Source organism: Trachurus trachurus, assembly GCF_905171665.1.
Source record: "Trachurus trachurus genome assembly, chromosome: 13".
NCBI classification, from domain to species: domain Eukaryota; kingdom Metazoa; phylum Chordata; class Actinopteri; order Carangiformes; family Carangidae; genus Trachurus; species Trachurus trachurus.
In genome coordinates this window covers 2,718,615-3,006,972 of record NC_139892.1, presented here as the reverse complement: position 1 = coordinate 3,006,972, position 288,358 = coordinate 2,718,615, and the positions used below count along the sequence as shown (strand labels likewise).

General features: G+C 43.9%; 4 protein-coding genes and 1 long non-coding RNA gene across 5 annotated transcripts; 2 read left to right on the top strand and 3 right to left on the bottom strand.

Moving 5' to 3' along the window:
* Positions 1 to 13,353: 13,353 nt before the first annotated feature.
* On the bottom strand, positions 13,354 to 76,574 carry LOC310995679 (NLR family CARD domain-containing protein 3-like; the record flags this gene model as incomplete). The annotated part of the gene is made up of 11 exons (XM_083984796.1): positions 76,462 to 76,574; positions 39,798 to 39,971; positions 38,331 to 38,563; positions 36,252 to 38,115; positions 32,382 to 32,555; positions 31,762 to 31,938; positions 31,267 to 31,440; positions 28,681 to 28,854; positions 15,016 to 15,170; positions 14,244 to 14,392; positions 13,354 to 13,410 (listed from the first exon to the last, which is right to left on the bottom strand). Exons 2-11 carry the CDS (start codon positions 39,917 to 39,919, stop codon positions 13,354 to 13,356), a joined length of 3,279 nt encoding a protein of 1,092 aa, XP_083840922.1. The 5' UTR covers positions 39,920 to 39,971; positions 76,462 to 76,574.
* A 42,728-nt stretch (positions 76,575 to 119,302) lies between these two features.
* On the bottom strand, positions 119,303 to 120,608 carry LOC310995678 (NLR family CARD domain-containing protein 3-like; the record flags this gene model as incomplete). Its single annotated transcript, XM_083984795.1, has 2 exons — positions 119,303 to 119,480; positions 119,929 to 120,608. 2 exons carry the CDS (start codon positions 120,606 to 120,608, stop codon positions 119,303 to 119,305), a joined length of 858 nt encoding a protein of 285 aa, XP_083840921.1.
* A 21,423-nt stretch (positions 120,609 to 142,031) lies between these two features.
* On the bottom strand, positions 142,032 to 233,429 carry LOC310995741 (NACHT, LRR and PYD domains-containing protein 12-like; the record flags this gene model as incomplete). Its single annotated transcript, XM_083984864.1, has 11 exons — positions 233,353 to 233,429; positions 231,088 to 231,237; positions 229,172 to 229,303; positions 227,506 to 227,699; positions 226,109 to 227,248; positions 223,668 to 224,490; positions 222,118 to 222,291; positions 220,745 to 220,918; positions 200,759 to 200,935; positions 153,508 to 153,681; positions 142,032 to 142,188 (listed from the first exon to the last, which is right to left on the bottom strand). Exons 2-11 carry the CDS (start codon positions 231,216 to 231,218, stop codon positions 142,032 to 142,034), a joined length of 3,276 nt encoding a protein of 1,091 aa, XP_083840990.1. The 5' UTR covers positions 231,219 to 231,237; positions 233,353 to 233,429.
* Positions 171,512 to 173,382, top strand: LOC310995871. The gene is made up of 4 exons (XR_014595855.1): positions 171,512 to 171,669; positions 172,558 to 172,688; positions 172,964 to 173,072; positions 173,223 to 173,382. It is a non-coding gene; the product is annotated as an uncharacterized lncRNA (long non-coding RNA).
* A 22,048-nt stretch (positions 233,430 to 255,477) lies between the features above and the next one.
* Positions 255,478 to 268,417, top strand: LOC310995740 (NLR family CARD domain-containing protein 3-like; the record flags this gene model as incomplete). Its single annotated transcript, XM_083984863.1, has 3 exons — positions 255,478 to 255,532; positions 266,335 to 268,138; positions 268,240 to 268,417. 3 exons carry the CDS (start codon positions 255,478 to 255,480, stop codon positions 268,415 to 268,417), a joined length of 2,037 nt encoding a protein of 678 aa, XP_083840989.1.
* Between the last annotated feature and the right edge of the window lie 19,941 nt (positions 268,418 to 288,358).

The window sequence follows — 288,358 nt, the reverse complement described above, 5'->3', positions numbered from 1 at the left end:
TGTCTTCCTCATCCTTCCTTCATCTGCCAGGTAGTACAGAGTCAGGGCCACTTTCTTAACCACGTCGACAGGTGAACGCATCACTGTCACCTGTCCTTGGATGTGCGGGCGCAGTATCTCGCTTAACCTCTTCATGCAGAGGCCATTTTTGGCAATTTCCGCCTGTTTTTGTATCACTGCAATTAAAGCTTAATAGCCACAGAAGTACTAATCCCACAACTATGGTTTATGGCTTAAATGAAAGACAACCTTTGTCCCTTTACATCTATATGTATAAAATATTGAATTGAGTCATTCCATAAAAAAATGGGCTTCTGAAATTACTATTTTCTTTTGAAAAAAAAAAAAACGAGTTTGAAATTTTTGGTGAAAAGGTGATATATCAAAATCCTAATTATAAAACAGGTTGAATGTTACATATATGGTTCACACACTCCCTGTCCACATATGTACCAAATGTTAGGTTGATAGGTAAAACTACTGAGGCACTATAGAGTTTTTCCAAACAGTGTCCCTTGGCGATGTACAGTGTGCAAAACCTGTCCAAAATTGTCCAATTTGGCTAAAATGCACACTGCAAGATTTTAGTGAGATTTTTTTTTTTCCAACAGATAACCTATTGGGGCCAATCACACACTTGATGGGTTTTAGGAACACCAGTTACATAAGCAAAATGCCATTTGAAAATTTAATTAATGGGGATGAATATTTAGTGTCCAAAACCCATCCAAACATGAATTTACCTATTTTCGCCTGTATTATATTGTTATTTTCCTTTAAAACTCCAGAAGTAAACATCCCACAACCATCAGTGATGGCTTAAATTAACAAGGACATTTGAAATAGTTCATTTTGTCTTTTATTATTATTTTAATTAAACTTGGGGCAGTAAAAACACACTTTTTGTGGATACTTGTATTGCTTACTTGTTGACACTAGGGGGAGAGGGAACCACAGGAACCAGCTGGGTGCAGGCTTAAGCTTTGCCCAATCAGGGATCATTATACATCAGGTCCCACCTTAGAGTCTCTGCTATTGGACCAAAAAGTTTTCACCCCCGTGACTTTGATTGACAGGCGACGAGAGATGCGCAAAGCGGGTGCGCAGTCTGACGGATAATAGCTCATAGCATTAGCACTGCGGGTAAACGTAACCATTAACGGATTATCTGGTCACGATGGATTAAATGGCCCATGCCTGTTTTGTCGAGCACATCTTCAGCTTGAAAAAGAGGGTAAGCTTGTAATTTTATTCAGTGTTTTAGTGGGTTTGTGACTGACAAATGTCCGTCTTTTTCGGCACTCGAAAATGACTTCCGGGTTTGTGTGTGTTCAGTGAGCAGGCTGGTTTAAACCTTTACTGGGGTAAAAACTGCATTTTTGTGCTTTGCTTTTGTTTATATGACAGTTTATGATTTTTTGGTGGTGAAAGAAGAGGTGTACAGATGGTACATATATGTTAAAATCACCTTCGTTGTTGACGTGACGTCGCTTGTGGGCTGCCGTAGTCTGATATTGTTTGAGACATTTTCAGTGACTGTGAAAAAACCGTAGCACTTAGAAACTTCATTTTTTTTCCTACTTGTTGCCGAAAGTGTCCTTAAAAGGTCTGTGGTGGAGTTTTCACTACAGCATGCCTACGTTTCGTTATATTAAGGACGCCGTTCATGTGTTATTGATTTGGGACGCCGGCGTCCCAACCACTAGGGGGCCTGCGTGAACAGGTTAAGGACAGGAGCGCAGATCGGGACATCCTAAAGTTCTCCCTCCATTCCTCATTGATCATCACCTGGTTGACAAAGTTGTCCCACCAGGCAGAGGTCCGACCTGGCCTCGTCCAGAACCTCCGCTGACGCCGGCGGGCGCGTCGTTGTCTTCTTGCCGGGGTCGCCAGCAGGAGCAACAGTCGTCGTCGCTGCTCGTCCAGGCGCCTTTGTTGTTGCATTAGGTTGAGCAACTGCATATGACAACCACATAATGCCGACAGCATGGCAATAAACAACATCCACTTTTTCAACTCCATTTTTACGAGCTCACGTCAACTTCATCAAACCGCTGCAAACAGGCAGGCTGTGTTTGTTTATCCTGTGTACGTCATAGCTGCGCGCGCGCTTTACATCAGCACGCGCGCAGCTATGACGTAAACGGGAAAAACAATCATGGTTGCAGTGTCCACACGCACCCGGTGAAACCAACCCCGGCCGAAAACCCCACCCTGGACTCCGGTTTCAAAAAACCACGGTTTCAGGTTTCCAAAAGCACGGTTGCATGTGGACAGGACATACAACCGGGAACATATGTTCACGGTTTCAAAAATACCCGGGCTCGTGTGGACAAGGCCTCAGTAGAAACACACTCCTCAGAGCAGACAGTAATCACTCTACACAACTTATCAAGAATATTCCCACCGGCCAGACTCCGCAGAAACTGTAGTTCAGACGAAGAATTTAACATCAAAGCAGGCTCTATGAGAGAGCGCTTCAGAGCGAGAGGCTATTCCCATTCGTTGATTGAAACAGCCTATCAGAAAGCATCCTGCTCCGACAGACACGCCCTCCTGGTTAAAAAACCCAAACCCGCATCACCCCCTCGCCTCTGTTTCTCTACGAATTTCAATCCCATGGCCAGTCAGATCAAAGAAACTGTTTTAAAACACTGGCATATTATTAAGAGTGATCCATCCCTTAAGAATTTTTCTGCACAGCCTCCACTCATCACCTTCAGGCGAGCACGTAACCTGAAGGACCGCCTTGTCCACTCTGACAGCCGTGTGCCGCCTCCCTCCTCCTGGCTTCCACCTCCACCTGCAGGCTTCCACCGCTAATAATAATAATAATAATACATTTTATTTGTAAAGCACTTTTCATAAAGTAATCTCAAAGTGCTACAGAAACCAAAAACCAAAATAAACAAAAGACTAAGAGAAAAATCAGACACGATTAAAATCAGCAGAAGAAAGAATAGCTAAAGGAGGAGAAGAAAGTGCAGAAAGAGAATAAAAACATCTAGGAACGACCTAGGAAAGCCTGTTTGAATAGAAAAGTTTTAAGCCCTTTTTTAAAGGCATCAACAGACTGGGGTTGTCGTAGGTTTTCAGGGAGGGAGTTCCAGATGTGGGGGGCAGTGGAGCAGAAGGCTCGGTCTCCCATGGTGCGGAGTCGTGTGCGGGGCTGATGGAGGAGGTTGGTACTTTGGGACCGGAGGTTACGGGTGGATGAGTGAGGGGTAAGGAGGTCTTTGAGGTATTGTGGGGCGTTGCTGTAGATGCAAAGGTGGGTGATGAGGGCGATTTTGTATTGGATTCTTGAGGTTATGGGAAGCCAGTGTAGGTTCTGAAGAATGGGGGTGATGTGGTCGTATTTGCGGGTTTTCATCAGAGTTCGGGCAGCACAGTTCTGAATGAATTGAAGTTTCTGAAGGTGTTTGTTGGGTATACCGATGAGCAGGCTGTTACAGTAATCAAGCCTGGAGGAGATCGCTGCGATGGCATTTTTGTGCGGTCACTGTGCTCACTGCTCCAACACATCTAACGTTAAAACATTCACACACCCACGCACAGGAAAATCCTACAAGATTAACAACTTTATTAACTGTAACAGCACTCATGTTGTTTACATGTTGAAGTGTCCGTGTGGTTTAGTTTATGTTGGACAGACAAAAAGACAACTTAAAGTCAGGATCGCTGAACACAAATATGCCATCCGGACTAAAAACCTGACATATGCAATGGCCAGGCATTATGATCAGGCCAAACATGGTTCAGTTGCCACCCTCAAATTCTGGGGGATCGAAAAAAATCATCCCACCATTGAGAGGTGGCAACATTATCAAAAAACTCCTGCAGAGAGAAGCCTTCTGGATTTTCACCCTGAACACCATGGAGCCAAATGGTCTTAACGAAGAGATGAATTTGTCTTGTTTTTTATGAATGGTGCCCTTACGTGGCTTATTGTATTATTGTTACAATTTCGTATATTTAATCATGTTCTTTATTGGAATCATGTCCCTGTATACATTGTAACTTTATTGTATTCATTACACTTGGATTATTGTTGTGGTAGACTATCACGTGAGCCGTTGTGATATGACGTGTTTCCCTGCTCTCCCAATCAGAGATGCAGGCACGGGATTTAAATCCCCCGTCCACTGAACAGCTCTGTTTGCTCTGAAGAAGACCTTGTGTCGAAACGTCAGCAGCCGCACCTCAATAAATGTTTATTAATTGACCGTGTGCTCCAGCCCTGAGACGCACCGGTCCAGAGTTCGTCAAGCTGAAGCGTGGAGGATCTCCCCTTTTTTGTCTTCAAAGGGCCTTTTGGTCTAGTGGGGGCCCTGGCTTTCACACCTTACATGAACTGATATCCCCCTAGTTCTGTTGTTTTCCCATTTGGGGTGTCCTGCAGGAGTTGAGCCCCTGGTGGGTTCCCATGAGTAACATAAAGAGGGTGAAACTTATATTACAACTCACAAATGGCCTGATATCTTGGTGGAAAAGGTAGGCAAGGCAATTTTATTTGTATAGCCTGTTTTTACAAACAGATTGTCTCAAACAACATCATCATCATCATAAAAACATCCTCTGCCCTTAGACCCTCACATCCACTGCGGAAAAACTCCAGGAAAACCCAGTGATGTAGGGTGTGGGGACATCTCAAATGGTTGAAACACAACAGCATTGTCATTACAATTCTCCCTTTTGATTATTCATTAATCATACACACAAAAAGTCACAACTTAATCATCATTACAATTATTACAAAAAGGTGAAAAAGTAATAAAAATTATAGCTTCTGCGCAGCAATGGTCGGGTCTGGGCAAATATATTTTATGGACAAAATTAGGCAATTTTAAAGTGAAAGTTGCAAAGCCGTAGCACATATGGCTGATCTGTTATGAATTTATTTTCAAAGTTTTTACATTTAGATACATGCTGTAATCAAATCGAATCAAAGGGGAAATTTGTCTTGGGCAAGGGAGTTGTGACAGCAATGTGAAACATTCATACACAGTACATAATATAGAATAAAACAATAACAAAGGCAAACATATCCAAGAGAAGAGCAAGAAAGAAAGTGTGAGATGCAATAAATAGAGTAAAATACTTTTTTTTAGGTCTTGGCCTTCTGAAGTCAAGGACCATTCTTTAGTCTTGGTGGTGTTGATCTTCAGGTTGTTGAGGGTGCACCAGTCCCCAAAATCCCTGACTGTGCTCCTGTATTCCCTCTCACATCCCCCCTTAATGCAGCCCACAACAGCAGAGTCATCCGAGTATTGTTGCAGAAAGCAGGTGCTTGAATTGTGTTGAAAGTCTGAGGTGTAGAGGCTGAACAGAAAAGGTGATAAAACAGTCCCCTGCGGTGCCCCAGTGCTGCATAAAACAGTTTTTGACACACAATTCTGTATCCGCACATACTGTGGTCTAGCAGACAGGTAGTCAAGCACCCATGACACGAGCTCTGGTTCCACTTGCATTTTTCTCATCTTTTCCCCTAGGAGAACAGGCTGGATTGTGTTAAATGCACTTGACAGGTCAAAGAAAGTTATTCTGACCATAGTATCAGGAGTATCTAGATGTGCATATACTTTCTGAAGCATGTCAATAAGTGCATCCCCAACACCAATATTAGTCTGGTAAGCAAATTGCAAGGGGTCAATCAGAGTGCTCACCTTGGGCCTGATGTAGTTAAGGACTCATTTCTCAAGGGTCTTCATGACCTGGGAGGTGAGGGCTATGGGTCTATAGTCATTGGGGTCTGAGGGGTTTTTCTTTTTGGGGACAGGGACAAGGCACGGTGTCTTCCACAGAGAGGGAATATGCTTGTATTTGGCCCATCTGCACATTTAAATGGAATGGTAATGTTTTTTCTAACTAGCTGACCTGATGAACACATGCGCATCATTTTCACTCAGTTTCTCCATAACGAGTTTTATTGTTGTTTATTGTATTCTTTGGATCCCCATTAGTCTACATAATGATGCAGACTATTCTTCCTGGGGTCCACGAGTGTCAGTGTTGAAGCACAATTTGTAGCGATGTGTATGTCTTTGATCTGTGTGTGTGTGAATATGGTGCAGTACCTTCCTCAGACCTCACAGGTTGGTTCAGCTTGTCAGCAGGAATCCATTCCCCTCCGATCATCTCAGTCTGAACTGTTTGTTGGAGTTGATGATGTTCTTAGGGGACAGTGACGTGCCTGATGTCCATGTTGGACACAGTGATAACAGACTTCATGAAGAACGTTTCTTCCCCAGTTCCTGTGTCGGCCATGTCCTCTCCCTCTATGTCCATGACTTGGAAAAAGGGAAGAATATAAGTTATATTATATGGAGTATTTAGTAGTAACCCCAACTTTGAGTAGTTTTTAGGGGGTTACCCGCGGGGGTTGAATTACAACATTTTAATACATAATATTACACACCTTCCTAAACACAATGGTGAAGAATGTCTTGGTAATGATTTACTTCCCAGATTTTCATATGTTTCCAATGGAGATCAATGGGATGAAAAGTGGAAAAATGCAATGCTGACTATATTCCCGACTGAACACAACAGAGAGAGTGAAGCTGGAGGAGCTGAGCTGGTGGAGGAGAGAGAGGAGGAGCTGGTGAGCTCACCTGGACACACCAGGGGCCTCATTTATCAAAGAGGGTGTAAAACTGCTACTACATTTTTGCGTACGGCGAAAAGACGAAAATTGCGCACACTCAAAATATTTACACCTTTTTCAGATCAATCAAACTGTGCGTATGCACAACTCTCCGCAATTTGCCTTTGGTAAATCACACCAGACCCAAGAATGGTGCACACGTGAACACACCTCTTACTCCACCCCCAGAACGCCATATATGGTCAGCACGTGCATATTTAATTAGCCATGTGCTCTGTGGAGCGGCTACAAAGTGACAACAAAGTGACAACGGAGAAAACAGGCGGAGGGTGGGGGAAAGAAGCGGAACTTCTCCGAAAGCACATACACGGCGATATCGGGCTACAAATCAGTCAGAAAAATTATCTTGCATTTTAATAAGCTACAATAAAAACCAAAACCTCCCAAATCTCAACAAAAGGGAGCAGAAAGAAGAAGAATCTTCCTAATCTGCCCCTTTATCCCAGAAAATCTTTTTTTTTTTTTTTTTTACACCTAGATGTTAAAACAATGTAGGCTAGGCTAAATCAACGATAGTTACCATTACTTTGCATGCCTTTCCACTACACAGTTACAGCTCTACTGGACTCGGTTTAGGTCATTTTCCATTACAGCTGAGTCCTTCACTGTTCCTCCTCAGCGCCGCGTTGTCTCGCTCTTTATTCTCTCCTCTCGTCAGCTCCAAACACACGTGCACCTCGTTAACTCAGGTGACAGATTAATAACAGTCTAGGCTGCATCAGTGTGCGCTGCTGCCGGTGTGTTTTTAAACTTGGATGGTTTGATCCTTGTCGGACGTCACATATAGCCTAATCAAAAAAGCAAAATCCACAATCCGCTCTGTTTATCAATTAACACAGAGCCTAGTGTTATTATAGAGCGGGTTGGATTGCCAGCATCAACGGTCCACCACTACCACAATTACTTCAAAAAATCCTACTGTGCTCTTCTAAATGTACTCCGCTCCTCTCTCCCTCTCACACTGCAGTTCTCTGACTCAGCAACGGTGTCGCCAATTCCTCCTGTTCCTCAGAAAAGGCGTAAATCACGGTACGCCAGGGTCAAAATGGGTGTAAATGTCCGCACTTTTCCCCGTCAGGTTTTGGTTTGATAAATCCCAAATTTGGCGGAGAAAAGTGCGTACGCACAAAACGGGGGAAAAAGGGTGTAAAAAAAGGTGTATCCACAATGATAAATGAGGCCCCTGGTCTGAGTCAGGACACACTAGGACATTAAAAAGCATTGAAAGTCATTAAATATATTTTGCTAAAATTACGGTCTTGAAGGCATTAAAATGCATTATATTCGATTCTCAAAGGCATTATAATTGTCTCGCTGAAATTGTCTGCCGCCAAGCTGGAATCTTGATTGAAAATAAATGTAGCTGTAGTTCTGTTTTCAACTTGGTTCAACAACTCGACCGCAGCAGAAGGGGTGCGTTTGATTTCAGCTCCAGGCCGCAAGATGACGTTGACGCGCTGCTTGTGTGCCCGCGGGGCTCATTGGGGCTTCGCTCCGCTTCAGACGCTGTTCTGAGCATGAACGCACCCCACCGGCGCAGAGCATGAAGAGAGAGAGAAGGAGACGGGGTGTAGGCCTACTGCGAAGCAGGTTAGCGAGGTATGTTGAGTCTAAAGCCAGGCTCTGTACTACAAAGGTGGCTCTCTTTAACCCGGCTAGATCACCATGGTAACTTATGCTTAGCCCATAACCTGGTCCCGACCAGGTTTATGTTCAGAGCTTAATAATAAAATCGGCTATAAAAGCGCTGCTGTTTCAGCTGGCGTCACCTTTACTTTGAAAGTCCAGTGGGGCTGGATCAGAACGGAGCGTTAACGGACGGAGAGATCACGCTGAAAGTAGCCTCTAACTTCATGAATGCAGCTCAGACAGACCTGGTGCTGCAGCACGGTGACGCTTTGATAAACACAACGGATCCGCGCCGGTTTACAGTATCTTCCCGTATTTTGGTCGCTACCGGAGCTTAATTAAAAAAAAAAAAAACGCTCGTCACGGTGAAGCTGAGAACAGCGGAGTTTCCTCTACTACAGGTGATCAGCTGACATGTGGTCAAGGCGTAGCTACAGACCTGTCACAGTCACAGGTGCATCTCATTTTTATAGGACTTCAACCTCAGAGCTCTCTGTCCTCAATGTCCTGACCTGTCTCTGAACATCACACAGGGACAACATGGAGCTTGGTTACTGAGTTTTATTGTTTACATAGGTAAGCTAAAGTTAATGATTTCATAATTTCAATAATGTGGCCATAAATAGCCTACATTAATTCTGATGTTCCGATCGCCTAGTATCAGTGTTGCCCAAACTTAAATCTTGAATGGATCTCCGCTGTTTTCACATTTAAAAAGGTCTTTGTTGCATTTGTACAGAGGCAATATGACATTTGCTTGTAGCATAGTGTTTGGAAATAAAAGAAGACAGAAATAGAATAAGACTGAGTTTTTGAGGCGAAAATTTCATTTGCCTCAATTCATTCAAACATCGTTGGATGTCCATCAAGCCCTCAAGCTGTTTTTTGAGGATGAGGATGATGAAGGTGATGGTTTTTCACTGTCATCCACTGAGGAGGAGGAGGCGGAGGTGACAGACCCGTCTTTTGTCATTGACGATGTCGCTGGTGATGAGAGGTAAGTCAAACTAATCATAAATATTTGTAGCTTCTGTTATGTTTACTGCTGTATTTTAAACGTTATAAACACGTCTAATATGTATATAACGTTATATATTTAGAGAGGTTTGTGTAACGTTACAGAAGAGCAGGGCTGAAATGATAAATACAGGGATGGTTCAGCTTTTTATTTTCCCCTAATCTAAACTCACATACTCATTTATTTACTTGTCTGTCTTTTTTTTTGTCTCTCCTCACATTTTATCTCATGGATATTTGTGTTTGTTTGATGTGATGTGACATGATGTGGGCTTGTGTGGCTATTTTGTGTGGTGTGTGGTGTATGTTTGGATCCGCACTGACGTTTCCTTTGCAAATGAAGTTCCTAACTGAAAAATAAAGTAACTTTGACTTTGATTTGACATACTCATTTCAAAGAGAAGAATATGCTGCTTTTTCAGTTTTTTTTTCTGATTTACTGTATTTATTTTGTGTTATATTTTATGTTTTATATGTTTATTTCTAGCTATGTATTTATTTATTAGCTGTAAGGTTTTCTTTTGTAAACTGAGTATTCACATTGAAATAGGGAGCCAGAGAATTACAATTTTAGTGCACATTTGAACTCACTTATCCATCTTGTGCATATATGAACAATAACTTGAACAATCTCTAATTTATATTTATAATATATTTTGTCATACAGATATGAGGATAGTGGACCCTTTCCACAGAGGCCTACCCAGAGAGGGCGTGGGAGGAGGAGGAGGATGAGGACCAGATATCCACGGGCTCAGCCACTCCATCGCTTGGAGCCCTGGAGAACTGAAAATGACCCTGACACTGCTCCACAAAATAGCCGCTTCATGCCACGGAGAACACCAGGAGCCCAGGTGGACACTCACGCAGCCTATTCACGGACCTGTTTCAGCTGTACTTCTCCCCAACCATGGTGCTAACACTCTGCACCAGCACCAACAAGTATGCAGCAAAGAACAAAGAAATGGGAAAGAAGTACAAATGGGCTGATGTTGAAGTTGAAGAGCTGTACAAGTTCATTGGGCTCCTTACATATTTGGTGTCACTGCCGAGCATCAAATACAGAACTTCTCAGAGGGTCTGGAAGAAGACCCTGTACTCAGTCTGGGTGAAGGTAGACTGTCTCAGGGACATCAAAGCTTGGATGGCCCACAGCTTTTTACATTTTAACCAAACAAAAACTGAAATAATGATTTTTGACCCCAAAGGAACCTATGATGCCCCTCTAAAGGACCCTGACCCCCTTCTACCTTATTTTAAACCCACAGTTTCTAATCTTGGAATAAAGCTTGACAGTGATTTTAAACTGGACCAACTGATCAACTCTGTTGGGCCGTGGCTACAAACAGAACATGTGGCACATCTGGATCCGAGGGTGGGGAGTCGGTGTTTGTTCTGAAACTGTGAGGAATCTCTGCAGCATTTGTGTCTGGAATGTCCAAGACTGAACCGTCTTTTCTCTGTGCTGCAGCAGATGCCGACTGGTTTGGTTCTCGTTCTGGTTCTGGAGGACTGGAGGTCTGTTTGTGTTTGGGCCTTGGTCCACAACAGCACAGTTCAGCCGGGTCTCCTTGGTCAACTTCCTCATAGGTCAAGCAACAATGAGCATCTGGCTGAGTAGAAGAAACAGGATGAAAGGTCTGGGGTCGACTGATGCCACACTCATGTTCAGGGGTTTAGTCGCCACTCGGCTAAAGGTGGAGTTCACATATTACAGAATGGTCTCTGACCTGGAGGAGTTAGTGTCTGTGTGGGGGGAGGGGGGTGTTTTATGTTCTGTAGTCGACCAGTCTCTGCTCCTCAGTTTCTGAAACACTGAGGGCCCTAGTTTCTTAGACCAGGTGAAGTCTAAGTGCAGCGCAGCTTCGCCACGTCAACGGGGTGTGGCCCAGGTCCATTTCGCAAGATTGGTGGGCCGCGCAGTCAGACTTAGACCAGCGTAAACCCTCCCCTCGTCCCTCCCACCGGCGCAAACGGCAAAGAGGGAGGAGAGAGGGCGGGAGGGAGACAGGAGGAGGAGAGAAAGGCGTGGAGTGGGTTTGACACAGCCGAGTCAGATCTTCACCAATCAAATGAGCTCCTCTCCTCACCTTTAACTGCGCGGCGGGTGATGCGCGCTGCAAGTTTGTCATTTTATACTTGGACATGGACGGAGGAGACAGCGACGCCAGAGGCTGAACCTCTCCCCGGAGGAAACAGCTGTGCGGTCCGGAGGTCTGAGCTCAGAGTGACCAATAATGAGTTTACTAATATACTTAACCAGGATTGATCTGATACACTGAGAACCGGTGCTCAGTGTAAGAAACAACAACTAATAAACTAATAAAGAAACTCACATTTATTCAAACTCTGTGTAAGCAAGATGAGAGGTGTAGGCTACACTAATCACAACATAAACAAACACCATGAAATCAGCGTAAAGGACGCTCTCTCTCTCTCTCTCTCTCTGTCCTCCTCTCTCTCTCTCTCTCTGTCCGTCTCTTTTTTTCTCTTTTTTTTCTGTGATAGAGAGTATACTGTAGTAGGCTATATACTGACTATCTGATACCGAGGCAGTGGTGGTGGACTAAGAGAGATGATGATTTGTGTTTTGTTTTTCATTACGGCTGCCTGATGCGGTCGCTCGCTCTAATGAATTAATAAGTAAATAAATAAATAAAGCGATCATCACAAGGGCAGAGTGGTATCTCAACACGGCAGCGACATGCAGTCATCCACCCTCAGTCCTGCTTTTGGGACATCCACAGCTGCTTTTCAGTGCCAGTTCGTCCCTGCTGTGTTAATTCAGGTGGAGTTAACATTATGCGTGCCACAGCCTTTGATCTCTGCTTTGATCTGACGTCAGATGTGACGGGACAATCTATATAGATATAAATTCACTGTTGATTCCATTAGTTGCATTAAATAGTGGTTATTGTGGATATTTATTTCATTGAAATGTGTCTGGAACTGTGGAGATCTGCCTGTGAGGTCTTGGTGACGTGTGTGCACTGCAGGTCAGTCAGTCAAACTTCCACTAACCCTAACTCATGACTCTTCAGGCTGCGTTCAAGGAAAGCGTTTTTTCTCAGACTCCAGTAAAGTGATCTCTGTCTGTTTCAGTGCATGTTGGTGACGGTGAGGACGACTCACGTCATGTTCAGGTGAGTCAGGTGATCTGACGCTGCTTATCTCCTGATGTCGGATGTCCGAGTCTTTATGTGTGTGTGTGTGTGTGTGTGTAGTAGTTTTCAAATTTTCATTAGTTTTTTTTTTTTTCAGTTTAGTTTTAGTTTGTGAGCAGTTTTTATTTAGTCTTAGGGCCAATTATTCCTATCTTAACCCTCAATATTAACCCTGAAGCTCAACCCTCACTTTTAGTAGTCCTAAAAATCCAAGTGTTGAGGGCTATTTTGTGACTTAGAAATGGGACACCCCTTAAAGGGGCACCAGCCGCTCTGCTTCATCCCTGGGGTTTTTGCAGCTCACAGGATGGGTGGAGGACCGACAGACTGGCCCATTCTGCTACGGTCTAATGTCTCGAGAAATACAGTGTCAACAATGTTCACTGACATTTAATAACTCGGGTCGGGCCACGACCGCGGGCTTCTTTTTTAAAATTTCTTCTTCCTCACAGGAGTGTGCGCTCTGGTGCGCCCACCTCGCTTCTCTCTGACGCGTCGGTGCTCATGGTTGTGATTGGTCTGCTGCCTTGAATCCGTCCTCTATACGTGCGCGTTCACAGATTCACAGTAAGGGGGTAGCGGCCAGTGCGTCTCTGAATGCAGCGGAGACAGCTCCGTGACACTATTGTGTAGGCTGACTAGCAGTGAGTGCTCGCGGCAGCCGCTGCTCATTGAAAACAGCTGTAATAACGTGCTTTCAGGTCCAGAAACATTTGTAATATCACTGGAAACAGTTGCTAGATTTGTCGCTAGTCGCTTTTGACAAAAAAAGTCACCAAGAGGGTTTAGAAATTCGCCAGATTTAGCGAGAAAGTCGCCAAGTTGGCAACACTGAGTGTCAAGCCACAGCCACCTGCCGCTACAAAGTGGGGATTCTCAGCGGTGGAGGTCCAGACGCCGAGGCAGACTGGCATCTTGCTGCTCTCCGTGGTCCTGATGCGGCACAGGTGAGACCGACATGCCCCTATTTAGAGATAGCTAGCTAGCCTATTTAGAATTCGAGCTTGTGTCAATAAAGTTATGATCAGAGACGTTTGTTTGTTTTTCTGTCTTTTCTTTCTTTTGAAAACTTTTAAAGTCCTGAAGGAAAGTTAGTGATATTTTTACTTCACAGTACTTAAAGTACCCCAGTAAAAGTACTTCCGTTACAATGTTATAAACACTTACTGTATTAATGGTACCAAAGTAAAAAGTTACAGTAACACAGTACAACTGCTTAATAATTCATATGTAATAATATAACAATAAAAGTACTTCCTGTAGATACAGTATCAGAGTAAGTACTTCATATAAGGTATCTTTTAGTCACAGTACCAAAGTAAAAGTACTCCCTGTAATTACAGTAACACAGTAAAAATTCAGCACAACAATAAAAGTAGTTTCCGTAGACAGAATCAGAGTTAAAGTACTTCTTTCAAGTTATCACAGTGAATACTTCTCATATTTACAGTACCAGAGTAAAAGTATTTTCAGAATCACAGTAATTGTACTTCATAAGGTATCCTTTATTTACAGTAGCAAAGTAAAAGTACTCCCTGTACTTACAGTAACACAGACAAAAATAACTCATGTATTTACAGTACAACAATAAGAGCAGTTTTCACAGTAAAAGTACTTCTTACAAGGTATCACAGTGAATATTATAATATAAGAGCAGAGTAAAAGTTTCTATAATGACAGTATCACAGTAAAAGTATTTAGTTTGGAGTTACTACAGTAAAAGTACTTCCTGTACTTGAGTGACAGGTTTGACTCAACACCTTTACCTGTGACTGGATCACTGATGACTGACACACTGAAGCTGCTGCAGCGTTTTCTGAGTCTGTGATGTCATAGATGATGTCATATGTGATGTCACATCCTGACAGCTTCACCTGCTGCACTTCACACTTTATTTCACTCCTGCAGTCATCAGCTGTGGAAACAGATACAGATCAGACTCACTCCAGAGTCTCCAGTCGAAAGTCTGGACTCTTCACAAGATCATGAAGCTGCTGCAGAGATGAAGAGCTCAGGATGTTGTCTCCTCCTTTCAGCTCCAGTTCTCTCAGGTGGGAGGGGTTGGACTTCAGAGCTGAGACCAGAGAAGAACAGCTGGTGTCTGACAAACTGCAGAATCTCAATCTGAATGAAGAATAAAAGAAGAAGATGAAATGAAGATCACACAGACACAGACACACACACACACAGCGGCGTAGCCATCATTTGAGGGGGACAAATTGTTCAAAGGTCTATTGAGTGATTTATCATCCTCTCGCATTCAATTGCTCCTCTCCTTAGCAGCTAAAAAACCACACAAACAGAACAGCACCAGGAAACTGACTTTAGCTCTTTAAAAATGATATACAAAGTCAAAATTTCAACTAAAGTTGCCAAACTCTGGTTGAGTTGACATAGAATGACCCTGAAGTGCGGGGGACATGTCCCCCGTGTACCTCGCATTCGCTACGCCCATGCACACACACATCTGCAGTGATCAGATCATTGATTATTGATCAAATAATAAAACAGAATCTGACCTCAGAGTCTCCAGTCTACAGTCTGGACTCTCCAGAAAAACACTCAGATCCTTCACTCCTGGATCATGAAGGTAGTTTCCATTTAGGTCCAGTTCTCTCAGGTGGGAGGGGTTGGACTTCAGAGCTGAACCCAGAGAAGAACAGCTGATCTCTGACAAACTGCAGCCCTTCAATCTGAATGAAGAATAAAAGCAGTGAGTTGAGGACAAAGCTCCTTGTTGACAGCGTTCAGTGTCTCATCATCTGTTCAGAGCTGAAGAAACTTCAGAAAGAACAAGTTTAGAAAATCGAATGTGTATATTTTTATTATTTTTCAAAAGTCACTCCAAAACCCCCACAACAAACAAGTACACAAGCTAAACAATAAAATCAGCAACATCAAAACAAAACAAAAACAGCAACAAAAACACACAGCCGAAACAGGAAACAAACAAACAAACAAACACAAGAAGAACAAAAACAAAACAAAACAACAACAACAAACACTACCCAGACCTTTACAAAACTGTGTTAATATGTTTCGCAATGGGGCCCCAGACACCGTCAGTCTCCACGGGTGATGTAACAGTACCCGGATTGCAGCGAAGCATTTCTAGATGTATCCCTGAGACCATTTCCCTTAGCCACCTGGAAAAGCTAGGAGGGTCAGTGGCCTTCCAGTCGTTAAGTATAAACCTTTTTGCCACCAACGCGCCAAATCTGATGGTCACCTGCATAGGGCAAGGGAGTGAAAAGAAAGCTTCGGAGCAACCAAACAATATAAAAACTACATCTGGATCCAGCTGCACATCATAAACATTACTATACCATGAGAAGATCTGTTGCCAAAAAGAAACAATCTTTGGACAGAGCCAAAACATGTGCCCCTGGTTGCATCTGTCACAAATATTGGAAACATCAGGATACATTTTACTGAGTTTTACCTTGGAATAATGTAATCTGTGCATGATTTTATATTGGATCAGCTGCAACCTGGCATTAGTTGAACCTAAATTAATCTTTTCCAACCCTTCCCTCCACACCTCATCAGACAGCTCTGTACCAAGATCTGCCTCCCATGCAGACTTGATATGGTTTGTTGACAAAACTGAAACTTTGGAAAACAATGAAACAAATTTTGATACAAGGTGTTTAGATCCTGGCTTTTGTTTCATTATAGCAAAAAATGAGTGCTCCATACTAGGATTTATGTAGTTGTTTACATTTTCTTTAACAAAATGCCTTACTTGTAGATAGCGAAAAAAGTGGGATTGAAGAAGGGAAAAGCTTTCCTTCAACTCATTGAATGAAGATAAATGATTATGCGTATACAAATCTGAGAAGGTAACCAGACCCCTTTGTCTCCAGAATACAAAGGCTTGATCAGACCGAGCTGGAACAAAACTACGGTTAAAACAAATAGGAGAATATTTAGAAAAATCAGGTAGTGGAAGTACCTTCCTAATTTGTTTTAAAATTTTAATTGAATTATACAGCACAAAACTATCCTCACCCGAAGACAAAGGATAATCTTTCGTGCAAAACAGAAGAGCTGAAAGGGAGCTATTTCTTGCAGCATGTGATTCAAGCTGTAACCACTTAGGTGTATCGCAATGCTCTCTATGTTGAGGGAGCTGATCCTGCCAGAAAATTAAAGCTCTGGCGTTGGTTGCCCAATAATAATGTTGAAAATTAGGAAGGGCAAGACCACCATGTTTCTTAGGCTTTTGTAAATGAGCCTTGGAAATACGATGAGTTTTATATCCCCATATAAAAGGCAAAATTATAGAGTCAATTTTTTTAAAGAATGACGATGAAAGAAAAATGGGAATATTTTGAAACAAGTACATAAACCAAGGGAGCGTCACCATTTTAATAGCGTTAACTATTAAAGTGGCAAAGACCTCCAATAATCAATATTTCTCTTAAGCTTCTCAACCTGGACGTCAAAATTATTTTTTTTTATTAAATGTTTAGAGTTTACAGGAATAGACAGGCCCAGGTAAGAGAATTGGTCTTTGGCAATTTCAAAGGGAAGGGATTTAAGAAAAAGAGGATCTAGATTGGAAGCAGCCGCGGCGCTACTACTGGGCCCACCCATTTTAGGCTGGGCCCACCCATAGGGGACATGTCCCCACCACTTTTTGTCAAGAACAATTTTGTCCCCACCACAAAATTAACTTAACATTATCCTAATCAAGAATGACGTTGATAAACTATGACAAAATAGGCAGCTGAAACAGTGTGCACGGCGCAGAGCTTCTGCCGGAGTCAACTCGCAACAATGTAACTTCGATTAACTGCCCAGAGTGGGCGCGCTGCGCGCGTCCTCGCAGGCGCTTGGTCGCACAGGGAGCTGCTTCTCCTGCTCTCTCCTCGCCGGTAAAACATCGACCACTCGTCTGTACTCGGTTTTCCACACACACAGGTCTGTCCCTAGCTCTGTATGTATGGATGTGTGTGTGTGTATAATAGACGGACGGCAACAACTTCATTAATAATCATTTTATTTTGAAAATTGATTAATCCAGCTTGACAACGGCGCTCACGGCTCGCGTGAAAAATAGAACTGAAGCGCGGCTTCTTTCCACAGCGCCAGATGTGCGACCAGGCAGACCGGTTAACATGTGCGCCAATCTGAAACTGCCTCTTGTAGGGACTCAGCCCAGTCAAAATGGAGGACAAGACTGCATGGCTCCTTTGTCTCCTGAACAAAGGAAACCCTCTGAACTCAGCCTCCCAGCGTCCTTCACCTTTTCACACCTTGGTGTGGAACCTCCACTACTGACCCCCCATTGGTCAGGTATGGCCCCAGGACCTGTGAGGTCACAGGCCATATAAAAGGAGAAGTTCCCTTCTCCTCTCGCTCTCTTCGCCCTCTTCTCTTGCCCGCTCTTCAGAAGGAGCTGCTGCTCCTCTCAGCTCCTCACCTGGAGCTACTGCTACAGCTCTCCAATCTCCATGAGGCCTGCAGAAGGCAGACGCCTCCCCTGGCAGCGACGCGAGTGCCTACCAACGGATTAAAGAACAAGAACCAGCTAGCCAGCACAACGGTCTGCTAGTTGAGTCAACAAGGAACGGAGCCACAACGCCAAGCAGAGCAACCAACCAACTCTGCAAGGAGAAGGACTCTCCTCAACGGAACTCAAACTACACAGCCAGGACGGCTGTAGTTCACTGGACAAAGACACAATCACTGGACTTAACTTCCACAACAGGACCAGCAAAACCTGCAACCGCAGGAATCCCCGCCAGCACCGGGACTTCTCACCTTCACGTGACTTGGTAACGTAACTGGGCCTAGTTAGCTTACCTTGCACCCTGACTAAGCATAGAGTACTTCAACCATGCCAATGTTTGTATTGATTGAAATCAGTTAAAATACTTGAGCTTTGTTGTTGTTGCTTTGTTGTTGTCAGCTATAGTCTCATATTTAGTTAACCTATGTTTAACATGCAACTTGAGCGTTGAACAAGGTCACACCTTTGTTCACCTCCCCCACATCACATGCGGTTGGCCTTAGAAGTCTCAGGACAAAGGCCACCCTCCATCTTTTCCATTGTCTGAGGTCACACTTCACACCTCACAGACACATGGTCACCGACACATAGCCATACACACACACAAACACACACACACACACACACACGTGCACAGTGTATGTAGCTTGTCTTAGTTTCATGTTTTGTTATTCCATTTTCTAGATGTGTCCAATAAACTTCCTTGAAACTTTACTCGTCTGTTAATGTTGTACAATAGTGAGTATGCCAACCTCTACGCAGTAGAACTTCTAAATCCTTCAACTTTGCAGCTATTGATAATGTTAATTTGTTAATAATTATTAACTTAATCATTAAACAAGGTTCTATATTAATAGTTAGCACACCCTTATGAGACTGATTTTGGTACATTGGCTGTCTGGTGCCCCGAGGTGGATTTAATGAAATTAAATCCCATTAATAATTTTTATAGTAATTATTAATATTTTGGTATTGATATTTTACTAATTTGATAGCCAATAACCCTCTTAATAATAACTTTACTTATAGTTGGTATAACCCCAACATAAATAGTGCTTCCGTTGTGAGGCATCTTAATAACTTACCTAATAATCCTTAACCTTTTCTTATAGTTGTGCCAGAGCACAACATAAATGGTGCCCCCCTTTGTGAGGCATCATAATAAATCTTAAATACATTTTCTTATAGTTGGGATAACCCCTACACTCTGCTCCAGGGCGCTGAGCTTCGGTTCCGCGTCCAGTGCGGCCGGGCCTCTTTCTGTCATTCTGCTTTAGACAAAGAGGAGTTTTCAAGCTGCACTGTGGAGAGTCGATTGTACCGGACAACACCCGATATGCTTAATGTTTGGGTGCAAAGTCACTGTTAACAAAATCAACACAATAGCCGTGTTTCCACTGCAGGAGTTCCTGGTAAAGGGAGGGGGTAGGAACTTCTACAGGAACCGTCCTCTCACTCGGCCCTCTCAGTGGTCGTGTTTCCACTGCAGAGTCGGACCCCGCGGCGACGTCATGAGTTTCGATCACCGCTTAATCGCTGTGCGACAGTTTCGACCGTGACGTCACCCAGGCAGGTCACAAACAAAAATCATAACAACAACGGAGAAGGATGGAAGGAGCTGAGGCGGTAGGCGCGTTTCTGGTTTGTGTGTTTCTGCACATGGCGGTTGATTGTAATCCTGCTTGAGTTTTTTTTTAAACTTTTGACGGCATTGTTTTGCGGCGTGATGGATCCCCAGTGTGTCGAGGTGCGCTGATATTTTCATTTCGCCGCGATGACTCAAACCCCCTCTGAATCTCCTCGGTGCTGTAGACTGCAATGTCTGCACCTCATCGTCGGTCCATTTGTGTACATCTTCCTGCTGTTTTCTTGTTGTTTACAGCGGTGTCTGCTAGGCTAATGCTCCGCTTCTGCTCCCCCTTTTAAAAATGCTGGTTGTTTTGGTGCTTTCTGGTGGCGTCAGAGCCTGCTCTAGCTTTAGCCAATCAGCGCCGGGTTAACCTCGAGCCCCACCCAGGAGCTTTTCAGGGCCGAACGGAGTACCTACCCTGGAGTAGGTACTCCGTTGGCCCCCGTAAAAGTTCCTGTAAATGGTCCTGTGGGGGAGGTTCCTGCAGTGGAGACACGAACCAACGGGGCTGGCCCCGTAAAATTACCCTGAAGTTCCTGCAATGGAAACACGGCTAATCTGTCCCTTCAAAATAAAGTTTGTAACGTGTCTGTTTGGAGCAGCTGCTGACAGTGACAGTTTCCTCATCACTAAACCTGAGCCACCATCAGATCCTCCCTAGCTCACGTCGTGACGACGGGACAAAGTCTTTTGGACATAGCCTATATTGTAGGCCTAGGCTATATTCTGTGTTTTTCCTCTCGTTAACCGTCTCATTTCAGTTTTTGTCGGTTGGCAGGTGTGCACCCGCTGTTTCTCTCGCGCTGGATGCGCATATAAATGTTATAAAAAAAATAAAAAGGAAAAAACACAGATGCGCAAATTGAAATGACCTAGCCTACTGTAGTGTAGACTATTCAATGACCACAGCTGATCACCAGCTTGTCGTGCCACCAGGGCTTGAAATTAGCGGTCGCCACTCGCCATTTGCGACCCAGATTCCGCTGTGGCGAGACAGATTTATAGCTGTCTCGCCACTTGGCGAACTAGAAAAAATTATACCACTCCAATCCAGAGGGTGGCGGTAATGCTCATTTTCGTTGGTTGCCAACCGCCGTTAAACTGGCCAGAAGAAGAAAACTAACGGCGGGAACACACGGACTAAAAAACTAAGAAGAGAAGAAAAAAAGAAGAAAACTAAACTAAAGGAAGAAAGGACGACAGTACGATGTGGAGATTCATATCAGGGTGTCAACCACCACCCAAAAAGACCAAGGTTTGTGTGGCGAGGAGGGAGGAGCAGGGAGGAGGAGGAGGAGGAGGAGGGGGGGACATCGCTGAAGGCGGAATGGCGCCTTGGGCTCCCCCGCCAAATCTAAGCCCGTGAGGAAGTTCAACCCGAAGTGGTATCACAATGAGGCCGGTGGAAAAAGACAGTGGCTCGGCTACAACGACGGAGTTATGTATTGTACCGTGTGCCGCTCCCACGCCAAGGATCAGAAGAGTAAGGGAAGTCCATTCGTAGTTGGTTGTAAATCAATGAAAGTTGAAAGTGTCATATCCCATGAGAATTCCGCCTGCCACCGCGATTCCATGGCCGTTTCCAAAGCCAAGTCAGTGCCTCTGGACAAGACGCCCTCGGTACAAGCACTGACAAAGCTGTCAGACGTCAACAGAAATAAAATGAAACCACTCTTTAACAACGCCCACGCCATCGCGAAGCAGGCTCGACCCTTCACTGATTACGTGTGGATGTGCAGGTAAATGGCTTTGTTTACGTTTTCTTACTACACCAACAGCACACACTTAGCTACTTTTAATTAAATAATTACTACTACTTTGTATTCTGCTAACTAATGCTATTCTAAAGTCGATTTATTTGAATGTTTTTCTTGCTTATTTTGACAGTTTGGATGAGAAAAAGGGACTTGAAGTGGGGAAGACTTACAGGAACAACAAGGCCTGTAGTCTTTTTGTGAAGTACATTGCTAAAGCAGAGCGAGACCAGCTGACCAAAACTATACAAGAAGCCAAATTTTGCTCTGTTATGGTTGATGGTTCGACTGATCGTTCAGTGAAGGAAGAGGAGCTGATTTATGTTCGGGTCTGCAAGGAGGGGAAGGTAAGAAAAGCAAAAAACAACAACAACAAAAAAGATTGAACACCATATAATGTAGGCTATATGTCTCTTAAGTATGTGTTTGTGGAATAAATCAAATTATTCATTCATTCATTCACTCAAGGTGGATGTCAAATTTGTTGGTGTGGAAGCAGTGGAAAAATCTGATGCTGCCCACATCACCCAGGCTGTGAAGACCCAGATGGAGACTGTCTGTAAGGAATGGGAGGGCAAGCTGATAGCCTGTGCTACAGACGGCGCCGCAGTCATGACCGGAGAGAAGACGGGGGTAGTGACACGACTGAGAGGAGAGAAGGCATATATATTAGGTGTTCACTGCATGGCTCACAGACAGGAGCTGGCCTACTGTGATGCCATCAAGTTTTGCCCCATGTACAGTAAGGCAGAAGGCCTACTCACTGGACTGTATACCTTTTATCACACCAGTCCCCTCAACAGGGCTAATCTAAGGAAGAGCTTCGAGACCCGTGGCCAAAAGCCCCTCATGCCCACAAGAATTGGGGGAACCAGATGGGTTGGTCACCTTTTCAGAGCAACTGACCACTTTCTGCGGGGGTACGGTGCTATCGTGTTGCATCTTGAACAGGTAATTTAAAGATTGAGTTAATGTCATTTGTACTGTCATATATACCTTCAATTAACAGTATATAATTAACTTTTATAGATTACAGCATTAATATATATGTTGTACATATGTATGTGTGTGTGTATTTCAGATTCAGTTTCCAGATTCTGTTGGGGAAGGGGTTCGGGGAGGGGTGCAGGCAAAGGCCAGGAGCTTCTATGCCTCTGCCAGGGACAGTTCCTTGCTGCACTTCTTGGGCTTCCTCTATGATGTCCTTACCCACCTGAGTAGCCTGTCTGCCTCTCTGCAGTCCTCGACCATCACCCTACCCGAAGCTCATGCCTCCGTGGTGGCCACCCAAGCTTTGCTTGAGAAGTACCAGACCAGGTGTGTCACTGTCATTCGCTAGTTTGTAATCTTAATCTTAATCTATTTTTCATTCTTGACTAAACTACTCAGCCAATTATTTAACTCATATTCCAATTATTTGACACATCTTTGAGAAATGTAGACATGGAGTTACTGGACTAAATGTGAATACCTGAGTTTAATAAAATGTGAATGAATGAATGAGAATAAATCTTAACACATTTATTTTTTTACATAAGACCAGGACCGATGATGCAGGCCACAAGTGGCCCGTTGTTTGAGGGAGTTCAGCTTGAGAGCAGAAATGACAGGGCAGCCAAGGCGTCTGAGGTTTCCCTCCTCAGACAACTCAGGGAAAGTCTGACTAAACGCTTTGAGGACAGGAGTGCAGGTGTGGTGACTGCCACCAAGTTGGTCAGTTTCAGTAACTGGCCAGAGAATCCAGCAGCAGGTTTGTTTAGTGTTAAACAACACCAGGCAGCACATATCCATGTTACACGTTTAACATGTATTTTACACTATCAGGGCAGGGCAGGGCAGGCTGTTTTAGTGGACTACAAATAGCATTCACTTTAAGAAAAGGATACAAAGTTCAATTTATGGTTGGTTCTGAGATGAACATGAATATTGAGAGTCTGACTTTTAACATCTTTTTTGCCATTTCCAGACTTTGGGGACCAAGAAATTGACTGCCTCTGCCAACATTTTGGTCCAGTCATGAACTCCGCTGGTGTCTGTGTAGCCAACATCCCTGACCAGTGGACCATTTTGAAGGCAAGGATCTACGCAGAAGAAGATAGGGTGGAAAAGCTGTCCTGGACTGAGGTCAACCGAAGACACAAGGGGCCGTGTCCAGATTTCCTCAGCCTGATTGACCTGATCCTGACCATTCCTGCTTCTTCTGCAGACTGTGAGAGAGGCTTCAGCACAATGAAGCAGGTTTGCATACTCACTATCATTTTTGTGAGGGCCCAAAAAAGTGTGCCTGTAGTATGCACTCACTTCCATGTCCATTTTCTTTGTGTCTTGAATACAGGTCAAAACAGATTGGAGATGTGCCCTAGAACCTTCCTCACTGTCAGATCTACTGATGATCCAGCTGAACTCACCAGAGATTGAGATCTACGACCCCTCGACAGCCATTGAACTATGGCACACAGAGAGCACCCGCAGAAGAAGGCCAGAGTTCATGGAAGGAGGGAAGAGAAAGGACCAGTGCTTTAGAGATGAACTGTCTGAGGACTCTGAAGAGGAGTCTGGACTAGGCTGTAGCAGCAGAAGGCCTGATGTCATGGTAGGAGAGGTAGTGGAACTGCCTGACACTGAGCCTGAAGACGACTGAACAGTGACCCTGCTCAGGCCTTTAGAGAGACACACCTCAGGCCTTTAGACACACACACACACACACACACACACACACACACACACACACACACACACACACACACACACACACACACCTGAGGCCTGTACCACGAAGCAGGATTACTGGCATAGCGAGGTAACTTCAGGGTTAACCCTGGCTTTCCGGTACCACGAAGCTGGATTCATTCTTACCGAGGTGAGTTACCATGGTAACTTACTCTGAACAGCAAACCTGCTCCGGGGCAGGGTAGCTTTCAGGATTGATCTGAATCCAGTATAAAAGGCTCCACCCACCGACCAATCAGCTGTAGGGGAATAATGACACGTGTCCTCTCACCGGTAACCGGAGCCCGGATAGTGAGAAGAGCGTTATGGCTGTAATGTTTTATGATGTTTAAAACAACGTGTGCCCTTATTTTGAAATCCTCCTCATACCGGGGGGTTACTGTTACCAAGGAGATGGAAATAAAAGTAGCGAAGCTCCGGACAGAGTTGCGGTGATTTGTATCCACTTTATGAAACATTATGAAAACACATGAGTCTATCACAACAACGGATTTTCCGGGGCAGATCAAATCTGTTGGATTATCACACTGATTATCCATACGAGAGGTAGGCTGCCGGTTCTCATGGCCCAGACTTCTGCCAATAGTTTTTTTTTTTTTTTTTTTTTGAGGTTGTGTGTGTGTGCTGAGCGGACCCGTCTATAGAGACACGCGTCTATTATTATTTAATTCAGAACAAACCTTATGCTCAGCAAAGTTGGAAAATATATATTCTAATATAATAAAATGGTTCTGTTGTTCCTGTTTTAAAAGAATCAGAATAGAAGGAAAGAATCGGCTCAAGAGCAGAATTCATTTACAAGTTTAATCAGCACTGATTAAACATTTAATAACTCGGGTCGGGCCACGACCGCGGGCTTCTTTTTTTCTTCTTCTTCTTCCTCACAGGAGTGTGCGCTCCGGTGCGCTCACCTCGCTTCTCTCTGGCACATCAGTGCTCATGGTTGTGATTGGTCTGCTGCCTTGAATACGCCCTTTATACGTGCGCGTTCACAGATTCACAGTAAGACAAGCCGGGGTTGAGTTACCAAGTTGATAACCAGCGTCGTGGTACCGCTGATCCAGAGTGACAGTGTTGTGGATAGGTCTAGCTGGATAGGCTGAGAGTAAGCCCGGGTAGGCTGAGCGCTTTGAATGTTTCATATTAAACATCACAGAGCCTCAGGAAAGAGGTGGAGCCAGCAGCTATTGATTATAGATCAGTTATTGTCTGATACATCACATGTGTTTCTCTAGTGGAGGTGAAACATGAAGAGAAACAGAGACTGGACTAAAAACCAGTGAGGTGCAGTCAGGGTTTTGATTTATTCACTTCATTAGGGTCCCCTATTGTATTCCTAGGAATTCTTTATTCTTCTTTCTTCTTCCGAGGAAGTCATACTTCCCAAAAAAAATTACCAAAATGACCAAACTTTGCACAAAGGTCCAGTCCCATGCCAGATTCACTCAATTCCAAGGACATATAAGGACAATAAACGTTTAAATCTAAAAACTTAAAAAAATTCCTACCAAACCAACAGTAGATGCTACAGTTTTGAAACTTCACCACAATGTTGCCCCAATACTGCTAAAACTTTTGTCCACTTAAACTCATTACAAATTATGAAGTCCATCACTCTGTTATTTTCAATAACTGTAAAACTTTTTAAATGTATCTCCTCCCACAATTTTTGCTCAATTGTCACCAAACTTGCTAGAGAGCATCTTATAATAATGGATTACATTTATGTAACGCTTTTCTATCGTTACCCGATACCCAAAGCGCGTACAGTAACCGTGCGTACAGTAACCATTATTCATTCATACCGGTGGTGGTAAACTGCGTGCCTGGGGCAGGCTGACGGAAACGTGGCTGCCATTTCGCACCAAACGGCCCCTCCGACCACCACCATGATCATATGATGATTCATACGCATTCACACGAGGCAAGTTGGGTAAGGTGTCTTGCCCAAGGACACTATGACAGAGACTGGGAGAGAGCGGGATTTGAACCGCCAACCCTCTGATTATTGGACGACCCTCTCTACTGCCTGAGCCCAGAATTTATGTATTATCAGATTTTTGTTTAGTTAACAGAATTTCTGACATTTTGACCATTTTTTAAATCTGCCATGACAACTGCTGCCTGGCTTTGACTCCCTGAGTCTATTTGAAAAGTCACACACAAGGGGCCTCATTTATCAAAGAGGGTGTAAAACTGCTACTAAATGTTTGCGTACGGCGGATAAATCACACTGGACCCAAGAATGGTGCACAAGTGAACACACCTCTTACTCCACCCCCGGAACGCCTAGACACAACCATATATGGTCAGCACATGCATATTAAGTAGCCATGTGCGCTCTGTGGAGCGGCTACAAAGTGACAACAAAGTGACAACGAAGACAACGGGCGGAGGGCGAGGGAATGAAGCGGAACTTCTCCGAAAGCGAGATACACGGCGACATGGGGCAATAACTCAGTCAGAAAAATGATCTTGCATTTTAACTCATTGAGTGCCAACCACGTAATTTCTCATTTTTCGATCCCATGTGTTGAGTTTTTGACTTTTTTTTTAAATTATGAAACTAGACACTTTAACACACCTTATGTGTAAATTTGGGGACTCTACGACGAGCAGAACTGAAATAGATGACGATCAAAAACTCATGACATGACTGCATGTGGATGCAGCGCAGCTGCTCCGCTCTCACCCGCGAGGCTCTAGCAGCTCGGAGCAGAAACAGGAAGCTCTCAGCCGACTGTCCCGCCCGGTCTTCATCTGGAGCAACACTGTGTCCTCCCCAAGGTCCTCCCGCGGTAAAATGTGATGATCCCTCGGTCAAAGCAGGCCGCCGGCACCGACCTGTACCACAGAAGGACCGCGACCACCGGTGGGACCGGTGTTCCCGACCTGCTTTTGGCCGAGAGACCATCACGTTCCGCGGCGAGAGGCTGTGACACGGCATGGTGCGTCTGTGTTATTGTTGTTTAGTGCCCCCCCCCCCCCCCCCCCCCCCCCCGATGGTGGTTTTGTGAATAGAACAACAATTATTGTATATATATCTCCCATGAGCCCTTTGATCCAGAAATGCGAGTGTTAGAAGAGCAACAGGCACAAACAGAGCACCTTTCATAAAAGACGCTCTATCTTTTCTAGAAAAAAAGCAGGGATTTTGATGAAACCCAGCCATGTTTAGCCTGAGTTTTCTCAGGAACAGAGGCACGTAGAAACAAACGGTTTGTGGCCATTTGAAGCATAAAGTTTCGCCTTTCAGATGAGCCACAGTATGTGTTGGTGGCAATAATATAGAATACACTATGGCTCTACAAAAATTGTCAAAAATGGTCTAAATTGCCAGTACACTTGACTAAACTTAACTTTGGAAAGGAGCGCGGCACTCAATGAGTTAATAAGCTACAATAATAATACCTAGATGTTAAAACAATGTATTTTCACGATAGTTACCATTACTTTGCACGCCTTTCCACTACACAGTTACAGCTCTACTGGACTCGGTTTAGGTCATTTTCCATTACAGCTGAGTCCTTCACAGTTCCTCCTCAGGGTCGCGTTGTCTCACTCTTTATTCTCTCGTCAGCTCCAAACACACGTGCACCTCATTCACTCAGGTGACAGAATAATAACAGTCTAGGCTGCAGATCAGTGTGCGCTGCTGCCGGTGTGTTTTTAAACTTGGAGGGTTTGATCCTTGTCGGACTTAACACTAGAGTGTGTAAAAGCAAAAAAGCAAAATCCTCAATCCGCTCTGTTTATCAATTAACTTAGAGCCTAGTGTTATTATAGAGCGGGTTGGATTGCCAGCAGCAATGGTCCACCACTACCACTAGCCTACTTACTTCAAAAAATCCTACTTTGCTCTTCTAAATGTACTCCATGCTCCTCTCTCCCTCTCACACTGCAGTTCTCTAACTCAGCAACGGTGTCGCCAATTCCTCCTGTTCCTCAAAAAAGGTGTAAATCACGGTACGCCAGGGTCAAAATGGGTGTAAATGTCCGCACTTTTTCCCGTCAGGTTTTGGCTTGATAGATCCCAAATTTGGCGGAGAAAAGTGCGTACGCACAAAACGGGGGAAAAGGGTGTAAAAAAAGGTGTATCCACAATGATAAATGAGGCCCCAGGTCTCACTCACAGACAATTAGCTCAGTGAGTTAGGAGCTGGTTCTTGGTGTCAGAGGATGTGAGTTCAAGACCCAAGGAGGGAGTTGATGATAACACATCAAAATACCAGATGGTCTTTGTGAAATAAATGTACAAAATATCTAGAATAGAATAGAATCTTACCTCAAAAACTGAATTCTCTTTTTACAGTGGTTTCAAATCTGCCTGCACGACAGTGAATGGCTTACTCAATTTGTGAAGCCACCATAGCCCTGCCACTTGCCAATTAGCGCAGTGCGATAGACAATGGACCCCCTCACAGCCCTGGTCTTGGTCTGTAAGAGCCTGCCTACCCTGTCCTACAGCCTCAGTGTGGGTCAGTAGAATATCAGCCTCATGTCTGCAGCTCAGTATTAACACAACTTTCACATCACATTCATCTGAGCACAGAAATAAAACAGAGTCTGACCTCAGAGTCTCCAGTCTACAGTCTAGACTCTCCAGAAAACCACTCAGATCCTTCACTCCTGAATCCTGCAGCTTGTTCCAGCTCAGGTCCAGTTCTCTCAGGTGGGAGGGGTTGGACTTCAGAGCTGAGCCCAGAGAAGAACAGCTGATCTCTGACAAACTGCAGAGCCCCAATCTGAATGAAGAACAAAAGAAGAAGATGAAATGATTGATGATTGATCAGATGTGTCCTGGTCAATGATCAGTGTGTCAATGAGTAGGGACTTTGTCCTCATGTTGTTGTAGATAGGCATGGGCTGATTACCGGGTACCGGTATGAAAAAGTCACGGTTTCTAAACCACTAAAATGTTCCGTCATACCGTTCCTGCAGTAGGAGCCGTTTTTTTCCCCAGGTCTTGTGCAGCTGCAGCACAGGGTGGCACTGTAGTGCTGGCAGCCACACAAACACACCACCAGAGAAGAAGAGTGAAAGCTGCGCTGGATTCAAACTATGGACTAAATGAGACATACTAGTCCAAACATGCCTATCGACGTGTTTCAGGCACAGTGTCCGAGGGAGCCGACAGTAGTCGTTGTTGTTGTTGTTACCTTCCACCCAGCGGTGTGGCTCAGGTTACAGAGATGTAGGTCTGTGGCATCACTGTTTGACTAGACGTGTTAAAAGGATGACGAGGAGTTGGTAAAGAAACCTTCATTTAGGACTGTATAAGGGTCAGGGTAAGGGTTAGAATGACTGCAGTTAGTTTAATTTGATTGAGAATCATTATTTTATTATTTATTTGAACTTGATCCACCTTTAGGCTACTAATGATCCAAATGTTCTATATGTTTTTATGTTGTGAAAAATAAAATAAAAGTTTTTCATTTCAAAACAACACATTTCTAGAGTTGTAACTGCAACACTGTAACACCATGAAACCCTGATGTTTTAGCTCAAGGTTCTCACACCGTCAGGATCTCAGAGCGGCCCATGCCTAGTTGTGGATCATCATCATGTGAACTACTACACACATCATCCACATGCCAGCACTAATTCATCAGCTGCTGCTGACCTCAGATCAGTCTGTCAATATACAATCAATATCTGATCAATACCTGCTGGACTAAACACTGACTACAACTCTCTGATTGATGGATCAAAGGTTATAAAGGTCCAGACCTGGGGCCTCATTTATCAAAAAGGGTGTAAAACTGCTATTTACACCTTTTTGAGATCTATCAAAGTGTGCGTACGCACAACTCTACGCAATTTATCTTTGATAAATCACACCGGACCCAAGAATGGTGCGCACGTGAACACACCTCTTACTCCACCCCCGGAACGCCTAGACACAACCATATATGGTCAGCACGTGCATATTAAGCAGCCATGTTCGCTCTGTGGAGCAGCTACAAAGTGATAACAAAGTGACAACGAAGACAACAGGCGGAGGGCGAGGGAAAGAAGCGGAACTTCTCCGGAAGCGAGATACACGGCGACATCGGGCAATAAATCAGTCAAAAAAATCATCTTGCATTTTAATAAGCTACAATAAAAACAAAAACCTCCCAAATCTCAACAAAAGGGAGCAGAAAGAAGAATAATCGTATGTAATCTGCCTCTTTATCCCAGAAAATCTTTTTTTTTCTTTTACCTAGATGTTAAAACAATGTAAAGCAGGATTTCCACGATAGTTACCATTACTTTGCACGCCTTTGCACTACACAGTTGCAGCTCTACTGGACTCAGTTTAGGTCATTTTCCATTACGTTGTCTCGCTCTTTATTCTCTCCTCTCGTCAGCTCCAAACACACATGCACCTCGTTAACTCAGGTGACAGAATAATAACAGTCTCAGTAGCTAGGCTGCAAATCAGTGTGCGCTGCTGTCGGTGTGTTTTTAAACTTGGCGCGTTTGATCCTTGTCGGACGTCACACAGTGTGTATAAGCAAAGAAGCAAAATCCTCAATCCGCTCTGTTTATTAATTAACATATAGCCTAGTGTTATTATAGAGCGGGTTGGATTGCCAGCATCAACGGTCCACCACTACACTAGCCTACTTACTTCAAAAAATCCTAGGGTAAACACTGTGCTCTTCTAAATGTACTCCACGCTCCTCTCTCCCTCTCACACTGCAGTTCTCTGACTCAGCAACGGTGTCGCCAATTCCTCCTGTTCCTCAAAAAAGGTGTAAATCACGGTACGCCAGGGTCAAAATGGGTGTAAATGTCCGCACTTTTTCCCGTCAGGTTTTGGCTTGATAGATCCCAAATTTGACGGAGAAAAGTGCGTACGCACAAAACGGGGGAAAAGGGTGTAAAAAAAGGTGTATCCACAATGATAAATGAGGCCCCTGATCCAGGACCACACACACACACCTGAAGTTATCAGATTATTGATTATTGATCAGACTGAGTGAAATAAGCTGAAAGTGAAGAGTCATTGTCAGTGTGAGAGAAGAACAAGTGGAAACATGAGACAACAACTATTTCAAACGTCCTTCATTCATGACATCAAAGTCAATGATTCAAGTTCTGAGTGAAGATCAATCAGGTTCAGTTGTGGATCAAAGATCTAAGATCTACAACAGTAACAGTGAACTGACCTCAGAGTCTCCAGTCTACAGTCTGGACTCTCCAGAAAACCACTCAGATCCTTCACTCCTGAATCCTGCAGGTTGTTGGAGCTCAGGTCCAGTTCTCTCAGGTGGGAGGGGTTGGACTTCAGAGCTGAGACCAGAGAAGAACAGCTGATCCCTGACAACCAGCAGCTCCTCAATCTGAACAAAGAATAAAATCAGTGAGTTGAGGACAAAGCTCCTTGTTGACAGCGTTCAGTGTCTCATCATTTGTTCAGAGCTGAAGAAGCTTCAGAATGAACAAGTTTAGAAAATCAAAGTCCAACAGCTGAAGCAACAGGAAGCAGGTTAAACATTGTGTTAATGTTTCCTTCTGTTGGACTTTGAACCCCCGTGTTGTGTTGTTTCCCCGCTCCCGACACAGTGTGGATCAGTAGATTATCAGCCTCATATCTGCAGCTCAGTATCAACACAACTTTCACATCACATTCATCTGAGCACAGAAATAAAACAGAGTCTGACCTCAGAGTCTCCAGTCTCCAGTCTGGACTCTCCAGAAAACCACTCAGATCCTTCAGGTCTGAATCCTGCAACTTGTTGTTGAAGCTCAGGTCCAGTTCTCTCAGGTGGGAGGGGTTGGACTTCAGAGCTGAGCCCAGAGAAGAACAGCTGATCTCTGACAAACTGCAGCTCTCCAATCTGAATAAAAAGAAACAGAAGAAGATGAAATGAATGATGATTGATCAGATGTGTCCTGATCAATGATCAGTGTGTAAATGAGTAGAGGGACTTTGTCCTTGTGTTGTTGTGGATCATCATCATGTGGCCTTCTACACACATCATCCACATGTCAGCACAGATTCGTCAGCTGCTGCTGACCTCAGATCAGTCTGTCAATATGCAATCAATATCTGATCAATACCTGTTGGACTACACACTGACTACACCTCTCTGATTCACTGAACTGGATCAAAGTTTAAAGATCCATCCTCATTATCTTAATCAACATCATCATCATCATCCCTTCACTTTCTACCAGCTGCAGTAACATGGAGTCACAATCAGTCGCTGCTTCAAACTGAACTTCACACATTTGAACTGAACACAGACAAAAGTCCAACAGGTCCAGTCAGTGAACTCACCTCAGAGTCTCCAGTCTACAGTTTGGACTCTCCAGTCCAGCACACAGAACCTTCACTGATGAGTCACTCAGGTTGTTGTAGCTCAGGTCCAGTTGTGTCAGGTGGGAGGGGTTGGACTTCAGAGCTGAGGCAACGACTTCACAGTGACTCTCGGAGAGTCCACAACGAACAAGTCTGTGAAGAGGGAAAATATCAATGAAACCAGATGAAAGCTGAAGTAAAAACACAATTGATGCATCTGATGACAGGATGTGATAATGTGATGAACATCTGAGCTTCAGCTCATCTTCTCTGAGTTTGACAGGATACAATGATCCTCATCACTCTCTCTCTGTGTGTGTGTGTGTGTGTGTGTGTGTGTTTACACCACAATATGGTTTAGATTTTAGATCAAATCATCTTTTCTTTGTAGCTGAGGAGGAATAATGTAAATATCAAGACACATGATTATTATGAGAACTGGGACTGAATACAGTGATGGTCTTGGAAATGGTCTCGCATTGGTTTGCTCTCGGTCTCAGACTTGTGTAGAGTAGGCATACGAGGCAGCCCCTTATATTTGTTTATTGTTTATTTGTTTATATTTGCTTATTCATATTTACATTTACAGTTACAGTGATTGGGTCGGTCAGCAGATAAACTATGCACTAGGGTTGTATATCTCCACCACTGAGGCCGATTCGATACGCATCTCGATACGCTGCCACCGATACGATACATTAACGATACACTGAAGCTCCTGTCAATACGATGCAATACGATTCACTCCTGTTCACGATACGATGCGATTCAAATGCGATTTGATAACGACATGACTTAATTACAAAGAGATTTGGTTCGATATTATGTTTGATACAGTTGTGATATGAGAATTTCTTCCCACGGTCCTACCTCAATACCACTATTCTGCTTTACTCTCTGTATCAATTTGAGGGATGTAGCCTATATTTGGTTAATTTTTACAGGGCAAACCAATAAATCATATTTGAAAGGTACAGTCTAGAGGAAATAAATGGTAGACTTATACAAATGAAATCCAGCTGAATCATATGGGCTAGTGTGTGGTGGCACCTCTGCATTTTGGTCTTTTGCTATGTTATAATAACTTTATTTATATAGCACCTTTAAAAACACAAGTTTACAAAGTGCTTCACAAAACAACTTAAAAGAGACAAGTCACAGATGTTTTGTTGTGCACAGGACATTTCTGGGTGGAGTGTCTGTGTTTTCTCTCCAGCCAGTGACAGAGCTCAGGTGTAATTCCGAGTAGGAGAGCTACTGTACTAGCCCTACTAGCTGTCCCGGATGCTAACAGCTACCGCTAACTAGCAGTTAGCATCCGCGGCTACCACCGCTTCCCAGCTCACTACAGAGCCACAACCACAGGCCTCCTCCTAGTTACAGCCGGTGACGGCCGAATACTCGGACTGTTTACTTTTCTTGGCTGCTCTGACTCTAACTGCTGCTGCTGCTGCTGCTACCCATAGACATATGCTGCTACCTGTCAGGGGTAGGAGGCTGCGCACGGCTTCCGCGGTGGTGCATTCAGGTTCCCTCGGAAAATGAAATGATCGATTTAACCATGGAATTTACCGATGTAGAAGGCTAGAAGAGATGCATCGCAAATTCAACCATAAATTATGTCCGATGTACCCTGAATCAGCCGGTGCAGTCGCATCGCATACGTTTATATCGGACCACCGATATGAATCGGTGAATCTTCACAACCCTAGTACGCACAAATCTCACCAGGTGTATGCACATTTGGAACCAGCGTAGAACATGCAGGAACGAGTGCTGCTTTGTCAAAATTATTATTAAACCATAGCCTTAATGCAGCGATGTGGACCACATGTTGTTGTTGTTTATACTGATAAAAAGTAGCGTAAAAAAAACGATACAAGTCCATGTTGAAAACACTCAACTTTTATTTTGAGCAACTGAGATGAATTAAAAACCACGATGTGACAGATGCTCATTAATCAGACCTGTTTGATCACAGACACAAACTTCCAGGCCCTGCACCAGAGCATGAACAGACGGCTTAGTCTCTCTCTCTGCCGGACACCAGAGCCCAGGTTGAGGAGGGAGAGCTCCGCTACCTGTCCAGGTGCAGCTGATCTCCACAGCGGAGTGTTTTTTTTTTCGTCACCGGGACCTGTAAGCGGGAGATCGGGCCGGTGTTTCACATCCCTCCATCAGCCGAACCATGCCAGCGGTGCTGATGGTTTTAATAATATGCCTATATGATTTCTCCTCAATCACTTGTGTTTAGTAAACTGCAGGAGCATTTCATGAGGTCGCTGGGTTTCCTGACGTGGTCGGTGACACATGCGTCTGCAGCCTCCATCCACCAGGATGACGCTTTTATCAATCACAAAAACTATCAATCTATCAATGTCCAGATATTTAATGTTGACGCCCTCTCCCTGTTCAACGCGGTAATGTCAGTAAAGTCCCTCTTCTTGGCCGTCTTCCGTGTCTCCATGTCGTAAAAGGGGCAGGGCGACGCCTCTAAAGCAGGAATATATCGGGGCGTGACATTTAAATCGTTTTCAGCCGCCGGATTTATCAACAACATTCCGATTCTCCCCTTAGCCCTAGCCCTTGGCCCTAACCCTTCGTTTTGCGCGTTCACGTGAAGTGGTAGGGGTGTCCCAATTCTGGTTCAGACGAGGGTTAGGGGGAAGGGGTAGGGCTATCTCGCCCTCGAAACTGAGATTTTTCAGGGGCACACTACGGACCGAGGGCTATGGCAAGTTTCCCAGAATGCATCTTGCGGCAACCGGCAGCTGATTTATTTCTCACTGTAGCGCTGTTATTACGTCATTTTGTTAAGTTTTAATATTTTTTCATGCGAGAAAGTAGCTGTTTAGATCCCCAATGTGCGGTCGGTTTATCCACATGAGGCTGTTTAGACGTTTGCTCCGATGTTTTTCGGAGAAGAAGAACGGCTCGTCACGGAGACACCACCCCGTCCGGAGAGCTTGTCAGCCGGCCAACCTCCCGACCTCGTCCCGGTAGAAAAGACGACCGCTAATTAACTTACCCGCAGGGTTTTAAAGGTTTACCGCCGGGTAGTTACATTCTTTTTAGAAGATAAATGCTCGTCTCATTGATAAAATGTAACAATTGTCGCATTAATTTGTTTGAATTAAAAGTGAAGCTTCATGTGTTTTGGACACAGAAGCAGCACTGCCTGGGGGATCTGTAGCCTATACAGAAATCACCACATTTACATCAATAAATAAATGTTTTACAATGAACCGATCAGTCTTCATTAAATTTTATTTTATTTTATTAAGTTAACGTGGTTCTGAATAGAGGATTTGTGGCAAAAGCTCGTCACGTCTGCTTATGTGAAAGCCAGCAGAGACGACTGATGACGCATGTGATTGTTGAAGTGGTGTCCCAATTCGTAGGGGTTTCCTACTCCTTGTAGCTCCGTTTCAAGGGCAAGGGTAAGGGCTAGGGGTAGGGCTAGGGGTAGGGGTAGGGATGAAAAATAGAATCGGAATTGGGCCTTAGTCTTGTCCTGGTTTTGGTCTGGACTTGGTCTCGGGTTAGGTGGTCCTGACTACAACACTAGCAGTTGTACTAACCTGGATAAACTGAGGTGTAAGATTTGAATAAAACCAAAAAGTCAACATAAAAGAACAAAATAACTTGTTCTTGATTAAACAGCAATGATCACGACGAGCTGAAGATCAACATATTGGAGCTCACAGCTTTTACTACACCTCCAGAAAAAACACAACTGACCTGTATTGGAGTCAAACTAAGACTAATGAGAATAAATATAACTGTGTTTATCTGAAATACTGATCTAAACTACTGATCAAAAATTATATTGATTATGTCTGGACTCACCGAGCCTTCCTGCAGTTCCTCACAGCTGGGCTCAGTCTCCGTCGTCCCTGATATGATGAGTTGTACTTGCTCAGGTCCAGCTCATCCAGAACCTGCTCTGACATCTGCAGCATGTAGGCCAGAGCTGAACACTGGATCTCAGAGAGTTCCTTCTCTGATCTGTTCTCTGACTTGAGGAACTGTTGGATCTGCTGATGAACTGACTGGTCCTTCATCTCCGTCAGACAGTGGAAGATGTTGATGCTTCTGTCAGGAGAGATTTTATCAGTCTTCATCTCCTTCAGGTTGTTGATGGTTCTCTGGATGGTTCCTGGTCTGTTCTTTCTCTGACCCAGTAGACCTCCTAACAGCCTCTGGTTGGACTCCAGAGAGAGACCATGAAGGAAGCGAACAAACAGGTCCAGGTGACCGTTTCTACTGCTGAGGGATTTCTCTAACACTATCCTCAGGAAGACATCCATGGGTGGAGGACTGTTATTAACCCGTGGATGACTGCTCGTGTTGAATCCATCAGAGGAAGGCATCGTGCTCTCCTCTCGCTCTTCGTAGTCTTTCCCCAGGAACTTCTTGAGGACTTGTGTGTTCCTGTTGGTGAAACAGTGCAACATGTAGACTGCAGCCAAAAACTCCTGAACACTCAGATGAACAAAGCAGTAGACTGTTTTCTGGAAGATCACACTCTCTCTTTTGAAGATCTCAGTACAGAGTCCTGAGTTCACCAAGGCCTCGGTGACATCCAGACCACACTGCTCCAGGTCTTCTTGGTAGAACATGATGTTTCCTTCCTCCAGCTGTTCAAAGGCCAGCCTCCCCATCTTCAGAAGAACTTCCCTGTCGGCCTCCATCAGCTCCTGTGGACTCGTCTCATGTCCTTCACCGTACTTGTTCTTCTTCCTCTTTGTCTGGACCAGCAGGAAGTGTGAGAACAGGTCAGTCGTGGTCTTGGGCAGCTCTCCTGTCTGGTCTGTGGCCAACATGTGCTCCATAACTGTAGCACTGATCCAGCAGAAGACTGGGACTTGACACATGATGTTGAGGGTCCTGGACGTCTTGATGTGTGAGATGATTCTTCTGGACAGATCTTCATCACTGGACCTCCTCCTGAAGTACTCCTCCATCTGGGCGTCAGTGAAGCCTCTGAGCTCTGTTACCCTGTCAACACATGTAGGAGGGATCTGATTGGCTGCTGCAGGTCTGGAGGTGATCCAGACCAGAGCCGAGGGAAGCAGATTCCCCTGAATGAGGTTTGTCAGCAGCACGTTGACTGATGACGTCTGTGTGACATCAGACACAACCTCCCTGTTGTTGAAGTCCAGTGACAGTCGGCTTTCATCCAGGCCGTCAAAGATGAAGACAAGTTTACAGACAGCCAGCTGCTCTGCTGTGACCTTCTGTAATGTTGGATGGTAAACATGGAGCAGCCTGAGAAGACTCAACCGCTGATCTCTGATCAGGTTCAGCTCCCTGAAGGAAAGCAGGACCAGCAGACTGACATCTTGGTTCTCCAAGCCCTCGGCCCAGTCCAGAGTGAACTTCTGCACCGAGAAGGTTTTTCCAACGCCAGCGACGCCGTTGGTCAGAACCACTCTGATGGGTCTCTGTTGGACAGGTGAGTCTTTAAAGATGTCGTTGCACTTGATTGGAGTGTCATGGAGGGTCTTCTTCTTGGACGTTGTCTCCAGCTGTCTCACTTCATGTTGGGTATTAACTTCTTCACTCTGTCCCTCTGTGATGTAGAGCTCAGTGTAGACGTTGTTGAGGAGGGTTCCACTTCCTGTTCCCTCAGTTCCTCCAGTCACTCGTTCACATCTGCTCCTCAGACTGATCTTATGTTGATCTAAAACCTCCTGCAGACCACCATCTGCTGAGAGACAAGAGACAGAGTCAGACTGAAGACAGACAGTCTGACAATCTGATCAGATTATTTCCATCAGCTACAGAAAAACTACAGACAACAAAGAGAAGGTTTGAATCATCATCTTAAATGTCAGTGCTGTGTGATGGAACAATGACTCTGGAGAAAACAACAGGTCCTGGTTTCACAAATGACCACATCAGCAGACAGATGTTCAGTCTCACTTTGTACACAGCTGCTCTGATTGGCTGTCTCCAGTCCACCTCTGGTTCTGGGTCTTTTTCCACACTGGGGACAGGAGGGGGGTCCTGGAGAACCAGACTGGTCCCAGTCTGAGGTGAAGCACTGTCTGCAGAACCAGTGTCCACAGCTGGTGGAGACTGGATCCTTCAGGACGTCCTGACAGAGACCACAGCAGGACAGCTGCTGGTCCACAGAGACACCACTCCTCTTCCTCCTGTCAAGACATTTCTGGATCAGCAACATGTCAGAGCTACACATCTGAGCTCTGATTGGTTAACCACCTCAAGGGGGCGGGGCTTCAGTAAGCAGAGGAGCAGAGAGAGACAAAGTAGAGGAAGACGAGTGTAGAAAGACGAGCTGAATGAAGACCTGGTCCTGAACTGGTCTGGTTTCTGTCTCTGTTTATCTGTTGACCTTAAATCTGGACTCTAAAACAAACTCCCTGTTAGTTTGAGTCTCTTCAGTTCTGCGTCGTCTGGTCTGGTTTTTACTCCAAATGTGTGAAATGATTGAGAAGCTGTTGGTGGTGTTTTCCTCTGTCAGACACTGATCATGTGTTTAATGTTGGTTCTGGACTGAGTCCTATCAGCTCTTTAAAGGGATAGTTCACCCAAAATTCATTTGAACGGGCCAGAAGAGCAACACTGGGAGCTTCCGCTCCAAACAAGCTCAAAATATATACATATTTAATTTTTTTCAGAACAATTTCTCATGTTGGGGCTTCAATACAAGAGGGACATTACAGACGAGCTGTGTGGAGGTATTTGGATGTTTTTGGTGTGTCTTTTTGGACAAAGAAAAGTGGGCTCCGTTCGCAACCGTCATATGGACATGGACACGGAGCCCCGCTGTAACTCCAAGAAGGCACGGAGGACTCTGAAACTGCTCCCAGCACCTTAGTCGACATGAGGGTGAGTAGATAATGAGTGAAATTTGAATTTTGGGTGAACTATCCCTTTAACTAATGAGCTTCTCATCCAGACGCTGCTGTGTGGCTCTAATGAACCTGTGTTGGAGCTCTGATCCAGTGTGAGGAGACTGAAGCAGCTCAACCTGAGCTTCACTACATGTTGTGGAGAAGCTCAGACAGTCACAGACAGGAAACAGGAAACACTGACCACTCCTGTCTGGTTCCTGACTTTTCAAAATAAAAGTCTCAGCTGCTTTAATCTCTACTGTGACTTCAGTTTAAAGGCTCAGACGTGTGGATCATTAAAGTGTTGGTGTAGCAACGTTCACACTGACTGAGGCTGATGACACAGGAACATGAGGACGCTGTGCTTCATCAGTCTGATGGACAGAGTGTGTGTGAATGTTTCTGTCTCTGAGGTTTGTTGTGAACCTCCAGAGTCTGATGGATCTGGTTCCTGGTTTCTCTCTGTTTCCTTCACGTGAGTCTAATGACTGAATCATCTTCAGCTCAGTTTACAGTAGAAACCGTCTCTTACTGTGAGTCTGAAGGTCCAGGTCCAGGTCCAGGTCCAGGTCCAGGTCCAGGTCCAGGTCCAGGTCCAGGTCCAGGTCCAGGTCTGAAGTCAATAGGCCAATCTTTGGACCGGTCACTCTTCATGGACGGACAGATGGATCCTGGAGACTCTGCTCTCAGTCTGTGGTTCTGACCTCTGCAAACACAAACATGTTTTTATTCACATTGATCACTGATCAGTTCTCTGATCACAGATGCATTGTGGGAAGTCTCCAGTGATGTCAGTGTCCAGCACCACACACTGCAGTGAAGGATGGAAGCAACACAGCAGCATTAGAGAGAACAGTGTAGAGCCAGTCAGTCATTAACTGTCTCCAGTGTCCAGCTGCTGTCTCAGGATCACACACTGACACTGCTCAACATCTGGATCTACCTGGACAGTTGTCCCCCTACAGCCCAGGGAAGAGACACATGATGACAAAACAACAGGAGTACACACAGGGGGACCCCCTCGTAAACGAGTTGTGACAACTCAAGGGGCTTATCCTACGATAATAAACAACTTCAACAACACACACACACTGTGAGTCTCTTACTGTGAGTCTGAGGGTCCAGGTTCAGGACTGAAGTCTGGGACTTGTCCTTTGGACCGGTCACTCTTGGACAGACAGGTGGAACCTGGAGACTTTGATCCGTCCTCCTCTTCTTCCATGTTAACACTCATCTTCAGGACTTCAGTCAGTCTGAGAGGGAAACCAGTAACACACACACACACGCACACACGCACACACACACACACACACACACACACACACACACACACACACACACACACACACACACACACACACACACACACACACACACACACACACACAGAGACAATCAGGACAGTAAATCTTATCACCTGCCACACACAAATACACAGAGGTCAAACTCCAATCACTGTCGTACAGTTCTTACACTCCACGGTGGGCCACACAGCGTAACTTTCCCAGTAGTTATCTTGTTAGTAATTGTTCTATTCATATTACATTTCTATGTTTACCCAGTCACCATGACGTTTAACCTCTGACCTTTGACCTCTAAAGACCTCTGGTCAGTTAGAAGAAGTTGTGTGGAGGTGAATCTGAGACAATGTGCTGACGTCTGTACGGACTACGTCTGACTCTTCTTCCCTCCACAGTCCACACAGACACACTGACTCTCTGACAAACGCCGAAGACGTAAATTAAGACGTGTTGGGGGCAGCGTATAGCTCAGTGGCTTGAGCAGGTGCCCCATATGCAGAAGCTATAGTCCTCGCTGCAGCTGGCCCCAATTCGAATCCTGCAGGGGGTGGCCCTTTGCAGCATGACATTGCGCCTCTCTCTACCTCCCCAACTGTACCATAAACAGCTACAGGCAAAAAGGCCTAAAAATATACTTAACACTCACTTGTCTCAGACTTGGGTTTCTCTCCGTCTGCCATCTGAAGTTCCATCCTCTCCCTCTGCGTTTACAAGAAATCACATGATGAAGGTGTGTTTTCCAGTCCAGAGTTCATAGTAATAAAGAGAGTCACCTGGTACAGTACAATGACCTGCCGGGTGTCTGTTTGTCTTACACCTGTATGGACAGGTTTTGAAAGGTTTTCTATGAGAGGCCGTTTAGGAAATAATTCATATTTGCTCTCACACACCCCACTATAATATATCATATAATATATGAGTATAATAGTGTGTGTAAGAGAGTATAGTAGTGTGTGTGTATGAGTATAGTGGTGTGTGCGTATGAGTATAATAGTGTGTAAGAGAGTATAGTAGTGTGTGTGTGTGTATGAGTATAGTAGTGTGTGCGTATGAGTATAATAGTGTGTGTAAGAGAGTATAGAAGTGTGTGTGTATGAGTATAATAGTGTGTGCGTATGAGTATAATAGTGCGTGCATATGAGTATAGTAGTGTGTGAGAGAGTATAGTAGTCTGTGTGTATGAGTATAATAGTGTAGTGTGTGTGTATGAGTATAGCAGTGTGTGTGAGAGTATAGTAGTGTGTGTGTATGAGTATAATAGTGTGTGTGTATGAGTATACAGTGGGTACTAGTTTCATTTGGACGTTTCCCTCACGTAACGCGTGATTCACGCGTTGCGTGAAATTGTAGGTCACACTGTAGCCACTAAGTGGAAGCATCGTACTGAGATGCAGCTCAAAAGATTTTGGGGTAATTCCACGTTTGACCACAACGTAGCTGCAATGGAGAAAGGCGCTGTTCATAGGCCATAGGTACTTAATTTGCAGCTGTGGTCGAGAGAGCTAGAGAGTGGATGGAGAGAGGGACCGCTACGCCGGTCAATCATATCAATGTTGTTTTTTTATTGTTTCACAGTGGTTACAGTAGCCTATGTTCAACAGGATCAGTGGTTCTCAGCCTTTTGGGGGTCCCCTGCATATTTTTGGGCTGGGTGGCTCCAAGTTTGAGTAGTTTGAGTTCTGCAAGTTCTGGTGAATGTAACAATCCACTCATAGCCCACGACCGCTACGTCCGTGCCAGCAGCCTGGACCCGATGCTGCTGGACTCACGAGCGGAGCATTAATGCACATCTGTCAGCAGCTGCTCTTGAAGGGACAGATTAGATGCTTATTTTGTTAACAGTGACTTTGTTGCATCCAAACATTTAGCATATCTGTCGGGTGCTGTCTCTTATCCGGTACAAAGTGGGAGATGACAGAACTACTTTAATCGAGGGAAAGCTACATTGTTGCGAGTCGATCTCCGGCCGGCGTGTGCACATGCACTAAGCCTGTGAATATTCTCATTTGTCCCGGACTCCCGGTCATAGTTATCTCAAGGAAATTTAAATTGAATGCAACTGGACTTGGTTATTTGTCTAGGAAGACGTTTCACCTCTTATCCAAGAGGCTGAAGCCTCTTGAACTTGTAATCCAAGAGGCTGAAGCCAGTTGCATTCGATTTAAATTTCCTTGAGATAAGTGCACACTGTTTCTGCTGTCAATTCGGTCATAGTTCATTTGTAACGTGTTTTCTTCATTTTTCATTAGGCTAATGTTAACACTAGAACCACCCAGATGGTCTCACACAGACGTTTGTGTTTTTCTTACGTAAATGACTTTGTCACGCTACATAATGTAACAGTTTCCAGAAAAATACAAAACAGGATATTTATTCATGTTACCCTCTGTTTAGGTAGATAAAGGTCTCAGTCACATTTGAATAAAAATAATGCAATTAGGCTAAATATCATAGGATCTTTTTTTAAAGCTAGGCCTATTTTATTTTTAGTGCCATAATTCAGAGATGATTTTCACTTAACGAAATGAAACGAAACAATGAAGCCTATAGTTTTGTCCTCCGGCTTATGAAAAGTGTGAGGAGAGGTAGCTATCTGTAAGAACCGGTTTTTCTAAGCTGACTGAACAGCTGTGTGAAGTTCTGTGGGGGGCAGGGCTGTAGCCTACTTGAGTGAAGTATCCACAAGCACACATTGATCAGAGATAAATGAAGGTGCTAATGTGTCGCTGATGTGTCTATTAAGCTGGTCCTACAGACCGCTGCATATAAACCCCGCTGTAGCGATTTTCACCTAGCCTCGCTTTCAATAAAACACACACTAGCATTCTATAGCCTAATTGCAATCAGTGAAATATATGAAATCAATATAAAACACAATTTAAATATGAGAGTTGCTGTTGCTCTAGTTTAATAGCGCTGCAGCTGCATTTGCCGTGCGCCCCTGTGTATGTGAACCTGTGTCTGTCTATGTGCAGGCAGAGATCAGAGATGGTGTTTTTTTTAATAACTATGCGTTTCACCAGCTCTCATCTCCGCCAGTCAGCCTCTCAACCTGCCGCCTCTCTCGCGTGCGGGCGCACCGCACGTAAACACACGTGAGACGTGGACACATTTATTTATTTATTTTTTCTGTGGGAAACACTGATCAAGCTGTGCGTACGCACAACTCTCCGCAATATTCCATTGATAAATCACACCGGACCCAAGAATGGTGCGGGCATGAACACACCTCATATTCCACCCCCAGAATTCCTCAGCACAACCATATATGGTCAGCACGTGCATAATTAAGTAGCCATGTGCGCTCTGTGGAGCACAAGACAACACCCGGAATGATGCTTCGGCGGACCTGCCCTCGCTTTTGAGGTCGGTTGTGAGAAAAATGCCTGCTGTCCAGACAACTGTGTTTTTTTTAAAGCACCCCTGCATTACACAAACACACACATACGGTATATAGCCGCACATATAGGCTATATCAGTGATCGCCTCTGGGCTGGTTGCTCCTGCCCGGTCTGTACACTACTCTCATCCTCACTTCAGCACCTGTCCTGGGCTGCACAGTGTCGGCTCGGCTCGCTCCTCGTTTTAAATGACTTTTAAAAGTAGTGTAAACAGCCTACTGTTCTCCGATTACTCATACGCGTATTTAGTTAGGCTATACGTTGCATTGTTATTAGTTATAGGCCTACTTCATTCAATCAAAAAAAAAAAAAAAAAAGGACGGTGGAGCGAGCCAACACAGCTGCTGAAGTGGGGAGAGGAGTGGAGAGACTGGGCGTCCGCAGGGTTTTTGCAACTTGCGGATCAGTAAGGGCGGAGGACCGACATGACGGGGGGTCTCAGTCTCCTGATACCTGTGCAGGCGGGCCAGGACCGCGGAGGTCAGCGAGACAGAGAACAAGTCCGCCCCGGCTGTAGTAATGCCTTGAGGAACGCACGTATCATTCCACCGCCGCCTGCCGCCACAGAGTGAAGCCTCTTACCCCAGAAGGAGGTCCAGGTTGAACACTATTAATAAACGCAGGTCCCAAATAAACGCAGGTCCCTAATAAACGCCTGTTGATTTGAGCAATTTAAGCAAATAAACGCCCGGGCCTTTATTTGGTGTTTTACGGTAGGCTATTGCCCGTTCATTCATGAGAAATCATCCAGCTACACTCTCAGTCAAACAAGGTGGGGAATGAACACTACTGTACAGTAGTTGGCTCATTTTAAAAACACACCGGCAGCATCGCCCACTGAGTTAATTAACTGCTGTGTAGAAAACCACGCTGTGGTCCGTAATCGCGGTGCAGATGGGTGTGTTTGGAGCTGACAAGAGGATCGATAAAAGAGAGTGAGACGTATAGCTGCCTTCGTTACATTTTTCTCATTGAAAAACTATACTGTATTATTATTATATTGCATTCCCCATTCCTGCACTGCTCCGTGCTGCTCTCTTATGGAGGCGATCTGCTGCTCACAGATGCCACCTGGCGGTTGTTTGGGCACATTGCAGCTTCTGGTGAAAACACAATTACTCCTCCACAAAAAATCTGCGTGAGCCTCCCGTGACTCACGCGTGAATCTCGCGTGAAACCGTCCAAATGAAACTAGTACCCACTGTAGTAATGTGTGTGTATGAGTATAATAGTGTGTGTGTTTGAGTATAGTGGTGTGTGTGAGAGCAAATATGAATTATTTCCGGCCTCTCATAGTTTCCTTTACTTTATTTGAGTAATTTCAATATTTTATTAGCATCAGTATTTTCAAAAGTAAATTTACATGATTTGTCCCCAAGGGGCAATTATAAACACACACACACAGACGGTTATTCACATTGACACAAGAGTGTAAATAGAAATAAATAAACAAATACATAAATCACTGCAAAAGACAGGCAAGATATTATAGTGCAAAAAAAAAGAAAAGTCAAGGTAAAAAAAATACCTGCGCTGTGAGCGTGTGTGCACTGTCTTGACTTACTGTGACTCTGGAACAGTAGAAGCAGATTCTTGCTGGGCCCTTAAATACTTGTGTCAAATCAGTGTCTGCACAAGTAAGCAACTTACATCTGAGTGCAGATGGTTTTAAATTCCAGTGAATATTAAAGTCACCCATCACATACTCTGTCCAACATACCACATATTAAATCCAGATACATTGCATCTGCATTTGGTGGTCTATAACAACATCCAACACTCCTGTAAATTCTGTAATATTCGCCTATCCAAGGCGTACCCAAAGTAAATTGAATGCTGTTCTTGAACTGTTTGGAGAATATGGATGGGCTTGGTCTCTTTTGAAAGGTAACACTCTGAAGTTTTTCCCCAAACTGAAATAATCACTGTAAGTGCTACTACCATTGAGTAATCTAAGTTGGAACACACTGAATTAGAATATTTGTATTCTCACCTGAATTTTCTTTTTGCAATCAGATGCCTGTAGATGAGTGCAGCTGGGAATTTTAGCTGGAAAACACAATGGAACCACAGCATGAAGCCTTACCTGGCCCCAGTTCAAATTTGATAACAATCCTGCAGAAAATGAGTATTTTACACATGTTTTTCTAAGTGTATGTCTAGGCGTTTTCCTAAAGTTGCCATTAGGGAACAATTCATGCGCCAAAGTGCAGCATTTGCATTGTTACGCATGAATATGGCAGTGCTGCCTTTTCCCAGGGCCCGTGAAGCAGCACGTCGTTTTTTTCGGAATTTCATTGGCTATTCAATGCATCAGTTGCCATCGGGATCGGTTCCTATTGGCTGAAGTCATTCAGCGCTGCCGGAGGGCATGTTCTTCATGAGACACAGCCACTCATTCGCTATTGCAGGCGGCAGCCTGGGAAAGGGAGCTTGTGATTGGTCGAGTAAGCTGTCAATCGAAAAGTCAGAGTGCAGCGGCCATTTTGTGAAGCGAAATAAACACTGGCTGTTTTCGAAACCGCATACTACCGTACTGCCTACTACATACTACATACTGCGTTAGTATGTACCGTATACTGCATACTGAATGTGGGATTCAGTATGCTACTTCAGCAGACCGACGCCGTTCACACCGCAGTATGCAGTATACGAGTTTCCCAGAATGCATTTCACGGCAACCGGTAGCAGTAGCTGTAAAACAGGCTAAAAGCTGTTTTATTTCCCGCTCTAGTGCTGTAATTATGTAACTTTATTAAGTTTTAATATTTTTTCATGCGAGAAAGTAACTGTTAAGACCCCAAATATACGGCCAGTTTATCCAAATGACAGCTGTTTAAAAGTTTGCTCCGATGTTTGTCAGAGAAGTGAAGCTCCGCAGCGACCGGGACATCACAGAGGCAGCAGCCGGGCTCCTGACGTGCTCGGCCGGCCAGCACTACGTCGTCATTCCGGAGGAGAAAACGGTCGCTAATTAACTTACCCGAAGGTTTGTAGAGGTTTACCACCGGCTGGTTAAATTATTTTCAGGAGATAAATGTTGGTCTCATTGATGAAATCTCAATTGTGGCAGTAGCATTAGTTTGTTTGAATGTAAAGTGAAGCTTCTTGTGTGTAAGCAGTGCTGCCTCGGGGCTCTGGAGCCTAACATTACGTACAGAAATCACCACATTTACAAAAAATAAATAAATATTTTACAATGAACCGATCAGTCTGCATTAAGTCTTATTTTATTAAACTATAGTTATGGTAGGCTACACGGCTACACTACCGTCTTTGGTTACGCTCTGGTTACGGTTAGGACCAGGTTAGGATGTCAGGGGAGCATTGCATTGTGGGATACAGTACGCAATGTAGACTGGTCAGATGCATACTGGAGATATTTTCCGAATCAGTACGACATCCGGGAACTTTTCACATACTGCAGATTTTGCTTTTGTTCGCATACTGCATACTACATACTACATTTTGGCCAAATCAGTACGTACTAGCAGTATAGTATGCGGTTTCGAATACAGCCATTGTTTTCATGTAAACGCCGGACGATTTTACTGGATATACAATGCGTAATTTCATATGATGCAGCAGCGGGTTGAGGCTATGGGGTCATTCCTACGTTCCCACAGCCCCATGTTCCCTCAGCCCTATGTTCCCTCATTTCTAACTTTTGTTTTCACTGAAAATTAGGCCCTTTGGTCCCACCATTGGTTGGGTTTAGGCAATGAAGAAAGGAGTTGGTTAAGTTTAGTAAAAAGACCAGGTAGAGGCTAGACAGGCCAGATAGAGAGAGTCCAGACAGGTAGAGAGAGAGAGTCCAGAGGGAACATAGGGCTGTGGGAACATAGGCACGCTCCCGAGGCTATCTACCGGTACAACCGTGTGTTTTGGACTAAATACTTTACTGGATTGGATTAACTGGACTTTTCTGAATGTAACGACACCATGTTTGTGGGGAAACCCTGTGATCCTGAGCCTGCCCTGACACAAATCGTGAGTTATATCGGCTTTTTAAAAATTTTGTTAGCTTGTTTATAGTCTGATTCGAGTGTTGCTATTATGATTATATTTTGAAATGGTCGGCATATCTTTAATCACAAGAGTTTTAGCTTTCCAACGATATGTGGCATGAGTATTTCAAGTGACTGGTGACATCCTCTATGACACCTCCCTGTTTAAAACCCCCCCCCCCGGCCCGTGGTTGGGCCGTTGGAACGGTAAAAAAACGAATATCCCACATGTACAAAAAATGAATGCTGGATATGTCGGACAATACACTACACATCAAGCAACAATGGGAACTGGAGCTGAATAAAATAATAGATGATGACTCTTGGGAAAACATATGTTCCAGATGCCATAAGGTGGTTGGAAGCCAACTATACAAAGAATTTGATTGGAAGGTCAAGATTAGGTTCTTCAGGACACCACTAATAACCTTTATCTCCAAGAACAATCCCAGCAACAAATGCTGGAGGAACTGTGGCATGGTCGGCGACCATACTCATACTCATATCTTTTGGGACTGTCCAAAAGTACAAACATTTTGGAAAAATGTCAAAGAAGAACTGGAAAAAATCTTGTCAGTGGAACTTCCAATGGACTCTTTGTTAATTTTATTAGATGTGTTTCCTGACCACCTGTTTACCACAGAACAATGTTATATATTACACATTTTGTTGATGATTGCAAGAAAAATGATTACTATAAATTGGATGAAGACTGACCCCCCCATGATCACTCAGTGGTTACAGAAAGTAAAACATATCTACATGATGGAATATATGACTGCCCAATTACAGCTAAAAGTACCTGTTTTTATGAGAAGGTGGACCCCAGTTACCGATTATATCGCTTAAGACTCTTATACACTATTACTATCTAAAATATATCCCTTTTTTTTTTTTTGGTGCAATACCCTTTACAGTGCTATTTTTGTGACAGATGAGACCCAATCTCAAGATGTTCCGATCTGTTTTCCTTTGTGATGTTAATTGCCTGTTAATGTACATAAAGGCAATAAAGTAAAAAAAAAAAAAAAAAAAAATCATGACTAAATGAAGCAGTTTCTTGCAGCTCTGGAAGTCTGCTGCGGGCACAGAAGCCCCGCCCACTTGCTGAGCTTCGTCAAGTTTCAACTGTCAATCAAATGGCCTACGAACTATGCTGATGCTACTGCTAACTGTCACATCGTACCTGAGCAGCTACGGGTTTGAGCTGGAGTCTGAGTCCAGCTCTTATCTGAATGTCTCGGATACACACTGAGCAGTGAGGGAAATATGCTGGGGCCGCTGCCATCAGCACACAAATCTCCACTACCCTGATAGCGTTAGCTCGGCGGCTAACACTAGCCCGGCGCTAACGCGTTAGCTTGCCGGCTAGCCCCGTTCACCCTGAGCATCCATGGTCCCGAGCCACTGCAGCATCGGACCCACGGCTCACCGCCACAGCAACGGAAGCCGAGCTGCCCTCAGTTTTGTTGCCGGTGTAGCCGTTGCTGTGGCGGTGAGCTGTGGGACGGACGCTGCAGAGGTTCACCTGGACTGTGGCTGTTTGGGCTTTTAGAGTTTTGCCACCGGGCGCCGGCTGGTCCCACTGTGGCAGTCTCATTAGTTTGTTTGAATTAAAAGTGGAGCTTCATGTTTCACATGAGAGCAGCGCTGCCTCTGGGATCTGTATAGACTATGTTCAAATAACACCACATTTATATCAATAAATAAATGTTTTACAATGACCTGATAAGTCTGCATTACATTTTATTAAGACAGAGACCAAGCTAGTGGACTGGTAGCTCCGGCGGCGCTGGTAGCTCCAGAGGTAGCGGCAGCAGATGGTCGTTGGCATTCTTGAAGTATTTATAATATTACTGTGCACATGGGAGGAGTTATGAAAGTAGGGACGGCAGTGCGTCACGGCGTCCCCCTCTGTAAGCCTGCCCTTAAAAACAAAGACCACTGAAGCAGAGTGAAACTGTGAAACCCTAACCTCTAAAATTAAGCACTGTACAGAAATGAGTCTTTTCGCATGTTTTTATCATTAAATTTCGAACACTTTTAATATATTTTGAAACAAAACTCCAATTTCACTTTACAGGGACTTTAAACTTCATCTAAAAGTGTGTCCATGAAGTGTTGAATCTTTCTGCAACAAAACCAAAACATCTCAGCCTCCTGTTGTTAGTTCTGGTTCCAGTCTCTCCATCAGGCCTGGGATCCTGCTGCAGGGACCTGATCCCATTCAGACCCATTAGAGCTTCAGTAAAGGTCCAGTACAGACACTGGGTGAAGTGGCTTTGTGCACAGTCAGATTGAAGCAGGATGGAAACAAACTAATGACCAACTATCAGGGTGTGTCAGACTCAGGGCTAACCTTCTCCGAAAGTAGTGCTGACTTTGTCGGCCTCTGCTGATGACGTTACAGTCTTTCTAACAAGTCAGAATGATGTGAAAGTTCTTGAGGAAAAGTTGGCTCTATATGAACGAGCCTCTTCCTCAAAGGTGAACTGGTCCAAGTCTGAGGGTTTGCTTCTAGCTGAGTGGAAGAACAGAGAGAAGTCAACATTACCAGCTGGGCTTCAGTGCAACACAGAGGGGATGAAGTTCCTAGGTGTTTTCCTGGACAATGAGGGTTTTATTAGTAAAAACTGGGAGGGTGGAGTGGAGAAGGTCAGTGCCTGGTTGTCTAGGTGGACTTGGATCCAGCCTCAGCTGTCTTATAGGGGGAGGGCATTGGTTGTTAATACCTTGACCTGGCAGCGGTTTACAGTGGTAGAGCCTCCAGACAGTCTTCTGAGGGAGGTGCAGAAGAGGCTGGTGAACTTCTTGTGGTGGAAGGTGGCCGGGGCCTGATCCACCTTCGCAGTCCTGTCACAGCTTTTGGCCTTCGGACTGTGAGGCGCTTGTTATATCATAAGCAGCAGCTATGGAGTGAAACAGCATCAGTGTTGCTCCATAAAGTCATGAGTCTGGAATATGATAAACACCTGTTTCTCCTGGAACCATCTGTAACGGACTTCACCACCTCAACTTTTTCACAGTCTGTGCTCCATGCTTGGTGGAAGTGTAGGGGAGGAGCCATTGATCCGCTGCAGGATGCTCTGTTCTACCAGTGGAAGGAGAACTCTCATCAGAGCTGGACTCACAGAGTCAGCCGCTCTAAGGTCTAGGGGACAGGGGAAGACAGCTGCCATGGTAACCCAGGAGACCGGCTTCAAATCCCTCCGACCGATGGAGAGGCTTTTGGAAGAAGTGGTCGGTGCACTTCCTGGTTCCTTCAGGAGAGCACTGGCGGAAGAATCTGTGGGGGATCAACTGATTGTCGGCCCTGAGTTCCCATCGTTGTCCATCTGTGCTGCAGTGGAGGAGCAGGTGGAGGAAGTTGGAGCCCTTCTGTCTTTTAGAGCTGTGGTCATACATACTACTCAGTCTATACTCAGTCTGCCTGAAGGTAGACTGTCTCACTGTCTCAGCGACATCAAAGCGTGGATGGCCCACAGCTTTTTAACCAAACAAAAAACCAAACAACAACTGAAATAATGATTTTTGACCCAAAGAACCCATGATGCCCCTCTCAAGGACCCGGACCCCCTTCTACCTTATTTTAAACCCATAGTTTCTAATCTTGGAGTAAAGCTTGACAGTGATTTTAAACTGGACCAACAGATCAACTCTGTTGTCAAAACCAGTTTTTATGTTTTTATCATCTGAGGCTTTTATCCAAGATTAAATCTGTTCTATCTCTTAGTTATTTTGAGCGAGTGATTCATGCTTTTATTTCTACATGTTTGGACGACTGCAATGCACTTTATCTCGCGTGAACCAGGCTTCCCTGGCACGCTTACAGTTGGTCCAAAATGCTGCTGCTCGCCTTTTGACAGGCACCAGAAAACATGATCACATCGCCCCGATCCTCGCTTCCCTTCACTGGCTCCCAGTCCATTTTAGAATTGATTTTAAAATGTTATTGTTTGTTTTTAAAGCTTTAACACTAGAACCGCCAAGGGGTCATTTTTACCCCCTTGGTGTTTTTAAATATGTGTAACTCTGTTAAAACAAAACCTCCACTTCTCTCAGTTCATGACTTTAACTAAAATGGGTTCATTAATCATCTAGTGAATTTTGAAGTCTGTGGGATAAAAAAAAAGAAAAAAAAAGACCATTTATACCTAGAACCGCCGAGGGGGTAATTTTTACCCCCAATAGAAAACAGCTGTTTAGTGCCGTGATCAACATTCACGCCGCTGTCCGGTTGCTTAGCAACGGCTATTACACGCCGTTTGACAAGTAGCCTACCTATCCTGCTGACCATGCATGAAGAGAAAAGGAGGAAATGCGGTGTTAAAACGCACTAAAAACAAAATCTCACAAATGTGCATGAAGAGCCTGTGGACAGGCAGTGTGTGGACAGTGTTCCGTAGTGTTCCGTATCGGCCCGAATGTAGAGACGACACGCGTGTGTGCAGCGTGTGTGTTGCTACTGAAACTGCAGGACCACGGAGAGCGCCTCAGTCAAACCATACACGTAAGTTTGTTTGTGTGTGTGTGTGTGTGTGTGTGCCTGTGTGTGTGTGTGTGTGTGTGTGTGTGTGTGTGTGTGTGTGTGTGTGTGTGTGTGTGTGAGTGAGTGAGTGAGAGAGAGAGGAAGAGGGAGAGAAAAAACGGCGAAATGTATTTTTGACGATGTATTTTTTCGATTCACGAAATAGTCTAGGCTAAAGCAACTGTAAAATTAATAACTCCCCCCATAGATTCAAAATTTAAAAGTATTTTTTATCAAGCACTACTTATTATTTAAAAGAAATGATGAAAATGAACAACTTTACTGCTTAAAAAAAAGGACATCCTTGTGATTGATGACGGAGTGGAGGCGGGGGTAAAAATGACCCCCTCGGCGGTTCTAGGGGGTGTTGGAATGTCGGCGGTTCTAGTGTTAAACGGATCAGCTCCACAATACATTTCCGACCTCCTTAATGTCTACACTCCCTCACGATCTCTGAGGTCAGCTGATCAGCTCCTCCTCCTCGTCCCGGTATCCGCGGGTCATTCCGACATACCGCCACTCCGACATTGACGTCTAATTGTCGTAATGGCGGCACTTCCATTAATTGAAAACGGTTCCAGGGTGCCATTCCGAAGGGCCGCCACTCCGAACGTTTACTTTAATTTGTCGGAATGCCGACCCTTAATTATTTATGGGAAAAGGGTGCCATTCCGAACCTGAAAAAATCTTGAATGGTTTACGGCACGGAGTAGATAAGCCTAATTGCGGTGGTAGCGTAGTGGTCAGAGCATCTGCTTTTGACGCGGTGGATCAGGGTTCGACTCCCGGGGGAGATACATATTAACTGCGATTTTATTGGCCTCTACCTAACCTTTTTACTAAACTTAACCAACTCCTTTCTACATTGCCTAAACCTAACCAATTACTAATTACCATTTATTTTCAGCAGGAGTGCCGCGGCTGCATCAGACCATGGATGTAATGCATCAGACTCGCACCTGGGTGAAACTTTGGAGGCGGAGGGGGAGGGGCCGGTCGGGCGCTGTCCCCGCGGCGCGTCGTGTCAAGCCGGGCAGGAAGTCAAACCACGAGAGAATCCGGTCAATTTTCAAAATAAAACACATTCGGAACGGCGGCCCCTCGGGAAGTTCGAAATGACGGACCTTCGGGAATTTTCGGACTGGCAGACCGTCGGAATGGCGGTCCTTCAGAATGGCGGTCGCCCCCCATTGAAAACGTCCCACCACTCCGACAATTTTTGTTTCCATTGTCGGAATGGCGGTACTTTCCTTTTTTGGAAACGTCCCGCCATTCCGACATAAGGTCATTAAATGTGTAGGTTAATAATGATCACCGCCTCCCTGCCTGCCCATCTCTCTCCTCTAACAGCACTTTGACTCTGGTCAACGCCCTTGTCACATCCCATCTCGATTATAAAATGCATTATTATTATTATTATTATTATTATTATTATTGGCGCTGTGCTACTTAGTTTGCAGCTGTGGTCGAGAGAGCTAGAGAGTTAATGGAGAGAGGGACCGCTACGCCGGTGAATCAGATCAGTGATGTTGTTTTTTATTGTATCACAGTGGTTACAGTACGTTCAACAGGATCAGTGGTTCTCATGGGGGTCCTGGACCCCTGCATATTTTTGATCTCTCCTGTAGCCTGGCCGGGTCTGGCTCCAAGTTTAATTATAGACAATTTGATCTGCAGATGCACAGAGGCATGCGTAAAACACATATTTTGACTACTTCGTGCTGTTGCTATTTTTTTTAAAGTTACCTTTCGTTTCCTTTGGATTTTTGTGCGTATTATGGAGCCGTCCTGGTCCATGTTTGTAAGCCTTTTTACCAGGAGTAAATTCCCAAAAGTTGCAACAACTTGTAGTGATCCACTGGGTTTTGCCTGGCCAGCTGGGGTAGTTGATTTGCAGGTTTGCTCCCCAGGTTTTTTTCATTGTGTATTAGGCCAGGGAAATGATCAATTATCCTTGTGGTTTGCGCACTTGGACGTGCGGACCTTTAATGAATGAATGAATGTTTCTTTTTTGCTGTAAGTTGTGTGCGTAATGCGTAAAAGTGCATTAGTGGGACCGAGGGTTTAAATGGAGAAGTGACGTGGTGAGAGGGGAGGAGAGGAGGCATAGTGGATTATTTTTCCCGGTGGATTACCCTGTGGATCATAAAGGCCCGTTTGGACACCTCACAGCTCGTTTTCAGCCAAGCGGGACGAGGGAGAGGACTGGTGGTCACCTCGGCGGAGCCGCGGCGTCTCTCCCGTGTGGACAGTAGGACAAACAAACTCTCTCTCATTTAACCCTCACCACGCACCAACACACACACACACACATACGCACGCCACGCACGCACGCACGCACGCACACACACACACACACACACACACACACACACACATTGACTGTGAGCTCGCGCACCCCCGCACACACACATACACGCCGGCACGGACAGTGACAGTGCGCTCGCGCACCCACACACACACTCATTCCCACTCGGACTTAATGGACAGCGGGAGGCGGGAGGGCTTTCGGGTTCTGTTGATCTGTGTGTAATTGTTTATTATATGCCGCCTGTGATGGGCGCGTTTTGAGTTCAGTGAAATACAGAGACTCTAAGTAGCGACTTTGATTATTGCTTCCCTGGACGCACCAGTAGCGCGAGCCTAGATCCGCCTGCAGCAGTTGTGTCAGTTCCCCTTATATCCTTATTGTAAGGGAAATTGTTACAAACTGACATCGGAGTGTGTGATTGTACATGGCGAGACTTTGTGTTTGTTTATTTATTAAGCTTCCACTGACTGTATCACATCTGTACACATGTCTTAAAACATGAAAAAAAAAAAAAAACATACACACATACACCTAACCGCCGCTCGGAGTAACGCACATTTCCTTATGGAAATTAAAGCCTTGTCGGAATGGCAGGACGTTTGCATGTCGGAATGGTGGTATGTCTGAATGGTGACATGTCTGAATAGTAAAATGTCGGAATGGCGATATGTCGGAGTGGCAGCATGTCGGAATGGCAGCATGTAACCCCTCGTCCCTAAGAGTAGATTAAACACTGTACATTTAGCGCAATATAGTGCATAGCGTTTATTAGTGTTCTATGCGCACGTGTGTGCCTGCGAGTGCCTGCTCGAGAGAGAGAGAGAGAGAGAGAGAGAGAGAGAGAGAGAGAGAGAGAGACAGACCTGTTAGGGAGGAATTTGTGGTGATGCCGGTGAAGAAGAAGTAGTACCAGAGTCCTATATGTCTTATGCTAAAGGAGTTTATTTACTTGATCAAGGAGAACAGAAGAGTCATCATCACAACATGAGTGCGTGATGCCACCTCACTTCTAAGGGTCAAAAAGTAAAGCTCAGATTCTTATGCTAGAAAGGTGGGCCGAGATAGCAAAGGGGAGATGTGTTAACATTCAATTGGCTATAATGCATAAACATGAAGATAAGGAATCATACCAGCTAGGAAGTGAGAGAGAAACAATAGTCCCCCCCCCCCCCAACAAAGCATCATCCAGTGATGGAGAGCGTTATCATCTAACTCTACAGCTGTGTCTGTAAGCAGCCAGAGAGTGAGATTGAAGACGCCAAAGAGGGACCATGACCTTGGGGGGTCATCCCTATGTTCCCACAGCCCTATGTTCCCTCAGCCCTATGTTCCCTCATTTCTAACTTTTGTCGTCACTGAAAATTAGGCCCTATTCCCACAGCCCTTTGGTCCCACCATTGGTTGGGTTTAGGCAATGAAGAAAGGAGTTGGTTAAGTTTAGTAAAAAGACCAGGTAGAGGCTAGACAGGCCAGATAGGTAGAGAGAGTCCAGAGGGAACATAGGGCTGAGGGTACATAGGCACGCTCCCGACCTTGGCATGTTCCTCAGAGAGAAAATAGGGCAGATAACTGCCCCAGCAGTAATCTAACAGAAAGTCAGTATAACACAGAGGGATTGACCATTAACTACACAACTATCTATAGGGAGGTGAAATTATTCTCTAACAATCCCCTCTTATTGATCATAAGATCAATACACTATAATTTAGCACTTTAAGGGTGAGTTAATGTCAAGCCATTAGAATCCAAGGCCATCACGCAATACAAGAACTTAATAAATCAAATGTAAAATGTAATAAACAATTAAACAAATAAATGCATCAACATTGATAAAGATGGTGTTGTAAAATGAAAACACAATTAAACACAGAATCATGTGAGTCAAATAATATCATAATGTAATATTCACACCCCTCTTATGTAGCATGTCAGCTTATCTAACATGTGACCCATGAATCCCACCTTTGTAAGACAGTCAGACCCCCACCCTGAAATGTTGTCTCTGAAACAATGGAAGTTTTACCTCAGACTGGATGTAACCACTCTGTGTATTTACACCCTTTGGTTATTAGTGATTTAGTCAATTATCTTTGTTAGAGTTTCACCATTTGATGACTGTCTCTAATCACTCTCAAGTGTCTCAGGCCCCATCCACACGAAAACGCGGCTTCACTGAATCCGATCTTTTTCTTAATCGTTTTGAAAAAAATCTCCGTAAACACGGCATCGTTTTCAGAAATATCTGCGTCCACACTGATCCAGTGAAAACGACCCAAAACGCTGTAGTACCTACATACTGCAGGCGTGTGTGTGGAGTGTGTGTGTCGCTGCAGCGCTGCCTGCCACACATAAACACTTAAGACAGAGAAGAAGACGGGAAGTCCCCGCTGTAATTCAATAGAAGAAGAAGTCCCCCGCTGTATTCAAACTCAAACATGGATTAAATGTTGACAGGGAGTCGTGTCAGAGTAAATATTACGATCAGTGATGATTAAACAGACGTGATTCAGCCGCAGCGTCTGAGCGACGCGACGTTAGTCGGCCGTTGTTGTTGTTACGTGCATAGACTGTGCAGCAGCTGCTGCAGCGGTGTGTGTGTGTGTGTGTGTGTGTGTGTGTGTGTGTGTGTGTGTGTGTGTCAGGTTACAGGTAGAGCGGCGGGGGGCATGACATCATCGTTTCTGAAAAAGTCCGTATTGGCCGTCCAGACGGATACGCTGGGGCGGCGTTTTCAAATTTTCCCACTCTGGGACCCGTTTTCAAAAAATACCGTTTTCACCCCCTGAAAACGCCGGATCCGTGTGGACGCGAGGCCAATCCGATAAAGTATTTATCCGGATTCGAAAAAAACGAATTCGTCTGGACGGGGCCTCAGTGCGAGAAGTACAAAGGTGTAGGTGATTCATTGTCATATGAAAAGACCCCCTGATGATCAAAGGTCTCCAGATGCAAATGGTGTCTCCATGCAAAGTCCCAATTGTTATGTGAATTAGAGGTGTCTCTGTTCTGGTTGGATACTTAAGGGAAAGAGCAAGAACCTCACTTTGAGGTCCAGACGAATACGCGGCTTCACTGAATCCGATCTTTTTCTTAATCGTTTTGAAAAAAATCTCCGTAAACACGGCATCGTTTTCAGAAATATCTGCGTCCACATGGATCCAGTGAAAACGACTACGCTGTAGTACATGCTCCAGGTGTGTGTGGAGCGCATGGAGCGTGTGTGGCGCTGTAGCGCTGCCACACACAAACACTTAAGACAGAGAAGAAACAGGAAGCCCCCACTGAAATTCAGGAGAAGAAGAAGTTCCCCCGCTGTATTAAACTCAAACATGGATTAAATGTTGACAGGGAGTCGTGTCAGAGTAAATATGATGATCAGTGATGATTAAACAGGCGCGATTCAGCTGCAGCGTCTGAGCGACGCGACGTTAGTCGGCCGTTGTTGTTGTTATGTCCAGACTGTCAGTGTGCAGCTGCTGCAGCGGTGTGTGTGTCTGTGTGTGTGTCTCAGGTTACAGGTAGAGCGGCGGGGGGCATCATGACATCATCGTTTCAGAAAAAACCCGTATTGGCCGTCCAGACGAAAACGCTGGGGCGGCGTTTTCAAATTTTCCCACTCTGGGACCCTGTAACGCCGTATTATGTAATAATGACGCATTATGTAATAATGTAATAAATCTTCACGTCATTATGTAATAACGCCGCATTTTGTAATAATCTGCCGCATTTTGTAATAAAAATCTTGAACGCAATATGTAATAAACTTTGCCGCATTTTGTAATAAGTTGTTACATTTTGCATCACTTATTACATATTGCGGGTGTTACACTTTTTTATGAAAAAAATGTAATAATTTGGTGCATTATGTAATAAACCACCAAAATGGATGTCTTAATTAGAAAAAAACATTAACAATAATACACGCTGCTCCTCCTCCCCGCTGAGCAGAGCGGTCGGGGTCCGCCCGCTATTCAGACATCCCGCTATTCCGACATGTCACTATTTAGACATCCCGCTATTACGACATCCCTCTATCTAGACATGCCGGTAGTCCGACACTTTTTGATACCGCTATTCCGACACGTCTTTTTTTTTTTTACATCTGCGATACCCAGGCGCGTCTCTCTCTCTCTTTTCTTTTCAGCATGTCTATCACCGGTTTGATGAGGGAGTGATGTTCTTAATCTCAACAACTAAACTATCAAGTCGCAAACAAAACTGACACATATGATAAACAAACAGAACTATGCTGCAGTTTGTTTGTCAAGTTAACCTGTCACCTTCAGCACCACGGACAGCGCCGCGGATGAGCCGCGGAGCTGCAGCTGTGAGCGTCTGGGCTCTGGGCTTATGGCCTGGGGCCTCATTTATCAAAACTGTAAGTTAGCAGTGTAAAACTGCTGCTACTAAATGTTTTGCTTAGGCCTACGGCGAAAAGACACCCAACATATTTACACCTTTTTCAGATCTATCAAACTGTGCGTGCACAACTCTGCACCTCAACTTTGATAACTGGATCCAAGAATGGTGCGCAGTTGCGCACGTGAACACACCTCCGTCCCCGGAATGCCTACACAACCATATATGGTCAGCACGTGCATATTAATTAGCCATGTGCGCTCTGTGGAGCGACAACAAAGTGACAACGAAGACAACGGGCGGAGGGAGGGGGAAAGAAAGCGAGATACATGGCATCGGGCAATAAATCAGGCAAAAACCTCCCAAATCTCAACAAAAGGGAGCAGAAAAAAGAATACTCTTATGTAATCTGCCCCTTTATTCCAGACAATCTTTTTTTTCTTCTTTTACCTATGTTAAAACAATGTAAAGCAGCAGGATAAACTCAGGTGACTGAATAATAACAGTCTCAGTAGCTGCAGATCAGTGTGCGCTGCCGCCGGTGTGTTTTTAAACTTGGAGGGTTTGTTTTTTCTTCTCTAATAGGCCAATGTATTTGTGTATGAGAAACAGTGTCTCAGATGAAAAAATAAAAATAAATCAGAAGGACAAGTCTGACTATAACGTAATCAATCAATGTCGGAAAAGCGGAATGTTTGAAAAATAGTAAAGTGCCGCTACTCCGACAATGAAAAAAAAAATGTCGGAATAGTGGGACGCTTAAAAAATAATGTTAATGCCGCTATTCCGACAATTAGAAGTCAATGTCGAAATAGCGGCATGTCTGAATAGCAGCATGTAACCAGAGCGGTCTCCTCCGACAGCGGGTCCCACGCGGATGGTAACCGCTCCGCGTCTCTCCCTCCCCCCTTGCCCACCGACAATAATACGCCCGGGTCATGTTCGTCTGTGGAGGGATGACATGGACCACGGTCCGACTGGAGCTCCAGGCCGGGTCCAGCTCTGCTCCAGCAGCGGCAGGGGCGGCTGGGATCGCCGCCCCCGGAGCCGCAGCTGGGGCGAGCTGGGGGGGGTCGAGCTGTGGGATTTCATCGGGCTGATGATGCTGGAAGTGATTTTGCCTCTGATTTTCACCAGATTTAACATTTTATCAAAATTTGCCCAGCTGATCCAGGCTGTGCAGGCTCGTGCTCTGCAGCGATTTGTTTATTCATCTTAACAGAGCGCGAGCGAGATTTAACACACACACATTCACACAGGCGACACACACATACGGGCTACACATGATACACATACCCACACACACACACATCTGAGGGGCCGAGGCGCCTGCCGAGCGGCACGGAGAAAAGCGCATCTGGTGGCGTGCCCCTCAGGGAGCACCCAGAGCGGAGCGGTGGGATAGATAGATAGATAGTTAGATTTGACCGTCCTACTGGTTTTAGAAATTAATTCATATTTATGATTCATGCATGCTGGTATGCTTAAAGTCAGTGTTATTCTGATGGTCCTAATGTCTTTTTTTTCTAATTAAGACATCCATTTTGGTGGTTTATTACATAATGCACCAAATTATTACATTTTTTTCATAAAAAAGTGTAACACCCGCAATATGTAATAAGTGATGCAAAATGTAACAACTTATTACAAAATGCGGCAAAGTTTATTACATATTGCGTTCAAGATTTTTATTACAAAATGCGGCAGATTATTACAAAATGCGGCGTTATTACATAATGACGTGAAGATTTATTACATTATTACATAATGCGTCATTATTACATAATACGGCGTTACAGACCCGTTTTCAAAAAATACCGTTTTCACCCCCTGAAAACGCCGGATCCGTGTGGAAGCGAGGCCAATCCGACAAAGTATTTATCCGGATTCTAAAAAAACGGATTCGTGTGGACGGGGCCTGAGTTGATCTGCTTACCAGAGCTCCCACACATCGAGTGTGTTGCATTATCTGTTTCTTAAGTTGGATATTTATTTGGTCTTTAGTTCTATGGTAAGTTTCATTTGGTAACATTCATACCCTTAACCCCTGAGTTGAATAGAAAAGATTGAGTATCATGTCCTTTAATCATTGAGTTATATTTTATGACCTCTGAATATCTCAACCTAGGTGTCAGGGCTGTTCTTCTATGTTAAGAAGGTCACTGAATAGTTTAAGTCTATATCTGCCATCCCTGAACTAAGTTAGTCTAAAAGATCTTAGTTATATGGTAAGGGTTACATGCTGCTATTCAGACATGCCGCTATTTCGACATTGACTTCTAATTGTCGGAATAGCGGCATTAACATTATTTTTTAAGCGTCCCACTATTCCGACATTTTTTTTTTCATTGTCGGAGTAGCGGCACTTTACTATTTTTCAAACATTCCGCTTTTCCGACATTGATTGATTACGTTATAGTCAGACGTGTCCTTCTGATTTATTTTTATTTTTTCATCTGAGACACTGTTTCTCATACACAAATACATAGGCCTATTAGAGAAGAAAAAGCAAACCCTCCAAGTTTAAAAACACACCGGCAGCAGCGCACACTGATCTGCAGCTACTGAGACTGTTATTATTCTGTCACCTGAGTTTATCCTGCTGCTTTACATTGTTTTAACATAGGTAAAAGAAGAAAAAAAAGATTGTCTGGAATAAAGGGGCAGATTACATAAGATTATTCTTTTTTCTGCTCCCTTTTGTTGAGATTTGGGAGGTTTTTGCCTGATTTATTGCCCGATGCCATGTATCTCGCTTTCTTTCCCCCTCCCTCCGCCCGTTGTCTTCGTTGTCACTTTGTTGTCGCTCCACAGAGCGCACATGGCTAATTAATATGCACGTGCTGACCATATATGGTTGTGTAGGCATTCCGGGGACGGAGGTGTGTTCACGTGCGCAACTGCGCACCATTCTTGGATCCAGTTATCAAAGTTGAGGTGCAGAGTTGTGCACGCACAGTTTGATAGATCTGAAAAAGGTGTAAATATTTTGGGCTGTCTTTTCACCGTAGGCCTAAGCAAAACATTTAGTAGCAGCAGTTTTACACTGCTTACTTACAGTTTTGATAAATGAGGCCCCAGGCCTTAAGCCCAGAGCCCAGACGCTCACAGCTGCAGCTCCGCGGCTCATCCGCGGCGCTGTCCGTGGTGCTGAAGGTGACAGGTTAACTTGACAAACAAACTGCAGCATAGTTCTGTTTGTTTATCATATGTGTCAGTTTTGTTTGTGACTTGATAGTTGAGTTGTTGAGATTAAGAACATCACTCCCTCATCAAACCAGTGATAGACATGCTGAAAAGAAAAGAGAGAGAGAGACGCGCCTGGGTATCGCAGCTGTAAAAAAAGAAGAAAAAAAAAGAAAAGACGTGTCAGAATAGCGGTATCAAAAAGTGTCGGACTACCGGCATGTCTAGATAGAGGGATGTCGTAATAGTGGGATGTCTAAATAGTGACATGTCGGAATAGCGGGATGTCTGAATAGCGGGCGGACCCCATGGTAAGTTTCACTGGGCACTATTCACACCCTTAAAATCTGAGTTGGACAGACAAGATTCTCTGAATACTTCAACCCAGGCATCAGGGCTATTCTTCTATGTTAACACTAGCACCGCTGTTGCACACTATATACCTATAACCGCCATGAGTCGTTCATTGGACGAACTGTAATAAAGCGTTAATTAGTGCTGTATAGGTGTTACATTTGTCTTAGTCTTTTAACAGCTACTCTGGGCCATGATGTAGGCTGCACCCCGCAGCCTCCGCGAGCCCCCCCCCCCCCCCACGTGCGCTCACGTCGGCGCTTCACATGAAGTGCACAGCCACTCTGTTTTTACACTAGTTTGCTCCTAAATACTGGCTTTATAAAACGAATTTCGTTTTCTTTTGATATCATATTGATATTTCCCCCCTGAATGTAGGCTACACCTCTTCTACAACCAGTCTGTCCAGTCTGGAAAATAATTTCTGCACCGTGCGTGTGTGAAGTGTGGACGTGAGCGTGCATCTGCGCAGCCTGCGCACGTGTACACACAGAGACACACGTACACACGCACGCACGCACGCGCACACACACACACAGAGAGAGAGGGGGAGAGAGAGAGAGAGAGCGCATAAGCCCAATAATGCCGGCGCAAATCGGGGAATTCTCTGGTCGTCCAATGAACGAACGTGGCGGTTATAGGTAAAAATCAGAAAACATGATCGATATTTTTTTGTGTGAGTAATATTGATTGTATTTAACCAAACGGGGTGCTGCCCAACATCATTTTAGGAAAAGTCACAGACTGGTGGACTTCAATGTATTTTTTAAATAAAGTTATGCACAAATGAAAATCAAAGTCGTCCGATGAACGGCAGTTGGCGGTTCTAGTGTTAAGAAGGTCACTGAGTGGTTTTAATAATATATACCATCACTGAACTAAGACTGATTCCAGATTTCTTAACAATAGAATTGATTCTTAAAGTGTTTATATTTTAAATGATTGATTAACTTTTAATTCTACCAATGTTTAAGAGTAAAGTTATTTTTAAATGGAGTCAGATTAAACGAGTATTACTTTACTTTATTTTGAAAACCTCATCTTAACACCGGAAAGACAAGACATGTATTGAGGAGATATTGTCTCTAAATATTTCTTCCCCTACACCTTCCCGTCAACAAGGACCGCTGGAGGCAAACCCTCAATGGGATAAAGAACCCCTGAAACACTTGAGTGTTAGAAGGGCTCACGGTGGAAATCACAGCCGCATGAACCCACTTACAGGAAGCCAAACCCCCCCCTTTCTTGACGAGAGGAGGTAAAAAGACCCCTGCGCTAACTATTCTAACCATGGAGTCAGACCTATGGGAAAAAAAAACCAATGTCATGGAGGAAAACCCAAAGCCTCATCCAGATGATATCATAATCACTTGGTACAACACATGAATCAATAACAGTAGTATATGAAGTTACATAACAATTCAATGTGGCAATTATAGTCAATCAGTATCAGACTAAATGTATAAAGGTAAATATGAAACTTTCAAAGTGGAATTACAGGAAACAAGTCAAAGCAATCATAATAATGTAGTAGTAACAGTTGACAGGAGGAATGATCTTCAACCCATGTGCTGAGCGCACAGTAGAGGGCCACCACCATGGAGAGGTTACTAGCACATACGATGCATGGTGGTATGGAATCCATCTCTTTGATCCTCAACTATCCTCCTCATATGTCAAGCAGACATATGTATCAATGATTTATTACCCTCAATGAGTGATGAGGATACTTGGCCTCACCAGCAGATCAGATGATTTCAAACAACAATAACAACACACATTGTAACGATCTAAAGGATATTCTAATGAGAAAAAGTATAAATCATTTGAAACTACTATTTTACTTTATTATTACTATGTGATTTTAACTCAAGTGTAATTAAATGAAAATATATTATGTGTATCAAATAAGTAAACTCATTTTGATAACCTTCTTACTGCTGCTCTCTCCTGCCATGCCTAAATCAGAGTGTTAGAACGTGCCTCGGTGCCATCAGCAATTCCATCATCATACATACAGTAAAGTTGCGTCCTCAAACAGCTCAGGAGGGTCAACCTGTGCAGCAAGAGCAGAAGTACCTGCATCCCGAGTCGAAAGTTTAGGGGTCTGCATCACCACACCGGCAGCCCTCGTGCAGCACACCTTAATCACCACTCTGAGACAGGCACACAAAACAGCTAGGAGAACAACAACAACAACAACAAGGATCAAAAATCTGACAATTCCCGCACCCCAATGTCCAAATATGCTAGTGAAATCACCAAGGGTGGACTGCATGTTTAGCAATGTAGCAATCACCAAAAACACATCTATCAATTGGGCATTGAAAAACAACAGAAGCTGGAGATCGTCTGGATCGAGGATGAACAACAGTCTTTCTTTCTGTCCACGGATGTCTCAGCACGGTCATTTGTGTCAAATGCATCATATTTCTTCAAACTCACGTTAATGTGAAGTGCTGGAGGATTCATCAGTCCACGAGATCACTGCAATGTCCGGAGGATCTCTCTGCTGAGAGCTTCCCCTCTTAGGCAGCTCAAAATCAACGTTGTTGGAGTTTGGATGACCTTTCACCTTACTCTGATGGTTCTCCATCTGTAACCAAAGCAAAAGAGATCCCCAGAGGAGAACAAAGAGAAGAGCTCCTCCGATCATGAGCCAGAGAGCCACCCCCTCAACCTCGGCCTTTGGGGCGAATCTGCACCTTGTCGCATGCACCCATTCTGGTTTGCCCTTGACTTTCAGAGCTGTTCTTGTCAGCACTTGATATAGACACTTCCACCTAGGAGACAAAAACTACTTTCCCAAAGTTTCTATTAGTACAAATCCCCCTCTTTGAAAAGGTGAATGGGCTCATCCGAAGGTTTCAGCAGTCTGTCTGCGACCTGTAAGTGAAATTTTCAAAAGATTTCAGTTAGTTTTTTCACATAATCAAACATGTACTCATCTGTCCAAATCAGAGTGATTTTGCTTGGTTAGAACTTCAAGATTCAGTAATGACAGCTTAGCCAGCTAAATGAACATAATCAGATGGCTGACTAGTCGAGTCGTCAGTGGTCAGTGTAGAGAACAAGGTCAGAATTTGGAATTGGTGTCTGTGGGAAATCTGATCTGGGGAAGGAAAATCCACTTTTCGCAGCATTACAATCATTATCTAAAACATTGTCAATCGCCGGAAGAAATGTATTGGGATTTAAAAGTGGTGAGCGTCGCAGAATTATGTTTTTGCTCGCAAGAATGATAGCTTCATAGCCAGAACAACATGCAGCTAACAAGTGTTGTGTTGCAGAAGTGGTCAAAATAGATACCCCCCCCCCCCCCATCGGATGATCGCCTTCATTCATCTCCATTCATCTCTGCATCCTCTCACACACATACACACCTCAGAGAAGCGCGAATGCATAACAGCAGCACGTGGTGAAAGTGAAACTTAATACGGCACGCCGCCACCGCCGCCAGCCAACAACAAACAAATTTTCAAATTTTCTGGGGGAAACACTGGAGATATATTTCTCAACAGCATAACACACTCGGGTGACAAAAGTCTTTTCAAAAGCAAAATGGAGTCAGTGTGACACGCCTCCTCAGATGGTGAGGCAACGAGAAGATCATCAGCATACTGCAAAAGTGTGAAGCCTCCTGGCAGCTTGAGTTCATCCAGATCTCTTTTAACCGCCGCCGCATACACTGTGGGGCTCGAAACAAAACCCTGAGGTAACCGCTTCCATGCATACTGCCTGTCTTTGAACGTGAAAGCGAACAGATACTGGCTGTCTGGATGCAAGGGAATCGAGAAGAAAACTGAGCACAAATCAATGACTGTGTAGTGCGTGGAAAATTAGTAGGCTTAGGCTATATTAGAACTGAGCAGCTTGACTACAGCCTCTGAACCTCTAAAAACAATACACAATTTAAAATAGGTTTTGTTTGTGACTGTAGGGCAGCATGATGATATTTTGAATATAAAGTAATGACAGGAACCACTGTTCCATCTGTAGGCTAAACTAAAAATGTGCTTAAACTCACGTCTCTGCTGAAGTCGGTGTGGTTTTGGAAACAGCGTGACGTTGCTGTTAAACCAGCTCATTAGAAACATGACAGTCCAGGATCCTTTTTAACACATGATCCTGTCGCAGTTCATTCATGTTGTTTACCAGAGACCGGACATTGAAGAGGAAGAAGAGGAATATTGCTGGGCATCCCATAGCAACATTACCACAATGAAGCCAACTTCAGGGCGAGGAGTTTAGCGCTTAACCCTCCTTTCTTTCCCCACATGAGAGCACTCTGGGCTGGCGGAGCATCCGACGATAGACCTCAGCAGCCTCCCCCTTGCCTCTCACACACACACACACACACACACAACCTCTACATGACTCTCAGCAACAAGTTGAGGTGACACTAACTTGACGTGGAAATGAGCGGAGCGGTAGTCTAGAAAACTGGCGAGTTTTGTTATGTTTTGTCTTTTTGTTTTTTGTTTTGGAGAGCGCTCATGCGCCCTCACAAAGATTGCGCCCTGGGCGGTCGCCCACATTGCCCATAACTAAAGCCGGCCCTGCTAACATGATTATTATGCTTAGCCCACAAAATGGAGGGAAACTCACAATCCCTAAAGAAGGACCTTATGATGGTGGAGGTGGTGGCTGGTGTAAAGCAAAAACTCTGTGTCATATCAATATGTCCAGTCAGTGTTATCATGTACAGTTTGTCACCCAGATATGTAAACAGATTGTTTAGGAAGGCGGAGAAAATACAGCTCGCCTCAAGGCCTGACACCGCACCACCATGGCTCCGAGATGTTTTGGCTCACAGCCAGAGCATACTGCAACTGTGACATAGGGAGAGGAGAGTTTGACATCAAACAATGCACTTTGATGATCCGAGTTGAATTGGAATTACACATCCTTGTGGACCAGCAAACAAACAATGCTCACTCACCAAACCCTGTTGTTGATTTATTACCGTGGCAGCTACCTGTTTATACTGTTCCGAAGGATTGAAGGCTGCTGTAGTGACACTGCAACAGAAGCCTCATGTCGGACATTAGCGCAGCACACGGAGGGGAGGTTTTAGCAGTATTCTGGATACTGGACACTGAACATAGAGAGCTAATTGAAACTTGGCAAATCCCAACGATACAAGCAATTACGTAGTTACTATAGTTTTAAGGAATTGAAAAACATGTGGAGCTTTTTCTTTATCAGGAAGACTTAGAAACAGGCATGCAAACTTGCCACCTTTCGGCGAAATTCGCCGTTTTGAAATCGAAATGGGTCATTCTTCTGAATCGCGTAGATCCGAGGAGAAAACATTTGAGGGGGGGGGGTCTCGGGCCGAGCCGAGCCGAGCCGAGCATGTCAACTAGCGAGTGGGACTGTGAACCTCAAAACAACACAAGACCCGGACCACAGATTTATTTGCCGCCACTCTCTTCTCGTGACAACAAATGACTGACAAGAGTGGCGTGTGAGAGAAGCCCCATCACCAATCAGAAGTGAGGAGGGCGAACCCTTCTCTCCCTCTCCCTCCCTCCCCCCGCCTCGTATCTCCCACTCGGTGGAAATTGCGGCAAGGTAAGAATTAATATCAACAGTTTCTTCTGAAGCTAAAATGCTAAAATTTGACTGATGATCAGTGTTGGGTTACCTTTTTTCAGTAACTAATAACGTAACGCGTTGCTTTTTTAAAATCAGTAACTCCGTTTCCGTTACCGAACGCTGCGTTACTCCGTTCTTTTCCGTTCCCTCTGGTGAGGTTTTACAACGGCACACAGTTCCCATAACATTTTAGCGATCAATAAAGTTTCATTGAATTGAAAGACAGAGCACAACAAAGCACTCGGTGCCCTCTAGCGTCCTACATGTAATCAAACACGCTCCATGAAGAGGACGAGACAGGTCAGAGCACGGCATGACGGCGAGCTAAGGTAACATTAGCTAACGCAGCATCCGAGTCCGAAGCTGTGTGTCAGTTCAGGCTGCAGCTGGGACACAGCTCCAGAGTCACAGCGAGCACACGCTACACGCAAGCACCCACTCCACCTAAACAGCAGCGGTTAGAGTGCGACACGCTCTGTGTAAACACAGCTGATCGATCGATAAAAATTACCGCTTGAGTGAATTTTATTTTATGTTATGATTTATATTTTGTATAATTTGCAACTCTATGTGTCTCATGTCTTTATTTCAGGATGAGAGATTTAGGAGTGGAGGATGCTATTTGTATTAAAGAGCTGGATGCAGGCATCAGATGTTCTTGGAACTTCACCTGGCTTAATTTGAAGTGTCATGTGGAAGTGAAGGGAGAAGACAGGGAATTCCCATTATCTGATGTGTTCAAGAAGATAGATAAGACTGGTCATGCAAGGTGCGTTCTGTGCCACAAAGAAATCAATTACGGAAGCAAAGGGAGCCATGCTTTGTTGGCACATTGTAAAACAGACATCCACAAAAAGAAAGTGTGTGACCTGTTAGGAACTCACAGTATAGCCAGCCTTCTGTCCAGTGAAGCAGGGCCATCTACATCAGCTCCAAAACAGGGACCAGAGAACATCAGACAGCAGTGCCAGGCAAAGCTTTCAACTCCCATTGTGAATCGCATTGCAAATTCAGAGGTAGGGATAGACCTTTCAGCTCAGCATAAGCAGCGCCACCAGCATAACAGCCTTAACCTTATCCGTGTGTTGGTACACAATTTAAAATGTCTTTTTTGTTGTTGTAGGCCATGGTTCTTGGAGTGTTAGCAGAGCGCTCTCTTCCCTTTTCTATTGCACCAGTGATGGTGGAGCTTGCTCAAACCCTTGCTCAGGACCGAGAGGCTTTGCAGGGAATGAAGCTTTCTAGGACCGCAGCAGCATACAAGATGGTCCATGGACTTGGGAGGACCTACTCTGAAAGGACTTTATCCTACTTAAGGAGTAGACCTTTTTCTTTGAACATAGACGAGAGTACAACAAACAACAACAAAAAGGTAAAATTATTTATTAGACTTATTTTCAGTAATGTTTTGAGTATCATAACATGTTGACCTTAAATAATATGATGGGCTATAAAATAACCATTTTGCTTTAAAATGTATGATTTAAAGGTGTTGTCCATACTTGTAAGCTACTACCATGATGACTTGAAGAAAGTTCTTGTTGAGCATCTCGGAACTTTGGAGGTTTTGAAAACTACTGCAGCCAGCTTGGAGAGAGAGCTCTGTCATTTCTTCGACCAGAACAGCATACCATGGCAAAACCTGGTCAGTATTTTAATGGATTCATGTGCTGTCATGAGAGGCAGCAAGACTGGCTTGGAGACAAGACTCCACCAGCACTGTCCAGGCCTTCTCGACATCGATGGGGACTCCTGCCACCACGTGCACAATTGCGCAAAGAAGTTTGCAGAGCCATTTCAACATTACCTGGAGGAGCTGTTCCGTGATTTGCAGATGGACCACCAGTGGTGCCCAGATCAGGTACAAATGCAACTAAATCTAATATGTGTTTTCCTCCTTTAGAGAATATGGTACTCAATCTTCCATCTTAGACAAACTAGAAAAGTGGCTGATATACTGGAATATTAGCTTTATTTATATGCCTATATAACCATAATATATCGTTTATGACTGTAATTGATATCTGAAAGGAAAGTGCTGAAATGGATATTGGGCCTATAAATCAGAGAAAATTTAGGTATAGCAAGTTAGTAATTTCACAAATTATCTGTTGGTCAGGTGCAGTATCTTAGGGAGATTTGCCTCCTGATGAAGATTCCTGCCTCCAATCCTCAGAGGGGGTTTGTGAGCCATCGCTGGCTTTCAGCGTATGATGCAAGCTTGAGAACGTCCAGCATGCTACCAGCGTATAAAGTGCTTTATTATGGGTTCTTAAGCGTGGGGGACAAGGAGCTGTACCAAGAGCCCCTTGAAGCATTATACGGCCAATACAGTGTGAGTCAGGAAGGAAAGAGCAGGGTCAGGTGGATACACGATGACCTCAAGAAAAAAGGTGAAGAACACTGATCCCTATTTGCATCTTTCAGACATGCTCATTAAGCTTATATGTAAGTTGTGAGTAGTTATTAACATACTACTTTTTTTTTGTATGTCTTTACTTAGGTATGACCCAGCAGGGCAAAGATCGGAAGAAGAGGGTCTGCCAAAAAATCTGGCATCAGGAGACAACCACAAAGCTGCAGCTCAGTGTTTACATTGGTGTCCTTTCCATTTTTAAGGAGTACGTCATGGTTTTCCAGGTGGTTACTTATTTTTTTGTCATGACTGTTTATAGTGTTGACTGTCGACTACTGTGTATGCACACACACACACACACACACACACACACACACACACACACACACACACACACACACACACACACACACACACACACACACACACACACACACATTTCAAGAGATGTATGCTCGAATAGTTAGAGTTGGTTTTGGTTTGCATCCCACTCTTAACCTGCAGGAGTATGTGTGTGACCGCTGTTTTGATAAAAACTAAATGTCATGTAATATTTTTTCCATTCACAGGGAAGTGAAACATTGGTACACAAGCTTCATGAAAAACAGCTTGAGCTGTTCATGTCCTTCTTGGCCTGCTTCGTTAAGGGGGAGTACTTCACAGCATTGTCACCCAGGGCTCTCGTCAATCTGGTTTTGGAGGGCCACATGATTTTGCCTGCAAGAGAGATGTATGTTGGACAGGATGCAGACACATTCAGGTCAAAGACTCCAAATCATGCTGTAAGTACTCTGTAGCATAGGAAGTATTAAATAACTGTTCTAGCTGTACATTGGGAATATGCACTTATGGTGAACTGTGTTGTATTGTGTGTAATGTCCTTGTGTCTTCTGTATGTATGTATGTATGTATGTATGTATGTATGCTACTTGACACCTTAATTTCCCTCAAGATCACTAACTGATACTTTACTCTACTCTACTCTACTCTACTATATTACAGTTGCTGAAGCCATTTATGGAGAAGCTAAAGACCGCGTACACAACCACTGCTGCATATATGCAGACGAAGCTTCCCTTGGACAGCCCGACCCTGAAGGCCCTGTCTGCTCTCGACCCACTTTTGAGAGGCCATTCTCAAGGACCCATCCAGCTGAAGAGGCTAAGTGGAATGCTGAGCCACCTCCTTCCCACAGGCTGTGATGTCCACCAAGAAATACTGAAGTACAGTGTTGACCTGGCGTTACCTGCCTTCAAGGAGGGAGATTGCTTCCTGGAGTGGTGGGATCATGTGTTTCAGAGGGAGAAATACCAGGCCCTCACAGCACTGGTGAAGAGTGCGCTGTCAATTTTCCATGGCCCCAGGGTGGAGTCGGCCTTCAGCCTGATGAATGAGGTCATCGACAGCAAGAGTGGTAACATGAATGTGGAGACATGCAATGCCATTCAAACGGTCAAGTATAACCTCATGGCTAGAGGGAAATCGGCTGTGGAAATGTTTAAAAGGGAGAGCGTGCGTTATGGGGAGGTGGACCGCGTTCTCTGTAAGAACATCCGGACAGCCGGAACAGCAGACAAGCGGAAAAGGCAGCAACGTTTGGCTCAACGTGAAGTGTCACACAGTGCGACAACACTCAAAGCACAGGTTGTAGACAAGGAAAAGCAGGCCAGGCTGAGGCACGCTGCGAAGCACAGGAAGAGGGCCTGTGAGGTCCTTGTGCAGGCCAAAAAGAAAAAAAAATGAACTTTTTTATGATGTTGAACTGTAAATAGTCCTACTGTTGATCCTTATGAAGTTTTTTTTCTATTGTTTACCAATAAATGTTTGTATATGGTAAGTTATTTTGTAGTGTATTTATTAATTCAAAATGCCTCTGGTTGCACTTATAACACAAACTACGAAATTCACTTTTCCGCGCGCGCGCACGTCCGCGTACCCTTGTCACCTTTTTCACCCCTGACCAGTTTGCATGCCTGTAGAAACATACCATCAGGTGTACAGTGAATGGATGCGTGCAACTTACAAAGCAAGTCTCTTCCCATGAGGTTTATGGGGCTCGTCTCCGAAGTGAGAAAGGAATGTGCTACATTATTACCGTTCACCGCAATATTTGTGTATTTGGGCAGTGGCTCTTTCTACAGAACACCTGAAACACCGACAGTTGTGACAAAATTATTTGTGGCAATTCATTACATGTTCATCGGATTTCACAGTTGAAATGGTTGCACCAATATCAATCAGAATTTCAACAGTACTACCGTTAACCTTGACATCTTTTTGCCTGTTGCTTTCAGCTGTGCTTGTGTACCTCTAGACATAGTTGTGTCTGTGTAAGATCCCACCCCCTTTGGTCTGGAGTCAGTCAGCTCAAAGTCTTCGTCTGTGTCATCTATTTCAATGTCTGTGCGCGAGTTTGTTTGTAGCTGGTGTTGTTTTGTCTTATTCTTATCTTGTCTGTGAGTGCCTATACTGGTGTGTGTGCCTGCACTAGTGTGTGCCTCTGCTGACCTGCCTGTTCTCTTTCTCTTTTTAGTTGAATCACAGCAGCAGCATGCAAAATCATCATCGTTCTTTACGATACGTTGTGGGAGCTCTGTGGAGATCCCCAGTTTAGGGCAGTTTACAACAGCACGTACCAGCTCAGTCATTCCACACTCACTCAAGACTTGTACACATTCTTTCATATATAGATAATTCCATACCGTATTACCCACGGCGGGGTCCATGTTCGTTTTGTCTAGGAGGTGTGTGCCAATTTTTGTGTGTGAAATTTTTCTTGTTCACCCCCTGTTTTGGACTGATGAGCACTCATTGTATAAATTCAAACAAACAGGACATTCAATAAACATACAAAAACAACTTCAGCAGCATACAGGTTTTCTCGTCTTACATACATTTTCAGTGCTGTACGTGTGAAGGATGTAGACGTTTAGTCCCAGTATATACACATTTTAGTTTTGTTCCCGACGGACACAGACAGGTGGTCCCCAATCTTGATCTCTGGTGAAGCAGATCTTTTTCAATCCACCCCGAAATTCCTTTACTATGACCAGAGATCACAGGTGGGCCCCTCCGTGCCGGGCCCGGGCTTTCACCGCACCCAGAAAAGTGATTAGCTCACCCAGTTCTTCCTCACAACCATACAAGCACTTTGCAAAAATTGATAATTCACTCTAAGTTAAAACGTTTCTTATACAGAATTAATAATGAAGTATCACTATTCATACTAATTCTTTATCAATTGTTTATCTCCCATTTTACATTTTTTTAGTTCGTGATCTCGTCAAACTCAGACAGGGTAAGGCACAATATATAACAAGACATTATACATTGGCACTTACCGAGTCGTTCTGTTGAGATCCTGTTCGTGACGCCAATTGTTAGGGAGGAATTTGTGGTGATGCTGATGAAGAAGAAGAAGTACCAGAGTCCTGTATGTCTTATGCTAAAGGAGCTTATTTACTTGGTGCAAGGAGAACAGAAGAGTCATCATCACAACATGATTGCATGAGTCCACTTCAATTCTGATGGTCAAACAGTAAAGCTCAGATTCTTATACTAGAAAGGTGGGCCGAGATAGCAAAGGGGAGATGTGTTAACATTAATTTGGCTATAATGCATAAACATGAAGATAAGGAATCATACCAGCTAGGAAATACAAAGTGTCATCCAGTGACGGAAGGCGTTATCATCAACTCAGCTGTGTCTGTAAGCAGCCAGAGAGTGAGATTGAAGTTGCCAAAGAGGGACCATGGCCTTGGCATGTTCCTCAGAGAGAAAATAGGGCAGATAACTGCCCCAGCAGTAATCTAACAGAAAGTCACTATAACACAGAGGAAGGCCATTAACTACACAAACTAACTATAGGGAGGTGAAATTATTCTCTAACACTGATCATGTGCTCCTTCTACTGAGGAGAAAACTCCGACCTGCTGCATCTATTGACCCCTTGCAGCTACGTCACAATTAGAACGTTACGCGAGAGGCGACGCCATGACGGACGGCAGAAAGTGCTCAGTGATAATGTACTGTCTATGGGTGCCGTCCAACAATGTGGCTCGATCACTTCACACTACAATCTCACAGCATTATCACTTATTTTAAATAGAATATCTACTCATCCGTTGCAATAATCCGTTTGTTTTTTTGTTATTCGCCGTAGAATATCTCAGTTCTCTGTGCTTTTTCCACTGCTAAGGAGCTAACGTCAGTCAGTGCCACACTCCCCATACAGCAGCTGCTCCTGTCTTTGCTGCTGCTAACTACAGTTAACGGACCTGGAAAGTAAAACCTGGTCCGACCCGTGGGTGTTGAAGACCTGACCCGACGTCTGTTTAGTGATCATTCTCTGATTAAACCCGGCTGAAAAATAAAAGAAAACGGGAAGCCGTCTTCGTTGTAATCGCCGCGATCCGCCGCCGGCGGCAACTAAGTTACGTTGTGACGGTGCTATGTTTACTACGAGCGTTAGCTGTTGTTAGCCACAGCATGTAGCTCAGCTAGTTAGCTTCAACTGTGTTTACATCGACTATACACTGTAGATAAACTAACTTATAATGGCATCGATAACGTGTCTGTATATCTTCGCACTGGTCCTGTTGCTCATGTAACCCCGCTGCCAGCCACCAGCCCCCGGTTCTTAGCTCTAGACCAGCAAGGAGTTGGTGCTTCAGACCAGTTTTAAGGAACAATATCCGGTTTTTAAGCGGTGGAAAAGCAAAGACCCGGTGCTAGTCAGGCTCTGGCTCCGAACCAGCACTGGAACCAGCTCAGTGGAAAAGGAGGAGAAACCCTACAACCACGGTATGTCACAAAACTATAACGCGCCCATTCAATTACATTGACGTTCACTGTTCTTTTGCCGTCCATCATGGCGTCCGCAGCTACCGCGAGTGGAACGTGACGTCACGTGCAAGGGGTCAATAGGTGTGTTTCCATTACAGATTTTCGCAAAATAAAAGCAATATTTCTGAAATTTTGAAAAAGACAACTGCTATTTGCGAGTGTTTCCATTGAAAGGTGTTTTGCGAATGACAAATAATTCTTGTGTTTCCATGGCGATGGTACAGCGATCTCAGCTGCCGCTACAGCTTGAGAGGTTTTTCGAAATGTAGGTGTTTCCATTACCAGTTCTTTTATTGCGATAATTAGGTTTTGCGCATTTGTAGGAGTAATGGAAACACACCTAGTGTGTGGTTTTGAAACTGAACCACCTCCAACTGAAAACTCCTGCAGTGCAGGAAGAAAGGTCATAGGTGCCTCACTCCTAGACATGTACAGCACCTGCCAACATAATCTACACTGAGAATGACAACAGAGAGGAGAGCAGCATGGACTGATTCATCCCTCTACTGACCCCAGAGTCTCCAGTCTACAGTCTGGACTCTCCACAAGAGCATAAAGATCCTTCCAGTCTGAATCCTGCAGGTTGTTCCAGCTCAGGTCCAGTTCTCTCAGGTGGGAGGGGTTGGACTTCAGAGCCGAGACAAGTGAAGAATGGTTGATCTCTGACAAACCGCAGTTGATCAATCTGAATAAACAATAAAAGAAGAAGAGGGTTTTTTTTGTCTCTGAACCTTTTTTCACCTCTCCAAAACTCAGTGAACACAACATCACATCAGTCTGTGTGGACTATACAATCCACCCCCACCCCCCCACACACACACACACACACAAGTGACCAGATTATTGATTATTGATGACCATACAGTGAAATGATCTGAAAGTGAAGAGTCATTGTCAGGTTCAGTTGTGGATCTAAGATCTACAACAGTAACAGTCAGTGAACTGACCTCAGAGTCTCCAGTCTACAGTCTGGACTCTCCAGAAAACCACTCAGATCCTTCACTCCTGAATCCTGCAGGTAGTTGTTGCTCAGGTCCAGGAGTCTCAGGTGGGAGGGGTTGGACTTCAGAGCTGGGCCCAGATAAGAACAGCTGATCTTTGGCAACCCGCAGCGCTCCAATCTGAATAAAGAATAAAAGAAGAAGATTGAGTTTTTTTTTTTTTTTTTACAGTGTCTGAACCTTTTTTCAGTTGAACACAACATCACATCAGTTTGTGTTGACTGTACAATCAACATGCTTCTTGTTCCTTTGACACAACATTTAAAACATATTAAGGTCAACAAAGACCAAACAACAGATTTTAACAGCTCCATGTTGAGTTTCTTTCACGGTTTGTCAGAACAGAAAACCTCTTGTTGTAAACTGAAGCTGAAGTGAACAGCAGTTCACACTGTGACTGTAAAAGTTGGGCCTTGGAGAGATGTAGACACACGTCTCTGAGCTCCCCCATATTAACCTTTATTTATGTGAAGGAGCCCAATCCACACATGATTATGACAGATTGAGTATCGTATGGTAACAGTGAGTGGAGTTGTGCTGCCTCTCTGACAGCTCACTGTGGCTGCTGCCCGCAACATTTAAAACAGATCCACTATCAAAACACCACATTGTGGCTGCAGGAGAGGGAACAGCAAACAAGTACTGCTGATGATGAGATCAATGTTGGTTTACATGCTGCATCTGTTTCATCCCTCTGTGGTACTGCAGTCACGTCAGTCGCGTCAGCAAGGCTATGAAAATCAACTTTTATCTGAATTTTTAGACATTTCTAGTGACCTACGCTTTGGTCAGTGTCACTTTTAAAAAGTAATTAGTTATAGTTACTAATTACTTCTCCCAAAAAGTAACTGAGTTTGTAACTGAATTACTCCAATATAAAAGTAACTAGTTACCAGGGAAAGTAACTTTTTTTAAGTTTAAATGCCTATGTCGAAGAATTTTTTTCTCTCTCAATTTTAAATAGTATTTTATTGTTTTCATATATTTCACTGATCGCAATTATGGAATGCGAGTGTGTGTTTTATTGAAAGCGAGGCTGGTGTGCGTATGAAAATACGCGGCGGCGACGACGACCGGAGGGGAACGTAAGTTTCGCTTTTACCCACCACGTCTCTCCCTCGACGCAGAGGGGAGGGAGGGAGGAGGGGGGGGGGGGGGGGGGGGGGGGGGGGGGGCGGTGATTCGTACCCGTGCAGGGAAGTTACATAGTGCAGTTTCAGCCGACGCGACCCGGGTCAGGCTGCGGCGGCACCACCATTCATCCTATTAACCATTTTTCTACCATTGCAATGAGTCTGGAAACATTATTTTAAGGCCGAAAAACTCCGCAATGTTACTTTAATAAAGACACTCATATTTAGTAACCTCCCCTGCAGCGAATATCCATCTCTCTGCTGCTGTTTATTTCACAGGATCTTCGATGGTTCAAACAAATAAGGTATGACAGAAATTCTTTCTTTTTTTCTTTTTTTACAAATCTGTTTATTGAAACACTTCACATCATGTTACATGACCTTTACAAATAGATGATGACAGAAATTCTTTAGAATATATTCTTCAAGAAAAATCTACACAATCTACAGCTATTGACCAATATCAATAATGTGTTTGCCAGGTTCTCTCAGTGCTGCGTGTAAAGACGCTTTCAAGAACAACCTTCAACAAGCATGTTAAGTCCTATATACAACCAGCCATTATTCACAAGTGGAAAGTGGATCAGCAAGGCCTTCTTCTTGACCTGAAGCAGAAGGAGCAGGTTTGGCTGGGAAAGGACATGAGAGCTGACAGCCCTGGACACTGTGCCAAGTTTGGCGCATATTCGGTGATGGACCTCAGAACCAACAGGGTTATTGATATTCAGCTTGTTCAGGTAAATTTTCATAATGAATATAACACTGAAATGAACACAGAATTTAAATATGACATGTTTAATTATATGTTTCATGTCTTATATTATAATGGTGATCCTATGTAATTGTGGTATCATATCCATGAGCATCTTCAGCCAACTTTTTTCTCCTGTAATTTATAGAGCAATGAGGTGGGTGGCAGTGTACGGATGGAGAAGGAGGGCCTGGTTCGCAGTCTGGCATTTCTGGATGAATCTGGAGTGAAGGTGGCTGCTTTTGTGACTGACCGACACCCACAAATGCAGAAGTACCTTAGGGAGCAGAGACCAGACATCACACACTATTATGATGTATGGCACATTGCAAAAGGTATCATAATCAATATTATATATTGACAGATTTGTATTTATCATGGTTTACATGGTTTTTAGTTAGGTTTTTTTTTTTTACATGTTCCATGAATGTATCCCACAGGCATCAACAAGAAAGTGGAGGGAATAACGAAGGAGAATGGTTGTGAGAAAGTGAAGAAATGGCAGGCCAGCATATAGAACCACCTTTACTGGTCAGCGACGAACTCCTCAAGTGGGGAAGAGACTGTGGCCAAGTGGACATTGCTGATGAACCACATTCAAAATGTCCACGTGCACGAAGATCCCCTGTTTCCTGTCTGCCTGCATGGACCGACCACGAGCATCTCAAAGTGGCTAAAGCCAGGTATGCACTAAATGACAATTCATTTCAGAAATTAAGTATTCTGCACATGCTTATATTTTATTTATTACTATGCATTTTTTTCAATATTTCGTTTGTTTTCACATCTTTACAAAAATCTAGCCACCAAACCATACTACAGGCTGGAGAAAGTGCTGGAGAACAAGCGTCTTCTCAAAGACATCTCAAAGCTCAGCCCACAGCACCAGACATCTAACCTGGAGGTGTTCCACAGTGTCATCCTGAACTTTGCACCGAAGAATGTGGCTTTTTCATACAACGGGATGCTGTGCAGGTAGATTTGAATCTTCAAACGTTATAATGTACACTTAACCAGTTCATAATCCTAGTCTTGGGGCACTGTCCTGCATGTTTAAAATGTGTTCCTCTTCCAACACACCTGATTCAAATGATTGGGTTGATGATGATGAGTTTATCATTTGTATCAGGTGTGTTGGAAGAGAAAGAATTCAGAATCAGCCTTTTATTGTCACTATACAGAAGTACAGCGAAATTACAGCAATCAACCTGTCTGTACACATTTACTGTAAAACATGCGGGACAGTGGGTCCAAAAAGGATAAGAGTTGGGAGTCACTGCACTGCTGTGTGAGCTACTCTCAATAAAATTACTTAATTTCAGACTGTACCTGACTGCACTGCATTTCAACGAAAACGCTGGCCGCTGCCAGTTGAGGACTGCTGATGGGGAGTTGAAAAACAGAGTGAGCTTTCCCAAGGCCAAGAAGGGTGCACCTTCCGTTGAGCAAGTCAGAACACCACCAACTTGTCGTGAGTAGAATATTTATTAGTATCTCTTTCATTACATTGTTAAAGGTAATATAACAAGATACAATTAAAGTTTACAAATAACAACCATGAACATTATGTTACAAACATTACTTTATTTAGGCTACGTTGATGAACTCCTGAACCTCCTGTTCAATGACGTCCTCCATGACCCTGCTCCCTTCGTGGAACAACTGAAGGCAGTGTCAGTCCCAGAACCCCTGTGCAGCCAGTACGAGAGACCGGAGAAGGCAGAAGTTATAGAGAACTATGGGCCGGATTTACTAAAGGTTTGCGTGTATTAAAACGTGTGCAAACGTGATTGCACGCGCAAACACACGTGGAAACTGATCTACTAACCGGACGCACCGAGGATTGCGTCTCTCACACGGGCAGAATAGCACGTACGATCCATTTAGCGTGTTTGCCTTGATGAATATGTAAATATTGGCGTTTCAGCCAGAACGTGCAAAATACTGGGAGGAGTAGATGCAAATAGATTTATTTAGCACGCGCAATGTGATTGACCAAACCAGGCAGAGATTGCGGTGGCTGTTTTTGCGTCTTTATTTACCACGTCTGAAAGCATGTACTAACTGATACAACTTTGCCAAAACGTATGCGTTTATTGGTTTGATACCTGTCAGAGCCCCGTGATCTTACATCTCTGCATTTCCTCACATCTGGGTAATTCTGTAACAGTTTTACAGCCGTGTTAAAAGTCTTTTACGCGCCGTTACACACGGGGCACGTCTGTCCTGCAGTGCGCTCCTCTCCTCCCCTCTCACCTGGCTGCTCAGCTACGTCTCTCAGTCCCGGTCCGAGACACGTCACCGCTGTCTTCGCCCGTCTTTGATCCCTCTGGTCAGTGGTCAGAGCGTTTAGATCCGTGTGTCCCACCTGAGCTCTCTATTAATCCACTGGATCATGGGCGGCACACACATATTATAGGTGTGTGATTGTCGCTGCAGCTGCTGCCTGTTCGTCACTTTATGACGAGTTGGGCCCTGTAGCGATTTTTTTTATTTATCTAAACAGAGCGCGAGAGAGATGAACAAACATGCTGTTATTGTAGCATCGGATCAAATGTCATTCTGTCCCTTCGTCCGTCCAGCTCTCTGTCCACTCTCTCCATGGCGGAAACGATTACCACGCGCAAAACCCTCATTTACATATTGCGGTTTGCACATGTTTTCATTTAGCGGGTTACTCTTAGTAGATCAGCTGTTTTGCGTGCACTAACCAAACTCGCAATATTTTAGCAGGTGCAAACAATTTAGCGCCCGTTATCTGGGACCTTAGTAAATCCGGCCCTATGTGTCCCGGTTCAGTCGGCAAGGGGTGGCCTAAAGCCAACATAGTCACCCTCTTCATCTGGGTACTCGGGTTGGATTCTGAGCACCACACAGGAAGGTATAACCCTATTCCTTCTTCCTAGATCGCCCCAGCACCAGCTCACAAACTGCCTGTAGGCCAGGTAGCGGGCTCGTCTGTAATTAAATGAGTAAAAAAATCTTACATGAGGAAATAAAAAACATATTGTAACCTATCTCCCCTCTCTCCCTCCTCTGTTTTGTCTTATAGTCTGACATCACCTAGGCTGCAGGAGGAGGGATGGCCACTACTTAACTGCCCTGCTTGCTTCGCTGCTCTGGATTTCAAATCAAAAGAGTAATACATTTGCATCACAAAGCCGTTGCCCACGAAAAAGTCTGACCTCATAATCGCTTTTCTCTCCCTTCGTATCGCTGTAGCCTGTTGACAACTGTGCACCTTTCCATCACCTGTTTCCCGCAGGTGATGCTGCGGGAAACAACACTGTTTTAACCGCAGGGCAGGGTCGGACAGGGACTAACTTTGACTCGGCCTGGCTCAATGATATCCTATTCTCGGGGTGGGACATTTTTACTGTACTCTGTCTCTCTCGCTCGGGACCGGGTTTCAGCACCCATGTGTGTCGTCACGTCTGGTGCAAGCATCACACAACTAAACGATCGAGTGGCTTCTCAGGGTGTTTAGGCTACCGGATATGTTCATGTTTTTTTTTTGTTGTTTTTTTCGATTATAACATGACAAGGATGTGCGTATAGTCCGCATCGATCACACTTGGAAATAAATTGATAAGTGCACATAGTCTCTTCATACTAGACTGATTATTGATAGACTGATAGCATACCTTATATGACATAAATAGATATACCATATAGAGAATGAGACAGAAATAAGTGCTCTGAACTGCGCATGTCCATGTGTGAGTGATATGAGGGCTGATAAAGATAAACAGATAAACTGCGGTGCAGGAAAAACGAGAATGTTCAAACAAATCCTCATCGAGGATAAAACATCCAATTGAGGTCTAATAATAGGCTACTCCGGACGGGGTTCAGATAAAGAGGAGAAACTCGGGGTCAGTTGAAGAAAACCTGCTCCTGACCAGTTGAGGTTCACAGAGTATGCCATGGTGACTGACTCAGAGTCGAGCTGAACCGGCTTGGTGAAACCGAAAACCCAGAGTCTCCTCTAACTCTTGTTTTCACGGGGCCCCGTTCTGTGACTCTCAACAACACAGAGACGGCCAGTCTGCCCCTGTCACCCCTGTCGGAGGGGAACAATCGAACCGGGAGTATATTTCTAAAGATCGGAGCTAATCATCTTTTCGATGACAAATATCTCAATGAATAAAGGCAAAGCGCTAACGTTAGCCTCCCGTTGTCATTCGTCTCAGCTAGCATTGCATGTAAAGGTTATGCTAAATATTCTACTAAGTAATATGCTACTAATATGAATCACAAATATTTAAAAACTTACCATTCAGTGACCACATCACATGAATTATCTTGACCGGGCAGGGCTTCTGCTTCTTCCTCCGAGTCAGAGGGCTCAAACATATATGGCTCGATTTTGTTTATAGTCGGCATTACTGTGTTGTTACTATGAGACTGTTTGACATGGGCGGAGCCAGGGAGATATCAATCAAAACGAAGGAGCTGTCAATCAGAGCGTTATCTGCCACGCCCACACTGTCCTGACTAGTGGTCTAGACCAGTCTAAACAGCAAATCAAAACAGGTTTTTTAATAGTTATGAACAGTTATTTTCACTCAGACTTTTGTGGATGCTTAATGAGACACTCAACTTTGATATAATATAAGCATTTTTGATATTACAAGCCAGGTTTCCACAGGCTTTAAATGTGAAAACAGCAGAGACTTATTCAAGATTTGGGTTTGGGTACCACAATAGGCAAGGGCGCATGACGTCTGTCCGACTACCCATTTCTCCGACCATACATTTCTTTATTTTTGCGTCCATTAGTCCGACCTCCCACTTCTCCGACTTAAGTAGCCCTAACCCTTAACCTTACCCTAAACCTAACCTTAACACTGTAGAATGGGTAGTCGGAGAAATGATCCGTCGGACTTTTGGGCAGTCGGACTGATGTATGCTCCCCGATAGGCGAAACATCGAAATTAATTTATTCATGGCCACATTAAGTGAAATTATTAACTTTACCGATTATCCATCTGATTATCTGTCCTGCTGCGAGCGGACAACGTCTTTCAGCGGTGAACGTCAAAGTGAAACATATAGGCTATAGTCTAATATACCTACAGTAGCCTATACAGTGGGTACAGAAAGTATTCAGACCTCCTCAAATTTTTCATGCTTTGTTTCATTGCAGCTATTTGCTAACATCATTTAATTTCTTTTTTTTCTCATTGATGTACACTCAGCACCCCTTCCTGGGAAACCTGTGTCGGCTGGACTGCACTCCACGATTGGCTGATGAAGAGGCCAAAATCAAGATGGCTCTCCTAAACGCCCCGTCACTATCCAGCAAAACTTTTGTCCTTCGTCGCCTCTGTAACTCTCATGCTTTAGATTTAATGTTCATAACTGAGACGCGGTTGCGTGATGGGGAGGTTGCACCCCTGCTGCTGTCCTCCTGACTGTAGCTTTCTCAGCTATTCTAGGTTGACTGGCAGAGGGGGAATTGCCTCATTTTTTAATAGTTTTAAATGCAAATTGATTTCATATTGTGATCATTTCACTAGTTTTGAATTGCAGCTTTTCACGGTAAACATACCATCTGTTCTAATTGCTGTGATTTACCGTCCACTGAGAATAGGAACGATAGGCAGATAGGTATTATGACACAACAAAAACATCAACAACAACTCATCTTAAAGCAGATATCAGTGGAATGTTTTTGTTAATATAAGTCCTAAATAGTCCTATTTTCCGTCAGCAATCACTTACATGAAGTATTTCAGCCTAAACACGAGTCTCTCCGTCACTCTGCTCTGCTGTAACCCGAGGAGAAAATTTTCCTTGTGGGATACAAGTGTTATCCAATGAGGAGAGAGAACGGCATGAAGGGCTGTGTGTGCAGCCAAGGGATGCGCGTGAATGTGGTGACGTAGCACGAGGACCAATTGATGCCTGACAAGGGCGGGGGCTGCTAACTCATGGTGCGTTCAAAGAAACTCGTACTTTGTGTTTTTCCTTCCTGTGAAGTCATACCAGTTCGATCTGGTACGAGTTCACGGGTCGGAAGTTACGAGTGGCCGTTATAGGGAACTTTCACAGACAACAGGATGGTAAAAACACGAGCTACGGGTTACCTGGAACGCTACCAAGTCGTAGTTGTGACTTGAAGCTGTAACTTACGGTTTCAAAAGCCTGCCTTGAACGCAGCATTAGCCGAAACGGCCGTGAAGCTGATATCTGCTTTAAGGATGCTCTATAGGAATGAACTCACTAGTATCACCTGAGTTAATTCTCGGTATGTATATACTTTTGATGTTATGATGGATAAAGAGATGCTGGTGGACTTTGGGAGGTCACAGGTGTGGGACTACAATCCTCTATCCATCGATGGGACCCCTGTATAGAGGGTGGATACATTTAAGTATCTCGGTGTCCAGATCACAAATGATCTGACCTGGTCTACCCACCTTGACATTGTGGAAAAGAAAGCGAGACAGACTGTACCACCTAAGGAGGCTGAAGAAATTCAGAGCATCCAAAACAGTCCTGCGTAGCTTCTATTCCAGCACCATTGAGAGCATCCTGACTGGGAATATCACCACTTGGTATGGCAATACCACCATGCAGGACAGAGTGGCTATTCAGAGAGTGGTACGTTCAGCTGAACCATACCATACCATAGGGGAGCACCTTCCCAGTTTAGGGGACATCTATCCCAAAAGGTGCAGGGCCACCAGAATCCTGCGAGATCCCAGCCATCCAGGTTATCTCTCCGCTCCGTTCAGGAAAAAGATTCCGCATACTGGCGGCAAGAACTGAAAGACTCAGGAAGAGTTTCTTCCCCCAAGCCGTCCGATATCGCAATGTCACTTTGAAATAGCACTATGCACTTTTATATACATATAACATCTAGTACAGGGGTGCTCATTACGTCGTGATGAAGAACAACAAAAAAAGTATATTTATAAAAACACAGTTGTCTGGACAGCAGGCATTTTTCTCACAACGGACCCCAAAAGGGCAGGTCCGCCGAAGCATCATTCCGGGTGAGTCACGCTCTCCGCCGGTTGTCTTTGTTGTTACTTTGTTGCCGCTCCACGGAGCGCACATGGCTACTTAATTATGCACGTGCTGACCATATATGGTTGTGCTGAGGCATTCTGGGGGTGGAATATGAGGTGTGTTCATGTCTGCACCATTCTTGGGTCCGGTGTGATTTATCAATGGAATATTGCGGAGAGTTGTGCGTATGCACAGCTTGATCAGTGTTTCCCACTGAAACACACGTGCGGTGCGCCCGCACGCGAGAGAGGCGGCAGGTTGAGAGGCTGACAGCTGACAGATGAGAGATGGTGAAACGCTAGCATGATTATTAAAAAAACACCATCTCTCATCTCTGCCGGCACATAGACAGACACAGGTTCACATACAGAGAGGGGCGCACGGTAAATGCAGCTGCAGCGCTATTAACCCCCCCCCCCCCCCCCCCGTCGCATAGTCCAACCAACGACTGGACAACCAAAAATTGGTAGATCATTTTGACTTGGCCACTTTAAAAGTAGCTCTCAGGCTGAAAAAGTGTGAGCACCCCTGATCTAGTACATATATACCCCCCCACCCCACCACCACATCTAATGTATTTTATGTTGTAAATGTTTCCATTTTATTGGTGATGTGTGTCAGTCTATATGACCTGTTTGTATTGTATTGTTGTATTGTTGCGTATATATAGATACTGCCTGTCGTATGTTGTGTGGTAAATAAACTGACTATGTCTTGAGCCCCGGTTTCTTTATTCCTGCTAACCAGCACTCCCAGAAAAACAAGGTAGGTAGGTTAGGTAAGGATGGTGCTTCTTTGTGTGTGTTCTCATCAGGTGAGCATGGAGTTTGTGTGTGTTGTGTTCTTTGTGTTCTGTGTCTGCTGAGTTGATCCCGTTCATTCCCTTCCTGAGAAGTTGGCTCCACCAACTCTGTTGTGCATGGTTGCCTTTGTGGTCAAGTGTCACTACTACCAGGAAAAAGAGGCAATCCTGTGTAAATTACTTGAAGCACAAAATCTCATCTCTGAACACAGTGACTGATTATACACAGTCAGTGGCACAGCAGCGGGCTGCATTCAAGCAGCTGAGACAACTTCTGCAACGTTGCGAGGGCGTAAAATACGAATGTGGTACCCAGCCAGGCAGATTACATTAGAGGATGGAGTGCAGAGAAGCTTCACAGACCCAGTCAAAGCTTAAGCGTTTGTAAAAGAACTTTCAACAGTCACATCATTTCTACAGCAATCAGACACTTTCGCAACAGTAACAGTCAGTGAACTGACCTCAGAGTCTCCAGTCTACAGTCTGGACTCTCCAGAAAACCACTCAGATCCTCCAGGTCTGAATCCTGCAGGGTGTTCTCACTCAGATCCAGTTCTCTCAGGTGGGAGGGGTTGGACTTCAGAGCTGAGACCAGAGAAGACATGCTGATCATTGACAACCTGCAGCACTCCAATCTGAATAAAGAATAAAAGACGATTGAGTTTTTAGTGTTTTTCATTACAGTGTCTATGAACCTTTTTCAGTTCTGTGGCCACATTTCAAGTCAATGAACACAACATCACATCAGTCTGTGTGACTGTAAAATCAACATGTTTCTTGTTGTTTTGACACAAAATTCAAACATTTTAAAAATGTTTAAGCTAATCAAAGACCAAACAACAGATTTAAACAACTCCATGTTGAGTTTCTTTCACTGTTTGTCAGAACAGAAAACTTCTTGTTGTAAACTGAAGCTGAAGTGAACAGCACACTGTGACTGAAACACACTGATGAGTTTCTGTTTGTTAATTGTATTTTCACACAAAGGTGAACAGCTGCTATGATGCAGATTGTTCTGTTCTTTATATACAGTATATATATATATAATATGTTTATTGAAACACTTCACATCATGTTACATGACCTTTACAATAGATGCATGATTGAACAAGTAGAAAACATACAAAACATTATCCCACCCCCACCCCAGTTGGTCTTCCCTTTTAAAACAGAATATCTCATCATCCACCTTACATTTGTACATTCATATTGATCTAAGAGCACAGCTGGACAGAAAAACAGAATGTGTTGTAGCTACATTACATATTACCTCACATATAAATATCAGTTTTATAACAACACTAAACTGCCGCCGTCACACATCAAAGGGAGCGCAGTCACGGCGTGGCCGCTCTGCTGCTGCTGCTCACACCAAAGCAACACTGTTCAGCTGTGCCGACCTAAACACTGGCCACTTGCGAAGCAAGCGCTAACCGTGGCGATTTCTCTTCCTTTTTCTTTTTCAGTCGGGTTTAGGCTTAGAATGATCGCTAATTAGACGGGCCACGTCAGGTCCGGGTTTTAATTTTCACGTCCGTTTATAACTGAAGCAGCAGCAGAGAGATGGGGCAGCTCCTGTATGGGGAGCGTGGCTCTGACCTAACTCCTGTCTGATGTAATGTTAAAGAACGCCTGAACAGCAGAGTGATAATGTCTGTAAAAAGACCCAGTGCTGTTGTACTGTATATCAGCACTCATGTCTCTTGTCCAATCAAATTATTTGGTTGAAACTAACTGTATATAATACCAGTTGTATTTATCTGGAACTGTTATTAGGCTACTCATTGCTTTTATATGTTAATCATTACATCTGAAATGTTCAATTTTTGACGAAAAATAAATATTTAAATCAGAAATAACCTTTTGATATCTTCAAATCTCACTCGTGAGTATGATGGAACATTTAGACTTGACAAAAACAGGGACTTGAGTCCTATCGTGATATATATCGATATCGACTGATATGAAAAAAATTATCGTTTTTTCTCATATCGCCCAGCCCTACCATGTAGTATAGAATTTCCCTGTCGACCCTCGGAGTGAAAATTCGATTTTTTCTAATTTAAAGCAGAAGTGAGTGATCCGGTCGTTTCGCTAATGCTGCGTTCCAGGCAGGCTTTTGAAATCGTAAATTACAGCTTCAAGTCACAACTTACGACTTTGTAGCGTTCCAGGCAACCCACTCGTGTTTTTCCGACCTGTTTTACCGGTGAAAGTCACTATAACGGCCACTCGTAACTTCCGACCGGTGAACTCGTACCAGATCGAACTGGTACCACTTCACGGTCGGAAAAATACGAGTTTCCTTGAACGCACCATAACAGTCCTCGTCGCTACGTCACCACATTCACGGCGTTCCTTGGCTGCACACACAGCCCTGCATGCCGTTCTCTCTCCTCATTGGATAAAAACTGTAGGATACGATAAATGTTTTCTCTTCGGCTCAGAGCAGAGCAGAGGGACTGAGAGACCCGTGTTTCAGTCCAAACACTCTATGTAAGTGATTGCTGTCGGAAGATATAACTATTTAAGACTTATATTAACACAAATATATCACTCACTTCTGCTTTAAGGAATGACATTAGGTCAGTCTGCTAATATTGTTCTGCTGGGGGTTTAGGCAACTTCCAGTGTAGAAGGATACGCCTGCAAACAATCAGAGAGGCAAATGCTAAAACATTTAATGTCTGCTTACTGAATTCTATCAAGACCCTAATGGAAAGATACTGCCTAATACAACAAAGGTTGCACCTTTGGGTGGGTGCATATCTCACCTAGGGAAATATGCACTGCACAAGGTTGTAGCTAAATAGACAATGCAACCTGCCCTGCGCAGACCTTTGTTTGTGTGGAAGTGAATGTGAGAATGATGCAGGCTGCGGTGGCTCGAATGACACCGAGGAAAGTGATGAAGACCTGTGATAAGGTTCAGAGAATCTCCTTCCATGATTTCTTGCACAAGTTTTTTTCTGTGAAATTGAGCATTCCCTGTCTCTATTTAGCAGCCACTCATTAATATCCAGTTTCTTCATTTATCCAAGAGACCACTGCCAGCAATTCCAGTGTCTCCACACTCAATCCCATATGATTGGACTAATTGCTGAGAGACAACAGACTAGGGGCCCTAGTTTCATGGCGCGGCACAGGGTGGCACAGTGCAAGTTTCAACCAGCGCAGCCTGGCGCGTGGTCAGTTTGGCAGTTTGGTACACCGAGCTGCGCTGAGATGGCTGTGTAATATTGCAACAATTATAAAACAAGCTATATGAAAAAAATCTAGGGAATAGCTTGCACAATAATATACATGTTCTAGAGAATGTAGTAAAAATATGGAAGGCATTTTAAGTAGTTCAATCTGACAGATTTAGATCACTAAATCAAAGTGATGTTGCAGGACCAAAAATTGGGAAATTGTTTGACTTATTAATTTTGCAACAGTGGGTCTTACAGGGTTAGAATCACTTTTCCAGAGTAATTTGCCCAACACTGTGGCTGCTGATGAAATGGTAACAGGAGATAGCCTAGCTCAGGAGAGGTTCAGGCCCACAGCTTTCCAATAACCTCCCCCTCATAGCCAGCTGCATTTTGGCTCTCTGATTTGTGTGACAATGGAAGACCAATTGCCCACTTAGTGCAAACAAAAGGCTGAGCAATTATAATGCTAATTCAGCATCCTTACTAGTTAATCTAAATTTGTAGTACATCACACCACACATCACACACACACAAAATCCTGTTTAGTAGATTAACACATGAGCATCAGCAACATCCCTAACTGATAATGCTAATTCCCTGGCCTAAGACATAAGACATGCACTGAATACCTTCACAGCTGCAAACATCTTCCAACATTATTTTCATCCCCTGAAATTAAAATTAAAAGAGGACTCTTTAATGGAGATTCACAACGATTACACTGTGATCAAATATTTGACAGGAGGTATTACTAGCATTCATTTCCGAATAAAACAGTGGCCAGCGCATAGGCCTGTTATAATTGAGAGGGCAGCAAGATGCGGGAGAGAGCCTAGGAGGAAAGCCAGGCAGCACACGATATGAATTGTGGCTTTTAGTATGGATACTAGTTTATGAAACAACTTAATCACACATTGAATTAGTGATTTCTGGTTGCCACACGCCACTGCTGTAGGCGATGAGAATTTGTGAGAGAAGCGCCATCTCCTGGTTATACCCTGTAGCCTATTTCAATGAATGGGTGGTGTTACAGTAAAACATGGACACTCCCATGAGAAAGAGGGGGGCCACTGCAGCGGCTGGGATTTGAAGGGGATTTGAAGGGAAGTTGGCAGGAATACATAGGCCATTCGGCTGACTTTCAGCCTGAAGGGGAACTTTTAAACCGCTACTACTGCATTTCCTCCCTGTCAGTCTGATTTATCATGTGTGTGTGTGGAGCTGTGTTTATAAACATCATAACGAGCGCCACCTGCACCTGTTCTATTTATAGACATTGATAATGAGCTGGCCCCTACAGCTGGCCAACTGCACAAGCAGCAGCAGGAGCAGAGCAGTGAAACAGAATGTAACCAGTGTTGTCGCAATCGCGAACGCCGGGTAGCCGTGGTGTTACTCCGGTTTGTCTGCATCAATTTTAGTCATGTTTTTTGCTCCTCCCAACACAGGGTGACCATCAGGAAAACGAGTTAGAGGTCAAAAATGACCGGAATACTCCTTTAAGATTACCCCTACAAAGGATATACTTCATCAATAATTTATTATAAGCACATATAACCATAATTTAAAGCCCCGGTATGTAACTTATTTGGCTTTTTATGAGCAAAAATCAAATATTGCTTTCATAAATACGTATTTCACTTAACTCATTGAGTGCCGCGCTCCTTTCCAAAGTTTTAGTCAAGTGTACCGGCAATTTAGACCATTTTTGACGATTTTTGTAGAGCCACAGTGTATTCTATATTATTGCCACCAACACATACTGTGGCTCAATTGAAAGGTTTAACTTAATGCGTCAAGTGGCCACAAACCGTTTGTTTCTACGTGCCTCTGTTCCTGAGAAAAGTCAAGCTAAACATGGCTGGGTTTCACCAAAATCCCTCCTTTTTTTCTAGAAAAGGAGATACAGCGTCTTTTATGAAAGGTGCTCTGTTTGTGTCTGTCGCTCTTCTGACACTCGCATTTCTGGATCAAAGGGCTCGTATAAGATAAATATATACAACAGTTGTTGTTCTATTCACAAAACCACCAGCGGGGGCGGGGGGGGCGCCACTAAACAACAATAACACAGACGCACCGTGCCGTGTCACAGCTTCTCCCCGCGGAGCGTGAGGGTCAGTCGGCCACCGCGGCTCGGGAAGACCGGTCCCACCGGTGGTCGCGGTCCTGCTGTGGTACGGGTCGGTGATGCCGGTCTGCTTTGGCCCAGAGACCATCAGATTTTACCGCGGGAGGACTTTGGGGAGGACACGGTGTTGCTCCAGCTGAAGACCGGGCGGACTGTCGGCTGAGAGCTTCCTGGTTCAGCTCCGAGCAGCTCGAGCAGCTGGAGCAGCAGCGCGGGTGAGAGCAGAGCAGCAGCGGAGCAGCTGCGCTGCATCCACATGCAGAACTCGTTTGCAGAAGCCGAGTTATGATAAAAACTTCCAGATCATGAGCTGTCATGTGACTTTGATCGTCATCTATTTCAGTTCTCCTCGTCGTAGAGTCCCCAAATTTACATATAATGTGTATTAAAGTGTCTATTTTCATAATTTAAAAAAAAAGCAAAAAACGTAAAATTACGTTTTTGGCACTCAACGCATGGGAACGAAAAACGAGAAATTACGTGGTTGGCACTCAATGAGTTAAGTCAAATCACACCCGCATACAAATGAAAGCTTTCTCGTACCTAAGAATGAGTTGTTACAAGTCGTTACAAATACTATACAAGGGGGGCGCACCGAACCGAGGCAGCCATGTTGCATCGCCATTTTTTACGTTCAGTGGCAGAGTGACCGTACGTTCCGTCCCGATATGCAACCGCACCGCTAGATGGGGTGAATTCCTACATACTCGGGCTTTAAACAAACTATACCCAGAATAAAGAAACAATACACAACCAAGGCTTTTTTCATATTTTCTTCAAAATGTATTTAGTAGGGCCGGGACTTTAACGCGTTAATTACGATTAATTAATTACACAAAAATTAACGCATTTTAATCGCACTTATTTTGCACCGCATCTAACAAGCCGCCGACACTATAATACATCCATGCACTGATCACTGTAAGGGAGAGCGGAGGTGAAAAGAGACAACAACACTCCTGTTGTATACTGGCCTCAGCCTGTACCATCGCTAAGAAACCAGTGAGTAACGAGTTAAAGCTATGGTCTACGATTTGGAGCATTGGTAATTATTATTAACATCGTTTATACAGCGATTATGGTCCTGTGGTCCGATATACACGTGGCCCTGCTGAGCTACTGGTCTTCCTCCTCTCCCCGACACACAGCTGCTTCCAGCCGCAGCCTGAGCGGGTCTCTCTGCACTGCGGCGCCGCGGAGCTCCAGGCCCCGGTCTTCCTGCTCCTCTTCCCCAGACACAGCACTCTGTGGCCGGTCACCCAGCGCGAGGAGTCTCCCTGTAGCATGAGGCTGTGCTAATAGCTGCTAATGGCGTCGCCGCGGTCCCGTTGCAGGGGCCGGCGACGACGGCAACTAGCATCGCCTCATTACCGGCAGCTGGTGCACGGCGCCGCCGCTATTAGTAGGCTAGCGCCGAGCACAGCCGAGCTACACGGAGACTCTTCGCGCTGGGTGACCCAGGACAGGGTCCTGTGTCTGGGGAAGAGAAGCAGGAAGAGTCGGGGCCTGTCGCTCCGCGGCGCCGCAGTGCAGAGAGACCCGGTCAGGCTGCTGAAGCAGCGGTGCTGAGTTTATGTTGAACAGGTAATCTTTGGTTTTATTGTGGAAGTTGTGACTGTGAATATGACATTTTACTCCGCATTCGGTTTCTGCAGGCAGCAGCAGGCTTGTTGCTTGCTCCGCTCTGCTCTGGGAGGAGGGGGGGGGGCGTGTTTAAAAAAAAAAAAAAAAAGCGCTGGTCGCGGGGAAGCTGAGAACAGCGGAGTTTCCTCTGCTGCAGCTGAACAGCTAATATGTGGTCAAGATGTAGCTACAGACTTGTCAGTGTCTCATGGTGCATAAGACTTCACCCTCAGAGCTGTCTGTCTTCAGACTGTCCTGACCTGTCCCTGAACATCACACAGGGACAACATGGAGCTGCCTGTGTGATTGGTTACTGAGTTTATTAATGTTTACATCAGGCTGAGTTCAACAAATCAGTTTATGCTTCTGTGATTTAAAGGGATAGTAGCATTTTTTTTAAAGTGTGGTTGTATGATCTCCAAATAGCCCCTAAGTACTTTAATTGCAGTAGAAGACTCTCTACACTCCTCCCGTTAGCAACGGCAGCCCATAATAGCCCTGCCCAGAGATTTACAACATACATACATACATACATACACGTTGTGAATGGACCCAAAGAAACGGCCTATTTCCGTGGCCTAAAAGACGTTTTACCTGAAAAAAAAAACCACAGTTCTATTGTTCGCTATAATATAATTTTTTCCAGCCCTTCAAAGTGCAGGAAAAACACAGTTTTTATTTGGACCTAACTAACTGCTGATCGGCGGGCGCTAACCCTGGCCGGAGGGATACGTGAGTTGGTTAGGTCCAAATAAAAACTGTGTTTTTCCTGCACTTTGAAGGGCTGGAAAAAATTATATTATAGCGAACAATGGAACTGTGTTTTTTTTTGCACGTAAAACCTCTTTTAGGCCGCGAAAATAGGCCGTTTCTTTGGGTCCATTCACAACACTGTCTGTTGTAAATCTCTGGGCAGGGCTATGGGCTGGCGTTGCTAACGGGAGGAGTGCAGAGAGTCTTCTACTGCAATTAAAGTACTTAGGGGCTATTTGTAGATCATACAACCCCACTTTAAAAAAATGCATCGCTGTTGGTCTTGGTTAAAGGTTGACTATGTAGAAATACAAGAACAACAACAGAAAAAGAATTCCAGCAGTCGATTGCCAGGCCGTTGCTAAGTAAAACGGGCCGTTGCTAGGGACTCCGCTCTGATCAGAGGACAGCAGAGGAGGAGGACTAAGCAGGATATTTACCTTATGTTTCATTTTTACCGTCATTAACAGCATAATAAATGACTTGTAGCTTGTTACAGGGACAGTGGAGGCTCTCTGCCTTCCACACCGCTGCTGCTCAGAGCCTCCGCTGTCACTGCTCTCCTCAAGTTGGAAAAAAAAAAAAAAAAAAGGAGCTCCGTGGCACCGAAAGTCCGCGACGATAAACGTGGGTATGACAGATAAGACTACACAAATACACCCATCCTAACAAGTAGGCTATATGATAATCAATTGATCCACCGATTGATTATTAAAAAGGCTTGGTTGGAAACAAACGCATACGACCGGGAGGAGGCAGGAAAACAGCGGAGAACTGAGCCACATGTCGGCTACAGGCAGGTACGAATGTAAACAGAACGTTGACAGAAAGTCATTGTCGAGCCCGTCAAAAAAATTAAAAATAATAATTCAGACTAAAAAAAATTTTTTTGTGGAAAAGCAATACTTTCATTCTGTACCCCTCTAAAGGTCCCATGGATGTATTATTTTTGAAAAAATATAGCTTTTAATAAATATTCTACATATTCAACCTTTAAGTATCACCTTGAATGCTTAAGCTTATGTATTAGGTCATTCCATGGTATACTAAAATCCATGTGAAAAAAAAATGCTTCTCACTGTTCTCAGGTTAAATATTTATATGCGATTAAAATGCTATTAATTGCGATTAATTAATTACAAAGCCTCTAATTAATTAGATAATTTTTTTTAATCGAGTCCCGGCCCTAGTATTTAGTAGTCCATAAACTCTAAACAATGTTTTTTCATGAGTCCTTGTCTCAGTTCTTTAACCAAAAAATCCAATCTTGAGCAAAAAAGAAGGTAAACAGGAAAAACCCAAAGTAGTCAGACAAAAAGGAAAAAAACAAAAGTAATCCAACAAAACACGATCGGTCAGTACTCACACCAGAGTGGGGCCGTATTCAAGTACAAGTCAGAGTCAGTCCGTCAGTCGAACAGTCGCAGAGGGTTCCAGGGAAGCTCCTGGCAGTAGATTGCGGAGGATCACCAGCGGCCAAACGTGGCATACGATCGGGTTTAAACTACCTCTTTTTTGCCTTTCCACTAAGCCGCTTCTGCGACTCGACTCGTGCACACTCCTCGCTCGATGTATGTTATTGAGAACATGAGACATTAAACTAAGTTACTTGCTATCAGCACGGCCTCATCCTTGGAACACGAACATGACATGGTACCAGGAGTAAACTCGAATGGGCGACATGGATTTAAAACCACCGGAAAGTTTGAAACTGACGGGGAATGTCGACGAGAACTGGCGCACCTTCAAACATCAGTTTCACCTGTATGTTGCTGCTATGGGACTCGAGGCGAAGCCAGAAGCAAGAAAGGTAGCGCTGCTGCTAACAATAGCAGGGCCACAGGCCATAGAAGTATTTAACACGTTCGTGTTTGACAGTCCTGAAGATAATGAAAAGTTGGATGTAGTGCTTAGTAAGTTTGATACTCACTGTTCTCCGAAGAAGAACGAGACGTACGAGAGGTACGTGTTTCGGTCTCGTACACAGCGGCAGCATGAGCCCTTCGATAGCTTCCTGACGGACTTGCGGCTAAAGGCGCAGTCCTGCAACTTCGCGACGCTGACGGACTCCATGATCCGGGACCAGATTGTCTTCGGCGTGGAGGATAAAAAGGTCAGAGAGAGGCTACTACGGGAGATGGAGCTGACGCTGGCAGGAGCCATTAAGATCTGCCAGGCCAGTGAGCTGTCCCAAAGGCACGTGAGGACGTTCAGCGAGATGTCTGCAGTCGCCTCGGCGCAGAGCGACAGCGCGGCAGCGGTTGGAGCAGTGTCGTATCAGTGGAGACGGCGCACACAGACCCGGCCTGCACAGCAGGAGGACGTGATGATAAACTGCAAGCGCTGCGGCTCACAGCACAAGCCTAGACAGTGTCCAGCGTTTGGTAAGCAATGCTCCACTTGCCAAGGCAAGAATCATTTTGCTAAACAATGCTTCTCCAAACGGAAAGAGGGGAAGAAAGGAAAAACTGTAAACTTAATAGACGAGCCTGATCTAAGCTACACGTTCTTTGTTGGAATGGTGAATTGTGAAAGTGAACAAATAAATAAGCCAGACAATGTAAATGATGTCACTACAGAAGATAAGTGGATAGCTCCTCTAATGATAAATGGGACTGTAGTCACCATGAGATTGGACACTGGTGCAAAAGCAAATCTCATAAGCATGTGTGATGTGAAGGCAATGAAAAATAAGCCACAAATAAAAAGAAAAGAATCTGGACTGAAAGACTACAATGGGCGGCCAATCAAATGTTTGGGCACATGCAGGTTGAGTGTCACAGTTTAAGGAAAAGTGCACCACCTATTCTTCTTTGTTGTGAATGAGGGACGTGAATCACTTCTTGGTGACAGAGCCTGTGAAGAACTGGGGCTTGTGAAAAGAGTGTATTGCATCATCCCAACCATAAACCCAACAAATGACTCTATGGACACAATTGTTCAGAACTGCTCAGATGTTTTCAAGGGTTTTGGTGTTTTGCCCTTCACATATAAAATACAGTTGAAAGAAGGAGCCCAACCAGTTGTGCATGCAGCCGCAGAGTTCCGGCGCCACTGAAAGACTGCCTAAAGAAAGAACTCGACAGAATAATCATGCTAGGAGTGATCAAAAAGGTTAATGAGCCTACAGACTGGGTCAACTCATTTTTTGGTGGTGAAAGAAGAGGTGTACAGATGGTACATATATGTTAAAATCACCTTCGTTGTTGACGTGACGTCGCTTGTGGGCCGCCGTAGTCTGATATTGTTTGAGACATTTTCAGTGACTGTGAAAAAACCGTAGCACCTAGAAACTTCTACTAAAAAAAACTAAAAACACACTTTTTGTGGATACTTGTATTGCTTACTTGTTGACACTAGGGGGAGAGGGAACCACAGGAACCAGCTGGGTGCAGGCTTAAGCTTTGCCCAATCAGGGATCATTATACATCAGGTCACACCTTAGAGTCTCTGCTATTGGACCAAAAAGTTTTCACCCCCGTGACTTTGATTGACAGGCGACGAGAGATGCGCAAAGCGGGTGCGCAGTCTGACGGATAATAGCTCATAGCATTAGCACTGCGGGTAAACGTAACCATTAATGGATTATATGGTCACGATGGATTAAATGGCCCATGCCTGTTTTGTCGAGCACATCTTCAGCTTGAAAAAGAGGGTAAGCTTGTAATTTTATTCAGTGTTTTAGTGGGTCTATCATTGACAAATGTCCGTCTTTTTCGGCACTCGAAAATGACTTCCGGGTTTGTTTGTGTTGAGTGAGCAGGCTTGTTTAAACCTTTAATGGGGTAAAAACTGCATTTTTGTGCTTTGCTTTTGTTTATATAACAGTTTATGATTTTTTGGTGGTGAAAGAAGAGGTGTACAGATGGTACATATATGTTAAAATCACCTTCGTTGTTGACGTGACGTCACTTGTGGGCTGCCGTAGTCTGATAATGTTTGAGACATTTTCAGTGACTGTGAAAAAACCGTAGCAGCTAGAAACTTCATTTTTTTTCCTACTTGTTGCCGAAAGTGTCCTTAAAAGGTCTGTGGTGGAGTTTTCATTACAGCGTGCATACTTTTCGTTATATTAAGGACGCCGTTCATGTGTTATTGATTTGGGACGCCGGCGTCCCAACCACTAGGGGGCCTGCATGAACAGGTTAACTGTTTCAGCAGTTGTGTGAACAGTTTAGAAAAAGTGTTCTAAAACAGTAACAACTGACCTCAGTGTCTCCAGTCTACAGTCTGGACTCTCCAGAAAACCACTCACTGCTGAATCCGCCACGTGGTTCCAGCTCAGGTCCAGGTGTCTCAGGTGGGAGGGGTTGGACTTCAGAGCTGAGACCAGAGAAGAACAGCTGATCTCTGACATATTGCACCACTCCAATCTGAATAAAGAATAAAAGAAGAATCTGATCAGTGATGAGTGTGTAAATGAGTAGAGGGACTTTGTCCTTGTGTTGTTGTGGATCATCATCATGTGGCCTTCTACACATCACCCACATGTCAGCACAGATTCATCAGCTGCTGCTGACCTCAGATCAGTCTGTCAATATACAATCAATATCTGATCAATACCTGTTGGTCTAAACACTCACTACAACTCTCTGATGCAGGACTGAACAGGATCAAAGGTTGAAGGTCCAGTCCTGATCCAGGACTAACACACACACATACTGTCATGTTCTATGTGAACGTTGCCTGTAGTCATATTGCTTTTTCTCCCACTGCTGGTGTTTAAGAGTAGCTCATTAGTTCATGTTTAATTCCAGCCTTTGCTCTGATAGGTAGATTCACATGACACCATGCAGAGAGTCTGATCAGAGAAGCATTAGCTTCTAACATGCCATGCAGTCTGCTTGCAGCTCCAACTATCGTCTCTATTCCTTCCACTGTTTGTGCCTAGGAAAATTATCGCTTGTGAGTTGTGTTCACATTTTCAATTAATTCTGTTGTTACACAGGTATTCGTGTAGTGCATTTTGATATGTTACATAAATGTGTTACGGGTTCATTTTGGAAGAGGGAAGAAAATGACAGCTCAGCCGAAAAACTTCTTTGTGATGATAATTACCCACGAGCAGCTAGTTACCCACATGTCACTAGGCCAAGCACTCTCTTGAGTGAAACAAGCTCCCCTTAAATACCCCTAAGCCCCTCCCCTGGACAATCCAGTTAACAAATTCTAGGGGTATTAAGGCGGGGTCCGCCCGCTATTCCGACATGTCTCTATTTAGACATCCCACTATTCCGACATCCCTCTATCTAGACATGCCAGTATTCCGACACTTTTTGGTACCGCTATTCGGACACGTCATCTTTTTTTTTTTTTTTTTTTACAGCTGCGATACCCAGGTGCGTCTCTCTCTCTTTTTTCTTTTCAGCATGCCTATCACCGGTTTGATGAGGGAGTTATGTTCTTAAAGGGATAGTTCGGGTCTTTTGATATGAATCTATATGGCATCCCCATCACCAGTTACCTGCTGTGACAGTGACTTTCCCCGGACTGCGTCCCGTGAGCGGAGTTCTGGCCTGGTTTCGGTGCTAACGAATGTAGTCTGGCTAGTTGGCTGAGGTCACGAAAATAAAGCGTTTTTCTTCTCAAAACAATATGCGTTCAAAAGAGTGATACATTTGCATCACAAAACCGTTGTCCAGGAAAAAGTCTGACCTCGCAATCACTTGGCGCTATTTTCTCTCCCTCCGTATCACTGCGCGCTGCCACCTGTAAATGGCTGTGCGCGTTTCCATCAGCTGTTTCACGGAGTTTACTGCTTGGATAGTTCACATAAACATATCTGATTATGACACAACTGATGAAGCCATCCCTTGTTTTAGCACAGAGCCAAATGGAGACCTTTATGAACCTGATGTAATGCTGAACCTCGTCAGATGGAGTTAGAGCCATAGACTGTTAGGTAGGCCTATATAAAAGAGGTGGGTGATCGTTGCAGCGCAGTTCATGGTGGAAGATCAGGCCGACAAACATACACAGACAGACAGCGTGCATCACCTGCACCGGACGGTGCTGCTGACAAAAAAGAAAGAAAAAAAGAACGGCGCTACTCTCCAGCCAGCTGACGTAGCTCACCTGCGGCTCACCTGCAGCTGTCAGAGGAGCCTCGCTCTCTCTTTAGCCTGGTGTTTGGCTGCACTTTGTTTAAAAGAAAAACACCGGTCAGCTGAGCCAGAGCACAGTGGACGTGGCTGGTGTGGAGGCTCGCTATTTTATAACGGCAAGAAAAAATAATCGTCCTGATTGTCTGATAATCTGTGTAGCCTACATTTGTCGGGCTGATCTTCAATCACGGACTGCGCTGCATTACTGATCATCACCCGCTCACCCTGTCTGTCACAGAGCTACAGCTGTGGGTCTAACTTGAGCTTGTCGCTTCCCTGTCCCTCCTCTCTCTCTCTCTGTCTGCTCTTTTTAACTCCATCTGACAAGGTTCAGCATCACATCAGGTTCATTAAGGTCTCCATTTGGCTCTGTGCCAAAACAAGGGATGGCTTCATCAGTTGTGTCATAATCAGAAATGTTTATGTGAACTATCCGAGCAGTAAACTCCGTGAAACAGCTGATGGAAACACACAGCCGTCTACAGGCGGCAGCGCGCAGTGATACGGAGGGAGAGAAAATAGCGCCCAGTGATTGTGAGGTCAGACCTTTTCCTGGACAACGGTTTTGTGATGCAAATGTATCACTCTTTTGAACGCATATTGTTTTGAGAAGCAAAACGCTTTATTTTCGTGACCCCAGCCAACTCGCCGGACTACATTAGTCGGGAGCGTGCCTATGTTCCCACAGCCCTATGTTCCCACAGCCCTATGTTCCCACGGCCCTATGTTCCCACAGTTCTAAGGTTTTCCTCAAAATTAGGCCCTATGTTCCCACTGGACTCTCTCTACCTATCTGGACTCTATCTATCTGGCCTGTCTAGCCTCTACCTGGTCTTTTTACTAAACTTAACCAACTCCTTTCTTCATTGCCTAAACCCAACCAATGGTGGGACCAAAGGGCTGTGGGAACATAGGGCCTAATTTTCAGTGACAACAAAAGTTAGAAATGTGGGAACATAGGGCTGTGGGAACATAGGGCTGTGGGAACATAGGAATGACCCCCATTAGTCAGCACCGAAACCAGGCCGGAACTCCGCTCACGAGACACAGTCCGGGAAAAGTCAGTGTCACAGCAGGTAACTGGTGATGGGGATGCCATATAGATTCATATCAAAAGACCCGAACTATCCCTTTAATCTCACAACTAAATTACTAAGTCACACACAAAACTGACACACATGATAAACAAACAGAACTATGTTGCAGTTTGTCAAGTTAACCTGTCACCTTCAGCACCACGGACAGCGCCGCGGATGAGCTGCGGAGAAGCTGCATCTGTGAGCGTCTGGGCTCTGGGCTTAAGCCAGGAACACACCGCCACGACACGTCCCGACGCCGACGGCTTTGGCCGACAAGTCTGTCGCCTCTCGTCGGGAGAAAGGAAAAAGTGAAACACACTGCCCCGACTGCCGACCAGAGCGATTGAGTGGCGAGGACTCCCCCATAGAAATACAGACCAATTCTAAATCATAAAGTGGTAGTAATAATTTTTGCCATGTACAGTAACCATGTTGACTTAACAAAATAAAATGTATTAGACTGATCGGTTCATTGTAAAACATTTATTTATTTACATAAATGTGGTGTAGTATATTATCCACCTAAACTCTTTTCTTTATTGTCTTGTATTATCTTATGTTCTTCTTTGTGTATTTTCTAGATTAAAGAAATGTGTAAACTAATGCCCTGCTTCACAGGTTCTATATTTGGCCCAGAAAGAATCTGTCTTGTCATGTATCCTGAGACATGTGTTTCTTGTCATTTACCCTTTTCTGGTGGGTCATAGTTTTTGGGGATACTCGACACTGTATCTATTCTTAAGTTAGCTTGGTCAAGCTAAGGTTAAATGTCAGAAGTCATAGGTTAAATTCTGTTTTTAGGTCCTGTCTTTGTCTGACCATCTTGGTCAAACATATCCTTATATTGGAAAAAGGTGGAGTTTTAGAAAAGGCAGGGTTTCCGCTACATGTAATTGATCGTGGCGCACCGCCACGGCAAAATAAAAGCCGCCACACCTTCAGAATGATATATATATATATTTTTTAATGTTAAAACAATGTAAAGCAGGTTTTCCACTAGGGGTTGCACAGACTAGTCCCCTGCTCCACAATGACGTTTTGAGCTTGACGTCGACTAGTCCCTGATTATGTAACAGTAAGCTACAAGAGTAGCAGCTTGAAACAACAGCTGAGTGCGCTGAATGGAAAAAAATACGAGCGCAGTCAAGCTGGATAGAACGAGCGCGTACCAGACAGGAAGTCGGGCACAGAAAAGGCGAGAGAATCCGGTCAATTTTCAAAATAAAATAAATGATGATTAAGTTTGCTTGTCCGTCTATAAATATTTGTCAGTTGCGTCTGCACACAAGACACACATCCATACATACAGCGCTAGAGACAGACCTGTGTGTGTGGAAAACCGAGTAGCTACATACGGGTCGATGTTTGACCGGCGCGGAGAGAGCAGGAGAAACTGCCGCTTCCGCGGGCAGTGTGTCCGGGCTGCCGGCAATTTAAAAAAAATAAAAAATAAAACTCCGCTCATATCGACAGCTTTACGTCACGCACAACAACAACAACAACAACAACCAACCAGGAAAAACAAAAACTGTGAGTGAAACTGTGACTGAGCAGGACTGTGATGGTGACGAGGCCTGTGTGTCGTTTTCCTCCCTAATTGTTTAATGAACAGTAGCTACAGTATTTTCTTTTGCACCTGTATATGTTACAAAAAACCAAACTGATTTACAGCTTGTTGTTTATAAAGCTGCTGTTCTGTGGACTAATTTCTGTGCATGAGCGTCAGTCAGTGAATACAGATTGTTGCAGAGCATTTCCCTCCTCCTGGGATTTTAGTTATGATGGGAAAAATATGAATGATGTCATCAGCGACTAGTCGACGATCCGGTCTCACCCCCGCCACTCTTTAAAAAAATCCTGGCGGAAACACTGAAAGGTATATAAGGTTTGGGGTTTCAGGCCCAGGGAGAGTCATCTCAATTCTTGGCACCAGAGATGTTCCACGATTCGACATTTTTGTACACTGTTCTTCTGATTTCAGTACGTAGCCCAGAGGCAGCCCTGCTCACTTTTCATTCAAACAAACTAATGCCACTGCCACAGTTGTTAATTTTCATCAATGAGACCAACATTAATCTCCCAAAAACAATTTAACCAGCCACGTATTAAGGGCCGGATTTACTAAGATCCCAGATAGCGGGCGCTATATTGTTTGCGCCCGCTATAATATTGCGAGTTTGGTTAGTGCACGCAAAACAGGTGATCTACTAAGAGTAACCCGCTAAATGAAAACACGTGCAAACTGCAATATGTAAATGAGGGTTTTGCGCGTGGTAATCGTTTCCGCCATGGAGAGAGTGGACAGAGAGCTGGACGGACGAAGGGACATAATGACATTTGATCCGATGCAGACAAAGACAGCATGTGTGTTCATCTCTCTCGCGCTCTGTTTAGATAAATAAACACAAATCGCTACAGGGCCCAACTCGTCATATAGTGACGAACAGGCAGCAGCTGCAGCGACAATCACACACCTGTAATATGTGTGTGTGTGTGCCGCCCATGATCCAGTGGATTAATAGAGAGCTCAGGTGGGACACACGGATCTAAACGCTCTGACCATTGACCAGAGGGATCAAAGACGGGTGAAGGCAGCGTGAGAGACGGAGCTGAGCAGCCAGGTGAGAGGAGAGGAAAGGAGAGGAGAGGAGAGGAGAGGAGAGGAGCGGAGCGGAGCGCACTGTAGGACAGACGTGCCCCGTGCGTAACGGCGCGTAAATGACTTTTAACACGGCTGAAAAACTGTTACAGAATTACCCAGACGTGAGGAAATGCAGAGATGTAAGATCACGGGGCTCTGACAGGTATCAAATCAATAATCGCATAAGTTTTGGCAAAGTTGTATCAGTTAGTACATGGTTTTCAGACGTGGTGAATAAAGACGCAAAAACAGCCACCGCAATCTCTTCCTGGTTAGGTAAATCACATTGTCCGCGCTAAATAAATCTATTTGCATCTACTCCTCCCAGTATTCTGCACGTTCTGGCTGAAACGCCCATATTTACATATGCTGCATATGCATTAAGGCAAACACGCTAAATGGATCGCACGTGCTATTCTGCCCGTGTGACGGACGCAATCCTCGGTGCGTCCGGTTAGTAGATCAGGTTCCACATGTGTTTGCGCGTGCAATCACGTTTGCACACGTTTTAATACACGCAAACCTTTAGTAAATCCGGCCCTAACAGCGCTAAAGCCAAAATTAAAACAGTTTTTAGCAGCTTACTGCTGTGGCTCTTGCCACGAATTGGCGACAGCCGATGCTAATTTCTGTTAGCCCGTCTATGGTGTTTTACATTGTACGTTAGCATTAAGCTAGCAGGCTTTATATGCTTAGTTGTGAGCTGTGTGTGTTTTGAACGTTGTTTCAAACTATGTGGGTTTGATTGAACATCTTTGATGTTTAAATATATATATATATTGCCGCTTAATATATTGCTTTACTCCTCTTTTAATTTTGTATACCATTTTTACTGTAGGACAGGCTAGGCACCGTTTGTTTACTGTGGTCACTTCCGTCCCTCCCACACACCGCGCTGATTCGCACAAAAATGGCGTACACTCAAAATATTTACACCTTTTTCAGATCTATCAAACTGTGCATACGGACAACTCTCCGCAATTTCTCTTTGATAAATCACACTGGACCCAAGAATGGTGCGCACGTGAACACACCTCATATTCCACCCCCGGAACGCCTATACACAACCATATATGGTCAGCACATGCATATTAATTAGCCATGTGCGCTCTGTGGAGCGGCTACAAAGTGACAACGAAGATAAGGGCGGGGAAAGAAAGCGAGATACATGGCGACATCGGGCAATAAATCAGTCAGAAAAATGATCTTGCATTTTAATAAGCTACAATAAAAACAAAAACCTCCCAAATCTCAACAAAAGGGAGCAGAAAGAAGAATAATCTTATGTAATCTGTCCGTTTATCCCACAAAATCTTTTTTTTTCTTTTACCTAGATGTTAAAACAATAAGCAGGATTTCCAGGATAGTTACCATTACTTTGAATGCCTTTCCACTACACAGTTGCAGCTCTACTGGACTCGGTTTAGGTCATTTTCCATTACAGCTGAGTCCTTCACAGTTCCTCCTCAGGGCCGTGTTGTCTCACTCTTTATTCTCTCCTCTCGTCAGCTCCAAACACACATGCACCTCGTTAACTCAGGTGAAGTAGGCTGCAGATCAGTGTGCGCTGCTGCCAGTGTGTTTTTAAACTTGGCGGGTTTGATCCTTGTCGGACGTCACACTAGAGTTTGTTTTTTCTTCTCTCTAAAAGGCCTATGTATTTGTGTATGAGAAACAGTGTCTCAGATGCAAAAAAAAAAAAATCAGAAGGACATGTCTGAACATAATCAATCAATGTCGGAAAAGCGGAATGTGGGACGCTTGAAAAATAATGTTAATGCCGCTATTCAGACTATTAGAAGTCAATGTCGAAATAGCGGCATGTCGGAATAGCAGCATGTAACCTTTTAAAGGGACAACGAGGAGTTTTGGAAAAGCGAAGCGTTTTCACACTACATTTATGAGCCTCCGCGCGCACCGTAAAATTCTTTTGACCGGCGCAAGACGGACTCATGTTTTCATTCATCAAGAATTAAAGTCAGAGGTTCAAAGAGGTTCACATACCATCTTAGTTCCCACCATAAACGGCGATTCAGCTGCGTTATTCTCATGACTCGTTGCGAAACCGAAAGTAAAAAACGCTGGTCGGCTCGACCAGCATCTCCGCCACCACTAATAATAACAAAATAACGATAGAGACAGAACGATGTATTTATCGAAAATGGGCCCATTAACAAGTGTGGGTAGCGGAGATTCATCCACATTAACGTGAGACTTTTTTATAACCGAATAGAAACTCCTCGTTGTCCCTTTAAGGCATAATATAGCAACAAGCAAAAATTGATAAATCACCAATAAACTTCTGACAAAAGCATAATTGACATAGCCTTCAATACGGCTTTTACATTATACATATAAAACACATAAGTCAGGAAACACTCCTACAATCACCTACAATGGTGTGGACCGTGGTCACATGACAATCTGCAGCGCGCCACCAAACGGTATTTATGGCATGACCAGGAAGTGCCCCGCCCGGCTTGGCCCGAGAACCCAAGAAGGCAGCAGCAGCAGCAGGAGGAGGCCGTGTGTGTGTGTGTGTGTGTGTGTGTGTTGCGTAGACGCAGAGTGTGCACCCCTAAACGCCTACAGTGGGGTGAAAAGAGTCCAGGCAATAGGTATCACTTTGTGGTGAGTGCAGGACAGCGGGTCACAAGTGTGGTCCTGCGGGGAAACAGTTTAAATGGAGCTTGGCTCCACGGGAGAGAGCATACAACTCTCCCAATTCACGCAGGAGACTCCCGATTTTTAACCCTATCTCCCACGATGCTCCCAGTCAGTAATTTCTCCTGCTAATCTCCTGATTTTACAGTGAAGGAAACAAGTAAGATTGTGGAGGATATTTGTTGCAGTGTCTGGCAACCCTGGCCTGTCTGCATGTATGAGGCAAGCTGGTGACATGACTCATTCATTCACTGGAGGCAGTGATACGCCAAGTAGTGTTGATATTCCTGGTCTCCTGCTGCTGTGGACGTCGGCACAAGCGGACCTTTTGGCGTGGCGGCGCGCAGGTATTGCCTGTAATGGGAATGCTAACTGTGCAGCTGGTTAAGCTAAACTGCCACTACTGCCAATAGGAATCATCCCTATGTTCCCCAGGTGAACTGACCTCAGTGTCTCCAGTCTACAGTCTGGACTCTCCAGAAAACTACTCAGATCCTTCAGGTCTGAATCCTGCAGCTTGTTGTTGTTCCCCAGGTCCAGGAGTCTCAGCTGGGAGGGGTTGGACTTCAGAGCTGAGACCAGAGAAGAACAGCTGATCTCTGACAACCTGCAGCCCCACAATCTGAATAAAGAATAAAAGCAGTGAGTTGAGGACAAAGCCCCTTGTTGACAGCGTTCAGTGTCTCATCATCATGTTCAGAGCTGAAGAAGCTTCAGAAAGAACAAGTTTAGATTAAAGCAGTGGTCAGGACAATTTTGTACAAATTAAGGCAATTTTGAGAAACAAGAGACAAAATTTGAAGACAACAAGAGCATCATTTCTGTAATGTTCATTCTGCCGTAGCTGGGACTTTAACCTCTGACACCAAGCACCAGTTCCGTACTCATTAAACTAATTGGCTGGATGTAGTGTTGTCACTATACCAACATTTTGGTACCGGTATCGGTACCAACATGTTTTTCGATACTTTTCGGTACTTTTCCAAATAAAAAGATAACAAAAAAAATGTCATTATTGACTTTATTTTAATAGAAAATCTTAGAACTATAACATATGCATCAGTAAATAATCAGTAAATCAATAAACAATCACTGTTGCTGCCCCCCCCCCCCCCCCCAACACAACACAACACAACACAACACAATATTGTTCCGTTAATTCATCTCCATGTAGTGCTCTTTCGCTGTGTTCACTCACTCACACACACAGAGAGAGAGAGAGCGCTCTTTCGCAAGACACAATGTCTGAGTGCAAATGATTCAAGAGCTGTGCTTTGTCTCTGCCGCTGCCTTGAAGTTCAAAGTTTTAGTGCATTTCAATCTGAGAGCATCGGTATAAACAAGAGAGAAAAAAAATGAGGTAAAGAGACCGATCAGGTGGAAAATGTACCAACAAGATTGTTTTTTTTTTTAATTCAAGTTTTTATTGAACTTTCCAAGGCTTGGTACATAGCAAAACTAGTTATGTTTCTCCATACACTAACAGGTAGTCATTATTAAGAGTTAACGGTTACAGACACATTTTTGTCCCTCAAGGGGCAGGAATTGCAAAAGATAGTGAGTACAAAATAATATCAACTAAACATATCATATCTGTACACACACGCACATCATAATGACATGTTGCTGGGGTACACACCAGATCCCCCTGGGGGAAGTCTAACAAAACAAGAAAACCAATCCTGTACCCTACTGAGGGTTATTATTTACCTTTATGTAATCCCAGAACCTGTTCCAAGGGGTCACCCCGTCCCCCCTGTCATCACTTAATCTACCAAGCATACATTCATAAGATGCAGTTTCGGTCATTGCACTGACCCATTCTTTCACTTGTAGAATTTCTGATGCTTTCCAATGCCTTAAAATGACTCGACAAGCTGTTGTTGTCCCTACTGAGATTACAGAAAAGTTACATTTAGTAATATTGGGTAACTGAGATTTATCCCCCAGTAAACAGAGTTCCAGGTTTAAGGAGACTTCTGCTCCGAGCCAGTTACTCAAAATATTTAGAATCTGAGTCCAGAAAGGTCTGATTAACACACATTCCCACATACAATGCATAAGAGTTCCAGTTACCTGTTTACATTTCCAGCACAAGTCATTATCCAGTAATTTCATCCTATACATTCTAGATGGTGTGTAGTAGTATCTATGTAATACGTTATATTGTGTAAGTTTACCCCTTGCCTCTCTCACATATTTACCGCAGTCAGCCAAAATTATTTCCCATCTATCACCTCTGAACTCTCCACCCAGGTCCCTCTGCCAAATCATCTTTAACTGGTTAGAGTCGTTACCAAGAGAAGAATTAGCAATTTTGTAAAATTGTGAGGCTTTTCGTTTTCCAAGTGGAAGTTTCATATAGTCTATCACCACATTATCAGTAACATTACATGGTTTTGATGAGATGCAACTCCTTATTTGCAAAAATTTCCAAAAGTTATCTTTTCCTGTCAACTTAAATTTCTGCAACAGTTTATCAAATGACAAAAACACCCCATCTTCGAATAGATCGTTACCAACAAGATTGTTGAGGCATGATACGAAACCCACAACCTTGGTGTTGCCAAGTGGACACCATACGCACTGAGCTACAGTGATACTTATTTATCAGGACTTTTGCACTGATGTTTTTCAATGATGTCTGAAAGCCAAGCAAAATGCTAGAACAGGGGTCGGCAACCCTAGGCATGCATGCCACAGTTGGTACGCCGCGGCATAATCACTGGCACGCTGGCTATATTCCAGCTCCCGAGTCAGAGTTTTGTTGTTTTTTTTCCTGGGCTTTCTGCGCATTTATTTTGAAAGGACGGCGGGAGAGAGACAGGGACGGCGAGAGAGTGAGAGGGGGGATTGACACGCAGCAAAGAGTCCACTGGGCCCGGGTGGAACTGAACCCAGGGTCGCTGCAACGGGCATGCAAGAAGATCACTATAACGGCCACTCGTAACTTCCGACCCGTGAACTCGTACCAGATTGAACTGGTACGACTTCACAGGTCAGAAAAACACGACTTACGAGTTGCCTTGAACGCACCATAACAGTCCTCGTCCCTACGTCACCACATTCAGGTGCATCCCTTGGCTGCACACACAGCCCTTCATGCCGTTCTCTCTCCTCATTGGATAAAAATTGTAGGATACGAGAAAAGTTTTCTCCTCGGCTCAGAGCAGAGCAGAGTGACTGAGAGAGCGTTGTTTCGGTCCAAACACTCTATGTAAGTGATTGCTGTCAGAAGATATAACTATTTAAGACTTATATTAACACAAAAATATCACTTACTTCTGCTTCAAGGCGGCCGCCTTAACAGGAAAGCGCTGCGGGAAACCCTGATACTGCAAACCAACTACACAGCTGTTAAATGATTGGCTGTTTGTCTGTCACTCATAGTGTCCAGGGATCGTCCAGGTCTGTGAAATGTTGTGACTGTTTCATTCTGATATGATATTCTGACTGATATTCTGGATGCACTGTAGTCTATGTTTCAGCATTTTCCTCCCACTGCAATATGATATAATCGGCTATGTTTCTGAAAAGCAGTGTTGTGAATAACAGAAAAATATCTTCAAATTATGATTAGATGTGGGCTTCATAGATTAAACGATTTTATCTATCCGAATTGTGGATTGACTGTAGTCTCTGTTTCAGCATTTTCCTCCTACTGCAATATGTTATAATAGGACAAGTTTCTGAAAAGCAGTGTTGTGAGCTTGGATCAAGGTCCCTCTTGTGAATAACGGGAAAATATCTTCAAAATATGATTAGATGTGGGCTATAGGTTAAATTATTTTATCCATCCATATATACAAAAACAACATAACTGGGATTTTTATAAAATCCCAGTTATGTTGTTGTTCTCTCTGAGGAGTTATGTTGTTATTTTGTTTTTTTGTTTTTCTGATTAACAAGGTTGCCCAGGTGAGATTCGAACCAGTGACCTTGTGGACCATAGCAATACTTGAGGAAATTGGAGGTTGAGACTTTGATGAATGTGAGACTATTCAATGATAGCTGAAAGCTTAGCAGAACAGTAAAAAAAAAAAAAAAAAAAAAAGGCAAGAAGTAGAAATAGAGGACTGTTTAATTTAAACAAAGTATAACGCCATTTACAACAAGTTACAAACTGAAAAAAAGTTTTTGGACCATATTTTGAGACAGAGGACAAGTGTGGCTACAAACTGTGGCCAAAATCATGAGTGCATAGTGTCATTTGTAGCTTTGGTGGCAGTTTAACAAGAAAAATTATAGTCGCTTTCCGCTCCACGCTAACGATGATGTCACCATTCTGACCAAACGACATACACACTCATTGAAAAGTGTGAAATTTGTCAGAAATGCTCACATTAATGTTTTGATGAATGTGAGATCATTCAATAATAGCTGAAAGCTTAGGAACATAGCAGAGAAAAGCAAGAAATAGGGGACTTCTGTGAAAGGTGTTTTGGTGAATTTAAACAAAGTATAATGCCATTTACAGCAAGTTACAAACTGGAGCTCCATCTGCTCAGCTCTGAAAAAAATGAACTTGGGTGAATGGGAGCAGAGAGCTCCCTTGCTGCATTTAAAAAATATTTTAAATTATTCTCTGTGCTTTTTTGACCATATTTTGAGACAGGGGACAAGTGTGGCTACAAGCTGTGGCCAAAATCATGAGTGTAGAGTGTCATTTGTAGCTTTTGTGGCGATTGAGATTAAGAAGAGAAGTTCCAGTCGGGGTTCGCCCGCTATTCAGACATCCCGCTATTCCGACATGTCTCTATTTAGACATCCCGCTATTCCGACATCCCTCTATCTAGACATGCCGGTAGTCCGACACTTTTTGATACCGCTATTCCGACACGTCGTCTTTTTTTTTTTTTTTTTTTTTTTTTACAGCTGCGATACCCAGGCGCGTCTCTCTCTCTCTTTTCTTTTCAGCATGCCTATCACTGGTTTGATGAGGGAGTGATGTTCTTAATCTCAACAACTAAACTACCAAATCACAAACAAAACTGACACACATGATAAACAAACAGAACTATGCTGCAGTTTGTTTGTCAAGTTAACCTGTCACCTTCAGCACCACGGACAGCGCCGTGGATGAGCCGCGGAGCTGCAGCTGTGAGCGTCTGGGCTCAGGGCCTGGGGCCTCATTTATCAAAACTGTAAGTAAGCAGTGTAAAACTGCTGCTACTAAATTTTTTTCTTAGGCCTACGGCGAAAAGACACCCAAAATATTTACACCTTTTTCAGATCTATCAAACTGTGCGTGCACAACTCTCCACAATTTCTCTTAGATAAATCAAACTGGATCCAAGAATGGTGCGCAGTTGCGCACGTGAACACACCTCCGCCCCCGGAATGCCTAGACACAACCATATATGGTCAGCACGTGCATATTATTTAGCCATGTGCGCTCTGTGGAGCGGCAACAAAGTGACAACAAAGTGACAACAAAGACAACGGGTGGAGGGCGGGGGAAAGAAAGCGAGATACACGGCATCGGGCAATAAATCAGTCAGAAAAATGATCTTGCATTTTAATAAGCTACAATAATAACAAAAACCTCCCAAATCTCAGCTGCCTGTGTGTTTTTAAACTTGGAGGGTTTGTTTTTTCTTCTCTAATATGTATTTGTGTATGAGAAACAGTGTCTCAGATGAAAAAAAAAAAAAAAAAAAAATCTGAAGGACATGTCTGACTATAAGGTAATCAATCAATGTCGGAAAAGCGCAATGTTTGAAAAAATAGTAAAGTGCCGCTACTCCGACAATGAAAAAAAAAAAGTCGGAATAGTGGGACCCTTGAAAAATAATGTTAATGCCGTTATTCCGACAATTAGAAGTCAATGTCGAAATAGCGGCATGTAACCGTTCCAGTCGCTTTTCTGGCACTGCTCCACTCTAATGATGATGTCACCACTCTGACCAAACGCCATACACACTCATTGGAAAGTGTGAAATTGGTCAGAAATGCTCATGTGATTTTAAAGGCCTTATCTCAATAACGGCAGAAGATATGAAAAAGTTGTATACAGGGTGAATCTATTAGATGTTTGTATACAGTTCAGGGGCCTCATTTATCAAACAGGGTGTAAAAGTGAAAATTTGACGTACGACAAAAAGCCAAAAATGGCGTACACCCAAAATATTTACACCCTTTTCAGATCTATCAAACTGTGTGAACGCACAACTCCCCGCCATTTCCATGGATAAATCACACCGGACCCAGTGCGGATGTGAACACGCCTCATATCCCGCCTTCTGAATGGCCCAACACAACCATATATGGTCAATGCAAATCAGCATGTGCATATTAATTAGCCAGGTGGCCCTGGAAATTTGTGGAGTGACGTCAGTGGAAGATGGTGAAGACAAAGGATGGACGGAGAGCGGAGAAAGAAGCGGAATTTCTCTGAAAGCGAGATACACGGCAACATCAGTCAGAAAAATCATCTTGCATTGAAAGGCTACAATAAATTAAGTTTAAGCCGTATTAAGTTTCAACCAGGCACTGTTGTTAAGCATGCACGCGCTGTGCTGTGTATGTGTGTGAGAGGATGCGCGGTATGCGGAGATGAACGAACGGAACGACCATTTGACGGGGGGGGGGGGGGGGGGGGGGGGGGGGGGATATCGCTACTTTTTTTTTTTTTTTTTTTGAAGGGTTAGTTTAGGCGGCAGTCCTACAGGAAAGCGCTGCGGGAAACCCTGAAAGTTTCGCTTTGCGACGGTGGTTCTTCGCCTCCACGTCATGTCTTAAATCTGTTTAACACAACTACTCGTTTATTATCCCTCACGCCGTGCCACTGTTGTCTTGTTTCCAACTTTACAATATCAACACAGTAGCTCACTATCTTATCACTGATGAATGTCTGATCACTGTCTGATCAATATCTGATTACTGTCCTTCATTTCATTTTTAAAGTTTGTGTCCATGGTCAAACAAGACCAAGGGGTGAACATAGACTAGTCATAGACTAGTGGTCTTCTTCAGGAGTGGTCACACGGTCGAAAACGTTAGTGTGCAAATAAAATCACTGTGATATCCTAAAAGAGTGTGCGGGCAACCCTCTTTTTTTTGTACTATACTTTTTATTGCCCTGCACCTCAAGACAGCCTGATGTGCGTATAAAAAAAAACTATTTTTTCAAGTATATTTAAATTGTCATTAAATTGTAGAAAAGCTCAACTTTAATTTAAGTTGTTCCACTTAAGCAAACAAAAGTACACTAAATACACTTAAAGTCTATTTTGTATACTTTAAGTATATGACTTTATGTACTAATATATGCATAATTAGTTAAAGCCCCTGTACAGAGCTTTTAACTGGATACGCAAAAGTCTCTGGTTTCTGCTGATGTGTCTCTGCTAGCTACAACAGCAAATGAGCTCATCAGTGTGAAGATACGCTATTTCTAAGTAGTCTATACCTCTGGAAGGCATGGTCAGGTTGGACCACTGACCAAATGATACGGATACATTACGCTGCTAAAAAAAAAAAAAAGCAAGTCCCGTCTTCTTTCCGATGTTTCCAAAACAAATCTACAGGCGCCGGCCAGACAAACGTCTTCATGACAGTGGGACATGCAGTCTTCATTCCAGCAAAACACCATCGCTTTCGTCCACAGGGGCCGCCAAAATCAAGACTAAATGAAAAGTCTGTACAAGGGTTCTAAATTAACTTCGCGTCAGGCCGAAGAATGCCCCTTAGCCGTGGTATAATGAGCATATAGCCTATCACGGCCTGTCGTGATATATTGCTTAAATGTAAATCATGTTAAATCCAGTCATTTCATTCTATATTAATAGAGAATAATATTTCTAACTGAATAAACATAATAATATGACATCACAACACCCAGTAATAATAGGGATGCTCCGATTGATCAGCCGCCGATCGTCATTGGCCGATATTGACCCTAAACAGGTTGATCGGTGGGCTCTCAAAGTGCAGATCAGAAAAAACGATTGCATATGATTTTTTTTTGTTTTGTTTTTTTAAACCCAAGACTGTTTTTTGGATTTAACCTGACCTCTCACACTGGGAAGCTGCTTTGGCCTTTGACCCTGAACCAAGCAAAGAGGAAAACTCACATCTACATCACATCTGCTCACCTCAGAGTCTCCAGTCTACAGTTTGGACTCTCCAGTCCAGCACACAGAACCTTCACTGATGAGTCACTCAGTTTGTTGTTACTCAGGTCCAGTTCTGTCAGGTGGGAGGGGTTGGACTTCAGAGCTGAGGCCACGACTTCACAGTCACTCTCTGAGAGGGAACAATCAACAAGTCTGTGAAGAGAGAAAATATCAAATGTGACAGAATGAAATCAGATGAAAGCTGAAAATACAGTAAATACAGTAAAAATACAGTTGATGCATCTGATGACAGGACGTAATGATGTGCTGAACATGAGCTTCAGCTCATCGTCTCTGACTGAGTTTGACAGGAAACTCTGAGACCTGCACTGGTTTGATCTGTGATTCATCAGGTTTGAATAAAACCAAAGACAAAAAAAAATCAGTGTTTTTGTTGGATAAACAGCAACAATCACAACTAGCTGAAGATCCACATGATGGAGCTCACAGCTTTTCAGCTGAGCTTGCTAAAGTTTACAACCAGGAAATACACAAGCTAGTGGAGGCGGGATATGCTGAGTGGATCACCAGCGAGGAGGCCAGTCGTTCTGCTGAATCCTGGTACATTCTGCACCACTTAGTACTAGGGCTTGCACAGACTAGTACAAGAGTAGCGGCTTGAAACAACAGCTGAGTGCGCTGAATGAAAAAAGTATGTACTCCGTCAAGCTGGATAGAACGAGATCGTACCAGACAGGAAGTCGGGCACAGAAAAGGCGAGAGAATCCGGTCAATTTTCAAAATAAAATAAACGATTAAGTTTGCTTGTCCGTCTATAAATATTTGTCAGTTGCGTCTGCACACAAGACACACATCCATACATACAGCGCTAGAGACAGACCTGTGTGTGTGGAAAACCGAGCAGCCTACAGACAGGTCGATGTTTGACCGGCGCAGAGAGAGCAGGAGAAGCTTCTGCCTGTGCGACCAGCCAAGCGCCTGTGAGGTGCTGTGCTTCCACGGGCAGTGTGTCCGGGCTGCCGGCAATTAAAAAAAAAAACTCTGCTCATATCGACAGCTTTATGTCGCGCACAACAACAACCAACAACAGCAACAACCAACCAGGAAAAACAAAAACTGTGAGTGAAACTGTGAGTGAGCAGGACTGTGATGGTGACGAGGCCTGTGTGTCGTTTTCCTCCCTAATTGTTTAACGGACAGTAGAGTATTTTCTTTTGTACTTATATAGGAGTGTATGTTACAAAAAACAAACAGATTTACAGCTTGTTGTTTATAAAGCTGCTGTTCTGTGGACTAATTTCTGTACATGAGCGTCAGTCAGTGAATACAGATTGTTGCAGAGCATTTCCCTCCTCCTGGGATTTTAGTTATGATGGGAAAAATATGAATGACGTCATCAGTGACTAGTCGACGTCGACTCAACTTTCATAACATTAGAGTCGACTTTAAAAAATCTGAAGTCACGCAACCCCTACTTAGTACATCATAATTGAAAGGCAAGGGTGGTATTTAACTGCTCCTCTCGCTACCAAGAGAGTGCTCTGAATGATAACCTGCTACCAAGGACCTCTCTCGGGCCGTTGCTACTGGGGGTTCTGCTCAGGTTTCCAGAACATGTGGTCGCTATCAGCGTAGACATACGGGCTATGTTTCATCAGATCAGACTCCTTCCTGAGGACCGCCCACTTGTCCACTTCCTCTGGCACGACATGGACAGAGACAGATCACCTGACATATATGAATGGCGTGTTCTGCCATTTACGCTGTGCAGCGTCACGTTCAAGATCACCAGAGCGGCAATGAGGACCTGCTGGAGACAGTAATCATCTCGTTCTATGTGGATAACTGACTGTGGTGTCTCCAGGAGGAAGAACTGGTCCCTGTTCTGGTTCTGGTTCTGTTGGGACCTGGAGGAGGAGGAGGAGTGCTGGGCCTCAGTCCACCACTGGAGCTACTGAGACCTGCAGAAACAACCAGGTGACCTGGCACCTGACAGGTGTTCAGCTGACCTCACTGATGATGGAGAGGAACGAGTGTGATCTTCACTGAGACGCTACAGCACAAACACATTGAAAGGACCCGGATCCACAGCTGATCCACATCAGACCAGATGCTGCTGAGGGCCGACCTTCTGGCTTCTGTCAGGTAGACGGAGAGCTGCTCTGTCCCAGCTGCTTCCTGCTGTCCTCACTGACTGTGAAGTGGTCTCTTCCTCACAGCTCCACTGGCAGAGAGAGCAGCTGAAGCTGGATGAAGCTTCAGGTCCAGAGGCTGTGGACACAGTCACAGTGGCTCAGGAGACACTGTACACTGTCTGAAGCTGACCTCTGACCCCTCACTGACAGTGGAGTCATGTGACCAGAGGCTGCTTCACACACACTGTGGACAGGGAGTAAACTCCTTTAACACTAGAACTGCCAAGACGGTCTCACAGACCGTTTGTGTTTTTCTTATGTAAATTAGGTTTGTTTACATTAAACCTACAGGTCTTCCAGTCCGTGACTTTTGCTAAATATATGTGTTTAATGGTTTCTGAAGCTTACAACTTATTAAAATGAAACACACTCGATTTCTGAGCAATTAACTCATTGAGTGCCGCGCTCCTTTCCAAAGTTTTAGTCAAGTGTACCGGCAATTTAGACCATTTTTGACTTTTTATGTAGAGCCACAGTGTATTCTATATTATTGCCACCAACACATACTGTGGCTCAATTGAAAGGTTTAACTTAATGCTTCAAGTGGCCACAAACCGTTTGTTTCTACGTGCCTCCGTTCCTGAGAAAAGTCAAGCTAAACATGGCTGGGTTTCACCAAAATCCCTCCTTTTTTTCTAGAAAAGGAGATAGAGCGTCTTTTATGAAAGGTGCTCTGTTTGTGTCTGTCGCTCTTCTGACACTCGCATTTCTGGATCAAAGGGCTCGTATAAGATAAATATACACAACAATGGTTGTTCTATTCACAAAACCACCAGCGGGGGCGGGGGGGGCGCCACTAAACAACAATAACACAGACGCACCGTGCCGTGTCACAGCTTCTCGCCGCGGAAAGTGAGGGTCTGTCGGCCACCGCGGCTCGGGAAGACCGGTCCCGCCGGTGGTCGCGGTCCTTCTGTGGTACGGGTCGGTGATGCCGGTCTGCTTTGGCCCAGAGACCATCAGATTTTACCGCGGGAGGACTTTGGGGAGGACACGGTGTTGCTCCAGATGAAGACCGGGCGGACTGTCGGCTGAGAGCTTCCTGTTTCAGCTCCGAGCAGCTCGAGCAGCTGGAGCAGCAGCGCGGGTGAGAGCGGAGCAGCAGCGGAGCAGCTGCGCTGCAGCAGCTGCTGCATCTGCATGCAGAACTCGTTTGCAGGAGCCGAGTTATGATAAAAACTTCCAGATCATGAGCTGTCATGTGACTTTGATCGTCATCTATTTCAGTTCTCCTCGTCGTAGAGTCCCCAAATTTACATATAATGTGTATTAAAGTGTCTATTTTCATAATTTAAAAAAAAAGCAAAAAACGTAAAATTACGTTGTTGGCACTCAACGCATGGGAACGAAAAACGAGAAATTACGTGGTTGGCACTCAATGAGTTAAACTTTGGACCGCCAACAGCGGTCCCACAGACCGCTGCATATAAACAGCAGTTATAGATCGCTGTGTCCAGCTGTGATCACACAGCAATTATTACAATGTTTCCATTTTGCAGTTATCGCGCTTCTTTTTTTCACTTATAGTTTTCCTATGTGGCTCTTTTACAGTCTATGATGTGGCTATATTTATTTTTATATGAGGAGAGAGAGAGAGAGAGAGAGAGAGACCGGGTGTATACAGGCAATAACTGAAACAGGCCGGTTAGAAAAGAAAAAGGAAAATCAGAGAATACAAGATATGTCCAGGAGACTCATCGGGACGTGAGGGAGGGGGGATCGGTTGGTGGCTCAGGTAGTGATGAGGAAATTGTAAGCTGCATCTGTCAGATATACGCATCTGTCAGCTGTCAGCTGACGTGTGCTCCGTGCAGATGTAACGGAGGTGCGCGGACTGTCTGTGTAACGGAGGTGCGTGGAGCTCCGTTACACAGACACTTCACAAACTTTATTTTGTGGGCTCAGGACAGACTAGATCATGATTAGTCTGTGTTAGATATAAAGCGCCATATGTATAGCCTACTCACTTTTATCTCGGCTGCTGTCCAGTCCGGTAATAACGGGTTTCTGTGGGCGTGGAGCCTAAACTACGTAATATCCAGGTAGAACAACTGTAAAACACTGGAGTTGATAACAAACTGACCTAGAAAAAATAAAAATCCAGTGAACAGCGACATCGACTCTTGAAAGCAGCACACGTGTCCAGATGCGTCACTTTCAGCTGTAGGCAGAAGTGTGTGCTGTAGGTGCAACAAGCGGTGCTGTAACATCACTCAGTCTAACCCCCCAACCACATCCAATCAAGACCCCAACACAACATAATATGAAGAAGGACTAACACTACTAAAAATTAAATCTTATTTTTTCCACTTACAGAACTGTTTGCGACTGGAAACAATGTAATTACACATGACGGTCTGGGAGACCACTGTGGCGTTTTAAGGGGGATTAGAATGTTGGCGGTTCTAGTGTTAATATCATGTGACCATGAGCTGAAGCTTCCTTCCTGTGGAGCCCAGTGTTGATGTTCATGAGCCTCAGTGTCTCCACAGTGGGATCATCAAACCAACACTGTTCTCTGAGCTACAGGACTTTAACCTGACCTCTCACACTGGGAAGCTGCTTTGACCTTTGACCCTGAACCCAGCAAAGAGGGAAAACTCAGATCTACATCACATCTGCTCACCTCAGAGTCTCCAGTCTACAGTTTGGACTCTCCAGTCCAGCACACAGAACCTTCACTGATGAGTCACTCAGTTTGTTGTTACTCAGGTCCAGTTCTGTCAGGTGGGAGGGGTTGGACTTCAGAGCTGAGGCCACGACTTCACAGTCACTCTCTGAGAGTTTACAACCAACAAGTCTGTGAAGAGAGAAAATATCAAATGTGTCAGAATGAAATCAGATGGAAGCTGAAAATACAGTAAAAATACAGTTGATGCATCTGATGACAGGACGTAATGACGTGATGAACATGAGCTTCAGCTTATCGTCTCTGAGTTTGACAGGAAACTCTGAGACCTGCACTGGTTTAATCTGTGATCTGTGATTCATCAGGTTTGAATAAAACCAAAGAGTAAAAAAACAAAACAAACAAAATCTGTGTTTTTGTTGAATAAACAGCAACAATCACAACAAGCTAAAGATCCACATGTTGGAGCTCACAGCTTTTCACCTTAAAAAATAAAACACGACTCACTTGGAAATGTTTCAAAGTCAAACTGAGAATAATGAAAATCAGTGAAAACTGTTTTTATCTGAACTCGATTAAACCACTGATCAATAATTATATTGATCATGCCTGGACTCACTGAGCCTTCCTGCAGTTCCTCACAGCTGGGATCAGTCTCCATCGTCCCTGATATGATGTGCTGTACTCGCTCAGGTCCAACTGGTCCAGAACCTGCTCTGACATCAGCAGCATGTAGGCCAGAGCTGAACACTGGATCTCAGAGAGTTCCTTCTCTGATCTGTTCTCTGACTTGAGGAACTGTTGGATCTGCTGATGAACTGACTGGTCCTTCATCTCCGTCAGACAGTGGAAGATGTTGATGTTTCTGTCAGGAGGGATTCCATAACTCTTCATCTCCTTCAGGTTGTTGATGGTTCTCTGGAAGGTTTCTGGACTGTTGTCTGTCTGACCCAGCAGACCTCCGAACAGCCTCTGGTTGGACTCCAGAGAGAGGCCATGAAGGAAGCGAACAAACAGGTCCAGGTGACCGTTTCTACTACGGAGGGATTTCTCCAAGACTCTCTGCAGGAACTCCTCCAGGGTTAAATCTTTGTCATTATCAGAAAATGGCCTGTCTTCTTCCTCTTCCTCTTTGTCTCCTTCTACATCATTGTTTTCTTCTTTGTCTTTGTCGTCATCATCCTCTACTTTTTCCTCTTCATACTCGTCTTCTTCTTCACTGTAGTAAAGTTCCTCGACTTGTTTCCCTAGGAAGTTCTCCAGGACCTTTCTCTTCCTGCTGGTGAAACAGTGGAACATGTAGACTGCAGCCAGAAACTCCTGAACACTCAGATGAACAAAGCAGTAGACTGTTTTCTGGAAGATCACACTCTCTCTTTTGAAGATCTCAGTACAGAGTCCTGAGTTCACCAAGGCCTCTGTGACATCCAGACCACACTGCTCCAGGTCTTCTTGGTAGAACATGATGTTTCCTTCCTCCAGCTGTTCAAACGCCAGCCTCCCCAGCTTCAGAAGAACTTCCTTGTCGGCCTTTGTTAGCATCTGTGGACTCGACTCATGTCCTTCACCGTACTTGTCCTTCCTCCTCTTTGTCTGGACCAGCAGGAAGTGTGAGAACAGGTCAGCGGTGGTCTTGGGCAGCTCTCCTCTCTGGTCTGTGGTCAACATGTGCTCCAGAACTGTAGCACTGATCCAGCAGAAGACTGGGACTTGACACATGATGTGGAGGGTCCTGGACGTCTTGATGTGTGAGATGATTCTTCTGGACAGATCTTCATCACTGGACCTCCTCCTGAAGTACTCCTCCATCTGGGCGTCAGTGAAGCCTCTGACCTCTGTTACCCTGTCAACACATTCATCAGGGATCTGATTGGCTGCTGCAGGTCTGGAGGTGATCCAGACCAGAGCCGAGGGAAGCAGATTCCCCTGGATGAGGTTTGTCAGCAGCACGTTGACTGATGACGTCTGTGTGACATCAGACACAACCTCCCTGTTGTTGAAGTCCAGTGACAGTCGGCTTTCATCCAGGCCGTCAAAGATGAAGACAAGTTTACAGACAGCCAGCTGCTCTGCTGTCACCTTCTGTAATGTTGGATGGAAAACATGGAGCAGCCTGAGAAGACTCAACTGCTGATCTCTGATCAGGTTCAGCTCCCTGAAGGAAAGCAGAACCAGCAGACTGACATCTTGGTTCTCCAAGCCCTCGGCCCAGTCCAGAGTGAACTTCTGCACCGAGAAGGTTTTTCCAACGCCAGCGACGCCGTTGGTCAGAACCACTCTGATGGGTCTCTGTTGGCCAGGTGAGACTGTAGAGACGTCCTCTCTCTGTTGGACAGGTGAGACTGTAGAGACGTCCTCTCTCTGTTGGACAGGTGAGACCATAGAGACGTCCTCTCTCTGTCGGACAGGTGAGACCGTAGAGACGTCCTCTCTCTGTCGGACAGGTGAGACTGTAGAGACGTCCTCTCTCTGTCGGACAGGTGAGACTGTAGAGACGTCCTCTCTCTGTTGGACAGGTGAGACCGTAGAGACGTCCTCTCTCTGATGGACAGGTGAGACCGTAGAGATGTCCTCTCTCTGTTGGTCAGGTAAGTCTTTAAAGATGTCGTTGCACTTGATTGTAGTCTCATGGAGGGTCTTCTTCTTGGACGTTATCTCCAGCTGTCTCACCTCATGTTGGGTATTAACCTCTTCACTCTGTCCCTCTGTGATGTAGAGCTCAGTGTAGATCCTGTTGAGGAGGGTTCCACTTCCTGTTTCACTTCCTGTTCCCTCAGCTCCTTCAGTCACTCGTTCACATCTGCTCCTCAGACTGATCTTATGTTGATCTAAAACCTCCTGCAGACCACCATCTGCTGAGAGAGAAGAGACAGAGTCAGACTGAAGACAGAGAGTCTGACAATCTGATCAGATTATTTTCATCAGCTACAGAAAAACTACAGACAACAAAGAGAAGGTTTGAATCATCATCTTAAATGTCAGTGCTGTGTGATGGAACAATGACTCTGGAGAAAACAACAGGTCCTGGTTTCACAAATGACCACATCAGCAGACAGATGTTCAGTCTTTGTACACAGCTGCTCTGATTGGCTGTCTGCAGCTCACCCCTGGTTCTGGGTCTTTGTTCACACTGGGGACGGGAGGGGGATCCTGGAGACTCTGCTCTCTGTCTGTGCTTCTGCAGCCTACAAACACAAACATGTTGTTATTCTGTGTCCAGTCTCCAGCTGTTGACCACCTGTCTCACATCAGCTCTAAAGAAGCAGAGTGAAGTGCAACACACCATCAGTGAAAAAGCACATCAAATAAGCTACCATTTTGATTTCATTGACAAGTTTGTCTCTGTTTACAGAGACAGTTTGGAGGTTCACAGGTTTGTAGCAGGTCTCTTACCGTGACTCTGAGGGTCCAGGTCCAGCACTGAAGATTTCCGGTACATTGTTGGATCCGTCACTCCTCATAGACAGACTGATGGACTCTGCTCTGTCCCTGTCTTTGTCCATATTAACACTCATCTTCAGGACTTCAGTCAACCTGAGAGGGAAACCAGTAACACTGATTGTCAGATAACACACACACACTAACAGAGTATACAGCACAATAAACTCCACCTGCTCAGTTTTCATGTGTGTTGTTCAGCTCACCAGCTCCTGTTGTCTCCTCTCACACACACTCTCATATTTCAATAATAATAATAATAATAATGATGTTGTGTTAACACTCACCTGCCTCCGACTTCAGTTTCTCTCCTTCTGCATCATTCACTGTAAAATGGCATCTGAACTAACCCTTTTGTCTTTGTCTGTCTTCTTCTCTGCTGTGACAGAAAACCACAAGTGACTCTGTGAGTGTGTGTTAACTCATTGAGTGCTGCGCTCCTTTCCAAAGTTTTAGTCAAGTGTACCTGCAATTTAGACGATTTTTGCAGAGCCACAGTGTATTCTATATTATTGCCTATATTATTGGGCGGCTGTGGCTCAGGAGGTAGAGCGGGTTGTCCACTAACCGGAAGGTCGGTGGTTCGATTCCAGGCTCCTCCTGGCAACCTGTCGAAGTGTCCTTGGGCAAGACACTGAACCCACACTTGCCCCCCGATGTGTCCATTGGGTGTACGAATGTCTGTGAATGGTTAGATTTCTGCGCTGCCAAGCTGAATGTGTGTGAAAGGGTGAATGTGACCAACAGTGTAAAGCGCTTTGAGTGGTCCAAGAGACTAGAAAAGCGCTATATAAGTGCAAGTCCAACACATACTGTGGCTCATTTGAAAGGTGAAACTTTATGCTTCAAATGGCTACAAACCGTTTGTTTCTACGTTTCTACGTACCTCCGTTCCTGAGAAAAGTCAAGTTAAACATGGCTGGGTTTCACCAAAATCCCTCCTTTTTTTTCTAGAAAAGGAGATAGAGCGTCTTTTATGAAAGGTGCTCTGTTTGTGTCTGTCGCTCTTCTGACACTCGCATTTCTGGATCAAAGGGCTCGTGTAAGATAAATATATACAACAATTGTTGTTCTATTCACAAAACCACCATCGGGGGCGGGGGGGGCGCCACTAAACAACAATAACACAGACGCACCGTGCCGTGTCACAGCCTCTCACCGCGGAACGTGAGGGTCTGTCGGCCACAGCGGCTCGGGAACACCGGTCCCGCCGGTGGTCGCGGCCCTTCTGTGGTACGGGTCGGTGATGCCGGTCTGCTTTGGCCCAGAGACCATCAGATTTTACCGCGGGGGGACTTTGGGGAGGACACGGTGTTGCTCCAGATGAAGACCGGGTGGGACAGTCGGCTGAGAGCTTCCTGGTTCAGCTCCGAGCTGCTGCAGCCTCGCGGGTGAGAGCGGAGCAGCTGCTGCATCCACATGCAGAACTCCGTTTGCAGAAGCTGAGTTATGATGAAAACTTCCAGATCATGAGCTGTCATGAGACTTTGATCGTCATCTATTTCAGTTCTGCTTGTCGTAGAGCCCCAAATTTACACAAAAGGTGTATTAAAGTGTCTAGTTTCATAATTTAAAAAAAGAAGCAAAAAACGAGAAATTACGTTTTTGGCACTCAATGCATAGGAACGAAAAACGAGAAATTACATGGTTGGCACTCAATGAGTTAATCATCACGTCGCCTACAAGTGTTTCTTTTTTTGGGGGGGAAATATGTTTATTGATTTTCAATGAAGAGAAAAAAGAAAAAAGAAAATACATATAAAATGAAGAGAAAAAATAAGTAGAGGAAATATAGAAGAGAAAAATAAAGAAGAAAAAAAAGTAAAGAACACTGCACATCAAGCACAACGATATTTCATGGTCATAAAATGAGTACTATAGATAGAATATAAAAGCAGAAAAATAAATAAATAATAGTAAAATAAATAGGTCAGTAGACATAATACATCATCATACTCTTGTTTGCACTGCAAGGTTTTGTACAATAGCCAGTGTCTATGAGCTCACATTTTTAAGGAAATTCAGTACTGGGTCCCATGTTTTATCAAACGTATCCCCTCTATCTTCATTGTAGAATCTCAGTCTCTCCAGATGTAAAGTATTTGACAATTCTCTAGGCATAGAGTCCATTTTCCACACTCGTAAAATCAGCTTTTTAGCAATCACCATCCCAAATTGAACTGCTCTTCTTTCAAACTTATTAACAGAAGAAAGGTCACCTGTGGCCCCTAGAATGGCGACCAGAGGGTTGGGTGCCAGATTTTTACCAAAAGCCTTAGAAAAACATTCAAAAATACATTTCCAAAATAAATAAAGTTTACTACATGCCCAGAATGAATGTGCTAGAGTTCCTATTGAAGATTTACATTGGTTACATGTTGAAGGGACATCTGGATAAAATTTATGTAGCTTCTCTTGCGAGTAATGGAGTCTGTGGAGCATTTTATACTGTAATAGGTTGTGCCTGGTGTTAACTGAACACTTTTGTACGTTTCATAGACATTCTTCCCAAATCTCATCAGTTATTTCCATATTCAACTCGTCTGCCCATGCTTTTTTATAAGTTTCTGAATTCACTGGAGCTCCATCATGAAGCATTCGATAAAAAACAGAGATTGCCCCACAAGTGTCCGGGTCCAGACTATTAATAGTCTCTAGAGCATTGTGTTTATTAAAAACTTAAAAGTTTGGTACATTTTTTTAACAAAATCTCTAATCTGTAAAAACCTGAAAAAACCCGAGGCAGGTATACCAAATCTGACTTGTAATTGTGTAAATGAGGCAAAATGTCCTCCCATATACAAATAATTTATGTTATTAATGCCTTTCTGTTTCCAAGCAGAGAAAGCAATATCATTTAGGCCAGGTATGAAAGCATGATTTTCACAGATTGGAGTATCAATATACACTTGGGGCCTTGATGTGAAGTTTTATCTGCTCCCATGTGTATATAGTACCATTGATTACAAAGCTGTTATTATACTGATTTTGGTGGGGCTGTTGAGCAATGCTAGCAAGGAGGTCTTGTTGCATAGCAATCGTTCTAAGCATAGCCAGGCAGGGCAGTACATTTACACAGGTGTTTTTTGGAGATCCTGATGGCTTTGTAGTTCCAAGGAAAAAGTACAATAATTGCATCTAATTGTTTAAAGCAGTACTAAAGAACTTTCAGTTTTGGTTGAGTTTGGCGGCGCCTGTGGACCAAAGCGGTAGTGTTTTGCCTGAAGGAAGACTCCATTTCCCATGAACACTAACATGAAGCCCTGTAAATATCCTGCATTAAAATTAACAGAAGACATCAAAACTAAGTTTCTGTTTCCAGTGGATCATTTCAAAGTGAAAACACAAACATAATCCATTGCTAAAGTGCCGTTTTGCCTGTTCCCTCCTTGTTGTGACTCGCAAAAGTGAAAGTGAAACTTAAGTGAGAGCAGGGTTCCTACCATGCTCCTCAAAGCTGCTTAGTGCCAGAGAAAGAGATACAGACCCCCTCAGGCTACAATAGAGGTGTCAATCAACTTGTTGTAAGTCGATGTATCATCACAAAAGTTATGAAAATATTTTATGAAGGTTGAAAAGTTACTTAGTGTTGGTTTAAAGTAATGCTGGGCAATGTAACATGGAAGAGACTGAAAAAGATGTAGGAAACGTGGCAGTGCAATCATCTTAATTGCATTGATCTTACCTACAAGAGAAATAGGAAGAGTCTTCCAATAATTTATACTTTGTTTAAGTTGCTCAACTTTATTATGCCAATTCTTTTGTAGAAGGTCTTCTGGGTTTTTTGTGACAGTTATACCAAGATATGAGAAGTCTTTAAATGCCTTTTTAAAAGGAGTAGACTGTATAAATGTCATATCAACTTAGTTAGAGAGTCTGCCAAAGTTGCTAATTAAAGTCAAAAGATTAGGTATGGAGGCTTGGGGATGAGAGATGAATAAAAGAATGTCGTCCACGTACAGTGAAATATGATGTTGTTGTCCCTGAATGTCGATAGGAGATATTAAACGACTTTGTCTAATAATAACTGCAAACAGTTCTATAACAACCTTGTCACAACCTGGCTCATAGGCTACGACAAAGAAGCAACAAACTCAATGTGGGTGAACGGAGCGGCCTCCCCACGTAAAGGGGACCAGGGCAGACCAGTGATGGAGGTTGGAAACAGAGCCCTCTGAGGGCAAAACAGGTCCAAAAATGATCTTACCCTAACCTCACACCAGGTTAGAACTGCCAACCTCATAGCCTCACACCAGGCTAGAGCACCTTTCCTCAGAGCTGCCCGGAAGCCAAATGCCGCTCCCTTAAATACAGCTGTGAGTTAACTCAATTGGGACAAACCATTACTGCAGGGCAAACCAAATACTATAATGGTCCCACAATCACATCATTTACATCCATATACACCAGAATAAACAATGCATAACATATTTTAACCTTTGTATACACACACTGGCCCTCATTTATCAAACTTGCGCAGGATCTGGTGTAGATTCTGGTGTAAATATCAGTGTACGCCAAGTGTCACGTGTGATTTACTAAAAGTGTGTACGCTGCTGATTTCGGCGTAGAACCGGCGTGGTGGTGATAAATCCGGCGGCTGAAAACGAGCGTCATTTAAATGTCACGCCCCGATATATTCCTGCTTTAGAGGCGTCGCCCTGCCCCTTTTACGACACGGAGACACGGAAGACGGTCAAGAAGAGGGACTTTACTGACATGGTGGATGGAGGCTGCAGACGCACGTGTCACCGACCACGTCAGGAAACCCAGCGATCTCATGAAATGCTCCTGCAGTTTACTAAACACAAGTGACTGAGGAGAAATCATAGGCATATTACTGCTGCGAACGCGACTTTATGACCATCAGCACCGCTGGCATGGTTCGGCTGATGGAGGGATGTGAAACACCGGCCCGATCTCCCGCTGACAGGTCCCGGTGACGGGGGGAAAAAAAAAACACTCCACCGCGGAGATCAGCTGCACCTGGACAGGTAGCTGAGCCCCCCCCCGGCGGCTCCGGTGTCCGGCAGAGAGAGAGACTGAGGAGCCGTCCAGTCATGCTCTGGTGCAGGAGATGTTGGAAGTTTGTGTGTGTGATCTACAGTAACAGGTCTGTCTGTCATTGACTGTTTCTGTTTACACAGCTGATTAACGAGCATCTGTCACGTCGTGGTTTTTAATTCATCTCAGTTACTCAAAATAGTTTTATATTTTCAACACGGACTTGGTTTTATCGTTTCTTTTTTTTGTGGCTACTTTTTATCTTTTTATCAATATAAACAACAACAACATGTGGTCCACATCGCTGCATTATTAGACTATGGTTTAATAATCATTCTGACACAGCAGCACTCTTTCCTGCATGTTCTACGCTGGTTCCAAATGTGCGTACACCTGGTCAGAGCTGGCGTGAGATTTGTGCATACCGTACGCTCACGCTCAGATTGATAAATGCCGATCCTTGCAGTGAATTTGGTGTACACCCATTTTTTTGGTGTATGCAAGTTTGATAAATGAGGGCCAATACCTGTGCAACATGATCACATAAAACCATATAATACAAAAAGACAAACACCCCTGAGCACCATGGGATGCGCCCCCTTGCCCGCCGCTCGATAAAGATCGCCCCTGCAGCGGCGTGCGCTTCCGCAGAGGAGCAGTGGAGCTCGTGTAGGTGCGTGTAAGTGAATCTATGCAGGACCAGAGTCTTTACCAGTGAACAGATGAAGAGCAGGACGAGTCAGGGCTGGACTGGCCATCGGGCATACCGGGCAATGCCCGGGGGGCCGTTGACCCAATGTGGGCCGGCCTGGCCGGTCCGCTGTGTGTTTTTTTTTTCTTTCTTTCTAAATTCCTTCCAATTGGGCCAGGCTACAGAGGGCTAGCCGTGTGTGCCAGCATCGACACATATTATTGGTCTATTGTTTGTCATTGTCAATCAATCATGGGCTGACAGGCTCAGAGAGCCCTGACAGTGCTGTCAATCACTACACGAACCAGGGTGGGGCGGGACCTCAATGGGCCGGTGGACGGGCTGCTGCTGCTGCTGAGCCAGTTAATGAGTAGTGAACGTCTTCGAAACTGTTCTTGAAAATGTATTTAGTGTAAGAAACGCCCGGGTGGCGCTGAGAAACAGCGATTAAAGAGCCGGAGTCTCTGGAGGTGGAGGCTGCTAAATTGACGGATCTTTAGTGCTGGGGATCACCACCGCCACCACCCCACCCCCCAGCAGCCACAGGTGCTGCTGCGCCGGGAGACGAGCGAGGAGGACCCGACGATGATGAGCGAGTGGAGGCAGACATGGTAAGTAACATTAGCCTGGGGCTGGCTACACTTCTGAGACATGTCCAAAACAAAGTAAAAAACGTTTTTACATTGATGTGATAACTGCATAGGCTGCTGGTGAATGCAGCTGCAGCTGCAGCTAACGTAGCTCCTCAGGGATTAAAGCCGTTATTTTTCTAACTTTGATAAATTAAAGCAGAAGTGAGTGATCCGGTCGTTTTCGCTAATGCTGCGTTCCAGGCAGGCTTTTGAAATCGTAAATTACAGCTTCAAGTCACAACTTACGACTTTGTAGCGTTCCAGGCAACCCACTCGTGTTTTTCCGACCTGTTTTACCGGTGAAAGTCACTATAACGGCCACTCGTAACTTCCGACCGGTGAACTCGTACCAGATCGAACTGGTACCACTTCACGGTCGGAAAAATACGAGTTTCCTTGAACGCACCATAACAGTCCTCGTCGCTACGTCACCACATTCACGGCGTTCCTTGGCTGCACACACAGCCCTGCATGCCGTTCTCTCTCCTCATTGGATAAAAACTGTAGGATACGATAAATGTTTTCTCTTCGGCTCAGAGCAGAGCAGAGGGACTGACAGACCCGTGTTTCAGTCCAAACACTCTATGTAAGTGATTGCTGTCGGAAGATATAACTATTTAAGACTTATATTAACACAAATATATCACTCACTTCTGCTTTAACATGTGATAACATATTAGCCCAGAGTGGAAGGGCTGTGACTGTTGGTAGTTGTGGTTGGTTTTGTTTAAATATGCCGAATTGTGATATTATGGATTATTATTGTTCAGATGATTTAGCTAAGCTAGCTAACAGCTGCTAACGTCAGCAGTCTCTTGTTGCCGTAGCAACAGTAAACATTCACGTGGAAGCTGAGATACTTGAATTTTAGCACAAAATACAAGTAAACCTATAGGAAATAATAGTTTAACAATATTTACCATTAAGTTTATTGTAATCTTTCAATTCATTTAGTTTACTGAGTAATAGGTATAATTTGTGTGTAAATGTGTTACTTTTACTGTACTTCTCTAATGGCTGTGCTGTCTTGAGCATGTTCAGGTCACAAAGATCTGACTTTTTTGCATTGGAAAACACTAAAGTGTCCTAATGAAAACACGACAAAGCCATTTGACTATCTTGTTCATAAATGATGGTGACAGGACTTTTTGTTTATGATACACACACACTTTCATTGATACGAATACTTGGTTTTGAGCATGTGACATGCTTTTGCAGGTTAAAAGGTTTTGCAGTTTGCACAAAAAGGCTACTTGGCTACATATAGGCTACTTGTCAGTACACAGATGCTGAGTACAAGTTCTGCTTGCTGTTTCTTGCAGGTCACAAATTTGGTGAGGAGTGGAGCTGGCTGGCTGCGGACGAGGAAGTAGGGCAAAACATACTTGTGCACATACACATAAGAGAATGCATATTCAGACCTGTAATTCTTAGACTTTTTTTTCAATTCTCTATGGTTTCATAATGACTGAGTCACCTTTAATACAAATGAGTTCCAGCTCTAATGCTGCTACTGTCTGTAATATGTTTCTATTTAGATTATTTGTCAGGATATTTTGTTATTATTGTCCCTGTTTGTCCTTATCCCCCCCCCCCCCTCCCCTTCACCCAATTGAGGTAGCGCCCACCTCTAGTCATGACATAATTTCTGTTGTGATTTGACACTAATGAATAAAGATTTATTGATTGATCAATTTTAGTCCTTGAGTTCATAGCTACGTGTTTTATTTGTTAACTGCTATCAAGGAATATGACTCTCCTTTGTAGTATACGTTAGAGAAGACGCCGCAAGAATTGTGGACTTCTACGCCGTGTCCGCTGATCAGTAGCCTAGTGGGCCGGTCTGGACAGAAAATGCCCGGGCTGAATTTTTGTCCCAGTCCAGCCCTGGGACGAGTAGTGCGTACATCACTACACGCCAGGATGATAAGAGAGGAGTGTAAACTGTCTCAGGTGACTTGTGGGTGTGTTGAGTGCGAGCAGCGGCGCACTGCGTTCCCAACGCTGGTGCACAAAAAGTCAAAGTTTTAACATGAACAGAATGAATGAGGTGTGTGTGTCTGAAATATCAGTTGTGTATATGTGGTTGAGTGATAACGGTGTGTGTGACAAAACCAAATGTGCAGGCGCTGGTGGGGATCAGAGAGTGAGCGCTGCTCTGGGACTGCATTCAAAGAGACTATGCATTGGAAACAACAAAATAAAAATAGCAGTGCCATAGTCTATACTACAAATCAACACATTTTAACACAATATGGAAAAAAGGGGACTCTAGTTCAAACTTGAGACTCCAAATCAACCATAGCTCAAAGGCTTTAGTGAATTATCATTCTCTTGCTTTAAAATAAAAAGACCAACAGTATGAACCTTTTTTTCAATGTTAAAATGTGTTGATTTCTAATGCACTATATGGCACTGTCTGCACTTGTTTCTTTCTGATCTGTTACCCTTTGCAAGAGCACCGGTGGTTTGAGGGACACCAGCCGTGCTCCTGTGATGCTGTTGATTATTAATGTAATGTTTACAATGTTGTTTCTATGTTTACTGCACTACTACTATATATGTTTTGTAAATGAGTGATAAATAAAGCTGAGAAAAAGCTTCATGTGCGCAATATAAGTTAACATTGAGGTTTACACAAATGTTAATATCCCCCACATTCTCTGTGAAGGACAGACAGTCAGACTGTCCTCTTCACCAGACCCAGGAACGGCTCCACTATCATTTTTTCTTCCTTTTAATTTTCGTGTCTGAGCAAAAGGCCGCTATCACACACAGCGCTACAGTATCCATGATTGACAGTTTGTTGTGACGCCTCCCCGGCAGCCTATGAACTTGTACAGAGTCGTGACCGGTCACGAACGATGATTAGTCGGGGTGATACGACGTGATCACGACTCTGCTAGGAACCCTGAGACAGACACGAACTGAAAAAATAAAATGTTTATTGGAGGTTAGGGAAGTGAGGGAAGTGAGGGGAAGGGGGGCAATGGGCTGGAGAGTGGGTCCAGGGGGGATTGAGGTGATGGCTGGGGTGGCAGGCGGACGGGAGGACTGGAAGACAGGCTGGCAGGCAGGCAGGCAGGCAGGGCAGGGAAAACAAGTTAGCAAAAGAACAGACTGGCAAGCAGAGGTTCTGAGGCTTGGCTCGGCTGGAACTCGACTACAACAAACCATGTGGATTGAACGACGACCCGTTAGAGACTGAAGGGAGGTGGAGGAACTAAGTTCGGCTTAAGTGGCTGAGGTCACATTAGAGAGATCTGTAGATTGTTATATTTCAGTAGAATGGCTGTGTCGGTGGTTGGCTACATGTCATTGTTCATGTAGCCTAGACATTGAGCTCTGTGTATGTCACGTATCACTTTGATGTGAACTGTTTCAGTTTTACTTAAAGAGGATGTGGTTTAGCTGCCAGATAGAAGCAAATCTGTGAGAACCGTTGTCTGTGGAAACATCTGCCAGTAAGTGCTCAATATTTTTAACCAGAGGACAGCCTGTGTCTCAACCACAAATGAAACAAAGAAAAGAGCAGTAGTGGTTCTACCTTATGAGCCTTATCAGGGACGTTGTATAGGGGAGAAAGGTGATGATAATTCTAGGGGCCCAGCGCCCAGTAGGGCCCACAAAAAACCCCAGTAGTCTAATCTTTGTATGACTGAATTATTCTGCATAAGACCCTGACTAATACTCATAGTAATGCTGCATTAGCATCAAAACAAAGTAGGCTAAATAAGAAATGATAATACATACATAGTCTATGAAAAAAAGAGAGAGAGAGAGAGATGGCATAGCAATAGGTGTGTGTGTGGTGTTTAAGAGAAAAGCACAGCAAATGTTAAACTAAGGTTAAAACGGTGTCACATTAGACCAGTGTTACTCATTGCGCGGCTCGCGAGCCACATGCGGCTCGTCAAGCTATAATTGGTGGCTCGCTTGGTAGCTTCCTATGTGTAACACAGCCAATACATTTTTTCAAATGTTCTGCATAAACATACAACACTGCACTACAAAAACGCAAACATCCGAATCTACTTCTCCCTTCACCCAAATAATGAAGGTGAAAGGAAGTATTTTAAGCCTTAGCCTAATCAGAGACGTTCTAATATTGGCCTAATGGTCATCCCTAAAGGGGGCATTGTCAAACCTGGCACCGCAGGCCATGTGGCATTGTTTACAACACTTGACTGCAGCGCACGTTTGCAGGCAGCTAGGCTACGTTAGCTCCGCTAGCCAGCGTGATGGACCGTTTTTTAACAAGAAAAAGGAGAGAAACCAGCTCAAAAACCAGACGGACAGACACACAGTGTTGTAACGAATAGTGGAGTGGGTGAGGAAAATGAGTCTGAGGAAGCTGCAGACAAAAATCAGCACGAAGACACCAGAGAGGGGATGAAGGCAAGTAAGAAACGAAAAAATAGGTAGCACAAGATGAGCACAGAACATTTCAAGACAAGTGGGCAGACACATTTTTATTTGTTTGGCATGAACCCTCTGTGTTTAATATGCAACAAACCCTCACTGTGATTGACAACACACTACATTAAGAAAGTCAAGGACATGCATGGCCAGCTTCCCCACATCCCAATATTAAGGTAAATATGGTCTTAAATGAAAATGTATTGGCTGTGTTGTTTCTTTTTTGGTGGGATGTCCAATTTATATGTAGAAATGCACATTTGCAAAAGTGACTTAGTATGTTGTCGCAAAAGTGGCTCTCCCCTTGATTTTGCACTGCCAATGTGGCTCTTGTGAAAAAAATAGTGAGGATCACTGAATTAGACAGTGTTTTGCTGTTCCAGGTGTTGCACACTATGTCCCTTAGAGGGCGCTAGAAGTATGTAGTAAAGAGTGTAACGGGGTTTCCTCCTCAGGTCAGTGAGGGTTGCTTTTATGTTCATGTCCACTATGCCTGCACGCTAATAAATGGCTGCTTCCTGCTAGCACTACTCGTCGTCGTTTTTCACCTCCTTTCCCACACAGTCTGACGACATGACAGTGTGTGTGTACGCGGATACAGGACACATCTCCGTTTACACTGGTCACAACGCGTCCATGACCACCTCCGGAGGTGGTTTGGCCGATCAGATCACTGTATTTTCATGTGGTCAAGCTCTATCTGATTGCAATCTGATCGGTGTGAACGAGGTTGTCTTTGTAGAGGATTCAAATGTACACAGTTTCGGGCGCATGACGTCTGTCCGACTACCCATTTCTCCGACCATACATTTCTTTATTTTTGCGTCCATTAGTCCGACCTCCCACTTCTCCGACTTAAGTAGCCCTAACCCTTAAAGCAGAAGTAAGCGACCCGGTCGTTTTCGCTAATGCTGCGTTCCAGGCAGGCTTTTGAAATCGTAAATTACAGCTTCAAGTCACAACTTACGACTTTGTAGCGTTCCAGGCAACCCACTCGTGTTTTTCCGACCTGTTTTACCCGTGAAAGTCACTATAACGGCCACTCGTAACTTCTGACCCGTGAACTCGTACCAGATCAAACTGATACAACTTCACAGGTCGGAGTTACGAGTTTCCTTGAACGCACCATAACAGTCCTCGTCCCGACGTCGCCACATTCACAGCGTCCCTTGGCTGCACACAGCGCCCTGCATGCCGTTCTCTCTCCTCATTGGATAAAAACTGTAGGATACGATAAATGTTTTCTCCTCGACTCAGAGCAGAGCAGAGTGACTGACAGACCCGTGTTTCAGTCCAAACACTCTATGTAAGTGATTGCTGTGGGAAGATATAACTATTTAAGACTTATATTAACACAAATATATCACTTACTTCTGATTTAACCTTACCCTAAACCTAACCTTAACACTGTAGAATGGGTAGTCGGAGAAATGAGCCGTCTGACTTTTGGGCAGTCGGACTGATGTATGCTCCCCCACAGTTTCACAGCCCTCACAGAAATATCCACAGAAAAATTCAGCCATCTATGTGAATGAACAAATGATTTGAAATTAGATAACATTACGTAGCTTAATATGGCCACGTCTTGCTATCAGAACTGCAGGCATGTTATGTGGGTGGGAACTTGAAATTGTAACGTCATTGTGGAGAAAAATTAAGTTATCAAGCCAACTTAGTTAAGTAAGTCAAACTTGAATTTGGTTTTAAAGCCATTAAAAATTAAATTTGAGTTTAAATCACATGCAAAATTAAGTTGATGTAATTACCAACATTATTATTTGAACACAAATTATAAAATAAACTTTGCAACTCAGAAGGTTGGTCTAAAACAGTGTGTGACGTCACTGTGTTTTTGCGCCACCATATTTGTGTCCGAATCAGGGCAATCTGGGCACAGATATCAGCATGTCACGTTACCAGAACAAGTGGAGTAGTAGGAGGAAATCAGCAAGAGACCGAAAATTGACGTTATTTGAAAGCTGCCAGGATTATATTGTGCTGTTGACTGTCATAGCAGTCGCCAAAGAAAACCCGGACTGCAGTTTTATTCCATCCCAAAAGACGTAAAGTTATCGGCGGAATAAATGGTTGACTGCAGGCATCTATCAGTGGCAGCATGGGCTGTGACAAGTCTCACAAAAAGAGTGGATTAACTTTTTTTTTAATAACATGGATATATTGAATTCTGCATTTTGATTACTTTCTTATTAATTACTCACTGATTCTGCATTTAGGGTCTTTTATTTCTGTATAACAGACCATTGCTAAGTAAAACAGACCGTTGCTAGGGGCGCCGCTCTGATCAGAGGAGCAGAGCAAAAGATCTATGCAGGATATTTACCTTGTGTTTCATTTTTACCTTCATTAAACAGCTTCAGACGAATTGTGATTATAGATAAATGACTTGTAGCTTGTTAGAGAGAGTGGGGGCTCTCTGCCTGCCACACCGCTGATGGAAACCAAACCTGCGATCAGAGGGAATGAATCCGCGCTGTGTCACAGCTGTCTCTGTGCCACCGCGAGTCTGTGACACAAACCCGTAACCGTAATCTCTTATTTATGACAGATAGGACTACATAAATACGCACATCGTAACATTTATATGATAATTCATCAATCTACTGACTGATTATCAAAAGCTCATTGAAAACGACTGCACATGAGTCGACTGGGAAGAAATTAATTAATTCACTCGTAAACCATGTAAGAAGTGGGATAATGTAGAGTTAGTCTGTTGTTATTGAGAAATAAACCCAGACAGGATGAAACCCTGTCATTTTGTCAAGAAACTGTCATTTCCATCCTGCGGTTTGATGCTGTCATATGAGGAGACCTGTCAAATCTGACACAAAAATGGTGGTGGCCTCGTTGATGTGACGTCACTGCAGCCCATGAATTAGAAGTACTTGCTGTGTACAGTGAAAGCAGTGGCCAAACGCAGGCCAAGGTACAGTCCCTGCTCCTGCAAATACAAACTAAAAGTGACTTTGCTATAAGGGGGTTACAAACCCTGACACTGTCTGTCACTGAGTGCATCAACCTCATTGAGGGACTAAAAGAGAACTTTGCTCAATTCAGACACAATGCAAAATGTGGGTATGAAGCGGTGATGAAGCTGACTGGAGAGCTGATGAGCAAATACGACGTCACGAGCTGGAACATCACTGCTGGGAACAGAAAAAGGAGACTTCCTGCGAGGCTCACGGAACCTGTGATCATGACAAGCCAAGTGTCAAAAATGATGATGACCTGTGACAACTCTGGAACGACATCCCAGACAGAGAATTGACAGAGTTGAACACTTGTTTCCATGAGGACCAGTATGGGATCATGAGGACAGCAGCCTTGTTTCTCCCACACTCTAAGACATTTGCTCAGACAGAGTCCATGCGCACCACATGTGATCACTATCACATCTCAGATGAGGATGCTGAATTAACGAGCTTTGCCTGGTTTCTATTGAAAAGAGACCAAAACACAACTCACCCACTCTCCTCCAGTTATACGTTATGCAGCAACTTTCCATGTCCAGCATAAGGTCCAGGCACTCACAACACACGTCGGAGTCCAACTGGCAGCACAAACATTCAGTTTCAGCAGCCAGCGGCCAACCCCCCAGACCCAGCACATAGACTCCACCGGCAGCTCTCCCTCTTTCACTTTTCTCCTCCATTTCCTTCAGCTCGTCTTCAGTAAACTCAGTCTCAAACTGATAGCGGCCTCCATCTAAATGAAACCAGTCATCATTGTTGTCAAACTGCATAAACTCAGCCATGTTGTCCCTTCTGTGATGTCTGCTTGTTATTGCCATGGTTACAGGTAGTCTGCTGGCATGGAGGCGATTACATTACCAAGTGAAGTAAGGATGAAAGAATGAAAATGTGTGATTATTACTCCATGCAATGCAGTCAAAGTTCCTATGTATCTGGCCTGTCAGTTTATAAAAGTTATTATCGAGTGTTCACAGGGAATTGAACAGAATTGGGCATTTCTAACTTAAGATATTTACGGGAGAGAATCACGTAAACAAGCACGAGATTAGACGTGATGACCAAGGGGGCAGTTGTCGGTCTGAGAAGTGAAGCTCACTTCCGCGTTCAAAAAACTGCAATCCCCTCGGCTGTCGCTGGGGGCTGGCTCCAGAAGGGAGCAACTCCAATCGAGCCCCATGTTAAAATAGCCGATTTTACAGCTTAAAAAAACATATTTACAGCCTGGTACATTTTATTTTTTTGGTCTCAACCGATAGTTTCTACCCCCGCACACACTCTGAGGGGGGTGAATCTTTTTTAAACTCTACCTTTTTACTATTATTAGGTTTAAAGTTCTGGCCAATCAGGGCGCGGAAACGTTGAGTGACAGGTCCGGAGACCACTGCTTCGAGGCCAGTGGGCGGGTTCTCGGCCGGCTAACGGCCGCACCGCTCCAAATATGGAAAGTGAAATCCAACATGGCGCGGTTCAAATCCCCGTAGTAGCGGCACAAAACAGACTCCCCCAAACCAATGGGTGACGTCACGGACGCTACGTCCATTCTTTTTACAGTCTATGGTGATGACACACGAGATCAGGACGACGTTTGTTGCCGGAAGAGACTGTAACACAGTGAAGCAGACATCACAGAAGGGACAACACGGCTGAGTTTATGCAGTTTGAGAACAACGACGACTGGTTTCATTTTGATTTTTTTTAATTGCTGATTGGTGAGCTGTCCCTTTTAGATTTAAGTCTGATGTATCTTGTGTCATAGGCTATTGTATGTTTGCTGCCGTTTGGTTCATGTTTAGTTGCCAACTTTGTGCAATTAAGTGGTTAATGGTGCTGTGCGCTGTAGAGAAATGCACGGCCCTTTTTTCTGAGAAAAGATGGCCCATCTAATTTTGTACTGGCGCACCCAAGATAAACATTCTGCCTATGCCACTGCACAGTACTTAAAGTACCACAGTGAAAGTATTTCCTGTAGTTACAATATTATAAAAACTTACTGTAGTATCAAAGTAAAAAGTTCTTCACTGTAGTTACAGTAACACAGTAAAACTACTTCATCATGTAATAATATAACAGTGAAAGTACTTCCTGTAGATAAAGTATCAGAGTAAAAGTACTTCATATATTATAAGGTATCCTTTAGTTACAGTACCAAAGTAAACTGAGTTCTCCCTGTTACAGTAACACAGTAAAAATACTTAATGTATATACAGAACAACAATAAAAGTAGTTTCTGTAGACAGAATCACAGTAAAAGTACTTTTCAAGGTATCACAGTGAATACTTCTCATATTTACAGTACCAGAGTAAAAGTATTTTCAGAATCACAGTAATTATACTTCATAAGGTATCCTTTATTTACAGTACCAAAGTAAAAGTACTCCCTGTACTTACAGTAAGTAACACAGTAAAAATAACATCATATAACATTACATAATATGTATTTACAGTACAACAATAAGAGTAGTTTCTCTAGATATAGCATCACAGTAAAAGTACTTCTTACAAGGTATCACAGTGAATATTATAATATAAGAGCAGAGTAAAAGTTTCTATAATGACAGTATCACAGTCAAAGTATTTAGTTTGCTGTTACTGCAGTAAAAGTACTTCCTGTACTTGAGTGACAGGTTTGACTCAACACCTTTACCTGTGACTGGATCACTGATGACTGACACACTGAAGCTGCTGCAGCGTTTTCTGAGTCTGTGATGTCATAGATGATGTCATGTGTGATGTCACATCCTGACAGGTTCACCTGCTGCACTTCACTTTATTTCACTCCTGCAGTCATCAGCTGTGGAAACAGATACAGATCAGACTCACTCCAGAGTCTCCAGTCGAAAGTCTGGACTCTTCACAAGATCATGAAGCTGCTGCAGAGATGAAGAGCTCAGAGGAGCTTTTACCACCACTTGATTTAATACATGGACACAAGTTAAAAGCAACCTTCTGAGTTGAAAACTTTATTTTATAAGTCGTGTTCAAATAATAATGTTGGTAATTACATCAACTTAATTTTGCATGGGATTTAAACTCAAATTTCATTTTTAATGGCTTTAAAACCAAATTCAAGTTGTTCTTACTTAACTAAGTTGGCTTGATAACTTAATTTTCCACAATGACGTTACAATTTCAAGTTCCCACCCACATAACATGCCTGGACCAGTTCCGATAGCAAGACGGTGTATTAACTGAAGAAACTCAATATAAACATTTCATGGTGAGTATTATTTCCTTTACATGTAACAGTTCTACGAAAATAATGAATTTGCACGTCTTTCATTACGTTTCATTGAGATATGTGCTGAGCAAGAGAGTCAATGAGAAAAGCCTTATTCAAGTTTTGCTTGTTTCACCATGTGGCCATATTAAGCTACGTAATGTTATCTAATTTCATATCATTTGTTCATTCACATAGATGGCTGAATTTTTCCACTGTAGGCAAATTGTTGTTTGATCAAACTGTGGACATTTCTGTGAGGGCTGTGAAACTGTGTACATGTAAATCCTGTACAAAGACAGGGTTGCTAAAGCATTGCAGGTTGTGCCATGGTCATTGTGGGGAATATCTACCATGTACAGTTGACATGTGAAAATACATGAGTTTGTGACATGAATGGCAATTTTAGCACTAATATCTATGGAATATTTGTCTTCCACAGAAGCTGAAAGCATACACCTTACTCCCTGCAAGAAGACCTGCTAAAGAGGTATGGATCTTACCATTATGATTTCTTATACTATGATTTGTGTGTGTGTGTGTGTGTGTGTGTGTGTGTGTGTGTGTGTGTGTGTGTGTGTGTGTGTGTGTGTGTGTGTGTGTGTGTGTGTGTGTGTTAGACTTGTAGTTCTTGAGACTGGTCTTGAGCCCATGAAAGGGGGCTTTCCCACCTGCAGAATATGCTGAACAATGATGATAAATATGTCAGAGAGCTTGCCCGAGCTTCTCTGTTCCTGGACCTAAGAAGACACAAGGTCCCCTTGGCACGTGGGTCGGAGCCTAATTTCCTGGGCTTTAAAGGGATAGTTCACTCAAAATTGAAATTTCACTCATTATCTACTCAACCTCATGTCAACTAAGGGCTGGGAGAAGTTTCAGAGTCCTCTGTTAGTCCAGTCATTTTATGAGAAGAGGTTAAACAAATTGCAACAGAAGCAAACTCAACTGATTTTGTATCCTCAGCATGTCCTGATTGAGGGAAAAAAAGCCCCGAAGAATCCCATTAGGGTAAAGTTTCGAAAAACACCCAAACATATCCCATTTATACGCATATAAAAAAAAATTTTCACATGTATAGGTCAAAATTTTTAACCTTTAGATATCTCCATGAAAATTACTGAGTTGATTACTTATATTAAGACAAACAAAAAATGTATTACAAGTTTTTTGAAATTCTTTGTTAACATGGGCAAATTTGCATAAATCTGCATAAATTCCACCATTTTGACGGCACATGTACATATGAAGTTGCTGTGGTGGTACCGGCATGAAAATTGGAATGAGTTGACTCCATCGGTCAACTGACAAGTTGACCACTTTAAATTTCAAGATGACTGCAATTTTTCAACACAGCCACATCCTTAGTAGAGCAGGTATGACATGAGCCAACAGTGCATAATCCAATTACGAATGGCTAATTTGCATACATACATACAACACCTGATCTAAACATTGGGTAGAGCAGGTGAAAATGTCTTGTTCAATCTTGTTAACATATAATATGTTAACAAGATTGAACAAGACATTTTTTAACTGTAATATGATATTACAGTTAAAAAACTGAAGGAATGGAACCAATTTAGGCTACCCATGAGCATTAATAGAGATGGAGCATGTCATACCTGCTCTACTAAGGATGTGGCTGTCTTGAAATATTGCAGTCATCTTGAAATTTAAAGTGGTCAACTTGTCGGTTGGGCTTTTTTTCCCTCACTCAGGACATGTTGAGGATACAAAATCAGTTGAGTTGAGCAATTTGTTTAACGTTGACCCCTTTTTTGGCCTAAAATTACTGGACTATGTGGCTTCTCTGAGTTACAGCAGGGCTCCGTGCAGCACTGCATGTCCATATAACGGTTGCAAATGGATACCAACTGTCTTTGTAACAAAAAGACACACAAAAAAACTTCCAAATACCTCCAAGCTGCTCGTATGTAATGTCCATCTTGTATTGAAGCCCTGAAATGCGAAATTGTTCCGAAAAAAATTAAATAAGTCTATATTTCAAGCTTGTTTGTAGCGGAAGCTCCTCTTCCTGGTCCGTCCAAATCTTGCAAGATTTGCGTCGGTGTCAGTGCAATTACTGACGTTTTTTGCTACTTAAAAAGGTGTGTACATTGTTGTAGTAATTAACTAGATAACATGGTAAAACTAGTTGGAGCAACTAAATTTTTTGAGTTATCAACTTAAAAACTTGCCCTTAGGCTTAGAATTATTAAGAGGTAATTAAAATAATTTTTGACTGAAGAGGTAAAGCTAATTCCCCCAATGTAATGTTGTTTGTTGGTTCAATGTAATTTCAATTTAAGTTGTCATAACTACGAAAGGCTAATGGAAACTGTAACATAATGTTTTTTTGTTGTTGTTGAGTCTAAACATGTAGTTTCTTTCTTTCAGCTGCAGGAGGCTCAGGTGGGAGGGGTTGGACTTCAGAGCTGAGACCAGAGAAGAACAGCTGATCTCTGACAACCTGCAGCCCCACAATCTGAATAAAGAATAAAAGAAGAAGATGAAATGAAGATCACTCAGACATAACACACCTGAAGCAATCAGATCATTGATTATTGATCAGACTGAGTGAAATGAGCTGAAAGTGAAGAGTCATTAGTGATTCGAATTACTGGGAAATGCGCATTAAAAGAAATTCGAATCGTGTGTGTTTCCATCTACGGACTTTGCACCCCCCCCCCCGGACGGACGGACAGACGGACGGACGGTCTGATTTGAACACATTAGCGCGATTTAGCGCATATGTTTATTACCTTCATAACGCGACCTGTCCGTGTGTGTGTGTGTGTGAGAGAGAGAGTCGCGGCTGCCACAGACTTTATTAATGATAAACGCTGGATGCGCTGGTTGATAGGCGTTTCGTTTTTACTGAGGGGGAACTATGAAGAAGTGCAGTAACATCATTATGAAGGTGTATGGGGGCTTTTATTTTGCCGTGGCGGTGCCACAATTAGGCTAATTAATTAATTGTTGTGTGACAGCGGAAACCCTGATGTTGTCTTGTGAGTGAACTGCAAACACGGGAGTAGACGGGGTGACGGTGCGCTACGTCACACTTGATTCGCATACAGCTGTTTCCATCCCATTAGAATCAACCAAAACCCGGCCATAGCGAGCGTATTTCAGTTTGTGCGAATCAGGGGATTTTAATGCGAATCACGGCGTTTCCATCATCATTTTCCGATGCGATACATCTCGATGCGCATCTAAACAGCTGATGGAAACGCACCTATTGTCAGTGTGAGAGAAGAACAAGTGGAAACATGAGACAACAACTATTTCAAACGTCCTTCCTTCATGACACCAAAGTCAATGATTCAAGTTCTGAGTGAAGATCAATCAGGTTCAGTTGTGGATCAAAGATCTAAGATCTACAACAGTAACAGTGAACTGACCTCAGAGTCTCCAGTCTACAGTCTGGACTCTCCAGAAAACCACTCAGATCCTTCACTCCTGAATCCTGCAGGTTCTTGTTTCCAGTCAGGTCCAGTTCTCTCAGGTGGGAGGGGTTGGACTTCAGAGCTGAGACCAGAGAAGAACAGCTGGTGTCTGACAAACTGCACTCCTTCAATCTGAATAAAGAATAAAAGCAGTGAGTTGAGGACAAAGCTCCTTGTTGACAGCGTTCAGTGTCTCATCATCTGTTCAGAGCAGCTCAGAAAACAGCTCATTAATATTCATGAGAAGCTGCTGCTGACTCCGCCTCTTCACCTGTCAGCTCCACCTGTGGCTCCATCCATACAAACTCAGAGATTTACTGACGATGCTCAAGACAACAGACATGTGAGGCTGAACTCTGTTATCATGACAACTAACCTGTAGAAACACATATTGAAAGAAGCTCAGAGACAGAAAAAACAGAAACCAGCATACACACACACACCTGCTTATTATGGGATGCTGACTTTGGATGTTTCACTATAGAGGGTACGCATTTACGTCACATTGCCCTGGGCAACGCCCCTTTCGTTCGGACTGAGTGGCAAAGCAAACCTCCCTCAACGTGCTGGCGGATAAACTGGATAAAATATCTTATATCAAAACAAATTGATGTCAGGAGGAATCGACAACCAGCTCCCCAAAAGCGTCTGCTGCACGGACACTGACAATCCTGTAACACGCAGTGTGACCACGGTACCTGCAGAGTGACTGACAGACTCACTGTGCAGTGGGACGAGATTGTAGATGTAAACACAGCTGATCGAAAAAAAATGACCGCTGCAGTGGATTTACTTTCCGTCATTGAGAACAGGATCTTGAATGTAACTCGGTCAAAGTGAGATGTATCCTCAAGATTTTTAGCAGCTCTGTTAGGTCATGTATGCTTTACATGCTGGCAAAGCTAGACATGTCAGACTTGTATGGGCTCAGAGAAAATCGCTTAGTTACTTGTGTCGTTTTTAAACTTTGGCAGCTCTGCCAGTCGACTTTTTGCCACTCAGTGGACGTTCCACAGCGACAGGAAGTCCGACATAGAATCAACAAAATAAACCGATCGTGAAAATGAAGCGTTTTGCTTCTCAAAACAATATGCATTCAAAAGAGTTGTCCACGAAAAAGTCAGACCTCACAATCGCTAGGCACTATTTTCTCTCCCTGCGGATCACAGTTGCTCGGATAGTTCACATAAACATATCTGACTATGACACAAGTGATGAAGCCATCCCCTGTTTTAGCACAGAGCAAACCTGAATAGGCTATGTGATGCTGAACTCCGTCAGATGGAGTTAGAGCCATAGACATCACCCGGTCACCCTGTCTCTCACAGCTACAGCTGTGGTCTAACTTCAGCTTGTCGCCTGTCCCTCCTCTCTCTCTCTGCCCGTTTTAAAGTCCCCCTCCCGCGACCCTTTTTGGTTATTTTAAAACATTCTCTGTGGTCTTTAAATTGTGATGATGAAGTTTTTAGCCAAAATCACAAAACCTGTGCCATTTCTCAGGGCTCTTCTTCTGCACAGCACCAGCAGCTCATTAGCAATGCACCTCTGGAGGGTGGGCGGAGACTGCGCTGCTCTGCTACAGCTACACCGAGCTGCCAAGCCTTTCACCTCTGAGCCAGATGCAGAGCGGGGCGAGAGCTTGTAACACTAGTGCCCTCCCCTGGGGTTGTGACGCGTCAACCCCAGTCTCCCTGAAACTGCCAGTTTGCGTCTGCCATTGGTTCACGGCAATTTGAAGGCAGAAAAACTCAGAAATGCAATGTTGCACTTCCTTTTCTGCTGCTATGTCCTCTAACATCAGAGAAATGCCGCAGGAACATGTGAGGAGCTCTTTTCCAAAACGCGATAAACGCCAATTTTAAAAAAAATGAGTTTGTCACGCCATTTTGTTGTGTAGTGAGCCTATTCACTGCTCCATCAACGTATCACGTCAAATCGCTACATTTCCCTGTTTAAAAGGCACTGCAAGATGCAGTTCCCCTCCAAACCGCGATAAGCGCCAAACCTATTTTTAGCCTAAACGCGATATGTCCTCTCTCGACCAATCAGAATTCGATTAGCGCTCTACGCAATCCAACATGGCGGTGCTCTGAGCCGGTGTTTGTTTTCATTCAGTCCAGAGCGATATCGCTCTGATTCAGTCTTTCCGAAAATGAGCTCTTTAAACAATTTTGATGGCCTTGAAGAGCCAGTGAGGCCGACACCGAGGGGTCGAAAACGCCGACTGGACAGAGAAAGCCACAAAAAAAACCAAGAGAAGAAGGCTCGTCACTCCGGCGGGGCGTTATTCCCGACAGTCGGATGTCAGCACAAAGCCACAGCGGAAAGTTTCTGTCAGGCCGAGAAGCTGTCGCCGGAGGACCTGATGAGGAATTTTGATTTGTTTTATAAAAACCCTGACAAAGTAGCACAGGACAGGGCAATACTTGATCTCCTGGACATCAGCCATGTCAAAAGGAAACGTCCGAAGGTCCAGGACGTTAACAAACACAAGAACCGGAGTGTGACAGTGAAGTACCGGCTCTTGTGTAACAACCACCCGGAGAAGGTGCCTGTTTGTAAGGCGACCTTCATCAAAGTTTTTGGTGAGTACAACTTAAGTTTAAGAATGAAATATCTCATCTTGTAGGTTTCTCCATTGTGACGAAGATTTTGCTGTAAACAAGCATGCTAACGTGACAGTGCTATACTAGTCTACTGGTGTCATTCCTTTAGAACAGGGCTAGGGAAGTGTGTGTGTGTGTGTGTGTGTGTGTGTGTGTGTGTGTGTGTGTGTGTGTGTGTGTGTGTGTGTGTGTGTGTGTGTGTGTGTGTGTGTGTGTGTGTGTGTGTGTGTGTGTGTGTGTGTGTGTGTGTGTGTGTGTTGATGGCTTTGAGGTTAAACAAACAAACTGTATCACATAGGCATCTGTATCACCAGAGACTGTAGGTTGTCTGTAAAAAGAGAGAGAGAAAGGGAGAGAGAGATAGAGCTGTATAAGGTGATATGTTAAGGAAAAGAGGTTCCTAACCACTGCTAAAGAGAAAACTGGAATGGGGGAAGGAGTAATGTGTAGTTATAGTTGTGTGTAGTTTCTATTTATTTAATACTGGCTCCAAACAATGTATGTGACGATCTAATAATAATTTACTTTCACAGGCATCAGCAAGGACCGTGTGTCCCGGGTGGCGCAATATTATGCTCAGACTGCAGAGGCTCGCCCAGAGAGAAGAGGTGGTGCACGGCACAGTGAGGAGCAGGCACAGAGAAGGGAGCTCATTGTTGAGCACATCAAGTCTTTCACCTGCAGGGCCAGCCATTATGGGCGGAGAGGAGCACCGGGCCGCAAGTATCTCCCCAGTGACTTGAATGTGCGAAAGATGCATGAGCTCTTTGAGGCTCAGAACCATGAGCACACCAGCTACTCCCTCTACTACTCTGTCTTCTCACAAAATTTCAACCTTGGCTTTGGTCACCCTGCTTCAGATGCATGCTCCGATTGTACCAAGTACAAAATCAGGTTTACCGATCCAAACCTAACCGAGACGGAGAAGAGGAGGGAATCTGCATTCTTCATGTTGCATCGCCGCAGAGCACGCGTGTTTTATGACATGTTAGGCAGGGTTGCAGAAGATCATTTGACCCTCTGTTTTGATATGATGCAAAACATGGTCCTTCCAAAAACCCCAGTAGGGCAGGCCTATTACTCGCGGCAGCTGTACCTCTACCTGTTTGGTGTCGTTGTGCATAATGGAGAGAACAGTATGCAAGTAAAAGATGACGTCCATCTGTATGTGTGGCAGGAGAACGAAAATAGAAAGGACAGCAATATGATCGCGTCTGCGCTGTGTGACTGCCTCAAGGTTCAACTTCAGGACAGAGTTAGCAGTTCGAGAGGGCTTCGGCTGTTCAGTGACTCTTGTTATGGGCAGAACAAAAACATGAGCATGGTGTCCATGCTCATGCAACTTAGGCAGCTATTTCCAAACCTGGGCATTGAGCACACCTTTCCTGTACGGGGCCACAGTTACCTCCCTGCTGACCGTGTCTTCGGCAGAATTGAGCAGAAGATCAAGAAAATGGACACAATTCTACTACCTCAGGAATACCACACCATCCTGGAGCAATTCGGCCATGTCCATGTCTATGGCAAAGACTGGGAGGCATATGATTATAGGTCAGCCACAAAGGAGTGTGTCAAGGCTCAGAGGGGCTTTAAAATCAGTGAGGCACGCATGCTCGACCTGAGCACCAACAAGGTTGGCTGTAAGACATCGTACAATGGCGAGTATTGTTTCCACAGTGTGTTAAAGCAGGGCAAGCGGTGGGCTAACCTGAAGCCAGTGGTTCTTCCAAAGCAGACCTCTGTGAAGGCCGCAAAGAAGCGCGATGTGCTGTCACTGTTAGGAGCAATAGGTGTCTCTGATGTCGTGCAGGCTTATTATGATGATGCACTCGGTCAGGTCACTGACAATGCAGGCCTAAGTGATGAAGAGTAATCTGGCCTGCATCAGTAGTCTCTCACACACACACACGCACACACACGCTCACACACTCTTTCTGTCTCTGTCTCTCTGTCTCTCTCTCTCTGTCCTCTCACACACTCAAACCACACCTCACAATGGTCCTATGACTTGAATATAAATAGTTTTTTTGTGGTGGACAAATTGGTCCTACTTGTTTTTGGATTGACTAAAACTACTTTGAATGTATAACTGAATGACTTGCCTTTATTGTTATCATTTTTATCATTACTTTTTATACTAAAGTGTGAAGGTCTCGCTCTGTCTCTCTCTCACACACACACACTGACTGTCTCACTATCTCTCTCTGTCCTCACACACTCAAAGTACATCTCACACACGTGACTTGTATAATAGCGGACATTGGTCCTACTTTTTACGATTTACATTTTACTGAATGACTTAATGAATGTGTTGATGAATGAATTTTTTTAATTATTCAGACATACTGTATGTTTACTTGTTACACGTTAGACACTTTACTAAAAAAATGACTTTGAATGTATTAATAATTAACTTGCCTATTGAAGATTGTTATCATTACTATCATTACTTTACAGGTTCAGCACTAAATGTCTATTAGCCTAAATGTGTTATTAAGTAATGTATTTAAATGTATTTTTTATATTGTTGTATTTAATTAATGGTTTTGTATGCTATTTTTAAATGATCTTTTTGTGGTGGACAATATTGAAACATGTAATTAATTACTATTTAGTTTATATTATTATTTGGCTTTTATTTATTTTATGCATTTGCACTTATTTGATTTATATACAGTTTAAGTATGAGTCCCTTATATAATGTGTTGCATTTTCTCTTGTTTCTCTTGCATAAACCATCAGTTTCTTTAAAAAAAAAGTGGATTTATAGCGTTTTGAAAAAAAAAAAAAATAAACTTTGAATTTATAATCAACAATATTGTTGTTTTATTTAATATTCATTGTTCAACATGTTCAGACTGACCCAACAAATCATTATAACAGGATAAATTGAATATTACCAAAATGGGTGGGTCTAGGTAAAAAATGTCATTTTCTTGAAAACTATTAAAATGGATTTATAGCGTTTTGGAAAAGAACTCCTCATGTGAAAAGCACGAAAAACACAATTTTCATGGGAGGGGGACTTTAACTCCATCTGACGAAGTTCAGCATCACATCAGGTTCATAAAGGTTTTGCTCTGTGCTAAAACAAGGGATGGCTTCATCACTTGTGTCATAGTCAGATATGTTTACGTGAACTATCCGAGCAGTAAACTCCGTGAAACAGCTGATAGAAACGCGCACAGCCGTCTACAGGCGGCAGCGCGCAGTGATACGCAGGGAGAGAAAATAGCGCCCAGTGATTGTGAGGTCAGACTTTTTCGTGGACAACGGTTTTGTGATGCAAATGTATCACTCTTTTGAACGCATATTGTTTTGAGAAGCAAAACGCTTCATTTTCGTGACCCCAGCCAACTAGCCGGACTACATTAGTCAACACCAAAACCAGACCGGAACTCTGCTGACGGGACGCAGTCCGGGGAAAGTCACTGTCACAGCACGTAACTGCTGATGGGGATGCCATATAGATTCATGTCAAAAGACCCAAACTATCCCTTTAATTGTTGTGGTTGCACTTTAAGTTGTTGTTTCACATTGGTGTTGCAGTTTGTTTAAAACCAAAAAGAAATGATGACATGTTTACAGCAAATGCATTGGCTATTGGTTTATTTTGTTACTTTTAGTAGTAAGAAATTACAGGCTATGATGATGATCCGTAACGACAGATTAGAACATTTTTAATTAGTTTGTAGTAGTTAGGTGTGTAAATGATCAATAATCAGTATTATTGGCAATAATAGAGCCCCATGGAGGCTTGGGCTGGCCCTGATCACAGATAAACACGGTTGTCGGGTATTTATAAAAAGAAAAAACAGGAGGGAAACAGTGACTACGTGTCAGCCTCCGGCCGTCCTGGGCTACAGGCCGTTCTTCTCCAGAACACACAGATGTCCAGTCCACCCCTGGAAAAGTATAGAGCTAAAACCCTGCCATCAAGCAAAACTGAAAGAAAAAATGTTGAAAGCTTGAAAACCTGTGTTTGAAAACGTACAAAAGATTTGTAGGTGTAAATAGTGTTTTGAAAGGCTGAAATAAAAATTCAAATCTCTGAAAACATTATTTTGTATTTGAATTTTCATTTCAAATCTCTGCAGTGTTTCTTTCACTTCTTTACAACTACAGCACTGTTTTTACAGTGTTTCAACAACACACTTTCAGAGTTCAAAATTTGGCACAATTCTCCCACAGTATAATTTTGTTATCCCGTTTTGAAACCTTGTAAAATTGAGATCTGAAAACTGGTGTGAATATATTTAGAAAAAAGTGTTGAGATGTTGAAACCTGAGTTTTGAAAGGGCGAATCTCTGATTTGGAAATTTGGAAGGCGTAAATAGTGTTTTGGCAGGCTGGAAAAAAATTAAATTGTCTGAAAACATTATTTTGTATTTGAAAATGAATTCCAAATCTTTGTCTCTTTCTTTAACTTCTTTACAACTACAGCACTGTTTTTCCAGTGTTTCAACAACACACTTTCAGAGTTTCAAATTTGGCAGTGTTCTCTGTGAAAAAGTTCTGAAACTCTGAAGACAGAAAGCGGGATTTGGTAATAACCTTCTCAGTTTATTGGTTGCTGAATAATCTTATAGTCCAATGACATATCGTCCTGTCAATCGGCCATGCGAGACTGACAGACTGCTCCACCAATGCAGTGACAGAGCAGAAACGCCTCACTCACGTCCCCCATGAAAAACCGAGTAATCATGGTAGTACAGTTGTGATCTGGGATCGAATCCAGGAGGGTGAGCACATTGACTGCGTTTACATGCACTTCAGTACCCCGATTTCAATCGGGTTTTTTAAGTACCCCGATTTTGTGTTTGCGCATGTAAACACCATTTCCCGATTCCAGAAATCGGGATAAGCTCATATCCCGATTTTGAGAAACCAGATTTTGCTGCCTGGAGAACTCCGAAAGAAATCAGGATACTGGAGCATGTAAACACAGTAAGAGAGCAAGAGCGCATTCTGGAGCGACGAGGAGACTATTAAGTTTTAATATGTTTTCATGCGAGAAAGTTACTGTTTAGATCTCCAATGTGTGGCCGGTTTATCCACATGACGGCTGTGTACAAGTTTGCTACAACGTTTTTCGGAGCAGTGAAGCTCCATCTGTGTGAGCTGTGACCGGGACATCACAGAGACAGCAACCCCGTCTCCTGACGTGCTCGCCGGCCAGGCTACTCCGTCACCTCGGTGGAGAAAACCATCGCTGATTAACTTACCCGTAGGTTTTTAGATGTTTACTGCCGGCTGGTTATATTCTTTTTAGGAGATAAACGCTGGTTTCATTGATGAAATCTAACAATTGTGGCAGTCGCATTAGTTTATTTGAAGTAAAAGTGAAGCTTCATGTGTGTATTGGAGGAGCAGTGCTGCCTGGAGGCTCTGTAGCCTAACGTGTGTACAGAAATCACCACTTTTACATCAATAAAAGCATGTTTTATAATGAACCGATCAGTCTGCATTGAATTTACCTTTCTTTTATTAAGTTATAGCTATAACATGGCAGCATTTTTAATTTGTAAATTTTCGGACCTATATTTCCTAGTAGTTGCGCTTCCTGTTGTAAACAATAAACATGAATGAAACACACATACGCACGTAAGACGCAGTAATCAGAAACCGGGATACTGTATTTATCATGTATACAGGGATACTGAATAACCGGGTTTCTCTAAGTCCATGTAAACACCATACCCCGAATTTGATCAAAACACGGGGTACTTAAAAAAAACGATTAAAACCGGGGTACTGAAGTGCATGTAAACGCAGTCATTGATAGTTTTTTGTCTTGTATATCAGCCCACTATACATTATTAGCCGGCCGGGGACACACCGGCCAGCTAATAATGTGTCGTTCACACACACCAGACGCGCCCTGCAGCGATCGTTTCATCTGGTGTATTTACCGCGAGCAATCGCGTCAAGCTGGGTCAAACAAAGACACACGAGAGAATCTGGTCCCTGACTCTTCAAAATAAAACACCGCGAATCGTGGCCCCTCGGAAACTGACTTCCTGACTCTACAGTGGGCCATAGAAAAGCTGCACTTGTGCTTCGGCATTTTGTGAGCAGAGGCAACGCTGCTCCAAAGTCTGCTCCCTTTGAATGAGCGCATCGTAGAGCTGCACATACAGAGGCAGCCTCTCGGGAATTACGTCAGAGACGCAACAAAATACCAGAGTATTATTCTGTGCAAAGCGCCAGTCAAATATGTTTATAGATCCCATGAAAAACATTGAAAACCGGACATTTTCATGAATTTATAAAACCCACCCGGACACCCCGGACAGGGCGTAAAAAGTGGACATGTGCGGGTAAAAGAGGACATTTGGTCACTCTACATTTAGTGCTGGGCGGTATACCGGTTCATACCGAATACCGGTGATTTTTTTTTTTATGATATGAATTTTTCATATACCCCAATACCGGTGAGTGTGTAGCGTACAAAACGTTGGGAACACAGAGCGGCGGAACGTCGCACTGCGGGACATTGTTTGAGAGGGAGACTGTTTTGCAGTTGTACCAAACAAGCTGCATGCCTGGGTTGAGCGGTGAATAACATGCACGGAGAAAATGTCACAGACACAGAGGAACTTATACCAAAAAGAGGCGCCGTGTCGGTTGTGTGGAAGTACTTGGGCTTTTTTTTTTTTACTTAATTAATTATCCTAAAAAAAAACAGTCTCGGGGTATAGCAAGACTGCATGGAGCCACATGTATGTTATTGAGAACGTGAGACATTAAAACTAAGTTACTTGCTATCAACACGGCCTCATCCTTGGAACATGACATGGTACCAGGAGTAAACTCGAATGGGCGACATGGATTTAAAACCACCGGAAAGTTTGAAACTAATGAGAAATGGTTAAAATAACTGACACAGCTAATGTGATGATTCATGTTAATGCATTTTACCTTAGAAAAGGGGGGATGTTATGATTGGATGTTATTACATGTTTGACCGCTAGGCGGCAGTACTGGTTTGTAGTCAGCTTACCGTACCATATAACAGGGTAGAGCAAGACTGCTGACTTTCAGATAACTTTACTACAAGTTCAGATTGTCAGAATTAGGTGATTTTCATGGTCTAAGCCACTAAACAGAGCTAGCTTCTGTCCAGGCAGCAGCTGCACAAACCACTCAGCCATGTGCAGTATTACAGAGCAAAGGCCCAGAGCTGCTCTGCCTCTTCTGTCAGTACGCTGTGTATGTGGCTGTTTGCACATGTGCAGTAAGTTCTCACAGAGAGTTCACATGGAGGTGAAAAGGCACAACGCTACGCTGCCTCTTAACTTAACTGCACCATGTCCCTGGCTTTTTAGCCTCCAGCAGTTTTGCAGCTAATTAAAGTGCAGTGATGGCTCCACTGGAGAGGTGAACACCTTAATGAGCTTTCATCTGAAGAAAAACAGAAGGGAGACCAACGCCTGAGCTACGGTGACTAACAGTTAGCAAGTTTTACCCTGCTCTCTCTCTGACATTTAGACACTTTTACTTACACACACACACACACACACACACACACACACACACACACACACACACACACACACACACACACACACACACACACACACACACACACACACACACACACACACACACACACACACACACACACACACACACACACCTACAGCCTCAGTGTGGATCAGTAGAATATCCGCCTCTTGTCTGCAGCTCAGTATCAACACAACTTTCACATCACATTCATCTGAGCACAGAAATAAAACTGAGTCTGACCTCAGAGTCTCCAGTCTACAGTCTGGACTCTCCAGAAAACCACTCAGATCCTTCACTCCTGAATCCTGCAGCTTGTTGAGGCCCAGGTCCAGGAGTCTCAGGTGGGAGGGGTTGGACTTCAGAGCTGAGCCCAGAGAAGAACAGCTGATCTCTGACAACCTGCAGTTCTCCAATCTGAATAAAGAATAAAAGCAGTGAGTTGAGGACAAAGCTCCTTGTTGACAGCGTTCAGTGTCTCATCATCTGTTCAGAGCTGAACAAGCTTCAGGTCCAGAGGATGTGGACACAGTCACAGTGGCTCAGGAGAAACTGTCCACTGTCTGAAGCTGACCTCTGACCCCTCACTGACAGTGGAGTCATGTGACCAGAGGCTGCTTCACAGACACTGTGGACAGGAAGTAAACTCCTTTAATGTCATGTGACCATGAGCTGAAGCTTCCTTCCTGTGGAGCCCAGTGTTGATGTTCATGAGCCTCAGTGTCTCCACAGTGGGATCATCAAACCAACACTGTTCTCTGACTCTCTGACTGACATCTCACACTGGGAAGCTGCTTTGACCTTTGACCCTGAACCAAGCAAAGAGGGAAAACTCACATCTATCATCATCATCATCACACTGACCTCTGAGTGACCTCTGACCCTTCACCTTCTACCAGCTGCAGTAACATGGAGTCACAATCAGTCGCTGCTTCAAACTGAACTTCACACATTTGAACTGAACACAGACAAAAGTCCAACAGGTCCAGTCAGTGAACTCACCTCAGAGTCTCCAGTCTACAGTTTGGACTCTCCAGTCCAGCACACAGAACCTTCACTGATGAGTCACTCAGTTTGTTGTTACTCAGGTCCAGTTCTGTCAGGTGGGAGGGGTTGGACTTCAGAGCTGAGGCCACAACTTCACAGTGACTCTCTGAGAGAAAACAACCAACAAGTCTGTGAAGAGAGAAAATATCAAATGTGTCAGAATGAAATCAGATGAAAGCTGCAGTAAAAACACAGTTGATGCATCTGATGACAGGATGTGATGATGTGATGAACATCTGAGCTTCAGCTCATCTTCTCTGACTGAATTTGACAGGACAATGATCCTCATCACTCTCACAGGATGGACGGGACCCTGAAGCAAAGCCTGCTCACTCTATATTATCCCTTACCTAATGTTTTCAAAGTCAAACAAAGAATAATGAAAATAAATAAAACTCTGTTTATGTGAACTACTGATCTAAACTACTGATCAATAATTATATTGATCATGTCTGGACTCACCCAGCCTTCCTGCAGTTCCTCACCGCTGGGATCAGTCTCAGCCGTCCCTGACATGTTGTGTTGTACTTCTCCAGGTCCAACTGGTCCAGAACCTGATCTGACATCTGCAGCATGTAGGCCAGAGCTGAACACTGGATCTCAGAGAGTTCCTCTGATCTGTTCTCTGACTTGAGGAACTGTTGGATCTGCTGATGAACTGACTGGTCCTTCATCTCCGTCAGACAGTGGAAGATGTTGATGTTTCTGTCAGGAGGGATTCCATAACTCTTCATCTCCTTCAGGTTGTTGATGGTTCTCTGGATGGTTCCTGGACTGTTGTCTGTCTGACCCAGCAGACCTCCGAACAGCCTCTGGTTGGACTCCAGAGAGAGGCCATGAAGGAAGCGAACAAACAGGTCCAGGTGACCGTTTCTACTACGGAGGGATTTCTCCAAGACTCTCTTCAGGAAGTCATCCAGGGTTAAATCTCTACCACTATCAGAAAATTGACTGTCTTCTTCTTCGTCTTCTGAAGACAAGTCACTGTTATCATGTTCCTCGACTTGTTCTTCCAGGAAGTTCTCCAGGACCTGTGTGTTCCTCTTAGTGAAACAGTGGAACATGTAGACTGCAGCCAGAAACTCCTGAACACTCAGATGAACAAAGCAGTAGACTGTTTTCTGGAAGATCACACTCTCTCTTTTGAAGATCTCAGTACAGAGTCCTGAGTTCACCAAGGCCTCTGTGACATCCAGACCACACTGCTCCAGGTCTTCTTGGTAGAACATTATGTTTCCTTTCTCCAGCTGTTCAAACGCCAGCCTCCCCAGCTTCAGAAGAACTTCCCTGTCGGCCTCCATCAGCTCCTGTGGACTCGTCTCATGTCCTTCACCGTACTTGTTCTTCTTCCTCTTTGTCTGGACCAGCAGGAAGTGTGAGAACAGGTCAGTGGTGGTCTTGGGCAGCTCTCCTCTCTGGTCTGTGGTCAACATGTGCTCCAGAACTGTAGCACTGATCCAGCAGAAGACTGGGACTTGACACATGATGTGGAGGGTCCTGGACGTCTTGATGTGTGAGATGATTCTTCTGGACAGATCTTCATCACTGGACCTCCTCCTGAAGTACTCCTCCATCTGGGCGTCAGTGAAGCCTCTGACCTCTGTTACCCTGTCAACACATGTAGGAGGGATCTGATTGGCTGCTGCAGGTCTGGAGGTGATCCAGACCAGAGCCGAGGGAAGCAGATTCCCCTGGATGAGGTTTGTCAGCAGCACGTTGACTGATGACGTCTGTGTGACATCAGACACAACCTCCCTGTTGTTGAAGTCCAGTGACAGTCGGCTTTCATCCAGGCTGTCAAAGATGAAGAGAAGTTTACAGACAGCCAGCTGCTCTGCTGTGACCTTCTGTAATGTTGGATGGAAAACATGGAGCAGCCTGAGAAGACTCAACCGCTGATCTCTGATCAGGTTCAGCTCCCTGAAGGAAAGCAGAACCAGCAGACGGACATCTTGGTTCTCCAAGCCCTCGGCCCAGTCCAGAGTGAACTTCTGCACCGAGAAGGTTTTTCCAACGCCAGCGACGCCGTTGGTCAGAACCACTCTGATGGGTCTCTGTTGGCCAGGTGAGACCGTAGAGACATCCTCTCTCTGTTGGACAGGGAAGTCTTTAAAGATGTCGTTGCACTTGATTGGAGTGTCATGGAGGGTCTTCTTCTTGGACGTTGTCTCCAGCTGTCTCACCTCATGTTGGGTATTAACCTCTTCACTCTGTCCCTCTGTGATGTAGAGCTCAGTGTAGATCCTGTTGAGGAGGGTTACACTTCCTGTTCCCTCAGTTCCTTCAGTCACTTGTTCACATCTGCTCCTCAGACTGATCTTATGTTGATCTAAAACCTCCTGCAGACCACCATCTGCTGAGAGAGAAGAGACAGAGTCAGACTGAAGACAGAGAGTCTGACAATCTGATCAGATTATTTTCATCAGCTACAGAAAAACTACAGACAACAAAGAGAAGGTTTGAATCATCATCTTAAATGTCAGTGCTGTGTGATGGAACAATGACTCTGGAGAAAACAACAGGTCCTGGTTTCACTAATGACCACATCAGCAGACAGATGTTCAGTCTCACTTTGTCCACAGCTGCTCTGATTGGTTGTCTGCAGTCCACCTCTGGTTCTTGGTCTTTGTCCACACTGGGGACAGGAGGGGGGTCCTGGAGAACCAGACTGGTCCCAGTCTGAGGTGAAGCACTGTCTGCAGAACCAGTGTCCACAGCTGGTGGAGACTGGATCCTTCAGGACGTCCTGACAGAGACCACACCAGGACAGCTGCTGGTCCACAGAGACACCACTCATCTTCCTCCTGTCAAGACATTTCTGGATCAACAACATGTCAGAGCTCCACATCTGAGCTCTGATTGGTTGACCACCTCAAGGGGGCGGGGCTTCAGGAAGCAGAGGAGCAGAGAGAGACAAAGTAGAGGAAGACGAGTGTAGAGAGACGTGCTGAATGAAGACCTGGTCCTGAACTGGTCTGGTTTCTGTCTCTGTTTATCTGTTGACCTTAAATCTGGACTCTAAAACAAACTCCCTGTTAGTTTGAGTCTCTTCAGTTCTGCGTTGTCTGGTCTGGTTTTTACTCCAAATGTATGAAATGATTGAGAAGCTGTTGGTGGTGTTTTCCTCTGATCATGTCTTTGATGTTGGTTCTGGACTGAGTCCTATCAGCTCTTTAACTAATGAGCTCCTCATCCAGACACTGCTGTGTGGCTCTAATCAACCTGTGTTGGAGTTGAGGAGACTGAAGCAGCTCCACCTGAGCTTCACTACATGTTGTGGAGAAGCTCAGACAGTCACAGGAAACATTGATCACTCTTGTCTGGTCCCTGACTTTTCAAAATAAAAGTCTGTGTGTATCAGCTGCTTTAATCTCTACTGTGACTTCAGTTTAAAGGCTCAGACGTGTGGATCATTAAAGTGTTGGTGCAGCAACGTTCACACTGACTGAGGCTGATGACACAGGAACATGAGGACGCTGTGCTTCACCAGTCTGATGGACAGAGTGTGTGTGCATGTTTGTCTCTGAGGTTTGTTGTGAACCTTCAGAGTCTGATGGATCTGGTTCCTGGTTTCTCTCTGTTTCCTTCACGTGAGTCTAATGACTGAATCATCATCAGATCAGTTTACAGTAGAAACCATCTCTTACTGTGAGTCTGAAGGTCCAGGTCTAAGTCCAGGTCTGAACTCAATAGGTCGCTCTTTGGACTTGTCACTCTTCATGGACTGACAGATTGATCCTGAAGACTCTGCTCTCAGTCTGTGGTTCTGACCTCTGCAAACACAAACATGTTTTTTTCACATCATATTGATCATTAATCATTGATCAGTGGACACACACTCACACACACACACATGCTTTTAATTCTATCTTTGAGAGGACACTCATTGACAGGCTGGATTGCACCAACAAGGTTTAATTTAATCTAAGATTAGCTCTAATCAGAGATTAATAAAACTCAGTTTAAAATGAGTTAATCCATGTTTAAAATTAAGCAGAGACCGGGTAAACCAAGAATAAATATGTGTTTTAAGTTCATAATACCACAGGAAAACAAATTATTAACCACTCTGTCAAATTTGGAGGACTAAAAAAGTCGTTAAGTATATAAAATTCTGCATCAAAGTTGTCAATAAATGAGCAGTTTTCTCTGCTTCCGGACGGTGGGGCCGTGTCGCGATGTGGTGGTGCTGCAGGCAAAGAGACCACGCCCCCTAGCTGGCAGGAGAGCTAGACTTCACTGAACGTCTCTGATACACGACCTACACATGTACACGTCGACGTCGTCATGAAATAAGGACGGGAAAGTGACCTCAAACACACTCCACCACACACCCCAGTCCTCAGCACTGACACAGCTGATAAACCTTCAGGAAATATTTCTTACCTTCACTCTTGGTGTCTAAAACAGTCCCAGCAGCAGCAGTCATCCAGCTGCAACAGGTTATAATCCACCATGCTGCTCCTGTTTACATCTCGTTACCGGTCAGCGTGTTGCATCCATTTGCATTGTGTGAAAAAAAAAATAAAGTTTTTAGCTAACGTTAGCTTAGCTTTAGCTTCAAGTGTCCTGACAGGAGAAGCAGTAGCAGAGACAGTGAATCATCTCTGGACCTGGTACCGAGTCCAGACCCGGGCCAGACCGCCCGGCGCCCGTGACACACGGCGTCCGAGCTGAGCAGCAGCCGTGTCCCGGTGGGAGGAGACCGGGGGAAACAACACGGTGGAGCCGGGATCAGAAACAGACCAGGGTAAACAACACGGTGGAGCAGGGAGGCTACGGCTGCTACCGTGGCTAAAAACTTTTTTTTTCTCTCACACAATGCAAACGGAGGAAACGGGCAGACCGCGAGTAACGATCTAAACGGGAATAATATCGGTGGATTATTAATGTGGTGCTGGATGACTGATGCTGCCTGTTTTAGACACCAGAGTGAAGGTAAGAAATGGTTTGATCAGCTGTGCGTCCGCTCGGATGTGTGGCCGGGACCACGGCGGAGTTTTTTTTTTTTGTGTTTTCTGTCCGTGATTGTATGGCTGGTCTCCCGTGTGTGTGGATGAGAGGAGGCTGCTTGGTTGGACAGTGTGTTAATGAGGGAGACTCTGGTCAAAGGACGGTGTTGTAGCTGCTGCTGCTGCTGCTGCTGTGTGTGTGTAATAGTGTTGTGTAGTTCGCGAGTGATTCGTTCGAAGGAACGAATTATTTAAGTGAACGTACTGACTAGAATCACTTCCTGACCTGATTCGTTCCTTTCTCAGTTCAGTAGTTGAGCTCAGCAGCGAGCGTGCAGGCCGACAGTGGAACTGCTGTGTGGTCTGTGAATCACTGAATGACCTGCGAATCTGGTGGCGGAGACTCTCGTTGCGAGGGAACGGTCGGTGCATGTTCAGTGATGCGTTCACTGACAGTCGGGGCTGAGGGCTCCAGTTCACTCACTGCGCGCGTGGTTCACTGTACTGGGGGAGGGCTCCAGTTCACTCCCTGTGCGCGTCGTTCACTGCATGTACTGGGGGCTGAGGCCGCCCATTCACTCCGTGTCGTTCGCGAACGTACTGACACGGTGATTCACGTTCGCGCTGCCACTCACTCACGAACCTACTGCGCACACAGAGAACTGCTGCTGAGGACGTGATTCAGGTTTGCGCTGCCACTCACTCACTCATGATTCGCAAACCTACTGCACACACAGAGAACTGCCGCTGGGGAAGCTGTTACTCAGTCACTCACTGGTGATTCGCGAACCTGCACCAGAGAACTGCTGCTGCAGACGTGATTCAGGTTCACGTACTGTGCTGAATGTGGCGCTGTGTCACTCACTGCCTGGTGTACTGAATGCACAGAGCTGTGTAGCGTCATGTTAAGTGAATGTACTGTGCACAGAGGACTTGCGTTCACTGTGTAGTAATATAAAAATAAATATAAAAAAATATAAAATATATATATAAAAAAAGGAAAGGGGACGTAGAGTGTACAGTACAGATATTCGCAGATATTCAAGGAAATTATGAATGGGAAAAATACTTTTTACATGTTTTGAGGGACACATTTAAGGCCTAATTAATATGATAAGAAGAAAATTACAGCAGTCAAGACCGCAGAGGAAACAAAATACAGTCTGGGCCGATACCCGCCGTCACCAACACCAGGAGCCTCTGGTGTCACATGTCTTTTTGTTTTGTTTTTTTTAAACAGGAGAGCTGGGGTCCGTTTCACAAAGCAGGTTTAGTGAAAACTCTGAGTCTGTTAACCCTGAAATGAGGCAAACTCTGGGTTTTCCGTTTCAGAAAGGGAGGAGGGACATTTGTGAGGAACATGGTGACAATTTCACAGAGGAGCGCCAGGACAGGCATGACAACATCCAGCCTCCTGTTCAGGCATTACCTGAACATGGCGATCAAGAAGGGGCTGGCATTAGAGCAGCTTTAATGGCCTACTTCAATAGAGGGAATGAGTAATTTCTATTATTTTGTCATTTACTTTATGTCACTTAATCTTTCAGTTCATGACTGCCATGTTCTCATGTCTTTATGAACACAGTGACTGAAAACATCATTTTGTATATTTTGTCTCGTGTGCTCCTGCTTCTGCAAATCAATTGCCCCCTTGGGGACAAATACACTTATTGATTGATTGATCTATGTACAGAATAAGGTTGTTGAGTTCTTTAATTATTTGTTTTGCTAGCTGTTATGAATTCATTCTTAGGTTGTGATAAGTGTATTAATGATAAGTTAATTTAATGTTTATTTTAGTATCTGATCATAATTTAGTCAGGCGTCTTTAATTGATCTGTTTATATTGAGTCAGGCCCTTTAGGGACAGCTAAGTTTATGTGTCCTCATCAAATCATCATTGTTATGTGTTTTTGTACCTGGTTGTTCTGAGTTCTTCCATAAAAGAAGTTAAACATCATCTGTGTCCTGAGTACTCTTACCGAAGCGGCACTCACGGGTAAAGAGGTCCCAGCATCCAAGTCTCACGCCCTCACGGTTCTGTAACACTAGCAAGTACCTACTTATTACACAGTTAAAATAAACTTACAGCATTAAGTTAAAAAAAATCCAGAAGCAGACAAGTCTCTTTAGAAAATTTATTTATTTATATAGGAAAAAAGTGGATTGGAAGAAATTGACAGGAATAGTAATAGTAATAATAAATAAATAAATAGTGCTCTGTTGATTGATTGATTGATTGATCTAACTGACATGCCCAAAATAAACAAATAAATAAAAACACGGTTATTTGGCTTGCATTTGCGCTTCCATCACAGACACCATGCGCCCCATCAGGCCCAGGAATGATGTGGTGTCTGTCTCCAGGTTGTGCAGCAAGGCATCATTAAGCTCCTTGCTGTGTTGCAGGAACCTCTCGTCCGCCCGCTCGAGGTACTCCAGCAGCTCAGTGTTGCTGTCTCGCTTCCTCTTCGCTGTGTACAAAAACAGAAGAATAAGTTTTTATTAAAGCCTCTGGAAACCCAAATCCACCAAAGCCTCCTAACCATGTATTTTAGGGTCTTATGTACATATTATTAAACATGTAAAAATAATTAGAAAAAAGTTTCCATCCAAATTGAAAATATTTGTCTTTTAAGGTTTTGTACAGTAGGTTTGAATTGGGCGGAGTTATCTCTGGGATTTATCACGCAATAAATCCTACCCACTCATAAATCGCCACGTCAGTTCTCTCACCCAGCCCCCCAGTGGCGGCGAACAAAACCGTTCTGCTAACGGTCGCTCCACCACTCCTCTCTAGTCCTCATAACCAGAGCCATGTCAACCCGAGTTGTGTGTGTGGCGATTAGCTTTTAGCATTTATTAGCTTTCCAGCGCGACCTGCCGTGTCTGTCTGTCAGTGCCCACAACTCCTCTCTACATGCAGCCGACACAGCCGGGTTTTTTTTGTGGAGGGAGGGAGGGAGGGGGCGCGGTGCGGTGTAAATCCGCGATCAGCATTTAGCATTTATTAGCTTTCCAGCGCGACCTACCTTGTCTGTGTCTGTGTGTCTGTCTGTCTGTGTGTGTGTGTGTGTGCCCACAACTCCTCTCTACATGCAGCCGATACAGCCGGTTTTTTGGAGGGGAGGGAGGGAGGGAGGATGTGTGTAAATTGGCGATTAGCTTTTAGCATTTATTAGCTTTCCAGTGCGACCTGCCTTGTCTCTGTGTGTATGTCAGTCAGCCCCCCCTGGCGCTCACACAGACATGAGTGACGGTTAAAAGTTTCTTCTTTTTTCTGTGAGACTACGACCAAAGACGGTTATGACGCTCCAAAACGAAGCTGGTAGACTAGTTAGCTGCTAAATAGCATCAATCAATCGATGCACGTCCTCCGGTGAGGACTTTTTTTTTTTTTTAACGGTCGCCATTGACGTGTTGCTATGACAATGGAGCTGTCAATCATAGCGTTATCTGCCACGCCCACACTGTCCTGACCAGTGGCCTCAATAGTGCCTCAATAGCAAAATGAGCTGTTTTTAAACCAGGTTTTCTAATAGTTATGAATAGTTATTGTCACTCAGACTTTTGTGGATGCTTAATGAGGCACTTGACTTTTATATAATATAAGCATTTGTACTATATATAGTCAGGTTTCCAAAGGCTTTAAGTCATACGTATATTAACACAGGCTTAACAATTCAATGTAACAAACCTGTCAGCTCAGTAGTAAGAGCACTAGTGTTACAGCATAGCATTTAGACCTCAAAGCATATGATAATGAGGATGGGAAGTAACAGTAACGATTGTACACAATAGCATTGCTCCATGGAGTAGCTGCCTTGCTTTAAATATGTTTTATATTAATGACTGCTCATTTATTACAGCATGTATTAATACTATCAAGTCATACTATTACGTACAACCCCATGATTGCATAGTGTCTGGTCAGACAAATTACTGGATACTCAGCACAACAACTCTTACTTGGTCTGGTCTGCTGTGTCTGTTGTTCTGTGCTGCTGGATGTTGCTGGGGAGCTACAGGGGACAGGTGACAGGATCAGCTCCCCGTCATCGATGGTGGACAAATCTATAAACCACATGAAACAGCACTTTAAAACACAAACTTAATCACAACACATTATACAATGATAAGTCTACAATAATAAGCCTATGTTTACAGTGGTAGCTGAGTCCATGGCAAAGTAGCACCCTAGCCATTTTCGTTGGATATTGTTTATGTTATTGTTCTCTGCTTAGGTTTGCTTGTGTAGACACATTTGATTTCAGGCTGGACTGAAGCAGTTGTTTGTTTACACCATGGTTTACGCCAGTAGATGGCAGTAGTAACTGTTGGCTTGGATGCTGCTGGTACCCCAGTTGTCATGACATGTAACTGTTAGCCAGGTCCAGAGGAAGTCCGGCCGGAGACGCTACAGTTTAGCAGTTCATCCATAACAACTGTACTCGTGTGTTTCTGTTTGTGTGTTTTCAGATACCCGTGTAGTAATAAATCCCCCTGACGCAGCAATATCTGGATTTAGTATGTTGCACTAACGTTAGCTGTTGCTGCCACGGCTAAACCGTTGGTCAGTTAACATTATTAACTGAGGAAAGTAACGGTAGTAACGGTCACTCAACTCTTTGCTAGGCGAAAATGACTGAAAAGTACGTTAACTTACCGGGCGATAGTGGCGGCGGCACCGTGTCGTCCATCATCGCCTCCAGCATTGCCGTGGCGGAGTTAAGGGCCCCGGTCACATTACAGGCCGGTCTGTCCCCAAGGACCGAGTCTATCACGTCAAAATAGGGGTTTTTCTTAGGCCGCCCGTTGCCGCTTTTCCCAAGGTCCTTCTTCTGGTCTCTGTAGTCCTTCTTTACTTTTTTAAGCTTGTTGCTTATTTGCTCAATTGATCTTTCATATCCCGCAGCAGCCATCTCCTCTTGAATCTTGGTAAATACAGGCTTGGTCCTGGTAGCCCCCTCTAATTTCTCCTGGACCTCCGCTGACGACCATACAGCGAGGAGACAGCTGGTCTCCTCCACCGTCCACGGTTGTTTAGCCGCATCCATGTTTCGGTATCTCTCTTTAAAAATGGCGCTTAGCACAGCACTGCTATTGTTATTGGTCTAAGCCCCGCCCCCTCTGCTGACGTAAGCGGTTCGTTCTTCTAGCCCAGCAATGAACTGGTGCCACTCTGGAACCGGTTTTTCTGGCCCAGAACCAGTTCTTTGTCTGTCGAAACAGAAAGACCGGTTCCGAATCAAGCACCAGCACCGAACCAGCACCGGAACCAGTTTGGTGGAAAAGGGGTAACAGAGAAACTGAAAACATTGGTTGTCATATTACAGATGAGCCCAACTACACCTAAAGTGTTTTTCTTATTTGTTTGTTTTTTATTTTATTTTCTCTGACCTACTGGCCCACACCTGGAATTCACAGTGGCCAGACACCCTTGTTTCCAGTAACAATGGGCTCTATGCACAGCGCCACTACTTTCTAAATTCAAGGCAGCTCTTTTACTTACTGACAAACTGATTAATCAAGGTGTGTCTGAGTAGTCACAATGGTCAGACACACCTGGATTAATCAGTTTGTCCAATAATGTAAGACAGGAAATAGAGGAGCTGCCTTAAGTTCAGGAAGTAGAGCTGTGCATAGAGCCAATTTGTGGAATTTTTGCAATAGAATCTTTAAAGACGAGATGAGCTTTTTCTTATACTCTGGACCCGAAATCTCCAGTTCAGCAGCACTTACAGACACCAAACCTTCCAGTTGTATTCCTGCCTATATTCTGAAGGTTTTTACAGAGGGGATTGTTGATATATCATTCACAGCCTGATTTATATAACAATGTATACCTAAAAACAGGGCGAAAATTGATAAAAAAAAAAAAAGAAAAGAAAAGAGATATCCAAAATCCCCTCTGTAAAAACTTTTGACTTTAATATGTCAACAAAATAAAACAAGAATTTTGAAAGTGGCTTTATCCAATCTTCAGATTTCGAGTCTGGAAATGTACACAAATTCACGCATATTTAATTAGATAATGTCTAATGTAGAGGTTTAAAGGCAGGTTTAAATCTAATCTGTCTTAATTTTGAACTAGGTTTAAAGTTTAGTGCAACAGAATTTAAACTTAAACCATGATTTATACTGGTTTTAAAGTTAAACCTCTTTGGTGCAATCCAGCCATAATGTATTCCGTAGCCCCTTACCCTAACCTTAACCATTACTCTTAATCTAATTCAAACACATTTAAGGCCTAATTAATATGATAAGAAGAAAATTACAGCAGTCAAGACCGCAGAGGAAACAAAATACAGTCTGGGCCGATACCCGCCGTCACCAACACCAGGAGCCTCTGGTGTCACATGTCTTTTTGTTTTGTTTTTTTTAAACAGGAGAGCTGGGGTCCGTTTCACAAAGCAGGTTTAGTGAAAACTCTGAGTCTGTTAACCCTGAAATGAGGCAAACTCTGGGTTTTCCGTTTCAGAAAGGGAGGAGGGACATTTGTGAGGAACATGGTGACAATTTCACAGAGGAGCGCCAGGACAGGCATGACAACATCCAGCCTCCTGTTCAGGCATTACCTGAACATGGCGATCAAGAAGGGGCTGGCATTAGAGCAGCTTTAATGGCCTACTTCAATAGAGGGAATGAGTAATTTCTATTATTTTGTCATTTACTTTATGTCACTTAATCTTTCAGTTCATGACTGCCATGTTCTCATGTCTTTATGAACACAGTGACTGAAAACATCATTTTGTATATTTTGTCTCGTGTGCTCCTGCTTCTGCAAATCAATTGCCCCCTTGGGGACAAATACACTTATTGATTGATTGATCTATGTTGATATATCTATGATATATGATCTATGATTTTAAAGTTAAACCTCTTTGGTGCAATCCAGCCATAATGTATTCCGTAGCCCCTTACCCTAACCTTAACCATTACTCTTAATCTAATTCAAACCTAATTATAACCTAAAGTCTTAATCCTCAAACAGCCCTTGGAAAACGTGAGGACCGGTCAAAATGTCCTCACTCTGTTGGTTAAAAACTCTTGACGGTCCTCACAATGTAGTAAGTACAAGAACACATACACACACACACACTCAGGTTCAGGTTTTTTTTTTTTAAATCAGGGCCCGTATTCCTAAAGATTCTAAGAATCCTCTCAGAGAGCTCCTAACTTAACCTAAAAATTCCTAGCAAGGAGTCTTAGCTTAGGAGTGATTCCACAACACTCTCAGAGAACTCTGAGCAAGGAGTGGACAGAAACTCCTATCTTAGTGAGGAGGTGTGGTTGACCCCCGTTGCTAGGTATGAGTCATCATTTCAAACGCTGTGATTGGTTGATCCTAAAAGTTAGATAAAGAGCACCCGCCCCATGTGTTGAGGCTATAGTCCTCACTGCAGGTGGCCCCGGTTCGAATCCCTTGTGGAGCAGTCCTATCCTGCATGTCTTTCTGCCTCCCATTTCCTGTCTCTCTCTCAACTGTTCTGTCAATTAAAGGCCAAAATGCCCAAAAATATACTTAAAAAAAAAGCTAGATAAAAAATATACTTTTGGTGATAATGGGCAAAGGATGGACCCTCAAATCGATAAATTTAACCATAAAATCCAATCTTATGAAGACTGTGTAATTGTAAAAATTATTTCACATAAAAGAAAATATCTGTTAAATGAATAGTAAGCTATACTTTAAAATTATCCTACAAAATGTGTGAAAACTTGCACAGTATTCACATAGTGAAACTTAGATTTATTTGCTTATATTAATTACCATGCTGGTAATTTTTGCACTTTCAACTTTCCAACTCAATTTGGTATTAACAAGGGTAAAATGGCTCAGCTTTCATCAGTGTCTGTGATTGCTGACCGGCCTATAAGAAGCAGTGTTGGTTGGCTTTGAAATCTACCACAACAGCAATGGAGAAGAAAAGAACAAGGAAACCCAACTGGACAGAGGAACAGGAACAATCTGTAGCGTTTCATTAAAGCAGAAGTGAGTGGTCCGGTCGTTTTGGCTAATGCTGCGTTCCAGGCAGGCTTTTGAAACCGTAAATTACAGCTTCAAGTCACAACTTACGACTTTGTAGCGTTCCAGGCAACCCACTCGTGTTTTTCCGACCTGTTTTACCGGTGAAAGTCACTATAACGGCCACTCGTAACTTCCGACCGGTGAACTCGTACCAGATCGAACTGGTACGACTTCACGGTCGGAAAAATACGAGTTTCCTTGAACGCACCATAACAGTCCTCGTCCCTACGTCGCCACATTCACGGCGTCCCTTGGCTGCACACACAGCCCTGCATGCCGTTCTCTCTCCTCATTGGATAAAAACTGTAGGATACGATAAATGTTTTCTCCTCGGCTCAGAGCAGAGCAGAGGGACTGACAGACCCGTGTTTCAGACCAAACACTCTATGTAAGTGATTGCTGTCGGAAGATAGAACTATTTAAGACTTATATTAACACAAATATATCACTTACTTCTGCTTTAATTCACTGTCATCCAGTCTTTGGAGAATATCTCTCCCGCCTCTTTTGTCCACCATTTTGTCCTCTGCTTAGGGAACTCCTAAGCCACTTAAAAGTCCTCTTCCCTACTCTTAACAGATCCCACCTTAGGAGCTCTCTTAAGAGCTAGGATTCTTTAGGAATAGCTTTTATCTTTACTAGGATCTACTCTTAACTTTTAGGAGAAATTCTAAGAATTTTCTTAGAATCTGGCCACTAGGAGCAACTCTTTGCACTAAGGGTGTATTCACACCTGCAGTGTTAGTGCGCACTAAATCTGGTGCGCACTAAATTTGGTCCAGTTTGGGTCAGTGTGATAGCAAATCGCACTCTAATGCGCACCAAAACTAGTGCGGCCTGAGGAGGTGGTCTCGGTTCGGCTCCAGCCAAACTCTGCTGCGCACTAGTTTAGGTGTGAAAGCAACCGCACTCTGGTGCGAGCCAACTGCCAGGCGAACTCAACATGTTTGAGCTAAAAGGGCTCCCGTAGTCACTGACAACGGGTTAACGCAGCGGGGAGACCGCCCGGTGCTCCGGAGCTCTGTCCCCACAAACGAAGCAGCAGCAGCGGGGCAACCGGTCGCTGCGTGTCCGCTGAGTCCGCTCAGGTCGGCGGGTCCGTCCCTCGGGTCCGCGGAGCAGCTGATTACCGTGGTTACCGAGCAGCGGAGGTCCGTGTTTAACGTTTAACCGGGAACTAACGGGACCGAGCTGGGTGAACGCAACCGGAAACCAGTCGGAAGTACCAAACAGAGTTATACATGCAAACAATATAGAAATGACCAGAGCTACTAACAACCGGCCCTACTCGAGTCTCCATCATGAAAGTTTTATCAATCAGCGCTTCCAGATTTCAACCGGTAGTCATGGAGACGTGACGTTCTCCAAGTTTGGTCCCGAGTGATAACAACAATGAAACAATGTATCATTTTAACATTTGGTGCGCACCAGGGTGCGCACTAAACAGGTGTGAATACACCCTAAGAATCTTTAGGAATACGGCCCCTGGTCTCTTACTGTGACTCTGAAGGTCCAGGTCCAGGTCCAGAGCTAAAGTCTGGAGGTCCTCCTTTGGACCAGTCACACTTTAGAGACAGACAGATGGATCCTGGAGACTTTGATCTGTCCTCCTGTTCCTCCACATTAACACTCATCTTCAGGACTTCAGTCAGTCTGAGAGGGAAACCAGTAACACACACACACACACACACACACACACACACACACACACACACACACACACACACACACACACACACACACAGAATCAAGACACCCAAATACACCGAGGACAAACTATGATCACTTCCTTGTTTGATCCAGTCGTCGACCTCCACCACTCATAGTACTTTGACATTAAATCCATGTTTATCCAGTCACCGTGACCTTTGACCTTTGATGTTTGTTCTGAGTTTGAAGAAGTTGTGTGGAGGTGAATCTGAGACAATGTGCTGATGTATGTACGGACTACATCTGACTCTTCTTCCCTCCACAGTCCACACAGACACACTGACTCTCACACTCTGACACAACAACAACAACAACAATAATAATGATGTGTTGACACTCACTCGTCTCCGACTTCAGTTTCTCTCCTTCTGCTCCGTTCACTGTAAAATGGTGTCTGAACATCTTTACTTTCACTTCTTCACTCTGCATTTACAGGAAGTTACACAGAGCCTCCTTCTGTCAACATGAACTTTAAACTGAACAATAAATTATAGTGAGGAAGTGACTTTCTACAGTAGAGTGGCGCCACCTGCTGGGTAACTCCTGGTATTACACCTGTATGGACAGGTGAACTCTGACACCATGAATAAACAGTGAGCTGAGATCCAGCTGTGGTAGAAGAGCTGCTGCTCCACTACAAGTTACAGCTCAGTCTGTTCTCTGTCTTATTTACCACACATGTCATCAACTTTGTGTCTAAGGCTGGATTGCACCAACAAGGTTTAATTTAATCTAAGATTAGCTCTAATCAGAGATTAGTAAAACTCAGTTTAAAATGAGTTAATCCATGTTTAAAATTAAGCAGAGCTCTGTTGCACCACTTAAAATTAATCTCAGTTTAGTAAAACTCAGTTTAAATATTTAAACTGAATTTAAACTGATTTAAATCAGTAGGGACAAGTGTGTATAAAGGAAACTAATTAAATACGCGAAATGGAGTTTTGTTCGTTGCAGTTTGTAAACAACATTTAAGATGGGCGGCTCCCTTACGAAAATGTACTTAAGAGTTACTATAGTTCACTATAATAATTGTTAAGTGTCCTATAGTGAGGTTATAGTGTTCTATGGTACGTGTTGCCAGCATTGGTATTATTATAGTTTATTCTATAGTGCTATTTTGTTTGCTATGGTAGTTTTGAAATATTCCAATAGTAACTTTTCTTTTTAGTATTCCTGTAGTATATTAAATAGTATGGCTATAGTACATTCTATAGTGTTCCTGTAATTGTTTTTCAAGCACACTAACATTACTTAAAGCAGAAGTGAGTGATATATTTCTGTTAATATAAGTCTTAAATAGTTATATCTTCCGACAGCAATCACTTACATAGAGTGTTTGGACTGAAACACGGGTCTGTCAGTCCCTCTGCTCTGCTCTGAGCCGAAGAGAAAACATTTATCGTATCCTACAGTTTTTATCCAATGAGGAGAGAGAACGGCATGCAGGGCTGTGTGTGCAGCCAAGGAACGCTGTGAATGTGGTGACGTAGCGACGAGGACTGTTATGGTGCGTTCAAGGAAACTCGTATTTTTCCGACCGTGAAGTGGTACCAGTTCGATCTGGTACGAGTTCACCGGTCGGAAGTTACGAGTGGCCGTTATAGTGACTTTCACCGGTAAAACAGGTCGGAAAAACACGAGTGGGTTGCCTGAAACGCTACAAAGTCGTAAGTTGTGACTTGAAGCTGTAATTTACGATTTCAAAAGCCTGCCTGGAACACAGCATTAGCGAAAACGACCGGATCACTCACTTCTGCTTTAAGTAATCCTATAGTGTTATTATATTAGATGTGTAGTATTACTATGATGTTTGTTAAAGTATCACTGTAGTGTTTTCTGTTTGTTTTCATAGTATTTTTAAAATAATTTTAAATAGTATAACTGTAGCATATTATACTCTTTCTGTAGTTTTTTTTAACAGACCACAAAATGTACACTCTCAGCAATAGCTACGGTACGAGTCCATTTCTGTCCCCTCAGGTACAACAATCTACATTAATTTACTCCATAGGACTCATTATTGGACCTCAAGGTAACTAGGATGTAGGCTTTTTGAGGACCAAAATGGTATGTTCCCAAGCAGTAAAGGAACATTTACTGTTTCTTATGTTTAGTTACCACAGAAGGTTTTTTTTTTTTTTTTTTTTTTTTTTTAAGTAAGTATTAACATGTTAATAAAATATTAATTTTGCTTTAACTTCTGAGCTACAGTTGAATTAGCCTTGAAATAATATAAATATTTTTTTGGAGCAGATATGAAGCAATGTTGATAAAAATTATCCAGTCAATTCTGTAATTTTGATATAATACTGACTGTAAGAAAATTAAAAACAACACAAGAAAGGACATCACTTCTGAACATTTTGACACTAAAATGGCAATTTTCAGACGGACACATCAGGAGAAAATGATCCATGTTTGTCACAGGCCTGCCTCTGGCTCAACAACACACTCTCTGTTGCCGGGGTAACCAGCTCTACTTTCGGCTGTTGGACTTGGCAGTTGACCAACGACCAACGGTCGCCGAGGATTTTCGCATTTCAGCAGCTGGCAGAGAAGAAACATCAGCAATGGCACTCGCTGTCCCTTTGACAGAGGAAACATGAAAAAGGATGCGTGAAACTGGCGTGGATGTGACCGGAGAGGAGGCGCAGAGATTCAGAGGTAACTAAATTTAAGTTAATTAAATTTAACTGGAGTGTCATGTCCGTTGACAAAACGTTAGCGACTTAGCATTAGCATTAGCTTAACATTATTGCCTGGCAACACAAAACGGGCCTGTAGCTCGCCCGTTAACGTTGTTAAGTTAAAGATAACGTAACCTAACTTGGTTTTCAAAGTGGGCCAGTGTGTTGCTTGCTTGCAAAAGATTTTCCTCCTCTCAGTAACATTAAGTTATGTCAATTCGCGCTAACGTTAGCCGTCAGCTAATGTAAAATGCAGCTTCAGAGCTCTGAAAAAAAAAGTCTGGCGGCGCATGTGACAGCTTTTTGGATCGTGTACGTGTGTGTGTGTGTGTGTGTGTGTGCGCGTGCGCCTGCCTGCCTGCCTGCGTGTGTGAAGAGCCGTGCCGCTCCCACCAGGAGCGATAAAGTTTAAACTCTTGGTTTGACTGTGTCAGTGACAGTGACTAGCTGTCAGACTACCGTAGTTATAAACTATGTCCTCAAGTGTTTCCTGTGGTGGACAGTGGCCTGTCAGATGTATGACAGCTTCAGGAGGACAAAGTTCTCCATTCACAACGTCGCCTGTTTAATGATTTGTATAAAGGTTGAAGTGGATACATAGGCATTTATTTAATACACTAATCAAATTATAGTGTTGTTTTGAAAAATTAACAAAACGTGGGCTGTGGGTTCTCAAACTGTTGATCTGGATAAAATATGATAGAGGAAATACTGAATGTTGTTGAATTTAATTTATCACAGCTAAGGCATGCTTTGGTTAGGGACAAGCTAGTAATATCTCCCTAGTTAAATTAGCTGAGTTTATCTTGACTACTTTCCTGTCAAGTGTGCAGCTATTTCATCTCTCTCTGTTTACTTTTTTCAGATAATGATGTGGATGGTGAAACAGCTGAGTGAGGCCTTGCAGACACCATGGTGCCCATTTCAAGGGTCGTTGAAATAGCAGATCAAATTCAGTTAATTCATCAACAATCTCAAGGGGCCAGTCACTTCAAGGTGAGTGTGTGCATGATGCTTTCAGAGCTTTCCTTAGTTATGTTTATATGTCTGTAACGAAGCTTGTCAAAAGGTAGAAACTGCAAGAACCAGCTGGAAAAACATGTCTTAGGTCACCCAACCCATCTTGATAAAAAAGAACGCAACTCAATCCAAGTCAAGGACACAGTTAACTTGGTTGTTAGCTATAATTTGGACATAATGATTACTGTTTAAAGTCAGATATATTTGTAAGCAACCCCCCGCCCTCTCTCTCTCCCTCTCAAAACTCTCAGATGGCATCAATCGTTCATGGTGAGAACCCATCCTCCATCGAGGCTCACGTGAAGGTCCAGCATAGCCAGTACCAGAAGATGCACCCAGACACCAAGGACACCAACTGTGGTAAGTGAAAACGTATCTTAAAGTGATAGTTGGGATTCAGAATAGAATGTTAATTTGTCATTGTGCATAAAAATCCAACATAACTCTGTTTTGCAGCTTGAATAATATTTATATTTACATTTAAATTAAATTATTTTTATTTTTACACAGTCTGCATGAAGCACTGGAGTGTCCGGCCCACACCTGGTCGTCCCTGGCAACAGGAGCCTGGAGGGCTGTGCTGTGAAGTTTTCCATGCTCGTTGCGGCATAGCCAGCATTTTTATATTTTTGGGACTTTTTTTGCCTTCAGTGGAAAGCACAGTCGAGAGAAAGACAGGAAATGGGGAGTCAGAGAGAGGGGGAACGACATGCAGGACAGGGCCGTCCAATGCAGGACCCGAACCGGGGCTGCCCGCTGTGAGGACCGCAGTCCCAACACATGGGGTGACTGCTCCACCAACTGAGCCAAACACTGTCCCGCCAGCATTTGTTTTTAAGTAGGATATTGGAATGACTACAAATATTAAAGCTAATTCACTTTGGCATCAGCATTTCTAATTGTATACTATTGCTTGTATCATTGCAATGTGTTTCAGAGAACATATACAGATTAAAAAAAAACAAAAAAACATACTGCTGTGTTTTTTGTATTATTTCTATGGTCTTTTTTGTTTTTTGTTTTTTCCAAAACCTGGTATAGAAACATATAATAACACTGTAAAGTTAATTATGCAGAATTTATGGTAAAATTGTTGTCATAAGATGGTGTTTCCTACTGTAACTACGGTAGTCCTCTTACAGTTAGACTCTATGGTGTTACCATTAAAACTATATAGTAATACTTAAGGAACTACTATAGCCATACTTTATGAACACTAACATTTAACTATTGAATCAGTAGTCAATTCTAAAGTATTATTATAGTTTTCCTACAGTACCAGAAAGCATAGAAATATTATAGAAAACAAACTATATAGTAATCTCCTATAGTGCCCAAAATACTATAGAAAAACTAGAATAATACTGTAACGGCCCCAGTTAAAAGCCATAGGCTGTCCGTCTGTCACCCTTGACCCTTTCTGTCAAACACTGGGCTGCAGGTCATGTCAGTCAGCGTGCAGGCCGGTGGTTGGTGGAGAGAGTGGGGGGGGGGCGGCTCTCTCGGAGTCTGAAGAGGGTGCACCGGAAGTTTTGTGTTGTAGCATGAGAGCTGAGAATGTGTCTGTGTGCTCACGTTGGTTAAGTTTAATAAAAACGTCGGCTCTGAAGATAAACCTCGTCTCGGATGCTTCTGTGGGCATTACACTGGTGTCAGAAGTGACTTCGGACGGAAGACGGCATCCGGTCAGGCTAGTTTGGCGTCGCTCTCGAGTTAGCCTGTTAGCTGCTGCTAGCCGCCGCTAGCCGCCGCGAGTTATGGACGGCAGACGAGGAAAAAAAGTGAAGGCCGAGGTGAGGACTGACGAGGAGGACGGCGGTGCTTGCGGGTGGTCGGAGGACATGAGCAGTGAGTTCACGAGAGCTGCTCACGAAGCGAGGGATCGGCTGAGGGACGCCGCGGTGAAGATGGCTACCGAGGCCGGCCTGACCCCTTCATCGGCGATTCGCGCCGCTCCTCGCTTGACCGGAAGTGGCTCGCCAGCGATGGATGGCGGCAGGCAGGACGGCGCTCTTCGGCCGGTGGTGGTCTCAACTGTGAAAACCCCCAAGTACTCCGGTAAGTCCGATTGGGAGGCTTTCCTGGCCCAGTTCGAACTGTTAGCTCATGCAGAGGGATGGACAATGGACAATAAAGCGCTACAGCTGGCTCTGTGCCTCACTGATGATGCTCTGTCCTGTCTTCTGCTGCTGAGCCCGAATGACAGACGAGACTATGGAGCTTTAGTGGGGGCCCTACAGAGACGGTTTGGACAGTGTTTACAGCCCGAGCTCCTGCGAAATGAACTGAGTAACCGGGGCAGGAAGGCAGGGGTGCCGCTGCGTGTGCTGGCCAACGACGTAGAGAGCCTGACACGGCGGGCGTATGCTCACATGCCCCCAGGAGTACAGAGCGAGCTGGCACGGGACCAATTTATCAGAGCCCTCAGCCCCACGGAGTTACGTGTCCAGGTGCAGCTGCAGCACCCTCAGACCTTGCAGGCAGCCTTGGAGATGGCTGTGGAGAGGGAGAATGTGTGGGGCGTGGCTGGTGCAAGCTGTCATGATAAGAACTCACCTGCGGTAAGGGCTGCAGTGGGGAGCCCTCCTGTCGAAGAGAGGCCGGCGTGGGTGGATGAAGTAACTGGACTGTTGAGGGCTGTGTCACTGCAGACAGCACGCAGACCACACCCAGGGCCCAGGGTCTGCTGGGGGTGTGGCCAGCCTGGACATTTGGTCAGAGAATGCCCCAAGTCACGCCAGGCTCAGGGAAACGGCTCAGGGCCCGCATAGAGGGGGATATGCGGTCCCAAACATCAGCCCCATCTGTAGCACGGCAGCCACATCCCCCACCGCCATCTGGAGGTGCCCAACATCGCAGCCAGGGGAGCCAGGCGCCACTCCCCACAGAAACAGGTGACGCTGACAACTCATGCTGGGAGCCAGTCGTCGCAGTGGGGCGTGCATCTGCAGGTGACTCTTGTTACATTCCCATCACAGTGGAGGGAGTGCCATGTTCGGCGCTAGTGGATACAGGGTCGACAGTGACTGTGGTGAGACCAGATGTGGTACCAGAAGGGACAAAGCTCGAGACCACCTCGGTGCGACTGCGCACGGTCACAGGTGAGCTGGCTCCTATGAGAGGCAGAGGTGTGCTGTCTGTGACGGTGGGGGGAAGAACGCTGCGTCACCCAGTATGGATAGCTGCGGTTCAGGATCCATGTATCCTGGGCCTGGACTTCATGAGGGCTGCAGGCTGTCAGCTGGATCTCCTAAGAGGGACTGTGAGTTTTCAGGAGGGCCCAGTTATCACATTGTTTCCCAGGTTTCTTCCTGACTCGCTTCCGGGCTCTCCTGCAGCTAACGCAATAGAGACTGTTGTTCCCTCCTTTCCCAGGCCCCTGTCTCCTGTGTCCCCTCCCCAAAGTGAGATTCGCACCATCAGCCCCGGCAGAGGTCTCTCCACAGCGGCCTCACCCTCGGTGTCACAGATGGGGGAGGAGAGGGTGTTGGCTGCAGTGAGAGAGATATGGAGGAGGAACTGTAGCAGCCTCGACCCGCAGCAGCAGGAGCAGCTGTGGCAGGTGCTGCTGGAGTTTCGAGACTGTTTTGCGCTGAGTGATGAAGAGGTGGGGAGAACTCATCTTTTGCAGCACGAGATCGACACAGGGGATGCGCAGCCTATCAAGTGTCGCCCTCGCCGCCTTCCCTTGGCTCGTCAGCAGGCTTGTGATGAAGCTGTGGAAAAAATGCTGCAGGCAGACCTCATTGAGCCCTCCGATAGTCCGTGGGCAGCAGCTGTTGTCATGGTACCGAAGAAAGTCGGCTGGCGGCTCTGCTCAGACTACAGACCAGTGAATGGAGTAACCAAGAAGGATTCATACCCCCTCCCTCGCATTGACGAGGCACTGGACCTGGTCTCGGGGTCCTCCTGGTTCTCATCCCTGGACCTCCGCAGCGGTTATTACCAGGTACCCCTCGCAGCTGAGTCCAGGCCCAAGACAGCCTTCTGCACCGGGCGGGGGCTGTGGCAGTTCAAGGTTCTCTGTTTTGGACTTTGTAACGCCCCTGCCACCTTCGCCAGGGTGATGGACAAGGTGCTGGCTGGTGTACCCCGTCAGCAGTGCCTGGTCTATCTTGATGACATTCTGGTACATGGCAGCTCCTTCAAGGCTGCCCTGGGTTCCCTGCAACTGGTGCTGACAAGAATCAGAGCAGCTGGCTTGAGGCTGCACCCCGACAAATGCCACTTCATGCAGCAGGAGGTGTGCTTTCTGGGACACAGAGTGGGAGGGGAGGGCATCGGCACCATGAAAGAGAAGGTGCAGGCCGTCACTGATTGGCCCGCCCCCATCAACCAGAAACAGCTGAAAAGTTTCTTGGGCTTGGCCTCGTACTATCGGAGGTTTGTACTGGGTTTTGCCTGCACCGCTGCACCCCTGTTCCAGCTCCTACAAAAGGACAGAGACTTTGTATGGACTGAAAAGTGTCAGGAGGCATTCAGCAGCCTCCAGCGTGCCCTGAGCGAGGCTCCAGTGCTTGCTCCAGCTGACCCCACCTTGCCCTTCATCCTGGATACAGACGCGAGTGGTGTGGGTGTGGGAGGTGTACTGTCTCAGGTGGGGCCGGATGGAGAGCGGGTGGTCGCCTACTTCAGCCGGGCCTTTAACAAACATGAGAGGCGATATTGCGTCACCCGCAGGGAGCTTTTGGCGGTCGTTCTGTCAATCAGGCACTTCAAATATTACCTGTGTGGGTTTCTGTTCACAGTGCGGACGGACCATTCGGCCCTTCAGTGGCTCATGACATTCAAGGAGCCAGAGGGACAAGTGGCCAGGTGGTTAGAGGAGCTCCAGGCCTTCAACTTCCACGTGGAGCACCGAGCTGGGGCACGCCACGCAAACGCCGATGCCCTCTCACGCCGGCCGTGTGCAGCAGACGGGTGTCGCTACTGCGAGAAGAGAGAGGTGAGAGAGAGGGAGCTTCGGGGAGAGGAGGACGTTGGTTCCACTGTGCAGCAGGCGGAGGAGCTCATGTGCCGGGAGCTGCAGATTGTGGGCATGGCAGAGTGGAGACAGCAGCAGGTACAGGACGTGGACCTACAGCTCATTCTGCAGTGGGTGGAGGCACAACAGCGCCCCCCATGGGAAGAAGTGGCAGCGCTCTCCACAACGACCAAGGGACTGTGGTCCAAGTTTGATGCTCTGCGTCTACACCAGGGCGTGCTACAACGGGTGTGGAAGGAGCCTGCAACGGGGGAGGAAAGATGGCAGGTCGTCGTCCCTAAGGGCCTGCGTGAGGGGGTGCTCAAGGCCATGCATGGAGCTGCAGGGTCCGGGCATTTTGGAGTAAGGAAAACTCTCCACCGCCTCCGCCAAAGTTTCTACTGGGGTCGGTGCAGGAGGGACGTGGAAGATTTTTGCCGCCGATGTGACCCCTGCACAGCCCGCAAGGGGCCCTCTGGTCGTTCCCACGCACCACTCCAACAGTTTCCTGTGGGCGCCCCGATGGAGAGGGTGGCGGTGGACGTGGTGGGCCCTTTACCACGCTCAGACAAAGGTAACCGCTACGTCCTCTCTGCCATAGATTACTTCACCAGGTGGTCCGAGGCCTACGCTCTGCCAGATCAGGAGGCCGGGACTGTGGTGGATGCCCTGGTGGAGGGCATGTTCAGCCGTTTTGGAGTGCCCGAGACCATACGCTCCGACCAGGGGAGAAATTTTGAGTCCCGGGTATTTGCCACCATGTGTGAACGTCTGGGAGCGCACAAGACCCGCACCACTCCTTTGCGGCCCCAGAGTGACGGGTTAGTAGAAAGATTCCACCGAACCTTGGGTCAGCAACTGGCTATTCTCACTGCACAACACCAGCGGGACTGGGACGACCATCTGCCCCTGGTGCTCATGGCATGTCGTTCTGCCGTTCAAGAGACCACATCCTGCACCCCTGCTCTCCTCATGCTGGGGAGAGAGCTCCGCACCCCAGCAGTGCTGGCGTTTGGCCAGCCCCCAGATGCTGTAGACACACCCTCAGGTCCTGAGTATGCCAGGAAGCTGCAGGACCGCCTGGACTCAGCACACAGCTTCGCCCGGGGGCAGCAGCAGAGAGCCGGTGTGAGACAAAAGCGGAACTATGATGTGAGAGTGCAGGGGAGGCATTTTCTGGCTGGAGAGCTGGTTTGGGTCTACAGCCCTCAGCGCAAGAAGGGCCGGTGCCCAAAGCTGGACAGCCAGTGGGTGGGCCCGTGTAGGGTCCTGGAGCGGCTAGGAGAAGTTGTCTACAGGGTGCAGTTGCCAGCGAGGGGAAGGAAGGTTGCACTGCATAGAGACAGGCTGGCTCCCTACAGAGGGGGCTCTTCCTCACCGGTACAGAGTACGTCGGGCGACCCTGACCAGCCTGCACTCACCGGCCCACCCCAGTCCCCGTTGCCCCCTTACCCCTCTTCCCCTGCCGCCCTGCCGGGGACAGAGCCCCCAGTTCCCTTATCCCCAGTTCCCCAAACAGCTCGGCCACAAAGGCAGAGGAGAGCTCCAGACCGGTTCAGAGACTTTGTTGGTCCCCTTTGGGGGGGGAGTAGTTAGGAGTGAGACCACACCACATGTTCCTGAAAGGGCTAGAATGCGCCCTGGTCTCACTGGAGGGGCCGGTAGTCTACCCGGACCCTCCTAGTTTAGAAAAATGTGTTTAAGGACTGAAATTGACATATATTTTTGTTATTTGTAAAAAAAAAAAAAAAAAAAATTGATGAGATGTGTGTGAGTTCAGACTATAAATTGTTTTGGGCGTCCCTCGTGGGCGAGGAACTTTGTGGTGGGGGGGTAGTGTAACGGCCCCAGTTAAAAGCCATAGGCTGTCCGTCTGTCACCCTTGACCCTTTCTGTCAAACACTGGGCTGCAGGTCATGTCAGTCAGCGTGCAGGCCGGTGGTTGGTGGAGAGAGTGGGGGGGGGGCGGCTCTCTCGGAGTCTGAAGAGGGTGCACCGGAAGTTTTGTGTTGTAGCATGAGAGCTGAGAATGTGTCTGTGTGCTCACGTTGGTTAAGTTTAATAAAAACGTCGGCTCTGAAGATAAACCTCGTCTCGGATGCTTCTGTGGGCATTACAATACTATGAAAATACTATAGTAAAACAAAAATTTCACTGTAGGATAACCATAGCTAATTCTATAGTAATTTTCTATAGTGCGTCCCAAAAAAACCATATAATCACTATAGTAATACTTATAGTAATACTATAAGTTTTTTATTGGTATTTCTATGGTAATTTTTTATAGTATTCCTACAGTACATTTTCGTAAGGGGGCTCAACTGTGTAGACTAGCCTCCTGCCCCTGACAGCAGCAGTCAAGACCGCAGAGGAAACGAAACAGTCTGGGCCAATACCCGCCGTCACCAACACCAGGAGCCTCTGGTGTCACATGTTTTGTTTTGTTTTTTTAAACAGGAGAGCCGAGCTGGGAAAACGGTGTTAGCGGTGGATGCTAACCACTACCACTAGCCGGATTTAGCATCGAGCTAGCTCCCCACAACGGTCCTCATACTTGTTACCAGTCGAGGCTTTAGTTGTCAGTGACGGTGGGGAATCGGTCTGCAGCTCCAGCGCTTCACTCAGACTGTATTTCTTTCTTTTGTCCTCCTGACTGCTGCTGCTAAGAGAGAGAGAGAGAGACGTGCTAGCACTCGTTAGCATCAGAGACAGCTAGTGCAGCTAGCAGCCCTGAGCCTCCTACTCTGCTGCACGTAGCTTCACCTGAGCTTTGTCAGAGAAAACACCGTCTCTCTCTGCCCAGAAACGTCTCAAAACAAAGCAAAAGAGAGAGAGCCTGTCTCTCAATTAATTTTGCTCACTCCACCTCAAAAGTGCAGCCATTGAAAAAATTAAACCTCCTCCACTGTCAGTTTAAAATTAACCATAGATCACAGTTTAAACTGGAGTTTAAAGTTCTGGTGCAACAGGTTTAAAAACTAAAAAAAAACTAAAAATTAAACTTAATTTAGAGTAAAAATTAAACTGAGGTTTAAAGGGAGGTTTAAATCTAATCTGTCAAGTGTTGTAACTTAACTCACCCCGGTCTGGCAACAAGACCATATATGGAAAACACATCCCTCCTCCTCGCCGCCGCCCATTCCGCTTCACTTTTTTTTTTTTTTTTTTGCCGTCAGGTCCGACGGGGCTTTTTAGATTGCTTCGAGTCCAAACCACTCTCTCTGCTGCCGAGTTGGGCTCTGAATTTTCTGTCTTTCTCTCTGCCATCTGCATCTTTCTGCTACAGTTTTTGTCGCGTCTCACTTTCACTTTCAGCAGTGAGTGACGCTGTGCAAATGCAATGAGGGTCAGTGCGCACACTCGCAAAGCAGCCGCTGGTTTTTTTTCTTCCCACATTTTAATATTAATTTTCACATTCGTTGACAGCCCTAATATTATATGGTCATCATAATAATGATGAGAAAAGAAAATGCATTACCCACATTTGTGGCCTATAGCAGGATTCGAACCCAGACTGACAATAAGTTTAATTTACTGAAGGAGCTGCCCTATCACATGAGCTATTACTACTAACTGAGATTTGCGTCTAGCGCACCCACCAACTTTTTAAAAATATTTTTGGCTCACATCAACATGACTGCATTGCAGCGGTCGCAGTCACCTCAGTCCGACCGTTGTGACGCCTATATTTGACAGTCCGTCACCGTCACTACTCCCGTTTTATAGCGAAAATGTTGTAGATGACCAAAAAAAAAAAACACCGACAAAAAGGCACTTTGGGCATCAATGGGTAAAGGGGCAGGTGCTCCAGCACCCCCCTCTGCAGCAATTCGCAGTCCTCCATACATTTGCCTGGCTGCAGCCATTCCCGATTCTTTGTGAATAGGTCTTAGTGAGTTAGGAGTCCTCACGAGGACTTTTAAGCTCTCCCAGACTTAGGAGCTACTTTTAGGCATAAAATACTTTGTGAATTACTCTTATTTTAAAAAACTAGGAGTCCTAAATGTAAGACTGACACGCCCACTTTTTTTAGGAGTTGCTCCTAAATTCGGCCCTTAGGAGCTACTTTTAACCTTAAGATTCTTTGTGAATACGGCCCCAGATCTTCAGGCTTTATCAGACCCAACTTCAGAGGCTCAGAACCGTGGACTCCTTGATCTGCGTTACTCAGGGAGATTAGAGTCCAGCTGCAGACTTAAGTCGTGTTGTCTTTGCCCCAGACTCACGGTTGTTTCACGGCTCAGATGTGAACGGTTCATAAAAAGGCAGTTTGTTGGGCCTCCTCTTGAGTCTGAGAGTCGTGACTCGCGCAGCGGCTTTTAGGATTTCAGGCTGACGGACGGTGGGCAGCGGGGTTCAAAGAGCAAGACCTGCCGCTGTTTGAAGGGAATAAAAAAGGTAGAAAACTCTTCTCCAGAGCTGCACAGATACACATTCAGAGAAGAGTTTATTCTGACTGAGTACGTCCTGGATGCATTTCACTGAGACTGCTACTGATTCTGTTTCTGTCTATGTTGAAATGAAACCACTTCAAAGATTTGAAATACATTAAACTTCATCTAAAAGTGTGTCCATGAAGTGTTGAATCTTTCTGCAACAAAACCAAAACATCTCAGCCTCCTGTTGTTAGTTCTGGTTCCAGTCTCTCCATCAGGCCTGGGATCCTGCTGCAGGGACCTGATCCCATTCAGACCCATTAGAGCTTCAGTAAAGGTCCAGTACAGACACTGGGTGAAGTGGCTTTGTGCACAGTCAGATTGAAGCAGGATGGAAACAAACTAATGACCAACTATCAGGGTGTGTCAGGGCTAACCTTCTCTGAAAGTAGTGCTGACTTTGTCGGCCTCTGCTGATGACGTTGCAGTCTTTCTAACAAGTCAGAATGATGTGAAAGTTCTTGAGGAAAAGTTGGCTCTATATGAACGAGCCTCTTCCTCAAAGGTGAACTGGTCCAAGTCTGAGGGTTTGCTTCTAGCTGAGTGGAAGAACAGAGAGAAGTCAACATTACCAGCTGGGCTTCAGTGCAACACAGTTCCTAGGTGTTTTCCTGGGCAATGAGGGTTTTATTAGTAAAAACTGGGAGGGTGTAGTGGAGAAGGTCAGTGCCCGGTGGTCTAGGTGGACTTGGATCCAGCCTCAGCTGTCTTATAGGGGAGGGCTTTGGTTGTTAATACCTTGATTGCCTCGATGCTCTGGCAGCGGTTTACAGTCGTAGAGCCTCCGGACAGTCTTCTGAGGGAGGTGCAGAAGAGGCTGGTGAACTTCTTGTGGTGGAAGGTGGCCGGGGCCTGATCCACCTTCGCAGTCCTGTCACAGCTTTTGGCCTTCAGACTGTGAGGCGCTTGTTATATCATAAGCAGCAGCTATGGAGTGAAACAGCATCAGTGTTGCTCCGTAAAGTTATGAGTCTGCAATATGATAAACACCTGTTTCTCCCTTGGAACCACCTGGAACGGACTTCACCACCTCAACCTTTTCTCAGTCTGTGCTCCGTGCTTGGAGAACAGCTCTAAAAGTGGGGAGGGACTGCTCCCAGGTCTGTGGAAGTGTAGGGGAGGAGCCCCTGTTTGCCGACCCATTGATCCGCTGCAGGATGCTCTGTTCTACCAGTGGAAGGAGAACTCTCATCAGAGCTGGACTCACAGAGTCAGCCGCTCTAAGGTCTAGGGGACGGGGGAAGACAGCTGCCATGGTAACCCAGGAGACTGGCTTCAAATCCCTCCGACCGATGGAGAGGCTTTTGGAAGAAGTGGTCGTTATTATTTTATCTTTATTTTTAATCCTCATTACATTTTCTTACCATTTTGGGCTCTATATCTTTCATTTATACCATGGTCTGGGTGAATACTCAATTCTGATTGGCTGCGGGGTGTCCATTAAAAAGGTGATAATGGACACCGATAAAGATGTTCCGGTCAAATTGCCTGATAACGTTCTAAATATTACTGTGCTGGCTCAAACGCTTGTTAGTAACCACGGCAATGGACACTCGGACCATAACAACTTTTTTTCAGCGCATCATCGCACTGGAGTCTGTAAACACACAAGCAGTAAGAAGTGCACTGGCCATCTGAAAAACTTTGTGTGACAGTTGACGGTTCCTGTCACTATGCCTCCAATTTATGATGTGCCCTGGCTACATCAGAAATGGACACCTCGTCGGGCATTATCCCTTACGTAGCCTAAATCACTGTGCAGCACCTTGGTAAACTTTTATGTAACCCCTTTAATATATTGGGCTACATAAATAAATTTGAAAATAAAATAAAAGGAAATTATTGTATTATTAATCGTTAGTTTAATAAGTAAACTGCATGTATGATCTCGTCTAAAATCAATTTTTCCCAAGTTTTTCTGTCCCCTGAATGCATCAGGTCAGATCGGCCAATCAGAGAACTGTAAACACAGTTTAGCCCCGCCCACTGGTTTGTTTTGAGTGTGTTGTGTCAGTCTATGCAGAGACAGAGAGCATAAAGTCGGATCACAGTTTTGAAAAGTGAGCCAAGTGAGAAAGAAAGGAAGAAGTTTCTACTGAAGGTAAACGAGCTATCAGTGATTGTTTGCTGAAAAAAAGCAACAGAAAGTGAGTTAATTATACGGTAGATGTGGTAACGTCTGTTGTTTTTAGCCGTTACTGCCATTAGCTATTTCTGCTGTTGGCTCTTAACTACTGTTAGTGTGATGTGGCTCAGCAGTGACTCCTAGTTTTATTTTGAAAAGTCCTCTTTTATTTTGTAATTATTTGCCATTCCATTGTTTGCTAGTCACATGGGTAAGGCTCAGGTCAGAGCGGCCATCTTGGATAATGTTATGAATAGAAAATGTGCTCCAGAGCAGCATCATACCTTTAATCGGGTTTATCCACCGTCGTTGAGCCTTGGAGAAGCTTTGTTTGTGAGTTTGTTATATATTATATTTGAATAATTCATAGTTTGTGCATATTGATTGCTTATTTCATATATTTCAATTAATGATAAAAATCCTGTTTCATTGTATGTAGCATGTAGCTCTATGTTTAAGCTAACAGTGCAATTTACCTTTTTTCTGTATCCATATTTCAGTTTCACAAGAAAGAGTGGGCTTTGTAAAGCAACTGACAAGACAAACAGTAAAGCGTCATTTTACTTCTACATCTGAGTCATCTTTTCACCTTTTCAACGCCACACCAAGTGTTTAGCTATCTGTTACTCAGTGCAGTTACGCACATGCAGTGGACAGAATAGTTAGCTCACCAGCTAACGTTTGTAGACGTTACTGCTGTTGGCTCCTAACTAAGTTCGTAGCCGTTACTGCTCTTGGTTCCTAACTAAGTTCGTAGCCGTTACTGCTCTTGGCTCCTAACTAAGTTCGTAGCCGTTACTGCTGTTGGCTGTTAATTACCATTAGCTCGTCTGCTAACGTTCGTAGCCGTTACTGCTGTTGGCTGTTAATTACCATTAGCTCGTCTGCTAACGTTTGTAGCCGTTACTGCTGTTGGCTCTTAGCTACCGTTAGCTTGTCTGCTAGCGCTCAGCTGATGCTCTCTCGTCTGTGTGTGTGGACAACTCCCCCCTCCTCTGTTACTGCTTTCAGCAGCAAGGTGAAGGCATAATCCACAAACAGTGTGTTTCCTTGTAATTTACTGAAAGTTTTATTAGTTTACTTTTTGTTTAGAACCCCTGTGGCTATACCAGAGCCGGTTTGTGCCTGTGCCCCACCGAACACAAAGATCGGTGAGCATGAATACCGTAAAACACCAAATGAAGGCCCGGGCGTTTATTTGCTTAAATCGCTCAAATCAACCGGCGTTTATTAGGGACCTGCGTTTATTTGGGACCTGCATTTATTAAGGCGAGACACCCCAGGTGAATAGGGTAAAAAATTTAACTAACAGCTATTGCCATGAAACTTTCTATGTTTATTACTTACATTGAGACTATTATTTTTTGTATTACACGTTTTCTTAAATATTATGCTTAAATATGGAAATGAGACATTATCTAATTAAATATGCGTGAATTTGTGTACATTTCCAGACCCGAAATCTGAAGATTGGATAAAGCCACTTTCAAAATTCTTGTTTTATTTTGTTGACATATTAAAGCAGAAGTGAGTGATATATTTGTGTTAATATAAGTCTTAAATAGTTATATCTTCCGACAGCAATCACTTACATAGAGTGTTTGGACTGAAACACGGGTCTCTCAGTCCCTCTGCTCTGCTCTGAGCCGAAGAGAAAACATTTATCGTATCCTACAGTTTTTATCCAATGAGGAGAGAGAACGGCATGCAGGGCTGTGTGTGCAGCCAAGGAACGCCGTGAATGTGGTGACGTAGCGACGAGGACTGTTATGGTGCGTTCAAGGAAACTCGTATTTTTCCGACCGTGAAGTGGTACCAGTTCGATCTGGTACGAGTTCACCGGTCGGAAGTTACGAGTGGCCGTTATAGTGACTTTCACCGGTAAAACAGGTCAGAAAAACACGAGTGGGTTGCCTGGAACGCTACAAAGTCGTAAGTTGTGACTTGAAGCTGTAATTTACGATTTCAAAAGCCTGCCTGGAACGCAGCATTAGTGAAAACGACCGGATCACTCACTTCTGCTTTAAAGTCAAAAGTTTTTACAGAGGGGATTTTTTTATCTCTTTTTATCACTCTGTAAATGAGAAAATACTGTCACCAGCCCTAAAAAAATCCAATTTCACCCTGTTTTTAGGTATAGATTGTTGTATAAATCAGGCTGTGAATGATATATCAACAATCCCCTCTGTAAAAACCTTCAGAATATAGGCAGGAATACAACTGGAAGGTTTGGTGTCTGTAAGTGCTGCTGAACTGGAGATTTCGGGTCCAGAGTATAAGAAAAAGCTCATTTTGAGAAAACGGCCTTTAAAGATTCTATTGCCAAAATTCCATAAATTGGCTGTATGCACAGCTCTACTTCCTGAATTTAAGGCAGCTCCTTTATTCCCTGTCTTACATTATTGGACAAACTGATTAATCCATGTGTGTCTGACCATTGTGACTACTCAGACACACCTTGATTAATCAGTTTGTCAGTAAATAAAAGAGCTGCCTTGAATTTAGAAAGTAGTGGAGCTGTGCGTAGAGCCCATTGTTACTGGAGACAAGGGTGTCTGGTCACTGTGAATTTTAAGGTGTGGGCCAGTAGGTCAGAGAAAATAAAATTAAAAAAACAAACAAATAAGAAAAACACTTTAGGTGTAGTTGGGCTCATCTGTAATGTGACAACCAATGTTTTCAGTTTCTCTATGTCTGGCTAATCATCTCTGGCCCATGTCAGTGTCACATCCGTTTCACCTCTGTCACTGAGAAGTAAACTATTGCAGAACACGTGATTCTGAGGATCGGTGTTAATTTTAAGCCCTGTACCAGCGCAATTGGGACATATTAAATCTCCGATCAGTTCATTCAGACGTCTGATGTGTAAAAAAAAAAAAAAAAAAAGCCACCGCTGTGTATCGCGCTGGTCTCCGGCGGCAAACACTCGTTTTTTACGGATGACAGCTTCCGCGATGACGCACTTTGTAAAGGGATCTTATCGCTCGGTGAGTTTCTGTGCTGTGTCTTTTGTTGTCTAGCAAGTGAGAGTTGCTGTTTTATTTTATGTGAGGATTTAAATCGATTTCCTTTCCCCGTTTTTAAAAGTCCCTCCGCTGTTCAGAGCGCATCACGTGATGCTTCTAAACGAATCACGCTGTCGGAAAACGACACCAGCCAATGAGACCCTCCCTCGTACTTTTACGATTCGTTGCTGGTACAAAGGAAATTACCATTTATGGAACCGACAAATTAGTGCAGGAGAGAGAGAGAGAGAGAGAGAGAGAGAGAGAGAGAGAGAGAGAGAGAGAGAGAGAGCTTCACAGTGATACCTGATATGACAGGAGTCTGAACAGACGCGGCCCAAAATCTCAAAATTGATAAGTGCATGAAAAAACGATGTTTTTGCCTGCCGTGTCTCGCCTTAATTGTGTATCTCCATTCAACCCAAACCTCACCAAATATAACAATAATACCGGTAATAAAACGTTAATAATAATAGCCTAATAATACCAGTAGCCTGACACTTAGCGTACTTGTAGCCAGGCCTGGAATTTCGTCATTTTAGGGGCAGGGCCACTTGGCCTTAGGTGTTGTCATTTTTTTGAGGGCACAAAGGCCAAAAGCCAGGGCAGCAAGGCCATAAAATAAAACAATGATTTTAAATCCACGTCTTTAATGAATTTACTAACTACCGGTATCTGTTAAATTAATACATAAAACGGGCTCAAGCAAACCAGAAATGTTCTACTTTAAATTCATTTATGCATTTAATTTTTTGCACAAGGGTCCAGTCCTATGCAGCTATATGTTTTGAAATTCCTATCTTACTTGTTCACTATTGCACTGGGCAATATGAGAAAAAATTATATCACGATAATATTTTTCATATCAGTCGACATCAATTTATATCACGATATAACTCAAATCACTATTTTGCTCAGGCTTACAAATTCCCTTATCGTCAAGCAAGATTTTAAGTTATCAGAAGGTTGTTTTGTGATTTTTTTTTTTCCTGTCAAAAATTAAACATGACAGATGTAATGATGAACATTATACAACAGTATCATATAAATAAAACTGATGTTAGTATAGTATTGCCTTGGTCTCTGGGCAGTGTTCAGGTCGGCACAGTTGATCTTTACGCCCGAGTGCAGTGCGTTTGTGTCGGTGTGAACATAACAGCCGCTCATCTGGGCTGAGCAGCAGCAGCAGCAGCAGAGCGACCGCACCGTGACCGCGTCCGTTTGTTGGGTGAACGCGGCCGGATGTCGGTCCGCTCCAGCTGTCTGGCCTCTCCATTGTGAAAGTTTAGCGTTACTTCTGACGCACCACGCATCTTTTCACGGTCAGCCATCCGAGTTCTCCTTGACTCCTTCACATTTTCTTCTGAGGCAAAACTCTTTATTTTTTCTATTTTTTACCGGCGGTGTCCCTCTGCTGACATGCACGGCTGTAACAGCCCAAACACTTAGCACGTGTTGACATGTTGACATGTTGTGGCTGGGCTCTTTTCCAGCCACATGATTGGTTCGGCGGGTGGGGTGTGTTTGATGAAGTCACCTGGTTGACCGGTGATAGACTGGTCGTCAAACTGTTGTTATAGCCCGCCCGGACGGTTTATGCCAGGCTCGAATCAAACCCACCCCTGGTGATGATGCTGCCAGAATGTCATCAAAATACGCATTGTTGTTTCTTCAAAGACGCAGGTGTCAAAGCCGTGTTGATAGGAAAGAGGCAAAGGAACAAAACCGCAAAATCAACCGGGGCAGTGCGGGTGGGGCATCAAGGCCACTGTGGCCTTAGGGCAGATATTTTTTTCAAGGGCACAAGGCAATTCCTGCGCTGCTTGTAGCCTATTTAAATTGGTTAATCATGTTATGCCGACCGGTATATTAATTACAGCGGCAACAAATGAGGTTACCACTTACCAGTAACAGATGGAGAGACACGGCTCAAACTACTTTGCGACCCTTTGCGGATATGGAATGTTTACTATCAATATGAATACTGATGCAAGTGCCAGCTGTAATTTGATATTATAATAAAGGGGAAAAGGCTGCCGTAATAAACTTTATTTTTCAGTCCGACATTAATGTTACACTTTGTGCACCCCAAAACAGATCAGAACAAATATTCAGAACTTGCCCTGTCAGGCCATATAAATTCCACAACACATATAAGGCAGGCTACTCAATAAAAATAAACGAACCTTAGCAGTGGGCTACAAATCAATAGCCTACAAGTAGATGAACGAGCATCATTAAAAATAATCCCTGCTGATAGTTATTACAGGACCTGACCATACAAAATATCGTAACACTGCTTATTACATCGTAACAATACTGCTGCTACATGTAGGCTATAGGGCCAAACTGTTGCCTATAATGCTGTCATGTCGGATCTTACTGACATCATGCATCAATACAAGTAGATGAACGAACATCATTAAAAAATATACCCGCTGATAGTTATTTCAGGACCTGACCATACAAAATATCGTAACACTGCTTAACAATAGATTTTAACAATAGCTACTGCTGCTACATGTAGGCTATAGGGCCAAACTGTTGCCTATAATGCTGTCATGTCAGATCTCACTCATCATCTTCCTTTCCCGACTCATCATCGCAGTTATCCACCTCATCCTCACCCTCCTCCATGTCCTTCTACTCCCCATCATCCACCACTACAGGTTCATTCTCAAATTCTTCCTCCGAGTCATTCTCTTCCTCCTCCATCTCTCCCTCTTCGACACATGCCATCTCCCTCTGTCTGGCCCGAGCCAGCATATCCTTCCCTGCTGCGCACGGCTGTCCCTCTCTGAAACAGTGGATTAGGTCATCCTCGCTCCCATCTGTGGGCAGTGTCAGGCCACACACCTTGAAATGCAATATTACAAAAATATATTTTTCAGTTACCGGTAGGCCTATCTATTTTCCTTTAGAGCATGTACGCACACACACATTATACCACTGACATACACTTAGGCTACCTTGAAGGATTTTTTAACCTGCTCCACGTCCAGTTTGTCCCACGCTGAGAGCACCCACTTGACGAGGAGGCGGCGGGCAGGTGCCTTGAGGTTCCCTCCAGCTGTGTATTCTTTATCGGTGTCCTCGGCCATCCAGCTGTCGTATGATTCGTGCAGGCTGGCCTTGAATGGTTTGTTCCATACAACATCTGGGGCCTTAATGTACTTTGTACAGCCTCCGGGAATGACCGCTGTGGTCACCCCGTCTGAGCTCCGCCTTTGTTGCGCTGCTTATGTGGCATCTATATGAATCCCACACAAGGAGTCTGTGGCCAAAGTTCAATTTTCCCACCACTCGTTGCAACCAGTCTGCGGTCAGGGCATCATTCATCCATCCGTTTTTGGATGAAGCGATGACAACTCCTCCGATGGTCTGCATTGCCTTCACATCTCGTACAGCTCCCTTGAAGACAATGTAGGGCTTCAGCTTTGATCCATCAGCTCTTGCAGCCAGCACCACGGTGAGGTGACTCTTTTCGTGGCCTGTTGTTTGAAGTTGTACACTGGTTACTTATCAGCGACAACAGGCAATGACAACTAGTTGCTATTGTTGTGTACCTTTGTGTGCTAACTCATCTCGGTATAATTCGACGATTAGCTTTCATAGATTTCCAGCTAACCCTGAGCTACGAGCCCAGTGGCTGGCTAAGATCCATAGAGACGAGTTCACAGACTACGCGTGTCTGCAGTCGGCATTTCAAGACAGGCGATGTAGTTATGACTGGGGGGAAAAATACTTAACAAAGGTAGTGTACCAGCTCTTTTTGCTTGGAACGAATATTCTACTCCAGCTCCTTGGCTCAATGTTTGGCAACGCCGCCCAAGACTGCCGTGTGTTAACCGTAATAGAAAGAAGGTCTAATGTGCTTATCCTTTTATTTTTAGATTTGCATCATACAGGCATTTCATGACCTTTTGGCAACTGATAGAGCCGGGCGTAAAAACCAAGATGATAAGGGTCACCAGTGCTGCCTCTGTTAAACAGGGCTCCAGACTGCCCCTAAGCTTGAGAAAGTGCAAGTGAATTTTTCATCTTCTTGCACATGTTCAACCTGTAAATTTGAATCTGGTGTTTTTTCATAAATGAAAAGGAAATGTGAATATTTGCTTTGCAAGCCGATTTATGGCGATGACCATAACGTCTGAAGGGGGGGGGGGGTCGTAGTGGACTGGCAGGTACCGTTTTTTTACAGATTAGGATAATAGACACTCTGAGGCACCCTGTGTATGAATATGGTAGTCCTCTGATATGTAAAACTGTTTTAAACTAAAATCAAAACATAATGTTTTTTATAAACTGTGTGATCTTGGTTTTATTTGAGTAATCGTTCTCCTTGAATGCTGCTCTGGGGACGGCGTGCAGCGCTGTGCGGCTGTCGGCTACAGTGTTGCCACTTTCTCACTGAATCTGGCGACTTTCCAAACCCTCTTTTGACAAAAGCGACCGACGACAAATCTGGCGAGTTTTTCCGGTGCTGTTACAAACGTTTCTGGTTTGGAGACTCGGATCGGTGCAGCGGAGCGGGCGCTGAGCAGCGGGTGCTGTGACCGGCCGCCCCCACCCCAGAGCACTCACCCGGCGGCCAGTCACACAGCAGTGTCCCGGAGCTGCTGCGCTGCAGCCAGAGACCCGCACCGCTGCACTGCTGCTCTCCAAGCTGCCACACCCCCCAGATTTGCCTACAAGTATATTTATTTAGCCGTAGAAATGATTTGGGAGACATGCCACACTGCAGAGTACCGGTAAAATTAGCGGATTGCCACTTGACACAAAAGTGCGTTTTTCTCTGAAACTAGAGCCGGAGCTCCGTTTTTGGAGAAACCCAGCTCTCTTCTTCTACTTCGTACTCACGAACGAAACGGCGGAAAAACTCGCCGTTTTTTCGTGGAGCACGTTGTAAAGTCACTCTTCAACCACGTGAAAACCGTTTGTTTCTAGGTGATGTACAGAGTTCGGTTCGACGTGAGATAAAAGGTAAACAAATAGCCAAAAACATGTGGTCCTGAGCGGATGTGCTGAGGAATTAGTGTGGTCGCGAAAGAGTTAATGTAACAATTGCTGATGAGAACCGTGTCAAAAAGGAAAATAGATCACGGACTTCATGATCGATTACCATGGCAACGAACGAAGCTTCGAAGCTTCGATTTTTTGGGTCAGCCCGAGTGAATAGGCAACATATCTCTAGTGGCACTTTTTGGTGGCTTAATTGCTTTTACTGTCATGCTATTGCTGTTGTGATTTCACTTGTCTCTGCATGATAGAAACACATAGCCCTTTTCATTTATTTTCACAGAAACTGGCACCCATTGACCAACTGCTGCGTGCCTCTCAGAGATCTTGCCAAATGTTTGACATTCAGCGCACCACAGCCAGCAGGATCATTAAAACATGGACAAACTTTCTTTACTTTATCCTTGGCTCCATCCGCCTGTGGATACCACAAGATGAAGTAAAAGCTCTTTTGCCACCAGAGTTTGAGTCCTACCCTGACACACAGGTGATCCTTGACTGTACAGGGATCTACTGCCAAACTCCCTCCTCTCTCCTTCTGCAAAGTGAGGTCTTCTCTACATACAAATCTCACACAACATTCAAGGCCTTGATAGGAATCGCCCCCCCATGGCCCGATAACATATCTCTGCATTGTATGCTGGCTCTATGAGCGACCGAGAGATAATAATAATAATAATAATAATAATAATAATAATAATAATAATAATAATAATAATAATAATAATAATAATAATAATAAATTGTATTTATAGAGCGCATTTTCACCTGAAGAACAAGTCTCAAAGCGCTTACAATAAAGATTAGGAAAAATAGAAAATAAAAATAAAATAGACATTTAAAAAAAAATGAAAAAAAATAAAGCACAAGGACATTCTAAAAGACCAGGCGCCGTATTCACAAAGAATCTTAAGGTTAAAAGTAGCTCCTAAGGGCCGAATTTAGGAGCTCCTAAAAAAAGTTGGTGTGTCAGTCTTAAATTTAGGACTCCTAGTTTTTTAAAATAAGAGTAATTCACAAAGTATTTTATGCCTAAAAGTAGCTCCTAAGTCTGGGAGAGCTTAAAAGTCCTCGTGAGGACTCCTAACTCAGTAAGACCTATTCACAAAGAATCGCAAATGGCTGCAGCCAGGCAAATGTATGGAGGACTGCGAATTGCTGCAGAGGGGGGTGCTGGAGCACCTGCCCCTTTGCCCTTTGATGCCCAACGTGCCTTTTTGTCTGTGTTTTTTTTTTGTCATCTACAACATTTTCGCTATAAAACGGGAGTAGTGACGGTGACGGACTGTCCAATATAGGCGTCACAACGGTCGGACCGAGGTAACTGCGACTGCTGCAATGCAGTCATGCTGATGTGAGCCAAAAATATTTTAAAAAGTTGGTGGGTGAGCTAGACACACACATCTGTTAGTAGTAATAGCTCATGTGATGAGGCTGCTCCCCCAGTAAACTAAACTTATTGTTAGTCTGGGTTCAAATCCTGCTATAGGCCACAAATGTGGGTAATGCATTTTCTTTTCTCATCATTATTATGATCACCATATAATATTAGGGCTGTCAACGAATGTGAAAATTAATATTAAAATGTGGGAAGAAAAAAAACCAGCGGCTGCTTTGCGAGTGGACGCACTGAGCCTCATTGCATTTGCACAGCGTCACACTGCAGAAAGTGAGACGCGACAAAAACTGTAGCAGAAAGATGCAGATGGCAGAGAGAAAGACAGAAAGTTCAGAGCCCAACTCGGCAGCAGAGACAGTGGTTTGGACTCGAAGCAATCTAAAAAGCCCCGTCGGACCTGACGGCAAAAAAAGAAAGAAAAAGTGGAGCGGAGCGGGCGGCGGCGAGGAGGAGGAGGGGGGGGCGCCGCCGGCACTCAACAACCAATCACCGTGTTGAGCGCCTCGAATTCGTGCACGAGAATTGACGTAATCCATAGCAACGGGGCGTCACCAGGGGCGTGACTCTTAGTGTGCTCTTAGTGATTTATCCTTAGTAAGAGTAGGTCTCAGCGGCTTTGTGAATAGCTTTTAAGAAAAAACTCCTACGTAAAAACTTTTAGTGCGAGTTAGGAGCACTCCATAAAAGGCTTTGTGAATACGGCCCCAGGACATCAGGGATAGGCTTTCTTAAAAAGTAATGTTTTTAAGTTTCTTTTAAAACAGTCTGTGGTCTGGGGGGCCCTCAGGTGGTCGGGCAGGGCATTCCAAAGCCTTGGGGCAGCTGCCTGGAATGACCAATCTCCCATTTTTTGGAGCTTTGTTCTGGGGGGTTGGAGGTAGTGTTTGTCAGCTGAGCGTAGGGTTCTTTGGGAGATTTGGGGTCTTTAAGATATCCAGCATTACTAACCTCCTCACAGCAGACACAGCCATTATGGTGGACAAAGGTTTTGTGGTGGACTCTCTTGTTTCCTGCAAGGTCTACCGACCCGCCTTTCTGTCAAAGAATACCCAAATGTGTAGCGAGGATGTCCAGCAGTCCATTGTCCGCTTGAGGGTCCACGTTGAGAGGTTTTTTCGTTTTGGTAACTAATATTTATATCAATTCTATTTTACACGGGTAAAGATTTGATGATGATTTGCAGTTTCTACTTATAAATATAATATAATGGCACATTTGCAGACATTAGCGGGGTTAAGGTTATTATCTTAGTAATAAAGCAAATTTGACATTAAATAATTATGCATTTAATTCCAAAAGGAGAGAGACGCCCCCAGGAGCACGCTGCTGTCAGGTAGCTCCTGCAGGACGGCGCTCCAGGTGTGTGACAGCATACGCTCCCTCATCCTGGTTCATCGTCCTGCACGTTTTCTGATCTCCACTGCCTCCATGATTCACTGTTGGTTTCTGAAGGAGGAAGACTCACACCCAAACTTTTGGCAAGGTAACGACAACTTCCCTATTTGTCTAAAAAATGAACCAAAAATCTACTATTTCATTTTCCATTCTAACATGTCATATCTCACCTGTATTGTATTTGTTGTTTTCATTGTCCATCCATTGTATATAGTGCCCATACTCAAGTGCCTTATCCTGTTGTATAATATTGTCTATCCATAGTATGCAGCTCATAATACATAGTCCATAGTAAATGTGGGAGCGAGCATGTACTTAGGTTGCATCCTTGTCACTCAATCACTGGTACGAGAGGCTGTAGGCATGTGTGTGTGTGTGTGTGTGTGTGTGTGTGTGTGTGTGTGTGTGTGTGTGTGTGTGTGTGTGTGTGTGTGTGTGTGTGTGTGTGTGTGTGTGTGTGTGTGTGTGGGTGTGTGTGTGGGTGGGTGTGTGTGTGTGTGTGTGGGTGGGTGGGTGTGCGTCACTGGGGGCCCTAGTAGCGGTAATTAATATCACCTTCACTGGCTTTTAGTTCAGTTTTTGTGCCAAGGATTGAGGATTGAGTGACAAGGACGCAACCAAAGTACATGCCCGCTCCCACATACTAGCCATATGCTTCACAAGCTTTTTGTCACATGAATTCTTGCCACACTCCATGTTGTCTGCCACTCTTGTTCCTGTTATCAAGGACAAAGCAGGCAAAGTAGGGAGTTTAGATAAAACTGATCAACTGATTGCTAGCCAGTGCAACAAGCAGTTACTGGGGTTTTCATGAAGGATAATAGAACATTACTGTCAGTGCACCTTGCAAAAATTTGGTCTGTCAGTGAGGAGTTTGGTCCCACAGCCATAAAAACGGCATTGTACAGCCAATACAATAGCCAGACAACTTAAATATGAATGCCTGATTTCACGTTGAATTTAAACTTCTTCAAGATACAATGATACAGTATATTTGCACATATCCTAGCCACATAAAATCCCCAGAACTGACAGATAACTGAACTATCTTCCACTCTACTCTCAGCATACTCTGAGGTTGTGAGGTCTGTCATGCTTCCTCACTGATCTGTGGCAGACTGCTCGGACACTCACTCTCCCTGTTTGCTGATCTTTACTGGAAACTGGGGGGAGACGGGCATGTTATTCATATCACCAAATCATCAAACTTTATGGTTAGAAGACTGATAATAGTAACCAGAGTTGGGCAGTAACGCGTTACATTTAGTACTTGACTGAGTTTTGGGATGAACTGCATTTGTTAGAGTAGTTTTAATGCAGCATGAGTGTTACTTTTACTTGAATATAATTGTGAAGAAGAAGCGGTACTTTTACTCGGTTACATTGAACTACATTCCACTCGCTATACTCCTTTTTATCGTTTGTTTATGTTTTGACGAAGTTACTTCCTACAGATGCTCTTTCACATGACAGAGTTTCACCAATCAAATGTTGCTGCTCGCGCCGTTTGACTCCGTTTCACCACTCAGGCTCTCCTTCCTTTAATGTAGTGAAGTTGTATTTTGATGATGTTTTATTGTCCAATCACATCACATCGTTTGTAACTCATTAAAAGCGTCACATGTAAATGACACTAATAATCATTAAACATTAATTATCTAGATTTAATAACTCTTAGATCAGGGGCCGTATTCACAAAGCCTTTTATCTTACCGCTAGGAGTGCTCCTAACTCGCACTAAAAGTTTTTACGTAGGAGTTTTTTCTTAAAAGCTATTCACAAAGCCGCTGAGACCTACTCTTACTAAGGATAAATCACTAAGAGCAAACTAAGAGTCACGCCCCTGGTGACGCCCCGTTGCTATGGATTACGTCAATTCTCGTGCACGAATTCGAGGCGCTCAACACGGTGATTGGTTGTTGAGTGCCGGCGGCCCCTCCCCTCCCCTCCCTCCTCCTCCTCCTCCTCGCCGCCGCCCGCTCTGCTCCACTTTTTTTTTTTTTTTGCCGTCAGGTCCGACGGGGCTTTTTAGATTGCTTCGAGTCCAAACCACTGTATCTGCTGCCAAGTTGGGCTCTGAACTTTCTGTCTTTCTCTCTGCCATCTGCATCTTTCTGCTACAGTTTTTGTCGCGTCTCACTTTCTGCAGTGTGACGCTGTGCAAATGCAATGAGGGTCAGTGCGTCCACTCGCAAAGCAGCCGCTGGTTTTTTTTCTTCCCACATTTTAATATTAATTTTCACATTCGTTGACAGCCCTAATATTATATGGTGATCATAATAATGATGAGAAAAGAAAATGCATTACCCACATTTGTGGCCTATAGCAGGATTTGAACCCAAACTAACAATAAGTTTAGTTTACTGGGGGAGCTGCCTTATCACATGAGCTTACTTATTACTAACAGATGTGTGTGTCTAGCGCACCCACCAACTTTTAAAAAATATTTTTGGCTCACATCAGCATGACTGCATCGCAGCAGTCGCAGTTACCTCGGTCCGACCGTTGTGACGCCTATATTGGACAGTCCGTCACCGTCACTACTCCCGTTTTATAGCGAAAATGTTGTAGGCTAGATGACCCCCAAAAAAAAAAAAAAAACACCGACAAAAAGGCACGTTGGGCATCAAAGGGCAAAGGGGCAGGTGCTCCAGCTCCCCCCTCTGCAGCAATCCACAGTCCTTCATACATTTGCCTGGCTGCAGCCATTTGCGATTCTTTGTGAATAGGTCTTACTGAGTTAGGAGTCCTCACGAGGACTTTTAAAAGCTCTCCCAGACTTAGGAGCTACTTTTAGGCATAAAATACTTTGTGAATTACTCTTATTTTAAAAAACTAGGAGTCCTAAATTTAAGACTGACACGCCCACTTTTTTTAGGAGTTGCTCCTAAATTCGGCCCTTAGGAGCTACTTTTAACCTTAAGATTCTTTGTGAATACGGCCCCAGATTTACACAGTGAAGTCAGCAATGTTTAAAAAGCTGCTGTAACTCTGATCAACCACCAGGTGTCGCTGTGTTCACATTCAGCCTCATCAGGTTTTGTGAATGAGTTTGTCTCCTGGTTTAATAACTCATGACTCTTCAGGCTGTGTTCAAGGAAAGCGTTTTTTCTCAGACTCCAGTAAAGTGGATCTTCTCCTCCGTCTGTTTCAGTGCATGTTGGTGCCGGTGAGGACGACAAGTTTGAAAAGTCCTGAAGGAAAGTTAGTGATATTTTTACTTCACAGTACTTAAAGCAGAAGTAAGCGATATTTTTGTGTTACGTAATATAAGTCTTAAATAGTTATATCTTCCGACAGCAATCACTTACATAGAGTGTTTGGACCGAAACACGGGTCTGTCAGTCCCTCTGCTCTGCTCTGAGCCGAGGAGAAAACTTTTGTTGTATCCTACAATTTTTATCCAATGAGGAGAGAGAACGGCATGAAGGGCTGTATGGTGCAGCCAAGGGATGCGCATGAATGTGGTGACGTAGGGACGAGGACCAATAGATCCATGACGAGGGCGGGGGCTGCTAACTCCGTCAGCTGACAAGAAGTTATGGTGCGTTCAGGGCAGCCCGTAACTCGTGTTTTTCCGACCTGTGAAGTTATACCAGTTCGATCTGGTACGAGTTCACGGGTCGGAAGTTACGAGTGGCCGTTATAGTGACTTTCACAGGCAACAGGTTGGAGAAACGCGAGTCGTAAGTCGTGACGTGAAGCTGTAATTTACGGTTTCAAAAGCCTGCCTGGAACGCAGCATTAGCCAAAACGACCGGATCGCTTACTTCTGCTTTAAAGTACCACAGTAAAAGTAGTTACAATATTATAAACTATTAATAGAACCAAAGTAAAGAGTTCTTCACAGCAGTTACAGTAACACAGTAAAACTACTTAATAATAATTCATATGTAATAATATTACAATAAAAGTAGGCTACTTAATGTAGATACCGTATCAGAGTTAAGTGGTATCCTTTAGTTACAGTAACTTAAACTTAAAACTTACTTAACTTAAAAGACCTTTATTGTCCTTACGGAAATTTGTGCTGCACAGCAGCTCCACAATCCCCACAATCCCACTCAACACATATCATACTTTAAAAACTCTCCTCCCGTTCCAGTCAAGACAAATCATACATTAAAAGTACTTGTATTTACAGCACAACAATACAAGTAGTTTCTGTAGACAGTATCAGAGTAAAAGTACTTCTTTCAAGGTATCACAGTGAATACTTCTCATATTTACAGTACCACAGTAAAAGTATTTTCAGAATCACAGTAATTGTACTTCATAAGGTATCCTTTATTTACAGTAGCAAAGTAAAAGTACTCCCTGTACTTACAGTATCACAGTAAAAATAACTCACGTATTTACAGTACAACAATAAGAGTAGTTTCTGTAGGTACAGCATCACAGTAAAAGTACTTCTTACAAGGTATCACAGTGAATACTATAATATAGGAGCAGAGTAAAAGTTTCTATAATTACAGTATCACAGTAAAAGTCAGGGATGCAAAAGGGTCAGGACCAAAAAAGAGGGGGGGTTGCTCACCATTAACAAATAATTACATTACTATATCACGGAAAAGTCCATTTCCAGTAGTTCAACCCCAACCAAGTATTGAGTGCATAAAGATGGACATAGTTTTCAGAAGGCCAACATTTCTATATTAAAAATGCTTAAAAAAACAAAAATATTCCTTTGTGATATTTCAATTTTGGAGATAGCCTACTGAATTTTAGGTCTTCACTGAATGTTAGTCATAATTACTATTAAAATAAACTAAATAAATAAAGACATGGGATGTTTCATTCAGTGTGTAATGGACATACGGTATAGAATGTGTTAGTTTCACTTTTTGAAATGAACACATTCTACATCGCGGAGGCGACGTCTTTCCACTTCCTTCACCTCTGAAACGGGGCAGAGCTCCGTGGGAGACACCTGCCTGACACAGCAGTTTGGAGTTACTGCAGTAAAAGTACTTCCTGTACTTGAGTGACAGGTGAACCTCATTGTTCCTGTTTGACTCAACAACTTTACCTGTGACTGGATCACTGATGACTGACACATTGAAGCTACTTCTGAGTCTGTGATGTCATATGTGATGTCACATCCTGACAGGTTCACCTGCTGCACTTTACACTTTATTTCACTCCTGCAGTCATCAGCTGTGGAAACAGCTACAGATCAGTCACACCACAGAGTCTCCAGTCGAAAGTCTGGACTCTTCACAAGATCAAGAAGCTGCTGCAGAGAAGAAGAGCTCAGGTTGTTGTTTCCTCCTTTCAGCTCCAGTTCTCTCAGGTGGGAGGGGTTGGACTTAAGAGCTGAGACCAGAGAAGAACAGCTGATCTCTGACAAACTGCAGCCCCTCAATCTGAATAAAGAATAAAAGTAGAAGATGAAATGAAGATCTCTCTCTCTCTCTCTCACACACACACACACACACACACACACACACACACACACACACACACACACACCTCAAAATGATCAGGTCATTGATTATTGATCAGACTGAGTGAAATGAGCTGAAAGTGAAGAGTCACTGTCAGTGTGAGAGAAGAAAAAGTGGAAACATGAGACAACAACTATTTCAAACGTCCTTCATTCATGACATCAAAGTCAATGATTCAAGTTCTGAGTGAAGATCAATCAGGTTCAGTTGTGGATCAAAGATCTAAGATCTACAACAGTAACAGTCAGTGAACTGACCTCAGAGTCTCCAGTCTACAGTCTGGACTCTCCAGAAAACCACTCAGATCCTTCACTCCTGAATCCTGCAGCTCGTTGTTCCAGCTCAGGTCCAGGTGTCTCAGGTGGGAGGGGTTGGACTTCAGAGCTGAGACCAGAGAAGAACAGCTGATCTCTGACAAACTGCAGGTTCTCAATCTGAATGAAGAATAAAAGCAGTGAGTTGAGGACAAAGCTCCTTGTTGACAGCGTTCAGTGTCTCATCATCTGTTCAGAGCTGAACAAGCTTCAGACACAACAAGTTTAGAAAATCAAAGTCCATAAGCTGAAGCAACAGGAAACAGGTTAAACAGTCACATAGAGAGAAAACAGCTCATTAATATTCATGAGAAGCTGCTGCTGACTCCGCCTCTTCACCTGTCAGCTCCACCTGTGGCTCCATCCATACAAACTCATGTTGTGCAACCACATTGATCAGAGATTTACTGACGATGCTCAAGACAACAAACATGTGAGGCTGAACTCTGTTACCATGACAACTAACCTGTAGAAACATGTTGAAAGAAGCTCAGAGACAGAAACACCTGAAACCAGCACACACACCTGCTTATCATCAGGGATGCTGCTTTCAAATCAGGAGACAGGGATAGGAGGCTTATAACAAAGGCACGACCGAGGCATTAGAGATGCTAAACGGTGATACAAGCAGCACATCAAGGACAACCTCAGGGACAACACCATCCGCAACAAGTGGCAGGGCATCAGGATCATCACAGACAGAAACACAATACCCCCCCCACAAACTGACCCCTCTCTGCCAGATCAGCTTAATACATTCTTTGTTTTGGAAACAGCACCATTGTATCAACATCAATAGCCGTGTTTCCACTGCAGGAGTTCCTGGTAAAGGGAGGGGGTAGGAACTTCTACAGGAACCGTCGTCTCACTCAGCCCTCTCAGTGGTCGTGTTTCCACTGCAGAGTCGGACCCCGCGGCGACATCATGAGTTTCGATCACCGCTTAATCGCTGTGCGACAGTTACGACTGTGTCGTAACCCAGGCAGGTCAAAAGCACATGCACAAGGGGCGGGGCGGGGCGGTGCGTGGCGCAGTGGGTAGAGCGGCCGCCCCATGTAGAGGCTACAGTCCTCGCCGCAGGCGTCCCCGGTTCGAATCCCGCGTCGGGCAGACCTTTCCTGCGTGTCATTCCCCCTCTCTCTGCCTCCCCATTTCCTGTCTATCTCTACTGTCATCACTATCAAATAAAGGCAAAAAGCCGAAAAATATACTTAAAAAAAAAAAAAAAAAGCACATGCACAAAAATCATAAGAACAACGGAGAAGGATGGAAGGAGCTGAGGAGGTAGCCGCGTTTCTGGTTTGTGTGTTTGTGCACATGGCGGTTGATTGTAATCCTGCTTGAGTTTTTTTTTTTTTTTTTTTACTTTTCACAGCATTGTTTTGCGGCGTGATGGATCCCCAGTGTGTCGAGGTGCACTGATATTTTCATTTCGCCGCGATGACTCAAACCCCCTCTGAATCTCCTTGGTGCTGTAGACTGCAATCAATGTCTGCACCTCATCGTCGGCCCATTTGTCGTACATCTTCCTGCTGTTTTCTTGTTGTTTACAGCGGTGTCTGCTCGGCTAATGCTCCTCTTCTGCTCCGCTTTTAAAAATGCTGGTTGTTTTGGTGCTTTCTGGTAGCATCAGTGCCTGCTCTAGCTTTAATAATAATAATAATAATAATAAATTTTATTTGTTGGCGCCTTTCAAGAACCCAAGGTCACCTTACATGTAAGAAATGAGACAAAAACAAGAAACAAAAACAGATATAAATACAATAGCACATAGATGAATACATACAAAGAAAATACAGTGTGGCTAGAAACATAGATAAGGTGGATAAAATGGTTAGGGGACAGAGTGTTGTAGGGAGTAGGATAATTTAAAAAGGTGTGTCTTGAGGTGGGATTTGAAGGTGTCGATGGAGTCCGTATGTGTAGTGGGAGTGAATTCCAGAGTCTAGGTGCAGAACAGCTAAAAGCCCGAGCACCAAGTGTGGTAAGTGAGAAAGAGGGGGTGGAAAGCAGGGCGGCGGATGAGGAACGGAGTGAACGGGGTGGGATATAAGGATGAAGCAAATTAGAGAGATATGGGGGGGCCTGGTTATGGAGAGCTTTGAATGTTAGCAGAAGGAGCTTGTAATGTATACGTTGATGAACAGGGAGCCAGTGAAGTTGCATGAGGACTGGTGTAATATGATCCGAGGACTTGGTACGGGTGATAATTCTGGCGGCGGTGTTCTGGATAGTCTGTAGGCGGTGGATGAGTTTCTGTGGTAGACCGGTGAGGAGGGAGTTGCAATAATCCAAGCGGGAAGTGACCAGGGCATTTACAAGGATTTCGGTGGAGTGCTGGGTGAGGTAGGGGCGGAGTCTGGAGATATTGCGGAGGTGGAAAAAGGCTGTGCGTGAGATGTTGTTGATGTGGGATGTGTATGAGAGGGTACTGTCCAAAATAACACCAAGGCTTTTAACTGCGGTTGAAGTGGAGACCAGACAGCCGTCAATGAGAATACTGGGGGGATGTGATTTGGAGAGTGATGATTTGGATCCGATGAGGAGAATTTCACTTTTATTGCCGTTGAGTTTTAACTTATTGTTTGACATCCAGTTTGTGATGGTTTGCAGGCAGTCGATAAGGGCAGTAGGTGGTGATATAGTGTCCGGTTTGGTGGTGATGTAAATTTGGGTGTCGTCAGCATAGCAGTGAAAGTGGATACCAAAGTGACGGAAGATATTGCCAAGAGGGAGGATATAGATGATGAAAAGTAGGGGACCAAGGACAGAACCTTGCGGAACACCGTGGGGGAGTGGTGAGGGTGATGATCTGGAATTTACTCCTTGAATAAACTGTGAACGGTCAGACAGGTAGGAATGGAACCACTGAAGAGGAATACCAGAGACCCCAGTGCCGGCCAAACGATCTAAGAGGATGGTGTGAGATATTGTGTCGAAGGCGGCACTGAGGTCTAAAAGTATGAGGATGGTGAGTAGGCCAGAATCCGCTGCTAAAAGAAGGTCGTTTGTAATTTGAATGAGAGCTGTTTCTGTGCTGTGATTGGGACGGAAACCAGACTGGAAAGGCTCAAAGAGGTTATTGTTTGATAGATGGTCTTGGAGTTGGCTGGCTACTGTACGTTCAAGGATTTTTGAGATGAATGGGAGGTTTGATATAGGGCGATAGTTATTGAATTCAGTGGGGTCTAAACCAGGTTTCTTTAATATGGGAGTGACTGAAGCGGTTTTGAGTAGGGAGGGAACAATACCATTTGACAGGGAGGAGTGCACAATTTCCGTGATGAGTGAGGAGAGTGTGGGGAGACAGACCTTGACCAATGTGGTAGGAAGTGGATCGAGTATAGAAGTAGCAGACCTGGAAGACATGATTAGTTGAGATACCTGTTGATTTGACGGAAGATGGAAGGCAGACAGGGTAGTGGTGGGCCGGACAGTAGCATTGAGCCAAGGAGTGTTTGACTGAGAAGACAGGGAGGGGGTGAGATGGTGATGTATGGAGTAAACTTTGTGATTGATAAAGTCCAAGAATTGCTGACACTGAGGGGCTGATGTGAAGCGTGTGGCAGTTTCTTTGGGCTTGAGAAGTTTGTTTACTGTGGAGAAAAGAGTCCTGGTGTTGTTTCCGTCGCGGTGAATGATGTTGGAGTAGAAGGCAGATTTGGCAGCATTTAGAGCAGTCTTGTAGGAGGTGATATGGTCCGAGTACATTTGAAGGTGAACAGTGAGTCCGGTTTTCTTGGCAAGGCGCTCAAGGCGGCGGCCATGAGTTTTAAGCTGGCGGAGATCTGAGGTGAACCATGGAGCAGTCCTAGGGAAAGTCACTGTGCGGGTTTTTATTGGAGCCAGGGAGTCCAGTGCGGTGAGTAGTGTGCTGTTGTAGTGGTCGACAAGTTCAGTAACAGAGAGAGGGTGTGGATGAGAAATTGACATAGAAATTAAACTGTTGAGTTATGTGGTGTTGATGTTCTTAATGTTACGGAAGGACATGATACGGTCTTGACGGAATTTGGAGACAGGAAGTGTTGTGGTATTTTTCATCATAAATGACATGAAAGTTTGTAATAAGTTAATGCTGAAAGACAGTATTATGCTACTATTAAAAAGACATATACTCATTATGTATCTATTAGTTTAAGATTTAATGTTGATCATCTTAAATGATCACAAAAGATTATATAATGTTTTGTTCTGTATATCTAATTGAAAGGAGTATGTTTTGTGACATAAAGATCAGCCAACTGCTTATGTGCAGCCAGAGAGAGAGAGGGGTAGATAAGAGGTCAACTAGCAGGCAGGTTCACATTATTATGCAGGGTCTGTGAGGGAAGTTGCCATCCCCTCGTCTCCCAACGGATAGTGTTAGGTCTGTGAGGGTGAAGTTGAGAGGTATTGGAGTTCTCAGAGAACAGTCGTGGTGAATCGACTTGGGAATAGACCTAGGCCTATATAAGCCTTCAACTTTTGGTAAGGAGTCAGTCACTTAACTACTCCTTGATGCATGTCTTGGGGTTGTGCTTTGCATGAAGCCTGATACTTTGTTACTTTTCTTTTCAAACTTTGTATCTGTAAGTGGCTCGGGTTGAACTTTGTTTGCTTTCTTGTTAAAGAAAATAGAAGACAACTCTACGTCGGATCCATCCTTTCCAGCGAGTTATTTTGAGTCCAGAATTTATTTTTGGTGTGAGATGTAAGATTAGTTAATTAGCGCATTTTTCTGATCTTCATCATTTTGGCGAGCTATATCCAGGAGTTTGCTGAGAGAAGAAGACAACTGAGAGTTTGATCACGCGTTCTTCAAAGTCATTGAAAAGGTAAGCATGCGAAGTTAATTTGATTATAATTGGTAAATAATTAATGCGTGGTCTGCTCTCAGGTGGTTTCAACTCTCACTCTCAAAAGAACCTTAGAATCATTAAGTGAAGCTGTTAAGGCTGGATCCGAATTCTGACTCTTCTAACCTTCACCTTTACCTTTTCTTTCTTTCTCTTTATAAATCTGACATTCTTTCAGATTGTGTAAATAAGTGACGCGTGCAGTTGCAGGAAGCGATTATTGTCGAGGGGACAAGCTTTGCAGCACGCAATCGCAGGAAGCGATGAGTGATTTGTCAGGTGGCAAATTTAAACTATAAGTGAGTGTAAGCGCACAGTCGCAGGTAGCGACCGGTTTAGGAAAAATATAGTCAAATTTAATAAGTGTAGTGCGCGTCGCGTGTGGCGACTTCTTTTGTCGTGTGGACAAATAAATCCATTAGAGGTATAATGGTCCGGTGATGCGTGTGATGATACACCTGCTCGAGTGAAGAGCCACTGGTAATATTCCGTCGAGGTAGACGAGAGAAAAGTGAATGCCTGCTCGAGTGAAGAGCTATTGGTAATATTCCGTCGAGGTAGACGTGAGAAAAGTGAATGCCTGCTCGAGTGAAGAGCTATTGGTAATATTCCGTCGAGGTAGACGTGAGAAAAGTGAATGCCTGCTCGAGTGAAGAGCTATTGGTAATATTCCGTCGAGGTAGACGTGAGAAAAGTGAATGCCTGCTCGAGTGAAGAGCTATTGGTAATATTCCGTCGAGGTAGACGTGAGCAAAGTGAATGCATGATCATTGTATATACGCAGAGGCCTACGATTAATCGTGTAAATATTCCATATTAATCTATCATATAATCTGAATGTGTGCAGTACTGATTAAGTGTTTGTGAACTGTTGTAAATGAAATGTGAATGAAGGGCGGAGAGAGAGAGTGAGTAGCTGCAGCGGAGCCTGTGTGGGTGTGTGTGGAGTTGCAGCGGAGAGTGTGTGTGTGTGTGGGGCTTTGTGTGTGAGAAGAAAGAGCCTGTGTGGGTAAAGCCTGTGTGTGGAAGAGATGAAAAGGGAGAGTGAGTGAGTTTGACAGAATCTGGTTGAAAAGTAGAAATATTGGGTTGTAATGTGTTACATGTGAATTTGTATGTCAGTTAGGAATTTAGCCGAGTGTGAGGAGTTGTGTTTTAATAAGTAGATAGGAGAGAGGAGGATTTAGTTGAAATTTTTCAAGGATTAAGAGGATCGCTGAGTGTTGAAAGTTGTTAACTTGGCAATAAATCAGTAAAGATAAAAACTTTGGATGATGTTGGTTTGAGAGGGGTGCCTATAAACTAAGTGTGATTTAGGTGTTGGAGTGAATGTGGCTCATGGGTGAATGAGTAGAAAGTAAATCATTGGGTAATAAAGCTGACGAATTTGTGAAGAAGGTGATAAAAATAAAAGTTAAAAAGCAATATATAAACTAATTGAATAGTAAGTGACCAATATTAACTTCTAACAAAATGAATGCGAGTAAGGAATACATAAGGTTAACAATAATTTAAACTTGAGAAAATTAGTTGTAAAATTCGAAATGCAGATATGCATAACAATAAAAATTGCATTTGAATGAAGATTTGATTTGAATTACTTAATAGCAATTAATAAAAATAGCATCCTCAACGGATGGATGAAACTAATCAAACTGATGAAACCTTGATCACCCTTAACGAAGGTGAAATTGAAACTCAAGGAATCAGGACTCACTTTTGGTTAGAGAACGTGTATAGAAATAAAAAGAGGGCTATATGTTGGCAAAGTGAGCATTTAATAAGCCAGAGGTTGTGGCATTTGACAACGTTTAAAAGCTTGGATCAGGCACAAGAGGATTATCCGTTTATACCGTGGGAAGACACATTAAAAAGTATTTGGAATTCTAAAAACTTGTCCTATATATATTAGATCAACTTTGTAGGAGTCCCAGATCTAGAGCTAGTGTGTCTTTAACCCCGTTTCTGGCTATTCCAGAGGGGCTGACTGTTGCAGGGAAGAACAGTGGAACAGCAGATCCACGGCTGACTATATCAATTATCCCTCGACAGGTCAAGTGGGAGACAGGACAGTTTGGGATCCTTAATAAAGAGAACGCTCCTGACGAACATAATTCAATAAATGAATTAAACTTTGAATTTACTGACAAACAAAGAATAAAATACGGTATCACAGTTGGGCGAATTAATGCTTTAATAAGTATTATAAAAACAGACGAATCAACAACTAAACAACAGATAGAGACTACAACTAACTTGGACTTAACATCTGAGGCACCAGAAAGCATGGGTAATAAACCGGTGAAGGAAAACAGGGTGTAATCACCAGTAGAGATGGTGATAAATCAGCATCCAGATCATGCATCTCAAATACGAAGCTGTATGAAAACGTGGCATAAAAGAATTACTGGGACTTTACAATGGCCTCTTGGGGGAACTTTCAATATTGCTTGTTGCAACGAAGTGGAAGCTAACATTAAACATTATAAATCTTTGGATAAAAGTAAAAAGCGTGAAGGGGAACGGGCCAAAGAAAGAGAGGTGTTAAGATGGTTTCGTTTGGCAGCTCGACGTCAGACCTTGGGTGCCACTCAGTTGCCTATTGTTGCGGAACAGGCTGATAAAGAAAAGGAGAAGTGCAGAAAAGAGCCTGCTGCTCCTTCAGCCCCTCCGCTGCATCTAGACCCCCCTCCATACACAGTCCATAAGGGAGGAGTCTCAGTGGGGCAGTTCCCAGCCAGAGGAACTAAAGTGGACAGGAAAGGCGGACTTAAGGGAAAATTTCCGGTGTCATGGGAGGAGCCGTCCTCTGATGAGGAAGAAGACGACAGTGATACGTCACGTGATGAGCGCATACTGAAGAGAATGCGCTCCACCCATGAAGCTGCACTGAAAAAAAGAAAAACAATCAAGGCAGTCTGCATTCAGTGTGGACTCTATGGAAGAAGTGCAGAATGATATTAAAATGTATAACATACCAAGAACATCTAAACAACAGGAAGAGGAAGACAGAAGAGAGTATGAACAAATTATAACACAATCACTGGACCGAAAGAAAAAAGAAAGAGGTGAAGCCAGTGTGAGAAGGAAATCCCTGTATGGAACAGCTGATGCATTCCAACAGGAGATTTCAGGCAAGCAGGCTCAATGGTCACCTGTAACATACCAACAACATTATTGACAAAAAACGAAAGCATGTGACACAATTTCTGAACAAATAAAACGACTGGAAGAAGAAATGAAAACTGTTGATGAGAAATTGAAAAGAAAAGTCGATTTCAATGTTAAAGACTCTCCCCCACACATGAAGATGGAGCTGACTGGTACAGTGATTATGGAAGACAAAACCATAATAAAGACTCAACAAGCATACTTAAAAGAAATGCAACGTTTAAGAAGAATTCAACTGGATGGGCTACAAGAAGCTTTCGTATCTTCCAGAGATGTTAAACCAAAATCCCAAAGAGCTGAACAACACATATGTGTTGATGTACATCAATGGGATGATGAAGAACGTGAGCAGCCACCTGAAGTTGAGCAGCAAGAATACCCAACTAGTACTCTAAAACCGACTGCCGCCCGAGATTGTCCTGAAGAACCCATGATACTAAGAGACGGGAAATTGGTTGGACAAGTAGAGGGAAGATCCCAGCAACAAAATGCCATCTGACTGATTGGGAGGCAACGGGAAAGGAAAATGTGTATATTTCCCCTGACAAAACATATCAGAAAATAATAATAGATGTTAATGACAATGGGATCACACAGAGAGTAATAGTGCATGAGGTTGCATGTAAACAATTAACACTCTCTTTAGAACATGAGCACATGTTGAGTCAAGTTCCACAAACATTATGGTCAAAACACAAGACTGATGTGGGATTAGTAAAGTCAGCTGAACCAGTACGAGTACCACTTAGGAAAAATGTTATGTTGCCATATAAAAGACAATATCCACTCAAGCAACAGGCAATTGAAGGCATCAGGCCCATTATAGCAGGTCTGGTGGAAGCAGGAGTGTTGATTAAAACTAAGAGTCCCTGCAACACGCCGATCTTCCCCATAAAGAAACCAAATTCAAACGATTATCGATTAGTACATGATCTTAGAGCTATTAATGCCATAGTGGAGGCTGAGACGCCTGTCGTTCCTGATCCACATACCCTGCTCTCCAACGTGCCTGCGGACTCCAAGTACTACACAGTCATTGATTTATGTTCTGCTTTTTTTAGTGTGCCTGTGCATCCAGACTCTCAGTATCTTTTTGCCTTTACATTTGAGAATAATCAGTACAAATATCAAAGGTTACCACAGGGCTATAAACTTAGCCCAACAAAATTTAATTTAGTCTTAAGGGATGATTTGAATCATCTTGATATCAACAGTACTTTGATACAATATGTGGATGACATTTTGATATGCAGCCCAACGAAGGAGCAGTGTGAGAGGGATTCCCTGGCTGTTCTGACTGCACTTGCAAAACAGGGTCATAAGGTCAGCAAAGAGAAACTCCAGTTCTGCTGTCAGGAGGTGGAGGATCTTAGCAGGAGATTGTGTGGAGATAAGAGGCTCATAGCCCCCTCACAACTCCAAGTGATAATTAAATCACCAAAACCACGGACAGTTTCACAGATGTTAACGTTTTTGGGAATGTGTGGTTACAGCAGACCATGGATCTGTGAATATGCTCTTAAAACAGCTCCACTGCGTGCAATTATTCATGCTGCAGGACAAAAAGACAGTGGTGCTCAGTTACAATGGACGGATGAGGCCGAAGCGGCATTTGAAGCTTTAAAGAGAGATTTACAGACTGCTCCAGCACTGGGACATCCAGATTATTCTAAACCTTTTCATTTGTATGTTGCTGAGAGAAATGGATACGCTTGTGCAGTATTGATGCAGGATGCGGGTTCGGTGAAACAACCCTTGGCTTATTATAGTACAAAGATGGATACTGTTGAAGCAGGACTGCCCCCATGTTATCAGGGATTGGCAGCAGCTGCATTTGCTTTTCAAAAAGCTTCAACTTTGACTATGGGACACCCGGTGTTATTATATACAACGCATCAGTTGCATGCCCTGCTCACGAGTCCCAGATTTGTCTTAACGCAGGCCAGGAAGACTGGTTATGAAGTTATCTTGTCAGCACCAGAATTAACGATCCAACGCTGCAAGACAGCCAACCCTGCAACCTGCATAACTTTACCTGAGGAGGGATCTCCTCATGATTGTGTAGAGATAACTGACACATTTTTGAAACCTAGGAATGATCTGTATAATGAACTAATTGAGGCTGAACTAACTTTATTTGTGGATGGATCATGTTTCAGAGATGTCAGGGGTAACCACGCAGGTTATGCTGTTGTGGAACTCAAACATGATGGTACGTTCGAAAAACAACAAGCAATTAAAGTACCACAACCTTGTTCAGCACAGTTGGCAGAACTTAAAGCGCTGACTGCTGCGTGTAAGTTCAGTGAAAACAAACATGTCAACATATATACAGACTCACAATATGCTTATGGAGTGTGTCATGTGCATGGTAGTATTTGGAAGCAAAGAGGTTTTGTCCGAGCAGATGGATCACCTGTTATGCATGCTGAGGCTATTGCTGATCTTCTGATGGCGATGCAGCTCCCTTTAGCGGTTGCTATTATAAAATGCGCTGCCCACCAGAAGGCAAACTCATTGATTGCTAAGGGTAACAACTTAGCAGATGAAATGGCTAAACAAGCAGCAGCTAGTGAAACTATAGGTCCCATGCTGATGGTTGAAGATGATCCACCTCTAGCTGATGTGGCGTCTTTAATACTTGCTCAAGACAGGGCTGGTCCATATGAGCAGTCTGTCTGGAAGAATCGAGGTGCAGTTAAAACCGCCTCTGGCCCTGAAGAGGGACTGTGGAGAAGTATTCATGGACATTTTGTAATACCAAGTGCATTGTTAAAGGTAGCTATTCGTGATGCGCATGGCCCTGACCATTGCGCAAGGGGGGAGGTGATAAAAAGAATACAAAATGTCTGGTGGTCACCTTTCTTAGCGAGTACTGTGGAAAGAGTGTTGCATGAATGTGATGTGTGTGCGCGTCATAATATTAGAAAAAGTATTTCAGCGCCAATTTCACACATGCCACCGCCGGATGGTCCTTTTCGGCATTTAGTAATGGACCATATTGACATGACGGAACGGATAAGAGGATATAGATACATCCTAGTGGTGATAGACAGATTTAGCCGATGGGTAGAAGCTGTCCCCACTAAAGGACCAGATCAAAAATCGACTGCGAAATTTTTATGTCGCGACATCTTCCCGCGGTTCGGCGTGCCAGATTTTCTTTCGTCGGATAACGGTCCAGCATTTGTGGCTAATACCATTAGAACAGCGTGTAAAATGTTGGGAATAAATCAAAAGTTTGGCTGTGTCTATCATCCCCAATCACAGGGAATTGTGGAAAAAGCTAACGGAGTGTTAAAATCTAAGTTAGCAAAGATCATTGCTAACAGCCAGTATAGGTTGAACTGGGTAGATGCGTTACCTTTGGCACTAATGGGAATGCGAATGCAAACTAACCGAATGACACATCTAACACCGCATGAAATGCTTACTGGAAGACCAATGCTGGTCCCCTTCTTCAGGGGCCCGTATAAAGGTCCACCACTTGAACAATGTGAAAGAGAATTGACATGTTATTTACAGCAGCTGACTCAAATATACAAGGTTATATCTCAACAGGTCAAAGGAGCAGTGGAGAACAGAGAAGCTGTCATTCCAGAACCGCTCAAGAGTATTGAACCAGGAGACTGGGTCTACCTGAGGGTGTTTAAACGCAAGTGGAATCAACCAAGAAGGGAAGGCCCTTACAAAGTCATTATAGTAACACCTACTGCTTTGAAAGTAGAAGGTAAGACTCTCTGGTATCATTTGAACCACTGCTGCAAAGCAGAGAGACCACCTGGAGCCACAAGTGATCCACAGGAACCAGAAGGGGACGGCCACGCCTCCCCGCAGGGACAGATCCAATCGCAGGGGAATCTAAGGGACGGCCACGCCTCCCTGCAGGACCAGACGCAGCCCGAAGAAATAGTGAAAGAAAGACGTTCTAAGAGACTGGCACTGAAGCAAAATGCAGGAGGAACAAAGACCCTCTGACAATAATGTTAAACTAGAACAAATTAAAGCAGAAAGCCGAGAAAAACCAAAACAGGCTACCATAACTACATTAAAACAGACACAGAGCGTGATTATATGGAGGAAAAGAACAGCTGGAAGAAAGCCCAAACATAAATACATTTTATGTAGAGGAGGTGCAGTGGTAGCACTTCTCATATTGATTTACTATATAATAATCTCTAATCATGTTGAAATTAAAACTGGACAACTAACAGCTGATTGTGCACTGGCAGCAGGATTGTTGGCTATTAAACATGAACAAATACCAGCAAATGAAGTAGTTAACCTTACTTATGTGAGAAGCTGTATGTATAATCTAACAGTGGTAAGAATATTTGGACGCTCGATTGTTGAAACCCTGCCAGTTGCAAAAAGATGTCAAATTGACGCAGTAATAAACATGAGGATGAGCTGTGACAATGATCAATGCACTGATCAATTAATGCAAAAATCAATAATGAAACGAGAAACAGCCAAATTAATGACGCTTAAATATGGCCTACGTGAACGACGTGAGACACCAAAAGTAACCTGGACAAAATTAGGAGGGGGAACAAACATGTTCTACCAGTGGATGAAATTTTCAGCTCAGCAAGTAAGTAGTAAAGACTGTATTGCATGTTATAATGCAAATAGGCCATCAAAAATTCTGCCGCTTCCAGGAGCTGATTCAACATTCTGTCAGGAAAAGATGACGTGCTTTGGTTATTGTATAATGAAATTAGCAAGCGGAACTCAGAAAGGGTGGTCTAATGACACGTATATCTGCCCTAGGATATTACCCCATGATTTGGAAATATTAATTCCTCCGAATGCCCTAATAGCTAATACCATGGTCCATCCATTTTGTATTGCGAGAGGAAAACCACTGATCAGAGCGCTGAGAGGAACTGTTATAAAAGATCAAAGAGTTCAGTGCTCCGATGTACGCTTTAACAGTACAAGGACGAAATATAAACAATCCACACTTATTCATTATTGTAAAACAACAGAGAAATCTAGTATGCAATGTAAACAAATACAAGAAGATGGTGGCATATGGTATTTGATTCAAAATAATACTCATGTGAATTCTATGGATCTGCCTTCATTGGCAAATGGTACAACACCTTTGGCTGATATCTTTTGGATATGTGAAGGTAGTGACAAGTTAACTATTACATTATCGCCTGACTGGACTGGTATATGTGCCCCAGTCATGGTGACAAGCCAATTAACAGTGTTGAAACCATCTGTTAATTCAGCTGAAAGAAGTAAAAGAAGTCAGTTTGAAAAGTGGACTAAAGATGAAAAAGTTTACATATCATGGAAACAAGAACCTGAGGGAATGCCTGAAAATGAAGCGGCTATTAGTACTGCATGGATTCGATCTGGTAAGGCAATAGGATGGATACCGATGGTGGGAACAATAGTGAATTCACAGTATATAGCCAGAAACAGTAAGTGGGTAAATTATTTATGGTACAACCAGCAGAGATTTATCAATTGGTCCATAGCCACTGCAGAAGTAACACAGAAACAGTTACATGCTACTTCATTAATGGCCATATAAAATAGATTTGTCATAGATACAATTACAGCGCCCCACCAAGGTGTTTGCAGCTATATTGGGGAAGACTGCTGCACCACAATACCTTTACACACAGGAGAGAATGGTAATTTAACCCGCATGTTGAACATAATGAAAAGCATCAGAAATGAACATGTTGTAAATTCAAACTGGAATACAAAACCTGACATCTTAGAAAAGATTTGGGGAGTGTTGGACAAATTGTCCTGGAAAAAGATTCTGCAAGTAGTGGGAATGGTAATTGGCACACTGATATTAATGATTATTATCGTACTTTGTTGTGTATTCCCCATGATTAAAGTATTGATAAAAAGAGCTACTGGAGTTATAGCTGGACAATATTCATTGAGAATTGATGAAGAAAATGACCTTGATGTTGTGGAAACTATGCAAATGATTGACGGAGATCAAAGTAGTGAAGAAATAGGCTTAGAACTACTAGACGAATAAAATGGGACGGACAAGGGGAAGAAACAAATCAAAATTAGAGAAAGTATACCACGAAACCAATCTTGAACCAATTGCCCCTAGGAACAATTTTAGTGAAAGAATCAAAGACCTTTATACAATATAGCCGTCAGTCAGTACACTCCGCAACATTTCCATTTATACCAAAACCTTACGAAGTTTGTTTGGAAAAACTAAAAAATAAAAATTGGAGAAGTGTTACTTATCAGTTAAATCGAGATCTTACTGTACGTGTGGATGGGCTCGCTTTAACATACAGATATGATGTGATTAATCTGGAGAAGAAATATTGTATGCCGTTGTTCACTAAAGGTAGAATAGAAATTGTGTCAGTACATTATCAGAACTCACTGTTATTCAGTACTCATGAAATCGTGTCAAGATATGGAACAGAAGCTTTTGAGATGTTAATAAAGCCATATAAGATTAGATCTACACTTTATGAGGGATCTTTTATAGTAGCAATAGGAATGAAGGCATTAGAAGAACGGAAGAACTATCAGAATGATTCTGAAAGCTGGAAAAATGAACTAATCAATCTTTATTTGTTGTCCATATAGATTAACATGGCTGACCAAAGGGGAAGTGCCAGGCAGGGAAGTAACGAGGGTGGACAGAACCAACCCTCCCTGCCTAGCCACTGGCCAAATACTTCACCTTATTTCAATCCAAACCAGAGAATTCAGAGCCAACCAACTAACCAACCAGGTGGCCAAGATCGACACCTCCCACCAAATGCGATGACCACGAGTCCATTCCCGGTGCCAGGATATGCAGAGAATTGGAGTCAACTAGGATACCCGTTTTACAACATCAATGGAGAAGGGATGACTGACGTACTGGCCCCTCATTCGCCCAACACGACATCACTACTGGGTGACATTGCATCATTGTTGGAGTCATCTGATTGGGATAATGGGGGTGAAGGTACATCACATGGCATCGACGTCCAAGGAAGGGTTCAGGATCCTCAGTCTCCTAGTAATCAAGGATGTGTAAAGGAGGCTTATCTGAAGAAGGCACCTTGGGCTAGAGCTCGCCTTGAAGAAGAAACAGATGAGCAAAGATTCAGGAGAATGGAGTGTACTGATTTTAGGGATGCAGTCAAGACCCTTTCACCTGTATGCAAAGCGTACTTACGTGCAGAGAGGGAGAGGATTATGAAGTTAAAATACAGAGAGAGAGTGAAATGGGGTTTAGAGAAAGAAGAGGATAAGGGTAGACATTGTGTCGCCAAGATTCTTGAATGCTACCACTGTGGCATACTTCATTTTGTCTGAATCATGTAGACAGTTCAAGGTTTGAAGGATGAATAAGTGAAGGAAACATTGCATGCTTTTATATATCTATCTTTTTCACGAGAGCACAATTTCATTTTCTTGTCACTTGAGCACTTTTTTTATTATATTTTGTGTTAAAGGGATTATAATCTTGTAACTAAGTTTTAAGAACCTTGAGGAGAAACATGTAATTGTCATCATTTATCATGTTTCGAAGATTCTCGTATTGTGTGTGTTTTATTTTTGGTTTGGGTTTGAGGTCTGATGTATTACTTTTATGGACTCTGTCATTATTTTGATTTATGTTGGACTTCCTTCTGTCCCGATTTAGTTAAGGGTGGAATCCATGACTACACGTAGGTTGACATGTTGAATTCATCAATTGGGATTGTTTGTGACTTGACCAGTCACACAGGGGGGAATGTTGTGGTATTTTTCATCATAAATGACATGAAAGTTTGTAATAAGTTAATGCTGAAAGACAGTATTATGCTACTATTAAAAAGACATATACTCATTATGTATCTATTAGTTTAAGATTTAATGTTGATCATCTTAAATGATCACAAAAGATTATATAATGTTTTGTTCTGTATATCTAATTGAAAGGAGTATGTTTTGTGACATAAAGATCAGCCAACTGCTTATGTGCAGCCAGAGAGAGAGAGGGGTAGATAAGAGGTCAACTAGCAGGCAGGTTCACATTATTATGCAGGGTCTGTGAGGGAAGTTGCCATCCCCTCGTCTCCCAACGGATAGTGTTAGGTCTGTGAGGGTGAAGTTGAGAGGTATTGGAGTTCTCAGAGAACAGTCGTGGTGAATCGACTTGGGAATAGACCTAGGCCTATATAAGCCTTCAACTTTTGGTAAGGAGTCAGTCACTTAACTACTCCTTGATGCATGTCTTGGGGTTGTGCTTTGCATGAAGCCTGATACTTTGTTACTTTTCTTTTCAAACTTTGTATCTGTAAGTGGCTCGGGTTGAACTTTGTTTGCTTTCTTGTTAAAGAAAATAGAAGACAACTCTACGTCGGATCCATCCTTTCCAGCGAGTTATTTTGAGTCCAGAATTTATTTTTGGTGTGAGATGTAAGATTAGTTAATTAGCGCATTTTTCTGATCTTCATCAGAAGGTTGACATCAAAAGTTATGAATTTGTGATCTGACAAAGGGAGTTCTGTACCGGAAATATTAAATGGGACAGTACCAGAGCAGCAGATCAGATCTAAAATATGGCCCTTATTGTGTGTTGGAAATGTGACATACTGTGTGAGGTTAAAACTATCCAGTGTGGAGATAAAGTCAATGGAAAAAATGTCATTAGGATTGTCAACATGAATATTAAAGTCCCCTGTTAAAATGATATTTGGAGTGATGGCACATAGATCTGCTAAGATAGATGAGAGTTCAGTGATGAAGGTGGAAGAGGCCTTAGGTGGACGGTAAACAGATACAATAATGGTGGGTACAGGTCCCTTTAACTGCACAGCCAGCACTTCAAATGATGGTGAATCATTCACAGGAACGGGGAGTATTTTCAAACTCTCGCGATAGATCAGGGCCAGGCCACCGCCCCTACCGGAAGTGCGTGGTTTAGCAACGTAAACATACCCATGCGGCAAAGACTGATTTAAATGAAAAAAGTCACTAGGCTTTAGCCAGTCAGTGCCGGGTTAACCTCGAGCCCCACCCAGGAGCTTTTCAGGGCCGAACGGAGTACCTACCCTGGAGTAGGTACTCTGTTGGCCCCCGTAAAGGTTCCTGTAAATGGCCCTGTGGGGGAGGTTCCTGCAGTGGAGACACGAACCAACGGGGCCGGCCCCGTAAAATTACCCCGAAGTTCCTGCAATGGAAACACGCTTAATAAGGCAGATGGGCTTGATGGTGTTCAAGGTAGAGCACAGAAGGCATGTGCAGGTCAACTGGCTGCAGTCTTCACAAATATTTTTTAACAGATCCCTGAAACAATGCACAGTTCCAACCTGCCTGAAAGCTACCACCATTGTTCCCATACCCAAGACCACCGTTGTCACAGGCCTGAATCATTACAGGCTGATCGCTCTCACGCCTGTAATTATGAAATGCTTCGAGAGGCTCATGCTGACAAGGAGTAAAACCTACGTCCCCCTTGACCGTGACCAACATCAGTTTGCCTATAGGGCAAATAGGTCTACTGACGATGCCATTGCAATAGCACTTCACACAGCTCTCACTCTGGAAACTCCTACGTCAGAATGATCTTTGTTGACTACAGTTCAGCTTTTAATTCCATCAGCCCACGCAAACTTGTGAACAAACTGCTTACTCTAGGAATACCATCCTCCCTCTGCATAAGGACCTTGGATTTCTTGCTGAGGAGACAGCAGCAAGTCAGACAGGGCCATCACACTTCCTCCACAGTCACCCAAGGCTGCGTCCTTAGTCCTATCCTCTACTCGCTGTTCACCAGCAACTGCATTCCCAACCATAGCTCTAATACTGTGATAAAATTTGATGATGACACAACCATTGTTGGCCTCATAACCAACAATAATGAAGTGGCATACAGGGAGGAGGTCCAGGCATTGACAGCATGGTGCAGAGAAAATGACCTGAACTCAACATGGTTAAAACCAAGGAGCTAATTACAGACTACAGGAAAAGCAAGAAAGAGCCTCATGCCCAGCTATTAATAGAAGGACAACCAGTGGAGAGGGTCCCACACTTCAAGTTTCTGGGGCTCCACATCTCAGATGACCTGTCCTGGAGCCACAACACCACCAGCCTAATCAAAAAGGCCCAGAAGCGCCTTTACTTTCTTAGGAGGCTGAAAAAGAACCGCCTCTCACAGGATGTACTGATCAACTTCTATCGCAGCACTGTGGAAAGCATCCTTTTCCATGGCTGCACAATCTGGCACAGCAGCTGCAATTCTGCTGAGAGGAAAAGCCTCCAGAAAGTTAAAGGTGTACAGAAATGGCCGTTTGTCCTGTTTGTCGCGCCGAGTTGTCACGAGCTGCAACACGAGTTTACCCGAGTGAGGAAAACGAATGTGATTGGTCGTTATCGAGCGGGCGGGATATTCAAAGCTTGGGGCGAGCCCGAGCTCCGTGTGTGTGTGTTGTCTCAGACGTTTGAATGACGGATGACGGATCCAATATCAGTGGCTGGTGAATCGTGTACAGGCTGACGTATAATCCGTGCGCCTGCATTATCCAATGCGAAAAAAAAAATACACACTTTCATCCCGGATTTACTCAAAAATAGAATTTTGCACAAAGTTTGGCCTACAACGTCTGAAAGATGAGTTATCACATTAATTTTATGACCCAAAGTGGGCTCAAATTCAATTTTCTTTTCTGTACACCTTTAACAAAATGGCGCAGTGGATTGTTGGTTCCACTCTCCTCTCCCTCAGTGACATCTACCAGAGCCGTCTCCACAAGGGCCTCCAAAATCCTGATGGACCCCTCACACCCTGGACACGGCCTGTTCAGCAGGCTCCCATCAGGAAGGCTGAGAACCTTTCAGGCTAAAACCCAAAAATTAAAGAACAGTTTTTATCCAAAGGCTGTGGATCTCTTGCTAAACTCCTAACCTAATGTAACTTATGTTTTTAATATGTTGATGTATTTATTTGACACTGGCACTTTGCACTTTATGTGTGCAAACACTTAATTATTTATTGATATTTAGCTCTTTGCTGCTATAGGAGACTGCCGAACGAAATTTCTTTGTTTATGTTTTTTATGCAATGACAACAATAAACTTAACTTGTGTGACCGATGTTGTTTGTTCTGTGACCTGCCCTGAGCGAGGATTGATCTCACGACCTCCCGCACCGGAGGCAACGATGCTAACCGCTTCGCCAAGAGGTTGACAACCACTTCGCAAATTGATTAGCATGTCTTTTATGCAGGTCACAGAACAAACAACATCGGCCACATTGCACTCAACCCAGGGCATCCGGGTCACGGCACCAATGTGACGGATGTTGTTTGTTCTGTGACCTGCCCTGAACGAGGATCGATTCCATGACCTCCCGCACCGGAGGCGACGATGCTAACCGCTTCGCCAAGAGGTTGACAACCACTTCGCAAATTGGTTAGCACATATTTTATGGGTGAGTGAGTTTACTTCCGGTACCGCTACGGCCACAACCTGTCACTTCTCCTTACTGGTACCTCGTGACTGTGGTACACCCGCGGACCTCCGTTACACTTGTAATAACAGCTTGTTGTGTAAAGTTAACATCCTTGTTGCTCAGGTGTGAGTGTAGATTTTGTTACGGTTTGTTGTGTGATGTGATTGGTGCTCCAATATGTGATCCTGTTATTGATTTGAGTTGTGTGTTAATAACAGCTGATGTCAGGATGGCATGGATTGTGGGGAAAATGTGTTGTAAATGTTGGATCTGTGTAAACCATTATGCAAATGTGTTTGTTGTGTGATGAGCTGAGGTGCCCCCCCCCCTCCCCCCACAGCCCTGGGCTTGGTGTGTGAGCACCTGCCTACCCTGTCCTACAGCCTCAGTGTGGATCAGTAGAATATCAGCCTCATGTCTGTCAGTATCAACACAACTTTCACATCACATTCATCTGAGCACAGAAATAAAACAGAGTCTGACCTCAGAGTCTCCAGTCTACAGTCTGGACTCTCCAGAAAACCACTCAGATCCTTCACTCCTGAATCCTGCAGCTTGTTGGAGCTCAGGTCCACGTGTCTCAGGTGGGAGGGGTTGGACTTCAGAGCTGAGCCCAGAGAAGAACAGCTGATCTCTGACAAACTGCAGTTCTTCAATCTGAAAAAGGATAAAAGCAGTGAGTTGAGGACAAAGCTCCTTGTTGACAGCGTTCAGTTTCTCATCATCTGTTCAGAGCTGAACAAGCTTCAGGTACAGAGGCTATGGGCACAGTCACAGTGGCTCAGGAGACACTGTCCACTGTCTGAAGCTGACCTCTGTCCCCTCACTGACAGTGGAGTCATGTGACCAGAGGCTGCTTCACAGACACTGTGGACAGGAAGTAAACTCCTTTAATGTCATGTGACCATGAGTTGAAGCTTCCTTCCTGTGGAGCCCAGTGTTGATCTTTTTTTTTTAACTTTCTTTTTAATTTTCGTTTTGCAACACCAAAAGAATCAAATGCAAGTAACACAAAATCTCAGCCTTTTGCTGTCACAAATCACAACATTCAACACAAGATAATACAACGTAACATAATAAACACAAAAACACAAACACATGTAAAGGACAACAAAGAAAGAAAGAAAGAAAGAAAGGTACAGTTGAGAGCAGTTTATCGTACCACATTTCCACCGTAGGCGGGTACACCTCAAGCCAAACATGCAGAATTGTAAGTCGTGCGCATACGACATTATATTCAACAACTTAACAGTTTGACCAGCCAAGGACAAAAGATCTATGAATACTTTGTTTAGGATCCATTACCATTTTTATGCCAAGGAACTTCTCTATCTCTGTTTGGACAGTAGACCAGAATATTTTAATCAATGGGCATGACCACATTAAATAAAAATAAGTGCCTGGTTGTTTTTGACACTTCCTGCATGCTGCAGAACATGAGTCATCATATTTGCTACGTATTTCAGGAGTCAGTGTGTGTTGATGTTCATGAGCCTCAGTGTCTCCACAGTGGGATCATCAAACCAACACTGTTCTCTGACCTACAGGACTTTAACCTGACCTCTCACACTGGGAAGCTGCCTTGACCTTTGACCCTGAACCAAGCAAAGAGGGAAGACTCAGATCTTCATCATCATCATCATCATCATCATCATCATCATCATCATCATCATCATCATCATCATTATCATCATCATCATCATCATCATCACACTGACCTCTGAGTGACCTCTGACCCTTCACCTTCTACCAGCTGTAGTAAAATGGAGTCACAATCAGTCGCTGCTTCAAACTGAACTTCACACATTTGAACTGAACACAGACAAAAGTCCAACCGGTCCAGTCAGTGAACTCACCTCAGAGTCTCCAGTCTACAGTTTAGACTCTCCAGTCCAGCACACAGAACCTTCACTGATGAGTCACTCAGGTAGTTGTTACTCAGGTCCAGTTCTGTCAGGTGGGAGGAGTTGGACTTCAGAGCTGAGGCCACGACTTGATAGTGACTCTCTGAGAGTTTACAACCAACAAGTCTGTGAAGAGAGAAAATATCAAATGTGTCAGAATCAAATCAAATGAAAGCTGCAGTAAAAACAGCAGTGTGTGTGTGTGTGTGTGTGTGTGTGTGTGTGTGTGTGTGTGTGTGTGTGTGTGTGTGTGTGTGTGTGTGTGTGTGTGTGTGTGTGTGTGTGTGTGTGTGGTCCTGGATCATAACATCATTGTTTCAAAAAAGTTGTTTTGACCAGTTTTTAAGGAATACTGCTTCAGGGCCCAAAACGCCGGCTCCATGGAGGAAACACCAAAACAATAAAAATCTTAGGAGGATTCTCCTGAAGCGTCACTGGCTGATGATGCACTAAGGGCTGGCTCTCTTTACATCACCTTATAGTTTAGTCTCTGGACATCCTCCACTTCAGTCTTCTCTGGATACAGACGACAGCTTTTATCTAACTCCTCATGTTTTTCTGACTTGTCACCTGAGTCATTGTGGGCGGAGTCTGAAGATGACATGACCTGAGGACACTCATCACACTGCACACAGCTGCCTCTGGAGAGACTTTAAACTATGGTTCATGTGCAGCCCTTAGTGTTGTAATACACACTAACGACAAAATCTCAAGACTACATTTCCAAGGTCTTAGTCTCGTCTCGGTCTCTGCCGAGATGGACTTGGGATTTTTTCTCCAGACCAGTCAAGACCACAGCTGCAGGGACATCTGTTTTAACCACAAATGTCTCTCTGTCACTCGCTCACTTTGGTTTATGTAATGTCATTTAATAACTTTAAGATAATGAAAATTGTTCTACAAAAGTATCTGCTTGTGTAACCATCTGAACAACTTGGTGTCACCAGTGTGAACAGTAGGAGGAGACTTCAGCAGGTTCTGTGCTGTGTTCTTCTGTTCAACACAAACATTGTTTACATTAAATATGGTTCAGATTTTAGATCAAATCATCTTTTCTTTGTAGCTGTAATGTATCAAGACACATGATTATTATGAGGACTGGGACTGAATACAGTGATGGTCTTGGAAATGGTCTCGCATTGGTTTGCTCTCGGACTTGGACTTGGACTGACTCTGCCCCCCTCAAAGTCTTGGTTTTGGTCTGGACTTGGTCTCGGGTTAGGTGGTCTTGACTACAATACTAGCAGTTGTTCTAACCTGGATAAACTGAGGTGTAAGGTTTGAATAAAACCAAAAAGTCAACATAAAAGAACAAAATAACTTGTTCTTGTTTAAACAGCAACGATCACAACGAGCTGAAGATCAACATGTTGCTTTTACTACACCTCCAGAAAAAACACAACTGACCTGTGATGGAGTCAAACTAAGAATAATGAGAATAAATATAACTGTGTTTATCTGAACTACTGATCAATAATTATATTGATCATGTCTGGACTCACTGAGCCTTCCTGCAGTTCCTCACAGCTGGGATCAGTCTCTGTCGTCCCTGATATGATGTGTTGTACTTGCTCAGGTCCAACTGGTCCAGAACCTGATCTGACATCAGCAGCATGTAGGCCAGAGCTGAACACTGGATCTCAGAGAGGATCTTCTCTGATCTGTTCTCTGACTTGAGGAACTGTTGGATCTGCTGATGAACTGACTGGTCCTTCATCTCCGTCAGACAGTGGAAGATGTTGATGCTTCTGTCAGGAGAGATTTTATCAGTCTTCATCTCCTTCAGGTTGTTGATGGTTCTCTGGATGGTTTCTGGACTGTTGTCTGTCTGACCCAGCAGACCTCCTAACAGCCTCTGGTTGGACTCCAGAGAGAGACCATGAAGGAAGCGAACAAACAGGTCCAGGTGACCATTTCTACTTCTGATGGATTTCTGCATGGCTCTCTGCAGGAAGGTAACCAGAGTTAAATCAACATGTTGTTCTCCCAGGAACTTCTTGGGGACTTGTGTGTTCCTGTTGGTGAAACAGTGGAACATGTAGACTGCAGCCAGAAACTCCTGAACACTCAGATGAACAAAGCAGTAGACTGTTTTCTGGAAGATCACACTCTCTCTTTTGAAGATCTCAGTACAGAGTCCTGAGTTCACCAAGGCCTCGGTGACATCCAGACCACACTGCTCCAGGTCTTCTTGGTAGAACATGATGTTTCCTTTCTCCAGCTGTTCAAACGCCAGCCTCCCCAGCTTCAGAAGAACTTCCCTGTCGGTCTCCGTCAGCTCCTGTGACTGAATTTTGGAGAGGACAGAGGCGGATGGGCGATTACCTACAAAGAAAAATTGAGATTTGTTTTACGGAATGTACTAAACATTGGCAAACATTGATTATGTATGCACTCCACCTAGAACAGTATTACGTAAAAACAATACCATGATGTATCAAGAAAGATGTACTGTGATTCTACACTTTTAACATCCATGATGATCTTCTTTTCTTCTGTAATATATGGACCACTTTGGAGTCCTGAATACAATCTTTTTTATCTTACCTATGTTCTTGTTCTTATTGCTTTTATATTTTTAATTTTAAAAGATGGATGGATGGATGGATGGATGGATGGATGGATGGATGGATGGATGGATAACCTTGCAGAGGTGTAAGAGGGCCCCTTTTTACTCTGCAACAAGAACAACCCATTTGTGCAAAGCGAATGTGGCAAGGTGAAGAGGGCCCGGGCGGGGATTGAACCCACACCTCCCGGGGAAGAGTCATGCGCGCTTGCCAGTCACCCAAAGGGACATCCCTTTGGCCAAGTAGCCAGGGCACATGATCAATTGGAGGCATAGTGACAGGAACCCCAACTGTCACATCTCTCCCCCTCTTTTCACAAGCACGTCCTCGTGCTTCCGCGCAGGCTGCCACACATCATGAATCCATGGACCCACCCCTAGTGCTACATGGATCCTGCCAACAACGCCAGAATGTGGCAAGGTGAAGAGGGCCCGGGCGGGGATTGAACCCACACCTCCCGGGGAAGAGTCATGCGCGCTTGCCAGTCACCCAAAGGGACATCCCTTTGGCCAAGTAGCCAGGGCACATGATCAATTGGAGGCATAGTGACAGGAACCTCAACTGTCACACGAGGATAACAGTATCTTTGGGAATATTTAATTTGTTTCAATCGTTACAATTGATGTCGATGAAAATATGTGGCCAGACAGAAAGGAACATCTGGATGTGCAGGAATGATTCACAGTACTCTGTAGGTTCAGTTACTATATGTACTGCAATATTGTTTACCGTTGTGCACAGTTCTACCCAAAGGATGTTTCTTATGTTTGTTGTATATAAATGACTATAGTGTATTTTTCTTTTGCACAATGCTGTGAACAAATCAGAATTGCAAAGAACATATGCAGTAAAAATATGAAACATACATATTCAGCATCAGTTACTCCACTAAATACAGTAATGTGTTACTTACTGTAGTTTCAGTACAAGTAGTGTATAGTGCTGTCTTGAGCATTTTCAGGTAGTGTCACCAAGACCTGACCTTTTTGCATTAGAAAACACTTAGAGAATAAACTGTCATAATGAAAACATGACATAGCCATTTGAGACAGACAGACAATGTTCAAAATGAACATGTCCACAAGTTGGAGATTTATTTTTATTTTGGTAGCTGATGATCATTTAGTTTTCCCGGGTGTTAATGTCTAAAGATGCTAGAACACAACCAACAACCTCATCATGGTATAGTTTGTGGATGAAGTGGTCTCAGTGACAGAGGTGTTATCCTGGCCTTACCTCTTTGTGCAGATCTGCTGCAATGACCTGATGCAGCTGACTGTGACTGGAGGAGGCTGCACAGCCATCGGCCACTATCGGAGCTGAACTTCAGCAACAACAGTTTATACAATGCTCTGTCCACCTGTATCACTCACCGTACTTGTTCTTCTTCCTCTTTGTCTGGACCAGCAGGAAGTGTGAGAACAGGTCCGTCGTGGTCTTGGGCAGCTCTCCTCTCTGGTCTGTGGTCAACATGTGCTCCAGAACTGTAGCACTGATCCAGCAGAAGACTGGGACTTGACACATGATGTGGAGGGTCCTGGACGTCTGGATGTGTGAGATGATTCTTCTGGACAGATCTTCATCACTGGACCTCCTCCTGAAGTACTCCTCCATCTGGGCGTCAGTGAAGCCTCTGACCTCTGTTACCCTGTCAACACATGTAGGAGGGATCTGATTGGCTGCTGCAGGTCTGGAGGTGATCCAGACCAGAGCCGAGGGAAGCAGATTCCCCTGGATGAGGTTTGTCAGCAGCACGTTGACTGATGACGTCTGTGTGACATCAGACACAACCTCCCTGTTGTTGAAGTCCAGTGACAGTCGGCTTTCATCCAGGCCGTCAAAGATGAAGAGAAGTTTACAGACAGCCAGCTGCTCTGCTGTCACCTTCTGTAATGTTGGATGGAAAACATGGAGCAGCCTGAGAAGACTCAACTGCTGATCTCTGATCAGGTTCAGCTCCCTGAAGGAAAGCAGAACCAGCAGACTGACATCTTGGTTCTCCAAGCCCTCGGCCCAGTCCAGAGTGAACTTCTGCACCGAGAAGGTTTTTCCAACGCCAGCGACGCCGTTGGTCAGAACCACTCTGATGGGTCTCTGTTGGCCAGGTGAGACTGTGGAGACGTCCTCTCTCTGTTGGACAGGTGAGACCGTAGAGACGTCCTCTCTCTGTTGGACAGGTGAGACCGTAGAGACGACCTCTCTCTGTTGGACAGGTGAGACAGGTGAGACCGTAGAGACGTCCTCTCTCTGTTGGACAGGTAAGTCTTTAAAGATGTCGTTGCACTTGATGGGAGTGTCATGGAGGGTCTTCTTCTTGGACGTTGTCTCCAGCTGTCTCACCTCATGTTGGGTAATAACCTCTTCACTCTGTCCCTCTGTGATGTAGAGCTCAGTGTAGATCCTGTTGAGGAGGGTTCCACTTCCTGTTCCCTCAGTTCCTTCAGTCACTCGTTCACATCTGCTCCTCAGACTGATCTTATGTTGATCTAAAACCTCCTGCAGACCACCATCTGCTGAGAGACAAGAGACAGAGTCAGACTGAAGACAGAGAGTCTGACAATCTGATCAGATTATTTTCATCACCTACAGAAAAACTACAGACAACAAAGAGAAGGTTTGAATCATCATCTTAAATGTCAGTGCTGCTGTGTGATGGAACAATGACTCTGGAGAAAACAACAGGTCCTGGTTTCACATATGACCACTTCAGCAGACAGATGTTCAGTCTCACTGTGTACACAGCCGCTCTGATTGGCTGTCTGCAGCTCACCTCTGGTTCTGGGTCTTTGTCCACACTGGGGACAGGATGGGGGTCCTGAAGAACCAGACTGGTCCCAGTCTGAGGTGAAGCACTGTCTGCAGAACCAGTGTCCACAGCTGGTGGAGACTGGATCCTTCAGGACGTCCTGACAGAGACCACAGCAGGACAGCTGCTGGTCCACAGAGACACCACTCCTCTTCCTCCTGTCAAGAGATTTCTGGATCAACAACATGTCACAGCTCCACATCTGAGCTCTGATTAGTTAACCACCTCAAGGGGGCGGGGCTTCAGGAAGCAGAGGAGCAGAGAGAGAGGAAGTACTGTAGAGGAAGACGAGTGTAGAGAGATGAGCTGAATGAAGACCAGTCCTGAACTGGTCTGGTTTCTGTCTCTGTTTATCTGTTGACCTTAAACAGGGCCGGTTTTAGCTATGGGCAATATGGGCGACCGCCCAGGGCGCAATCTTTATGAGGGCGCACGAGCGCTCTCCAAAAAAAAAAAAGACAAAACAAAACTCGCCGTCAAGTTAGTGGAGTGGTCGCTGGGGCGCCCCTATGTCACGTCAACTTGCTGCTGAGAGTCATAGGCCTACTACAGGTTGTGTGTGTGTCAGGAGGGACAAGGGGGGGGGGGGGGGGGGGGGATCAACTTGCGACTGCTGAGGTCTCAAGTCGGATGCTCCGCCGGCCCAGAGGGCTCTCATGCGGGGAAAGAAAGGAGGGTGAAGCGCTAAACTCCTCGCCCTGAAGTTGGCTTCATTTTGGTAATGTTGCTATGGGATGCCCAGCAATATTCCTCTTCTTCCTCTTCAATGTCCGGTCTCTGGTAAACAACATGAATGAACTGCGACAGGATCACGTGTTAAAAGGACCCTGGACTGTCGTGATGTTTATAATGAGGTTTAACAGCAACGTCACGCTGTTTCCAAAACCACACCGACTTCAGCAGAGACGTGAGTTTAAGCACATTTTTAGTTTAGCCTACAGATGGAACAGTGGTACCTGTCATTACTTTATATTCAAAATATCATCATGTTGCTGGCCCTACACTCACAAACAAAAACTATTTTAAATTGTGTATTTTTTAGAGGTTCAGAGGCTGTAGTCAAGCTGCTCAGTTTTAATATAGCCTAAGCCTATAATGTTATGTGATTGGCTATTTTAAAGGGGGGGGGGGCACCAAGGGATGGTTTCGCCCAGGGTGTAAAACTAGCCAGGACCGCCTCTGACCTTAAATCTGGACTCTAAAACAAACTCCCTGTTAGTTTGGGTCTCTTCAGTTCTGTGTCGTCTGGTCTGGTTTTTACTCCAAATGTGTGAAATGATTGAGAAGCTGTTGGTGGTGTTTTCCTCTTTCAGACACTGATCATGTGTTTGATGTTGGTTCTGGACTGAGTCCTATCAGCTCTTTAAAGCAACATTGCGGAGTTTTTCAGCCTTAAAATAATGTTTCCAGACTCGTTGCAGATTGGGTCGGATCACCGCCACAGGAACATGAGGACGCTGTGCTTCATCAGACTGATGGACAGAGTGTGTGTGCATGTTTCTGTCTCTGAGGTTTGTTGTGAACCTTCAGAGTCTGATGGATCTGGTTCCTGGTTTCTCTCTGTTTCCTTCACATGAGTCTAATGACTGAATCATCTTCAGATCAGTTTACAGTAGAAATCGTCTCTTACTGTGAGTCTGAAGGTCCAGGTCCAGGTTCAGGTTCAGGACTGAATTCTGGAGGAAGCTCTTTGGACCAGTCACTCTTCATGGACAGACAGATGGATCCTGGAGACTCTGCTCTCAGTCTGTGATTCTGACCTCTGCAAACACAAACATATTTTTATTCACATCATATTGATCACTGATCAGAGGACACACAAACCAGGAAGTAATTTCCTGTCAGGTAACGTCACACACACACGCTTGCAATGCTGTCTTTGTGAGGACACTCATTGACATACTGTAGTCCCTTACCCTAACTTTAACCAAACAGCCCTTGGAAAAAGTGAGGACCGGCCAAAATGTCCTCACTTCCCTAAAATGTTCTCACTCTGTTGGTGAAAAACTCTTGACGGTCCTCACAACGTTGGAAGTACAAGAACACACACAAACACACACAGTACCAGTTCACCCAATACGCACACTATGCATGTTGCGTAGACTATAGAGGCCCCGTGGCAAAAAAACCTGACGACGTGACCCGCCCGTCCGGATGTGTACCGGATTCCCAGCACATCAGCCTAGCAAGACAGCGTTAGCACGCCATTCCTCGGGGAATTAAGGGGGAAGAAACACCTGACAATGACCTGCAGGAACAGCAGTCAGGTAACTCTCCTCTCCGGGTGGGAGAGTGGGAGGGACTAGTCCGTCTTTGACCTACATTAACAGGGCGGTGATGTTGTGGTAGTTACAACTGCACTTATACAAAATGGAAAGTAATGGATAAATATTGACTAAGAAATTGATAAATATTAAGTTAAAGCAGAAGTAAGTGATATATTTGGGTTAATATAAGTCTTAAATAGTTGTATCTTCCGACAGCAATCACTTACATAGAGTGTTTGGTCTGAAACACGGGTCTGTCAGTCACTCTGCTCTGCTCTGAGCCGAGGAGAAAACATTTATCGTATCCTACAGTTTTTATCCAATGAGGAGAGAGAACGGCATGCAGGGCTGTGTGTGCAGCCAAGGGACACCGTGAATGTGGTGACGTAGGGACGAGGACTGTTATGGTGCGTTCAAGGAAACTCGTAACTCGTGTTTTTCCGACCTGTGAAGCCATACCAGTTCAATCTGGTACGAGTTCACGGGTCGGAAGTTACGAGTGGCCGTTATAGTGACTTTCACAGGTAAAACAGGTCGGAAAAACACGAGTGGGTTGCCTGGAACGCTACAAAGTCGTAAGTTGTGACTTGAAGCTGTAATTTACGGTTTCAAAAGCCTGCCTGGAACGCAGCATTAGCCAAAACGACCGGATCGCTTACTTCTGCTTTAATTAATAAATAAATATTAAGATTGAATGTTGTTTGCTTGGATAGCCTACAGGCAAATATAGATGCAGATATCTTAGTGAATTAAATAACACACAAAACGGGTTAAAAAAATTATTATATAATGAATAATCATATACACAATTACCTACATTTGAAGTATATGAAAGTATAAAGTGCAGCCAATTTGATGGAGCTGAATTAAGAGTAGCTCTATCTATATTTTAGTTTTCTTTAATCGTTAGTTATTTCAAACATTAACATGTTTACATGCCCAACATTTAAGACTGTATGATTGTTTGTTTACACATTTAGTTTGATTTGATTTGTTCTGAATTTATTCTTAGTTAGACCAACAGTGCAATATGTTTAAAGGGGGGATGAGTGGAAGCACTGGGTGTCAGGTGCAACTGCTGAAAACTTTTGGGGTTCAGTTAGGTCCCCTTAGCAGAATTTTGCCTAGGGCCCCATGGAGGTCTGAACCGGCTCTGAACACACACACACACACACACACACACACACACACACACACACACACACACACACACACACACACACACACACACACACACACACACACTCAGGTTCAGGTTTTTTTTTATCAGGTCTCTTACTGTGACTCTGAAGGTCCAGGTCCTGAACTGAAGTCTGGAGGTTTTCCCATGGACCAGTCACTCTTCATGGAGAGACAGATGGATCCTGGAGACTTTGATCTGTCCTCCTGTTCCTCCACATTAACACTCATCTTCAGGACTTCAGTCAGTCTGAGAGGGAAACCAGTAACACACACACACACACACACACACACACACACACACACACACACACACACACACACACACACACACACACACACACACACACACACACACACACACACACACACACAGAATCAAGACACACCCAAATACACAGAGGACAAACTATGATCACTTCCTTGTTTGATCCAGTTGTTGACCTCCACCACTCATAGTACTTTGACATTAAATCAGGGTATAAAATTAACTTTTTGACCAACCTGCCAATGGCAGGTAGCTCAAAAATTTTACCGGCCAAAATATGTTTTCACCGGCCACTGAACTGCTCACAATACAAAGTTATTAAAATCAGCAGTGTTTTCCCCATTGCATTATAGTTAGGCAGCTGCCTTAACAACACACACCTGCCTCCTAAACTAAATTGTTGCAATAAATATATAGCTACAGTAGGCTATATATAAAAAAAATAGGTTTAGATTAGCTGATGGAATGACAACAGACATTACATAAATAGGCTTTCAGAGGAAGATATAGTGATGTGAGTTTTGAAACTTAGCCTACATTTAATTCAGACTGAATAAGTGGTGTGAACACAGGTTTTTTTTTGTTGTTGTTGTTTTTTTTAAATGTAGGCTAGATTGCCTACTGTTCATCCTACAACTTTCTTTTGAAATATCAAACAAAGAGAACTATGGACTGTGGAAGTTTGAATAGCCTAAATACAGAAGTAATCATGACGTGAATCATATGTTGCGGTAAAAAAAAAGAAAAAGAAAAAAAAAAGACCGTTGATGGTGGAAAGGCTTTACGGGCGGGGGCTGCGGGGGTAGGCTATAGGCTACTTTATGGCCCAGAGTGTCACTGACACTGTCGAACCCAGTGTTTGTGTTTTGATCACAGACGAGAGTGGCAGAAATTCAGAGTTTCACCTGATCACGGGCAGAGTCGGCACCTCTTCACAGGATTGCGAGCGGGGTGATGCTGCATTCAAGTGAACTCGGAAATACGAGCCAAACCCGGTCCCGTATTGATGCAAAACAGGACGGGGTTATTTAATCTGCAAATACGGGATGATTCCATATTGTCGGGGACATGTGGTAACCCTGGTAACCCTACCTCTCACCATCGCGATGTGTCGCCACATAAACACGTTACCACACAAACTAACATCGCTCGCCTCTGACCGCCTCCTCTGAATGACCGACTGAACGCGAACATTACAGCAGAAAACTTGATACATTTTCTTAAATGTTGAATCACGGAGGATAACGGGACAACTCTGACATTCGAAACACAGTCAGTAGATCTCCTGTAGCTGTAAACTGTGTTCGTTTCACTGTTCAGCATTTATGATGACAATTATATAGTGAAGTTGGCATATTCCAGCTGCCGGCCAATGGCGAGTGGCCTAATAATTTTACTCGCCAAATCATATTTTTACCCGCATTTGGCGAGTGGCGGGTGCTAATTTTAAACCCTGCATTAAATCCATGTTTATCCAGTCACCGTGACCTTTGACCTTTGATGTTTGTTCTGAGGTTGAAGAAGTTGTGTGGAGGTGAATCTGAGAATGTGCTGACGTATGTACGGACAGTCCGGGCGGCAAGGGCGGCAGAGCTTGTCACCGGCGGGTCCAGGCCAAAAGACTTAAAAAATTTGTTTTGTTTTTGCTCTCAGCCACAGCTCCACACTAGACCAGTTCTGAGTTCAGTTTCATACACTTTAAACATTCTTGCAATTACAATGATAGGAACCTCAGTCAGTAGGTAAATCTGCTTTAAAAAAAAAAAAAAAAAATTGTCATTTCCTTTATTTTTCCTCAGAGTACAACCAGAATGCCTCAAATGTGTTAAAGGGGGGATCCATAATAATCCATATTTATGGGGATTCATAATAATAAACTAAACTACACTACATTAGACAGTAAATAGTTTGAAAAAGTGCGCCCCCCTGAAAAAATCCCCCCCTTTAATTTGTTTCTGCAGCCGGGTCTGTGTACGGACTACGTCTGACTCTTCTTCCCTCCACAGTCCACACAGACAAACTGACTCTCACACTCTGACACAACAACAACAACAACAACAACAACAACAATAATAACAATGTTGTGTTGACACTCACTCGTCTCAGACTTCAGTTTCTCTCCTTCTGCTCCGTTCACTCTAACATGGCGTCTGAACACCTTTACCTCCTCCCTCTGCTCTGCAGTTACAATCATTTACTGTTCAGTTTAAAGTTCATGTTGACAGAGCCTCCCTCTGTCAACATGAACTTTAAACTGAACAATAAATGATAATGAGGAAGTGACTTTCTACAGTAGAGTGGCACCACCTGCTGGGTAACTCCTGGTATTACACCTGTATGGACAGGTGAACTCTGACTCCATGAATTAACAGTGAGCTGAGATCCAGCCAGAGATGGCAAAAGTACCCAGATTCTTTACTTGAGTAGAAGTAAAAGTGCCTGTGTAAAAAATGACGTTGGTAAAAGTGAAAGCACTGATCCAAATATCTACTCAAGTAACAGTAAAAAGTATAGGCTCTAAAATGTACTCAAAAATATTATTAAAAGTAAAAAGTATTTCTATTGCACGATTCACTGCAAAGATAATAACCACATGATCATTTTTCTTGAATCAATTTCATCAGTGTTATTGTTTGAACAAACATTGTTCACTTAAGTTTACCTGCCAGACACAATATGTATCCTAGTGTACTTCACCATAGTCAATCGTAGGCATTTGTATTGTACACTTCAGGTTTACACGTCACACTTATGAACATTCAATTTTGGACCATTGGCTTCTAAACTGTGGTGTCACAAATCATGCTCGTAGTCCCGATTTTTTTTAATCGCACATCAGGCAACAATTGTTTCTCACTGCACAGGTGGTGTGTTGTTGTGAATGGCACACCCAGGGTCTACATATGAAAATAACTACGCTACATATGAAAAAATACTGTGTCCCTGCCAAATAAAATAAAAATGAAACAAATCTGCACACTGCAGTCAGTGAAGCTCAATTGAAAAACAATCTTCACAATTGAGACGTGTGCTCCTAGATAAAAGTAACTCACTGTTTACACTTACACAACACATACTAGACCCCTCAACTCCCCTCTCCATCTCTCCACACTACATCAAAAAAAATACTGTATGCAGTGTTTCCTGTAGGATTTCTTTAAGTACCCCCCCCCCCCCACACACACACACACACACACACACACACACACCACCCCACCCAGCTCAGTGGATTAAGACACTTCAGGGGGGTTATTATGTATGGTCCTTTTCCACTAGCGCGACTCGGCATCTCTATTAGTTTTTTTTGGGTTTTTCCACCGGCACTCAAGCGCGACGTTCAACCTGAGAATCAAACCCGCTAATTTTAAAAACTCAGCAGCAGCAGTGCCCACTGATCTGTACTGAGACTCACCTAAGTTCACTGATTGCTGTGTGAGTGAGTTTGGAGCTGATGAGAGGAGAGAAAAAAGGGAGCGAGACAAGCCGGCGGGGTGATATGACGACCCCAACCCCACTGAGGAGGAACTATGAAGACTCAGCTCAACTCGAGCTGTAATTTTATTTTGTCGTAAATTTATTATGTCAACTAGCTTCTGGCCACATCAAGAAAACTTCACTGTCATCACTGGAACTGAATATTACATGTTTATTCATTATGACATGTGACAATATTACAATCGATTACAAAACTCGGACACCACAAATTCTTTTGGAGGGTTGACAGAAGGTCAAGTGTCAGTAAGCTGTCTAACATTTTGAATTTGTACTCCTTGTTTTGGTAATCACTTGTTTTGTCAGTCCGATCCCGTATCTGAAATCCATTTTAATATCTCGAGAACCACATTTTAGATAACCTTCTACTACAGACCAGCCTACCCCTCAATGCAGGAGAACCTGTTTAGAACATGTTAAGAATGCATCATTATTTTCTTTATCGTTGTCATTTTGTTGTAACCAATACCTGCCTTTCCTGACTATAATTTCTTACTTTTTCCTCCTTTTTTTGCAATAATTGTAATGATGATTAAGTTGTGACTTTTTGTGTGTATTATTAATGAATAATCAAAAGGAAGAATTGTAATGTAAATTGCTGTCAATGCTGTTGTGTTTCAACCATTTGAGATGTCCCCACACCCTACATCACTGTTAAAAGGGTTTTCCCGGAGTTTTTCCTCAGTGGATGTGAGGGTCTAAGGACAGAGGATGTTGTTATGATGGGATGTAAAGCCCTTTGAGACAATATTTTTGTACAAACGGGCTATACAAATAAAATTGCCTTGTCTTGCCTACCTTTTCCACCAAGATATCAGGCCTTCTTGTGTATTAACCATTTGTGAGTTGTAATATAAGTTTCACCCTCTTTATGTTTGAGTTACTCTTTCTTACATGCAACTGTTGTTTTCCCATGGGAACCCACCAGGGGCTCAACTCCTGCAGGACACCCCAAATGGGAAAACAACAGAACTAGGGGGATATCAGTTCATGTAAGGTGTGAAAGCCAGGGCCCCCACTAGACCAAAAGGCCCTAGGACGCCCCTTAAAGGAGTATTATCGCAAATCCAAATCCTTAATTCGGCCACTAGATGGAGCCAGGCGGAGCTTATCAGATATAAACAAGTGGGCAGCTGTCAGAGAGAGAGAGCAGCCTCGTTTAGTCCCCCCCCCCCCGCCCCCCCTCCTTCTCCCTCCCCCCTCCTCCTCCCTCACCAGGCTGAATGAACGTGCAATCGCGGGAAAAGAAAACTCGCTAGTGGAAGCGGCAGCTCTACGTCGCGCACAACCACAACAACGACAACAACAGCAACTGAAACGTCCTCCTCCTTAATAACGCTGCAGGACAGCTAAAGAAAGACACAGGGACGTGGAGACAAAGTGTTCTACCAGCGATTCAGTGACTGTGAGCACCCTAACACTGCTACATTACTTACTGTTGCATATTTGTCTGGTTCGGGGGTCGGATTTGCGAGTTCCGAGTGCATTTTAACGCAGCAAGCGCCGGGCCGGCTTGGATCATAACAAAGACAAATGCTGCATTTGCCCCACGGACACTATACTTTTGGCGATTTTTTTGTAAATTTAGTTATGGCTCCCCCCGACCCATCTTTTGCATATTTCATCTTATTTTATGCTATTACTGCTGTATTTGCGATAATGCTCCTTTAAGTATAAATGTAGATGTTACTTGGTGCTTGCACTGATCAGATACAAGTGAAAACTCACTTCATTCAACTTTTAGAAAGTTTCAGGTTGTTTTTTCATTTTGTCAAACCACAACAAACTGGAGTCAAACTTCACACATCTCATGTTAGAGCCAACTGTCTTTTACCACGTTGGCATGGCACCAAGGTCGGCCATCTAGTTTTGATCTGATTTCTGAAACATATCAAGAAAACAGTGAATCTTCCTTCACATGATCTCAGGAAACAGTTTTCCTTCCAAATAAACATGTGGGAAAAGATTGTTTTGTGCAGGAGAGTATTTTATGACGCTATTACCAGCCTTCTGTTGTGAAAAGTTAAGACAGGAAGTTCTTATGTTGATTTAACAACAAACTAGAGCTGCAACAATTAATCGATTAATTGAACAATAATCAATTATTAAAGCCTCAGTATGTAGTATTGGGGTTAAACCGTGCCATCCAGCGTTCAGAGTCTAGATTGCAGCGTTCACTCGCTCACCCGTCCCGTCGGCAAAGTGACGGTGGCCGCTGACGACAAACACATTCGCAAACTAACCGCTAACTCATAACAATATCTTTGACCAATTACTATGGTTTAATTTAATTTAATTTATTTTTTCAGACTTCCACTTGTGCCTTCAGTCATATTTCACAGCAAAAAGTTACACAGGAGGACTGACCTGCACCGCCACCTATGTATTTGTAAACAACTCATTCGAAGCTTTTAATCAATAATCAGTTTTAAGAGTTTATAAAGAAAAAAATACAGATTGCAGCTTCTTAAATATGAATATTTCTGGCTTCTTTGTACATTTATTACAATAAACTGAGTCTCTCTTTGGTTTGTAGACAAAACAAGACATTTGAGGATGTCATTTGGTGGTTTGAGACATTTTTTAACATTTTATTGACAAACCAACTAATCGAGTAATCATTTACATATCAACAGATTGATCGATGATGAAAATCATTAGTTAGTTAGTAATCATTAGTTGCTCAGGTGTAGGACCGGACCGTCCCGTTCTCTAGCTGCTGTGGAGCTGCTGATGTTTCTTTAGGTTGTTGGAGTGGCTGTAGGCCTTCCCACACTGCTCACAGCTGTACGGCCTCTCTCCGGTGTGGACACGCCGGTGGATTATTAAGGTTGAGGAGTTAGCGAACGCCTTCCCACACTGCTCACAGCTGTACGGCCTCTCTCCGGTGTGGATGCGCTGGTGGACCGTTAAGTATCCAGAGGTAGCGAACGCCTTCCCGCACTGCCCACACACATACGTTTTTTCTCTGGTATGGACTCGCCGGTGGGCCATTAACTTTGTGGAGCAAGCAAACGCCTTCCCACACTGCTCGCAGCTGTATGGCCTCTCTCCGGTGTGGATGCGCCAGTGGACCGTTAAATGTCCAGAGGTAGCGAACCCCTTCCCACACTGCCCACACACATACGGTTTTTCTCTGGTGTGGACTCGCCGGTGGACCGTTAACTGTCCGGAGCTAGCAAACGCCTTCCCACACTGCTCACAGCTGAATGGCTTCTCTCCAGTGTGGATGCGCCGATGGATCGTTAAATATCTAGAGGAAGTGAACGCCTTCCCGCACTGCTCACAGCTGAATGGCTTCTCTCCGGTGTGGATGCGCCGATGGATCGTTAACTTTGTGGAGCTAGCAAACGCCTTCCCACACTGCTCGCAGCTGAATGGCTTCTCTCCGGTGTGGATGCGCCAATGGATCGTTAACTTTGTGGAGCTAGCAAACGCCTTCCCACACTGCTCGCAGCTGTACGGCCTCTCTCCAGTGTGGATGCGCCGATGGATCGTTAAATATCTAGAGGAAGCAAACGCCTTCCCGCACTGCCCACACACATACGGTTTTTCTCTGGTGTCGACGCGCCGGTGGACCGTTAACTGTCCGGAGCTAGCAAACGCCTTCCCACACTGCTCGCAGCTGTGCGGCCTCTCTCCGGTGTGGACGTGCTGGTGGACCGTTAACTGTCCGGAACGAGCAAACGCCTTCTCGCAGTGCTCACAGCTGTACGGCCTCTCTCCGGTGTGGACACGCCGGTGGACCATTAAGGTTGAGGAGCTAGCAAACGCCTTCCCACACTGCTCACAGCTGTACGGCCTCTCTCCGGTGTGGACACGCCGGTGGACCATTAAGGTTGAGGAGCTAGCAAACGCCTTCCCACACTGCTCACAGCTGTATGGCCTCTTTCCGGTGTGGATGCGCCAATGGGCCGTTAACTCTTTGGAGGTAGCGAACGCCTTCCCACACTGCTCACAGCTGTACAGCCTCTCTCCGGTGTGGATCCGCTGGTGGATTTTCAGTCCGGACAAATCGGTGCACGATGTGCCGCACTGCTCGCACCTGTACGCCGTCTGTCCACATTGGCATCGTCGGCAGTGAGCATTCAGATGAACTGAGGTCCTGAATGTTTTCCCACACCTATTACAGCTGTGTGGTTTCACCTTGGTGTGGTCTTGTTTCTATGGCAAAGACAGGGAGAGAGAGAATCAATCAATGATGGATGATGGATGGACATTTGTTTTCCTTTTTAAATTCTTCATTAATACAGATCTTACAAGCAGAATTATTTCCAATACAAATTATACTTTGAAACCAAGCAAAACATGTGAGTAACCAGTGATGGGAATTAGGGCGTTAAAATAACGGCTCAAAAAGATACTGTTTTCTAGGGCTGCCCCAGCCAAAGATTTTGGCGATTAGTCGACTAATTCACTCCCGCAGCTTGGAGCCAAACAGGTCTTGAGAAACATCGTGTTGGCCAGTGTTTGAGGCTACGCAATTATAGTTTTTATTTTCACAGTGGACTGTCACGGTTTCATTCAGGAGCTGATGCGACTTTAGTTTGAAAATGTATTTATTGATGTTTCTGTATGTTGGCTACAGAGCCCCGGGGCAGTACCGCTCTTATGTCCAATACACACACGATGCTTCACTTTTCATTCAAACAATGCGGCAGCCACAATTGTTAGACTTTGTCAATGAGACCAGCATTTATCTCCCAAAAAGAATTTAACCCGCCGGCGGTAAACCTCTAAAAAACCTGGGTCTAAGTTAATAAGCGATTGTTTTCTCCCCCGGGATAACGACAGAGGTTGGCCAGACGACCAGCTCTGCAGACGAGCCGCTGCTCACACAGGTGAAGCCTCTCTTCCCTGAAACGTCAGAGCAAACTTCTAAACAGCGTTTGGATAAACTAACCGCACATCGGGGATCTAAACAGTTACTTTCTCGCATGAACATTTAAAAAAAAAAAACTTAATAAAGTGATGTAACAGTGCTACAGCAGGAAATAAAGTAGGCAGATTAGGTTTTAGACTTTTTAGTGAACCACAAAATATAGAGTTAGCAGCTAACAGCTGTTAGCCTCATCTCTTGACTTGCTCCCACTGAAAACAGAAATACAGACCTGTGGACCGGAAACGGATGGACCGGAAGGCTCGTTGTCCTGGTGGACTGCGTCCTGCTCCTCCCCCGTTGTCCCAGTCTGCCCAAACAAATCCTGATCCTGGTTCTCCTCCTTTATCATGACGTAGTCCTGGTCCTGGTTCTCCTCCTTAATTCCGGTCATGTTCTGATCCAGGTCGCTAATTTCCCGGTGCAGGTTCTCCTCCTTCATCCTGGTCCTGGTCAGACGGGACCTCCTCATGGTGCCTTTCCACTGGCTCAGTACGGTACAGCACGGCTCTACTCGGTTTTATCCTCTTTTCCTCCAGCCCCTCCTACCTGCTACCTGCTACTTCTGTGGTAACGCCCTGATACCAAACGAGCCAAAGTGATACTAAACGTGTTGTCAGCTGACTGCCTTCCACTGATTGGCCAGAGCGTCGTCACTGGAAGACGAGTGAGTCTGGAGCTGACGAGAGAAGAGAAACAAGAGAGAGACGACGTGATATGACGACCCCGCCCCCAATGAGGAGCAACTATGAAGAACTCAGAGCTGGAGAAGCACCTCAACCGAGCCCTGCTGAGCCGAGCTGTTAGTGGAAAGGACCATCTGATTTCCTTTATATGCTCGCAGGAGTCACATCGCTCCTCCTCTTAGATACCCTTGCTAAGGTGTCGGAGTTGACGGTTGGAAGAATAGACTGGGCTGTAACTTCAGAGTGACTCTGTAGAAATGTTTGAGGAAGAGTGGGCAACCAGCATTTTTAGTAAGCAAGTACAAGTATCCACCGGTTGCCCTCCAAATTAGGCCCCTGGTTTTCTATATTTCCTCCTCCAAGTTAACTCAGTCATATTTTATAAATAGTAATTTATTACAAAAACATGAATTTTGATGTTCGTTTGCAGCGATAATCCCAGAAAGTAAAGATGAACACCACACTTGCTCCATTTCCTTTTCATTAGTGTTTACAGATCTTCCATTCATTTAAACACTGAACTCATTTGTGTTTGTTGTCAGAGCTTAAATAATATGTTCAGACACAAACTTCCAGAAGATTTCCGGTGTATGGAGGGAAAGTACATCTTCTGTGAGAGCTGGACCGGAGAGAATATTATTGGGACCAATATGCATATTACTAGTGATACCAGTCATGGAGCATGGTGTGTTTTTTCGGTCAGGACACAATGTCCACATTGACTGGGCAATGAGTGCCTGGTTGGTTTACTTTGTCCACTTGTCCACAGCTATTGTCACCTGACTCTGCATCACTTCCATCACTTGCATCAGTGTCATCTAACATCATGTCCACATCACTCTATCCATTTTGGATGATAACACTCACATACCAAACATATGCCCCCCCCCCCCCCCACTGAAGAAGCCTCTTGGACGAGGGGTGAAACGTCTTCAAACAAGAGAAGTCCCGTTGCTTTTTTTTTTTTCTAACTACAACTCCACAAGAACACTCACATCCAGCTAAAGTGTTTACACATTCACACATTTCACCAGTCACACAATACTGTCTGGCTAACCTATTATACTCCTAAAAGGTATGCATGCAGCCCCCAACTTACCACCACACCCTACACTCCTGAACATTCACACCTGCTCCAGGACATTACCACCTCCAAGCATCCCCCACCACTGCTTTGACTATGAATGGATTAGAAAACGAGCAGGAATGTCTTTAGAAAACCAGGCTCAGCACTTCTCAGATAGTAAGACAGAGAGCCGATTAACTTAACCGCAGGTCTTTAGAGGTTCACCGCCGGCTGGTTTCATTCTTTTTAGATGAGTTATTGAATGTTTGTTTAGTTGTTGATTAGTTTGTTTGAATGAAAAGTGAAGCTTCATGTGTGAATTGGACAGAAGAGCAGCGCTGCCTTGGAGATGTACACTAATCACCACCTACAGATCAATAAATAAAACAAGGAACCGATCAGTCTATAGCTATTCAATTTAATTTCAGTGATTTGGTTGTTTCAGGTAAACTATACAGTGATTATGCTGAAGCCTGGGTGCTTTGTCAGTCAGCTCTAGTGATGCAAAGAAAAGAAAAAACAAACAAACGTATAACTTAATTCAGTCAGACGGCTGCTGGGCGGAGTGATTTCAAGAATGTAATGTTACAAGATTATTTCATAGCGTGGTGAATGTGCAAGTCACAACTTGTCCACCAGAGCGTTGTGGAGTTGTTGGATTGTGTATTTGATGAGTTTGATGAGGGACAGGGGACCTGTACCGTTCACCTCCATTGTGTTCACTGAGCAGCTCACGCCTCTGCCCCACTGATCTCAAAACAACATGCACCGATAATTAAAGGTAATGAACCTACTGCTTCGACTATAGGGATTATGGTGAGAGGAGGATCTGATTAAATGTTGAGCTATCCATTTTTATAGTTCACTGGACTCATAAACACCTCTAATATTTGAAATGTAACATTTTGGACAAAATGCAAGTTGATGCAAAGTGTTCTGCTGTTGGTTAGAGATGTGACTGTCAGCTGTTAGTGAACCTGAATCTATTGCTCCCTGGAATATGACTTACCACCATCTAGTGGACAGACCATAGAACTACACCTCTCTAAACAGGTTAGATGGGTTTTGATGTCATTCTGATGTTTATTTAAAGTGTGGACTCTGAAGTTATGAGAGTGACTCCTGATCAGATCAAATGCACACATACAGCAGGAGACGAAGCAGCTTCTTCTCTCCAAATGTTTCGTCGACACATGAAGGTGGAAAGTGTGTGAAAGTCGACCTGAAGAGAGTTCAGCAGGTGAGAATCTTCAAATGCCTGATGCTTTTTGACTAGACATGAAAAAATGTTTTTAATGCTGGGTGTTTCAGATTGAGAAAAATATTGGGTAACACTTCATAATAAGTACACACTACTAAGCATGAGTTAAGCATTAAATACTGAACTCAGCATTTATAACACATGAATACTCATTAGTATGTAGTTTATAAACATAGTAAAAATGTTTTACTCATCATTGATAAGCACTAACTGTATTCATAAACTACATACTAATGAGTATTCATGTGTTATAAATGAAGAATGAAGTATTTATTAATGCTGAACTAAATCGAAATAGTGTGTACTTATTATAAAGTGTTACCAAATATTGTTATAAATGTCTGTTGGAGTTACATTAAAATAATTTAGGAACTGTTTGCATTTTGTTAGTGTTTCAAAACATTGGTGTCAGTGTTGACACAGTCAACACTAGCACAGACTCGCCTTCACTGCAGCCTTGTTCCCTTCCTAGATGAACCTGTTTGAGAGCAAATGATATACAGTCAAAGGTCAAAAGACGATGTGCTGTATGTTATTGTTGTTACTTGGAGGAAGAATCAACAGCAGTTTGATTTAGGGAAGATAATTAGTGACTTTCTCTCTCCAGACTTAAAACATTGTAAAAGTATTCCTCTGAACTGAGAGTGAATGTATCAGTATGGACTAATGACATCACTTCTACTATAATCAGTATTTACCATTAAGCCAAAATTGCACATTCCTGTGACGATCCTGTATTTTCCTGTGTTGGTCACTTTTCCAATCTCATCTACTGGATGTTAAGACACCCATTATTATGTGTCCTGTGACGTGAGTCCTGTTGTGATGAAGCCTGTTGTTGTGTTTGTGTGAAGGTGGGGGCTCTGCTATGAACCAGTGTGAGGACAGAGAGGAGGGAGCCCCTCCCTCTAAAACCACTCTGAGGGGGGAACATGAGAGCCAGACCAGAGCTCAGAGGTGAGATGAGGATCTCTAATGACTCTTCAGAGCTCAGATCTTCATACTGCGGCTCTTTTGTTTGTTTTTATTGAGCTTACTTGACATTCTTGGTGATACTGGGCAGCATTAGTGAAAACCAACTTGATTTCTCATTGATTTGATGTTTATTTGGGTCATTATCAGGTTCAGTTTATCTCATTATTTGTTATTTACCTTGTTACCAGCAACAAGAAGCAGGGAGACGACTGTCCTGTCCCCAGCTGTTTGTCCATGAAGAGTGACCAGTCTATGTTTATACCCGATGATTTTAAAAGTGGACAACAGTCTGCTGTCCCCAGCTGTTTACCCATAAAGAGTGACCAGTCTATGGTTCAGCTTGATGACGTCACGGAAAGGTAAAACCTGATTATTCTCCTGTATTTCTAATAAAAGCTCTCAATTTTGCTTCACTCTGTCATGTTATTCATGGAAAACATATTAACTCAACTCTCTTATTTAGAGCACTTCAAAAATAGTCAACAGTCAAGTTGACCAAAGTGCCGTCAATAATCATCAATCAATAAAAACACGCCATTACTAAAATACCATAAAATAGCCTGTATAAGTAAAGTGCAATAAAATATAAATGAGCCATAAATAAACAAACAAAATACAAGTAACAGACAAAATGTGTCAACTCAACTGAATGCCAGGGAGAGAAAGATTGTGTTTTTAGAGAGGATTTAAAGTGACTATGAGGAGTTTCGGAAAGCTAAGTGTTTTCAAACTACATTTCCCATGACTCTCGGCGTGCACAGTGAAATTCTTGGACCAGCGCAAGACGGTGATCCAGGCCAACATAAAGTGAGTTGTAGTTATCAAGCCAAGAATTAATTAATTAATTTAAACTGAGCCAGAACGGCTTCTACAAATGACCGTAGTTAACCCAATACCTTCCCACCCACTGTTAGGAAAAAGAAAGAGACAACAAAAGATAAAACCATTATTGAAACTACATTAACTCATTGAGTGCCGCGCTCCTTTCCAAAGTTTTAGTCAAGTGTACCGGCAATTTAGACCATTTTTGACTTTTTATGTAGAGCCATAGTGTATTCTATATTATTGCCACCAACACATACTGTAGCTCAATTGAAAGGTTTAACTTTATGGTTCAAATGGCCACAAACCGTTTGTTTCTACGTGCCTCCGTTCCTGAGGAAAGTCAAGCTAAACATGGCTGGGTTTCACCAAAATCCCTCCTTTTTTTCTAGAAAAGGAGATAGAGCGTCTTTTATGAAAGGTGCACTGTTTGTGTCTGTCGCTCTTCTGACACTCGCATTTCTGGACCAAAGGGCTCGTGTAAGATAAATATATACAACAGTTGTTGTTCTATTCACAAAACCACCATCGGGGGCAGGGGGGGCGCCACTAAACAACAATAACACAGACGCACCGTGCCGTGTCACAGCCTCTCGCCGCGGAACGTGAGGGTCAGTCGGCCACCGCGGCTCGGGAAGACCGGCCCCACTGGTGGTCGCGGTCCTTCTGTGGTACGGGTCGGTGATGCCGGTCTGCTTTGGCCCAGAGACCATCAGATTTTACCGCGGGAGGACTTTGGGGAGGACACGGTGTTGCTCCAGATGAAGACCGGGCGGACTGTCGGCTGAGAGCTTCCTGTTTCAGCTCTGAGCTGCTGCAGCCTCGCGGGTGAGAGCAGAGCAGCTGCTGCATCCACATGCAGAACTCCGTTTGAAAAAGCTGAGTTATGATAAAAACTTCCAGATCATGAGCTGTCATGAGACTTTGATCGTCATCTATTTCAGTTCTCCTCGTCGTAGAGTCCCCAAATTTACATATAATGTGTATTAAAGTGTCTATTTTCATAATTTAAAAAAAAACCAAAAAACCAAAAATCTCGTTTTTGGCACTCAACGCATGGGAACGAAAAACGAGAAATTACGTGGTTGGCACTCAATGAGTTAAAAATAATAAATAAATTAAAAATAAAAAATAAAAGGAGGGGGGGGCATCTAGTCACTCTCTGGGTGGATAGTGGTTCTGTTTAGATACTCTAAGAAGAACTGCCAGGTTTTGTTAAAAGTGTTATCAGATCCTGCCAATGAGAATCTAGCCTTCTCCAGTTTGATATGAGTTAGGACCTCTCTGAGCCAGCTATTGTGTGAAGGTGGAAGAACATGTTTCCATTTAAACAAAATAAGACGTCTGGCCAATAGAGTTGTGAAGGCCAATACCCGGCGCTTTGACGCAGGGAGATTAAGTGTCGTAAGCGGAGGGGGGGAAAAAAAGTGATAATGGACACGCATAAAGATGTTCCGGTAAAATTGCCTGATTACGTTCTAAATATTACTGCGCTGGCTCAAACGCGTAATCACGGCAACGGACACTCGGACCATAACAACTTTTTTCTTCAGCGCATCATGGCACTGGAGTCTGTAAACACACAACCGGTAAGAATTGCACTGGCCGTCTGAAAAACTGTCACGTAACATTTAAGCCGTCACCTCACCTCCCTTAACTGATCAACTACCAGGCTGTGGCAGAGTCACTGGCTGTACGCTGCGGTCACAGTGGGTCCCTCTTTTTTTTTTCTTTTATCGCCGTCGAGAGTTAGTAAATAGTCCGCTCAGCCGCTTATGTGAAAGACGTATGATTTTGACGGTAAAAACAACATTATACAACAAGTAGTTCCAACCAAGCAATCTGATTGGTCAATAAGACATTTAGAACGTGCTCAAATCAGCATTACAGCACGGCTGACTCATCACTGAAAATATTACTTCGCCATGTCATGTTGTTTACACATCTCCATGGCAACATGGATTTTCCCCCCTTTTATTTAAAAAAATGTCATTTATTACTCGTGAAAATAAATCACAAACTACATTGACCTCCTGTAGGTTGTTCCTGACAGCTGCCAACGTCACATTTATAGAACAATTATGTTATTTTATTTTTTGTTACTGTAAACTTCCCCGTTACAGCCGAGAGGATTGTCTCCCTCCCATGTGTGTAACGTTACAAAGTCGGAGAGACACGAGTTGTGATCGCGGTGAATATGTTTTTTTAAAATATGTCCTGGAGCTGAATATTTCATTGGATAAAACGGAGGTGATTACCTGTATGTTTCTCTCTCTCCCTCTCTCTCACTTGCGCCTTTTGGGCTTTTAAATAGTCTGGAGTAATCGTTGGGCTTTCTCTATCAGCTGTGTCGGCGACACGGCGCTATAACTTCATTTACATGCAGAGTTTGCTGTTGTAGAAGCTACATCTGTGAAAGGAAAAAAAAACGGCATCTTTGTTATAACTTGGGCGATCATTTGTGCAGTGTTGATTGAGTTCGGGAAAGTCCGAGACCGCGTTAAAACATGAACGTCAGCTCAGAGTTCACTCATCTGGGACTAGAAAATCATTTCTGTTGCTAGGTCGTTACTAAGGTTCGGACTATTTGCTGTAGAGGTGAACTAGGTTCCATTACACATAGGAGTCTACTGAAGTGACTGATTGTGTTTCAGTTATTAGTCAGACCCCGTTTATTTCCATGGAAACGGGAAGCACACTCACAAAAAACTTTGAGAGCAAGACATCGGTGATGCTTGGTGATGCTTAATGGACTTCGCGGAAGCAACCGTCCTCCGCTTCGCATCGGATGGTTCACGCCTCCGCGTCGTCCATTCATTTCTGATAATGGACACCTCGTCGGGCATTATCCCTTACATAACCTATCCACCTTTTTCTGAACTTCATAGAAGAAAGGCAAAGTAGATTAGAGTACATGAATGGAATGTTGTCCTGTTAATTCTCAAAACTCATGAAGAAAATACAATGAAGCTGTTTTCAGTTGTTTTTAATAATTTTTCTGCTTATGTCAGCGTATTGGAACATTCCCAGTAGAGTTATTCTGTTTCTGATACCAGTGTAAATGCCTCCGATACCACCGAAAATGTTGGCATCGGTATCAGCTATTTTACTAGACTGTCATTTCTTTTCTATATTTCTTGACATTACCGTGCAATTAAAAGTTATTTCCTGGCTATATTTCTCAACATTACTATGAAATTGACTGTTATTTCTAGGCTATTTCTTGACATTACTACGCAATTAATAATTATTTCTTGGTAATTTCTTGACATTATGTTGTAATTAACGGCCTGGAAATTAAAGGGTTACCGAATTTTGATTTCGAATTTTCAGTTAGATTCTAAGAAGATGTTTCTGAAACACCAGTCCGATGCAAAATAACGCTGCTGAATTAAATCACCGTGGCAACATGGATGGGGTTGAAATTAAATGTGTGACGGCCGATAATAAAAAACATAATCGTTCTTCTCACTCTACATTTCCTGAGTCTGACTTCAGTTCACCACCACACTGTCTGTGTCGCCAATTCCCCTTTTCCTCCAAACCATGCGTACGCATGGCTCAGAGTTTGCTTAGAGCTGCGCACATTCTCCCGTCAAGTTTGTTTAGGAAGGTGTGTAATATTATGTATTACAATGTTGTAATTCAACTCCCGTGGGAAACCCCCTAAAAAAACTACTCAAAGTTGGGGTTACTACTAAATACTCCATATAATATAACTTATATACTTCCCTTTTTCCAAGTCATGGACATAGAGGGAGAGGACGTGGCCGACACAGGAACTGGGGAAGAATCGTTCCTAATGAAGTCTGTTATCACTGTGTCCAACATGGACATCAGGCACGTCACTGTCCCCTAAGAACATCATCAACTCCAACAAACAGCTCCAGACTGAGATGATCGGAGGGGAATGGATTCCTGCTGAAAAGCTGAACCAACCTGTGAGGTCTGAGGAAGGTACTGCACCATATCCTGTTAAACCCTAGCCATATTTTAAGAAAAAACACATAAGAAAATAGAAAAAATTGCCCGCACAACCTCGTTTTTGCTCCAGAATATTTTACTGACACAACGTTTCGGGCTCTCAGCCCTTCATCAGGTCATCATCATGAGAAGAAGAAAAAACGCATAAAAATACATACCCAAAGTAAATGAAGAATTGTTACACAATTATATGGTTCACATGCATTTCCTTGGTGTCTGGGAACATCTAGGGACCTCAGGGAATGAATTCCCAGTGTCAAAAATGTTGTGTCTGTTACTATACTTGAGTAAATTGGAATAAATCAAAGGAGAAATGTGAAATTTCTATCCTCGCCCCTATTTGTAAGATGATAACAATAACCCCATGCACACAGGTGCTACTGATCACCTTCAGCAAATTATTGACTACAAATGTAACAAATTTGATGGAATTTGAGCAAAGGGCAAAGCCTCCACAAAGGTTTTAGTAAGGATAGGACCAGGCGGACATTCATTTGGCACTATTTGGCACAGTTTGGCACCAGAGTGTGCCAAATAGGTTATTTTCCACTTCCAAAGGAAACTGGCTCAAATATACAACTTATGTCCATTACAGGAGTCTATTGCCATTTACTGGAGCTTTTGGATATGAAATTTACCTTGTGGCCCATCAACTACTACCATTGTGCACAGTATATGGACCCAGAGTCTGGCAAATAAAGATAATGACGATGACGATGACGATGATGATGATGGAGATGAAGATGAAGATGAAGATGATGAGGATGATGATGATGATGATGATGAATAAAAAAAACAAACTCAACTGTATCAATTTGTCAACAATTGGAGTAATTTTATTATGAACATGTAATAAGTAAAACTTGTAAAAGTAGTTTTGACTATGAAACTATGAAAACTTGACTGTAACTATATGAAAAATATAAAACTGATTTGAAACTATGAAACCTTGACTGTAACTATGAAACTGTGACTATGAAACTATGACTATAAAACTTTAATGAATCCTGTAAGTGTAAACTATGTACAAATATAAATATATAAAGTATCACTAGTCAAAAACAAATATATAAAAGAATATCACTAATAATCATAATAAATAAAGAATAAGAATATATAAAAGAATCTCACTAATAATAAATAAGAATACATAAAAGAATATCATTTATAATAAATAATAAGAATATATAAAAGAATATAAATAATCATAATAAATTAAGAATAAGAATAAAACAATTCACTGTGTAATGTATAATAAAAACATAATCAAGGGGAAAGATTAAAAAAAGCACACACAAAAAAACAAAACAAAAAACAATAAGGTATGCACTAGTTGAGTGCTGTGATTTCAAAGTTCGCTACATCCTCAGATGGTACTCTTTATAGCAGTTCCGGCTTGAGGTGAAACACAGAGCAACATTGCACTTGCTGCAGTACACTGGTGTCTTCACCTTTCTCCCTTGCTCCTTGCACACAACACAGACCCTCCGCTGGTCAGTGGCAGTTTGTCCAAAATACATTGGCATACAGGTATTGCTGAGAGTGGGCTGGGGGGCAGCAGCAGCAACTGCAGCTTGGGCCTCATCGACCATCTCCTTCATGAGGACCTCCCTGAATCTTTTGTGGCTCATGGGAGTCTCTCCTTTCCCGATGGCCAAGTGCTTGAAGAGGATGTAGGAGTTGACGACAGCAATATCTACAAAATGGTAGAAGAACGTCTTGTACCATCTCATTGTCTTCCCTCGAACGGAGTAATATTGAATCAGGGCATCTGACAGATCCACCCCTCCCATGTACTTGTGTATCCCTGACCGCATCAGGAACAGGAATGTTTTTATTGTGCCACTGTCCATCCTCCTCTACTCTCCTGCGTGTGGAGTCTCCACTGTATGCCTTGTGGAAACTGCTGCACACTGTCACCTCCTTTGTGTCCTTCCACTTCGCAAAGACCAGGTTGTCCTTCCGCAGCCACCTCATGTCTCCCCTCTCAGCCTTCTTTGTTAAATCATTAAGTTTTGTTTTGGGAAAGCCAATGCGGGTTTGGCGGATGGTTCCACAAGCTGATGTACAATTCGTGGCAAGATGTTGAAAAAGTGCTGGACTGGAATAAAAATTGTCAACATACAGGTGGTAACCTTTTCCCAGGCCAGCAGTGCAAAGTTCATTAGGTCCATGACTGATGTGAAACTGAGACCCTCCCCCTGAACATCGGCAGTTTTTCCTTGGTAAACAAAGAAATTCCATGTATATCCAGAACAGGAATCAGCCAACATAAACAGTTTATATCCAAACTTGGTTGGCTTGTCTCTCATGAACTGCCTGAAGCCGATTCTAGCTTTACTTGCCACCATTTGCTCGTCAATACTTATTTCCCTGCATGGCTGGAAGAGCGAGTTGCAAGCAGTGACAATCTGGCTGTAGAGGGGTTTGATCTTGAAAAGCCGGTCGTACTCAGGTGTTCCCTTCTTTTTCTGGTTCTCTTCATCATCTTTGATGTTACACAGATGAAGGGTCCAAAAAATGGCTTCAAATGTATCTCTGGTCATGCAGCTCCGTGGAAAGGTGAAGTTGTAGGGCCACTCTCTTCCCCACATGTCTTTGAAAATGGAGACAAATGATAAGAATCATTTCACAGAACAATACATCTGTCCAATTCATAATAACGTGTTGAGCCAAAAGAGACTAATCTTGAGCAACCACGTACAAATAGTGTTTGAATTACACAGCAGAAATAATTAATACAGTATTGTACAAACACATTGTACAAACACACCCTATCAGCTGTTGATATTGTTTGAAAAGGTGAAATAAAAACAAAAATCGCTACAGTCGCTATAAAATTGCCAAAAATGTACAGCCAATGTGTTCAAAGTGTGAAAAGAAACACAATAACTTACTCATAAACTGGATCCATAAAATCCGTGTCATCCTCTTCATCGCTGCTGTCAGATGAGTCCGTGAACTCCACATCACTTCTCCTCTGAATCTCTTCTAAGGCCTCCAGTACCGAGTACCTTTGTTTCTCAGACATTTTAAAACTTAATTACTACTGATAGTAGTCTGATAAAAATAAAAAGGGTGAAAAAAACCAGTGGAATCGCGCTCGCGCGTCGTGCGTAACAATTCTCTCTCTCGCTCAGGTGTCCGTCAGCTTTTTTTTTTTTTCGGCGTCTGTATGCTTGCGCATCGAAAAAAACCGAGTTGACCCGAAGGTCACATCGGCGTATGAGATCTCGTTGGAAAGCTCGCGATACGTACTATATCACTGCAGTGTCATTGACTCTGCAACACCAACACACGACCAGTAGGTGGAAGTAAAGGACCGTGTATAAAGTAGAGCAGTGAGGATGCTGTGTGTCTGCTGTGTATGCAATATAGGCTGTCATGGCGTCTGTTTTGATCGGAGAACTGTACAAATAGACTCAAAATGACCACGAAAGGGTAAGGAAACAATATTAGTCGCTTTTGGTGACACTTGCTTTGTTATTTGATGGAATATTGAGACATAAACACAGAATTTCACTTTTTTGACGATAAAATGCAAACTTTTGCAGCACCATTGCTACGGGCCTGACATTAGCTGGTTTGGTCGGACTATGTTTTGCTTGGTATCAACAGAAAGATTAACTTCTCTAGTTTAATTATGACACCTAACATGACTGAGTCGAGCGAGCGGATAAAGTGTACTGCTGCATTTAATTTCGACTGTGCCTTATATTCATGCAGCTGTTATTTTTTGAATTAAATGTTTAAATTATTGCCAAACAAACTGTGTTTGAGAAAAATACACTCGGACTGTTGTTTTGATAGCGTTGAAGCCTCGTCTTTTGAAAACATAAAAAAAAAAAAAACACCACAGCGTGTTATTAACATTTTATAGACAGTAATCACTGTAGCGCTCTACCGAACCCGGTACCGGGTTCGGCGGGCCTAACAGGTTAAAAGGGTTTTCCCGGAGTTTTTCCTCAGTGGATGTGAGGGTCTAAGGACAGAGGATGTTGTTATGATGGGATGTAAAGCCCTTTGAGACAATATTTTTGTACAAACGGGCTATACAAATAAAATTGCCTTGCCTTGCCTACCTTTTCCACCAAGATATCAGGCCTTCTTGTGTATTAACCATTTGTGAGTTGTAATATAAGTTTCACCCTCTTTATGTTTGAGTTACTCTTTCTTACATGCAACTGTTGTTTTCCCATGGGAACCCACCAGGGGCTCAACTCCTGCAGGACACCCCAAATGGGAAAACAACAGAACTAGGGGGATATCAGTTCATGTAAGGTGTGAAAGCCAGGGCCCCCACTAGACCAAAAGGCCCTAGGACGCCCCTTAAAGGAGTATTATCGCAAATCCAAATCCTTAATTCGGCCACTAGATGGAGCCAGGCGGAGCTTATCAGATATAAACAAGTGGGCAGCTGTCAGAGAGAGAGAGTAGCCTCGTTTAGCCCCCCCCCCCCGCCCCCCCTCCTTCTCCCTCCCACCTCCTCCTCCCTCACCAGGCTGAATGAACGTGCAATCGCGGGAAAAGAAAACTCGCTAGTGGAAGCGGCAGCTCTACGTCGCGCACAACCACAACAACGACAACAACAGCAACTGAAACGTCCTCCTCCTTAATAACGCTGCAGGACAGCTAAAGAAAGACACAGGGACGTGGAGACAAAGTGTTCTACCAGCGATTCAGTGACTGTGAGCACCCTAACACTGCTACATTACTTACTGTTGCATATTTGTCTGGTTCAGGGGTCGGATTTGCGAGTTCCGAGTGCATTTTAACGCAGCAAGCGCCGGGCCGGCTTGGATCATAACAAAGACAAATGCTGCATTTGCCCCACGGACACTATACTTTTGGCGATTTTTTTTGTAAATTTAGTTATGGCTCCCCCCGACCCATCTTTTGCATATTTCATCTTATTTTATGCTATTACTGCTGTATTTGCGATAATGCTCCTTTAAGTATAAATGTAGATGTTACTTGGTGCTTGCACTGATCAGATACAAGTGAAAACTCACTTCATTCAACTTTTAGAAAGTTTCAGGTTGTTTTTTCATTTTGTCAAACCACAACAAACTGGAGTCAAACTTCACACATCTCATGTTAGAGCCAACTGTCTTTTACCACGTTGGCATGGCACCAAGGTCGGCCATCTAGTTTTGATCTGATTTCTGAAACATATAAAAAAAACAGTGAATCTTCCTTCACCTGATCTCAGGAAACAGTTTTCCTTCCAAATAAACATGTGGGAAAAGATTGTTTTGTGCAGGAGAGTATTTTATGACGCTATTACCAGCCTTCTGTTGTGAAAAGTTAAGACAGGAAGTTCTTATGTTGATTTAACAACAAACTAGAGCTGCAACAATTAATCGATTAATTGAACAATAATCAATTATTAAAGCCTCAGTATGTAGTATTGGGGTTAAACCGTGCCATCCAGCGTTCAGAGTCTAGATTGCAGCGTTCACTCGCTCACCCGTCCCGTCGGCAAAGTGACGGTGGCCGCTGACGACAAACACATTCGCAAACTAACCGCTAACTCATAACAATATCTTTGACCAATTACTATGGTTTAATTTAATTTAATTTATTTTTTCAGACTTCCACTTGTGCCTTCAGTCATATTTCACAGCAAAAAGTTACACAGGAGGACTGACCTGCACCGCCACCTATGTATTTGTAAACAACTCATTCGAAGCTTTTAATCAATAATCAGTTTTAAGAGTTTATAAAGAAAAAAATACAGATTGCAGCTTCTTAAATATGAATATTTCTGGCTTCTTTGTACATTTATTACAATAAACTGAGTCTCTCTTTGGTTTGTAGACAAAACAAGACATTTGAGGATGTCATTTGGTGGTTTGAGACATTTTTTAACATTTTATTGACAAACCAAGTAATCGATTAATCATTTACATATCAACAGATTGATCGATGATGAAAATCATTAGTTAGTTAGTAATCATTAGTTGCTCAGGTGTAGGACCGGACCGTCCCGTTCTCTAGCTGCTGTGGAGCTGCTGATGTTTCTTTAGGTTGTTGGAGTGGCTGTAGGCCTTCCCACACTGCTCACAGCTGTACGGCCTCTCTCCGGTGTGGACACGTCGGTGGATTATTAAGGTTGAGGAGTTAGCGAACGCCTTCCCACACTGCTCACAGCTGTACGGCCTCTTTCCGGTGTGGATGCGCTGGTGGACCGTTAAGTATCCAGAGGTAGCGAACGCCTTCCCGCACTGCCCACACACATACGTTTTTTCTCCGGTGTGGATGCGCCGGTGGACCATTAACTTTGTGGAGCAAGCAAACGCCTTCCCACACTGCTCGCAGCTGTATGGCCTCTCTCCGGTGTGGATGCGCCAGTGGACCGTTAAATGTCCAGAGGTAGCGAACCCCTTCCCACACTGCCCACACACATACGGTTTTTCTCTGGTGTGGACTCGCCGGTGGACCGTTAACTGGCCGGAGCTAGCAAACGCCTTCCCACACTGCTCACAGCTGAATGGCTTCTCTCCGGTGTGGATGCGCCGATGGATCGTTAACTTTGTGGAGCTAGCAAACGCCTTCCCACACTGCTCGCAGCTGTACGGCCTCTCTCCAGTGTGGATGCGCCGATGGATCGTTAAATATCTAGAGGAAGCGAACGCCTTCCCACACTGCCCACACACATACGGTTTTTCTCTGGTGTGGACGCGCCGGTGGACCGTTAACTGTCCGGAGCTAGCAAACGCCTTCCCACACTGCTCGCAGCTGTGCGGCCTCTCTCCGGTGTGGACGTGCTGGTGGACCGTTAACTGTCCGGAACGAGCAAACGCCTTCTCGCAGTGCTCACAGCTGTACGGCCTCTCTCCGGTGTGGACACGCCGGTGGACCATTAAGGTTGAGGAGCTAGCAAACGCCTTCCCACACTGCTCACAGCTGTACGGCCTCTTTCCGGTGTGGATGCGCCAATGGGCCGTTAACTCTTTGGAGGTAGCGAACGCCTTCCCACACTGCTCACAGCTGTACAGCCTCTCTCCAGTGTGGATCCGCTGGTGGATTTTCAGTCCGGACAAATCGGTGCACGATGTGCCGCACTGCTCGCACCTGTACGCCGTCTGTCCACATTGGCATCGTCGGCAGTGAGCATTCAGATGAACTGAGGTCCTGAATGTTTTCCCACACCTATTACAGCTGTGTGGTTTCACCTTGGTGTGGTCTTGTTTCTATGGCAAAGACAGGGAGAGAGAGAATCAATCAATGATGGATGATGGATGGACATTTGTTTTCCTTTTTAAATTCTTCATTAATACAGATCTTACAAGCAGAATTATTTCCAATACAAATTATACTTTGAAACCAAGCAAAACATGTGAGTAACCAGTGATGGGAATTAGGGCGTTTATAAAATAACGGCTCAAAAAGATACTGTTTTCTAGGGCTGCCCCAGCCAAAGATTTTGGCGATTAGTTGACTAATTCACTCCCGCAGCTTGGAGCCAAACAGGTCTTGAGAAACATCGTGTTGGCCAGTGTTTGAGGCTACGCAATTATAGTTTTTATTTTCACAGTGGACTGTCATGGTTTCATTCAGGAGCTGATGCGACTTTAGTTTGAAAATGTATTTATGTTTCTGTATGTTGGCTACAGAGCCCCGGGGCAGTACCGCTCTTATGTCCAATACACACACGATGCTTCACTTTTCATTCAAACAATGCGGCAGCCACAATTGTTAGACTTTGTCAATGAGACCAGCATTTATCTCCCAAAAAGAATTTAACCCGCCGGCGGTAAACCTCTAAAAAACCTGGGTCTACGTTAATAAGCGATTGTTTTCTCCCCCGGGATAACGACGGAGGTTGGCCAGACGACCAGCTCTGCAGACGAGCCGCTGCTCACACAGGTGAAGCCTCTCTTCCCTGAAACGTCAGAGCAAACTTCTAAACAGCGTTTGGATAAACTAACCGCACATCGGGGATCTAAACAGTTACTTTCTCGCATGAACATTTTAAAAAATAAAACTTAATAAAGTGATGTAACAGTGCTACAGCAGGAAATAAAGTAGGCAGATTAGGTTTTAGACTTTTTAGTGAACCACAAAATATAGAGTTAGCAGCTAACAGCTGTTAGCCTCATCTCTTGACTTGCTCCCACTGAAAACAGAAATACAGACCTGTGGACCGGAAACGGATGGACCGGAAGGCTCGTTGTCCTGGTGGATTGCGTCCTGCTCCTCCCCCGTTGTCCCAGTCTGCCCAAACAAATCCGGATCCTGGTTCTCCTCCTTTATCATGATGTAGTCCTGGTCCTGGTTCTCCTCCTTAATTCCGGTCATGTTCTGATCCAGGTCGCTAATTTCCCGGTGCAGGTTCTCCTCCTTCATCCTGGTCCTGGTCAGACGGGACCTCCTCATGGTGCCTTTCCACTAGCTCACTACGGTACAGCACGGCTCTACTCGGTTTTATCCTCTTTTCCTCCAGCCCCTCCTACCTGCTACCTGCTACTTCTGTGGTAACGCCCTGATACCAAACGAGCCAAAGTGATACTAAACGTGTTGTCAGCTGACTGCCTTCCAGTGATTGGCCAGAGCGTCGTCATAGACGAGTGAGTCTGGAGCTGACGAGAGGAGAGAAACAAGAGAGAGACGACGTGATATGACGACCCCGCCCCCGCTGAGGAGCAACTATGAAGAACTCAGAGCTGGAGAAGCACCTCAACCGAGCCGCGCTGAGCCGAGCTGTTAGTGGAAAGGACCATCTGATTTCCTTTATATGCTCGCAGGAGTCACATCGCTCCTCCCCTTAGATACCGTTGCTAAGGTGTCGGAGTTGACGGTTGGAAGAATAGACTGGGCTGTAACTTCAGAATCATGTGACCCTGTAGAAATGTTTGAGGAAGAGTGGGCAACCAGCATTTTTAGTAAGCAAATACAAGTATCCACCGGTTGCCCTCCAAATTAGGCCCCTGGTTTTCTATATGTCCTCCTCCAAGTTAACTCAGTCATATTTTATAAATAGTAATTTATTACAAAAACATGAATTTTGATGTTCGTTTGCAGCGATAATCCCAGAAAGTAAAGATGAACACCACACTTGCTCCATTTCCTTTTCATTAGTGTTTACAGATCTTCCATTCATTTAAACACTGAACTCATTTGTGTTTGTTGTCAGAGCTTAAATAATATGTTCAGACACAAACTTCCAGAAGATTTCCGGTGTATGGAGGGAAAGTACATCTTCTGTGAGAGCTGGACCAGAGAGAATATTATTGGGACCAATATGCATATTACTAGTGATACCAGTCATGGAGCATGGTGTGTTTTTTCGGTCAGGACACAATGTCCACATTGACTGGGCAATGAGTGCCTGGTTGGTTTACTTTGTCCACTTGTTCACAGCTATTGTCACCTGACTCTGCATCACTTCCATCACTTGCATCAGTGTCATCTAACATGTCCACATCACTCTATCCATTTTGGATGATAACACTCACATACCAAACATAGGACCCCCCCCCCCCACTGAAGAAGCCTCTTGGACGAGGGGTGAAACGTCTTCAAACAAGAGAAGTCCCGTTGCTTTTTTTTTTTTTTTAACTACAACTCCACAAGAACACTCACATCCAGCTAAAGTGTTTACACATTCACACATTTCACCAGTCACACAATACTGTCTGGCTAACCTATTATACTCCTAAAAGGTATGCATGCAGCCCCCAACTTACCACCACACCCTACACTCCTGAACATTCACACCTGCTCCAGGACATTACCACCTCCACGCATCCCCCACCACTGCTTTGACTATGAATGGATTAGAAAACGAGCAGGAATGTCTTTAGAAAACCAGGCTCAGCACTTCTCAGATAGTAAGACAGAGAGCCGATTAACTTAACCGCAGGTCTTTAGAGGTTCACCGCCGGCTGGTTTCATTCTTTTTAGATGAGTTATTGAATGTTTGTTTAGTTGTTGATTAGTTTGTTTGAATGAAAAGTGAAGCTTCATGTGTGAATTGGACAGAAGAGCAGCGCTGCCTTGGAGATGTACACTAATCACCACCTACAGATCAATAAATAAAACAAGGAACCGATCAGTCTATAGCTATTCAATTTAATTTCAGTGATTTGGTTGTTTCAGGTAAACTATACAGTGATCATGCTGAAGCCTGGGTGCTTTGTCAGTCAGCTCTAGTGATGCAAAGAAAAGAAAAAACAAACAAACGTATAAACTTAATTCAGTCAGACGGCTGCTGGGCGGAGTGATTTCAAGAATGTAATGTTACAAGATTATTTCATAGCGTGGTGAATGTGCAGGTCACAACTTGTCCACCAGAGCGTTGTGGAGTTGTTGGATTGTGTATTTGATGAGTTTGATGAGGGACAGGGGACCTGTACCGTTCACCTCCATTGTGTTCACTGAGCAGCTCACGCCTCTGCCCCACTGATCTCAAAACAACATGCACCGATAATTAAAGGTAATGAACCTACTGCTGTGACTATAGGGATTATGGTGAGAGGAGGATCTGATTAAATGTTGAGCTATCCCTTTTTATAGTTCACTGGACTCATAAACACCTCTAATATTTGAAATGTAACATTTTGGACAAAATGCAATTTGATGCAAAGTGTTCTGCTGTTGGTTAGAGATGTGACTGTCAGCTGTTAGTGAACCTGAATCTATTGCTCCCTGGAATATGACTTACCACCATCTAGTGGACAGACCATAGAACTACACCTCTCTAAACAGGTTAGATGGGTTTTGATGTCATTCTGATGTTTATTTAAGGTGAGTGACTCCTGATCAGATCAAATGCACACATACAACAGGAGACGAAGCAGCTTCTTCTCTCCAAATGTTTCGTCGACACATGAAGGTGGAAAGTGTGTGAAAGTCGACCTGAAGAGAGTTCAGCAGGTGAGAATCTTCAAATGCCTGATGCTTTTTGACTAGACATGAAAAAATGTTTTTAATGCTGGGTGTTTCAGATTGAGAAAAATATTGGGTAACACTTCATAATAAGTACACACTACTAAGCATGAGTTAAGCATTAAATACTGAACTCAGCATTTATAACACATGAATACTCATTAGTATGTAGTTTATAAACATAGTAAAAATGTTTTACTCATCATTGATAAGCACTAACTGTATTTATAAACTACATACTAATGAGTATTCATGTGTTATAAATGAAGAATTAAGTATTTATTAATGCTGAACTAATTCGAAATAGTGTGTACTTATTATAAAGTGTTACCAAATATTGTTATAAATGTCTGTTGGAGTTACATTAAAATAATTTAGGAACTGTTTGCATTTTGTTAGTGTTTCAACACATTGGTGTCAGTGTTGACACAGTCAACACTAGCACAGACTCGCCTTCACTGCAGCCTTGTTCCCTTCCTAGATGAACCTGTTTGAGAGCAAATGATATACAGTCAAAGGTCAAAAGACGATGTGCTGTATGTTATTGTTGTTACTTGGAGGAAGAATCAACAGCAGTTTGATTTAGGGAAGATAATTAGTGACTTTCTCTCTCCAGACTTAAAACATTGTAAAATGATTCCTCTGAACTGAGAGTGAATGTATCAGTATGGACTAATGACATCACTTCTACTATAATCAGTATTTACCATTAAGCCAAAATTGCACATTCCTGTGACGATCCTGTATTTTCCTGTGTTGGTCACTTTTCCAATCTCATCTACTGGATGTTAAGACACCCATTATTATGTGTCCTGTGACGTGAGTCCTGTTGTGATGAAGCCTGTTGTTGTGTTTGTGTGAAGGTGGGGGCTCTGCTATGAACCAGTGTGAGGACAGAGAGGAGGGAGCCCCTCCCTCTAAAACCACTCTGAGGGGGGAACATGAGAGCCAGACCAGAGCTCAGAGGTGAGATGAGGATCTCTAACTGTCCATGACTCTTCAGAGCTCAGATCTTCATACTGCGGCTCTTTTGTTTGTTTTTATTTAGCTTACTTGACATTCTTGGTGATACTGGGCAGCATCAGTGAAAACCAACTTGATTTCTCACTGATTTGATGTTTATTTGGGTCATTATCAGGTTCAGTATATCTCATTATTTGTTATTTACCTTGTTACCAGCAACAAGAAGCAGGGAGACGACTGTCCTGTCCCCAGCTGTTTGTCCATGAAGAGTGACCAGTCTATGTTTATACCCGATGATTTTAAAAGTGGACAACAGTCTGCTGTCCCCAGCTGTTTACCCATAAAGAGTGACCAGTCTATGTTTATACCCGATGATTTTAAAAGTGGACAACAGTCTGCTGTCCCCAGCTGTTTACCCATAAAGAGTGACCAGTCTATGGTTCAGCTTGATGACGTCACGGAAAGGTAAAACCTGATTATTCTCCTGTATTTCTAATAAAAGCTCTCAATTTTGCTTCACTCTGTCATGTTATTCATGGAAAACATATAAACTCAACTCTCTTATTTATAGAGCACTTCAAAAATAGTCAACAGTCAAGTTGACCAAAGTGCTGTCAATAATCATCAATCAATAAAAACACGGCATTACTAAAATACCATAAAATAGCCTGTATAAGTAAAGTGCAATAAAATATAAATGAGCCATAAATAAACAAACAAAATACAAGTAAAAGACAAAATGTGTCAACTCAACTGAATGCCAGGGAGAGAAAGATTGTGTTTTTAGAGAGGATTTAAAGTGACTACGACGAGTCACTAAGGTAAGTGTTTTCACACTACATTTCCCATGACTCTCCGCGTGCACAGTGAAATTCTTGGACCAGCGCAAGACGGTTGTTATGATTGGATGTTATTACAGGTTTGACCGCTAGGCGGCAGTACTGGTTTGTAGTCAGCTTACCGTACCATATAACGGAGTAGAGCAAGACCGCATGGAGCCACATGTATGTTATTGAGAACGTGAGACATTAAACTAAGTTACTTGCTATCAACACGGCCTCATCCTTGGAACACGAACATGACAACGGTGATCCAGGCCAACAAAAAGTGAGTTGTAGTTATCAAGCCGAGAATTAATAAAAGCATGAATTACCGTCTTTAGTTCTCTGCAGGAGCCCTTTACTTTTGATAAAATCCTGAACTGGAAGAACCTGGTTTTTCCTACAGAGTTAACCTTACAGATGACTCTTATTTTCATTCAAGTTTGTTTATTTTAATAAATCTTTTTATTGGATTTTTCAGTTGCATACAACAATATGTCACACATACAATGTATACAATAAAAGAAGAATCATGTAGGGGGGGGGGGGGGGGGGGGGGGGGGGGGCATCTAGTCACTCTCTGGGTGAATAGTGGTTCTGTTTAGATACTAAGTAATAAGAACTGCCAGGTTTTGTTAAAAGTGTTATCAGATCCTGCCAATGAGAATGAGAATTTGATATGAGTTAGGACCTCTCAAGCCAGCTATTGTGTGAAGGTGGAAGAACATGTTTCCATTTAAACAAAATAAGACGTCTGGCCAATAGAGTTGTAAAGGCCATACCCGGTGCTTTGACGCAGGGAGATTAGGTGTCGTAAGCGGAGGGGAGCCAAACAGGCTCTTGGTCAATATCCATATCAAGCACTGTTGAGAGTGTGTCAATAATTTGGCGCCAAAAGCCACTGAGGTTCAAACAGGACCAAAACATGTGTGTGTGATTAGCAGGTGGCTGCTTACATCTATTGCAACTGTCACTGGCGCCTGGGTAAATCTTCGCCAGTCGGGCGTTTGTGTAATGCACTCTGAAAAGAACTTTACATTGTAATAAACTGTGCCTGGCACATATAGAGGATGTATGAACCAGCTTAAAGGGATAGTTCACCCTAGAATGATATTTCGCTCATTATCTACTCACCCTCATGTTGACTAAGGGCTGGAAGAATTATCAGAGTCCACCGTCCCTTCTCTTAGTTACAGGGGGTCTCGGCGTAGCAGTGAATTTCAATGCAACGGTTGCAAAGGGACACCGGAGCTCTTCGTAAAAAAACACACACAAAAAAACATCCAAATACCTCCATGATGCTCGTATGTAATGTCCGTCTTGTGCTGAAGCCCCAAATTGCGTAATTGTCCCGAAAAAAATTAAATAAGTCTATATTTTAAGCTTGTTTGTAGCGGAAGCTTCTCGTCTTCTTCTTCTTCTCCTATTCCTGGTCCGTCCAAATATCGCGTGATTCGCAGTAACCGCAATGACGCCGGCGCAAATCACGCGATATTTGGACGGACCAGGAATAGGAGAAGAAGAAGAAGACGAGAAGCTTCCGCTACAAACAAGCTTAAAATATAGACTTATTTAATTTTTTTCGGGACAATTACGCAATTTGGGGCTTCAGCACAAGACGGACATTACATACGAGCATCATGGAGGTATTTGGATGTTTTTTTGTGTGTGTTTTTTTACGAAGAGCTCCGGTGTCCCTTTGCAACCATTGCATTGAAATTCACTGCTACGCCGAGACCCTCTGTAACTAAGAGAAGGGACGGTGGACTCTGATAATTCTTCCAGCCCTTAGTCAACATGAGGGTGAGTAGATAATGAGCGAAATATCATTCTAGGGTGAACTATCCCTTTAAGGATTGGTCATTTTCATTTAAGTTTAACATTTTTTGGTTATCTAGGATTTTACTTCAATTAACACTAGCACCGCCGTTGCACACTATATACCTATAACCGCCATGAGTCGTTCATTGGACGAACGGTAATAAAGCGTTAATTAGTGCTGTATAGGTGTTACATTTGTCGTAGTCTTTTAACAGCTACTCTGGACCATGAAGTAGGCTGGCGGGGGGGGGGGGGGGGGGGGGGGGGGCATACTGTAGGAACCCCGCCCCCGCCTTTAAAGCCGGGTTTCCACCGTATAAACAACCTTTTTTTTCTCTCTCTTTTACGGCAACATCCATAGTCCTTAGTGATCTTTGTTTGATATGTCAGGTGGAGTCCATCATAGTCCAGTGTCCATCATACCGACGCATACCCCCCGCGTGCGCTCACGTCGGCGCTTTACATGAAGAGCACAGCGACTCTGTTTTTACACTAGTTTGCTCCTAAATACTGGCTTTATAAAACGAATTTCGTTTTCTTTTGATATCATATTGATATTTCCCCCCTGAATGTGGCTACACCTCTTCTACAACTAGTCCGTCCAGTCTGGAAAATAATTTCTGCACCGTGCGTGTGTGAAGTGTGGACGTGAGTGTGCATCTGCGCAGCCTGCGCACGTGTACACACAGAGACACACATACACACACACACACACACGCATGCACGCACGCACACACACAAACACACACACACAGAGAGAGAGAGAGAGAGAGAGAGCGCATAAGCCCAATAATGCAAATCGGTGAATTCTCTGGTCGTCCAATGAACGAACGTGGCGGTTATAGGTAAAAATTAGAAAACATGATCGATATTTTTTCGTGAGTAATATTGATTGTATTTAACAAAACGGGGTGCTGCCCAACATCATTTTAGGAAAAGTCACAGACTGGTGGACTTCAATGTATTTTTTAAATAAAGTTATGCACAAATGAAAATCAAAGTCGTCCAATGAACGGCAGTTGGCGGTTCTAGTGTTAAACAGTCCAGCAGTGTCTGTACAGACCCAGTAGGTTCAATTCACAATAATGCAATTGTTATATTTCATGTTCTAAACTTTAATCTATTGTCCCCAGAGTTCTCCAGGAGACCTCAGAGGTTCTCAGTGATCAGTTCACCAAACAGCATCACACAGACCTGGACTCCATATTTATGGTGTGTAAATGTTCTTCCACACGCAGAACTGATGACTACAGCAGCCACCAAGAAATGTTCAGCTACTAACAGTGTCTTGCTGCTGTCATTAGATGTTTTTGTTCTGGTCTCTCCTGTTCATCTGCAAGAAATCCTAAAGAAAATATTTGTTGTCCAAATTTTTCTTGGGCATTTTAGCCTCATCAAAAATAACTGAGACGCAGAGGTTTATTTCATCCTGGACATCATAGGAAACAAAATGTCTTTGTTACAATAGTCTTTAACACCAGTTCAGCACCAAGGTACTGAATCTATTTTGTTCAGATCATCATCTCCATATCTCTGTGTGTAGCTGTGAAGAAGTGGTGGCAGTGTTCCTCAAAGGATTAAGCACAGTCCTGGTGACTGATGATCTGATGTTTGATCCATGTATTCTTACTGAAAGTCGGGTTTACACAGCATGCTATTGTTTTTCCAGCTGCTGGAGGAGAACATTGTCACTTTTGTGAAGAGCGAGCTGAAGAGAATCCAAAAACTTCTGAGTCCAAATTGCCCAGAATTATTAGATAATCCTGACAATGATGATGAAGCAGTGGGTGTTGATGATGAAGATCAGAGGAGGAGGAGCAGAGAATCATTTCTGAAGATCACAGTGAACTTCCTGAGGAGGATGAAGCAGGAGGAGCTAGCTGACTGTCTGCAGAGCAGTAAGAGGATTTCTCTAAAGATTTCACAAGAATGGAACATTTTCTAGTATCTGAAAAGATAGAGTGAAATAAACTCATCAAGTGTTATTTATGATGGCCAGCCCCGATGATCCTGACCGTTTCAATCAAAAGTCATGTGTGTGAGATGAGAGAGAGAGAGAGAGAGAGAGAGAGAGAGAGAGAGAGAGAGAGAGAGAGAGAGAGAGAGAGAGAGAGAGAGAGAGAGAGAGAGAGAGAATGTATTAGGCTACTGTATATTAACTCACCACTTTTAAACTTGAATCATTTTGAGGAAAACAACAACAAAAAAATCATGTAGGCTACAGTAATTTTTTATCATACAATGGTTGTAACAGCATCATGGTTGCTGCTTTTGAAACAAGGGGGCAGTTGCCGGTCTGAGAAGTGAAGCTCACTTCCGCGTTCAAAAAACTGCAATCCCCTCGGCTGTCGCTGGGGGCTGGCTCCAGAAGGGAGCAACTCCAATTGAGCCCCATGTTAAAATAGCCGACTTTACAGCTTAAAAAAACATATTTACAGCCCGGTACATTTCATATCGTCTCAATCGATAGTTTCTACCCCCGCACACACTCTGAGGGGGGTGAATTTTTTTTAAACTATCGTTTTACTATTATTAGGTTTAAAATTCTGGCCAATGAGGGCGCGGAAACGTTGAGTGACAGGTCCAGGGACCACTGCTTCGAGGCCAGTGGGCGGGTTCTCGGCCGGCCAACCGCCGCACCTCTCCAAATATGGCAAGTCAAATCCAACATGGTGCAGTTCAAACCCCTGTAGTAGCGGCACAAAACAGACTCCCCCAGACCAATGGGTGACGTCACGGGTGCTACGTCCATTCTTTTTACAGTCTATGTTTTGAAAGCACCATGTAAAAAGGGTTAAGTAGCCTACTTCTGCAGGCTGGTTGGCTTTACCAACAGTTTGAAATACATTTATTTTTCAATATGATAAATAGACTATAATTCTTCAGTTTATTCTGTTTGGTCTCGGTCTTTGACTTGGTCTCGCCCCTCCACGGCCTTGGTCTTGTCTTGGTCTCGCCCCCTCAAAGTCTTGGTCTTGTCTTGGTCTCGGTATACTCTGGTCTCGGCCTTGTCTTGGTCTCGGGTTAGGTGGTCTTGACTACAACACTAGTAGGATGACATCCCATTACTCAACCAGGAGTTGTTGAAGGTTTAAGGTCAACCAGTGTGGTTGTGTTGGTCACTCTAGCACGTACAGCACGCCCAAGCTAATCCCACAAGTGTTCAGTTGTTCCTCTCATTCCATGGATTCACAATCCTGACAAGTTGTAGCCTACCTCTTTGTAAAGATGACTAATCAGGATTTCCAACTATATAAAATACAACACCAATTGGGTTTTATCAAAGATGATTGACTGAAATAATGTTTCCAAACTTTTTTGAGGAGTTTTTGTTATAATGGACATTCTTAAGTGCAAATAGATGTTAAAATATTGACTTCATATTTCATTCATTGATCTTAATTTTCTCTTCTTAGAAGGTCAAGTTGAAGTTTGTCGACGTGAACACAAATTGAACCTGAAGAAGAAGTTCCAGTGTGTGTTTGAGGGGATCTCTAAGGCAGGAAACCCAACCCTTCTGAACCAGATCTACACGGAGCTCTACATCACAGAGGGAGGGGCTGGAGAGGTCAATGATGAACATGAGGTCAGACAGATTGAAACAGCATCCAGGAAACCAGACAGACCAGAAACAACCATTAGACAAGAAGACATCTTTAAAGCCCCACCTGGAAGAGACCGACCAATCAGAACAGTGATGACAAAGGGAGTGGCTGGCATTGGGAAAACAGTCTTAACACAGAAGTTCACTCTGGACTGGGCTGAAGACAAAGACAACCAGGACATACACTTCACATTTCCCTTCACCTTCAGAGAGCTGAATGTGCTGAAAGAGAAAAAGTTGAGCTTGGTGGAACTTGTTCATCACTTCTTCTCTGAAACCAAAGAAGCAGGAATCTGCAGGTTTGATCAGTTCCAGGTGGTCTTCATCTTTGACGGTCTGGACGAGTGTCGACTTCCTCTGGACTTCCACAACACTGAGATCCTGACTGATGTGACAGAGTCCACCTCAGTCAAAGTGCTGCTGACCAACCTTATCAGGGGGAAACTGCTTCCCTCTGCTCACCTCTGGATAACCACACGACCTGCAGCAGCCAATCAGATCCCTCCTCAGTGTGTTGACATGGTAACAGAGGTCAGCGGGTTCACTGACCCACAAAAGGAGGAGTACTTCAGGAAGAGGTTCAGAGATGAGGAACAAGCCAGAGGGATCATCTCCCACATCAAGACATCACAAAGCCTCCACATCATGTGCCACATCCCAGTCTTCTGCTGGATCACTGCTACAGTTCTGGAGGAGCTGTTGAAGACCAGAGAGGGAGGAGAGCTGCCCAAGACCCTGACTGAGATTTACATCCACTTCCTGGTGGCTCATCTAAAACTGAAGAAGGTCAAGTATGATGGAGGAGCTGAGACAGATTCACACTGGAGTAAAAAGAACAGGAAGATGATTGAGTCTCTGGGAAAACTGGCTTTTGAGCAGCTGCAGAAAGGAAACCTGATCTTCTATGAATCAGACCTGACAGAGTGTGGCATTGATATCAGAGCAGCCTCAGTGTACTCAGGAGTGTTCACACAGATCTTTCAAGAGGAGAGAGGCCTGTACCAGGACAAGGTGTTCTGCTTCGTCCATCTGAGTGTTCAGGAGTTTCTGGCTGCTCTTCATGTCCATCTGACCTTCATCAACTCTAGCGTCAATCTGATGTCAGAAGAACCAACAAACTCCTGTTGGCTTAAAGTCTTCAGAGAAAAACCTAAAGCAAAATCTTTCTACCAGAGTGTTGTGGACGAGGCCTTACAGAGTCCAAATGGACACCTGGACTTGTTCCTCCGCTTCCTCCTGGGTCTTTCCCTGGAGACCAATCAGACTCTCCTACAAGGTTTAACGTCAACGACAGGAAGTAGCTCACAAAACAAAACAAAAATCATCCAGTACATCAAGAAGAAGATTGAAGGGACTCCCTCTGCAGAGAAAAGCATCAACATGTTCCACTGTCTGAATGAACTGAATGATCGTTCTCTAGTGGAGGAGATCCAACAGTATCTGAGATCAGGACGTCTCTCCACAGATGAACTGTCTCCTGCTCAATGGTCGACTCTGGTCTTCATCTTACTGTCATCAGAAGAAGATCTGGACGTGTTTGACTTGAGGAAATACTCTGGTTCAGAGGAGGCTCTTCTGAGGCTGCTGCCAGTGGTCAAAGCCTCCAACAAAGCTCTGTAAGTGAACATTTATCCATCTGGATTAACTTTTTGTCTTTTATCAAGTCAAACAAGCACATTTTATGTCACTGGTACCTTTTGTCTTTTTCTCCTTTCAGGCTGAGCTGCTGTAACCTCTCAGAGAGAAGCTGTGAAGCTCTGTCCTCGGTCCTCAGCTCCCAGTCCTCTAGTCTGAGACACCTGGACCTGAGTAACAACAACCTGCAGGACTCAGGAGTGGAGCTGTTGTCTGCTGGACTGAACAGTCCACACTGTAGACTGGAAACTCTGTGGTAGGGTGAATTTAGCAAGGGTTCATTATTTTTTTCATGATTATACATTGAATGAGGTGTAATAATAAAGAGGGAAGGTTAGCAAAATTTGGCTGCAGAGTTGCAGACACCAAAAGTTCAATATTTTATCTGGAGAATGCACAACTCATAATGATTCAATATCTCTTGCTCGCTTGCTCTGTGTATGTTATGTGTATATGTACAAATTAATTAAGAGTTACTGTATGTGAATGCTTATGCATTTCGTATAAGTACGTTAAGATTCATAATGCAATGTGTGTGTTCAGTCTGTCAGGTTGTCTGACCACAGAGGAAGGCTGTGCTTCTCTGGCCTCAGCTCTGAGCTCCAACCCCTCCCATCTGAGAGAACTGGACCTGAGCTACAATCATCCAGGAGCCTCCGGAGTGAAGCTGCTGTCTGCTGGACTGGAGGAGTCACACTGGAGACTGGACTCTCTTAGGTATGGAGAGATGGACAGACAATAGCATCTCCCACACTGTGTGTGTCTCTCTGACTAACTATCCTTTGTTTCCTCCTCCAGGGTGGACCATTGTGGACCTGAGAGACTGAGACCTGGTCTGAGGAATTGTGAGTGTGTTTTAAATTTGACTCATAAGAACACAGCTGCACATGTAAGACTAGATTTTTACATTTTCCGGAGCGATGACGGGGTTAGGGCACAGAGTAGTGGTCCGCGGATCTATCAATTAAAAAAAGGTGTGCGTGTAGTGTGGGGACACATACGCGCACCGTGGCAGCCGAATGAACGGGCAATTTAAAAAACTCTGCTCGTATATTTGAAGCTGCAGCTTTACCTTGTGCACAACAACAACAGCATTTTGTTTTATTAACATGTGTACTACTCCGAACGTCGCAACGCACTACGTTAATTTGCCTCGTTAAAAACGTTCAAACGTCAGTTTCCACCTTCGAATGTTCTCATTTTGACTAACATTCGAATTGCATTCGAATAGCGAAGTTCGTTCTGACAGCCCTAACGTGTGCTACATCTGTACACATTTTGAACACTCAGGGCCGGATTTACTAAAGGTTTGCGTGTATTAAAACGTGTGCAAACGTGCACGCGCAAACACATGTGGAACCTGATCTACGAACCGGACGCACCGAGGATTGCGTCCCTCACACGGGCAAAATAGCACGTGCGATCCATTTAGCGTGTTTGCCTTGATGAATATGTAAATATGGGCGTTTCAGCCAGAACGTGCAAAATACTGGGAGGAGTAGATGCAAATAGATTTATTTAGCGCGTGCAATGTGATTTACCAAACCAGGAAGAGATTGCGGTGGCTGTTTTTGCGTCTTTATTTACCACGTCTGAAAACCATGTACTAACTGATACAACTTTGCCAAAACGTATGCGTTTATTGATTTGATACCTGTCAGAGCCCCGTGATCTTACATCTCTGCATTTCCTCACATCTGGGTAATTCTGTAACAGTTTTTCAGCCGTGTTAAAAGTCTTTTACGCGCCGTTATGCACGGGGCACGTCTGTCCTGCAGTGCGCTCCTCACCTCTCCTCTCCTCTCCTCTCCTCTCACCTGGCTGCTCAGCTCCGTCTCTCAGTCCCGGTCCCGGACTGAGACACGTCACCGCTGCCTTCACCCGTCTTTGATCCCTCTGGTCAGTGGTCAGAGCGTTTAGATCCGTGTGTCCCACCTGAGCTCTCTATTAATCCACTCGATCATGGGCGGCACACACACACACACACATATTACAGGTGTGTGATTGTCGCTGCAGCTGTTGCCTGTTCGTCACTATATGACGAGTTGGGCCCTGTAGCGATTTGTGTTTATGTATCTAAACAGAGCGCGAGAGAGATGAACACACATGCTGTCATTGTATGCATCGGATTAAATGTCATTCTGTCCCTTCGTCCGTCCAGCTCTCTGTCCACTCTCTTCATGGCGGAAACGATTACACGCGTGTGGTGGCAAAAAATGTTGTTCCTTCACCAAAGTATTTAAAAAAGGATGACTGGACACGTCAGCTGTCTTTCTTGAGTTTTAATAAAAGGCATTCATGAATGGAGTCACACAACACAACTGCACAGGAGTCCAGTCAGTGAGTGAGTGAGCTGAAGAGGCTCACCCGGGCGCTATCTTTATAGTTCCCAAAACACATTTGAACAACAGACAAAATATATGGCTGTGATAGCTGTGCCTGTCTTCACCGCCAGGACACAACTCCCCTTGTAAATTAACACAGAGCACCGGTCTGACCTTTAACCTGCTCTGTGTGGATTCAGTGATTTGTGTCATACAGGTATCAGAAAAGGATTAGCTGAGTACCACTTTCCACAAGGTGAAAGGAAGTTCACTTAGTTAACATGGTTATACAACCCTTGTACAGCATACAATGGGTTACACTAAATTTCCCATTACATTCCACCCTTTTTAGCATTTTGATGCTAAACCATAATAATAGGAAATTTTGTAATTATCTACCCCATGTTCTCTGTTTCCCTGCCCCGCACCAGCCAAACACTAGCGCACCCAGTCTCCAACTTGGGAGTTTAAAACCCCCGGGCAGAGAAACACAGTCCACAGGAACAGAGGAGCCAAAATCCCCCCCCCTCACTTGACAAGAGGGGGGCAAAAGACTCATCCGTCTAGCTGCACTCAACCTAAGAAAGGGGAAAAACCTCCGATATAATGAGGAAAAAAATCCCATATTCTACTACATAACTAAACTACTTCAAATAATATGTGGAAAGATAAATCAAAGTAACAAATGGTATGATTAGATAAGACACAAAGTTATCAAAAGGTATAAAACTGAAGTGTTTTGGAAATTACCCCTGTAGCATTGACGTAGTCATATGAAAAAACAGGAAAAAACAAAACACACTATCATATGAAAATCAAAATCATCATCATTTCAAATGAATCATATTCATTGACAAAATCTCACTGTAAAAGATAAGCAAAAACATCAAAAATCACACATCTAGCAATGCATGAGAATCAAAATATGGTGTTCTATTATTAATCTAACTTAAACATTTCAGAAATCAGCTTTATTGCTTAACATCACTCAATGCAGAGAAAATATATAAATGAATAACTGAAAATACGAAAAACTTAAAGGAGCTCATCCTGATCATTGACGTCACCAATGATCTGACTAGTGGCACAGCACAACACAGGACAACACTCAGACCTACAAGGACAGCCAGGACCGGGGCAAACAAATGCAACAGTGTAGTTTGCCACCCGGTAGATGGAGCCCAAGACCACCAACTATTACCTGCGTTCTCTTCCGTGTCTCGGCTCTTCTGCAAATGCAACAAATCATTCAGGTGTGCAACAACATGGGTCATATTATCAGATATGTCAGGAATATAAGTACAGCAATCAGTACCCACAACATGACAAACCCCCCCTGGTCTGCTAACACCATGTCCATGGCCACCCTGTTCTGCAGAGCCACATTGCTGAGGCCCTGCACAGCCGGTGTGAGTGTCCCAAAACCTGTGACTACTGTGCCAGTGAGATCTTCCAAGTCCAGAGAAATGTCATTGATCTTAAATGCATTGTTCGTTGCACCATAGCCAGGCAGGAGAGCTCCAAAAATCTTCTCCACAGTGCTGACTTGGTCATGCACTGTGTCAGTGTCTCTCCTGGCCCGGTGTGGTGGGTAGTAGTGGTCGTAGTTGGTGTGGAAGTGATTCAGGTCAGGCACAATCCTGACCGCCGGTAACAGTTTAGCTAAATAGCATGTTCCACACCAACCAGGTCGCAATGCCTGATAGACATGTTTTCCACACACCCAGACATGATGTCTGAGTGATCCATAGCCATCGGTGGATGGCATGTAGACGATGGGGTTGTTGATACCAGTGCGATTCAGACGGTACCTGTGAGATTCAAAGCACCAACATATGGCATGTCCCCTTTGCAATCATTCATGTTGTCATCCCACAATACCCCACATGTCGCCGCCACAGTTTGCACACATACTGATTCTCCCAGGAAGTGATCTCTGGGGGAAGCACAGTGACGTGTGAAGCATTCTGCACCTTTGTGACGGGTGGGATTTGTGGTCATCGGGGAGTGATAGACTCCCTCCTGCACTTCTCTGGAAACATTCCAGAAGCGAACTTGTGACCCCTCGTAATTCACAACACTCACGTTGATCTTCAACAGCTCCTCTGTGAGGTTGTGAACCACGCACTCTGGGTCATGGTCTCCCTGGGTGAAAGCAATCATTGCCCCTAAAGTTTCAGAAACATTTAGAGGATAGGATTGCAGTGGCAATGAATTACCCATTTCCTGTGGCAGGGCAGCGCAGACGTAGCAACTCTCGTTGGTCAGCTTCCTCGCTGCAGCTGTCATCACTGCCTTGTATCCAACGTTGTCCTCCCGTCTCGATGTTGTGTTACCTGTGGTAACAGCAGATCTCCTCACCAGCCGGTGAGGTGCGTGGTGTAGGTGTAGATTCGTGATCTGGGTGAGGTGAATCTGTCATGCTGTTGTTGCTCGTCCTGCGGTTGTAGATCTCTTTCAGTAACAGCACCGACAGCCCCGTTGTGATGGAGATGACCAGCAGGAAGCTGGTCGCCACCCTTAGGCCGCACCCGAGCTGCTTACAGGGATGTCATGGACGTTCACCAGAATGTAGTCGCCTGACCTGATGGTGCACAGCTTTGTCTCTGCTGGCTCCTGCAGGGCAACCTTCACCTGTTGGTAAAGTTTACTTACAAAAAACAAACAACAAGGAAAAGCAAACAACAACTAGAATGCACCATACCATATCATTCATCCTCACACTGGCCAGTGATTTCATACATACTTCAATCATTCAATCATTCCCCCTTTTGACACGTGGTTCAACCCATGTGTCAACTTCACACACTGTGGAGAAAACATAAACAAGGGAAACAGCAGAGACTGCTGTTCCCTGGTTTCCCACACGGCCCTCTCTTCCCAGAGAGGCTCGTATCAACAAGTTGGCTATCTCAGCGGTAGCCACAACTGTGGGGATGGAACGGGGGTGTTAGAGAAAAACAACGGACATATAATTCGTGAGACAAAAGTAGCCTTGAAGCTGCGACTGCAGCTGCATCTGTCCTGGGAACACCTAGAGAGAAAATGTCAATGTTGTTTAATGTGAACTTTCGCACAGCAATTTGGTACCAGCAGTTCAACCAGAAATAAAAAATAAAAACATTAATTAATGCTGACCATTTAGGTTTTCCTGTTGAAGTCGTCTCCATTCACCCAAATATGTCCAACGTCCTGAAAATTAACAATCTACAACAAAAAAATAATACTGAGTGGAGTATCCTTTAACTCTGGCCTGTGGGAGCAAACAGACATTATGATGGCCACATGGTCATGTGGCTTTCCATCTTCAACTGTTGGCAGGAGAGAAACATGGTTAAAACAGTACTTGTCAGAAGTCATAATCCCACCCTTCTCGTCAACAGTTATGGTCAAAAGTCATGAGCAGTCAGGTAGTCCAAGTGTCGGAGGTTTTTATACTACTACCTTAAAGTCACTGAAAAACTTTCGTCAGCCTCCACAGTCGTCAGTGTCACATCTAAGTGACAGGGTCTGAGCTTTTAGGCCTTTCCCATGAGCAATTGCTGCTAATGGTGCCTAAATTACTGCACAATGAACAACCCATTTTCTGCTTGCTTGCCATGGCCAAAGAAAATCATAATACCTGTTTCTTTAAAAGGTTTGGAGATTTTCCTAATCGAAATTTTCTTTTTGAATGAGAGGGATTTTTCCTCTGCTGAGATCACGTGACCCATAATGTGACCTCTGTGGCATCAAACTGCAGTTTGGACAGGCTGGCCTAGTGCCCCTGTACAGCCAGGTGGGTGAAAAGAGCCAGAGCAGCTTTAATGCATCTCTCTCTGGTCTCACTTGCAATCCAAATACCATCAACATTCTGCAACCAAAACGCTCCTCTCTGGCCGCCCCAGAGTCTCCAGTCTGTCCCTCAGAGCAAAGTTATGAATCGTTGAAGATTCACACTGACCCTCACGCAAAACAAGCGAACGCAAACAGCGTCTCACCAAAACCACAAGGCAAAACCAAAATTGACTGTCAAACTACATAAAAGCGTTTGAAAGATCAACAACTAAAAAAACATTTACTATTTGTTGAAATTCAAAACAAAATAGTGTACGGATTCTGTACCATCGGCGCCCTGGCCTGCACAACAACATTTACAGCCTGCAGGTCTTGCACAAATGTCCACTCCACAGGCTCGTGCTCAGGTTGAATCTTATGCACCAGAAAAAATGGGGGTTCTCACTGGAGAACCAGCACATGGCACAATCACACCAGCTTTCAACAAAGCATCATATACAGGCCTAAAGCCTTCAACTGCTTCATGTCTGAGAGGATACTGGTTACAACAGGGACAAAACAGCGTGATTTAATTGTTATAACAACAGGCTCATAGTTGTTTTTAATCAGAAACTTCATGCTTACTTTTAGCCCAGAGATAACTGAGAACATCTTTTAATTCCGAGATCTCTTCAACAGACTTAAACAGTTTCTTATCAATGTGAAAATTGGGATAAAAAAAAAAGATCTCATCCTCAACTTCAACATCATTATTCAACAATGTGCAATTTGCCCTCAGGACTTCTTTAAAGTGCACCTGAGGATCAGCTGTAGCCTTCCAGTTTGAGGAAGCATTTAGCTTCTGTACCCATCCAAGTTTGTACATGCAGGATTCACCAATGAGATGTGTGGTTCAGATTGTTGAGGCAATACATTTAACATTATCTCAAAATAACCTATTTGAATTCAAACAATCCCCGCCTGGCATTATTTCATCAGTGATACTCATAATAGGAGTGTATGTGTGTACTGCAGCGCAGGCATGTGACGTCAATGTGTGTGTGTGCTCGGAGCTGCAGCACAACAGAGCAGGGGGGAGAGTACTTTCCCCCGTAGCATGATTTGTGTGTCGGGGTGGTGGAAAAACATTGATTTTCTACCCTTATGTCACTTATACCCCGTCTAGTGTACAAATCAAAGATAAACCTACCAAACAAATAAAATCATTTTTCATCAATTTAAAACTGGACTTATGTCAAAGTTAAACAATGAGTGTTTGAAATTTTTTTTCCAAATTAGGATCAAATGCATTTTAGTGGAGCTGTGTATCTTTAAAAAAATCAAAGAAAAATTTCCCACCCACACCAACTGTCTGCTGATACATGGCGCTGAGTTTAAGCTATTTATTATCAAGTTCACAGCTGCTTAACTAGAATCAGTGGCAGTATCAGTGTTACGGTGTGCAGCATGTGTCTGTGTATCAGTGTGTGTTAGTGTGTGCTCTCACGTGTTTCCAGCATGCTCCCAGCCGGCTCAGTGTCTCCACTAGATCCGTCCTGACTCTCGCTCTCACCATCTAGTCAATTTTCCTCCTTCTTGGGCTTTCGGCAATCCCGCACCAAGTGTCCTTTCTTCCCACACCGCCAACAACGGTCCTCGTCTTCTAAGTCACGGCTCGCTGCTCCACGTCCGCGGCCTCTGTTTTGCCATCTACTTTTGTGGGGGCCGCGGTCACGTTCATTCTCTCTCTTCTGTTCCTGGACTTGAACTGCTTGAATTGCAGCCAGCGATGCCATGATGTTATTCATTTTTTTATCCCCTGCCCTTTTCTGAGCCCTCAACTTTTTCTCCTTGGCCTTATTGAAGTTCTGCTCTGCCCCCTGTGCATAGCTGGCGATCAACTCCAGACTTGAGTATCGCCATGGCAAGAAAACTTGTTGCACATGGTTGGAGATTTCAGGTCTCAGTCCTAACACAAAGGCAGAGGTGATTTGTGATTTGTATTTTTCCACCTACTTTCCCTTCCGCCTGTTCTGATGTCATGCCGCCGTGAGCGACCATAGCCGCTTTCATCCTGTGGAGGAATGCCGCGACAGTTTCGTCTACCCCTTGGGTGATACTGGCTTTCTGCCAGTCTACGAGGATGGGAAAAAGTTATTTTACCTTTGCGCATAGTTCTCTGACAATTGCCATGTATCCGTCGTTGTCGGCATGTTCCATGTCGCAGTTCACCAGTCTTAGATTCTCTGCCCCACGAACTGTGGGGGCAATCTTGTGCCAGTCCTCTTTCATGTGCATTGTCAGCAGCCGTCTCAGTTCATCAATCGTTGGTCTGTGTGAGGCCACCAATGACATGATTTGTTGGGCAAACTTTTCGCCTCCCTCTGATATCTGTGGCAGCTGCGAGCTGGCCAGGGCCTGTACACCAGTTGTACTTGCCCATCTCCCGCGGCCACTTCAATCATGGGGGCTGTTATGTGTCCCTCGGCTCCTGGTTCGGCCGTGGCCGAGTCTGTGATTTTCTTGAAACCCAGGCCCGACCGCGTTGCGGAGCTGAGGCTGTACGGTGGGGGACTCAGACTCAGGTTTCTGAGTGTTTCTTGTAGAGTGGCATATGCGTTCGCCAGATCCGGTGATGTGGTTAAAGATGCAGATGGAGATAGGGGCGATGAGTGGAGTTGTGGAAGCTGAGGTTGAGGGCCAGGTGCAGGCTGAATTTCAGGTGGAGGTGGAGGTGGAGGTTGGTGTTGCTGTGGCTGTTGAGGTGCAGGTGGAGCAGAGTCCAGGTCCGGATCCAGCTTCACACACTGGGGCACGGTCCTGTTGGAGCCCTGCCTACGCTCTGCTTCATGCATCCACATGTCAAAAACTTTCCAGTCTATCTCAATTTCCCTTTCTTTTTTATTTTTACTATTTAGTTGCGTTTCCGCCATTATCTGTAATCTCATGTGTAGGAACTCTAGCTGTTTAACGCTGAGGCTTCCTGTTCTTGGAAATTTTAATTCTCTGACCCACAGATCTAATTGGGCTACGGCTTCCTTCCCATAGTTAATCATCATGTACTTTACATTTGGGGCCTCATAATCTGGTCCCTCGGATGGATTACCTCCAGAGGGTTTACTATTCTCTGCTCCCATGATTATTCTCTCAGACGTTTGCAATTTTATTTAAAAGAAATCAAATTTAGATTTTACTTTTTTACTCACTATTACTCCTTTAATAGTAATAAGAAAAATGTCACTATTAAATTATGATTTTGTTTTAAACAGACAAATTTAGGTTACTTTTCTTTAATTACTAATTAATTTACCATGAAAATAGTACTACTAAATTTGGATTTTTATTTTATTTTCATTTAACAGATTCCAACTTTAATTTACTCTTATTTTTTCAGACAGTCAAAATTGTTAAGCCGACCTAAAACAGACAAACAAATATACTTCTAAGTCTAGTGGTCCCGAACCACAAGAATAAGGACTTGAATCCTATTTTTTCCTTTTACCGCTAAATCTAGTGGACTCAAACCACTAGAATAAGGTCTTGAACCTTATTATTATTATTTCCATGAGGTTTACGGCCCTCAGACCGGAGGATTTCGGCCCTCAGACCCGAGGGTTACGGCCCTCTGACCATCTAGATTCTAAAACCTAGGAAAGCCTGTCCTCTCAAACACCGTGTTTCATCCTTCCGCTGGGAGAGATATGGTGCCCGGCACGTCTGCCGACTCTACTTTTAAATAGTAGGCAGAGAGGCAAACTTTGCGCAATTCGGCCTTTTTCTTTTTTCAAAACTCACCAGAAAGAAGCAGCGAGGTGTTTTCCGTAGCCACCGAGTTCGTTGGACCCCAACAGTGAGGGGACTCTCAGTCCTCCAGACGTCAGGCCCTCTTCTCAACCTTCTTTTGTGGGGGAGTTTGAGGTTTTCCAAGAGCCCAAGCTCTTGTCGTGCACACTCTAAGCACCTTTGGTCCAGAACTAAAAAATCCGCTCACAGATGGGGTCCCTTCGTGGTCGCCAGATTGTGGTGGCAAAAAATGTTGTTCCTTCACCAAAGTATTTAAAAAAGGATGACTGGACACGCCAGCTGTCTTTCTTGAGTTTTAATAAAAGGCATTCATGAATGGAGTCACACAACACAACTGTACAGGAGTACAGTCAGTGAGTGAGTGAGCTGAAGAGGCTCACCCGGGCGCTGTCTTTATAGTTCCCAAAACACTTTTGAACAACAGACAAAATATATGGCTGTGATAGCTGTGCCTGTCTTCACCGCCAGGACACAACTCCCCTTGTAAATTAACACAGAGCACCGGTCTGACCTTTAACCTGCTCTGTGTGGATTCAGTGATTTGTGTCATACAGGTATCAGAAAAGGATTAGCTGAGTACCACTTTCCACAAGGTGAAAGGAAGTTCACTTAGTTAACATGGTTATACAACCCTTGTACAGCATACAATGGGTTACACCAAAATTTCCCATTACACGCGCAAAACCCTCATTTACATATTGCGGTTTGCACGTGTTTTCATTTAGCGGGTTACTCTTAGTAGATCACCTGTTTTGCGTGCACTAACCAAACTCGCAATATTATAGCGGGCGCAAACAATATAGCGCCTTCTATCTGGGATCTTAGTAAATCCGGCCCTCATTGTTGTGTTAATAAAGTGAGGACACACCGTTGAATGTTAGGCAAAATGTGTCTTGTTTACTTTCACTTTTTCAGTCGCCTCTCTACATCCGCATTACGGCAGCCTCTGCGCCAAAAGCCAAAACAACAGGGCGCAACACAAACACAACATTAACACAACCTTGGCTGCACACACAGCCCTTCATGCCGTTCTCTCTCCTCATTGGATAAAGGTTGTAGGATACAAGGAAAGTTTTCTCCTCGGCTTACAGCAGAGCAGAGTGACTGACAGACCCGTGTTTCGGACCAAACACTCTATGTAAGTGATTGCTGTCGGAAGATATAACTATTTAAGACTTATATTAACACAAACATTCCGCTTACTTCTGCTTTAAACATGTATGAGGTAGGCAAAGGGCAGAGTGCTCATAGCAGCAAGATGTTGATTGTTATGTGTGGTGGGCAAAGTGCTCATAGCAGCATGATTATTCATAGTAATGATAATAATAAATAAATATTATAATAAATATGGTAATAGTGAAAATAAAACATAAGAGTTGCAACAGGGGCAGACGTATACCAACAACGGTAATTGTTTCCTGGCGGAGGAGGAAACAGTCCAGGCCCCAGAGGACACAGTCCCATTCCTGGGTGTGTGACTGTGGTCTGGCTGGAACGGCCATAGAGGTAGAGGTGCCACCGTTCGCACGCCCAGATGCATACGAGTATTTTTGCTCCGTGGGGCTGAGTGCCCGGGAGGCAAAAGCTACTAGCTTCACGGTTCACGGTGGTCTGACTGGACCACCGTGAACCACTGATCTCCCGGTGGAGCACGGCCCTATAATTATCTTGTAAAGTACAGTGATATATATAAAAAACTAATGTCAATTATGGTGTTTTCATTCTTTTTTATCAACTACACCATGTGTCTTTGTGATTTAATCATTAGACATTCTTCCTGAGATGTTATTTCATTGAGCATTTAGACGTTTTAGAGCAAAAGAGAAAAAGGCTGCATCTTATACTCCTATGCTTACAGTAATACCTCAACCAAAAGCTTGTTGTCCATCCATGAGCAGTTTTCATTGATTAATCATTATTTAGAGTCAAGAATAAAATCATGGGATCTGTTTTCTGGAGCATATTTCCATGGGCATTCATTTTGCACTGATTTAAAACCTCAAAATCCTATGTTTTGGTTTCGGCCCATAGAGGCAAATGGTGCACCTCACCAGCTCTGTGTCTTGATCTCCCTCATCTGGCTCTTCCTCATCTGAACTTTTACACTCTCCTACAGGGTCATCATCTTTCCTTTGACTCTCATCCTCCAATATATCTATTTCTGAATCTCCCCTCTGTCAAAAACTGTCCCTGAAAAAAATGTACAAGTACAGAGTCCCGATGTCCACAACAGTGTACATTAGTAAAATTAGCTTTTTTTCATATGAAAAGTAAACAATCCAGTTCTGAAAAATCACTTAAATGTTGCTGAGATGTTTATTTATAATAAACGATCAACATATAGGACTCAAAATACTTAAAATTGTCAATATCATGCTCACATTTACTCTTTTCCATAAAATGTGCTTGTTGAGATGTCTGCCATTTTTAAAAGAGACACAAAGGAAGTTTGTAAGGGCACACCCCCACACACAAGATATGATTGTAAAGGGCCAGTTGTCCTCTGTAGTGAACAACGGGACTAAAAAACTACAGTGTACAAAAATGCATTGCTGGGTCTCAAGAGGATTTATACAGTCACAACATTGTGTGTTTTAATCAATTCTCTAACACACACAGTGTGACCACGGAGGAGAGGAGAAACTGGGCTGGAGCAACCAGCCACTCCGCTTCATCCGCAGGGCCGGCAGACTCTCTGCAGTCCTGCTTCAGCACAGGTCAGCGCATGTTAAACCGAAACACCGGCAGGTCACCGCTTTTCACATACAAACAGGCGTTATTTGGATAAACTGACCACATACAGTATGTCTATGTGGTTGCTTTCTCGCCTGCAAAATGTTAAACCAACACTATAGTCCAGGCAAAATAGCGTTTTACGACAGACTAATTGTCACAGAAGGTTTTTCACCATACATAATTTCTATGAGGTGTCTAGAACAACATACTAAAAGTCCTAAGAAATCCTAGTTGGGGAAATATGTTTAATTCGCATCATTATTTACTGTATAAGTCTATGGTGCTGACAACAATACACCCCAATGGGGCTATTTTTTTCCTTTACTCCTATCACAATGAAACTTTACATGATGAAAGTATCCATGAAATGTAACATTTTTTGTATTACAAGTTTCTTTGAAAATTAATTTGAATATGCAAATGAGCCTTACACTAATGGAATATGCCCAAAATACACCCGAGTAGGCTTATGTTCTTCCTTTACTCCTACCACAGTCACACTTCACACAATAAAAGTATACATGAAAAGTAACATTTCTGTATTTCAAGTTTCTTGGAAAATCTATTTTAAATATGTAAATGAGCTCAACACTAATTGACTTATGGTCAAGAAGCCATAAAGCCACAAGCAGCAACAGGGGCCAAATAACTAACACATTCCATTCAATAAGTTAAAGTAACATTGCAGTTTTTTCGGCCTTAAAATAATGTTTCCAGACTCATTGCAATGGTTCCAACTTGAAACTTGAAATACAGAAATGTTACTTTTCATGTATACTTTTATTGTGTGAGTAAGTTTTATAAGTTTGATTGTGGTAGGAGTAAAGGAAGAAAATAAGCCTATTCGGGTGTATTTTGGGCATATTCCATTAGTGTATTGCTCATTTGCATATTCAAATTCATTTTCCAAGAAACTTGTAATACAAAAAATGTTACTTTTAATGTCTACTTTCATTGTGCAATGTTTCATTGTGGTAGGAGTAAAGGAAAAAAAGAAGCCTATTCGGGTGTATTTTGGGCATATTTGATTAGTGTAAGGCTCATTTGCATATTCAAATTAATTTCCAAAGAAACTTGTAATATAAAAAATGTTACATTTCATGGATACTTTCATCATGTAAAGTTTCATTGTGATAGGAGTAAAGGAAAAAAATAGCTCCATTGGGGTGTATTGTTGTCGGCACCATAGCCTTATACAGTAAATAATGATGCAAATTCAACATATTTCCCCAACTAGGATTTCTTAGGACTTTTAGTATGTTGTTCTAGACACCTCATAGAAATGATGTATGGTGAAAAACCTTCTGTGACAATTAGTTCTATTTTTGGGTCCAAAATTAGCTAAATTGCCTGGACTACTAAGGAACTTTTCAACCTTCATAAAATATTTTCATAACTTTTGTGATGGTACATCGACGTACAACAGGTTGAATGACACCTCTGCCATGGCCTGAGGGGGTCTGTATCATTATGGTCTGTATCGCCTTCACTGGCACTAAGCAGCTTTGAGGAGCATGGCAGGAACCCGGCTCTCACTTAAGTTTCACTTTCACTTTCACGAGTCATGACAAGGAGGGAGCAGGCCATGCAGCACTTTTCCGTCGGATTGTGCATGTGTATTTACTGAGAAATGATCCGCTGGTAACGGAAACTTAGTTTGGACGTCTTCTGTTACTTTCCATGCACCGGGAGATCAGCTTTGGGCCACTGGCGCCGCCAAACTCAACCAAAACTTAAAGTTCTTTAGTACTGCTTTAAACCATAATGTGACTCATAAACAGTCCTACTGTGAAAATTGCAGCTGCTTGTGGCTATGTTAGTCTGCACTCTGTTCAACTTCTCCTACAGTCAGAGAGCTTCTTACATCTCCGCTCAGAGCTCATTTGCATTGCAGTTTCTAAGCGTGGAGGACCAGGAAGAACACTGCCTTTCAAAGGTTGATTTAGAAAATCCATTTTTAGGAAATGGGAATCCAAATAGAAAATGGGATTGCCCTTTTAAAAGACGACTAAAAGTTGTATTTTCTAATTCAGTTTGCAAATTCATTCATTTCTATTTTTCAAAAGGAATTTTGAAATTGATTTTGGAATTCAGTTATTCGTTTGAGAATTCAATTGTGTATTTTCTAAATGGTGTTTTAAATGACTGTTTTAAAGTTGCTTTTTCATATCTTTTTTGAAATTCCTCTTTTTAATTGATGTGTCCCCTGTGGTCCTCCATAGAAAACATTGCATTCGATTCGAATTGAAAAGGTTGGATAGACGACATGTTTGTTGCTGTATTCCACTACACTTAGGGCTGGGCGATATGAGAAAAAATCCTATCACGATAATTTTTTTCATATCAGTCGATATCGATATATATCACGATAGGACTCAAGTCACTGTTTTTGTCAAGCCTAAATGTTCCATCATACTCACAAGTGAGATTTGAAGATATCAGAAGGTTATTTCTGATTTAAATATTTATTTTCCGTCAAAAATTGAACATTTCAGATGTAATGATGATGAACATATAAAAGCAATGAGTAATAACAGTTTCAGATAAATAAAACTGATATTATATTTATACAGTTATAAATAATAATATAATTATTATTATTTGATTGGACAAGAGACATTACATGAGTGCTGATATACAGTACAACAGCACTGGGTCTTTTACAGACATTATCACAACACTGTTCAGGCGTTCTTTAACATTACATCAGACAGGAGTTAAATCAGAGCCACACTCCCCATACAGGAGCTGCTCCATCTCTCTGCTGCTGCTACAGTTATAAACGGACCTGGAAATTAAAACCCGGACCTGACGTGGTCCGTCTAATTGGCGAAAGAAAAAGGAAGAGAAGCCGCGGTTAGCGCTTGCTTCGCCAGTGGCCAGTGTTTAGGTCGGCACAACAGTTGCGGTGCGTCTGTGTGTCGCTTCAGTGTGAGGAGCAGCAGCAGCAGAGCGGCTACGCCGTGACTGCGCTCCCTTTGATGTGTGACGGCGAGCCGCTCCGACTGCCTGCTGTCTCCGTGGTTAAAGTTTAGTGTTGTTTACAGTACTGTATTAGAGTTCCATCAATCTGGGTTAATGTAAACATGACGTACCACGTCTTTTCGCGGTCACTCGTCCTAGTTCTCCTCCATTTTTTCTTTCGAGGCAACATCCTCTCTCTCTTTTTTACTGGCGATGCCCCGCTGCTGACGCCAGGCTGCAGCAGCCCAAACATTACCACGTGTTGTTGTGCTGTGTACAGTCTTCCTGTGCTGTGTCAACCTAACCTGGCTGGCTCAGCCAGTGGTTCAGCGCGGCGCAACTCTCGTTTTCATTGGCTGTTTCAAAACATGAATGAATGAAACCTATCGACTTTCTATCGACCACGTTTCATATTGCTATTGAGTAAAGTTATATCGCGATATATATCGTTATCGTTTTATCGCCCAGCCCTAACTACACTCCACAAAATACCAGACACAGTCAGTGTTTAACATATTAACTGGTGTTTGTATAAACAGAGTGTGTGGATGGTTTCTAAATCCAGCATTGTAGGGTTAAGGTTAGGTTAGCATTGTTGACGTTTTAATTATTAAAGGAGTCATCACCTGGTTTTTTATGTATCCAATCCCCCTTAAAATGCTTTGAATCAGTTCTTAAACTTATTCTCTCGTGAGAGTAGGCGCGAGGTTTTGACTGGTCCGGATGTTCATTGTATTAATATGTAATGAGGCGCGCATTGATTGGACGCAGGGAGGACAGAGCCGGAATGGTGGCTGGCCCTGTGGGTTACATGCAGGCTGTATTGGAAACCGCATACTATGCTGCTCTGTCGTGTACCGTAACCATGTTATAACTTCATAAAATAAAACAAAATTGTATCGGTTCATTGTAAAACATGTATTTATTGATGCAAATGTGGTGATTTCTGTACGTAGGCTACAGAGCCCCGGTGCAAAGCTGCTGCTGCTCTGTGTGAAGCTTCACTTTTCATTCAAACAAACCTCTACAAACCTGCGGGTAAGTTAATTAACGACCGTTTCCTCCGCGGGCATGACAACGTAGTTTGACCGGTTAACGAGCAGCTGCAGGCGGGTTGCTGACGAGTCACTCTCCGCTCCTCTGCCTCGCTGGAGCTTCACTTCTCCCAACGCGAAGCAAACTTCTAAGCCGTCATTTGGATAAACTAACCGCACATTGGGGATCTAAACCCTTACTTTCTCGCATTAACAAATATTAAAACTTAATAAATTAACGACCCTTTCCTCCGGCGGCACGACGACGTTGTTATCGGCCGGCTAAACGAGCACTGCAGGCGGGTTGAGGAGTCACTCCTCCTCTCCTCTGGTGCTCACTGCAGCAGCAGGCTGCACACTTCTCCCAACGCGGAGCTAACTTCTAAACAGCCGTCATTCGGATAAACTAACCGCACATTGGGGATCTAAACCCTTACTTTCTCGCATGAAAAAATATTAAAACTTAATAAATTAACGATAGTTTCTTTCGGCGGCATGACGATGTCGTTCGGCCAGGTAATCGAGCGCTGCAAGCGGGTTGAGGAGTCACTCCTCCTCCGCTCCTCTGGTGCTGGTTGCAGCTGGCTGCACCTCACTTCTCCCAACGCGGAGAAAACTTCTAAACAGCCGTCATTTGGATAAACTAACCGCACATTGGGGATCTAAACCCTTACTTTCTCGCATTAAAAATTATTAAAACTTAATAAAGTGACGAAATAACAGCGCTACAGTGGGAAATAAAACAACCCGTAATGGCGGCGCGGCAGAAGTCGGGGTGGTGGAAGAGAGGTGTGTTTATGAAAGCAGGCGCCACGGTGACGTCACCGTAGGCGCAGAATCAAAATCTCGTAATGTTGTGGTGTGCAGCCTCATGAGCTACTCTGGCTTAAACAAAGAGCCCAAACGAAAAAACTCAGCCACTTTCAAACCCCAGGTTTTCAGGCAAGTTTCCACTGAGGTCCAACACCAGTATACATGTTTTAACAAGGAAAAATGCGATTTCCGGGTGATGACTCCTTTAATGAATGAATTATTTAGTTAATTATTAATTATCTTAATTGTCAGTGAAATTGTTGAACAGATAATAAACTGCAGCTGTGTTGTGTCTTGTTCTCTCCATCAGACGCCTGTGAACTGGAACTGGACGTGAACTCGGTGAACAGACACCTGAAACTGTCTGACAACAACAGGACAGTCACATGTGTGACAGAGGATCAGTCATATCCTGATCATCCAGACAGATTTGACCTCTTGCCCCAGCTGCTGTGTTCAACTGGTCTGACTGGTCGCTGTTACTGGGAGGTCGAGTGCAGAGGAAAGGTTCAAATATCAGTGAGTTACAGAGGAATCAGAAGGAAAGGAGACGATGAAGACTGTTGGTTTGGAGGGAACGGTCAGTCCTGGAGACTGAACTGCTCTGGTTTTGATGGTCTTTACTCTGTCTGTCATAACAACAGACAAACATCCATCTCCACCTCCTCCTGGGTCTCTCACAGAGTAGGAGTGTATGTGGACTGTCCTGCTGGGACTCTGTCCTTCTACAGTGTCTCCTCTGACTCACTGATCCACCTCTACACCTTCAACACCACCTTCACTCAACCTCTGTATCCTGGGTTCTGGATCGGCCCTGGCTCCTCTGTGTCTCTGTGTCCTGTGTAGGTCTCACTGTCTCTCCTGAGGACAGATGAATAGACTTTATAATGACAGCACAAACCCGGAATGTAAGAAATGTTTGCAAATTGGTTGAAAATGAATAACTGAAATATCACCTGAGCATCTTCTTTGAAATGGTTCTACACCTTCATATGAGTCAAGCTATGTTGAATTAAATAGTTTGGACATGACTTGGAAAGGCACACACCTGTCTAAAAAGGTCCTTACAACTCATTTGCATATCAGAGCAAAATGAGATCCATGAAGTCGAAGGAACTGCACCAAGAGCTCAGAGACAGAACTGTAGGAAGACACAGATCTGGACAAGGCTTAAAAATATTCTGCTGCACTTTTTCATCAAACTATTTTAACCTTCATAAAATATTATGTTAACACTTTTTTAATAACAGTTAACCAAGACATACATATTTTCTCTCTATTTATTATTCATTATTATTGTTATCGGTAGGGATTACACATATAAATATAAAAATATAAAATAAATATAAGCTAAATATAGGATGAAATATAAATATAAGCTGTTTTTTTTTTCGTTGTTTTTTTTGTTCCATTTCCAGCACTTAGCACCTCCACTTGTTCGGGGAGCATACATCAGTCCGACTGCCCAAAAGTCCGACGGCTCATTTCTCCGACTACCCATTCTACAGTGTTAAGGTTAGGTTTAGGGTAAGGTTAAGGGTTAGGGCTACTTAAGTCGGAGAAATGGGAGGTCGGACTAATGGACGCAAAAATAAAGAAATGTATGGTCGGAGAAATGGGTAGTCGGACGGACGTCATGCGCCCCACTTGTTCAGGGGAGGACCGTTATCATGTAAATAGAATTTGCACATATTAGGAACATGCATGATGGAGTTATACATTTTATGTTGCCGAAGCAGACCAAGACAACCTGTCAAAATACTTTCTATACATGAGCTTCTTAAAAACTGCAGTAAATCTAATGTTGCATTGCATGACTGCCGTTTCTTTCACTGTATCAGGTATAATATACAGTGATTATGCTGAAGCCTGCTGGCTGCTTTGTCAGTCAGCTACTGATGGAAAGAAAAGAATCACAGAAACATATAACTTTACAGTAATGTATAACTTATAACATATAACGTAAATAGCTATTCACTGGACTCACAAACAAAAAAATAAAAATGTTTCTTCTGTTCAGAGATATGACTGTATGTAATGTTAATCTAAACATAATAAATGCTAAGTTTTTGTACAGTGTATAAAAGACAAATAAAGGTCTCAGGATGTGGAGGCACAGCTGAAGGAGGATTGCATCTTTGCTCTTCGTGGATGATGTGGCCCTGACGACTTTGTTAGGACTGGGGTCCGCCCGCTATTCAGACATCCCGCTATCCCGACATGTCTCTATTTAGACATCCCGCTATTACGACATCCCTCTATCTAGACATGCCGGTAGTCCGACACTTTTTGATACCGCTATTCCGACACGTCGTCTTTTTTTTTTTTTTTTTTTTACAGCTGCGATACCCAGGCGCGTCTCTCTCTCTCTCTTTTCTTTTCAGCATGCCTATCACCGGTTTGATGAGGGAGTATTGTTCTTAATCTCAACAACTCAACTATCAAGTCACAAACAAAACTGACACACATGATAAACAGAACTATGCTGCAGTTTGTTTGTCAAGTTAACCTGTCACCTTCAGCACCACGGACAGCGCCGCGGATGAGCCACGGAGAAGCTGTGAGCGTCTGGGCTCTGGGCTTAGGGCCTGGGGCCTCATTTATCAAAACTGTAAGTAAGCAGTGTAAAACTGCTGCTACTAAATGTTTTGCTTAGGCCTACGGCGAAAAGACACCCAAAATATTTACACCTTTTTCAGATCTATCAAACTGTGCGTGCACAACTCTCCACAATTTCTCTTTGATAAATCAAACTGGATCCAAGAATGGT